This window comes from Saccopteryx leptura, chromosome 2, assembly GCF_036850995.1.
Source record: "Saccopteryx leptura isolate mSacLep1 chromosome 2, mSacLep1_pri_phased_curated, whole genome shotgun sequence".
NCBI lineage: Eukaryota > Metazoa > Chordata > Mammalia > Chiroptera > Emballonuridae > Saccopteryx > Saccopteryx leptura.
The window spans coordinates 266,442,233-266,722,402 of NC_089504.1; the positions used below are offsets into that span (position 1 = coordinate 266,442,233).

Below are 280,170 nucleotides of genomic sequence, written 5' to 3' on the forward strand. Positions count from 1 at the left end.
TTCTGGGTGGGCCCAAGGCATAGGTGTTGAAAGGCCTGTGGGTGATGCAATGTGCAGCCTTCGTTGCATTCCGTAGGGGAGTGCTTTTGCATCTGCAAAGATTTAGTGCTAATAATATTGCCAAGGTGCCTGTTGGGCAGATAAAATATATTATGCTCACTTTGTTAAAGATGGCGCTGCCTATGTGGAAGCCCATAGCCCAGGTGATATTAATGTGTGTTGGGGGAAGGCTGTGGGCAGGCAGGATCCTTGTAGCCTGGGGCTTGGTTTTAGGACTAAGCCTTTTTGATGTGGGGTGGTGCAATCCCATCATGCCTCAGATAAGTGACTTTGTATTAGAGACTTCCCTATTTTGTATATTGGATTAAAGGTTTTGATTTCTGCACTATAAAGTGGGGCAGACCGGGAGCTTGTGCTCTTGGTTCCTGAGATTAGCATTAGAGAAGAGAGCAGAGAGGAGAGCAGAGAGAGGCCACGTGGACGAGGCCAGGAGAAGCAGCCAAGATGGTGGAGTGCTAAATGAGAGGCCAATTTGTGCAGAGTTTGTGCAGAGAGAAGGAAGGAGATGGGGAACAAAGGTGAATAAGGCTAGTGAGCTAGAAACCTTTGATTCTAGGAAGCTCAGATAAGTCAGTAGCTTTGTGAGCACTGAATGAGTAGGTTTTGGAGCCCAGTGTGTGTTTTTACGTGCCCATTGGGTGCAAGCTAGGATTGAAGATGATGGCCCACCAGTTTTTGGCTCCATTGTTTCATTACTGTCTGTCTGAATCCAATACGAACCTTCATGGGCCAGGCGGCTGTAATGGTGGCCGTGGATACTGGCTTTACAATGCCCAATACTTGGGAGTTTCTTCTTGTGTCAATAATTTCTTGAAGAAATCTCACTGTAATCAATTAATCAAACAATAGCTTGTCAGCACTACATATAAAGCACCATGTGAGGTTCACTAAGGATATTTTTAAAAGTATGTTAAAATAGTCTCTTCTACCTTTGAGTAATTTGCATATAAAAATCAAACTTCTTCATTTCAAAGAGGCTCATAATTTCAGTTTTACAAAAAAAGGGACCAACTCAAAAAGTACCACCAATGTATCTTTTTTCACTGAGTTTAAACTTGGTTGCCGGTCACTCTTTCCTGACTCCTCTTGCCTTTACTGCAGTGGGCTGGGTCCATTACTCCCGTATTTCAGAAGGAGTAAGCTGTGGGGTATTCCGTTCTTGTTTCAAAAACACATTTTCCTGTAACTATTCTGTGGAAAAGACTCTGTATGGTTTTCAATTGGTAAGATAATTCTAGAGTGCCACATTTGACAAATGACATCAGCCAGCCTGCCCTAGCCATAAACCATTTTAGAACTCTTATGCATAATTTGGCTTCAGGTCAAGGTGGTGTAATATGAACCCGCAGAATATACAGCACAGTGTGTCTGTCTTTAGCAGCTATCCTAAAGATCAGCAAGTCACCTTCCTGGAAGAGAAGCTCATCTGGGAAGCAGGGTCAAGTCCAGTGGTCATCAGAGGAGGTTCCCTTAATGGACTTGTCATTTCCTGGAGGTGCTTCTGCTTTGTGACCCTGTGTGGTGGTCCCTGTGGTTGCCTACCTGACATCCATTCCCTCCCACCACCAACTGCCCTGTCTTCTGCACTATAGGGATTCTAATTTAGTTCAGGAATCGGATAGCCATGTTCTTTGATGGGGGTGGGAGAGTTGGCCTCTTCTTCAGCCCCAAGGGTTAAATCTTGATGGTTTAGATAAATCATGGTAATTCCATTGCTTTTGCCAGTGATTTCTTTCTTTCTTAGTTTTCTTCCTTACTGAGTACTTCCTCCCTGAGTACTTGATATATACCATTCTTTTTCATGAAGACTTGAGTGTACCATTGACTTTGATATTATACCTAAAACAGTACAGTTGTCCCATCCACTTCAGGTACAGACACAACAAAGGGTGGGCCTTACTATGCAACTGCTGACATTTTAATCTACCATTGGCATTACCAAAGCCATCAGTCTGAGAGCCTCAAAACCTTCTCACTGCTTGACGTTCAATCACTGTCAATTGAATGGCTGCATAAATAAACTCCAATTATTTGCAAATAGCAAATTAAAGAGAATTTAAAGACTTGACTCCATTTTTTGAGATAGAAACCTAAGTACTAAGTAGCAGTTTTCTGCCACATCTGAAACTACTGCAGCTTCCTTTTTAAATATGAAGTGTCCTCCCTCTCCACCTCTTACTCTGATTCTCAAGCTTATTCTCTCTGGAAGTTTCAGAACTTAAGTGATCTGATCTTGCAAATTTTTTAGAACAGATATTTTTATGTCTGCAAGAAGATTTTTTTTTTGAATCTCAGAGAATTCTATCATTGCTCATTGAGAGCTTGACATGTTCAGGTGTGTGTACATGTGTGCATTCTGAGAGGGCTATGAGGTCATGTAGGTTCTATAGTAACTAGTCTTTGTGATGACTTTAAAGGTAAGGGAATGCATATAATATGGCTTTGAGGAAGCGCCCTTGTTGGAAATATTCCATCCAGTAGACTGACTTTGGTAGTTGGGGTAAAGAAATTATTGGCTTTGTTCAACCTCTTGTGGGATTTCCCCAGCAAAGGGCAGATTTATCACCTTTAGGTTGAGCCTGGCAAGAAAGGAAATGTCCTCTTCTTTTCTCGTGAAACCTCCATCAATTTGTCTCAGAGAAGGAACTTAGTTTCACACTAAGATTCAATGTCTCAAGAACCAGCTCTTACTGATGGAGGTTGAATGACTTCAACAGAGAGAAAGGGTGAGACTAGGCTTTTTGGAAGCTGATTGTGCTTCAGAAATTAATTCCTAGTGGATAGGACTTCTCCAATAGTCTCACGAGGAGGAGAGCATGTGTGTTACCTGTCCTTCCTGTAGTCTCTTGCTGTATATGTGAGGATACAAAAATCATTGCCTGGATTCCACTGATTCGTATTAATCCCTCCTCAGCAGAGTTGCTTTAATCTCTACCTAACACTTAATATTTCCTTATGAAATAGTGACTTACTTATATATCTGTCTCTTCCATTGTGTTAAGAGCCTTGAAACTGGTTCATGTTTCAAGTCATCTTGAAACCCAGTACCTGAAATACTTATAGTAATAACAGGCATTCAGTAAATATTTTTAAATGAAACTGTCATTATATATATATATAATAGGGAAAAAGGGGCAGACTCAATATGTTGAGAGATATTTACTAAGCCTAGAAGAAATAAGACAGACTGTAAATATTTTGCTCATATAATAAAAAGAGAGTAGGGTTTGGAATCAAGCAGATCATGTTTCGAATCCCAGCTTTGCAACTCACTGGCTGTTCTACTTTGAGTTTATTACTTAACCTCACTGAGTCTCATTTCATACCCTGTAAAATGGAAATGACAACATATTTCTAAATGAGTTGTAGTTATAGGTTGCATTGTGCCCTCTATTTATATGTTGAAGTCCTAACCCCAGTACCTCAGAATATAGGGTCATTGCAGATATAATTAGTCAAGATTAGCTCATACTGAAATAGGGTGGACCCTTAATCTAATATGACTGGTGTCCTTATAAAAAGAAGAAATTTGAAGACAGACACACACATCAAGGAGGATACCATGTCAAGATAAAGGGAGAGATCAGGGTGAAGCTTACATAACCAAAGATTGCAGCAAAGCACCATACCCTAGAGGAGAGGTATTAGACAGATTCTTCCTGCCAACACCTTTATCTTGGACTTCTAGCCTACAGAACTGTGAGACAATAAATTCGTGTTGTCTAAGCCACTCTGCTGGTGGAATGTTGTTACAGCAGCCCTAGCAAACTAATACAGATGGCATAAGTGGTATGGAGAGGGCCATACCTGGTGTGATAGGTATATAAAGTCTATACTTATTATTCTCTTTCTGTATTAAACTTTCATGAATGTTTAAGAATGACTTTGGCTACAGGTAAACATTTGATTTTGGTAGGGACAACTGAAGACAGTAGTGAGCGATGATATAATGATTAATGTTAAAAAAAGGGAGGGGGGAGTGTGGCCAGGCGGCACGGACTGAGCAGGGCTTTCCTTGCCATTGGATTGTGTAGGATATCTTGCCAGGCTCTAGTCTTCTGTTCACCATGGTTTCTTCTGATATCCAGGTGAAAGAACTGGAGAAGCGTGCCTCAGGCCAGGCTTTTGAGCTGATTCTCAGCCCTCGATCAAAAGAATCTGTTTCAGAATTCCCTCTTTCCCCTCCGAAGAAGAAGGATCTTTCCCTGGAGGAAATTCAGAAGAAGTTAGAAGCTGCAGAAGAAAGACGCAAGTCCCATGAAGCTGAGGTCTTGAAGCAGCTTGCTGAGAAACGAGAGCATGAGAAAGAAGTGCTTCAGAAAGCAATCGAGGAGAACAACTTCAGTAAAATGGCAGAAGAGAAACTGACCCACAAAATGGAAGCCAACAAAGAGAACCGAGAGGCAAAATGGCTGCCAAACTGGAGCGCTTGCGAGAGAAGGACAAGCACATTGAAGAAGTGCGGAAGAACAGAGTCCAAAGATCCTGCTGATGAAACTGAAGCTGACTAATTTCTAATTTGTTCTGAGAACTGACTTTCTCCCCCTCCCCTTCCTAAATATCCAAAGACTGTACTGGCCAGTATCATTTTATTTTTGCCCTCCTGACAATTCTTCTAGAAGCTGATGTAGGACCATAGGTAGATCCAGACTGTACGGTGTTGTTTTAGGGGATAAAAGGGAGAAACAAAGTGTTTTGCTCTTTTTCTAAAGTGTTGAAGTCTTTTTAATGTAGCTATTTTTCTTGTATCTTTTCTACTTCAGTACACCTGGTGTACTGGGTCAATGGCTAGTACTGTATTGGCTCTGTGGAAACATGTTTGTGAAGAGTATGTAGTTGGATTCTTTCAAATTGTTAGATGCTGAATATCTGTTCACTTTTAAATCCCAATTCTGTCCCGATCTTACCAGATGCTACTGTACTTGAATGGTTAATAAAACTGCACAGTGCTGTTGGTGGCAAAAAAAAAAGGAGGGGGGGCAGAGATTGGCTAGTACAAACCAGAATAAAAATGTGAAGAAATGGCATTAAGTAGCAGTATGTTACATGATTTGAGCAAAATAGCCCTCCTTAAAGAATCACATTTTCTGGAAGTTATTTAAAGTTTCTTTCCTTTTTTCCCTAGTATTTTTCTTCTTCTTAAAGCTAGAAAGCACGACAACTTCTGGTCTTCATAGTATTAGTATTAATATATCCTTAGGTCTAACAGAGAACCAACCAACCAAAACTTAAATCAAACAAATCATGGATGTGTTTAAGAATTTACTTCAGGCCCTGGCCGGTTGGCTCAGCGGTGGAGCGTCGGCCTGGCATGCGGGGGACCCGGTTCGATTCCCAGCCAGGGCACATAGAAGAAGCGCCCATTTGCTTCTCCACCCCTCTCCTTCCTCTCTGTCTCTCTCTTCCCCTCCCGCAGCCAAGGCTCCATTGGAGCAAGGATGGCCCGGGTGCTGGGGATGGCTCCTTGGCCTTTGCCCCAGGCGCTAGAGTGGCTCTGGTCGCAACAGAGTGATGCCCCGGAGAGGCAGAGCATCGCCCCCTGGTGGGCAGAGCGTCACCCCCTGGTGGGCGTGCCGAGTGGATCCCGGTCGGGCGCATGCGGGAGTCTGTCTGACTGTCTCTCCCCATTTCCAGCTTCAGAAAAATACAAAAAAAAAAAAAAAAAAAAAAAGAAAGAAAGAAAAAGAATTTACTTCTTGTGTGTTGAGAAAAGACCTTCTATATCTTTCATGAGAAAAGTATACAGATAATTCTTCCTCTATTTCTCTAGAGAACACAAGCCTTCTCTTCCCATGTCCATATTTAAAAGCAGTGGACTTTAGATGTAGCCATTCAGAGATATTAGTTCATCCAGCAGGGGTTTCTGAGTGGGCCTTTTACTCCATTGCGTTGCCTGTGCCGAGGGCTGTGGTCATCTCCCTGGAGAAGCTCTCGAGCTAGCGGGAAAGACAGAGGGGTGAACTGATAATGCCACACAAAGGGAACAAAGCATTAGGAGATTCAGGAACAGGATGCTGGGTGAAGCCACCTGCCTGGAAAAGGAAAGGTGAACTTCAGAAAGGGACTACAATACAATTTCATCTGGAGGGATGAGTAGAAGTTTATCTATTTAAGTGATATGGAAAGCACAGATAAGAGGGGTTCTGAGTTAAGTATGAGGAGTCAAGAGGAGACGGGACTTCCTGGAGGAGGAGGTCTGAGTTGAGATTTGAAGGAAGTGGGGAGGAATGTCGTTCAAGTGCTTTATCATAGGGAGACACCTGGAAGAGGAACCTGGTGGGGACAGGCTTGATTGGCCTGCCTAACTAAGGAGTCTGGACTTGATCCTGTTGACAGTAAATAATTTATTTTTATTGTGGTAAAGTATACATAACAAAATTTACCATTTTAACCTTTTAAAAAAGATTTTATTTATTGATTCTAGAGAGAGGAAAAAGAGAGGAGGAAAGGTGGGGGGAAGGAGTGAGAGGCATCAACCGGCGGCAGGTGCCTCTCATATGTGCCTTGACCAGGCAAGACCGGGGCTTTGAATTGGTGACCTCAGCACTCCAGGCTGACACTTGATCCCACTGGGCCACCACAGGTCAGGCATGTTTGAACCATTTTTAAGCATACAATTCAGTGGCATTGAGTACATTAACGATGTTGTATAACCATCACCACTACCCACTTACAGAACTTTTCATTATCTCAAATATAACCTCTTCTCCTTAAACATTAATTCCCTATTTTCTTGACCTCCAAGCCCATATTCTACTTTCAACTACTGTTCTACTTCCTATCTCTATGAATTTTCCTTTTCTAGGTACCTCACATAACTGGAATCATGCAATATTTGTCCTTTAGTGTCAGTTTATTTAGCATCCCATTTTTAAGTTTCATTCATTAGTAGCATGTATCAACATTTCATTTTAAGGCTGAATTATACACAAACACATGCACGCACACACACATATACCATGTTTTGTAATTGTATTCATCTGCTGATGGACATTTGGGTTGTTTCTACCATTTGGCTATTGTGAATAATGCTACTATGAGCACTCGTGTACAAGTATGTATCTGGGTTCCCGCTTTTAATTTTTGTGGTATATCCCCAGAAGTGGAGTTGCTGGATCATATGATAATTCTATGTTTAACTTTGTGAGAATCCATCAAACTGTTTTCACAGTAGTTGTGCTATTTCACCCCCCTCCAGCAATGCACAAGGGTTCCAGTTTCTCCATATCCTTGGATTTTTCTGTTTTTTGTTTTATTTTGTTTTGTTTTTTTGTATTTTCTGAAGTTGGAAACAGGGAGGCAGACAGACTCCCCGCATGCGCCCGACTGGGATCCACCCAGCATGCCCACCAGGGGGTGATGCTCTGCCCATCCGGGGCGTTGCTCTGTTGCAACCAGAGCCATTCTAGTGCCTGAGGCAGAGGCCATGGAGCCATCCTCAGTGCCCAGGCCAACTTTGCTCCAATGGAGCCTTGGCTATGGGAGGGGAAGAGAGAGACAGAGAGGAAGGAGAGGGGGAGGGGTGGAGAAGCAGATGGGCGCTTCTCCTGGGTGCCCTGCCTGGGAATCGAACCCGGGACTCCTGAACACCAGGCCAACGCTCTACCACTGAGCCAACCGGCCAGGGCCTGTTGTTGTTTTTTTATAGCAGCCATCTTAATCTGTATGAAATGGTACCTGATTGTGGTTTTGATGTCCGTTTCCCTAACCATTAGTGAGGTTGAGCATCTCCTCATGTGTTTATGAGCTAGTTGTACATCTTCTTTAAAGAAGTGTTTATTCAAATCCTTTGCCTTCTTTTTGAGTTGTCTGCTTTTCTGTTGTAGGCTTGTAGGAGCTCTTTATATATTCTGGATTGTAATTGCTTATCATTTATATGATTTGCAAATGTTTTTTTCCATGACGAGTTGCTTTTTTACTTTTTTAATAGTGCCCTTTGATGTACAAAACAGTAAATAACTTTAAACAAAGAATTGATATTTTTCAGTTGGTGTGTGGAGGGTGGATTTGAGTGAGACAAGGCCAAGGGTTCAGGGAGACAGGTAAAACAGCCACAATATCCAGGCAGGTGATGGTGGTCTCTGAGCTGGAACAAGCAGAGAAGAAATGAAAAGGAAGACTTAGTTAGGAAGTAAAAGCAAGAGGATTCCGGTGACAGTATAGAGAAAAAAGGAACAGAGGGGTGACCTCCATATTCAAAAGACATGATTTAAAGACACGAACAGTGGTAAGAGCAGATTAGAGGGACAAATTTGAAGGGATTACTGTATTTTTCGCTCTGTAAGATGCACTTTCCCCCCAAAAGTGGAGAGAAAAATGCCTGTGCATCTTATGGAGCAAAAAATACAGTATTTTATTAAATATTTTAACACACCATTTGATTCAGAATATTTTTTTTCTTATTTTCCTCCTTATGTGTGTGTCTTATGGTCAGGTGCATCTTATGGAGCGAAAAATACGGTAGGTTCTAACTGATTGGACAAGTATGGGAATGGGAGGAGTGATTGATGACCTCAACCATTGACAACCCAGTAAACTATTACCTTAATTTATAGTTAACAGCCTAAATTAAATGAACCAAGCCAGATGTGTCCACTTCCGCAGTAGCACAGTGTAGTTGAGCCTGCCCTGGGTCCTCCCACACTCCCTCACTTTCCACTAGAATCTTTTCTTCTTGTAAAAGTATATTCGATGTTTTATTTAACCCTGATGACAATACCAACCTCAAATCCTTTTTGGGATGGTCTGGGGTAATAAATGTAAAACAAAAACAAAAACAAAAAACAACCCAGGTTGAAATTTAACTTGCCATTTACTAGGTTGGTGACTTTGAATAAGGTCCTAAATGCCTTGAGTTTTTACATGCTTCTGTGTCTGTTCCATGGGTATAGTAATAGCCCCTTCCTCATGGAGATGCTTCCAAGATTAAATAGAAATGAAGTAGGTCAAACCTGACCACTGTGCCTGGACTCAGGAAGCCTCCATACACAATAAGCTGTGTTGTCATTGCTATTCTACCTCCAGTGTCCAATGGCCAAATCCAAGCAGATCTAAAAGAACTCAGAGGCTATGGGAAAACAGAGGGACATAGCAGTGAGCCTGAAGCCAGTGCATGCAGGACAGGGACCGCTGACTTTTCACTCTGAGAATCATGAAAGAGTCACAATCCTGGAACCAGAAAACCCTGGAATTAAATCCTAAATCTTCTGCTGGCTAACTTTATGGTCTTTTCTGCTTAAGACACAAGAGGGGTGACAGCAGGTCAGTCCCAGAGGTACACGGAACACTGGTCCCCACTGTTCTCCCAGAAGTTTGCCTGTCTGTGTTTTATCTGTCTTCAGAGGCATTCCAGTAGAAATGGCAGCTCCACTCCCTTGGAACCCAGATCTACAGAATCAGCAGTGAGTCCCCGACCCACAGGACTGTGGTGGTCAACCTGGATGACACCACAGGATGGCTCTCTGGATGCTTATGGTACTGGGTAATAGAACTAGCACATATTCTGTATCAAAGCCCATGGTCACTGTCACCTGCAATGTGCTCCCTCCTCACGCCCACTGGAGACACAATGCACCATGGAGGGTTGAGGCCTCAGCTTGATGGCCGCTCTGAACCTCAGGCAAACTCTGGGGATGTGGGTTACAATTGTGGCGCTGTCACGGTGCATTTCAAGGTGATTTCCTGCCAACAAAAGGTCACAACTCTTTTGTAGCTCAGAGCGGGGAGGACTTTGACATTATCATGTTGAAATAAACATTTTTTTGCTGCACGAGTTCATTTTGCAATGGTGACATAAAACATTTAAAGGGGTTGTGCCCATCTAGCTACATTTCTACAGGGAAATGTTTAAGAAAGGTCTATCTATTGGCATGCGCACAGAGAGAGATGGACAGCTATGGTCTGAAACCACAGGATTTTAATATTTCTGAAACAGGCTAACCCCAGTTTTGAAGAACATGTGACACCATCTCTTCCTCTCCTCCCCACACACAAAGGCAATGACAGCTTTTATGATTTCTTTTTGTTTAGTTCTCTTGTGAAAGCTAATTAGCTTGCACTGTATTTTGTATACCTTCAAAGGGGGTATATACAGTGGAGAGTGCTGATCACAAATGTGCCTTCCATGAGGTAACACTGACCCAGACATATTTTAAATTTGAATTCATTGCTGACATTAAAAATTGGGAGATTTCACATAAAAACCCACATTTCTGGTCTCTCGATAAAGCACAAGGACTCCCCTCTACAGATGCCGATGTCAGTACACCCCTGGAGTTTAGAGGTACCCCAATGTACCTCAGTCTCCACCCAGTCTGCCCCCCACTCAGGTTACTGCCGGCCCTTTGTAGCCGCCTGAATAAGAGACCCAGTTTATGAAACAATAACCAACTAGCAAATATTTACAAAGCACCTACTAAATGCCCATCCCAGTCCTGGTTGCTCTTCCAATCCAAAAAAAGGAAAAAACTCACTTTATAGTTTAGTTCTGTGCCATCCAATGTAGCCAAAACATAGTGAGTCTGAATCAAGCTGTACCATGAAAATAAACAAACAATGGATTTTAAAAACAGTACAAGAAAAAGTAAAGTACATACTAGTAAATTTTATATTGATACATGTTGAAATGATAATGTTTTGATATTGGGTTAATTATAATCTAAAAGTAATTACAACTGTTTCTTTTTAGTTTCCAATGTAGCCATTGGGAAATTTTAAATTAAATATGTGATTCACACTGTATTTCTATTGGATAGCATTGGCCTCATTGATGAATGTGTGTGTGTGTTCAGCAAAAATTTACCCAAACTCCAAGAAGTTAAGGTGAAATATGCACACTAATAGAAATAGAAATGGATCGGAATAGATCAAATGTGAACACTATCCGTTCAGTGCCTCACGGAGCCTGAAATTGCAATGAGCTGTCTGTCTGCTAATCCAGGTCTGACCCCTCCCCTTGTGCCTCCGTTCCATGCATTGGTGACAATGATGGTGACCATCTGTGAGGAGCAGGGAGAGGGAAGGCAGCAAGGCTTAGGATTCCAAGACTGCTGGGAAGTTGTGTTTGCTTGGGTCCTCTGAGAAAGCAACTGCTAAAAAGGGATTAACTGCAAGGGTTTTATTAGGGAAAATGCTTGTATGAGAAAAAATAGGCAGGGGCACAGAGAAAGTGAGGAGAGCCGTGTGAGCGACAGTGAAGGAGAGAGGGCAGCCCTGCAGTCTGGGGAAGGTTCAGCTAAAGGCAGAGAGTCCTGAGGCTAAGTCAGGAGTCTGAGGGGTCCTGGTCTCTCAGGAATGGGTCTGCCAGAATCCCTGCAGCACTTGGTCATCGGCTGGGCGCAGCCACCGAAAGGCATACGCTCTGCGCAGACACAGCATTGGGTTCCAGAGCTCAGCCGCTGGGGCCCGTGGTCAGCTGTGCTCTCTCCAGTTGGAGTTTCTCTCAAGTGCATTCTCATGGCTGCCAGCGAAGCCTGCTCCCATATCTAACAGGCTGCTAGTCCACCAAGGAAAAGCATGCAGAATACTCCCTGCAGGAGAGCCAAGACTTAAAATAGCCACTCTATCTCTCGCCCTAAGAATACCAGAGTCTTACCTGTCCACGTAGATACTGTGGTCCCATCCTAGAATTATTTGTATGACTGTACTCTGAAAACTCTATGTAAACAGCAAGAGCAACTCCAAAATCTATTAATTATAGCATGAGGTGAAGTGCCGGATGAGCTTGTCGGAGGCAGAAAGATCCTTAAAGGTGTAGATTCTTTTTTCAATAACCTTTTATTTTCTAACTATAAAAGCAAAACATGTTCTTTGAAAATGAAGAAAATACATTTTATAAAGCTATTACTGGCCCCAGCCGGTGGCTCAGTGGATATAGCATTGGCCTAGCGGATAAATGTCTGGGGTTCACTTCCCTGTCAGGGCACACAGGAGAAGTGACCGTCTGCTTCTCTCCTCATTCCTCTCCAGCAGCCAGTGGCTTGATTGGTTCAAGCATGGCCTCGGGCACTGAAGATAGCTCAGTTGGTCCAAGCATTAGCCTCAGGTGCTAAAAAGAGCTTGGTACACAAGCATCGGCCCCAGATGCGATTGCCAGGTGGATCCCAGTTGGGGTGCATATAGAAGTCTCCTTCACTATTTCTCCTCCTCACCTAAAAAAAAAAAAAGCAATTACTTCAAATCCTACCATAGAAATCACTAATTAGCATTTTAATATTTTTCAAAGCATATGGGTATGTATTTTAACATATTTATGATCGTGATATATATACAACTTGATATCCTCTTTTCTAGTCTAATGAGTCATAAACATTTTCCTGTATCATTAAAAACTCCTTAACATGGTATATATTAATGTACATCTGTGAGTAATTTCCTGTAATAAATTTCTAGGAGGCTAGTAATTGCTAGGGCAAAGGGCATATAAACTTCTAATGCTTTTGATATATATGGATAAATCACTTTATCAATAGCATATGAGAGTGCCTGTTTCCCTTAACCTTTGTCAACTCTTGAGAGAGTAGTTTGAAAAAAATCTTTGTCAATTAGATAAGGAGAAAAATGGCATTATATTTTTAATTTAATTATCAGTAAAATTAAACTTTTAAATATATTTTATTAATAATTTATGTTTCCCTTTTAAAAAATATTTCTTATATTATTGACTAGTTTTTTTTTTTACTGAAGTTATGTCTTTTATTTGTTGGTTTATAGAACTCTTTACTTATTAAAGACCTAACCATTTATCTATCAAATACATTGCAAATAGTACCCCAGTGAAGTGCTGGATGAGCTTGTCGGAGTCAGAAAGATCCTTAAAGGTGTAGATTCTTTTTTCAATGACCTTTTTTTATTGTGTCATTTACTTTTCAATTTGGTTTATGATGTTTTTCTGATATACAATTGTTTTATGCATTCAAAAATATCAATATTTTTACTTAAGATTTCTGCTTACATAAGTCTTACCAATTTCAAGATTATATAAAATTGTACCTGTTTTATTTCTCTCCTATAAAAAAACAAAAGTGGCCTTACTTTTCAAACTGAAAAGTGAAATCATATTATTTTTTTTTCACTCTGTTTTTTACTCCGGACTCCCTTTGTTCTCCCTGCTTTCTTATGGTCAGTTCACTAAGTAGTGGGCGATATCAGGAATAAGTAACTCATTCATGCAATAAACACAGTTAGAGCCCCACAATTTACAAAGCTTTGAGCAAAAGATTATAGGAAATGTGAAGGCTAACCAAATGCTGGCCACAGCAACTGCCACCATACACAATTATAAGCAAACTTCAACAGAAGAACACATGAAAAGATGTTCAGCAAGTTCAGTCATTAGGGAAATGAAATTCAAAACTCTAATGAGCTACCACTTCACACCCACTAGAGAAGTCAAGATGGTTTGCCCACGGAGTGGTAGAGAATGAGCAGGGTCAGCTGAGAGGCAAGCTCTTGAAATGAGTAGGGGGTTGAGTGGTCCACATACAGGAAAAAGCCTGTGCACGGCAAGGGGTGGAAAACAGTAGAATATACATGGGAACCAGCAAATCAGGTAGCTGGGCCATCCATCCAGTTAGATGCTGGAACTGGGATCAGTCTGAAAAAGGTAAGCAGGGGCCAACTTCTGTAAGGTTTCATGTGCGTGATGGACAGATTTAGACCTCACTCTGGACTGATCAAAGAGCTAAAGGCTTGCAACCAGGAATAGTGTTTTAGAGAAAAACTCTGGCACAAGCAGTGTGCAACCAGATAACCGGGAGTCATGGTGACCGGTTAAAAGTCTAGCAGAGAGGGACCAGAGCCCGGAATGGGGTTGCAGAACCAAGCAAGGAAGGACGGAGGAAACAAAACTGTGATTTCAAGGTCAAAGCATTATAAATGTTTATGCTAATGGTTTCCTTACATTGGCATTGGTCATTTTGCAGAAGGTAAAGCTGTCCTTCATCAACAGAATTATTGAGCACCCAGAACTGATTTACTTAAACAAATGAAGAAGCATGGAAATGCTCTGTAATCTCTGATCTTGGTTAACAGCCGTCTGGCTAGGAGAACCCACTGGAGGTTTCTGAGTGCCCAGCAGGTCCCGTGGTCTGCCAGTGCTAATCCCTTCCTGGCCCCTTGCAGGTGAGAGAGTTTACAGTGGAGAAGGTGGAAAGTGTACTGAGGCTACCTAGCACTCAGAAGATTCCCGGAGATGAAACTGTTCTCTTCTATACCCAGTAGTCACCATCAGTATGGTGCAGTCTAAGTACCAGGTCTAAGAATGAGTCCCGGGCCTGTCACTTACTAGCTGGGTAATCTTGGCTTTGCCCTAATAGCTCGACCTTGCTGTTCCTCAGATTTTGCATCTGGCAAATGGAGATATTTGTAACAATGCTTTCATAGCATTTTAGGGGGGCTTAAATCAGTTAAAACATGAGGGGAGTTGAGAAAACTTTCTGATTACAGGCTAACATCCCCAAACTATTTGAAACATTTATTTTGGAATTCCTCGATTCATTCCTTTCTCCCTTTAGCAGGTGATCTGGAACCAGCAGGTCATTTATATCCCTATGATAGCTGTATTCTCCATTAGCTCTCAAAAATCTGCATTCTCTTAACCCTCAAGGACCCCTACCAGGACAACTTTGGCAAATGGATGTTACTCATATACCTTCATTTGGTAAACAGTCCTATGTCCACGTTACAGTGGATACATATTCTGGATTTATAGTAACCTCTGTCAGAAGAGAAGAGGCTGCTAAGCAAGTTATAGCTCATTGTCTGTATGCATTGTTCTGTTATTGGATTTCCTAAACTGGTTAAACTGACAAAGCTCCTGCATATGGAGCAAAAGCATTTACTGTCTTTTGTCATTCTTACAATCTTTAAAGTCAAGGTATTATTAAAGTGTACCCAGCAAATATTTTAAGGTCAATTTAAAAAAATTTAAAAGGGGGGAGTCATATCCTGGAACTCCTATGGGTCTATCATATCATGCTTTTTACTTAAAAATTTTTTTTTAATTTCTTTTAAATGCTGATGAACAGGAGACGCCAAATCTTTTTCTCCTGCAAACTACTACCTTCTTTATTTGATCCAGCTAATAACACTGTTTTGTCTTTTTCCAAATAGCTCCAGATTTATGGAATAGATTTATATAGGCGGATGGGGGTCCTCAAACCCCTCAGCAAGATCTTCTGAGCATGGCCTTTAAGATACCAAGAGGCAGAAAAAGCCCAATAGACTGACCTCTGGTGGCGCAGTGGTTAAAGTGTCAACCTGGGAACACTGAGGTTGCCGGTTCAAAACCCTGCCCTTGTCTGGTCAAGGCATATATGGGAGTTGATGCTTCCTGCTCCTCCCTCCCTTTCTCTCTCTCTCTCTCTCTCTCTCTCTCTCTCTCTCTCTCTTTCCCCCTCCTTCCTCTCTAAAATGAATAAATAACAATTAAAAAAAATAAATACTTAAAAAAGAAAAAAAGAAAAAGCCCAATAGAGATCAGGAGATCAGGGAACTACCATCTTTTAGGATACACCCTTAAAGGCTCCAATGCCCCAAGGGGGTCTCATAGGATGCCATCTGGGCCCTGCTTCAATAGTGGAAAGAAAGGTCATTGAGCTAAAGCCTGCCAGGCTTACATGCCTCTGCTGTGAGGAAACAGGGACACTGGAAGGTAGGCTTCTCCCTCGCTCCTCTAAGGGAGGGTTCAGTCTCTTCCAGCCCTGCTCCAGCCACCTATGACCTAACCTTGCCCAGAAAACTGGGGTTTGCCACTGAAGGCTGAAGGTGCCCAGGGCCGTCGGCCCCATCTACGACACTGTGGAAGAGCCTAGGGTATTTCTTCCAAGAAGCAGGTAAACTGATCTCATTTGCACAAGGGTCACTTAACTATGTCTTGCCTGAATAGTCAGGTTTTTTATTCTTCCCTCGAAGATCTCTGTTGTGGGTGTTGATAGTCCTATTTTCTGCTGCTTTGTTTAATATATAGTGTTTCCTTTATTCCTCCTACCTCAATGCCCCACTTATATTTCAGGCTGGGACCTACTCCTAATTTAGAGCTCTCTCTCCCCCTTTTGTCAACTTCTATTATGAATCTACCTTTGCCACCCAGCTTAGTATATCCCAAGGTTCTCTTTACCAAGCCACAGTCACAGAGCTCCAGGGAAAAGCAACCTGGTCTCATCTCTCCAGGCAGAGGAGAACAGAAGCTCCATCTCCACACATGCTGCAGATGGCTTTTCCAGTCTACCTGAATCATTACCAGCTAGAAGCAGTGGTCTTTGGGACTTGGACATGAGCTGCAAAGTATAGAATTGTGACAACAATTCCAGTGCCATGTGGACTTTTCCTGGATGTGGACTTTTCCTGGACTCCTGCTCCTTGTGACAGCTCATAACAGACTGAACTGGGGTTGGGTTGCATTTTTCAGGGATTTGGCATGGTGTTGAGGCCAACTTGGATTTGGTGAACATGTTAAGGACACTATTCTTTTATGGATTCTTGCTGTATTGGCCAAGAGTTTGCTTAAAGGCTTTAAGCACTGTAAAAAAAATAGGGGACTGGATAAAAAAGATGTGGCACATATACACCATAGTATATTATTCAGCCATAAGAAATGATGACATTAGGATCACTTACAACAAAATGTTGGGATCCTGATAACATTATACGGAGTGAAATAAGTAAATCAGAAAAAAACAAGAACTGCAGGATTCCATACATTGGTGGGACATAAAAACGAGCCTAAGAGACATGGACAAGAGTGTGGTGGTTTAGGGGGGACAGGGGGAGGGAAGGGGGGAAGAGGGAAGGTGGGGGAGGGGCACAAAGAAAATTATTTGGGTGATGGGTATGCAACAGAATGGAATGACAAGATTAAAAAAAATCTGCATTCTCAATAACTGTATCTGAAATCAGTCCATAATATCAAAACCAGGATGGCTTTGTAAACTGTAGTGCAATGACAATGACTTATTAGTTGTTTAAAGGTTCTTGCTTCAATATGGTGAAGGGAGCTGCAACTTTACGCCTCATATTGTTTCACTTTCTGAAAGGGAGTCGAAAAAAAGGCTGTGTTCAAAGAGGTGGAAGTTGAGATAGAGGTGAAAATAATGATTTTGTTTGTTCTCTTTCTCTATCTCTCTCTTTCACATGCATGTACACACACACACAAACACACACGAGATTGCTTCTTTTTTCTTCTTTCAGCCACATCCTCTGTCTGTACCACAGTTGCTGAAATTTCTGGATATCAATATTTGCTTTTCATTATTACTAAGAGGAGTCCACATAGCAACTTCATAGCAACTTAATTACTAACTACATCTCTAAGGCTGCAGGAGACCCCGCCGTCTGGCCTGAGCTTGTAGGAACAGCAGAGCCTCTCGTTCTCACAGAGCTTATGACCAATTGGAAAGACAGGACCAGCATGTGAAATAACAATACTGTTAGCACATGTAAGCTGGAAGCAGGACAATACTCTAGCCGTTATCAGTAAGCACCTAGTGACTTCATCTGTAACACCCACAGTGGCAGAGCTATTGTGTGACCTGGGAAAAGGGGCTCCCCACACTAGAGTGGTAATTGGGCAAGGCATGACCTCCAGAAAGAGAGGGAAGAAGAGACAGCCTGGGGGGTGAGCTAACTCCACCTATGTGTCTGGAGTTCCTCTCCCTCTCCATCCATCCTTCTCTCTTACCTCCTGATGAGTCTCACACCTTGGTTATAGTTTCTTAACACTCCATGCTTCAAATAACTATGTTGCATGATTTCATCTTCTATCTATCCAATTTTGGAAAGTGAGATAAAAGAAAAATACACACCCTAAGGAGAAACCCTTAGGAAGAAATAAATAGAAGTAAATACGAGCCACTATTATCAGATCTAGAAAAGCAGGTTACACAGAGTAATTCACACATCATGGAGACACCAATTAGAACCATTAGCAAGTTGTTAACACTGACTTTAATCTTTCTGCTCTGATTTTGCCGCCCCCACCCCCATCATTCAGTAGGAGCTGTGTGGTGTCATTAGAATAACCATTATAAGGAACATACATAAACAACCCTCAATCCAAGATGCTTTATTGGGTGCTTTGCCTGTGTGTGCTTTGTGGTACCCCCAAAGGAAGAAGATTCAGACACGCACACAAACATCTCATTTCAAATCTTGATGGTGGGGCTAACATAAAAGATGTGGCGGGTCTCTAACAGTGTAAAGCTATGTCATTTCAGCAGGGGGGAAGACTACAGATACTCCAAAAATTCAAGAACTCGGTGCTGGGTTGCTGAGATAGCACATTTCAGCACAGTATTTATCTCAGTACCTGTTTTTGAATAATCCTCCCAAAGCTACTTTTAACTTGATTACTCAGAAAAATTGACCTAATTGGAACCCATTAAAATAAATCACATAAAATGAATTCATATAGTTTTGATATGAGACATTATTTGAGGCATATAGCTTTTACTATTTTTATTTGTATAGCTTTACCTCTTTTTTTTTCTCCAAAAACCTGACTATTCTCTTGTTTTTTACTTTTAACTAACTTGACTCTTAACTTTGTACAGTCAGTGGTAGAGGGAGCCTGTCTGTCTCGGTCAGCTTGGGCTGCTATAACAAAACACCACAGATAGATATTTATTTCTTACCATTCCAGAGGCTGGAAGTCTGAGATCAGGGTGCCAGTCTGGTGGGGTTCTAGTGAGCACCCTTTCCTTGCCTTGCAGATGGCTGTATACTGGGGAAGGCGTAGGGAAAGAGTGAAGGTCAGAGCTGGGAGGTTGGGGAGAGCTTCCTGTTCTCTCCTTATAAGGGTACTACTCTCATAACGAGGACTCCACCTTCATAGTTTCATCTCCCAAAGGCCCTACTTCCTAATGCCATCCACATTGGGGGTTAGGGCTTCAACATACAAATTTTGGGGGGATGCCAACTTCAAACCATACTATTCTACTTAAAATGAAGAACAGAAGATTAAAACTTATGAGTTATAAATGGCTCCGTAGGTCCAAGTGTTTATAAGTTAAATTATAAAAATAAAAGAAAATTCATTATAATAGTAATGCTTTTAAAAATTAAAATTAAACTTTACTGCTCAAAAAAAGATGCCACTTTTTAAAAATTATATTTAGAGTGTTTGAAATTATGGAATTCAGAGATTCTGGTAGAGTAGAAGGGCAAAGGGGAGATGGTTTTATTACTTGTGAAGGAGGAACCATGTTTCCTTCTTTCTATATAAATATGTTTATAGTCATTTAATAATTATGAATAACTAGAGAGATTATTCTGTGACAAAATGTCTAGTAGATTTAGCTTATGCTGACCAAACAGATTTGCAGGCAGCTGCTGCTGCATGGTTGTGGTGTCCACCCACAGCCACTGAGTCTCTACAGCACCTCAGTGCCCTATTCCGTCTGTCCCCTCCCCACCCACTGTGCATTGCCTACCTTCTCTTCCGCAGCCCTTGCTGGAAGTCCTCATGATCTCACTGCCTCTGCTATGGCTGTGTGCAAAAGTGTGTGTGTGTGTGTGTGTGTGTGTGTGTGTGTGTGTGTGTGTGTGTGTGTAATGGAAGTCTCTGCTCTTCCAGATTTGGGAAGGCATCCTACGGGTTCAAAGGTGAAATTAGCAAAGAGTTTTCACATTAAATCTTTATCAAATCAGTTAGTTTCTACAGAAATTCCAGCACCAAAGAGGGTATACTGAGAAGCAAAAGGGACCTAAGTTCATGACTCTTCATTCTAAGGGGTCATGAACTTCTTTTGTCTTCTATATCTTAAAGATGGCTCCCCACATTGTAAGTGCTTCAAACCTGACATAACCTGGATTGTTCCTGATCAGCACTGTCCTTTAACTAAAGGATTCCTTTTATGGACTTTTTGTAGACTGTCCCGAAATCCTGACTACCATATACAATATTGCTTCGAAGAAGTTTCTACTGAGAAACAAACAACACTGACATACTACCAGTTGTCAGCCCTGGGAACTTGTCTAGTTCCTAAGTAGGTACTTAATATATGTTTGGCGATAGAATAATAGTGAAATAAATGAAGGAAAAGGACTTGAAGCACTGATTGAGTGCTTCTCTCTGAGTGGTAGAATTATGGTGGTTTTTATTTTCTTCATGCTTGCCTAAGTTTCTGAAATTTCTAAATACAGCCGACCCTTGACCAACACAGGGTTTAGAGATGCTGACCCTGTTCATAAGAAAATCCACATATAACTTTTGACTCCCCAACCCCCGAAACTTAGTTGTCCCTAGGTACCTATGAGGGATTGGTTCTAGCACCCATGTGGACACTAAAATTTGTGGATGCTCAAGTTCCCTATAAAGTAGCATAGATCAATGCACACAGTTGGCCCTTTGCTTCTGTGGACTCCCACTGCGGATCATCAAAAACAGGACCGGTGTTTACTGAAAAAACAAACAAAAAAAACTCCATGTGTAAGTGGACCCACACAGTTCAAACCTGTGTTGTTCAAGGGTCAACTGTATTGTACAATGAACATGTTTTACTTTGAATAATTGAAAACTTGCTTTAAAAGGGCATCGTATGGATGCTCTTTAATTGACACATGTTTAAAGTGCTTGCTCTATGGCCTTCTGTTAGTTTTCAGGATGCCAAGTCAAAAGAAAACCCACAGGGCCCGCAAGAAATCTGCATTCCAGCACCAAATTCTATCCTTGAAAGGATAGAATACAACGCAGGTCAACATTTATAGAGCTGGGTCTGTTTGGGGTGGTCTATGTAGATGATGGAAGGGGACGGGTGGGGAAACATGAAAATTTCCTATCCTTCAAGATCCTTTTATAGGATTGTATCTAGACCTATACTCCTCTCGTTTTACCATGGGAGAAGGTTTTAGGCATGGCCTAAAACCCCAGAAAAGGGCTGACTACATTTGGGATGAACCCTGTAGATCAAGTTCCCCCCTTAACTTAAAGAAAGAATGCAATGGAAGAGAAAAATGTCTACTAAATTTGGGGTGAAACTATATATCTGAAATAACAGCTCATATTGATTGAGTTCTTGCCACGTGTCAGGCATTATGCAAAGTGTTTTACACACACTGCCACCTCATTTTGCTTTCCTTTTACTTTCACAACAAATTTATGAGTTAGGAGCTAGTCTATCATCAATACCATTTATAGACGAGAAAGAAAGGCTAAAAGAGACGAAACAAGTTGCCTAAGGTAAGAGATGGTGCCTGGTAGCCCCTGATTGGAATCTTAATCAGCCTACCCTCCCTTCTTTACTACTACCCCTCGTCCGGAAGCTTTACAAAGAGAAAAATGAGCTAGAATATGGATAGTTTCAAACATGGAATACAAGTCAGTTTCAAAAACAATGGGATACCAGCCTTAAAAACTGAAAAAGGGAGGCCCTTGGAAAATCTTTTTTTTTTTTTCAAGGCCAACTTCCTAACCATTGTGGATGGCTATGAACGCATTTCATTAAACTAAATTAAGTGTCTCATCATTGTCACAGCTCTGATGTGTCCTATTCCATCTTCCAACTTCATCTTGGCCAAAAGTGAGATATGATTGGGTTTGTGTGCAATCCGCGGGACTCCAGGAGGCTCTTGTGCCCTATTGCTGTCTTGGATGTCCTCACCCTGGTGGTCTGACATTCCTCCCGTGTTTAAGGCGATGCAGGAGCAGCTAAGTGAGGGGAAGCCGCACAAAGGCATCCAATCGCTGTCAACGCGGAAAGATCAATTAAGTGCATACGCGAAACACCCAAAAAGACCGGGAAGAGGAGAAAAATATCTTTTCCCAAAGGGTGGGAAATTGGTTGACCTCTTGAGGATCCACAAAAAAAGGGCACAGATAAAGTGATGGCCAGAGATCTGGGCCCTCCAACCATTCCAGACGTGCCCCACAGGCGCAGCCTCCACCCTTTAGTCCTAAGAGGCCGGGAAAGGCCGGGGTTGGCGGGGGTAGGCGAAGAGGGATGTCTCTGCCCCAGGATGCGCCAGTCTCTTCCCATCCAGTGCCCTTAGAGCCGAGCTTCATTCATCTTGCAGGCGCCAAGGCTCCAAGGCAGGGTGGAGGCGGCTTGGTGGCAGGGCAGGGCCCGCAGGGCTGTGCGGCGCTCCGAGGATGCCCGGCTTTCCCTCCGTCTGGGCACACTGGCTGGCCTGGGTCTCCCGCAGAGCTGGGCCTTCCCGGCCACGGAGCCTCCCCGCAGCTTCCCCGCCACCGCCGGGTGACAGGCCCAGGACGCAGCTTTCCCGCCGCGCTGTCCCCTCCCGCTGTCCCCGCGGCGCGCGCGCACACAAACACAAACAAACACTCACACGCCCGTCCTCGCCCTCTTTCCCTCCCTGCAGCCCGTCGCAGCCCCGATCGCCCCCTCGCCAGGTCCCCTCCTCCGGTGCGCGGCGCCCTCGCGGCCTCCGCAGGCCACTCCCCGGGGGAGGGGAGCGAGACACGCGGGAGTCCAGCGCGGGGAGGGCCGGGCTGTGGGGGAGTGTCTGGCTGCCCCCGCCCCTCGAGTGAGTGACTGGGCGCGGAGGTCCCCTCCCTCCCGCTCCGTCCCCTCCCTCGCTCGCTCCCTGCCCACTCCCGGGGGGACGTTCCTTGCCGCGGCCGCCGCGGCCGCCGCTTCTTTCACACTTGAGTTGGGAGCCGCGCGCCGCGCTCAGTTCCTGGCGAGCTGGCCGCGCGCCGCCGCCTCCCGCCGGCACGCACGCGGGCCGGGCTTCGGGGCTTTCGGCGTGTCTTCCCAGCCGCGGGGCGGAGGGGGAGCCCCGGGCGCACGGTGGGAAGGAGGAGGAGGAGGAGGAGGGAGGAAGAAACGAGGCGCGGAGCCCAGGAGCGGGGGGCGGGAGGCTTGCCACCTTCAGCCCCCCCGCGGGCGCCCAAGGTAAGCGGGAGCCATCGCCAGCCCGGGGCGGGGGACTTGGTGGCGCTGCTCGCCGGCTCGGCTCCCCGGCACGCCCGGGTGGGCTGGGAGGGAGGCCTGCGGGGTGTCTGCCGCGCGGAAGGGATGGGAGCCGCGGTTGTGGCGCTGCCGGCGCGCGGCCCGGGCCGGGGCTGCTGCTCGTGCGGGGCCGGTGGGCTGCCAGGGACGGAAGTCGGGCTGGGCGGCGCTGCCGGGGGCGTCTGCCCGCTGGGGCGGAGGGGCCGGGATGCGGTTAGGGCTGCTGACGGCTTTCGTCACATTGAGGCCTGGGTGGCTGGTGTTAGACACCCCTCCCTCCCCACCCGCGCCCCCGCCGCCCTCAGCCTTCCTGCACCTCTCTAGCTGTGCATGTAGCCGCTGTACTTTGCAAGCCAGAGCTTGAAAGAAAAAAAAAAAAATGAGAATCTTTTGCTGAGTCTCCAAGTCCCTTCTCCCGCTGCGACTGATGGATGTGTCTGAGGGTGCGGTGATCCCCGGGGTTTCTGAAGTTTTGACCTTTTGAGGGGGGTGGCTGGTCTCGGTGCATCTGTTTGCCCACCTCAGTGTGTTTATTATTCGTGCCCATGCGAGGCTGGCATAGAGTGCTTGGTTATTGAACAAGGAGATTTCACTCCTCTCTGCAGGCAGCTTGAGAAGTGCAGCCACCGAGGCTGCCTTTGGTCGGCTGCTTAATGCCCTTCCTCTGCCATCCACCCTGCCCGCTCCCTCTGCCGAGGGATTTTATTATTATTATTATTTTTTACTGTTTGTGTAAAGAAGTCTCTGGGCTTAAGGGTTCTCCTGTTCATTCCTCTTCCAAAGCTCCTAATTGGCTCGGTGGTAAAATTTGGCGTGGCTTTCTTTGCTCCGAGAGTTGCATGGTCAAAGGTAAATATATAGACACAGAAACACGCATTAGTCCTGACAGATGACAAGCGCGGTGTGAGACAGAAATGTTTTGTTTCCAGTAGGAAGTTGAAGACCTATGTAGGAGGTATCTTCCATCGCATGTGGGCTAGGAAAATTGTTTTTAAAATAGATAGCGATTATGTTGTGTGTGGTTGGAAGACAGCCATAAGTTCAGCTATTGGAGCAACTCTGAAAGTGATACACCCTGGTCACCTGGAACCTCAGTAAATACATGCAGGCTCTGACTCAGATGTTGAGGGGGGGCTGACACACCACAAATTTAATGTAGTACCTTTATTTATTTATTTTTTTAAAAACAGTATGGACTATTTGGGGAAGTGACTTGTTCATTACACTTCTCTACTCCTGGCTCGCCTTCTACCTAATGAGAATAACCTTCCAGTTTGATAGACTTGGGGTGTACCAGGGTAGAAAACAAATCGTGGGTAACATGGGCCTCGACTACATTAGCCCTCTTGCGGGGAGAAGGTGATGTTTCTGAAGGGTGTTTAAGTCTAAGACGCTCAATCTGGGAGTTTTCTCCCCTTTTCCACACTTCCAGAGCTGGGTGGTAGGATCATGAGAACATGTTCTGTGTTGGCTGTTTGGGAAATGCAACTGATCAGACACGGAAATGAACTTAGACTGGATCACCTGTTTTTGTTTTGCTACATAAGAAGTAGTGGCGACGACAGGCCAGATGAGTGGATTTATCTGCGTTCAACCAATGCTGGGACTAACACTCACCAGTCATAAATGGGACGTTGAAACGAACCTTCCATCACACTTCCTGCTGTGCACACTGGGTTCAGAGAGGGCTCTGGAAGGCTACTAGGAAAAACAACCAAGACAGCAAACTCAGCACTTGGCTGAGCGGACGCCCGAGGAAGAGTCGGGTGCTTCTCTTGTCAACCTAATCTCCACTCAGGCAGATAACAAAGAAAAACGGCCTTGGTTGGTAGGGAGGTCTTATATCCATTGTTAAAAGTTTTTTTCTAGAAGGACCCCGAGGTTCTAGCTTCCCACTTCGGCACTGACTCGGTTCCACTGGTTGAGAGATAATCATGTTTTCTTGGCTAGTAATTTATCCTTCAACCCCTGGTTCTCTGCACCCCTCCATCCCCTGCCACCCCCACTCCATCTCACTTGATTGTGAAGCATGGCTTCCTGGGAGTTAATAGTCTACTGTCTGAGGTAGTTTGAGCTTCTTGAAGAATCCTCAGGCATAAATCAAGAGCTTGTTCATTAATTGGTAGTATTTTCTGTGACTGATAGATAAACCCTACCAAAGGAAGAAGGTGACTTATCTCATTCAGAGTACCATTTCCAGGCTGCCGGTGTCTCAGTGCTATGTTGGATTTTTGACTAGGCAAGTCTTGAATGTTATATCCTGAATGGCCTGCTCCAAGCTCTTAGGGGGTCCCTGTCTACTGAGTATTGTCTGTCAGAGAATGGGATACCTCGGGCTGGCAGTGGGAGCTATGGTACCTCTCATTATGGGCAGAAGGGGGCAGGTGACTCATTCACAGAGGGTCCTGAGTGTGATTAGGATCACCAGCTTCACTTGAACTTATCAGTACAACTGGAGCTATGTGAGGCACGAACAAGGGCATTTGGGGCCATTTTATGGTACTTCTTTGGAATTTTAGAAGTATGGGAAAAGTATATGTTGTGGTTAATTAGGTTCTCGTTAAAACATGAAAAGCAGATTGCAGTAGATCAGTATAAAACAACCGCTTAGAAAACTGAGAAGACGGGATAGGGCCGGCGTGCAGGGAGGATTGCAACACTGGGGCTGTATTTTACAACTGGTGACAGTTGTGACTTTTAGAGATCATAATTCAAGAGCTTATCTGAAGTGGCATGTAAATTATATATACACATAGTTTTAAAGTAGGCAATTATTTAGCTTGACTGTCTCAGTTCTGAAGTTTAATTTTACAAGTTACAGTTGCAACAAGAAGCAACTTGACATGCTATGGTTATGCAATTATGACAAGAGTGATTGGACGTAAACTCAGCTAGGATGAACACGGAAACGAACACACAACAGTGGCTGCTGTCACCAGGTATTAAGAAGTTTCTTGACTTTTTTTTTTTTTTTTTTTTTAATTAAACGTGTTCCTGGTAAATGCACTTGCTAGGTTGTGGGCCAGTCATATAATGTAAAGATTGCTTTCTCTCCACACTCACGAAAGGAGATGCAGCTTCCCCAACCTGAAATGGGCACTGAGAAGACTCATCTGTGCAACCCCCCTCAGCAGCCAGCACACTACCTCGCACTTGCAAGTCATTCAATGAGTGATTGAATTGAATGGAATTAACTGAGTTAAGATCTAGAAGGTATCCAAAAAATCTCCTTGGAAATGCATTTGATGTAGGCTTCTACTTTAGTAAACCAGTGTAGTAGTTTATTAAGAGCTCCATTAGTATATGCCTCAGGTAGGATTTTTAAATGTTGAAAACTAGTGACAGAAGAATAAACATCTCACTCAGGCAAGGTCCTCTCTGATTACTGGAATTTCTGGTTAGGCCATCTTGTCTTGGAAGAGATATAATATCTATCTATCTTTGACAAATATTTCTTCACTCATGATTGTCACTCTGGTCTTTATCTTTTGTGTCTGGGGATTCAGTGAATGACAATGCTTAGTAAGTGTGCTTTATGGTTTTCAAAGTGCTTTCACGTGGCCTGTCCTACTGTGTGCTGAAGCCTAGCAAGGGGGTTTTCCCTGCGGGGGTCTCTCCCAGAATGTGCCTGGAGCAGGGAGTAGAGGATGGTCCTGGGGAAGTTCATGTAGCCCCACCTTTTGGTTTATGAGATTCTCCCAAGGGAGGCAGTATTCAGTATTCACTGCTGCTCCCTCTAAAATAACTTAAAAACAAAGGCATTTGAGACTTGTCTCCTGTAGTGAGCGTACTTGGGCTGCCAACATCCTTGGGTCTGCCCCCCACTCTCTTCTCTCTTCTTTTACCTCTTACCTCCTCCAGCCACATGTCCCTTTCACCTTCCTATTTCCTGATGCTTTTCCATGGTGTTCTTTCTGTCCCACAGATCTTGCTTCTGACCCCCTCACCTAGCTTTTGCCTGCAAGACTTGGACTTGATGTGTTGGAATGATCTTCTCCATGCCCATGTTCTCCCTGACTCCTCCCACCCCCTGTCAAGTGGGGACTTCTGCCCTCTGGGCCCCTCTACCCTGTCCCACTTTGCCCCACGCCCTTTTTATTCCTCCCACCCACTTCTTTCCAACCAGCCTTTAGATCTTCCAGCGTACCTGCCTCTGCCTGTTTCACATGCTCATGCCGTCTCAGCAGGTGTGTTTATGGCATTCATGAGTTGAAGTCCACATGCTTTGTACCTTACAGAGAAAATGAAATTAGAGCACTCCCAAATTTAGGGATCTTTCTGCTTCTGTTTTCACTTTTGCTTCATATATATATATACTTTTTAAGGGTCTTAAGCCATTTAATAATAGCTGAAGGACTTTGCTTCTTCACTTCACATAGCTCTTATAGCCTGTGTCGGATAATAGATAAAGGAATAGCTCAATGATTATTGTTATTTTGAAAGATTTGGACAACAGATCTTGAAAAACATTTTATAGATTTTCATAATAGCATCATTGAAAGGCTTTATTGCCCACGGAAATCTACTTACTAATCATCACAGAAGTAATGGTTTATTTAATTTCATCTTCATTACCTTTTTTTTTTTCCTTTGGTTAAATAAATGCTGGTTAAATAATAAATATGACTGTAACCTGAACCAATGTTTTTCTCATTTGTTGTGGTTTTAGTGCACTCATTGGAAATCTTACTAGCTCACGGGACATATTTATGCCAAATAGTGTTATACTTATCATTGTTGGTTTTACCTATAAATTTGTGGTCTATGTTGGCCCTATCAGTAGGGTCAGTGGGAGAATAAGTATTAAATTGAGGATTACTACTGGCAAAGCATATCCTACTGACTCATTATATACGAACTTGGGTTGGTCTTTTTATAAAACTGCACTTCAAAAATAGATCCAATGCTAGTTATGCAATAGCCTGACTGCTCTAGGGTTTTTGGAAGAGGAGCTGTAAAGCAGAGGAGAAGGGATGGTTTTTAAGGAAGAATTCCCTTTCTTTGATGAGTATATGTTTCATTTGAACGTGACAGATATTGAAGTAATTTCAGTTCATTGTCAAACCTCCCTTGGTGACTTATGGTTTTCCCTGCCTGAGGCAGGAGATGGGAAGTCTCCACACTCAGCCGGAACATGGGTTGTTTTTCATACCCATCATCACCGAAGCTAGTGCTCTAAGTGAGACACACCTAAAAACTCAAGAGAAGCCGTGCGTATCACAACCCTTTCTAAAAGCATCTCCGTGAATCTGGATGTGACAACAAAATCTACCCATGGTTGCTTACAGCTCAATAGTGTCCCTGTATGAACACTACAATTTCTTTCACCAGAAGATTAAAAGACCAAGTGTCAAGTAAGGAGGTGGTGTGATAAGCTGCCAGGCTGGGGGGTTGTGGCTTGCAGAGAATTTTTCAAAGACATAGATAGTTAATACACGCCAAGAGGCAACCTCCATGCAGTTCTACGTGAAAGTTCTGCCCAAGGTTATTTTCCTAAGATAATGTTTTAACAGTTCTTACAATTAAAAAGATTCTAAAGGGATAAGCAAGCCATATTTCATGATATATCTCAGGCAGAAACTATTGCTAGTTTGAGGAAGGAGGTGCGAATCCAGGAACTTTTTTGAGTTGTTTACTATTTGCTGAAAATAATCCACAACAGTCTAGATACTACAGCTCCCAAAACAAATCTTCTTACCCTTGATGGCCTCCCCAACACCCACCTGCACCCTGCCTTCGGCTTTCCTCCCTGCTTCTTTTGTGAGGTTAAGACTGATCAGTGGAGCCTGACCAGGCGGTGGCGCAGTGGATAGAGCGTCGGACTGGGATGTGGAGGACCCAGGTTTGAGACCCTGATGTTGCCAGCTTGAGCACGGACTCATCTGGTTTGAGCAAAGCTCACCAGCTTGGACCCAAGGTTGCTGGCTCGAGCAAGAGGTCACTTGGTCTGCTGAAGGCCCATGGTCAAGGCACATATGAGAGAGCAATCAATGAACAACTAAGTTCTCGCAATGAAAAACTGATGATTGATGCTTCTCATCTCTCTCCGTTCCTGTCTGTCTATCCCTCTGTCTGACTCAATCTCTGTCCCTGTAAAAAAAAAAAAAAAAAAAAAAAAAAAAAAAGACTGATCAGCGGATTTAGGTGTTGTCAGTTCCCAGTCCCTTTATATATATATGATATATATAAAGCGAGAGAGAGAGAGGAAGGGAGAGAGGTGAGAAGCATCAACTCTTAGTTGTGTTGCTTTAGTTGTTCATCTATTGCTTTCATCTAATGCCTTGCGAGGGGTGGGGAGGAGGGAGGAGAACTCCAGCCAAGCCAGTGACCTTGGCCTCAAGCCAGCAATCTTAGACTTCAAGTCAGTTGACCTTCGGGCATAAACCAGCATCTGTGCGATCATGTTGATGATCCCATGCTCAAATCAGTAACCCTGTGCTCAAGCTGGTAAGCCTGCACTCAAGCCAGAGACCTTGGAGGGTCAAACCTGGGACCTCAGTGTCCCACATCAGTGCTCTATCCACTGGTAAGTGCCATCACTGGTAAGATGCTTAGCTATATTTTTTTCCATAAGGATTGTAAAATTATATTCTCTTCTCCCTTCTTCATTTTTCAGCTGGGATTTTATATGAAGAAGAAATCAACTACATTTGATTTTCTTGGGGTATAGTTTATATGGGAATATTAAAGCTCAGTGTTATTCCCTCTGTATTAAATAATGTTCAGAACGATGAGTTGATTTTCCAGTATCTTCCAAAGAAGATCAGCGAGGGACTTTTTTGTTTGTTTTTGTTTTAAGTATCATTTTGGGCTCACGGATTTTAACATAATTTATGTGTTTCAGTCCTTTGCAGTTATTTTGAAGCTCAAATGTTCTTTAGCCCGTGGGAGACTCTTCTTTAAAGTGGCTTCTGAATCTTTTTGGCATGACTCTAGTGGTGTTTAATGTCATCTGTAATTTCTGGTATAAAAGCTATTTCAGCCTTATGTAGGACTTTTCCTGCCCCAGATCTTTTTAATGGTTAATGGTATTTAGAGACCATGGTCTGAGTGTTAGGGGTTCTCATTGTTCCTGGGCTCATTATTGTTTCTAGGTCTGTTCAAATGGACAGAATTAGGATAATATATATGTATGTACTTCTGGCTACTGAGATATGGATATATACAGAAATATATGTTTATCGGTATGATTTTATGTATACATTTGTATGCATGGCATGTGTATATGGATATATACATATATATTGTTTCTATTTAATGTAAGAACACATATTTTTATTTCTTCCCTCTGAGAACAAAATGCAGCATGCTATAGTTCTGTACCTTACTTTTTGCCCTTACCAGTATATTTCAGAGATCACTCTGGAGCCATTTTTTAAAAAGTTTTCATTATGTTTATACAACTGCAGAGACTATTATATAAACGCACCACACTGTATTCATTTGGCTATTTGGCTGTTTCCAGTCTTTCTCTTACAGGATAGGGGAAATGATTTGTTTTTGTTTGTGGGGATTTATTTGCAAATCAGAAATAAAGGTTGAACTGAAACATTATTTTTCCTTAACTAAATGGACAGTCGAATAAGCAGCACCACCATGACCAGCTGTGTGAATATTTATGTTCATATTCTTGCATTTCCAGTGCTTTGCTATTATAAATAGCAAAATATGGTCACCAATACTCATCTGTATTGATAGAATTTCATTTAGTTTATTTCAGTCAATAAAATGTCATCTGTAAATACTTGATCCACATTTTAAAACTGCAAATTTAGTTCCTCAGTCATTATTAACATTTAAGGCCTGACCTGTGGTGGCGCAGTGGATAAAGTGTCGACCTGGAAATGCTGAGGTCACCGGTTCAAAACCCTGGGCTTGCCTGGTCAAGGCACTTATGGGAGTTGATGCTTCCAGCTCCTCCCCCCTTCTCTCTCTCTCTGTCTCTCTCTTGACCTCTCTCTCTCCTCTCTAAAAATGAATAAATAAATTAAAAAATAAAAAAAACAGCAACAACAACAAAAAAAACACATTTAAGTCTGTGACCCATTTGGAATTCATTTCCATGTGTGGTAAGGGCAATGGGTCCAATTTTCTCTATTTTCCACATGGCTATCTGCATATCACAGACCATGTATTAGAAAGTCCATCTTTTCCCCACTGATTTGAGATATGCCCTCTCAAATACTTAATGTCCATAAGTAATTCATTGACTATTTTTCTAAATTTTCTATGCTGTTCTTTTGGTCTGTCCTTTTATGTTTCAGGGCCCTACTATTTTAATCGTAGAGGGAGTATAATACACAACATTAAAACTGTTGTGAGATACCATTTAATACCTACCAAGTTTGTGATAGCTGTTAGCATCAAGCTTTGGGCAAAAGTACAGAGCAGAAAATATGCACACGATGGTGGTTACAGTAAAAAATTGGTCTAATGATTTGGGAAAGAAGTTTGGAATCCCTTGTAAAAACGGTCCCCTGATTCCTTAGACCAGGGGTCGGGAACCTATGGCTCGCAAGCCAGATGTGGCTCTTTTGATGGCTGCATCTGGCTCGCAGACAAATCTTTAATTAAAAAAATAATAACATTAAAAATATAAAATATTCTCATGTATTACAATCCATTCATTTCCTACAGCTCATGTTCATGGTTCTGGGTGGCTGGAGCCAATCACAGCTGTCCTCCAGGACAACACCAAATTTTTATTGGATAATACATAACGTACAGGGGTCGTTGTATGGCTCTAACAGAATTACATTTTAAAATATGTGGCGTTCATGGCTCTCTCAGCCAAAAAGGTTCCCAACCCCTGCCTTAGACTTTAGGATAGCAAAGCAAGGTAGCAGAGCATATTGCAAACCTGAAGTGGGAACCGTTTTGTCTAATAACATCAGTTTGCCCTTCTAATGTCATCATTTGCTATGTAAGTTGTGTTGTGACAAAGGATGGGAAGCATTGCCTTAGAGAAACTCTTAACATGTGCAAGAATGCTCATAGCAATGCTGTTCATAATAGCAAAACACCAGAAACAACCTATATGTCTCTCAACAGTATATTGAGTAAAGAAATCATGGATCATTTATAATAAACAGTAATGAAAGTGCCCCACAACTGGGCATATCAGCAGGGGTGAACCTCACATGCATAACATTGAGTGGAGAGGCAAAAAAAGAATAATACAGCATGATTCCAATTATGGGAAATTTAAAAAATGCTAAACTAAAGCAACACATTGTTTAGGATTGATTCATATATGGGGAAACGATAAAGAAAATCAAGGGAACCTATTAACATAAAATGCAGGAGGTTTGTGATTACTTCCGGGGCTGAAGGATAGGGTGTGATTAGGAAGGGCCACATGTGGGACTTCAAAGGGGCTTGTAATGTGCTGTAGGGTAGGCTGCAAGTAGATGGTTGTTCTGCTTTTATATGTTACATTGCACATGGGTAATGTGATTATTTCGTAACAAAAGAGAAACCAACAACAACAGCAAAAATCCAGACTCAGGAACAGGCTAACAAAACTCAAGTAATAATATTTATGCTTGAGGAAAGTTTCTATTAGATGGGAGATATCTGGCTCTTTTTGTTTCTCATTTAGTGACATTGACTTTTTAATTGGTTATATCAATGAATGAAAACAGAGCTCTGCTTTTGGTGACTCGTCAGGCAACAAGAAATACGTTATTTTGTCGTGTTACACCCATGAGTACACACATCACCATGTACAACTACAGGTAGGGTCATGAGTTCCTTGCCACTTAAGTAATTTTTTTAAAGCAGTATACAAAATGGCATCATGACCAATTTTAAACAATATTCAGAGAGATTTTTGATGGGACAACATCATAAAGAGTAAACATTTATCAAGCATATGCTCTATGCCAAATGCGGCATGTACAGTAATTCATTTAATTTAAATAATAATCCTTTGGAGAATTAGATATGGTTTCTATGGTACTGGTGAAGACACTGATACTCAGAAAGGTTAAGCCACACGGGAACTACTTGATGTCCAAAGGTCAACTCAGGAACTATAGGATGGGATTTCCATTAAGGTTCTTCTGGCCCCAAATGCCCTGTTTGCAACTTCTACTCCCGAGTGTCTTTTAAGAACTTCAGATGCTAATCTATCCCTTTGTTCCATGGAGGACCATCTCAGAAAAGTTAGTATTTCTACACTTAAAATTTTAGAGAAGGAAATCTTTGGATCTACTGTGGCAGTTCTTTGTAACATCTGTGTGAAATTTTAACATCAGTTTTAAAAAACAAACAAACCAATGTTTGTCTCTTTAATAGTGTTAGGCAGTTTAGTCCCCGCCCTCTAAGTGATTTGGCCTATCCTAGACTTGGTGTGGCCTTAAAGAATTTGATTGACTGGACAGTGAGAGAACTGCCAGAGATTCTGTTGGTTTCAGATTTGAAGCCTTTTCTAATTTTTCATCCTCAAGATTAGCCTGAACCCCAAAACCTCTCTTGGCTGGGCCTGTGACAAATCTCCGCAGCCCCTTTTACCTTCCGGCATTAAGATTCTATGTGTCTATTTCTCCAACTGGTCAAAAATTAAAAAAAAAAATATTAGTTTATTCTTAGTTCCTCAAGGATTACCTTCTATATCCCAAATCGTGATGTCAGCAAAGGAAACTTACTTTATCTTGTATCTGCGTCGTTCATTGGTGCATTTATATCAGACCCTAATTAACTATTATATCACTACTAACTATTATTATGCTTTAAAGGGGCTAAACATTATTATGCTTTAAAGTAGCATCACGTTTATGATCAAAGTCCCCCCATCCCTATTACCCTACTGTGCAGGAGAGAGCAGAGATAGAAGAAGGAGACGGGGTGGGAAGGAACATTCGGATGAGCTTTTGGTTGCTAGGGAACCCAGCTTACTCAGGAATTGTGACTTCCCAAAGTTGTATGGAAACGGTGTAGAGCTCTTTGGAATCTCTGTTGAGAGCACATTCCTTTCAATGAGTGTGCCTTTGGCTCTGGAGTTGAGTGGAGCTCCCGGGGAGAGAGAGCCTCTTTCCCTGTGGCTTGCTACACCTGCAGTTTCAGGGGCATGTTTGGGGCAAAACAGTGTTTTTCCTAACCAACATGAGAAGGTCAGTGTAAAGGTGACAATGGTGAAGCCCAGCTCGTCTTGTGATCTGTGGATGGATGGTGTCTGTCCAAAGCCCCAGAAGGGTAGTTTTTATAATGACATACTGAAGCCATCTTTGTATCTTCCTTCTCATTTCATTATATTCGAGTCTCTGGCAGGTTTGCTTTAGGTTCTCATGTCAAGAAAAACACTTTCCTTTTGTACATTCTCAAATGAGATTTTTACAATGCTTGGTGTGAAGAATTTCTTGCGAGCATTCTGATTTTTTTCACTTAAAAATAAAAATCATGATATCTAAGACTAATCACATTAGAAAGGAACCGAATAGAATTAAACTCCTGTGATTGGCAAGGAAGTGAAATGAGTATATCCAGAAATGAATGCAGTTGAGATTCGTGTTGGTTTTCCTAGTATTTGGTTAGATCCTGTCATTGTAAGTTTTTAGGGGCTCCTGGGATCTTAGACGTTGTCAGTTACAAACTTGAGTTTAGAATGAGGGTGGGGAGTAATGCACTTGGAAGAGAAGAAAAAGAAACATTCATTTATGATCAGGAGTTGCTCTTTGGAAAACACACTTTGGATTATAACATGGGGCAGCTTATTTAAGAGAAATAAGAGTGTGGCAATGTGGACAAATTCGGCTCCAGTTAGCACTGCTTGTCTTCCCACACAGCTTGAAGACAACCTTGTAATTTATGGGAGCACATTCAGACTGTAGTTCCTGATTGCTCTTTTAAAGGACCATTCAGGAAGGACTTGAGTCTCTGGCTGTTACATTGTGCTCTAATGGGCCAGCTGCATATGTATGAAAGAATGAGGGAAATTTGTAGAAACCCAGGCCTACATTTGGGTGTGTTCGTGAGATTAAGTGGGCTTGTCCTCCTTTGCACACTGTCTCTGAGCCCCGTTTCTCTACGGAGGAGCTGAGTCTTTTGATGTGGAAGTAACTGCTTACAGCACTTCACATGTCTAAAATGAGTGGGGAAAATATTCAAAAGGTACCTAATTGGTATTTCCCATAATTCAGTGAACATACTCTACATTTGGTACATTTAATATGATCAGCTCAGAAAATCTCTCAGGCAAGATTTTCTTTCTAAGCTAAATAAAACTTTCCCCGTGGGTCACATCCACTTAGTACAGTGTGTGCATCTTTTAAACCAGTGCTTGCACTGTAGTTCAGAAATCCACAAACACCGTTTTCCCTCCAAAGTAAAAAAATAAATAAAAAAATCCATCATCCTGGGTTATTTTGTGTGTGTGTGTGAGTGACAGAGACAGAGAGAGATAGAGAGAGAGAGAGAGAGGGACAGATAAGGACAGATAGGAAGGAAGAGAGATGAGAAGCATCAATTCTTTGTTGCGGCACCTTAGTTGTTCATTGATTGCTTTCTTATATGTGCCTTGACCAGGGGCTACAGCAGACTGAGTGACCCTGCGCTCAAGCCAGCGACCCCGCACTCAAGCTGATGAGCCTTGCTCAGATCAGATGAGCCTGCGCTCAAGCTGGCGACCTCAGGGTTTCACCTGCATCCCAGTCTGATGCTCTATCTCTTATGCCACTGCCTGGTCAGGTCCTGGGTTATTTTGGTAGCTCTAATTAATCTCTTACCTGCTTGCCTTTGAAGCATGATGCCTTCTTAGGGGTGGAGTTGGCAGGAAAAGGAGGGCCTGGACAGGAAAATGTACCCAGGTAGTCAGCAAACCATTTATGTCCATCACGATGCCAAATGAACATTATATTTGATGTGTCTGTGTTTTTTATCAAGTGTAAAGAAGTCTAAAATAAAAAACCATATATCTTTGTTGCACTGATGGTCAAGATAAGGTCATGATGAAGGCATGACAAGGACCCAGGGTCTGGGTTTTGCCACTGCTTGGGTGTATGAATTCCAGTGCAGAGATGCTCATGGGTGTCAGGTGAGGAAAGGAACCAGACCTTCCACTCTTGGGGTTTTGAAACCGTGAGTGGGACCACTGGGAGTCTGAGTGCCCAGTTCCACTTTTTACTAACCTGACTCTAACTTTGTTACCTGAGAACCATCAACACAAGTAGCAGTGGTTAGAGAATTAATAACTCAATGACAGTAATTCAGAGATTGGGTAGATAAGGAGAAAAGTATCCTAAATAGACATTGTAGTGATTTTGTATTTTCTTGCTGAGTAGGTACATGACTCAGTGCACTTGGTAATACATTAAAATTGCTCTATTAAAACTGGAAACTGTGTGTTGATATTGTAACATCGCAGTGCTGAAGGGTTTATTTTTGTTGGTGGTGGTAGTATTTGCAGGTCAAACAGAAAGCCTGAACTGAAAACAATACTTTTCATGAATTGGAGGGACAGCTCATGAACAGAGAAGGTGAGTGAATTCCTGCAGAAGCAGCAGCCCCGGCTGGGAAGGTCTCGGCCAGGGAGGGTCCTCCCTGTGCTTGTTGGCAGACCTCGTCTGCACCGAGACGTCTGTGTCTCGACAGTGGGACCCGTTCTACCAGTGAGAAAACACTGCTCTCCTGGACTTTTTACTGCCTTGACTAATTTTCATTTATCAGCGATTGTTTTGAATCCAGATCCACAGAAGGTTATTATTAGGGTCATTTGCTAGTTGCTGGAGCTTTGCAAAATTGAGCAGTTAGAATGTTTGTCATCAAGAAAGAATTTTTGTCTGCTAGGTATTTGTAAGAAATGAGGAATCCCTGATAAGCCCTTCACAACAGGAATAGTCACGGAGCCGCTGAACAGATAGAATGTGAAGGCATGTCCCCTGAAGGCTTTGCCATCCTTTGGGGATAGTCTGACCTTTGAAAAAGCTGTTGTGAGCCTGGTTGGGTTTCACTGCCTTTTCTCTTGCGTTCCCAATCTGATGAAGTCTCATGCATGCCCAAAATGGCAAATTAGGGTGCTTTTATTTAATTCTGACAATGCTCCATCAGAAAATGCTAGAACAAAGTCTGTGCTTTAAACACTTGGCTATTCTCACAGTGGCCTCATGGGTTTGGATGTCCGCATTCTTTCTCCGCTAGACTACCAACAGTTATTTCAGCTGAGAAGGTGAAATATGGGTAGTTTCCAACATTTCCGTTTTCTATTCAGCACCCTTTTTGTTTTTGTTTGTTTTCATTCTTACTCAATTTTCTTTCTTTCTTTCTTTCTTTCTCTCTTTCTTTCTTTCTTTCTTATTTTTTTCAGATTTTATTATTTATTCATTTTAGAGAGAGAGAGAGAGAGAGAGAGATAGATAAGGGAGAGAAGCAGGAAGCATCAACTCCCATATGTGCCTTGACCAGGCAAGCCCAGGGTTCAAACCGGCAACCTCGGCGTTCCAGGTAGATGCTTTATCCACTGCGCCACTGCAGATCAGGCCTCTTCAAATAAACTGAGGTCTCTTCATAGCCGTGGTCCATAAAGCCCTTCTAAAATACTCTCAAAACCTACACAGTGCATGAGGCGGTGGCGCCAAGAGTTGAGCTCCCGCCGGAATCCTCTCCTCTCCGCCACACCGAGGGCTCCGGCACTGAGCGGCGGCGACGGCGGCAGCGGCCATTCTCTCTCTTCCCTTGTCCATCTCTTCTTTCTTTCTTTTTAAATTAGTTTTAACTTACTGTGTTAACATGGATTCAAGCATCCCACTGAATACAACACCCTCCCTCGCCTCCCCCATGTCCCTATCTATAACCCCTTTGCCCCCTCCCCCAATTCCCGCTCCCCTTACCTCTGGGACCTTCCATCCTGCGCTCTATCTCTGTGTTATGTATATATAATTTCACTAATCCCTTCACCTTCTCTGATCCCATCCCCTCATCCCCCTTCCCTCTGACAGCTATCTCTCTGGTCCCTGTGACCCTGCCTCTGCCTCTATTTCGTTCCTCGGTTCATTTTGTTCCTTAGATTCTACATATAAGTGAGATCATATGATATTTGTCTTTCTCTGCCTGGCTTATTTCACTGAGCATAATAGTCTCCAGGTCCATCCATGCCATCGCAAAAGATAAGATTTCCTTCTTTTTCACAGCCACGTAGTATTCCATTGTGTATATGTTCTTACTCAATTTTCAAGGAAAATTTTTTTTTGGCATATTTTGCAGTGTTGGGACGACTTCAGGCCATCAGTTGGCTCAATAATTTTCTGTAGCTTCTTCTTGGTCCGGGTGAGGGACAACTGAGGGACCAGGGATCTGTTCTATTTGTATTTCTCAGCAGAGAGGCTCTCGTGTTGGACTTGGTTCTGCTCTTCAGCGTTTGTAGAAAGAAATCACCTCCCATTAGTAGTGGGGAAGAAGAAGAACATGAAATGAGGTAGTAATGAGATGGATGTGGGTATGGACTGTGGGTGGAGATGGGGGATGGGGAGACAGCGGGAAGTGACTTGCAGGAGGAATAAAGGGACTCATAATGGGTCTTGGTGAATTAAAATAGAAAGAATTAGACGAAAGTGATTTTTGCCAACTAACTTATCTCCCTCAGTCACGAGTTAGTAGTTCTTTACAGACCACCCGTTACTAACTGCTTGCAGCGTGGGCACTGTGGTCCACATGGCCTGCCCCATCTTTGTAGCTTACTGTCCACCTGGCACCTTGCCTGGTTCACTGCAACCTGGACACATCCGTGCAGAATCAAATTCAATGTAATGGCGACGCACGGGCTCCGGGTAGTCAGTTTCATTTCCCTTCTCTGTGGGTTACTGAGTAATGTCTTACTGTTCTGAGCTATGCTCTCAGTTGGATTTGTTCTTATTTATGCTGTTCCTCAAGCAGCATTGCAGAGTAGCTACCAACAGAAGAGAAGCAAAACATTTATATAAACTTGCATAATGGCAGGGAAAGACAAAGAGCAGAATAGGGATAAAGTAGTAAAAGTTGGCAAACTTGTGAGAAATAAAAGTGATAGACTATGGAGAAGAAAGTGTGGGGACAAAAGAGATATGGTCTTTTTTTTTCAATGAACTAGAAATAAAGTGTGCTTAAATTTTAAGAGAATAGCTAATGAAAATGCTGCAACGTTCTTTTGATTTAAGAATTTTATTGTTCTGGTCAGCAAAAGCAAAAAGAACTGTATGAGATAAAAGATCTATGAATAATTTATTTATCTAGAAAATATGGTTTTGGAAGCAACGTCCTGATAACTATATCTGTGTCTGGATAGGTGAAGATGCTTTAGGAAGATAGAATTTGTCTTGGGAGGACGGGTTATGCTGAGATCAAAGGTGTTTTTCCGGTGGGTAGCACAGATTTCATACGTTCTTCATGTCTTTTGAACATGTTGTATGATTTTGAGTTCATAATAGCACAAGGACTAGATCCAACCTGTGATTTGGTGTGCAAAGCGGAACAAAAACAAAAGCCAGTTCATTTCCTAACAGGCGTATTTCGGTCAACTGAATTGAATTATAATGAATTTTATGTGGATAAAGGTGGCTAATGGGAAATGACAGTGTTGACCGAGAACTTGTCAGTTTTCCGATTTTCTTCTAATATGTACTTTGGGTTGATTTGATCTGATGTAGTGAAAGGTTAATCTGCCAAAAATAATTCCCCCCTAAATCTCTGTGTCAACTAGACTTATTTCTCTCAAGCTACTCTAAAATTCTACAGAGATGATATAAATGAAATATTTTCCATTTGGGGGAAATGCCCTCTTTGTTCTTTGTATTTTATTGCCAATGGTTTGTAGTTATTGTTGTTGTTGAAATATAAATAGAGGCTTAAACATGAAGATATGTTCCTTATGGGCAAGTTTATGATGAAATGCAGGAATCAGTGAAGTCCCATCTGGTTTTCAGGTTTTGGCCTTGATCGGGCTTGGGAAGCCTGCTGGCTTCTCTTTGGCTCTAGAGGGCTCTTCCACAAACGGCCTAGGAGTCAGCACTCCCTTATTCACAATTGCAAACATAATGACGAATATTTACCCATTTTTTTCCTTGCAGTCGATTGCAGCTACAGAGCAGCTTTTAAATGCTACTTTCAGATGATGGTGTAGAGGGTTCAATGCTATCTTTTTCCTAAAGTCATCATAACTAAAAGTTACTGGTTACATGAAGTTCTTTTTAAACGCTTCATCCTGAGTTTGTTATGAGAGAGCTCCAGATTCTGTATGATTCAAAACATATTTGATGCTCTCCTGGTGCTAATCATATAGTTGAGACACCTAGAATTACGCAGAGGTAATTGCATATTTAGAAACTCTTTTTTTTTTTTATGACTGTTCATCATCAAATAAAATTTCAAAGAGACTGAGTAAGAGGCCTTTCTGTATTGTGGAGGGACAGATGGCTGTTTAATGGGATGGATTCTATGGCAAAGGTGACAGCGTTGGATGCTTGTTTTATTCCTCTGTTTTTAGTTCAGTTGTTTTACTTTCCAAATCCCCATTTTTTTTCAGTATTCCTATCAGATAAAACAAGGATTTTCTTGCAAAACTATGAAGCCAGGTTTAGATACCTCTCAAATGAAGAGAGCATGACCACCCCCTGATAAGACCAGAAAATGTCACCCATTGTGACTGTCAGCAGGCCAACCATGGGTTTTCTGGGAGGGAAAGTTATAGACTCGGGGTGATGTAAATGTGTGTCCATGCTCAGAAATATTCTTATTGGTGTTGGACACTTAGGGGAAGTCTTCTACCGGACAAATGATGCTTAGGTAGTTATGGGAAGTCTTCTACCGGACAAATGATGCTTAGGTAGTTATTTGTTTCTTAAAGAAATAGAACAAAAGTAGCATAGGGATCAAACAGATGAAACCAGAAGAGTGTGAAAGTCCAGAGATGCATTCTATTCAAGGCTCTGCCTTCTTCTGTTAAAGGCAGTCTGCAAATCTAGCCCTGAGATTCCCTGTTGCCAGATGAGAGGAATAAGCATTCTCACTGACAAAACTCAGTGTAAGATAGATACATATATCGTTGCTTTGCACAGGTTCCACCGTCTCTCTTACATGGGGAGAAATTCCTCCTTGGGAAGGGACACTGAGTAATGACAGTCTAACCGTGCTTGGGAAAATCCAGATTTCTTCCTGAGCCTTTCTGAAATAACTCTGTTAATGACGGCCGTCGGGGAACCATGTAAGACATTGCATTTTACACTTATAAAAGGATTAACTCTCAGGCTGCAGTTGTTCTAAAACCCTGAGAGCAAACAGAAGAAATATCATCTCTGCTTGTCTCCCTTCTATCTCTTTACTGGACTTGTGTTACTGGGGCGACCGTGCCGTGTCTCCCAGAGTAGTTTCTTAAATTATTTTTTTTTTCCTGAAGTTGGAAACGGGGAGGCAGTCAGACAGACTCCCGCATGCGCCTGACCAGGATCCACCCAGCATGCCCACCAGGGGGCGATGCTCTGCCCATCTGGGGCGTCGCTCTGTTGCAACCAGAGCCATTCTAGCGCCTGAGGCAGAGGCCACAGAGCCCTCCTCAGCGCCCGGGCCAACTTTGCTCCAATGGAGCCTTGGCTGTGGGATGGGAAGAGAGAGACAGAGAGGAAGGAGAGGGGGAGGGGTGGAGAAGCAGATGGGTACTTCTCCTGTGTGCCCTGGTCGGGAATCTAACCCAGGACTCCTGCACTCCAGGCCAACGCTCTACCACTGAGCCATCCGGCCAGGGCCGTTTCTTAAATTCTTTAAGTGAAGTTGTGACCGGAGCTTCATGAGTGTTGTGATGGATGTGCGTGAAACTGTATAACCAAAACGCTAATATTTGTCATCAGGTGCCAGAGGTGAAGTTCATTCTCACCTCCTGGTAAAAATGATACAGTAGATTTGCAGTCAGTTGTTGAGTTTATTTGAATGCCATCTCCCGGTATTAATGAGGACAGAAGTAATGGAGTGAGTAAGCCACTTTGGGTCAGGACAGACGTCCTATGGGGGCATCTTAGTGATGCCAGAGTTGATACACTCTTTCAGTCAGTGAGAGTGTTGGAAACCTGTAGAATGTTTCTTTCTTGTTTTGACCAGCCACAGAGCTCGGAGGTAGAGACCTGAGGTCCCCGAGGAATGTATTCCTGAATACACGCCCAGTAACCCGAGGCCCTGAGTCTGTGGACCTGGCTGGCCGTCTTACTGATCACTGGTTTATAGAGAAAACCACAGAGGATCTTGCAGAGGGATATAGGAAGTGGAGTGGGAGGGTGTGTCATCTTTGCCCATACTCCCAGAGCCTTGTGAAAAGTATCTCTGCCCAAATATGGCCACGTGTGTTGGACTTGGGATGTGCGTACGTGTGTGCATGGGGGGCGGGGGTGGCCTCTTCAAGGCGCTTTTTCACCACCTACCCTTTGCCAGAGAAGTCACAAGGAGAGGGAGGTAGGAGAAGTCTCAAAGTCAGAGAGGAGGGATAAGGGAAGGTCACTCCGCCTCACCCTTGCCTATTTCCCTGGAAAAAAGTCCCCAGGTGTACACCTCGCAGTTGCTTCCTCCTTCCTCCCAGGTAGGTTCATCAGCCATTGTGTACCTGCTTGTATGAATATTAATGATAACCTTGTATATTTGTACACGCTGAGAGATTTTTCTCAATAGAATGTGTGACTTCAGAACTGGAGATTCTAATTGTATCCTTTCCCATTTCCCTGCAGCCTCACATGGGACCCAGAAGTTAATAGTTGCTCAGTAAATGGGTGTTGAGTTAACTTGGTATTAGACCCTGGGAGAACCATTCTCGGGCTGCTTCTGGAAGGGAGGGCAGACATTACTCAGCAGACCCTTGGTTGAGCACTGGTCATACTATGGGAACGACTGTGTCCATGAGCACTACAGCTTGACCATGTACACCTGAACTAACCAGAGGAGCTCTTCAGATGGAAAACTGATCTTAGAAAGGCAAAACCAGAAAGCCTAACCAAACCATGGATCTGGCAGTCAGTGTTCTAATCCCATGGTTTATTTTTACGCTTCTACATACAGCTTTATTTAGCATCCTAGATTGACGTGCCTTTTGTTAGTGTTTGTTCCTTTGTTAAAATCTGAGAAAACCATTAGTAAGTTTTCTGATTTAGGGCCTAAAACCGATGTGTCCCATTACTAGTCTCTTGATTCTTCTGGTCACCGTTAGATCATTTGTATAATGTTTTCTTCTTATCTGTGTGGCAGGAAAGCTCAGGTACTTACCTTTGCCTCCACCATTTTACTTTTCAACATTGGAGATGATTTGTTTTGTTAGGTGCGTTCATTGAAGGTTAGTACTTATCAAACCATGCGCTGGTTGTTGGATTGGCTATGTGTGTGGTTTGGCGCTTCTGACTTTTTGGAACGTTATTTTCAAAATAAGATATACATTCCTATGGTTCTTCCTACCCCCCCTCCCCCATCACCCAGACATGGCGCTGTTCTCAGCATTGGAGATACAGCAGTGAACATGACCATGGAGTTGTGGGATACTGGCTCTGAAATGGGCATGAGTGGTATTCCTTATGGGTTTAGAGAACACTATCCAGGAACACAGAAGGCAAGGACCCCTACTGTTAGCTTTGATACTAATCAGTGGTGTGACCTTGAAAAATCATGTAGAGCCTCTTTCTTATGGTTCACGATCAGATACCAGTCCGCGCAAGTTCTCAAACTCTAGTGCACATTGGAGTCACCGAAGAAACCTACTGTTCCTGGCCTTGACCAACAGATCATCCGTTGCGGTAGGTCTGGGATGGCGCCCAGGAATATGTGTTGTTTGCCTGGTCTGTTCTAATGTAAGTGCTCTGTAGGCCACACTGTCAAAAATACCTAGTCAGTGTTCTCTGAACCATCGGAGGTGACCCATGAAGGAGTCATGGAATCAATTTGGTAGTCTTTGAAAAGCCTTTCAAAACTGAAAGCGAGGAGGAGAGAAGCTGTCAGGAGCACCCTGGAGCAAAGAGGAGTACAAGTAACAAGCCGCCGTCTACACTTTTAGGTGCATGTTACAGCGGCACCCCGCTTCCAGGGACCTAGAATGTGGTGTCCCCAGTCCCTGCCTATTGATTTGAACGTGTGAGTAGGAGCTCTGGAATTCACCTTTTTCCCAGGGCGCTGGTTGTTTCAAGAAGGTGAATTTACTGGGGTAGGCTTTTTAATACTAAGAGATGCTCCCTGAACATTTAGCTCCGGAAGTGTTGGTCCCATCATGGCTGGGAAAATTTTCTCTAGGTATCATAACACAGAGTAAGAAGATTCTTCCATACAGCAAGGAGTCTTGTCTTCCAGAATCTGATGGGAAACCCTGCTCGCTTCTGCTCACTAGAAACAACTTGGATTACACAGAAATAACAGTCCCAGGGCAAAGTGATCGCCAAGGACAAACTACATCTTTACAGCAGCAAAGTCCTCCTCCGACAGAGATGATTTAGTGAAAAGAGATCTAGATGGGGATTCCTGACAAACTAAATCTCCCTCCCTCCCTCTCTCTCTCTCTCTCTCTGCTAGTATTTGTTCAATAAATACCCTTTGGATGAATGCTCCCTAAAGTCACTTCAGTTCTAAGATGCTCAATAAGACTTTTCTTTCATTCATTCATTCATTGTTTTTTTTCCTTTGAGGGAATCATATCATGTAATGTTTTTATCCATCACAGTGAACGATTTTAATTTATGAGCATGTGAGCTTAGGAGGCACTTGGCAGAAATCACTCACTAAATTTATTATATATGTGCATATGTGTGTACCCAAATGGGGGACATGGTCTTCAAAGTGGCTTTGGCGGTTTTGTACTAATTCCAAAGATCTTGGCATGGCTGAAAGACACATGAAAAATAAGAATGTCTATCACCAAACACCTTTTGAACTCTAATTTATTTATTTATTTTTGAATTTGCCTTCTGAGTCCAGTTGTGATCCTCATTAGAAAACCAGTTTAATGATCACGCCTCACTGTGATGAAAACCAGTATTACTCAGCATGATTAACTCCTTTATTTGGCAGACGTGGCGAGCTTGGCTCTGAAGCCTGCTTGGTGCTTCCCAGAATCAAGTACACCTTCATAGAATGACAGTGTACGGTCCTGAGCTACTGCAATGGGACAGGCTCTGACGGCAATTCAGAAAGAGGGGTCTCCAACGCGTTTGAGCAGCCCCTGCACAGGGTGGCTGGGACAAGTGAGCGCTCCAAGATGCTGATACTCTCCCAAGTGTAAGCAATTGTTTTAAAACAAAACTTGGTCACACTTCCTCGATTTTGACAGACAAGTTGCCAGTGAAGTGTCCGGATAAGAGATGGGAATTAGGCCAGTTTAACCAGTGACAGGGACCTGAATGGACCGGGTCTATGATTTCTTCCAGGGAAGAGTGATGAAATGAATGAATGAACATCACCTTTTTCTTTTCTCGGTGAATGCTGGGACTGGGACTCCATCAAACCTTCACGCTTGCAGATCAGCTAAGAATGGTGGTCGAATAGGAGGAGGAAGGGTGACTGTCTAGGCAAGGCAGGGCCTGCTCCAGACTAGATGGATTACTGTCAGAGCCCTTCGCAGGGGTAAGAATAGTTGCATATAAGGAACATGGCCTCTGCAAGCGTAAGGAAAACACAGTCAAAATTTAGAGCTGCTTCCATAGCGACAATGCTATTTTTCAAGTACAGTTAGATCCCAAGTACACCCCTCCCCCCAGAGACATCCGTGTGTCGAGACAGCTCTCGCAGTGGTTTTGGGATTCTTTGAAGACTTTTCCATTAAACATATATTTTCCCCCTTAGGGATGACTGGTTTAATTTACATTGCTAATAAAGTAAAATTTTCTACAAATACTAGACCTCAGAAATTAAGACCTCAAGATGATTTATCTTGATTAAAACTGTTGAAGCAGGGATTTTAAATGTGGGGTTTTTAACAGTTTGCACAAGAGGCATTCTTGGCGTTTATATGTGATCCAACTTTAGACATTTGTGATCACAATGTAAAATTATCAGGTAAAAGAAAAATTTCAGTTACCCATGTGCCACTTGGAAGGTTCAGATATTTCATCTGATTGAGGCAATTTCCAACGTCAGTCAGCAGACTGGATTCTCCGTTTAGCTCCGTCCTTCGCCCCTGAGGTTGCCACCTCCCAGCTTGGAAAAGTGGGAACAAATGGTTTCTTAGTCAGTGTCTGGTTGAGAAACCACCAAGCAAATTTGGGTAGAAGATCTAACAGACGGCTTTGGAATGGGGCCAGGGCTGGCTGGGGAGAGAGCATTGTCATGCCCGGCTCCACTTCCCATTGTCTGTGGCTCGGGAGCTGCTTGAGGTGGTGACAGCAGCCTCTGAGACGCCCCCTCCCCCGGTCCGGACTAACCACGCTGCCTATTCTAAGCCCTTAAAGCGGGTAGTTTTGAGTGATCGCCCTCTGCCTCAGGAGAGGCTGGCCTTTCTGGAAACTTTTGCTCACGGACCCTCCCTCCCTTCTTTGTGGCGTGATGACAATAAAGGCGTGGGTCCACCGCTGAGACGATTTAGAGAAAAGAGCTTCCACTAGACTTGCCTTTCCTGCCATGCTCTGGGCACTGCCGGGCTCAGCTGTCTGAGTTGACTTAGGTTTGTTTTGCTGGGCTTGCGAAATGGCTCTCAAACTACTCCAGCCAACCTCAGAAATTGTGGTCAAGAGAGAATTGTATTTACAGAGTGTCTTTCTTCTGTGAATTTATTAATTTCGCACATAGATTGTTCTCATTTAGCCTTAAAATCTGCAGGCGATACGTAAGGCTGGGTGGCACTGCGCCAATTTGCTGCGGGTCAGTGAGGGGGTCAGGACCCATGCTGGTCACCCGGCAGGTCTTTGGGGAGACCATGCTGATTCAGTGGGCCATCTCCCTTCCTGTTCTGTTATTGTCAGCCTGGTTAGAACAGTATCAGAACTATTTTATTAGAATGACCATATGTTTTATTACAGAAGCACAACATCCTGCAGAACATTTTATTGCATTTATTTTATTCTTTTAGGCCCATTTTCTCTGTATAATTAAGTCTTTCTAGAACATGTTCATGGGGTCTATCTATTGCCAGGTGCTACTGAAGAGGCGAATCAATTTTATTTAAATTTTTTATTTTTCAATCACAGTTGACATATAATATTGCATCTGTTTCAGGTGTACCTACACAGTGATTCCACCTTTGTATAACTTACAAAATGATCACCCTAATGAGTCTAGTTACCCATCTTATAATATTATTGACCATATTCCCTATGTTTTACTTCCCCGTGACTATTTTGTAGCTAACAATTTGTGCTTCTCAGTCCCTTCCCCTCTTTCAGCCAGTGCCCCAAGCCCCCTCCCCTCTGGCAACTACCAGTTCTCTCTGTGTCTGTGAATCTGTTTCAATTTTGTTTATTTTGTTGTTTAGACACCACGTATCAGTGAAATCACGTGGTGCATGTTTGACTTCGTTTTAATGGGATCGCTCTGACTGCTGCTCCCAGAATGATAGGGAGGAAGAACTTATCTTAGAGGTCACCTTTAACCCCTGCAAAGAGCTTTTCTTGGAGGTCACCTTTATTAACCCCTTCATGTCAGAATAGAATGTGGAATCATGGTTTGAATCCTGGGTCCACCGCTGTACTATTGGGGTGGGGGCGTCAGAGATCTAAAAGTTCAGGAAATTTTCAGGAAAGTCTTGAAAATATCCCGTGACTCTCTGACAGCCAAGATATAATAAGCCGTGCCTGAAGGGGAAAAAACCTGATTTCATTTATTTTACCAACAATGTATCTTTGGAGGATACAAGCTGAGGAATTTTTATAGCTTAAAATCACTTTTGGGGTATTTGTCCATATTGTTTTGGGTTTAAAGATTGGATACTTCAAATAAGAAATGAGGTTAGCCCTGGCCGGTTGGCTCAGCGGTAGAGCGTCGGCCTAGCGTGCGGAGGACCTGGGTTCGATTCCGGCCAGGGCACACAGGAGAAGTGCCCATTTGCTTCTCCACCCCTCCGCCGCGCTTTCCTCTCTGTCTCTCTCTTCCCCTCCCGCAGCCAAGGCTCCATTGGAGCAAAGATGGCCCGGGCGCTGGGGATGGCTCTGTGGCCTCTGCCCCAGGCGCTAGAGTGGCTCTGGTTGCAACATGGCGACGCCCAGGATGGGCAGAGCATCGCCCCCTGGTGGGCAGAGCGTCGCCCCATGGTGGGCGTGCCGGGTGGATCCCGGTCGGGCGGAGTCTGTCTGACTGTCTCTCCCTGTTTCCAGCTTCAGAAAAAATGAAAAAAAAAAAAAAAAAAAAAAAAAAGAAATGAGGTTAAATGAAGTTGGTTGTGACATTCTGTTAGACCAGGGGTAGTCAACCTTTTTATACCTACCGCCGACTTTTGTATCTCTGTTAATAGTAAAATTTTCTAACTGCCCACCGGTTCCACAGTAGTGGTGATTTATAAAGTAGGGAAGTAACTTTACTTTATAAAATTTATAAAGCAGAGTTACAGCAAGTTAAAGCATATAATAATAATTACTTATCAAGTACTTTATGTCGGATTTTCGCTAAGTTTGGCAGAATAAATCTTTATAAAACAACTTACTATAGTTAAATCTATCTTTTTATTTATACTTTGGTTGCTCCGCTACCACTCATCATGAAAGCTGGAACGCCCACTAGTGGGCGGTAGGGACCAGGTTGACTACCACTGTGTTAGACAAATTCTTTAGGTCTGGTTAGCTGTGAAGTTAGCTGTCAAAAAATTATGGAACCAAAATACTTCCATGGTGTATAAAAGGGAGCCGTGTGATAATATATCATTTTTACGTAAAGAAAGGTGGCATTTCTAAGGGATCTAATTTTAGACAGGAGGAAAAATAACTTAGTTTGATAGGCTTGCCTTCTTCTCATTAGGACTTCTCATTTTAAACCCTAGTCAGTTGCTCAATGCTTCAGTCTTTCCACTGTGGAGAAGCCCCAGAATGTCTTATTTGGTATCAAATGTACTTTTACCCTTTCTGTTGCTTAGTCATTAAGAATAAGTTAATGCCTTAAAAAAAAAAAAGCCAAAGAAAGTCAAAATAATTCACCTATAGTTCTAATTTTCTAAGAATTTTTAAGCTCATGATTTATAAAAAGAAATAATAATGAGACTTATTATCAAGACTAATCAGTATTCAGATGCCAAGTTAATTACATGGAGTATGTATGGATGATTATCTGATGTTGGGTCATCTTGAGCTTCCTACTTCTTTGCTGTCACTTTGCCTGTGTGTTGTGACCACAGATCGGCCTGCCCTTCTATGTTGGGGCCAAAAGGGGAAAGAGATGGGATTCATTCGTATCTGTCCATTTCAGCTAGTAACTTTGTAGTTTCACCATTTTTTTGGGGGGGGGATTAATTTTCTCTGCTTTTTCCCCCCTGGCCCTTTGGTTTAAATTGCATTCTTGAGGTGTTGGATTAAAAATTGGCTGTGAGAAAAAGAAAATAATTTAAGTCTTTAAAATTAAACAATATTTGACATAAGCTGACATTAGGAAATACTATGTTTCTGATCATTTTTAATCTAAAATTCCTTCTCACTTTCTTCCACTCCAGCTTTCAAGGATGCCAAGAGAGCAAATGTGACAGTTTCAGGTAAAAACGTATTTGGGGAAAGTAGAGGTTTCTATTGTCTCAAGTTCTCTTTGCCTGGCAAACAAGGAGAACTCGAGATGGAGTCACAGTTTTAAATAATAAATCACAGTGTACCTCCCCATTAGTGAGAAATTGAAGATGATGCGTTAGGTTGAGTAGGAAATATTGTTCATAGTGGAGCTGTCTGTCTGCAGTTTGGGGATTCTAAGTTCAGCTTTGGTACAGTATAAGAAATATCTGAACTTGAGCAGATGATCATTGTCTGTGGGGCTTTATAAAGAAACCTGAAACACTGATTTGAAAGAATATATGCACCCCTATGTTCACTGCAGAATTATTTACAATAGCCAAGATTTGGAAGCAGGCCAAGTGTTCATCAGTAGATGGGTGGATAAAAAAGCTGTGGTACATTTACACAGTGGAATACTACTCGGCTGTAAAAAGAAGAAAATCTTATCTTTTGTGACATGATGGATGGACCTAGAGAGTATTAAGCTAAATGAAATAAGCTACTCAGAGAAAGACAAAAACCATATGATTTCACTTTGATGTGGAATCTAATGAACAAAATGAACTGATAAGCAAAATAGAAACAGACTCATAGATACAGAGCTGTCAGAGGGGAACAAAGGTGGGGGGCTTGGTGAAACAGGTGAAGGGCTTAGGTAAAAAAACAAAAAACAAAAAACAAAAAACCCTCATAGACACAACAGTATGATGATCACCAGAGGGAAAGGGGGTGGGGCAAAGAGGGTAATGGGGGGATAAATGGTGACAGAGGAGACTTGACTTGCAGTGGTGAACACACCACAATATATAAATGATGTATTATAGAATTGTACACCTGAAACCTGTATAATTTTATTAATGTCACCCCAATATATTCAATAAAAAATTTAAAAATAATAAATACTTCCTATTATTATTATTGAGTAACTGCTGAAAGTTAGGTTCTCAGCTGCTTGGCTGATGTACAGAGATAAAGATTCCTCCCTCATTCAGAGACTTCACCGTCTCATAGGAGAGAAGGCCTGTCACTAAATGCATTATAACTCTGTGCAATAATGTACAACAGTAGACAATGTTCAGATAAACTGTGGGGGTGGGAGGTAGGAGTGAAGAGTGATCATCTTCTTGATGGAGGATATAGTCAAGTTGGGTATTGCAGAATGAATAAAAGTCCTTAAGGCAGAGCCAGAATGAAGCCCTCATTGTCAGGATTATGGACTTAATTGAATAGGCAAGGGGAATCCATTGAGTTTTTTTGAGTAGGAAGATGACATCAACAGAACTGTTCTTTAGGAAGATTAATTCGACAAAACCATGTAGGATATTAGTGGGGAGAGAAGTAAGGAAATAACACATAGACTTTTAGTGGAAGCTCCTACATGGGATAGAAATTCATTCTGAAACACCCTTTGCAGCTGCTGCCTGAGCACACTCAGCAAGGGGGAGTTCACTATCTCCTGAGGCAGCTCCTGTTTTCTTCCTCTTTCATTCCCTCCTTCCTTCCTCTCCTCCCACCCATCCATTCACTCATCCACCCACCCATCCACCCATCCATCCATTCACTCATCCACCCACCCATCCATCTACCTATACACTCACTTACCTACCCATCCACCCAACCCATCCACTGATTCACCCAGCCATCTACCCACCCATCCATTTATCCATCCATCCACCCACCCATCCACCCATCCACTCACCCATCCACCCACCCATCCACCCACTCATCCACTCTCCCATCCACCTGCCCATCCACCCATTCTCCCACCCATCCTTCTATCCATCATTTCTTGAAAGTTTCCTTTGTGCCACTTACTGGACTAAGTGCTAAGAGCAAGGTTGTCCTGCCCTTGGGGATCTCACAGTCTTGAATGATCACAAGTTCATTACTGAATGATTTTTATTCTTGAAAAGTTATTTTTTCCTTAGCCTGAGTCAAAAGCTTCTTCCTTTTGAGCCCCTCTTCTGTTGGCCCTACTTTTCTAATTACCGTATTTCCCCATGCATAAGAGGCTCCCATGTATAAGATGCATCTTAATTTGGGGGCCCAAAATTTGAAAAAAAAAAAGTAATACATAAAGTTATTGAACTCAAGTTTTATTCATCATAAAATTTATATAACTCCTTATTCGTGCCAAAAAGTGGGAAATGCAAGTAAAAAAACTACAACCATTGTATAAGACACACCCATTGTTTAGACCCCAAATTTTTCAGAAAAAAAATGTGTCTTAAACATGGGGAAATATTTCTTGTAAAGCAAACCAATTTTTTTTTTTAATTCAGTGAGAGGAGAGGAGGCAGAGAGACAGACTCTTGCATGGCCCCAACTGGGATCCACCTGGCAAACCCACTAGGGGGTGATATTCTGCCCATCTGACATGTTGTTCCGTTGCTCAGCAACTGAGCTCTTCTTATTGCTTGAGGTGGAGGCCATGGAACCATCCTCAGCACCTGGGGCCATCTTGCTCCAATTGAGTCATGGCTGTAAGAGGGTAAAAGAGAGAGAGAGAGAGAGAGAGAGAGAGAGAGAAAAGCATGAGGGGGAGGGGTGGAGAAGCAGATGGGCGCTTCTCCTGTGTGCTCTGATCAGGAATCGAACCTAGGACATCTACATGCCAGGTTAACGCTCTACCACTGAGCCAACCGGCCAGGAACAAATGTTCTTTTTTTATGTGATTGCTTTCATCATTTTAAAAACTGTACCATGGAGCCTCTTATCAACTCTTCTTTTGGGAAATCTATTTCCCTTAAAAAGTTCTCATAAGGCAGGATTTATAAAACTTAAGAACTTTTGGAGCCGATTGGGACTTTAGAAGTCATTTAGAATTCATATCTCAGCCCTCATCACTTTACAGCTAACACCTGAGTCACAAATAAGTTGTGACTTGCTTAAGATCACAGAGCTAGTGAGTGACAAAAGTAGGACAAGAACTCAGGCTTTTAGGTGTCCAGACTTGCCAGACTAGAGCTTTCTCTAACCTTCTCTCTTGATAACTCTCCCCAAACACCGGTAAATTTTTACTACCATAAAATGTGGAACCAGAAGTTTAGTGTAGTATCTCAAATGTGTTCTGACCTTGGCAGAGAGTTGTAAAATGAGAGTTAATAAAGGCCAACGTTGACAGAATGTGCCCAGCTTCACGCCAGCCCCATTCATTACTTCCATTTTCTCATCAGTCTCCCAACAGTCCTTGTAGGGTGCGTTTAACACTCCAATTTCTAATGGGGAGGCTTCACTCAGGAGTGAAGTAATTTCCAGTCCGTAGCCATACAGCTAGCAAGTAAAAGTACAGGAAATCAAACTGAGGGCTGTCTGACCTCAAGGTCATGGAGGGCCATTATTTACAATAATTCCCTAATTATGTATGGATTTTATTGAAGTTTGCATTTGCCGAAATATGTTTGTGAGCATGTGTTGAGTTTGTAGTCATCCTGTATTTAGGGACATTTTTTTTTTTTTAAAGCCTAAATAGTAGTCTTTCTTTTTCTTTTCTTTTTAATGTTACACTCTTAGTTTTGACTGGTCTCGTTTGTTAAGAGTGGAACCGGGCTCATGAATGGGGCCTGCCCACTTGCGTGTGACGGCTGGCTCTAAGAGCCCATGCGATTGGGTGGGTGGCGCCTCAGTGTTCTTGTATGTCACTCAAGATTAGTCTTACTGACCTGAGAGTGAGGGTGAGATTAAGTGAAGCAATGTATGTGAAAAGGCATTGTAAATAGGCAAATTAGTGCTAACCCTGGCATTTGAAAAATGTGTATTGGGGCCTGCCTTGCCCCTGGGCTCCAGCTGACCTGCTCCTCTCTGCATTTGCCTTAACTCAGGCTTTCCCTGCTCTCAGAAATGCCCCTTCCTTCCCCTCCTCCACCCCTTGACATGACCAAGATGTTGGAAGGGACAGAGACCAAGGGCAGAGCCACAGAGAAGTTATGGTCATGTGCAGTGAAGATCTCCAAATTGTTACCCAAGCTTGAATGAACTCCTGGGTTATTGTTATGTCAGGGTGACCCATCAGAATGGTGTCTTATCACTTGTCTATTCACCCCAGACTCGCCAAGATTCCTGCGGGAGCCTCCTAACTGGTACCACCCCTCGTGCTTGGCCCTCTCACCTGGGCTGCGCTGTGCCTTCTAGGTCTCTGACTGTGTCCCGGTGTCTTCCTGCCTCAGGCATTTTACTCCAGTTCTTTCTTTTAGAATTGTTCTTGCCTCAGTCTTTTCATTGTCTAATGCCTGATTCTAGGCTTATGAGTGCTGTCCTCAGAGGAGTCTTCCCGCATGTCCCCTCCCCTAGCACCTGGTACTTTCCCTTTGTAACTGATCATTCTTTGTGTGATTATTTGATTTATGCCTGTCCCTCTCACCAGACACCAGGTGCCCTGAGGGCAGGGACCATGTCTGGTGAAGTGAGGCATATAGGTGCTTAGCACAGGGAGGCAGCCAGGCGAATGAGCCACAGGGAGATGTCGGTTTTGCGAGCAGAGCGAGGGTGCAGTCCTCTGGGAGGGGAGCCGATGGGGTTTCCAGGTCTGTAGTGGGGGCTGGCCTTTGTCCCAAAATGGTCATGTTTAAGCCAAATCCAGCTCTTACTTTGCCCTTTTCATCTCCAGGTATCAGACTCCACATCCCCTGCCTGCGTCTTGACTCTAAGTGAACCAGACTTCTCCTGCTCACTGAGAACTCTGTCAAAAACAGGATATAAAGCTAACTTGACATGGTTTCTTACTGAATTCTTGTTAGTGCTTGGTACTTACAAAAATTGGCTGAAGCCCTTTTTCAGCTTTGGACAGAAATCAATCTACAAGTTTCCTGGAGCCTACCCCATTTGGGGAAGAAAAAATAAAAAAGAACAAAAAGAATCCCTCTGACCTGTCTCCTTTCGTTTGCAGAAACTTCTCTCACTCTTTGTAGATTCCAAAAGATTTCTTAAAGAGGCTTTGAGGTCGAGACCTCCTTAGGTGTCCTGGATTGCTTTTTTTCCCCTTAATTTATTTTGCTTTTCCCTTCTCACTTGGAGGCTCCGGGAGGCAGTTGTGGGGTAGCAGCCGGGAGTGGCGCCTGGAGGCCAGGAGTGTTCTTCAGCCAATGACCGTGGAGGCGTGATTTAACCCTTCTTGGCTTTGGGTCCCCATCTGTATTAGGAGGTGGTTAAAATGAATGAACTCTCAGCCTCCTCCCAGCTCCTGCGATTAGGAAGCTCCACCTCCTAATGCAGTGACCCTCCAGCTCCAAAACAGAGGCTCATCATCTCTGCCGTCAGTTTGAGGAGTGTGTATCTGACCTCTTTCATCTTCCCCATCATCCAAGCTTGGAAAAAATCTGTTTGGTTGTCCTTCTTCTCCTCCCGCCTGTGACCCCCTCCCCCAGCCTTAGCTCGTTTGAGACATGGCCAATCCTAACATTTTTGCAGGTTTGAACAACTCTTGGGCGAAGATCGTTTTTGCCCGCCTGACTTCAGGGCTGGAGCAACCGATGCCTTATCTAAAACAAGACCTACTCATCCGAGTTAAAATTTTGGCTCAGCTGCGTGACCTCTGGCTTGATACTGAACCTGTCTGAGTCTCAGTTCCTGTGTCTGTAAAATGAGCATGATGTTGTGAGGGGTCAGAACCTCACTGGGCACCGTCATTGACCACGTTGAGCACTCGTTCAAAGCCATTTTGAATGTTGGTGCCTCTTTCCATTCCTCAATCGTTTGGAACCTTTCCCGGCAGACCTACGCTGGGTTCTTCTTTACCTGTCTCATACGGTACATCACCGTATGTAAAACCTCACAGGTAAACAGAATTGCTGCATGGAGAAGCATTTAAATCAGGGCATTCCTGCAGTGAGCAGCTCTGAGGAGAAGGAGGCTAGGCAGCAAGGAAGGACCAGACAAAATGATTCTTCTTCTAAACATTGTGAGAGGTGGTTTACCAGGTAATTTACACGAGAGCAGCTTCAGATGGGAGGACGGAACGTGGACAAGGCGGGTCATACTTCACGGTTTGTCAGAATTAATAACATGTACCCACATCCCATGTTAAATGTGACTTATATTTAGCAATGCGAGCATAGAGTTGCATTTGATTGTTGACCTAAGGTAATATTTTTTAGACACTTAAGCAAGCATTTACTAATTTTGATAGTTTTGATTTCCTTTTGGATTCTGGAGTGAACTGTGTTGTGCTAAGGTCGCAGGTGTTTCTGTAAGTCGGTGAGAGCCTGGGGCCACTCTCTGTGCCTGTGCCTCTGGCCGATAAAGGGTGGCCCTGGGCTGAGATCAGGTTGCTTTCCTGAGGACTGGGGTTCAGAGAACGGTGACATCTTTGCATCATTCTTGGGGACAGGGCCAACAGAAGGATCAGGTGAGGAAGATGAACAGAGGCGAGGGCTGTGGTCATCCTGCCTTCTCCCGTCACCTGCCCTGGGCTTCCTCTCCTGTGCTCCTTACCCGGCCTCCCTCGCTCAACACACATTTGGTCTCATGGCTCAAGACTACACACATTTATTCAGTTATTCGTTCATTCATCAAACATTCACTGAGTGCCCACCAAGTGCCAAACACGGGTTACACAGATGAATTCAATACTCCTTCGGTCCTCAGTGACCTCACAGTGCATTTCTTCTCTATTTATGTCACCACTTGTCAGAAGGACCCTTAACAAGTTGCTGACATTGGGGAAATATTGATAAATAAATCCTCAGCCTGGAGAAGCACTAGCCTCTTCCTGGCTCTCCTGTGGTTAAACGTGGTACCCACGTCACTCTCCTTACCCCAATGCTAGGAACAGGTTGTAGGAAAGTCCTTTGCGCCTGGGAATGACATAATTTTTATTTTTAAATAAAGGAACTCTTGCAAATCTCCAATTCTAAACTTTTGTGACTGTGCAATTCTAAATTAATTTAGGAAAGGAGGCAGACAGCTTTTGAACGTGTCTCCATGGACACAGTGGATGTTGTGTTGCGTTGTCTGCTAGTCACATTTGGCGCCATCTGGCATAAAAGAATTCCTGGATTTTGGTCTGAGGGCAACTCAAGTACACTGCTCACAAAAATTAGAGGATATTTCAAAATGAATATGAAGCGATGAAAAAAAGCATTTGATTTTTTTCTTTTTATTAAACAAGAACATCAGGAAAGCAAATGACAAGTCAAAGAAAGTTGTTCGATTATGCAATTGAGATGCAAAACCAACTTTTATTTCATTGGTGAAAATGCGCTATACCAAAGTCTGGAAGTACTGGAGTATCTGCATGTTCCCTGATCCCCTAACTTTTGTGAGCAGTGTACTTAGAGGGAGGCCCGAGCAGCTCAGTGAACCAGCAGGTAGCCGATTTGCCAGATAAAATATAGTCTACGAAAAACTATGAATAAATTTTTTTTCCTGTATTTTTCTGAAGCCGGAAACGGGGAGAGACAGTCAGACAGACTCCCGCATGCGCCCGACCGGGATCCACCCGGCATGCCCACCAGGGGGCAATGCTCTGCCCCTCCGGGGCGTCGCTCTGTTGCGACCAGAGCCACTCTAGCGCCTGGGGCAGAAGCCGAGGAGCCATCCCCAGCACCTGGGCCATCTTTGCTCCAGTGGAGCCTCAGCTGCGGGAGGGGAAGAGAGAGACAGAGAGGAAGGAGAGGGGGAGGGGTGGAGAAGCAGATGGGCGCTTCTCCTGTGTGCCCTGGCCGGGAATCGAACCCGGGACTTCTGCACGCCAGGCTGACGCTCTACCACTGAGCCAACCGGCCAGGGCCTGAATAATTTTTAAAAATATATACTATGTGATATACTTTGGGACATACTTATATTAAAAATTACCTGTTATCTGCAATTCCAGTTTAACTGGTGATTTCTTTCTTTTTCTCTCTCTTTTAAAAATTTTTTTTTGCCTAAATCTGTCAACTCTAGGTGGCATTCACCTAATTTGTGATCTTGCGAACATAGTGGTACAGGCAATATTGCCCCAAAGTATCTATCAGATAGTTAGAAATACTTGAGTCAGTCAACCCCGCCTCCCACTGAATGCTCTCCACTCTAAGCTCCGCCCCCCTACAAGGAGTTGCTATTTTAAGTATAACACACTTCACTGTTTGTAGGACTTTGATTGATGTTTCGCCTTCCCCACTCCTAATGAAGTGACAAACAACCATTCTATTAAAATTCTTAAAATATCCACGTATAAAATTTATGTTAGTTAACAGTCGGTTACTTACATTTTGAAAAACAGATTTTTCTGATTAAAAAGTATTTGGTGAAATTAGAATTAAATTTACGAGGCCTTTTTGGCCTTGTATTTCTTCTCGGATACAATGGCTCTGGAATTTATTTGGGGCCAGGACCTGTGAACTCAAGCGCACGCCAGGAGCTGTCCCCCAAATACCAGGTTTTTCTCCAGTTCATCTTTGGTTCTCACTTGCCTTGAAATATTTATAACTATACCCATTCATTATTCTTTCTTTTGAGATCTGGTGCCTGTGTGAGGAAGGAGGAAAAATACAGCCCCACATCCTTGCAAAATTTATAGGCTTTGGGTGTGTTAAGATATTTGCCGAAGAACTAATTGGAGAACATGAGAAGGTTTGCAAAATCCTGAAGGCGACTGAGAAGTCCTCTGCTTTGCTGTTCTGGCTTTCAGCGAAGCGAAGGGGAATATGGAATAATGAATTTGCCATTTTTCATGATTGTATTTGATATCAAAAGACAGGTCTCAATCTTTATTTTCTTCTCCCCCCCTCCCCCCTTATTCAGTCATGGAATTTGGGGCTCTGAAGTTCAGGCTCAGTGGTATCCAATTCAGACCCAAGAGATACATGCTTTTGTTCTCTCAAGTCTGTGGCATGGGAACCCTTTATAGTGCTGTTTCTGAGCTGTCCCCAGACACAGGTGGGTGAATGTTTTCAGGGCTCTGGACTCATCCCCACTGTGGGCATTGCTTAGGCAGGTAGCTGTCTGCTGCAGCTGAGACAGCAGGACGTGGCCATCTCCTTGTGGCCTCTGGTGTCACAGCAGGTCTGACAGCACTTCCCCTGGTGCCACTGATGGAATGGGTGCGCGCACACGTGTGTGTGTGTGCGTGTGTGCGTGTGTGCGTGCGTGTGTGTGTGTGTGTGTGTGTGTGTGTGTGGTGGTCACCCATGCCCAGGAGTCTCCCCTGCTCTGGTCCCAAACCATAGCCATGAAAAATTTTTTCCCTGCTTGCTCAGGCTGCCAGGAGTGGTGTTCAGAGCTCTGTTGGGCAGTCAGAGAGGAGGGTAGGCATGCCAAGGCTTTCTTTCCCAGAGCCCTCTTTGCAGTAGATGAGAAAGGGCTGATTTAAAATATGCATTGCCTATGTGCAGTCACTCGTATGCTTGTCTCTGTCAAGTGCAGATCTGAACACACTACTTGCCCACATTGATGCTTCCAGTGGTTCCCATTACCTACATGAAGAATTTAGAACAACCTAATGATAGCAGCATGGTGGGGAGGAAAGGAAAATCGGATGCTAAAATGAGAATGATCCAATAGAAAGGGAGGTGCCGACGAGGCAGAGAAAGGAGCTAATTGCCGGAGATAAGTCCTCGGTGGATGAGAAGCAGTGGGAGGTTGGCCTGAGCAGAAGGAACACTTTTTACATTGTCGCCAGTTAGGAGGTGGAGTATGTGACATAGATGCAGCCACAGTGGGGCTTTGTTGTTGGGAAGACAGGACTCTTCTCACTTCATGACACCTGTTTTCTTAATGATGTGTGTTACGATATTGACTGAGAGTAAGCAGGGAAGTCTGAGAGTTGAAGAAGCAGAAGTGGTCAGCATGGAGAATTGGAAAGTATGCACATAAAGGGTGTGCAGAAGTACCATGTGGCAAACCCGAGTGCCCATTAGAAGAAGCATTTCACATAAAGAGAAGCCATCATTTGTGTGGGTCTGAAGCAGAGTGGCCTTGGAACCCAGTTCTGCCCAACGCCCAGGAGCCTATGACTTAGCGACATACTTCTCCAAAGGTCAAACAGTCAAATCTGTTCTGTGCTGTACTTTGTGTCCCACTGAACTGACTAGTTGTTAGCACACATAATCCCTTTCTTCCCTTTGCCTTTCTGTGACTTCGCCCATCCCTCACCCCTGTAGCTCTCCTCTATCCATTCATTGAACACTTAGGGATGAGGCATTGATCTCTGGGCCAGGAATACAGCTGTAACTAAGGCAGAGGAGGTCCCCAATCTAATGAGCATCTACCCTAACGGGACAATAGCCATACCAAGTAAAGAAATAATTGTACACAACAATTTCAGATACTGGTAAGTGTTGTAAAGTCAATGAACTGAGGCAGTGAGATTGAGTGACCAGGTCGTTTGGTGGGGGCTGGGAGGGTACTTTAGAAGGTTCCTTTGAGGACATGAACTTTGAGTTGAGTCCTGAAAGGTAAGAAGAACTCAGCCGTGGGGAATCTTTGACCATGGGGAGTCCCTTCTGTCCCTTGAGGAGAGGAGGATTGTAAGGCCAGTAGCCACGGCCACCATCACAGCCACCTGACCCATGCAGGTTCGCATTTGATTCGGACAGATGGTAATGAAACAATGGAGCCAAGAACTGGTGGGCCATTACCTTTAATCCTAGCTTGCACCTGGCGGGCAAGAAATACACACAGTGGGAAAACACTTCCCTTTCCATTTAGGGCTCCCAAAGCCACTGACACATCCGAGATTCCTAGAATCAAAGGTTTCTACCTCAACAACTTTATTCACCTCTGTTCCCCATCTCCTTCTCTCTGCACAAACTGGCTTCTCCTTCAGCACTCCGCCATCTTGGCTGCCTCTCCTTGCAATGCTAATTTCAGGAACCGAGAGCGAGCCCCCAGTCTGCCCCACTTTATAGTGTAGAAATCAAAACCTTTAAGCCAATCTACAAATAAGGAAGTCTCTGATACAAAGTCACTTATCTGAGGCATAAGTGGGATTCCTCATAAGAGTGCACCACCCCACATCATGCAACAGTCAAGGGTGTGGGGAAAAGTTTAGTGTTGAGAAGATCTTAGTATTAAAAGGGTGGGAAAGGCTTAGTCTTAAAACTAAGCATTAGGCCAGGGGTCCCCAAACTTTTTACACAGGGGGCCAGTTCACTGTCCCTCAGACCATTGGAGGGCCGGACTATAAAAAAAAAACTATGAACAAATTCCTATGCACACTGCACATATCTTATTTTAAAGTAAAAAAACAAAACGGGAACAAATACAATATTTAAAATAAAGAACAAGTAAATTTAAATCAACAAACTGACCAATATTTCAATGGGAACTATGCTCCTCTCACTGACCACCAATGAAAGAGGTGCCCTTCCAGAAGTGCGGCGGGGGCCGGATAAATGGCCTCAGGGGGCCACATGTGGCCCGCGGGCCGTAGTTTGGGGACCCCTGCGTTAGGCTATAAGGATCCTGCCTGCTTACAGCCCATCCCCCACACCCAATGCAAACTATAAGCGAGCAAGCATATACATCGTATTTGCAAACTTATTTGACCCACAGGATACTAGAGGATAGAGAATTCCTGTGGGAGTGGGGTCTTAGTATGGGATGATGCAATCAATCCCCTTGGAATTTTTGTTCAGAAAATTACAATGTTTCCATCCTGGCCCTGGCCAGCTGGCTCAGTGGATAAAGCATCCACCCTGAACACCAGAGGTTGTGGGTTCAACCTCTGGTCAGGGAACATTCGAGAAGCAATCCATGAGCTAAATGGACCAACTAAGTGATATGAGATGATGCTTCTCTCTCTCTCTCTCTCTCTCTCTCTCCTTCTCCCCACTCCCCCTCTCCAACCCCCCCCCCCCCTCTTGTTCTCTCAAATCAATGGAAAATTTTTAAGAGTTTCAGTCTCCTTATGGAAGGAATCTCTCTCCACACCTTCTTCCCCCCTCCTCTCCTTCCCTCCGTCCCTCCTTCCCTCTTTCCTGCCCCTTCATTTCAACAACTAATTTATTTCAAGAAAAAAAACTGTCCTTGGAAGCACACAATGGAGTCTGGTCTCCGGATCAGGACCACTCTAGAATAAACTCAGAAAGCGGACCTGAAACTCAAAATCAGGGCTCTTCTCTCTGCCACACAATCGAACAACAATAGAGAAGAAAATTGATCCACCTTCTCTTGGTTCTGGTTCTTCCTCCTGTCTTAACTGTGTATGTTCGGTTCCTGCCTTACCTGAGAGCCTCTGGCCCCTGGCGCCACACCCTGGTGTGCAGACAGCCACCGCTGTGGGCGCAGTGGGCTGCTGGGGTCAGGTTGTCAGTGTGCTTGTTGGGCGGGGCCCAGAGGAACTTGTGCAGTGGAACACCACAATAGGGACTTTTCCCAGAGGAAAAAAAAAAAAGAGGAAGGCGAAAGAGGTCACATACTGAAGCGCTCTCAAAACAATCGAGTCCTCCTCGTTCTTGATGACTGTAATCAAGTTCACTTCCCCACTCCACATTGCCTTGGGAGTCCTGGGCAGGTACTATCCTGAGAAAAAAACAGTTTCATTTGCCAATTATACTTCCCCTTCTGGAAGCTGAGGGCCAGAAGGGACCTTGAGCTTGTCTAGACCACCCAGGGAGGTCTCTGGGTGCTGCTTCCTTGTCACTGCTCTGTCTGGGTGCCTTGGTGCCAGAACAGCAGACATGTCCCATCTTACCATGTAGCCCCTCTCGTACCATGCTGTGGTGCTTCCCAACCTTTTATATCTCACAAGTCGAAAAAGATCATCGTAGCCAGGCACATTGCCATCAGTAGACAAGGTTGCTTAAGGCCAGTGGTGACTGGCAGGGAGACCTTTGGGGGGGGTGCACAGAGCAGAGAGGATCTTATCGTGGCACTTGTAAAAGCCAGTGGTGACCCTCTGGTTAAGAAGTACTGCTGATAGATTATACGGCTTTCCTAGATTGTGTGCCCCCCAAGGGGAGGGGCTGTGTTTGGTGTTTCTTGAATACTTCAAGGCCTTGAAAAGTTCTTTACAATAAGATGACCAATCGTCCTCCTTTAGGGAGGACAGTCCTTCTTTTGTAAGTTCCGTCCTCCCTCTAAAAGTGTCCTCCTACACGTTCTCCTTTTTCATATTGGAAGACTGTATGGCCAGTGGCCGCGGCCACCATCATAGCCGCCTGGCCCATAAAGGTTCGCATTGGATTCGGATAGTCGGTAAAGAAACAATGGAGCCAAAGACTGATGGGCCATCATCTTTAATCCTAGCTTGCACCCAGCGGGCAAGTAAAAACACACACTGGGCTCCAAAACCCACTCATTCAGTGCTCATAAAGCTACTGACTTATCCGAGTTTCCTAGAATCAAAGGTTTCTAGCTCACCAGACTTATTCACCTCTGTTCCCCATCTCCTTCCTTCTCCCTGCACAAACTCTGCACAAACTGGCTTCTCACTCAACACTCTACCATCTTGGCTGCTTCTCCTGGCAACCTCCACGTGGCCTTTCTCTGCTCTCTGCTCTCTAATGCTAATCTCAGGAACCAAGAGAGCAAGCTCCCGTTCTGCCCCCATTTTATAGTGTAGAAATCCAAACCTTTAATCCAATATACAAAATAGGGAAGTCTCTAATACAGGGGTCCCCAAACTTTTTACACAGGGGCCAGTTCACTGTTCCTCAGACCGTTGGAGGGCCGGACTATAAAAAAAACCAACTATGAATAAATCCCTATGCACACTGCACATATCTTATTTTAAAGTAAAAAAACAAAACGGGAACAAATACAATATTTAAAATAAAGAACAAGTAAATTTAAATGAACAAACTGACCAGTATTTTAATGGGAACTATGGGTCTGCTTTTGGCTAATGAGATGGTCAATGTCCGGTTCCATATTTGTCACTGCTAGCTGTAACAAGTGATATGATGCACTTCCGGAGCCGTGACGCATGTTTCCCGTGTCACTGGAAGTAGTACTGTACGTGAGCGGCGCCGCCACATACGGTACTCCAGCATCCGCATCCTGTGCTCCTTTCACTGACCCACCAATGAAAGAGGTGCCCCTTCTGGAAGTACGGCAGGGGCCGGATAAATGGCCTCAGAGGGCCGCATGTGGCCCGCGGGCCGTAGTTTGGGGACCCCTGCTCTAATACAAAGTCACTTATCTGAGGCATGATGGGATTGTACCACCCCACATCAAAAAGGGTGGGAAAGGCTTAGTCCTAAAACCAAGCCCCAGGCTACAAGGATCCTGCCTGCCCACAGCCTGCCCCCAACACACATTAATATCACCTGGGCGACGGCTTCTACGTGGGCAGCGCCATCTTTAACAAAGTGAGCATAATATATTTTATCTGCCCAACAAAGACTAATCTGTAAATGTTCATATTCGATCAATGCAGAGTCAATCCATTGCATGTGATGTGATGTATTTGTACCTAAATGACTACTTTTTTCTTACAATTATTATTAAGAATTAATAGTCAGGTAAGCATAATTACAATATAAAATATTACAGATGTTTTTATTATGCATTTATCATATTATAGTGTATTATTGTTGCAATGAATAAAATGTTTCTTTTATTTACAATATTATTTTCTATTTTTTTTTGTCTTCCTTTTCATTGTAAAAAAGTTGGTCACCTTATTTACAACAGCCCACAAATACGGTTGCCTTAAAGATTTCTTTTTTAAAAAAAAAGAATTTTTTTTTATTCATTTTAGAGAGGAGAGAGAAAGGGAAAGAGAGAGACAGAGAGGGAGAGAGAGAGAAGGTGAGGAGGAGCTGGAAGCATCAACTCCCATATGTGCCTTGACCAGGCAAGCCCAGGGTTTCAAACTGGCGACCTCAGCATTTCCAGGTCAATGCTTTATCCACTGCGCCACCACAGGTCAGGCCACATATGGTTGCCTTAAATGCAGCAAGGATATCTTCAGTGAGAAACAACTATGGGAACCTCTTTCTACGCTTTATTGACAACTAAAGACACATCACTGGGCTGCCAGGGGACCCCCTGGTGAGGTCTGAGTCCTGGTTCGGACACTGTTTTCATCTTGAGCAGTTACTTCATCTGTCAAGACCAGGGTTTCCTCATCTTCCAGTGAGGATAAGAATATTATCTATTCTAGTTATGTGACAGAATCCAGACCCTATCTCAGAACTATTTGACTCCAAAGCCCTTGCTCTAAATTGCTCCATAAAAATTCCTATGCAGAAGTCTTTTATCAATACAAACACTGGAGAAGTCAAAGATTGAATTTTCTTTGGGGGAGGGGGCAAGTTTATGGTTTAGTTAAAGTAGATAATGGCCAACAATGACTAGATTTGTAAAGTACTTGAGATCAATCAGTCAGCATACATTACTGGCCATGATCTTGTATTTTGAAATTACAAGGATAGTCAGAATAAAGAATGCATGAAAAAGTAGCATAAAAAGGAAGCCTGAAGATTTCTTAAGGGTTTTGTGGTTGTTACGTTAGCAGAAATTAAACTGAAGTAAGACTTCAGCTTGGAAACAAATAAATTTCTCTAAAGAAACCAAACCGCCAGAAGTGGTATTAGACGTGTTTCTTGCTTCTACTTCCCTGTTCTGGTTGGAGTGAGTCTCGTGAGAGTGAGAGGCCACTGAGCTGGATTTTAGAATGGTTGTGGGGAGAGGGCCGTAGGTAGTGATATCTGATTTCTCCATGATAGAAGACATTGAGTGTTTGGGTAGAAATCAGTGTGGTTGAGACTTGCCTTAAGACGGCACCAGAATAGCATCAGAAAATACATCAATTCCCTTATTTCCCTTATTTTCTTCTTTCTTTCTTTCTTTTCTTTATTCTTTTTGTTTTTTTTAGTATTAGAGGGACCTGTCTAAATATTTCCTTGAGAAAATTTGATGATTCTAACAGCTTCTTTGAATGAAATTACTAAGAAGTTGAACAAACATATTCCAATACAGTAAGTTTGGAAAAACATCTCTGCCACTTTAAAGGCCATCATATGAAAATAAAATGGGTTGGGTGGGGGGAGGCATGAAGACAGCGGTTGGTGGTGAGCATAGAAAGAGGAAAGAGTGTTTTGTCAAGTTTGTGAAGTGTATGTCACTTAAAAGTATGTGGTATTAAGTTATGCGTTAAGCATTATTTTTAAAAAAATTGTTTTAGAAGACCTGGTTTACTTTTTACTATTAAAGGGACCTGGATTGAGAGACCAACTGGATTCTACGTTTTCCAAAAAAAAGAAAAAAAATAAATATCAGAAAGGTGGCATTTCCTTTTGAGTGTTGTTGCCAGAGATACTGCAAAGGCACAGGGGGTGGGGGAGAGAATTTCACCAAGTTCTCCCTGTAATTTGAACGGAATTGTCTATTTGATGTTTTGTAGTTGGACCCAGTGTCCTAGGTACACTGAAACTCCATTTTCAACCTCTGGAGAGGCAGCAGGGGAGAAGCACCTCCTTAAAATCCCAAGTCTGCTGATGGAAGGAAGCTTCCTCTTCTGGTTAGTGGAAATTTCCATTCCCAGGATGCATCCGCATTTTTACCTCCACGCAGCTAGCTTCTTCTTGGTTCTGTGATTGAGTTATTTTTAGTGAGTTACCATGTTTCTCCTCATTCCCTGTTTAACCATGCTGTATCTTTTACTTCTCCTTCTCCATTAGTTCATTCCCACAGCTCTTGTCTTCAACCTTTCATGCACTGAGAGAGATTTTATTTTATTGTTTTTATGTTCCTCCTTTTAAAAAAAAAGGAAGGGAAACATCTGGTTTGTCTAGAAATCAGATCTCGGACCTGCCCCCCAATCAGTGCTTGATTCCAAGGTTTGTACTTTTGTGTCTTGTTGCACAGTTTGAATGCATTTGATAGTTTCTTAGTTCTTTTGTTGTTACTTGAGCTATGAGACCCAATTTGAAAATAAGAGGCAGTAGCAATGTCATGTGATTATCATGTGTGAGTGGTTTCATTTGAATCTCACACAGCAGTCCTGAGACAGGTGGGATCATCCCCATTTTATAGATGAGTAGGTAGAGATACTAACCTTAACCACTGTATTTATACTGCCTGGTTATGCTGTCTGGTAAACATACAGTTCTGAGCTAAAATTTACTAGTGTATTGAAAGCTCCTATAATCCCAAGAGACTATTAAGTTTTTTTGACTTGGCTTAGAAATCATGTCAAAGAATTTGACAATAATAAAAGAAATAAGTAGGCTCATTTTATAGTGTTCATGTCTAGCAAGTATCCGTGTTTATAAGGGTTGGAATTCATTAGTAACATTATGGATCACTATCAGTGAATGTCACAGCCAGACTCTTGGACTCCATTCAGTTATGTTGTGGTCAGTGGACTGAACAGCCCTATAGTTGAGTGTACCATGGATTTTCAGGTCCAATATAACTTGACCCAAATCCTGACTTTTTCCCTACTTTTGCATGACCTTACAAGTCATTTGACCTCAGTATTTTCATCAGTAAAATGGGAGTAATAACACCTCATATTACTGTGGTGTTGATTACCTTCAGTGGGAAAATGTATGTAAATTGCTGAGAGCCTTGCACATAATAAATATTCAGGGAACTAGTAGCCGTTCATACCAACTGTTATAATCACAGAATCTCTGAGTTGCGAAGGATCTTACAGTCAGATGCACTTAGAACAGGCTCTGGCCCTTCTAACCTCAACCCCAGCCAAGTCGTTTGTCTCCCTGAGTTTCTGTTTCCTCATCTGCACAAGGAAAATAATATTTAACACAGGGCTGTGATCTCTACAAAATGTTTACCATTCATCACCCCTCATAACTGGTGGCGACCCCTCCCTTTGGCTGACAGCCTCTAAGGACAAGGCAGCCCTGGGGAGCTGGAATGGTTAGAGCTCTACTTACAATGGGTCGTTAGTTTCCCTATGTGACATTTAGCAGTCTGGCTCTAATCCCGTGATTGAAGTGATGGGGAAAGTTATTTTTGCTCTCTGGGTCATAATTTTTATTAGATCTAGAAATAAGGTCAGGACCCTAACCTATTTACTTGATTATTAAGGTTAAAGTTTTATTTGTCTACGGTTGATCTTTATCTCCATCCTCCTGGATACATTCTGTGCTGAACAAAGCATATCTGTGTACATGGGGGGGGGGGGGGGGGAGGAGTTCTAAATCAGAAGAATATGCCAACTCGGCCCTGGCCGGTTGGCTCAGTGGTAGAGCGTCGGCCTGGCGTGTAGGAGTCCTGGGTTTGATACCCGGCCAGGGCACACAGGAGAAGCGTCCATTTGCTTCTCCACTCCTCCCCTTCTCCTTCCTCTCTGTCTCTCTCTTCCCCTCCCGCAGCCAAGGCTCCATTGGAGCAAAGTTGGCCTGGGTGCTGAGGATGGCTCCATGGCCTCCTCCTCAGGCACTGGAATGGCTCTGGTTGCAACAGAGCAACGCCCCAGATGGGCAGAGCATCGCCTCCTGGTGGGCATGCCGGGTGGATCCCAGTCAGGCGCATGTGGGAGTCTGTCTGACTGCCTCCCCGTTTCCAACTTCAGAAAAATACAAAAAAAAAAAAAAAGAGAGAATATGCCAACTGGCCTATCAGTTTCCACTAACGTGTGGCTGGGGATGGTTGGCGCTCTGTGTGGCAGTTACCAGTATTTCAGACGACCATTGAAATCATGGACACGTTAAATAATTGAACGCTAAATGTGACATCTTAATTTGTTTTATCTCTGCCCTGTTCTCCCATTCTGTCTAACTGTATGTGAAGCTCTACAGTTTGAGGCTTGTAATAACAATAGTGATAGGCTGGGCTTCGAATTTGGAGTAAACCACGAACAAAGCAGCTAAATAAAGAATCTGACTGTGTATTTTTCTGACCAGAGTTCCCCTGCTTGCAAGATCATCCCTGAGATTTAGGTGCTAAATCCTTAATCAGCGTTCTAGCATTTTTTTCTCCTCACGTGCAAATTTATTTTATTACTGTGGGCTGTTCCTGTGTGCCCCGCGTTAAGTCGCTCCAGGTAAGATTATTTATAAGTAATGTTAGATCTTACCTAACCTGCTTTTCAGTGTTTTTGGAACGAGGAGTGCAGTAGCTATTTTGATGTGAATAGTTATCTGGTTTTGAAATCCAAAATGTTGTGTGCCCCTGGATGCCGGATTTTGTACTCCCCGGCTAGCAAGTCGATAAATACCTTGTTACCTTTCTTCCCTTCTCTTCTGGAAGGCAGTTCCATCTTCAGTAGCAATCATTGTGAACATGTCTCCTGCGGAGGGCTCCTGGAGACCTCAAAGCAAAAATCTTTTATAAACGCAGTAGCTGTAAGAGATGATTTGCCAAATTGGTTTTGTTAAAGGGGCATTGGGCGAGTTCTTCACCCCAAGTTATTATCCTTGCTGTTTACATGGTTGGTGATTTATTTGTCTGGGGTCCAGACCCCTCCTTCCCAAACCCCTGTTTGTCCCCGGAGGGACAGTATTTAAGGTCCTATGACTTGACTGCATCATGTCCCTTTCACTAGCTCCTTTTCTAGAGCTGCAGAAGGGACGGTGGGGCAAGACTGGGCTCTCGTTGGACTGGAGACCCCGAAAGGGGGCATCAGCCCCTGAAGTCAAACAGAGCCTAAAGGACACTGGGTTCCACTGCATCTAGAGCCTTCTGTCTTGCCTGGCACGGGGGGGAGGAGGCCAATCAGTGGTTAGGCTGTGTATGGACAGCATTATCCATCGGGATTCGAAGAAAACCACTGCTTTTAGAGTGAGCTGGTAATTGAAAATTCTTTCAGTTAAAAATTTCTTGCCTTCGGGCAGGTGTGGGGGGAGTGCTCCCTACTGCCTTTGCCTTTCATCCCAGTTTGTTTAACCTGTACTGGGGAGGGGGGAGCTGCCTCCCCAGGAGGACAGTCCTGGAAAAATGCCCCAGTGCTCAGTCGTCAGCCTCTGCACATGAGGCTTTTGAACCTTTTTCCTCTGTCCGTCGGTCCTCTCCCTCATCTCCCCTCAAAGCGGACTGGAGTCCAGGTGCCTACCTACTAGCTGAGGGACTCTGGGGAAATCACGTTACCTTTGAACCAATTTCCTCATGTAAAAATAAGGGAACGATATACAAGCTAAAAGAAGAGTATATAATATTTATCTTTCTTAATCACCTCCCAAGGTTGTTAGGAGGAAGATTAGGGAAGTGCTTCATTCAAGCGTGTGGCAAACACAATAAACACCCAGTAGAGTTCATGCCAAGAACACACCGTCCCTGCCTAGAGAGGTAAAGCGCGAGCTCTTACAAGCAAAGACGATTCCTTCTCTCCTGTGTGTGAATATAGTGCTTGTTTGTGTGTTGCGTGATTTGGATTGTAATGTTATGTGTGACTCAATAAGGGACAGTAGTGAGATGGTGGATTAGTACTTCCATGGGTGCAGAAAGACCTCCTAGCAGAGGTAACGTTTGAGCCAGCCCATGATTGTTGAATAAAATTTTATGGAAATTTTGACAGGTTGCCCTTAATTTCTGCACTTCCCACAGGACTGTCACTGGTCTCTGGACTGGCCTCTGGGAAGCACTCCTGGATTTTTAACTTGTCCATTCATCCTAATTGAGTCAACTCACCAAACGTGTGTATAAATATATTAAAAACAGGTTTTCAGATGAAAGTTTTTTGCATATGAACTTTTATGATGAAAGACCTATTAATTTAACTGAGCCCTCATTTTCTAAAATCTGGTACTACTGCACTTTGAATTAAAGCATGCTTTATTTTTAGACCTGGCGTTTGTTTCTAATGGCAGAGTAATTGTAGTGCACAGGAGCACACGATGAGCCGGAATGACCTTGCTATAGATGTTGAAATACAGTTCGTCTTTTTGAAGCAGGGGCAGGAGAAAAGTCACAGACAGCGAGACAGGTTTACTGGGAGGGCCAGTTGATAGAACGAATATGTGCCTTAGGGGGCATCAGTTAATGGAGCCTGGTGTTTCTTATAGGTGCATTTTATAAGGTGGAAGTTTTGGTCCCTAGGGAAAAAATGTCATATGGGGATAATGGTGAAGATTAATTAAAAGGGTATACAGAACCTTGGCTCTCTTTAGTGCTGCTTTACCATCATAATTACATCAGTGTTCTATTATTGGCTAAATATTTCCGTTGCAGGATATGGGCTCTGTGTTTACAAATAGTAAATAGACAAATAATAAGTAGACAAAACAGTTACCCATATGAGTGATGTAGTAGAGATGCCTTTTTAGTGAATTTTCTTGGAAAATTAACTCTTTAAGCACAGACAGAATTTTTAATTCTGAAAATTTAATGATAGACTTTAAAATTTAGGAAATGCTTCACACTTTTTATCAAAGGAAATGCAAAATAGTGTAGTCTTTTTTAAAATTTTTTATTTATTCATTTTAGAGAGGAGAGGGAGAGACAGAGAGAGAAGGTGGGAGGAGCTGGAAGCATCAACTCCCATATGTGCCTTGAGCAGGCAAGCCCAGGGTTTCGAACCGGCGACCTCAGCATTTCCAGGTCGACGCTTTACCCACTGCGCCACCACAGATCAGGCATGTGCAGTCTTCTTGATGCCTTTAGGATCCTTGTGGCGGGTGTCCGTTATTACCTTGAGCCTATGGAGAGGCGCCAGGGGCTGCTGGAGGTGGTCCTAGAGCCCGGTGCTTTAAGAGTAGGGCACGCCAGCCTGACCAGGTGGTGACACAATGGATAGAGCATCAGGCTGGGACGTGGAGGACCCAGGTTCAAAACCCCGAGGTCGCCGACTTGAGCGCAGGCTCATCTGGCTTGAGCATAGCTCACCAGCTTGAGCCCAGGGTTGCCAACTTGAGCCGTGGTTGCTGGCTTGAGCCCAAGGTCGCTGGCTTGAGCAAGGGGTCACTCACTTTGCTGTAGCCCCCTGGTCAAGGCACATATGAAAAAGCAATTAATGAACAAATTAGGAGATTAGGGAGTCACAACAAAGAATTGATGCTCTCATCTTTCTCCCTTTATGTCTATCTGTCCCTATCTGTCCCTTTCTCTGTCTCTTTCTCTCTGTCTCTGTCACACACACACACATACACACACACCATTGCTGTGTATATTCTTCTGCTTCTTTTCTCCCTAGCCACTGTCTTTTATGCTGTGCTTTCTCCTGTTCTTCAACCTTATTTCTTTCCCATAGCAGATAAGCATGATGTGTCAGCCCCATTTTTTTTTTAAATCCCACTTTTATGTCTCCTGAAAGAACTCAGCCTCCCCTAGGAAGTATTGGTGCCAAAATATTGAACCTCTGAATTCATCAACATAAAAATTGCTTATTAAAGCTAGGATTTGAAGGGAAAAAAAGAACCACATAAAAAACCAATTGCTGTTCCTGTTCTTTTAAACATTTTATAGTTTTACCAAAGTTTGGAACATTGGTTTTAATCTCAATCTGCCCAACAACAATTGCAATATTCTGCTTTGTGGCTCTAAAGAATTCTACACACACACATACACACACACACACACACACACGCACGCACACACACTTCTCTAAAACTCAGTCATGCTCAAAAAAAAATGACTAAAAGCAACAGAATCCCCCCCAAATGAGTATTTTACACACTGGTGGCCTCATCTGTTACAAGTTCACAAAAAGGGCATTAGTGAATTATAAGCATCTGAAAGCTCAAGTTTTCCATGTTTATGAACTTCATAAACAGATATTCCATTGAGTAATTACATCCTCTATAAATAATTTTGTTTTCAGGAATAAATATTAGTGTTAGTTTGTTATTGGAGATGAATGAAAGTGCTAATCAATCCCCAAGTAATCTTTTGCTTTGCCTTGAGCGTTGAAATCTGAAGTCACAAAGTCAGCTACGCAAATGAAATTTCCCGGGTGGTGTGTGCAGCGCTTCTTCAACTCCTGTTAGACATGCGCATGTGCAGTGTGGATATATTCCTGATGAAAGTTTTCTAGAGCGCTTCTTGGGGAGAGCTTATTCCTTGTTGACAAGATAGAAGGCTTGGTTGGTGGGAGTGAGGGTATTTCCACCATGTCTCCTATGAAGAGCTTATTCCTTTGTACAAGATTTGCTTAGAGTCCCCAAAGCATAGAACAAAGCAAAACTCCCCTTCTTTGCAAGTATGGGTGTGAGACCAGGTCTCTTATCTGCCTGAAAGGAAACCACACTCCTCATTTCCTGGTGGGGTTGCCACAGGACGCGGGTCATCAGACAATGTTGTTTGTCTGAAAGAGAAGAATTAAGGGTTGCCCCCAAAGTACGCTCTGTGTTTTTCTGCTTGTAAAATAAGGACACACTTGCCTCACATAACATCAGCTGACCCCAACGTGGCCCAGTGGCAAGAGAGGGGTGTAACCACCACGTGCATTGTGAGCACATCGGAAGGCTGTGATTTGTATACCTTTTCATGGCGCGTCCATGTGGCTGATGAATCAGAGAAAACTGGTTGACCTTTCTGTAGCTAAAGAACACAAAGAAACTCTGTGAATCGCTTTATTGATGGTGTCACACCACATCAACGACATTGTTCAGGTTATAGGGATAGGAGCAGAATCTGTTATCTCGCTTGCTTAATCTCACTCTGCCTGGCCCCTCCTGAGCTCCTGTCTTTCTTATGGCCCAGCATAGTGTTATTATAAATTGCTCTATACGATGGGCAGTTTTTAAAGCCTTTAAAAGTTTGGTAGCTTTGTGTCACTGTAAAGCCAGAAGCCACGGCCAGGGCCACCACTATCAAAGCAGCCTTCTGGCCCATGCAGGTTCACATTGGATTTGGACAGTCGGTAAAGAAACAGCGGAGCCAAAAACTGATGGGCCATAGTCTTTAATTCTAGCTTGCACCCGGTGGGCAAGTAAAAAACACACTGGGCTCCAAAACCCAGTCACATTCAGTGCTCACAAAGCCACTGACTTATCCGAGTTTCCTAGAATCAAAGGTTTCTAGCTCACCAGACTTATTCACCTCTGTTCCCCATCTCCTTCCTTATCCCAAATACAAACTCTACACAAACTGGCATCTCACTCAGCACTCCACCATCTTGGCTGCTTCTCCTGGCCTCCTCCACATGGCTTTACTCTGCTCTCCTCTGCTCTCTCTTCTAATGATAATCTCAGGAACCAAGAGCACAAACTCTGTTCTGCCCCCATTTTATATTGTAGCTTCACAACCTCTAATCCAATATACAAAGTAGGGAAGTCCCTAATACAAAGTCACTTCTCTTAGGCATGATTGGATTGTACCACCCCACATCAAAAAGGGTGGGAAAGGCTTAATCCCAAAACCAAGCCCCAGGCTACAAGGATTCTCAACACACATTAATATCACCTGGGTGACGGCCTCCTCGTGGGCAGCGTAATCTTTAACAAAGTGAGCATAATACATTTTATCTGCCCAACAGTCACTTTCACTGTTTGTGCCATAAAAGCTTTCACTGGCCTCATGAGCGGGAAGGGACACTTCATGTCAAAGGAAGGCATCCTTTACTGGGAGGATTGCTGCATTCAGAGGCCACTGGGCTCCATGCAGCCAGGATCACTTCCTTCCTAAATGGTGAATAAGCTGACCGATAAGGAGGCACAACCTGTTTCTAGAAAAAAAATCTTAGGGCTGGGCAGCACACTAGGAAATGTCTCTACGTGGCGAGGACCACAGCCCACAGCACTGTGGGGATAGGAAGCCAGAGTTGTGTTATAGCCAAGCTTCTCTTGCAGAACTGAGCCCAGTCCCTTCTCCCGAGATGCTAGGAGCAGAAGGAAGAACTCTGTATTGACTGACATCTACGTGAAGCCCCAGGTAAATGCACCATTGCCTCGGGTGCAGTAGAGCAGAAACCAGTGTGTCTGATGTTGTTTTGCTTCGGTTTTGCGATCCCTTCTTTGCTTTCTATAAAATTTTAAAGTGTTGACTAATAAATGGTGTAGTGCCACATTTTTACTAGATCTGCCTTTCTCAGAAAACTCATGTTTCATTTTCCTAAAGGAAATAACCCCGGGTAAACATTGACCGGTGTTTCAGTGTTTTGTCTTCTCCTTCGTTAGCTGAACACACTGATGTTAACGTCCTCTCTCATGCTGAAGCCTTCCTTGACTTTGCCTGACTCTGTCACCTATGTTGGGTTTTAATCTCAGAGGAAAGCTCAACCCAAACTGGTTTTTCATTAGGTTATTTGTTTATAATTGCCGTGTTTGACTTGTTCGTCAAGAAATAGCTGTTAGTTTTCATTGTGAAACTTCAGGGATTAAGGGACAGTGAGTGCCAGATACTTTCTAGCTTTTTAATAGTCTCTGAAAACACATCAAGAAACTGCATAATTCTCTCTGTGTATAGATAGATAGATAGAGATATAAATAGATGATAAAGATATAGATATATAGATATAGATGATATAGATATAGATGATAGATATATATAGATAGATAAAGATGATATAAATATAGATACTTGAACCTGGTTCTTACTTGCTGTGAGTTGTCAGAATGACACCTGATCTCCTTATTGCCTCCTGCTTAAATTTAACTTTCTCTTTGATTAATCAAATTAGGTAATCTCCTTATCATAGCTAAAGGCAATACAGAGTGTTTACTTCTAAGATAGAAACTTGAGGATCTTCAGTGTTTACATTCTTTCGCAATAAAGATATTCCCTTTTTTCTTCTTTAGAAACAAGTATGATAGCCCAAGTCCCACATTTTATATTTTTCATGTTAAAATTCTCCAAGTGTCAACTCAGACCCTCCCTTCTGCACAGTCGTCCTTGAGGCCATCCAGGCACACTCTGCGATGTCATCTCCTCTCTTTGGTCCTGTGCTGGCTCTATGCAGTTTTTTACTTGCTCATCTTTTGCACCCTAACAATCACTCCATTGGAGACAAATATACTGCTCACAAAAATTAGGGGATATTTTATAGCTTCATATTCATTTTGAAATATCCCCTAACTTTTGTGAGCAGTATACTTTTATTTGTATACTTGTATATGTCGAGGTGTGCCTAGTCTGGTGCTGGCCCACGGCAGAATAAATGTTTACTGAACAAAGTGAATGAATGTTTGAGCATTTGGGGAGCGAGAGAAGATAAAACCAGGCAGAAATTATCTGGGGAAGCTTCCCAGAGAAGGTGATGGTGACCATTTCATTTGGTGTGACGCCATCCCTTGCCTTATAATTATGATAACACTGCCCCCCATACTTTAGAGTTGTAAATAAAAGCTCCAGTGGAAGATGGTGTCGCTGCAGAAGTAGTAAACTGTGAAGACATTTAGAGAGTATTCCGAACTTAATTCTTACTCATAGGAAAGAACTTGTTGGGGGACATAGAAGTGACTAGAATTGCATCTGTCATCTTGAAAGGGAAATTGGTATAGTCAACAAATACTTATTGAGCAAAGCGGAATAAAGCAGGTTACCTGCTTTCAAGGTACTGATGCTCTACCCATGCATAGACTCACACCAATTAGACTGTGAGGGGCTCTGGAGAGGAGAAGCAAGCAAGACGCTATGAGAACCCAATGAGAACACATGTGGATTCCAGCTGCAGGGAATAGAGGCTAACTAGGTGGATAGAAACGTTTTTTCAGTGTACAGAGATGTGCAGTAGAATTGGGCACCTGAAACCTGTATACTTACGTTAACCAGTGTCACCTCAATAAAGTCAATTAAAAAATAAAGTTAAGTTATTTGGGAAAACCTATATATATATAATATATATATATTATATATACACACACACACACACACATATATATATGTAAATTTTTTACATAGATTTTTATCTCTGGTCTTCTGGAGTGGAATCAGTCTGCCGCAGGCACTCTGACCTCTTGGCGATCAGTCATGTGAACACGGGTTTAGGGGCTCAGTCAGCTGAAAGCTGCTGTCACTGCACTGCGCTGCGCAGACCCTCCAGACTCCTCCGTCCGCTCACGGCTCCTTTGTGCCTCTTGCTGTGTGTCTTGCCAGCTGTCAGTGTGCCTGCTTCCTGCATTCTCAATCTGATTTGTCATAGGCTATAACACAGATAAAGGGAGTTATGATTGCATCAACTTTGAGTGTCCCGAGGCTTTTGTATGGTAGTGAAGCTTAGTGTAAAGATCATTTAGGCAATAATAGACTTTTTTTTTTTTAAATCTTTTAAAGGCATATGTACTTCCTGATACATATTCATTTATTTATGAGATAGCTAACTTCTACTCCGTGCTGGGATCATGGAAGTTGCTTTGTAGACTTCGCTTCAAAAGCTCAGAACTTTCCTGTAAAGTAAATGGTATCATAGCCTTTTATGGAAGAGGAACTGAGGTTAGAGATGAACTTTGCCTGGGCCTTCGAGGTAGTAGGTAAGTAGCAGAGCCTGAGTCTTCCCGGTCTGTTTGACTGCAAGGCTTAGGTTCTGAACTGCGCAATTAGGCCTCTGTAGGTGGTGCTGAGTGTCCTACGCATGGCCCAGGGGGCTCTGGTCCTGCCCTCACGAGCTTTGCTTGGGGGCCAGGTATTTGAAGGCCCGACAAGTGATCCCGGTAGAGGAAGTATTACTGTTTTGTGGCGTAGAGTACAGATTGTTCTATTGGTGTTTGTCCTTTTGTCCTTCTTCTGCTAATATTTGCTTCTGCTGGGGAGTTTAACTAAAGATTGATACTAGGGGAAGGTTTTTTACAACCTCCTAGGCATTCATTAGTCTGTGCTGGGTCGCATTGGGGAAACAAGTAAAAGGAACCTTCTCTAGAGGAGTTAACATATGTACTGCTCGAGCTAGACTATTTGCAGCAGTAAGAAGCTATATATTATGCTTGGCATGCGTGTACTGAGTAGTAAATGGGTATGGTTTTGACTTCGCTATAACTTGAAGTAATACCCTGAAAGTGTTTCAGCTCAACGTCTTCATTTATTTACACCATCTCTGACTTTTACAACAATCTGGCTTGGTGCAAGTTATCACAAGAGGTTGAAAATTTTCTCATAACAAAGTTATGAGAAATAACATAACATATGAATAACATAACATGAGAAATAACATAACAAATGAAATTCATTCATTTCTAAATGTATGCCATGGAAAGAATTGAACTTAGACTAACTTTGGAGTTTAAGGGGCATTAAAATTTGCTTCAGGCCTGACCTGTGGTGGCGCAGTGGATAAAGCGTTGACCTGGAACACTGAGGTCACCGCTTCAAAACCCTGGGCTTGCCCGGTCAAGGCATATATGGGAGTTGATGCTTCCTGCTTCTCCCCCCTTTCTCTCTCTCTCTCTCTCTCTCTCTCTCTCTCTCTCTCTCTCATTCTCTCTCTCCTCTCTAAAATAAATGAATAAATAAATAAAAATTAAAAAATTAAAAAAAAATTTGCTTCAGGAAACAAATGAACTTCAAAGACAGTAAGAAATAAACTCATGCCTAAACGAGTTTGTGGCAAACTTAAATAAATAGGAATCGGCATAGTATTTGTATTTTTATCAAGTTTCTTCGTTTTAGAGGTAATGCTATCAAATGTTTTTCCATTCCTTGAATAAAGCTAAGTATATATTTTAAAAAAAGGAATATCTTAGTAGAAATTATATTAATTTAAGCATTACTTCGCTGCCTTCAGTGGATGTCACCTTGTGTTGTTTGTTATGAAGTACTTTTGTTTCTGAATCTTGATTTCTTTCTTAGAAATGTTACTATTGGAGAGACTTTCCCAGGGTCCTCACTTTTCATGTCAGCTTCCACTCTCTTCCCTGGAAAAGAGGATTAGCAGGTGGTCTGGGAAGTAATTTATTTAGTAAATAACCTGATATTTAAGAAGTTCATCACTCTAACAGAACGGGCTTTATTTTCCCAACATCCAGGTTGTTCCTGGAGACGGGCAAGGGTAAGTCCGCCTCTTTTAAGGTTTGCCTTAACACTTGTAGATCAGAGCGTACAAACTGTTAAGTCTGGGCCCGTCGGGATCGGTGCCAGGTCTGAAGTGCCTGATTTGGCCTCGTGAGATATTGAAGGAACCTGCACGCAGCTTTCCTGGTTTCTGTCCCAGTGACCGAATGACTTGCCTCTCGTATTAAAGGATTTTATGACTGTTTGTTGTGCTGTCGGTTTAAGATCCCGAAGCTGCCCTGGAAGAGTTAGGGTCGGTATCCATTGAGTAACACCTTCTTCCTTTTCAAGACCCATGGTATTTGGCAAACATGCGCTGCACACCTTTCTACGCATCCGTCACTTTGCTAGGAATTGGGGGCAGATTTTTATTTTTTAAGTGAATAAGAGAGTCCCTGTATTTGTCACTCAGGGCCTGGTTCTGGAGACAGACACTAAGCAAGCCGGCAGTGAGCATGCTAGTGTGGGCAGAGTGCGGGCGGTGGGGCGGATCACAAAAGGCTTTCTGAAATTTTAGGCTTTGAGCAGCTGAGAGGTTGGGGTGACCTGCCAGGGAAAGCACTCATAAAAGCTCCCCCCTTCCCTCCTCTTGGATTTTTATTTCTTGCATTTTTTCTCCGGCTGCTTCCATGTTCCTCCCCCCACCGCCCCCAGCCGCTCAGCCTGTCTTTTCCTTACACCCCATTTCTCTCTGCTCTTTTGTTGTTCTTCTAGGCTTTTCCATGCTGGGTCTCCACATGCAGCCCCCTCCCACAGCCAAGAAAGCCCAGCGAACTAGCGCCCCGGGAGAAAATCACATTTCCTCTCTGGTGGGCTGGAAACCAGCCCTGCATTTCTCTAGACATCTTCGCTACAGATTTAACTCAAAATCGCATTGGAAGGTAGTGCTAGGAACGGCTTAGGGGTGGGGGAGCCAGCACGAGGCAGGAGAATGTCACGCAGTGAGGCCCCACTCCCCAGAGTCCACTCGGCTCCTTCCAGCAACGACACCATTGGCAGGAGACACGGGGTCCCCTGGTGGACGTCTGCATGCCAGGTAGAAGGCAGCTGCAGTAGACAGTCAACAGAAAATGGAGTTTTGGGTGTGCCAGCAAGTGGTACTAAGGTTGGAGGTGTGTAGTGAATACCTTCAGGTATGCTCTGATGCGCTTACTGGTTTTGTTGTTGTTGTTCAGTAAAATCCTATGACTCTCAGGCAAAAGAAATGTGAACGGGGTGACTCTCCCTATTTCTGAAGGTGGCATTTCCCCATTATCATCTCTCCAGGGGCATCCCCCATCTGATTAACTTGACCGACCTCTAGCATTGTGCTGTCACTGGTCATCTGGCTCATGCGTGAAGACCCAGGCAGATGACAGAGCCCGTGTGGTGTGAGTGAAAGGCTTGGCAAACGGGAAAGGGTATGGAAACAGCCCTTGTCTTTGTTCCTCGGATGCGCTGAATTCCCTAGCTCTCTGTCACTGTTGAACATTGAGGACAGGCGTCCTTCCTTGTCTCTATTTTTCCTGTCTACCATGTGTCTGCTTTCTCTACAGAACATGCTGACGCTCCCGTGCCTGCCATCCTCTGAGCATCACTGGAGAGGTGGCAGTTTCATTGCCAGCACCTGTCCCCCTCCCAGGACCCGAGAGCACCCGCACCCATGTCATTCATTGTGTGGCCAGGCTTCTTGCTTAGGACCTCAGAGCACTCAGCCAACCGGAGCTTGAATGGGCTTATTTCTTGTAAGCGGCAGGGTAGCTCTGTTCTCCTACTGGACTCTGCTAGTGCCAGTGGGCAGGGCTCCCTGATGCCTTACACAGTCTGTCTTTGGTCTTCTTGACAGAATGCTATGGGTGTCCAGCTTCTAATAAACGGGTGGTTGGTTGGAGGGGAGAGGAGCACCCCTGGGTACTTCTCATTGGATTCATTGGGTGTACAGTTTGTTCCTTAAGCCACCTGATCCGGAGAGCTTTGGCAGGTTTGGTTCCCCATGTCCTAGAGCACTGCTGCTACCCAAAGACAGGTCTCGTTGGTGAGCCCGTTTCCTGCACAACAAAGCCAGAGCCACCAGCGAGGAGTCAGCTAATGTTTAAAAACGATGCAAGTCTGGCTGCTGCACTTCCTGCCTCGTAGATTGATGATCTTTGGCTGTTTTGCTGATGTCATTGTACATCTGTTTTATTTTGGGGGAGGAGTCTAACAAGGAAAGAGACTGGTTAATCCAGCAAGAGCCCATTACACTATGACTGATGAAGGGGAAGGCTCCTGTTTTATTTGTATTTGATTTGTTTACTTCATTGGGGAAAACAAATGATCATGTCACCCTATAGAGAATTTCACTTTCTCTTTGACATACAAATAAACAGCCTCTCACGTTTCATTTATTTTTGCCACTGCTGGAAGGGTTGATTTAAAAAAAAACACACCCATATCGTTATGTTGTTTTCCTATATCATGACCTTCACTGTAGGGTAGGGAAGGGCAACCAATAAAAAAAATATATACATATATATACATATACATATATATATGTGTGTGTGTGTGTGTGTGTGTGTATGTATGTGTATATATATATATATATATATATATATATATATATATGCTTTTTAAGAAATGAAGGAACTTTCACTACAAATGGCCCAGAAACTTAGGTCCATTAAAGCAAGGTGGGTGAGATGATGGCCAGCCACCCGCACAGCAGGGAGGCAGAAATGAGTCTTATCCTCAAAGGAGTCTTCATTTAGTTCACATCATTTGTCTTGGAGATGAGAATTCAGCTTTCACTAATTCATTAAAATAAAACATTAAAGTGTCTCTTTCTTTCCCTCTTGCCATCTTCGTCTGGCAGAATGCTCCCCAGTAATGGGTGCGTTTGCTTGTTCCACTGAAACCCTGTGTTCAGCTTGGAGTATAGAAAATGTATACGAGGTGTTGCTTGTTAGCAGGTGATAGATGCTAGCTAATTTGGGTTTTCCAGGGCTGAATCTTAACTGGCCACTTTATGGGCTCTGGTCCCTAGTAATGTGTACACTTCCTATTTATATTCCTTGACACTCAGGCTGTTGGAGCCCAGCCAGAAGGCTCCTGTGTTTTGTGATGTTCCCTTGCTGACCAGTATCGATCTGTGATCAGCCAAACCTGATTTGAGCAGCGAGTTTGCAGGCCCATGTCCTGGGGGGGATGTGGGCGTGCGGCAGTGCAGGGGACAGATTCAGTGGTCTTGGCTTTCTGTAGCTAGGTTGCCGAACTCTGAATTTTTAAATCCTGAACACTCATTTGTGTTCCAAACTTGTATTTATCATTGAAAGCAGCTGTATGACATATTTTTGGGAGGAGCATGGTGAGATATAAAATAAATAAAATGAAATAGTTAGACACAGTACATCAAAAAAATATAATTATAAGGAAATGTTTTTGGCAAACCAGGAAAAAGAGATGGACTCCCTCCCCTCCTCCCCTTGCAATACTGGGAGAATTGTTTTGTTTACGGGCAGGGAGTTGTTAGGCAGCCCTTTCTAAGCCATGATGGTACGTCAGCCGTGAACTTGACCTTGTAATAAGTTAACTGATGCAGTTGTGGGTGTTGCAGCTACACACAGCCCCTTAGGTACCGGGGTGGAGCTGTCACTCGGGCATATGTTTTTCTATCTCTTTTTTATTTCTTTTCTTCTTAGTTTTCTCTTCTATTCATAGTTGTTGTTGTTTTTTTTATTGTATGGACAAACGTTTCTTTATAAAAATAATCTTATTCAGAGAGTAATTTTACCAAATTATGCTGTAATTATACTATCAACATTTGACCTCTTAAACAGCCTATAATAATTTGAAATCTTCAAGTGCACTTCTGGAAAAAGTTACTTTTTCATCATGTCCCTAGTTCTTCCAACCAGCACGCTTTTGTTTTTTAGCCAACATGTCGGGTAACAAATATTTATTAATCTCCTACTTTGTGCCAAGAATTGAACAGGATCAAAGACACCGAAAGCATGACTTGCCTTGGGAATAAAAATGAATTAGGACACCAAGACAAAAGTGCACAAGTCAATAATATAAAGCGATGGTATGGGAGATGTCCCAAGACTGTGTATATAATTATTTCCTAGATGAAAAATAAATGCTGACTTCAGTAAGAGGGGGATTCCCACAGGCCAGGTTAGACCGGGAAAAATAATTGAAGAAATATCACAACAACTATATAGATGATGAATGGGTCATGTGCACACATGCGGTCAAGGTTTCTTAGAGGTGATAAGACCTGTTCTGAACCTTGCAGAATGGGTAGATTTGAATAACAGGCAGAGATGAATTGGCAGGGCTTCCTATGTCAGGTGAAACTGAGCTAAGGCTAGGGTTAGAAGATGAACATCGTTCCGGGGTTAGTAGCTGGAGACTGGATGGGCTGGAGCAGTGCCTGTCAATAGCTGGATGAGACTGGAGAGGGGGAGGGAAAGCCCCGACTCCCATCAGAAGGAATTTAAACTTTCTTTGGGAGACTTTTTTTTTTCCTCCCTCCCTCCCTCCCTCCCTCCCTCCCTCCCTCCCTCCCTCCCTCCCTCCCTCCCTCCTTCCTTCCCTTCCTTCTTCCCTTCCTCCCTTCCTTTCTTCCATCTTTCTTTTTTGAGCACATATATTGAACTAAGCACTGTTAGAAGCTGGGGATATAAAGAACAAGAAACATATAATCTGTGTCTCTCAAGGAGTTGATATTCCAGACCTGTGGAAGCAACAGACAGGCAATTGGAATTAAGAATCCTATACTCTATGAGGACTATGCAGGGGAATTATGGGGTACACTGGGACTTTTGGGAAGGGACATCTCACATGAAATAGAAGTTAGCCAGGCGAAGGTGAGAAAGGAGAACAGGGCAGGTAACAGGCACAGAGGTAGGAAGACCAAGCCAGCCCACCGCTCACCATTTTGGAGAGGTTTATTGAGTTCCTGTTCTCTGCCTAGCACCCAACACAGTCGGGGGGACAAATACAGGAGATGGTGTCTTCCCTCAAAGCACTTAGTATCTATTTATAGAGAGCCGTCTAAGAAACACCAAATAACCGACTCTGAAAGTAAGAGTTTAGGAAAGAGCGAAAGGGAACGGAGGGAAAGAATGATGTGAAGGCTTCTTCCTGGAAGAGTAAAGCCATAGAGAGCGGGTGTCTGAGCGGAATCTTGAGGGAACAGGGTGCCTGTGCCACCACCTGATGTGATGAAGAGAATACCAGTTACCTTAGAGCAGTAGAGAGAGGTGACAGTGAAGGGGTCCGTGGGTCTGGGACTTGGCGGACTCTGAGTAAGTCACCTAAACCCCTGGCCTTCCGTATTCTCATCTGTAACGTTAAGTATATTGACCACAGTGGTCCCTGAGGACAAGTCTAGCTTGAAAGCCCACATATCTTGGACTTGACCCCAGAGACAATAGTGAGTCCAGGAGGATTTGGGGCCTTGAGAAGGGCCTGACAGAATCACTGCAAAAAGAATTATAATTTGCCTTTGTTGTAGAAAATCAATGGGATTATTACTAAGTTATGAGAAGTATAGTTTTTTTTACTAACAATTGTCATCATGTTCTGATACTTTTAAAACTACCAGTAGGATCATCCTGATATCTACAGGACCAATGCCCTGTGAGATTTTCTTGTCCCAAAAAAGCAAAATCCCAAAAAGAAATACGGCCAAGGGGAGAACGATGGATGGACAAGTGAGAGGTGTAGAGGCCGGGTCCAGAAAATAATCTACAAATACAGCGTTTGATGTGGAGTCTAAAAATTCTTTTAGATTTTCAAGGAGATCTTGGAATTAGAAGATTGGAGCAGTTAGTTCCCTTCCTAGGGTAGTAACGGCCGTGATGTAATAGGGGAGACGGTGGGCCAATGCTCTCCCAGATGCAGCCATATGGAGCAGCTTGTGGGTGTGCCTTTGTTCTATTCAGGTCCAAAGCTGGGCCACCCACTGGAGATCCCACAGAGATGACAGCTGGGCAGAATAGAATGTGGTCAAATCCTAAATGTGATACTCTGTGCCATACCTTTCTCCAAGCAAAGGGTTTATCGTTAAGACCTGTGTCTAGTTCTCTATTCAGACTTGCAACTTCCGTGTGCCAGACTAGGACCAAATGTGACCAAGGGGGCCTGGCTAATACATCTGGGTGCAGAACTGAGATCTCCTGTTGGCGGGACCCAGTCCTGTCTCTCCTGTGCATGGTCCAGTCCCCTCCAAGCTTGTCACACTGGGCTCATTCTCTAAGTACATTTTGCTGGACGAGAAGGAAAGAACACACGCCATGTTCACTAATTGTGCTACTTTCAAATGGGGAGCATTGGGCTGACTTCAAATAATTATTTCAGAGTAGACTACAAATTTTGGGTAACATTTATATGAGGTCATACTAGCTCATAACCTGTAACCCTGTAATGTTCTTTAATAGCTTTTTAGTGGCTGAAGAAGAGCATCAAGGCTAGGGAAGAGCTTCTTGTTCTCCCTTTGATGTTTTTGTTATCTCAGAACCCACTAGCCATCACCCCAGAGATGAAGGAGGGTGAGGAGGGAAGGCAGAGTTGTAAGTGAGCTCATGGGGCAGGAGAGCATCTCCCGGTCCATTAGAAAGGAGAGGCTGACTTTGCTTCGTCCTCCTGGGTCTCTTCCCTCAGATCCTTACTTTTGTTTTCTTTAAGTAGATGATTTCACAGAATGTGTTTTTGGCCTCGCTCTGCCAAATCAATGAAGTTTCCGAAAGTCGTGTGCATTTCTTGAGAGCAGTGTGAACACAGAGGTGCCTTTTTTGGGCTTTTGTTTTTGTAAACTCGGTAGGCTGCAGGGGCATTGATTTGTGCTATCTGAAAAAATGGTATTTATAATTAAATTGTGTTTGGTCTTCTAAGGACATTATTCTTAAAATTTTTTCTGTCTTAAAAAACTGATCAAAGATTTAAATTTAACCCCCCCAAAAACCCAACATAAAACCCCAAATCAAAAACACCTTGATTATTCAGATGGGTAAGTTTTAGAAGCACTGCTAAACATCTCTAGATTCTAACTGAAAGTCAGGAAATGTACATCAAGGTCTGGCTAACTTTACCCATTTTGGAATTTCTTGTTCCCTAATGGAATGTTGAGAGATAAATAAGCCCCCCTCCCTAAAAAATGATTGTTGAAATAAATAATTAGTGTAATTTTCTGAGGCAGATTAGAGCCAATAGTGTTAAGTGCCAAAAGCTTTCCAAATTGCATTAGACTAGTATAATATTACATATTATTCCCTTTCTAGCTTTTTAGGGAGTATATAATATACATCATTTTAAATTATCTATGATGGTTCAGATGAACATCTTTGTAGTTGTTGGTGAGGTATGAAAGAAGTCATGTGACCTAGGACACAGGGCTAAAGAGAAGTACCCCTCCTTAAAAGCCACTGATAGTTCTTTATGAGAAGAGTTTTCTAAAAGAATTCATTCAGGCCTGACCTGTGGTGGTGCAGTAGATAAAAGCGTTGACCTGGAAACACTGAGATCGCCAGTTCAAAACCCTGGACCTGCCTGGTCAAGGGATATATGGGAGTTGATGCTTCCTGCTCCTCCCCTCTTCTCTCTCTTCTTCTATCTCGCCTCTCTAAAATGAATAAATAAATAAAAATTAAAAAAAAAAAGAATTCATTCACCCAACCTCTATTGCAGACCTACTGTGTGCCTGATATTTGCCAGGAGGAATATAGAGAATCATAATGAGGGTATGGTCATGACCTTGGAAATCGAGCTGGTGGAGAAGACAGACACAGGAACACGTACGAGCAGGAAGATGTGAACTGCACTTTCACTGAGGCTGTGACAAAGCTAGGGAGAGTTGACTGGCCTTCGACTTGTGCATTTTGCCTTCAGAGGCCTGGGATATGCCACACAGAGGCTGACCTCCCTGGTCCCAACACTACAGGGACACAGGCACTGCACAGGGCTCTCTTTGCAGGAGCCACGCATGGACCATGAACTTTTGCTACAGAAAGTTCGGTCTGCCTGATTATTTTGGTCCAGTTCCTAAGAACCACTGAGGCACCATAGTTAACCTCTCGTCTCTCTTACCATTTCTTCTTCCTAGTCTGTTTGCCTATGCCCCTTTCTTCTTAAACTTCATCCCCATCCCATTAAATAATAATGATGATGGTGATGATGATGGCAATTACTATCGTGTATTAATTGTTTTCTAATTGCCAGGTACCGTTGTAAGCACTTTACATACATCATCTCATCTTCTCCTCTCAAAATTCATGTGGTCTTGTCTCATCTTATACATGAGGACCCAGGGTACTGTGAAGTTTATAACTTACCCAAAGCCACGGAACTCCCTTCCCTCACAAAACCACAACATATCATATGTAACCTTTGCCTCTGTTGATCTTGTATGGCATGTGTGTGTCTGTGTGTGTGCACGAGAGTGAGAGAGACACTAAGTCCTTCACCGCCAAAAAGTTGTTACCTGTTTGCTTCCTCTAAGTTTTTAGGGCACTTCCAGATCATGGGCTGTTCTGGTTGGCACTTGCATGTTCTAGAAGACAGAATTTCAGATAGCTGGGGCTTACCTTTAGCGACATTTATTTGAGTCAGCAGCTCTCTGTCCAGCGGTTATGGTGGGGTCACTCAGTCACAGGATCATTGCTGACTTCCCCGCAGACCTGGGGCAGTGTGGCCTGAGGCAGAGCACAGAGAGAGAGAGAGAGAGAGAGAGAGAGAGATCTTAGACCAGTCTGCACCAGTCTCCCATGGGTGATTCCACTCATTTTAGTGGAAAGGGGGAAAAGGAGGAAAGGTTCATTTGGGAGGGAAAACACTGTTTTTCAATTTCTAGGATTCAGAGCTTTTCCAAGTGTTACTATATTACTTGGTTAAAAGTAGATAATTCTGAGACCATTAAATATATCCATACTGAAATATTCATGCTAAAGTCTTCAAATAAAGTATAAGCAGACTTTTCTTGTTCTTTGCAAATGATTTTCATATTTGCTCCTAATTGATTATTTAGCTAATTCATATCTATTGTGTCTATTGGTTATATTCTTTTTTTTTTCTACCCTAATAATCAGCTTAAGGCTGAAACATGAACCAGGCCAGAATTAAGTTTAGAGATAGAACTGAACAAAAAACGTGGTGCCCAGCAGTCTCGTGTGAAGTTGAGTGATGAAAACATCATATGTGCTTTTCCTCTGCACATCAGACAGAGGTCAATGACATCTGACTCTTGTCCTTGGCACCGTGAAAGTGACAGTCTAATTTCCAAGGGGTTAATCCAGCTGCAGTTTGGTTGTACTTTACGATGTTAAAGGCGATCAACAGCCAGCGTTGACATGACATCTGTTTCGCTGTCCTCAGCGGTAAATGCTTACTGAGGGTCTAAGACCAGCGCATTATGCTGGGTGTTCTGCAGCTCTCATTGCATACAATAAAGCTGAGGCAAGCACTAATTTAATTAACTGGAAATAGTCTGACTTTCAAGAACATCTCCACTCCTTTCTTTCCCTGCAGTATGCATTAGTCATTGGGATTTTGTTTTATTTTATTGTTTATGATCTGTTAGCCCTGAGTGCTAGCCCTTCAAGGGCAGGAGGCATATCTGTTCTTCACAATAGATTTCAACACGCAGATCACCCAGGCTGTTCTTCAGTGGCCATTTGGGAAGGATCATAACTTATTTGTTTAGATTAAAATCAGATTGTGCTTTTAAAGGAATTCATACTTTTTCTATTTTTAGTTTCTTGTCATTTCTTGATTTTTGTTTTTCCCTTTCCATCTGTTTCACTTATTTTCACTGGGGCTGCCTGTAGGAGCCCTGTAGGCAAACTGATTCCACCCAATGTTTGCGAAAGGCCATGACTTTGAAAGGCAATGCCCTGCACCTGGTGTAGCAGATTATGCACAGAAGAATATTGCCTTGCATTTGTAAGCACTTTCCAAAGCATTTCATTATCTACCTGAATTTGCAAAACAATTTTTAAAAAGAGGGGAACTTCTGTCATTATTAGGGTACTGACAGAGAAATCACATGGTTTTGTCCCAAGTGACATGGTAAACAAGCAGCACTGCCATCAAGAGATCGCTGTCATGGTTGTCATGATACAGAAGGTTCCCCACTAACACAGGTGGACAACTTCCTGAAAATACCCTTGCTATTCTGAGTCTTGGAAGTAGAAAGAAGACAGAGAACCCAAGGCCCAGGAATCTCTGCCGTTGGCCTTGATCACTGAGGAGCAGATCTAGAAACAGCAGAATTCTGAATAGGTTCAGCTGGTGTGGGTGGGTGACTTGAATCAGAGTGGTTTGCCTTTTTGCCTTCCCAGAAATAGTGTCAGCCATGCATAAACCTGTGCAAGCACATATGCAGGTAATACAAGAGTAGAGATTTTGGTTGCAAGATGAGGCACTGAACTCTTAAATGAGTGCTCTTCACTCTTGTGAAGAACAATTACTTCACAAGCTTTTTGTAACTAGTTTCTTCCAAGAAATGTATATATACACTAAGTGAGAGGAGGGGAGGTAGAGAGACCGACTCCCACATGCACCCCAACCAAGAACCACTCAGGAAACCCTGTCTGGGGCCGATGCTCAAATCAGCCGAGCTATTCTCAGTGCCCAGAGCCAATGTTTGAACTAGTCAATCCACTGGCTGCAGGAGGGAAAGAGGGAGAAAAGTGGGGGGGGGGGGGGGAGAAGCAGATGGTTGCTTCTCCTGTGTGCCCTGACCAGGCATTGAACCTGGGACTTCCACACACCGGGTCAATGCTCTACCACTGAGCCAACCAGCAGGGCTATGAAATATTTTAAAAATTCATTTAATTTTCATTCATTAAAAAGGTGGACAGAAAAGAGGAGGAAGGGAAGATCTAAGCTTTGTTTATTTTATTTTATTTTTCACTTTTAACACTGTTGAACACTCCTGGGCTGAAACATAATTGTGGTAGTCTTTAGATATCACAGGGATTCCTGAAACTTTTGGGGGAAAAAATTGTTTGCAAGTATGTCCTAACTGGGTAAAAGTTGAAACAAAGTTTGTAAGTAAATTGGTTCCAGGTAAGAAATGGCCTCTTTGTAAGTGGTCGTTCCATTCTTAGCATCACTTGGGCCTATGTTCAGGTAGATCATAGAATCAGAGAGAAAGGGTCAGAGAGAGCAAGTCCAGCAGCCTTGGTCCCAAGGCAGGAATGTGAACTGAGATCATTCCCACTCAAGTCCAACTGCCACTTGTCACCTTGCCTTCTCGTCCTCACCTCTCACTGCAGAAAATCCAGACGTTTTCTTGTTTCTGAGAGACACCTCCGTACAATCATTATTTGTGGAAGTGAGAGTTTTCCCAGAAAGACAGCAGAAGCCCAGCTTCCTGTTTCTTAGGAGATAATCGCATATTGTCGCCTGTCATGCCACCAAATGAGTGTGAGGCGAGGGATGAGTATCCTCTCTGATGCCAGCAGTTGCTTGTAACAGGAAGGTTTGACTTTCCCAGATTACTCTCGTGGCAAATGTGACAGCTCTCTATGCATTATTTTTAACGCGCACAATGGAATGTAAAACGGCGTTAACAGTAGCCCGAGGATACCGAAGCTTCACAACCAGGAATCACGTTCCGCCTGCCTTTCTTCTTCCCCGCAGTGGGCTGCGGTATTAACACTCATTACCGGGAAGCAGAGCAGATGGGCAAACAGACTGATTAGTTATTTATACATAATTTTTTTTTCTATTCGGAGCTGAGATGTTGGCTCTTTCTTCAATAAAAGAAAGGCTTTAGATGTTGCCTTATCTTGGTTTCCCTTTTTAATCAGAAGAAGAAAGGGGGCAATTTGCTCCTGATCTATTAATAACGTGGCAATGTAGTTTTCTTAACTGCTGACTTCATAGCTCTCAGTGTGCCCATTGCAATTAGAATTTGATTTCTCTCCAATCCTCTAAGCTGCATGTGGGATATTCATATTCTTTCTGGCCTAAGGTTTCTTTTTGGAGCTTACCACTTTTAATTCATGTTTTAGAAGTATCTTTCTTGACAAGGAAACTGTTTATAGTATTTTTGGCTTTTCTATTCAAAATGAAAAAAAATCCATGACTAATTGGTGGAAAATTATCCATCACATTATGTAAATATAAATATTTTCCCACAGACTTTTTTTTTAAAAGGTCAGCTATCTCTTTGACTTTTTTCTGAAAACAAATATTGCTTATTTTTTTCCTTCCCAGTTTTATAAAAGTAGGGTTTTTTTTGTTTTTTTTTTATGAAACTATGCTTCCAGTTTAAACCACCCAGTTAAAGAAAAAAGCCATCAGCAATTTCACTGCTGGGTATATATCCAAAGGTAGGGTTATCCTTTCTGAAGAGCTGTCTGCACCCCTGTGTTCATTGCGGCATCCTTCACAATAGCCAAGGGTTGGAAGCAACCTAAAAATGTCTGTCAACAGGTGAATGGATCAAGCAAAGGTGATAAATAGATATATTATTTAGCCTTAAAAAAAGAAAAAATATCATTTACAAAACATGGAGGAAACTTCAGGGAATAAAGTTAAGTTATAAAAAAGCCAAAGAAAGACAGACAAATACTGCATGGTTGCACGGTATTACAGTAGTAAAACTCGGGATAAACAGAGAGTAGACTCGTGGCTGCAAGAGGTTGGGAGGTGGGGGGAAATGGGAGAGGCTTGTAATAGGGTACAGACTCTGAGTTACAAGATGAATAAGGCCTGACACTAAATTAAATTAGCTCAGAGCATTGTGGATAGGGATCGCAATCTCTCACTGTATGCAACAGGTCCTGTAGCCATACGACCATTTGGAGAGACTTTTACACAAAGTCGTGGGCAATTAATTAGACCCCATGGTCTTAGAGGGGCTGACGATCCTATCGTATAGATTCTTTAGCTTAAAAAAATCATCCTCAGTGAGGTTGGTTTTAGAAGCTTCCATCAAACATCAAAGAGATGTCTCGGTTTAATTCTCACGCTGTGATCTGTGACTTCAGAAACAGCATACTGTTAATAACAATATGTGAAAACAGGATTCTCAGATCTGCTCACTGTGGCTGTCTCTGTATGCTCATTTGCACCATCAGAATTACCTCTAAGTGGTGTGGTTTCAAGGAGGTAAATGAATAGACCATGTGGGGGTTGGGAGAGAAAGGCCAAGCTAAGCTAATGCAAAAAATGGCAGCTACAAGATGCTGCTAGGGTTTATGTGAAGGGCAGTGCAAACCAAAGGGAAATTACTATAGCAGTAATTAGGGGTACCTTTCTGAAGATCTGGTCTATCTGAGGTCTCGGTTGGATTGAGTTCAAGTAAGAGAATTTTCAGCCTTGACATGCATCAGGCTGTAGAAGACGCAGTTCAGGGGTGTTTTAGTGATTTTTTTTTAGCTCCTTTATTGTCTTACAAGACTGAGTCAGGTGTCTGTGGTGTGAACTCCCCTGCCATCCTATATTGAACCTGCAGTAGGGGCGCCACATTGCTGTGAAACTGGTCTTTCTAATGAGTTCCTTTCCCTGAATGTTCAGTGTTCTATGGTGCTGAGGCAGAAACCCTATCTTGTCTTGTTTACCCCTGTGTACTCAATACCTACCAAACACATGTCTGTCACTTAGTAATTTTCAATAAAAATCTGTTGGTGAAATATATGAATGATTGGACAATTGTTTATGTGCAGAATGAAGGTGACATAGTCAAAAACTTTCTGCAGTGATCCATGGTCAGCTTTATGAATTGTAAATCATGTCTAATCTGCCTGTTAACATGTCCCTCACTTCTATGCCTGAATAATAGGGAAGTCCTTTAAAATTCTTCTATGGTTTATATTTGTTAGTTTACTGCAGTGTATTGGATTAACATGTGATTTCAACTTTTAAATTCAAGTAAGATTTTTTGATACAAACACAACTTGAAAACACCACACCATTGTTTTCAGGGGTCGGTAGCAAAGGATAATTGATGTCTTGGAGTCTTGATTTTACTTCCTGGACAGCATGAGTCTGTAACAGGAAATTGCAGTGAGGAGGAGGAAAGAGAGAATCCCAGAGAGACGACTGTAAATTGTCACTGGGTTACTGTCCTTAGGTTTGGAAATTCTGTTAGGGTTTCCCACCCTCCTTCCTATTTTCACTTTGTTTATTCTGAAGGGGTAGCAGCAGACAGGGAGGCAAATGAAGCTTCCCCCTGTGTACGTATGAGGTGCTTTTCCCACACTCCTTTTGTAAAAGAAAGGCATTCATTCTGGGAGCCCACATGTGTGATCCTGTGATTGTACCTGGTGATGCTAGAGATGCGGAGTTGGGGCAGGGGGTGCTGCCCCGGTAAGTGCTGGCGGGGAAGGCAGACCTGTTCCAGCAGCACTCACAACCACCCTTTGCCTGCTGAGAGGAGGTCCCCTTCTCCCACCCGCAGAACCGAGTCCGCCTCCTTTCATTCGTCTTGTCTCAGATTTCAGTGATGTGTCTTTGAAAACTATGATAGATTGACAGAATGGATTTTGATACCACTAACTTAATATCTCTCAAAGTATGCTCAAATTTGGATCAGAAAGTGTAAGGTGACAGAAGGAGATCTGACTTTGGGGTGATGGGCACGCAGTGCAGTACACAGATGACATGTCATCGAATTGTACACTGGAAGCCTATATTATTTTATTAACCAGTGTCACCCCGATATATTTAAAAATAAAGGAAGAACTGGCCAGATGGCTCAGTTGGCTAGAGTATCATCCTAAAAATAAAGGAAGAAATAGAGAGCCCATGTTTTATTATACAAACATTTGGAATGGGAAAGACTCTGTATATCTTATGACATTTTGTAGTCCGTCTTCAGGTTGGATAAAGTTAGTTATCCTCCAGGCCCTCCACAAAGCACAGCAGTGTGCTCCTCCTCCCTGCTCTGCCCCGTATTGACCCTTATGAGCACACGCGACACTCATGCACATGCACACACGCTGCGCTCTTCTACATTCTAGTTTATATCTTAGCCTGGGCAGTCGCTTACATCTGGATGGTGCCACTGTCCTCTCAGCCTGGCAAATTGCTACTGAACTTTTAAGACCCTAAAATACCACTTCTTCTTTTAATCCTGACTTTGCCAATAAATCGTAATTTAATTTGCTGTTTTGAATTGTCATAGATTCTTGTGAAACCTCTGTCATGGCCCTTACTACACACTGTAGTGTGTGGATTTTTCTTTGTAAATGCGAGCACATCTCCCCCATCATACCCCTAAGCTTTATAGGCCAAGAGGAGTAGACCATCAAATCAAAATACTGTTTTCTTAAAGACATTTCTGTGAAATAATGATAAGAATGAGGATGGGTATTATGGGTATGTTCCACATAGTTTCAAAAACATGAAAATGTGTTAAGACGAGGTTACCTAATAATGTAGAAAAACGATAAGATTAACCAATCTGGAGAGGGGAACATCTTCCGTGTTTGTAAAACCTCACCAGCTACCCTTGTACTTCCTGTTAATGACTTAATGTAATCGGTGATAGAACATAGTCTGAAAACTCTGCAAAGACATGGCTAGTGTAGCCATAGAGTCAATGCTGAAATGTGCCTTTGCTTGGCTTAATTGCACATCATTACCTTTGCATCTGAGTTCATTTATTGGGTTGATTGAGAATTGCCTTGCAGTTTTAGGTGGAGCTAGAGGGCAGCAATCTTGTTGGGAGGGAAGGTCTGCAGCTGTGCTTTGGTAGCTCTGTTCTTGAGACTGGAAACATCAATTCTTTGCAAGTGGGAGAGGAGAGTCCTGGTAGGAGGGTGCTGGTGGAGAAAGAGCAGTGGCTGACGCTTCCTTTCTCTGCCCTGGGTGTGAGGAGGTGAGGGCCCGTATTGCAGTGGGATGGGTGGGGAGAGTGGCTCGATGGTCCAAAGGCAACCTCTGTAAGTCATCCACAGGAATGGAAGAAGGATAAGGGAAATAAAAGAATAAAATAATCAAAATGAGCAGATTGAGCAGAGCAAACCCTGAGAATTTGGGCCGTGACCTCGGCTGGGGCAGGGGAGGTAAATTCACTTAACTAAGGAATTCTCTCCTTTGTGGTTTATCCATAAATACTGTCAGCCTTTATTGGAGGTCAGGTTAAGGCACCAGGCTCTGAAGGAGCTATGTAACTGCCTTTCTTGCCTTCACATTCCTGCATTTGCTCAATCCTTGAAACATTCAGCAGAAAATGGGCAAACATTAAGTGTTAAGTCCTTGTCCTCCAAAACAGTGTCATCTCAGGTAAAATGAAATACAGAACCCCCCAGAAATATGTAAAGTAGCCGATACCTGGTCCAGCCTGAGGAGGAAGGCCGCCTCCTTGCCGCAAAGGCTCAGGAGCTGAGCAGACCAGGCCCGCGGGGCAGGTGGGGGAGATGGGGAACTCTGTCCAGCATCCTGAGTGATTTGAAGGTTTGTGATATTGCGGACCTGTTAGCAAACTTACCTGCTCCTCCCATATGTGTGTGGCAAGTATATAGTAGGGCTCAGATAGCTATGTGAATAAATATATATATTTTTTGTATCTCCTCAAAAAGTTCTGCCACATGTGGCACAGGGGCCATGGCTCCTGCTCCTGCTTGCTGAGTGGGGATCGGGTGGGGTGGCCCGTGTGGCACTGTGTTCTGCGGGGCCCGTCGCAGCCCCGGCACAGTGAGGCCATGCAAGGGTTTGAGAGCAGTGCCAGCCAGTGCCACCACACGGCGGGGCCACGACACCCAGACACGAGTTTTGTTTTACGCGTTCTGACCTAGCGTTCGCTTCTTGCAGGTGCGCCCATCTTGACCGACTCAGCAGGCAGGCCGATTTTCTTTGTGGTTAAAGAAAAGAAAAATGTCCCCGTGTCTGTAGAGATGATTTGCAGTCCAGCCCGGCTGAAGCTGAGCGAATGAGACTATGGGCTGTGCCTCCGCCAAGCATGTGGCCACTGTTCAAAACGAAGAGGAAGCCCAGAAAGGGAAGAACTACCAGAACGGAGATGTGTTTGGCGGTGAGTGTCCTTGAACTTTATTCTTAACTTGCTGGCTAGGCCTTTTGCTTCTTTGGGAGTGGATCCTGATAGTGTTACTGTATTGTCCTTCTTGGTGGTGGGGGGGGGGGGCTGCTGAAAAAGGGCTGATGAGATGTCATGGACACAGTACAGGTCTCATACATTGGACAGTTTCCATTATCTTTCTATGTACGGGACTGCATGGAGGTTTTATGCAGAAGCTAGCAGTTAAATCAAGTTTTCAGTAACCAGTAGGACTTAAAGAGATGCGTGGGACAACATCCAAAGGGTGTCCTGGCAGAGAACTATTAAGACTGAAAACAGAAAGGTCCGGAAGTGGAGAGAGTGAGGATTTCTAAATGAGACAGATGTTGTTTAGGGTTAATAGAAAGTTACTCTTTATGTGAATGATAAAATGTCAGATTCAATAATAGAATGAATTTCATCATTATCTTTTAGCCTTTCTATGATGTTTCCTGGGGACTCTAAAACGAAGGTCACAAACAGCCAACTCATGGCCACATCTGGCCTGCAAATACATTTTCTTTGGACCTCACCAGGGAATTTTAACATGAAAAGCAAGACAGCCTTTAAAAATCAGGATGCTTAGGTCCTGGCTGGTTGGCTCAGTGGTATAGCATCAACTCAGCATGTGGAAGTCTCGGGTTCAATTCTCGTCTAGGGCACACAGGAGAAGTGCCCATCTGCTTCTTCACCCTTCCCCTTCTCCTTCCTCTCTGTCTCTTTTTCCCCTCCTGCAGCCAAGGCTCCATTGGAGCAAAGTTGGCCCGGGTGCCAAAGACGGCTCCATGGCCTCTGCCTCAGGCACTAGAATGGCTCCAGCAGCAACAGAGCAGCATCCCAGGTGGGCAGAGCATTGCCCCCCTGGTGGGCATGCAGGTTGGATCCTGATCGGGTGCATGCAGGAGTCTGTCTGACTGCCTCTCTCCATTTAACTTTGGAAAAATACAAAAAAAAAAAAAAAAAAAATCAGCATGCTTCACATAAAACCCCAAACTTCTTTAGAAGATCTTGCAACACTGGGTCCCCATTCCCAGAAGCAACAGTCAGTATGGTGGGTAGCGGTGTCCCCTTCATCAGGCGATGGCCTCCAGGGAACCACTAAGCCTTCCTATGATGGCACATCAAGCCCCGTCCACTCACTGACCATTGATGTTACCTGCCAGGCCACTCCTCAGCTTTTGAGTTCACCTCATCTTAAGTTTGTTCCTTGGAAGATCAGTTAGTGCTCCAATGGAGTGTGTCTGTGTGTTAGTACAAGATTCTAGCTAGTCCAAGGCCAATGAACCAGTTACTGTTGAATCACTTTAACTATAATTCCTACTCCTTGACATTTGCATGGTACTTGTATCCATAAAAGTGCCTCTTCCTCTCTTGTTCAGTAAAGAACCTTGTTGAAATAATGTTTACATGTAAATAGCTGAAGCTGCACTATTCTGTCACTGTCAAATAATTCTACTACATTTAGTCTCTAATGGTTGCTCCATTGTAATGGTTGGTTCAGTCCCCTGGTGAAGAGTTGGGAATGCTGTAGAAGGGCTAATGCTCTGTCTTAACATGATATAGTATACGTGGGGAGGAGGGTTTTGTTTTGCTTTAAGAAGAAGTATTTGTTGCCTGGAATGAACGTGCTTCTAGTGGAGACTGTAAAATTTAGAGCTGCAGAGACGAGTAATATAGCATCTACATAAAACTAGAACCTAGATCACTGAAACCACAGTTTCTGGAAAAACAGCTCATTGGAACCCAAACATCCATTTGCTAATTTAGTGACAACTTTTATAGCCAAGAACACTTTCTATTGTTCTAAAGTACCACTTGTACTTTGCAAATGCTAGCATTTAATAAAGGAGCCTTGTATTAGACAACTGCGGTCTCAGGATCTCCATGGCATTCAACAACAGGCACGTCTTTCTTGATCATGAGTTGGGAGGTTCTGCCCCATGCTCTTCCTCTTCCTCCCGGGACGAGTGAGCCAAGGGGGCATGCCCTCCTTTTGCAAAGGGGAAAAGTGCAAGCGATATACAAAATGCCACTTCAGATTGGGCATAGAGCTGGCACACTATCACTTGTACCAACATTTAAGTCAAGTCACCTGAACAGGTTCAAAGACAAGAGGCAGAGAAATACATCCGACCTCAGTGCATTCATGGCAAGGGTGGATGGAGAGAAAGGTCGAGAATTGGGACTGATAATTCAGTCCACCCCGAGCATGTGCAGCTGAGGTCTCCGCTGACTTTTCTTCATCCATCCACTATTCAGATTGAAGTGTTACTTGATTCTGCATTCGTCATCTTGCTATTCTCTCTAATAAACATTTGCAGTGATACGAGGAGGGAGAGAGCTTCATACACCAGTCAAGGGAGCTAGTTTTTCTAGTCTCACAAGAGGCTGAGGGGAGAATAGTCAGAGTCCATTATGCATTGCAGAGCCAGTAGCCTAGGTATTGCTGAATGCTGGTGTTTGACTCTGACAAGAGCAGGTCCTGTCTGTGTTTTTCCATTGAAATTCATTTGCAAGCAGAAGAGTACAATCCCCAATGGTATGACCCACTTTTAACCATTTGATATTTTTTGTTACTCATTGTTTCGGTGATCTATCACCACATGTAACAAAGGACCCCAAACTGAGTGGTTTGAAGCAGCACTGATTTATTATTTCTCATGATTCTATGGGGAGGCTGGAGTTCATCTATTGTATTTGCCTGGGCTCAGTCTTGACAGCTGCATTCAGCTGGGAACTCAGCTGGGCTCAACGGAGCTTAACTGGGTTCAACTGACCAACAGGGCTTGAGGTCTCTCTGTCCACTGGGCCCCTCCCTCCAGCTAGGCAGTCCAACCTTTCACGTGGGTGCAGGCTTCCAAGGGATAAAGGAGAAGGTGCCAGGCCTCTTAAGTCCGGAGCTTGAAAGTCTAAGAATGTCACTTTTGCCACAAGTCACAGGACCCGCCCAGGGTCAGGAGAGCACGAAGGATCTCCGTCTCCTGGGTCTGTGCCACAGGGAGGGGAGGAATTGTTGGGGGCTGTCTTTGGAGACAGATCACCACACCCATTGGGAGAAGCAACGAGAACCCCATGAATAGATTATAGTCCAGTCTGGACAGTTACATCCTGCTTTCTAAATCACTCATCTATTTTTCACCGAGTCAAGTGGCCTCACTCACTTTTTAAAAGCTAAATGTTTTTAAGTGTTTGAAAATGTTATTACCACATGTTGTCGAAGTGTTGACAAAGTCTGTGAAGTGAGGCATACTTGGGGCCGGCTCTGAAGTCTAGGTCTCGTGATACATGTATTCACAAGCATTTGATCCTTTTCTTAAAGGTGTTAATTTCATTACAGAGCTTCCCAGGAAACACTGCGGAGCATTGATAAGCAATGTGATTTTACAAATGCTAATTACTTTTTTTTTGAAGCAGTTTGATCTCTGTGATGTTTGGTTTATTTAGGAGGCTGACCACTCCAAATGTGTGTGACAGTTTATGTAGGCTATGCCACCATCGAGGAGTCAGCGAGAAATGGGCATCTTAATTTCTAGATTTCATAGAATTCAGGAGATCATTGACGAGGAAATTTATCACTGACATTTACCTGTAGACTTTCTGTCACTTTAAATATAGAAGCATAAAAGGCTTCAGAACTAGAGTTGTGCCTTACATCCGATGACCCTTTCAGAAGTAACATCCCGGCCAGATAGCTCATCTCCAGATCGGAATTTCCTTCCCTCATTGGTCAGGGCAGATGTGAGGAATGGTCAGCAGATCCTCTGAGGTCATTCGGAGGACAGCTGAGTGGATTGCCAAGACCAGCTTGCATAAAACCAATGACCAGCAGGTTCGCATTTATCATGAACTAGTTAAACAAGTTCTAAGGAAAGCCAAGTACTTATTGGATTTCTTTCAACAGCCATTCACTTAGTGTATTAAAGTAGGCGCATAGCATAGATTCAAGTCTTTTTAGGAAAATGAATATGTCAAACCTGAGATCATTATCTTTTCTGCAGCTCATCCCCAAGGTGGGGAAACTCTTTAGTTCTGTTGACTTTTCTATTTGCATGATGGTCACCACCATTTTTCCAGGGATGTTTGCTTTAGTCTTGAGAAAGCTTCAAACCTGAGGAACCTGGCCCTGGGTTTAGTCTTTGAAGAGTCCACGATGTCTTGAGCTAAGCCTCAGAAAGATCTTAGTGACTAGAAATGCACATGGGGTTCACGAAATTCTAGAGTACAGCCCACCTTGGCCAGGAGTTTCATTGTGCACTTTCCAATTGAAAGTATCTTATTCCAGTGTCTGACTCAGAGAAGCTGCTTGAAATATCTTGGTTTCATTGTCTTCTTTTAGATAGTCTCTGGGCCATTCTGATGGATGCTTACTCCTTTGATGGGAGGGAGGGGACATAAAGGAGTGATTGTAGGTTTTCTCCTACTAGCCAGGGTTGTTTCAGCTTCCACACCTCTTGGGTTGCCTTTGACAAGTAACTTAACCGCATTGATTTCTGAGATTCCTCATCTATAATATGGAGATAATAATGGTAGCCACCACTTGGAGTTGTATGGAGGATCAGATGTGTTAACAGTGGAATGCACGTTGAACAATGCCTGGTGCATAATTAGCACTCAAGCATTAACTGTAAATCTGAGTAGATTGGCCCAAACTCTTTACTCACCCCTTTGCCCATCTGAGAATATATGCCTTGCTAAAAGTCCCTTGGTGCATATGCCGTCTGGCTGCGGTAGAGTCACAGTGAAATTTCTATTTGGAAAACATCTTCTATGACAGGAAATCAAGAAATGCTTTATGCTTTCTATATTAAAAAAAGAAGAAGAAGAAAAAGAAAAATCCAAGTGCTATTTTTTCTTCCCTTGCCAACCAGTATCCTGAACTGTTCTCATAATGTCAGATATAGAGACAAGTGGAAAAGAGGACTGTTGTCACCTATTGCTTCGAGGCAGCCAGCCTGCAAGAAGGGGGCCCTCCGGGTTCTCAGAGACCATTGGCAGGGACCTGTGGCAGGGTCCCAGGTGATGTCCCTTCAGTTTTATGTCTTGAGGGTTTTCTTCTACTGCTCTCGCCCCTCTAGATGCCTGGTCTTCTCTGTAGCCGCCTAAGCCTTCTGCCTAAGCTGTTCCACAGGCAGAAAATAAGGATGAACTTGGCACTGGAGAAGGCAGTGAAGACGCTGCTGGTGCCTCTGGGCCTCCCAGCACCGTCCAGCGGAAGGCACAGAGGACTGGGGTGCAGGCAAGGCGGGCTCTGTGCTAAGAGAGTTCCAGAAAGGTGACTCAGCAGGAGGTGGGAAGGTTTCTTTACCCATAGCAATTCTCAGTTATTTTCTGCTCGGTGACATCACAGAATTTAGAAATTCAAAACAACGGCTTGTTCCTGGAATCCTGGCTGCGGTGGCGGAAAGGTCCTGTTTTGCCATAAGCACGCCCCTGGGGCTGCCTGCCTGGCAGCACCTGTCTGGTGCTTGGACCTCGTTTAGGTCCCGGCTGTCCTCCGCGGAGACTGCACCGTCCTACTTCTGTACCTGCAGCCTGAAATGTGGCTGTTTGTTTGCCCCTGAATTGTTATATCCAAAACACAACTGTTTGATTCATCTTTTATGGTTTATAAGGCCTTTTTCCAGGTGATTATTACTTTCCCGCTTTATACAAGAGGAAACGGAAGCTAAGAGTCATGCTTATTTAGTTCACTGAAGAAGTGGAACTATGGCCAGAATTGAGGACGCTGAATTTTTTTAATTTCTTAATTTTTCAGTTATAGTTGACCTTCAATTATATTCATTTCAGGTGTACAACATAGTGATTAGATGTTTATACAATTACGAAGTGATCATCCCAACAAGTCTAGTGCCCACCTAACACCATGCATAATTATTACGATGTTATTGACTTAATTCCCTGTGGATGATGCTGACTCTTGACTAAGGGAGATTTCCCTCTCTGGAATAAGATATCTCTCTTTGCTGTTAAATCCAACCCAACCTCTGCTCAGGAGTCTTTTGAGAAGTAATTGTTAGCTGGCTGCCCTGGCTCAGCCTCGGCTGTAATGAGGATGTCTGGAGACTCTGTTGTGGTAATTAGGGCTATTTTCAATGGGCCTGAAATTCACTGTCATGGTAAATTCATGGGCCTGAAATCTGGCAGACTGGTTTCAAATCTTCACTCAGCTACCCATTACTGTGCAGTTTTGGCAAATTACTGAGGTGCTATTTGCCTCAGTTTCCCCATCTGTATCATTTGGGCAATATCAGTACTCACCTTCCAAGGACAGTTGTGAGTCTTACATGTATCAATGCATGCCATTCCCTTAGAATAGCACTTGCCACATGACACACAGAGTGACTGTCAGTTGTTGCTGTCATCATCATAGCAGCAGCCTTGATTATACTGGATGAGGTGTAGGGGGAGTATAATCAATTTATTGCAAATATGTAGTTCTCTAAATTTAAACAGTTTACTAGTTATCCACCTAATGCTCATCTCTTTATTTAGAAATTTGTTCTTTCTCTGTTTTGACCCAGACCAGCTACTGTTCTGTGAAAGGTGTGTGTTTAAATCGAAACACTAAAGCGTATGATTTCAGAGTGGTAAATGTAATATTATGCCTTATTTCTATGAATGTGCTGTTTTAAAAAATAATCCCACCATAGAAATTAACAAATATATTTTCAGTTAGCAAACATAAATCTCTCTCTGTCTCTCTCTCTCTCTGTCTTTCTGTGTGTGTGGGGGGGGAGGGGTTGATGCAGCATTGTTCTGCTCTTGGGTTTATCCTGTGCCGTGAGGGATATTTCTAGAAGTAAGGGCAGCTCTTTGTGAAGCACCATGGAGAAGCCAAGAGGCAACAGACACAGACGATGCCCTCAGTGAGTGAATGGAATAAATGCACCCACCACTAACTGATGTTCAAAGATACACAAATTAGGTACTTTTTTTTTTATAGACAATTAAATTTATCAGGGTCACATTGGTCAACTAGAGTATATAGATTTATAGAAAACATCTCCACATCATTTGGACTGTCAATTATGTTGTGTACCCATCACCCAAAGTCAGATCTTTCTCCATCACCCTATTTTTTTTCCTCTTTATGCCCCACCCCCCTCCTACCCCCTCCCTCCCTCCCGTTCCCCTTCCCCTGGTAACCACTGCATTCTTATCTATGTCTATGAGTCTCAATTCACATTTCGTTCTTTAAAAAATATTTTGGTATTCATGAATATATTAAAAAAAAATTTTTAATTTTTTAATTTATTCATTTTAGAGAGGAGAGAGAAAGGAGAGAGAGAGACAGAGAGAGAGAAGGGGGGGAGGAGCTGGAAGCATCAACTCCCATATGTGCCTTGACTAGGCAAGCCCAGGGTTTTGAACCGGTGACCTCAGCATTTTCAGGTCGACGCTTTATCCACTGCGCCACCACAGGTCAGGCAAAGCATTTGTTTTTTTTTTTACAGGGACAGAGAGAGAGTCAGAGAGAGGGATAGATAGGGACAGACAGGAATGGAGAGAGATGAGAAGCATCAATTATCAGTTTTTCGTTGCGACACTTTAGTTGTTGATTGCTTTCTCATATGTGCCTTGACCGCGGGCCTTCAGCAGACCGAGTAAGAATATATTAAAATTTGAATTCCTTAACTCATCTCCTCATACCAGAGTTCTTCAGATGAACCTAAAGACTAACCTGTAAAATGGAAAATCCTAAAAGTACTATAAAAAATACAGAAGTGGTTACAAAATGTCTTCTCTGGAGTGTCACAGAGTCCAATGCCATCAAAGAACGGTTGATAAGTTTGCATAAAAATTTAAAATCTCCACATGGCAACAGCCAAACCAACCACGATACACTAAGTAAAAAGACAAATGTCAAACTGAGAATCACATTTGCAACACGAATAAGGCGAACATGACTAATGTAATATGACTTAAAATCTGTAAGGAAAGAACTAACATTCCAATTAAAAAAGCAACTACATTTGTGACTAGGCAACTGAAAAGGAAAAAATACAAAAGGACAATAAACATAAAGAAAGATATTCAACTTCTTAGTTATTAAATAACCCCCCCCCCCCAAAAAAAAAAAAGCCACCAAAAGCAAAACATTTTTCACCACTCACATTGGCAGGAACGGGCATCTGTCTCATGCTATCACTGGGACTATTAAAACAGAACAATTTTTCTGGGCCCCCAAATGGTAATATACGTAATTTAAATGAGAATGCCCTCTGCTCCGTCAGTGCCACTCCTAGGGATTTATCAGAAGGAGATGATTGACCAGCGTGCGAACCTGTGCACTCAAGGGTCTTTCTCACTGATGAAGCATCCGGGGTGGGCAAAAGTAGGTTTACAGTGGTGAGCATGCTTAACTTTAACTGAGTTTATTCTTATATTGTTTATTAATTATTCTATCATTGATTATTATTATTAACCTACTTTTGCCCACCCCTGTACATTGAATACAGCCATTAAAGATTGAGGTACTCTCTATTCATTGAGATGGAAAGATGTCTACAGCGTATTATTAAATGAACAGTGTTAAAGGCTTTTTACACAGCATATCTTGTTTGTAAATTTGATTTGTTTAGAATACGTGTAAAATTCTGTGCAAGTGCATAAAAGAAATGTTTGGAAGGCTGTTCGCCAAAACATTAATAATAGCAAGCTCTCTACTGTGGAGTTCCAGGTGAAAACTTAATTCTCGGTATTTTTCTGTGCGATTTAAATCTTTCACAGTTAATATGTAACATTCAGTACCACTATTCCTTTTGATAAGTATAATTTTCTGTTTCCATTTTCCAACGGCCTTCAGTTGGGCTTTCAAGGCAATGTGCAATCTATCTCCCGAAGAGAAAGCCCTGTCTATCATTGGAAATAGCCCCTGGCAACAGGGATTTGATTGATAGACTTGTTCGTCCAGGTAAACAGATAAAGGCTGATCACTGGCTCTTGTAGGTTCCCGTTAAAACCTAGCAATTCAGTTCAGTCTACTAAGCACTTACTGACTACCGCACAGGTGCTAGGTACCGGGGCTGTAAAGATGGATTAACCTGTTCCCTGCCTTTTAGGAACTGATGATGATACAAGAGAGGGGAGTCTCAACAGAAACAGAATGTTAGCATTGTATGGTGATAATGCAGAAGGGTCTCTTATCCCAGGACTGGGGGAAGACTTACAGAGAGGATGATTCAGGTCTCCTCTGAGTCTTTTTTGTTTATAAAAGATGAAATGTATATCATCTTTTTTTTTTTTTTTTGTATTTTTCTGAAGTTGGAAACGGGGAGGCAGTCAGACTCCCGCATGTGGCCGACCGGGATCCACCCAGCACGCCCACCAGGGGGCAGCACTCCTCCCATCTGGAGCACCGCTCTGTTGCAACCAGAGCCATTCTAGCGCCTGAGGCAGAGGCCACAGAGCCATCCTCAGTGCCCGGGCAAACTTTGCTCCAATGGAGCCTTGGCTGCGGGAAGGGAAGAGAGAGACAGAGAGGAAGGAGAGGGGGAGGGGTGGAGAAGCAGATGGGCGCCTCTCCTGTGTGCCCTGGCCAGGAATCGAACCCAGGACCACTGCACGCCAGGACGACACTCTACCACTGAGCCAACCGGCCAGGGCCCTCTGAGTCTTAAAAGATGTGTAACAGACAAAGGAATCAAGGTGGAGCATGAGTTTCAGGCCAAGAGACAGTGTAGGAAGACTCAGAGGGACATTGGGCATCAGGTATGTTGAGGGGAGACACGGTAGCTTTACCAGACCAGTAGGGAAATAACTTTAGAAACTCACCCATTAGGGCAAAAGTCTTAAATATTTGGAAATTTTACACTAACTTTTTTTCAAAACTCTATAAAGCTCACACAGGCAGTGCCAGAATCATAATTATGTTAGCAACCTGGAAACTGGCTGAGCATTTAGAAAACACTGAACAAAAAGTCTAGAAGATTTGCTGCTGATTCCTCAAGGTCAGTAGTCAGCCATCACCTCTGGTTAGGTCCTACAGACCCTGCAATGCTAATGCCAGAACACGGCCTCCGATGCATGTTGAGAATGTAGTCTCACTAAAGCATCCTAGGACCAGACGAGCCAGAGTATGATGATGCGGTGTTTTGTCTCCTGTCAGAATGAGATCATGACTCTGTTATTTATTTTTGTACACTGGCAGCTGTCACCAGATTCTGTAGGCATCATACATCACGTGTAAATTCTTCATGTGTGGGGAAATATGGAGTCCAAACCCATGGCGCTAGTTACTGCCGTGAGAGGGATATAGCCACTTGTTGCTGCAGGTAGACCCTGAGTCTTTGCCCAATTTTTAGGGGGATGATGGGGACACAGTGGGAGGTGGCAATGGCTTATCCATCCCCCTGGGACAGAGCAAGAGTCGGCCTGCCACTCATTTACCCACCTGGCCTTCCTGAGTGCCCCTCAGCTGTTAAATATTTCCAACAGTGTCGTTTGTGATTATAAATTGGTGTCATGGTGTAATTGTGTTTCTGATAACAGCATTCTAAACAATGAGGAAAATTGCTTCCTCCAGTTAAGTACTCCTGAGGTAATAACTCTCAGCCAGTGGTTGCTGATTGGCCAGTTACAGGGCAAGAACCATTCCAATTGATCATAAACAATTGCTCCTAAACAGGCCCTGTAGGCTTGTGGGTGGTAGAGACAAAAGAAACAGAGTCAGGTGATCTGCTCGCAACGAGTTTACCCAATTTTAGAAAAAATACCATTCATGCAACGGAAACAACTTGGTGAGAAATAGACACTTGAAAACATGAAACAAAGTGCTGCACTGAGCATGGGCACAGACTGCCCAGGCGTACCTTGCAATGGGAAAATCAACACGGGCCCGCTCCAGGGCCAGAGGAGTGAAACCTGATGGGAGATCGCAGACATTTCCTTCCTAGAGGAAAGTCTAGCTAGTCTTCAGTAAATCCTTGTTATTTTATGATCGTCGACTCCTTGAAGATAATTCTTGTGATTTAATCACACATCACCCGTGCCTAACATATCATAGTGCTCGATATATAAGTTTGGTTAGCAGTGAGCTGATATTAATAATAATGACAGCAGTGATTAACCAGGTTCTGTTGTGCCTGTTAACAAGTGAGGGAGTGGAGGCTAAGAGAAGTAGCTTGCCTAAGTTAACCCAGGTGATGTGTTCACTTCGAGTCCCTGTCTGATTTCAAAGCTTCAATGAGCAGATGTGTGCTTTAGAAAGAGGCGGCACTGTGTTAGGCGTAAGTAGTAAGGGCATTTTCAAATGTACAAGATACATTTCCTCTGGCCCAGCACCTTTCTGTTGTTATTATTGTTATTATTATTTACAGAGACAGAGAGAAAGTCAGAGAGAGGGACAGATAGGGACAGACAGACAGGAAGGGAGAGAGATGAGAAGCATCAATTTTTCATTGCAGCTCCTTAGTTATTATGTGATTGCTTTCTCATATGTGCCATGACCAGGGGGCTACAGCAGAGTGAGTGACTCCTTGCTCAAGCCAGCCTTAGGCTTCTAGCCAGTGGCCTTTGTGCTCAAGCCATTGACCATGGGGTCATGTCTATGATCCCATGCTCAAGCCAGCAACCCCTCACTCAAGCTGGTGAGTCCATGCTCAAGCCGGATGAGCCTGTGCTCAAGCCAACGACCTCAGAGTTTTGAACCTGGGTCCTCCACATCCCAGTCCAGTGCTCTATCCACTACACCACCACCTGGTCAGGCTGGTCCAGCAACTTTTAATCTAATAGAAGAGCAAAGAGTTGGATCACTTACCTCTTCCTTTCTTAACCGGGTCATCCACTCAACAAGCACTGATTTACTGAGCCTTGTTGTGTGCAAGGCCTTTGGCCTGGCCCAAACCCTGCACACTGATGACAGTCCTCTGGCCTACACCTGTCAGTGCCGACTGCACCGCCAGTGCTGACTCCACTGCCGTGAATCATGGGTCCAGGGTCTGAGGGAAGAGCACACTCATGTTATAGGCCATGTTTTACATTGAGCTTCTTTAGAATGTTGTTGGCAAACAGCATGCGTACTGGTAGAAAAGAACCCCCTGTTTTGCACCCTGATCCTGAGCCAGCTCCTGTTGACTCGGGTCTGGGGGACTTATGTCTGTACCAAAGGAAGGTCAGGCCTATGTTTTAGAGGCTGGACACTCATCTACACGTTTGACTCTGTCTCGGCAGTCCCTTGGGCCAAATGAAAACCTAAATGTATCGAATAACTAATCCCAAATTCTCTAGACTTTTGGGATAGGAAGACAACAAGTTTACAATAGGTGAGGCTTCATTTCCTTGTGTGGGTATTTCTGTTTGTTCACTTCATTGTGTTAAAGCGCTCTGATATTAAACGGGAAAAATCTGGTTATGAAACTTGAACATGTGGAATGACTCCATTTAGCAAAGGACAAAATGTATTCATTTTGCACATGGCCTGAGAACAAAGCCCCTCCCTCTCGGCGTTCACCAGGCGAGGTGACCAGCAATGCTGATGCTGGCCGCGCTGATGACCAGTGAGTCTCTGTGCTTGGCCTGCATTTTCCACCTACTGTAACATCTCTTTTTCTAAAAGAATATTTTTAACTATTAAATAAATTGGAGGAGCGGGGGGACACACTAGGATAAACATCACTCTTTTTTTTTTTTTTTTTTTTTTGTATTTTTTCCGAAGCTGGAAACGGGGAGGCAGTCAGACAGACTCCCGCATGCGCCCGACCGGGATCCACCCAGCATGCCCACCAAACATCACTCTTAAAAGAGAGAATAATCTAGAAAACTTTCTGAAAGGAGTTTATTTATTTAGTAATTTTTATATGTCAGGCATCATTTCAGGTGTTTTGCTGTTTGTTAATTCATTCAGTCCTCATAATACCTTATGAGGAACATTCTAATAGAGACCTATCGGTTCAGTCCCTAAATCTGTACGTTGAACCACTGTGCCTTGCTACCTTATCTTCAGGTCCTTTCTGAACTTGAAGTCCCTGCCTGCATCGGTTGTGAAATATGAAAAGCAACGTGGTCAAGATGCTCGTTTATTAAGAGAATGTTCTGTATTTCCATGTACCTGTTGCCACTGGAAATATTAGCAGGTGTAGTACTTTTCCTTGTTTTCAGAAGTAACCACTAGGAATGGTTACTCATAACAAAGTCCTTACATCTCCCACCTCTCAACACTGACTTCACTACCACGAATCACTGCTGACAGTGAACTTCAGGGCTCTGAAGGAAGAAATGACTTCTCCAACTCGTAATACACTGCTTAAATAAACAGGGTTATTTTTTTTGCCTGTTTTTAGCCTTGTACTCAATTAATTGCTTAAGATTTGAGAACAATCTGAAAGGTAGGAAATAACTATGATATAATTCTCTATTTTAAGTTTATTTTTACACAGTAGGCCTTGTCTTCTTGCCCCTCATTTTAAAGCATAACGAGGAGAAATTAACAGGATGATGTGGGGGTTGTCAGTTGTCATGTAACTAATGTTAAACTGAGCCATCCTCATCCTTTGTGACTTGAGTCCCAATCTTGCAGTTCTTATCAAATTTTTTATTTTATTTATTTTTATTTTTTTGTATTTTTTCTGAAGCTGGAAATGGGGAGAGACAGCCAGACAGACTCCCGCATGCGCCCGACCGGGATCCACCCGGCACGCCCACCAGGGGCGAAGCTCTGCCCACCAGGGGGCGATGCTCTGCCCCTCCAGGGCGTAGCTCTGCCTCGACCAGAGCCACTCCAGCGCCTGGGGCAGAGGCCAAGGAGCCATCCCCAGCGCTCCTGGGCCATCCCTGCTCCAATGGAGCCCTGGCTGCGGGAGGGGAAGAGAGAGACAGAGAGGAAGGAGGGGGTGGGGGTGGAGAAGCAAATGGGCGCTTCTTCTGTGTGCCCTGGCCGGGAATCAAACCCAGGCCAACGCTCCACCGCACGCCAGGCCGACGCTCCACCGCTGAGCCAACCGGCCAGGGCCTCTTATCAAATTTTAAGGAAGCCATTAACTTAGTGGCTGGAGATCTTGGGGACTTCCGGATTCAGCCACAGAGTAACTGCTACCAGGGGACCTCTTTGAGCTCCAGCTCCTACATCTTGCCAGTGTGTGGGTTGAACATAGGAGACCACTCTGGGAGTGCTGGGCATCAACGTTCAAAGGTTCTACCGTAGTCTCCAGACTGTGGGCAACTCACACGACTCCGAGGTCTCCACTTTTCTGAAGCCATGGGGCCATTGGAAAGGTTATATATGATATTGTTTTGATTTTTTTTTTAAAAAAAAATTACAGTGGTGGTCGTGTTCAATAATTAACAGCTTTATGGTCCAGAGTCAGCTAAGGTGTTGATTGCTTCGTGATATAAATTTTTTCTTCTAAAAGATTTTTTTAAAAAAGTATTGCCAATATCTCTTGTAGCTTCAAAGCATCACCAGAGCTAGATGGTGAGAAAGCTGAAAGTGTGTGGGCAGGGTCCCTCCTTCTATCTTGTCTGGCTGGATTCTTATTTCTCTTTCATCCAACGATGCTTAAATTGGTGTCATGCAGCTGCTAGTCAGCATGAGATTCAAGCTGCTGGCTTTCTGTTTTAAAGTTTTGTTAGAAGTTGGTAGGGTACATTGGTTCTGTTGTTTGAAAGGGGGAATGAAATGTATATTAGGAGATTATTTTAAGTCATATATAGACAAAAAAAAAAAAGAACATTTAATTTCCTGGGTTACTGACTTTGTCAGAAACATCTGTGCTGTGACCTCTTCACTTTCAGAACATATTTGGTTTATTAATGTGTGTAGCAATACTGTGTTGGTCCAGCCAGACTATGAAAGGGCAAGAGAAAGTAAAAAATTACAGAAAGTTAAATTCTAAAGGATAGCAGAACTAATAGTCTTAGGTTGTAAATGAAATGTATACCTAAGTAAAATCCCGCTAACATGTGTAATTACCAACACATTTAAAGCTGTGAATAAAAATGGTCTTTGATGGCTTTTAAAAGGTTGCCTAAGTAAAGTGTCTTAGCGAGAAGGGCCGTTGCTGGGGAAGAGGAGTGGTGGTCAGGGAGGAAGGCCGTGGGGACACATGTGCAGTCCATTTCCTTAACGGTAATTTAAGTCCATGCTCAAGTTATAAAGGAAAAAGCTATTTACATTTTTATTTCAAATATATTTTCAAAAGCTATGTGCATTGCTATGAAAAATTGGAGGTATAAGATTAAGGGAGACATGAGATAGCATGGTGCTGAAATTAGTGAATATTTTCAAATTGTGAAACAAAACCAAACTGGGACAAATCTCCATTTATTTATTTATTTTTTTTATTTTTTTATTTTTTTCATTTTTCTGAAGCTGGAAACAGGGAGAGACAGTCAGACAGACTCCCGCATGCGCCCGACCGGGATCCACCCGGCACGCCCACCAGGGGCGACGCTCTGCCCACCAGGGGGCGATGCTCTGCCCATCCTGGGCGTCGCATGTTGTGACCAGAGCCACTCTAGTGCCTGGGGCAGAGGCCACAGAGCCATCCCCAGCGCCGGGGCCATCTTTGCTCCAATGGAGCCTTGGCTGCGGGAGGGGACGAGAGAGACAGAGAGGAAAGCGCGACGGAGGGGTGGAGAAGCAAATGGGCGCTTCTCCTGTGTGCCCTGGCCGGGAATCGAACCCGGGTCCTCCGCACACTAGGCCGACTCTCTACCGCTGAGCCAACCGGCCAGGGCACAAATCTCCATTTAGAGCTTGCTTCATTTCCATTTTGAAAGCCACATTCTCGATAAAGCTAAATCGCACTGGAATTCCCTCCTGGCTGCAGGCACCTGTGTGTTCCTGTGTCAATGTTACTGTCGATTCTGATCCATGACCAGAGAAGAAACTGTCAAACTCTATATGAAATAGGATTTCACTTATTGTAATGCTGCACCCAGCATTTTGGCATTTGTTATGTAAGCTGTTCAACACATTTTTTTTCATTAATCTTTTACTTCCTTTTGCATTCTTTCATTCAAGAAATGTTTCTTGGCCCTGGCCGGTTGGCTCAGCGGTAGAGCATCGGCCTGGCGTGCATGGGACCCGGGTTCGATTCCCGGCCAGGGCACATAGGAGAAGCGCCCATTTGCTTCTCCACCCCCCCCCCTCCTTCCTCTCTGTCTCTCTCTTCCCCTCCCGCAGCCAAGGCTCCATTGGAGCAAGGATGGCCCGGGTGCTGGGGATGGCTCCTTGGCCTCTGCCACAGGCGCTAGAGTGGCTCTGGTCTCGGCAGAGCGACGCCCGGGAGGGGCAGAGCATGGCCCCCTGGTGGGCAGAGCGTCGCCCCCTGGTGGGCGTGCCGGGTGGATCCCGGTCGGGCGCATGCGGGAGTCTGTCTGACTGTCTCTCCCCCGTTTCCAGCTTCGGAAAAATACAAAAAAAAAAAAGAAATGTTCTTTATTGAAAAGTGTTTAGGTTTTGATTTTTGACCGTGGCTTCTCTCCTTGGTTTCTTGCCTTATTTCCCCTTTTCTAGTTATTAAATTGCCAAGTATTAGAAGTGAAAAACAATATGCTTTTAGCTCTGATAAACTCTGAAGATTGCAATTATTCAAGAAATATTTATTGAGCAATTGTTAAATTGGCTTTTAGTAGGGGAGGTGACATGTAATAAGACAATTACTGTCTTCATTTGGTTTCATCCTAGGAAGTGAGACATGGAAGTAAACAGACATACAGTCCACTGTCAAGTGGGAATAAGCCATCAGAAAACTAAAAAAGTGGGAGAGGAAGTGATGAGGTGGCTTATTTATTTGTGTGTGTGTGTGTGTGTGTGTGTGTGTGTGACACAGAAGTAGAGAGAGGGACAGACAGACAGGAAGGGAGAGAGATGAGAAGCATCAACTCATAGTTGTGGCACCTTAGTTGTTCATTGATTGCTTTCTCATATGTGTCTTGATGGGGGGGCTCCAGCCGAGGCAGTGACCCCTTGCTCAAGTGACCTTGGGCTCAAGCCAGCGACCTCTGGGCTCAAGCCAGCAACCATGGGGTTATGTCTATGATCCCACACTCAAGCCAGCGACCCTGCGCTCAAGCCCGTGAGCCTGTGCTCAAGACGGATGAGCGGCAACCTCAGGGTTTCAAACCTGGCTCCTCTGCATCCCGGTCTGATGCTCTACCCACTGTGCCATTGCCTGGTCAGGCTGGAGTGGCTATTTTAGACTCATAGGTTCAAGAAGAGCCATCTGAGTAGTTGAGCTTCCTGAGCAGAGACCTAAGGAAGAGAATTAGCCTTGAAAATACCCAGACCAGTGTTTCAGGCAGAGGAACAAGAGAGCCACATTCCTGAGGGAGGCAGCTGGTAGGTGCCAGGAGAAAGCCTGAGATCCTCATGCCAGGAGAGTAGTGGGCAATCAACTCACAGGGGACCCTGGCTTGGGCTCTCCATGGCCGAGTAACTCAGGCGTGGACTCTGGATTCTATACTAGAAGCCAGGAGAGGGTTTGTGGAGTGGAAGAGTGATGTAGTCAGACTTTGGTTTCTAATTTAAAGGCTTACTCTGGTGCTGCTATATGAGGAATAGACTAAATGAAGCAAGAATGGAAGGTGGTGACAGAGGCTGGTCCAGGCAAGAAATGACAGTGGTCTGGACTGTGGAGATATCAGTGGAGATCATGAGACATGGTCCAGTTCGGGATCTATTTGGGGAACCATTAAATACGAGCTTCTTTGTCTCAGTTTGGGAGCAGGAATGGGAGTTGGCATTGGTCCCAACAGAAGCTCCTCCTTATTAGTGGTTCACAGGATACAAGGTTTGTAAGTTCTGATGCAACGACCATGTCCACAGCCTTAGCCACCTGGGGTGAAAAGTCAAAGTTTTGTGAAAGCAGAGACTCTTTTAAGATGGGGTTGTAAAGATTAATAAGGTCAAAATGGTACATCAAGGGCTTTTCTCTTTTCTTTTTTTTTTCTTTTTCACCTTCTTGAGGCAAATTCCCTTGCTGCTACTTGGAACACGAAGAGCGGCAGGTGCATTCTGCAGGTTCTGTTCGTGCAGGTTACTGCGCCGGTGGTACGCAGGTGCAGGGCACGGCCCAGGTGAGGAGAACCACTCCGGACCCCAGAACCTCCTGGGACGAGGAGCTTCTGTTCGGATTCCATCTGATCTCATAGCAACCGGCTCGTTTCACTTCCTCCAACCTGAGTGTGAGGGGATCTTCAGACATGACTTACTTTTCCATTTTTAACAAGTTGGTTGAAAGCCAAGGGTGCCTGAGGAGGAAGATTTCTGGTCTCACCTGCCTTCCCTGCCAGCCCTTTCTCTGCCCTTCACCTGGCTCTCCCCTTCCCTCTGGCACTAGACTGAGAGCTTCACACATTGCCCACATCGTGCATTCTACTTGAAAATCTTTGAACTCTGAGATTTTACCTAACTCAGCCTTCAAGTGCAAGCCGCATCTCAGAAAAGCGGATCCCCACTTGAAGGAAAGCAGTACCTGTACAGAAGATGTGCCAAGGCACTGTGGCTGTTTTATACCTCTCTATGAGCTGTTTTCCCAAATTCTTCTTCGACTGGTTTGCATAGAATTGTGGAGGCCTTTCCTACTTCACTACATGTTGAAAATATCTGATTTAAATCATCCAAAGACTTAGAAATTACAATTCTTTTTTCTGTTATTTTTTCCAGCTTTATATATATGTAATTGACATATAGTATAAATTTAAGGTGTACAATATGATGATTTAATATACTCACACATTGGAAAATGATGACCACAATAAGGTTAGTTAATACATCCACCACCTCACATAGTTACCTTTTCTTTCGGCAAGAACTTTAAGATCTACTTTCTTAGCAACTTGCAAGTGTATAGTAATTATAGCTACCGCTGTGTACATTAGATCTCCAGAACTTAATGCAGCTTACGACTGCGAGTTTGTGCCCTTTGATTTAGCATCTCTCCATTTCCGCCATCCCCTGGCCCGTGGTATCCACCATTCTACTCTGTCTCTGCGAGGTCAGTTTCTTGTAGATTCCACATTACAAGCATGGAATGCAGTATTTGTCTTTCTCTGGCTGGCTATTTTACTTAACATAATGCTTTCAAGATGTATCCATTTTGTTACAAATGGCAGGCTTCCCTTCTTTCTCATGACTGAATGATATTCTGGTGTGTGTGTGTATATATATATATATATGTTTTTTTCTTTATGCATTTCTACATTAGGTTGTTTCCATATCTTAGCTATTGTGAATGATGCTGCAATGAACATGGGGGTGCAGACATCTCTTTGAGATAGTGGTTTTATTTCCTTTGGCTATATACCCATAAAAAAGCCTTGCTGGATCTGATGATAGTTCTATTTTTAAAGGTAACTCCATACTGTTTTTCATAGTGCTGCACCAATCTGCATTCCCACCAACAGGGCGCAAGGGTTCTCTTTTCCACACGTTCTTGCCAACACCTCTTATCTCTTACTTTTTGGCAATAGACATTCTAACAGGTGTGAAGCGATACAGGGGTTCCTTCTTCCTACTCTGCATCACTCTTGAGGGAGCAAAATGGAATGCTACCTTTAAGAATATTGGAGATCATAATCTACATTTACATAGCTTACATACAGGTGATGGGTGAGAGTCTCTAAGGACCACCTCTCCATCAGCTCTCTGTCTTTCGGCTCTCACTACAAAGCCTACCTCCAAATTGCTGCCATGGAAATTTAATTGAACTGTTCAGATATCCTTTTGAATGCCTCTCATCCCCTCTCCGCCGTAGATAAATATTTAGAACCACTACCGTCGTTCATAAATGCACTAAGAAAAATGTGATACCGGCCAGGTTTTGGAAGATAGTGTGTTTTTATTTATTGTGTCACTCACCATGAAGCTCCCCCAGACATTGATTCCTAAAGAACCATCACTTGTCGCCACCAGGACGGACTTGAGTCTCTGCATAGCAACTGGAAACTGTCTTTTGTTTTACGTGAATGAAGCTCTTGTGAGACGAGGTACTGACTTGAGTGAGCTGGCACCTAGCATTCCAGAACCTTCCTTCATGAACACGAGTGTTTCTTTCATGAGATCAGCAGGGAAAATCAAGTCATGAATTATTTTTCATAAGTAGAGAAGCTGTGCTTAGTTGATGACAAGTTGTATGTTAGCTGTGTTTTTCCTTTTCAAAATTCAGTGATGATGCTTATGAACTTGGGGGTTACTTTAACTGAAAATGACTCTATCCAGTTTCTTACTAGCCTTGTGGATGGTTTTAGTGCCACTGATTAATTTCTAATGGTTGTATAAATCCTGGATCAAGTCAGGTACCTGGAAGCCAGCCTCGCTCCAGAAACACGTTAATAAGAAACACTAACTTAAGATCATTGAAAAGCAGTTTACATTTTTTACTGAGTAATATCAAAGAACTCCAAAGAGACATCCCATTCATTCATAAACTGCTCCACAATGTACTGAAATCGACTCCCATGAATCCCCAGCTCTCCGCCAGTCTGGTGACCTTCTGTCTGTCTTTTGAATACCTCAGAAATCTCCCCGTTTCTCTAATCTTCTACAAAACGTTCCCTTCCACTCTAGCCCCCTTGGGATTTTCTGCTTTCAGCCATATCTCTTCTCTCATTAGCTCTGCTCTTTCCAAAAAGCATATAAGCCCATTTGGCCTGGGGGTGAGGTGTCTTGGAGGGGTGGGTGTTGCTGGGATGCTCAAGTGCTAATACTTTTCTCTGTCCTGGTTATTTGAGAATCTTTTCCTTCACAGGCATCCACTTAAGTCAGAACCCAATTAAAGGAATTAAATCAGATGGACATTAAAATGTACTTTGCGTGTGGGCGGGCGCGCGCGCATGTGTGTGTGTGTGTGTGTGTGTGCGCGCGCGCGTGCGCACACACACACACACACACACACACACACACACCATTGGCCAGATTTTGTTCGGTGTCAGTGATGACTCAATGGCAGCCCCGTTAAATGGGGAAGAGTTCTTGGAATGGTCACATGTTTTCCTATTCCTGTCTGCCCATCCTGCAAATTCATGACTATTGATCTTGGATGGAAGTGAAGAACTAACTACAAATGAATCAGCAGTAATTTATTGCCAGTTCCAGAAAAAGAACTCACATTTTAGGCTCTCTTGATGATGGTGGAATTTCATTAATTTCATATACAAAGAAGGGTGTGTGAGACACTGTTAGTCTCTTTTCCTATTTGCTGTTACTGCATTCTAGTTTACCCTGAAAAGAATATCACTGTGGGCCCTGGCCGGTTGGCTCAGCGGTAGAGCATTGGCCCAGTGTGTGTAAGTCCCGGGGTCAATTCCTGACCAGGGCACACAGGAGAAGCTCTCACCTGCTTCTCCACCCTTCTCCCTCTCCTTCCTCTCTGTCTCTCTCTTCCCCTACCCCAGCCAAGGCACCATTGGAGCAAAGTTGGCCCAGGCATTGAGGATGGCTCCATGGCCTTCACCTCAGGTGCTAGAATGGCTCCGGTCACAATGGAGCAACACCCCAGATGGGCAGAGCATCGCCCCCTGGTGGACATGCCAGGTGGATCACGGTTGGGCACATGCAGGAATCTGACTGCCCATCACTTCTAACTTTGGAAAAATACAAAAAAAAAGACTATCACTGTGTGTGTTTCTTTTTAGATTCGATTTTATAATATCTTTTTTAATGCTTGCCCTGAAAAGGTTTACCTTAAGGCTGACATTTATTCAGGGAGAGACTACATGTTTGTTAACAAGTTGTACTAGTTCTGCAATGGAAATCTGTATACAAAGATAATTTTTATCAGAAATTCCCTTTATTACACAGGTGTGGGACACTTGACTAAGAGCCTGAAGTCTGAGTCACACTGCCTGGGCTAAAGCCTGGCCCCAGTCCCAGTCCCTAGATGCTACAGCTACATGAGTGAATGCTCTGTGCCTTGGTTTCCTCTCTCTACGATGGAGACATAAGTGGTTCTATGTCATAGAGTTGTTGTATTAAATGGGTTGCTGTACGTCAAGCTTTTAGAACTGGATCTGTGACATTAAAGGGCTCTATAAGTGATACCTATCCTTCCTCATCCTCCTCCTCTTCCTCCTCATCTTCATCCTGTACTTCCTCCTCCTCCTCTTCCTCCTCCTCTTCTTCCTCCTCCTCTTCCTCCTCCTCCTCAGTTCAGTGAAGGATGAGATGCTTGATTTATTGCTTGGTCTTAATGCTAAGATCATAAATCAAAGTTGTAGTAGTAATAGCAAAGGCCTTAAGATGAAGTTATCTTTCAAAATCACAAGTTTGTATAAAGACTTTGCAGCAACTACCTGACTGCATCCTGGAGAGAAGCCAGTTGTCCCATTAGAGGCAGTGGTGGTCAGCTCGCCATTGGGAGGAGAGGCTCACAGCGCTCACTCGGATGTCACGTTATTTCCTAGTTTAAGGAGCTTGGAGACAGTATCTTCCACTGGTAAGAAGTTCCAGAGACCTGGCCATGGAGAGGGCCTGATACTTTCTCTGATGTTACCCATGAAGGTTGGATGTCTTTGAAACGTTTCTTCATATCTCTGTGATTTACAGATTTGTCCAACTCCTTTTGGAACCCATTCATACTTTAAACCTACATCATCTCACAAAGACATTTCTTCCCTGGACTTGGACCAGCCTGGGTCTGAACCCATCTCCTGACCAGCCAATGAGTCACTAATGTCTGCAACTGTAGAAGGGAGCTTGTAAAACCAGGTGCATTGGGCTAACATGAGGATTAAGTCAAAGCAGGGGAGAGGCTAGCCACCTGGGCGGGCTTTTACCTTGAATGGCTGTTGAGGATAAAGGAGCCCACTAAGAAGCAGAGAGGACTTAGTGCGTCTGCAGCTTTTCAGGAGTCCCAGCAGTTGGTAGAGAGCAAGCACCGGACGAACGGACGGGCAGAGCAGGGCTCCTGAGACACGTGACAAACCGCTGTCAGAATAACCAAGCGGGCCATCACTCTCTGCGTGCGGCTCTGCCTCCTCCTCGGCCCTCGTTCTGTTTCTTGGCTGGGAATTAGCACTGAACGGCGTGGAAGTTAAACCCCCTCCCAAAGAAGGCCCCAGTTTTTCTTATGTGTTCCTACAGGATTCTAAGCTTGATTTGGATCTGGTTGTATGTCTTTTTGTCAGAGCTTGTCAGAGATGAATGTTGGGGGCCCTTAATGACTGGATAATAGTCCCCTGGTCACTGAATAATGAACCCCATATGAATGAAGGAAATGTGTTCTCTGTTCTCTGCAATGATTAGATGATTCAAGGATGGGGCCTGCAGGGATCCAGTCTTAATTATTAAAAGTGCATAGTGAGGGGAACTTTATCACCCTCTCATCCTTGCAGCTGAGAGCACCTCTCTCTTATCCTCTCCAGACACAGGGACAAGACCCCAGAATGCTAAGAGACCATAGCAACCTGTGTACAGCCACCTCAACTCACTGAGTTCACTCCGAGAGCACTGTCCCCTACCTCCAGGGCACACAGCTGACAAGTCACCAAGCCAGGTGGGAACAGAAAGCCCCTTGAAAGCCAGCATTCCACCCGTAGTGCTTCGCTGCTGTCCCACTGAGGGGAAGGCGCTGGGCTCAGGCTCAGTGGCATTTCCTCTGCCCCTAGCCTAGACGCCACCCCATCTCAGCCACCCCCTAGTCTGAGTGCTCCCACACCTCACCAGACCCCCACTAAAGGCGTACCTGTGGGGAAAGGCAGGAAATAGGTTTGGGCAGATATTGCATCTCTAGCTCCTCCCCATCCCCACCAGCTGACTCCAGGGTAATGACTTCACCCTCTGAAGATTCTCTGTGTGCTCTCTCTGGCCCTTTCCTGTCTTATTCATGTGGTTTTCCTCACCTTCCTCAAACATCTGGTCCATCTCCAGAGGTGCATTCCACCTTTGCTGAGCCTCCTTTCAGAGAGGCAGAAAGCCTTGGATTAAGACGGTTGGGGTCTGTCCAGAGATGGTGGCTGGGGACAGCCCAGAGGACCGACGTTTGCCTGTAATGGTAGCTTCCGTGCCTGGGCATTGGTGGGGGAGTCCTTATCCCCTCAGAATGCAGCCGCCCCCAGTGGGACTTGCATGCCAGGTCTTCCTGGGCTGGCCCTTTGGCTTCGTCTTTTCACACCTCTCTCTGCTCCCTGGAATTCCACCTGTCAGCCACATTGAGCGACTTGCAGGAGCCGCTGCTTGACATGCTCTCTCTAACCTTTGAACTGGCTGTTCCCTTGCCTGAATCTGTCCTTCCCACACACACGAGTGTCCCTCCAAAGTCCAGCGGGATACCTCACCTCCTGCAAGGCTCTCCCCAGCCTTGCTTACGGGGTACCTCCTTGCCATTTCACCACAAGCACCCTACGCATGTGCTTCTCGCAGCTGGAAACGCTCTACCCGCTGCTTGCTTCTGTTCCTATCTCTTTCCCCTCTGGGGTTGAGCTCCCTCAGGACAGGGTCGGCTTCCTTTTTCTAGACATAACCCCAGGACTGACTACTACGTTCCCTGGCACATAGTAGGTGCTCAATAAATATTGCTGAAGGAAAAAAGGAGACACAGAAAGGACAGTAGAGTATAGCCAGGCACTTGACTCAAGGACAGAGAGCAAGTAGCTCCCTCTTCTTTCTCTCGTCTGAACTAAAACCAAGACCTGTTTTCCCCAGAGCTTTTCGGGCCAGGAGTGTGTTTACAATTAATACATCTAATTGACATAGCAGTCAATAAGAAAAATGCTACAACTCCAATAAGAAGAAAAGAGCCAAGGATATGAAAAGATACTTCGCGAAGAAGGAAGTACGAAGGAATGATCAACTCATGGAAAGAGTATTCAGTCTCGCTAGTAAATATAGAAACAGCAAACAGATATAAAAATCAAACACCATTTCACACCGCGGTTCATAATACCTTTTATTAGTGAGGGTGTGCTGAGATGGGTGTCACACCAGGGAAGCAAGAAGCGGGGCCAGCACCCAGCACAAGCCCGCCTATTCCTGGGGTTCAGATACAAACCGTGAATAAGGATACAGCAGGCTTCTGAGGACTGCCGGCTGGTGACAGCAACATTTTTGGATTATGAGAAATCATAAAGGGGGATATCGACAAATATGTATAATCTCCATCCCTCCCCCAGTACAAACCCAGTGGCTAGACACCTCTGTGTCTACTTCCTACAAATACCAAGTCTAAAACCATCGTTTTCCTGCTTATTTTTAAACAACTTATGTTTTTACACCATTAGCACTTCATGTATTAAACGATCTTATTTTGAATTTTGTTCTGATTTTGAGACAAACCCTGAAAAGAACTGAGAGTATTTGATATTAAGTACACCAAAGCCTTGTTTTAGAAATGTTCAAACCATTTAAAATGGGCAGCTGATGACCCTAGAAATTGTTTAATAATTATCACATTGGAAAGAACGAAGCCACTTTCTACAGGTGAGGCTACAGTAGTTATCCTGAAGGGACTGTCTGACTCAGAGAATTGCTATTGGTGTAGGACAGGGGTCGGGAACCTATGGCTCACGAGCCAGATGTGGCTCTTTTTGCTGCACCTGGCTCACAGACAAATCTTTAATAAAAAAAATAATAATGTTAAAAATATAAAACATTCTCATGTATTACAATCCATTCATTTCCTTCTGCTCATGTTCATGGTTGCGGGTGCCTAGAGCCAATCACAGCTGTCCTCTGGGACAACACCAAATTTTTATTGGATAATGCATAACATACATGGGTCGTTGTATGGCTCTTACAGAATTACATTTTAAAATATGTGGCGTTCATGGCTCTCTCAGCCAAAAAGGTTCCCAACCCCTGGTGTAGGAGGTCCTTCTACTGGTCTCTGCTTTGTGCAGAAGGTTGTTCCAGATTGAGAGCCCGTCCTGGTGACCTGTGGCAGAGGGGAACGTGGGCAGTCCGTGCACGCCAAGGGCTGAGCTCCAGGCAGCAGAGGGTCCTCAGAGCAGGACCCTGTGCTCAGACAGGAGACCTTCGCCTCCACGGGTACTTTCTCCTGCCTCCTCTACTCTCCCCTCCATGTCCCGTTGCTTGCCACAGAGCCCAGCACATAGTAGGTTCTCCGCCTCTACTGAACACGTGTCCTCCAGATGAGAAGAGTATAGAAGTGAACCAGGGTTAGAGATGATGGAGTTATCAAAACCTTGGCTAGTCTGCGTACTTTAATGTCCCCGCGCGGAACTCTGTTCAGTCCAGCAGATACCAGGCAGTGACCTACCGCTGCAAAAATAAGAAACACAAAACTGTGTGTTGGAGATGAGGAAGAGAGGAGGAGAAGTGATCAAGTTCAAAATCATAGCACAATGATACAGTGGTTGTGGGCTGTGAAGTCCAACAGTCCCACCGTTTACAGGCTGCGAAAGGAAGGGAGGGAGGAACATTAGCTGAAAAGTTTTCAGGTTTGGTCAACATCCGCAGCCCCCAGATGTAGGAAGCTCAGATGTCCCCCAAAAGATAAAAACTGGGTGATAGTGGCCTGCCAGACAGTGACTTTCCTGCCCTATAACGTAACTGTGACTCCCTCGTTCCACTGCCAGTCACACACCCTACCTGAATTTTCTTTTCCTTTATGTTGCATTGCTTAGAAGGGCGCCAAGGAAGAAATTCCGAGTTAACACGAGTCGTCTTTTGATCGGGCGCCCAAGAGAGGGTGAGCAGATGTAAGTTTGGAAAAGGGCTTGAGACATGCCTTAGTGGAATGCTACAGTGCGGGTGGGGTAGGGGGAGGCTGGGAAAGTGGCAGAATGCATTGGGGACTTGGAGAGAGGCTCACACGGAAGTCTAAGGTGGCTTTAGAAGTGGAGATTCTTTGACATCAAACACAAACTTCACCTATTTAGAATATCAGCCTAGTTCAAGCCTTCGGTGAGAGAAAGAGAAGGAAGTGTTTCCTTTCTCCTTCACTGCCTCCCTGGACCACAGGACCACCTGCCCCTAAGACCTACTACCAAGATCCATGCTCTTAATGAATGGTCCAGCTCCATTAAATTAAATGGGCTCCCATGGAGTAACCTGGAAATGAAACCATACCTCCTTATGTAGTTTCTGTGCAGAAATACACTTTGACATGCAAACCTTTCAAATATTGGGTTTTATTGTTTTTTTTGGTTTTTATTGTTTTATTTTGTAACCATCAAGTGCTCTCATTGTTTGAATTTCCCAAGCAGACCTTGGGCTTTTCCAGACTCCCAATTCCAAATGATTGAGAGTCATTAGCGGGACATGAAGGGACTGGCCCTCTGGGCCATCTCAGCATCTCTTCAATAAAGACTCTTGAGTGTGTAGGCGCTGAGGGTTGGGGGAGGGCCAGAGACGGGCAGGTAAGGAGAGGAGGTGCGGTGGAGTCATAGAACCTCTTTCCCCACCGAAGATGAAGACGTTCCTTCTCAAAGTACAAAGCAGCTGGCCTCACAAAGTCAGAGTGATATTCCGTGATTTAGAGGCTAAATCTTGAACCGAGCCCCAGACACTGTTTTACATTTGTGTCGTATATTATCCATGCTAGTCCCAGTCATTACGTAAGTATGATTGTAATTCGTTTTATATTTACTAGGAAACTTGCGTTATGCAGAACGTTCACTAGAGTCCGGCATATGGTTAAAGGAATTCTTAACTAGTTATAAAAACTTTCTAATGCCGCTTAACTGGAGTCTTCAGCTAACATGTGGACATACTTCCTATGGCTCAGCTATCTCTGAACTCAAGAATGGTCCAACGGTGTTCCGTATCAGGGTCCAAAAATATGAGACATTTCTTGGAAGGCTTGGTTCTATATGAAGCTTGGAACAGTTTACAATTAGTCTAAATCACCTCCTATGTGAAGGAAATAACTTGGAGTTTTTGGCAAGTGTAAAAAGTGAGAACTTTAGAAATTTGGAGGCAGAAGAGATCCTTGTAGCCCAGAGAGATTAAAAAGATTTCATAAAGAAAGTGAGTCTTCAGCTAGAATAGTCTTTGAGTCAACTGAGAGATGGGAAGTAAACTCCAGATAGGGGAAGAATATCAATTTTAGTTCTAAGCCTGAGTGTAGTTCAGCCAACAGTTCCACAGTGAAGACATCCACAAACCAGATGTGGGCTGCGAATGGGCAGTTTCACAGCCTCTGTACTTGTATGCGAAAATGCAAAGAATGACATTGCTATTCTTTTTTCTTAGAGATATTTTTTTCTTTTTTTGGAGAACCCAGCAGGGGGAAAAAATGGACCCATGAGACAAAAAGGAACTGAAGCACTTATTAGAGGAAATATTTATTTATCTGTGAACTAAAGTCAGCTTTCTGATTTTTGTATATTTTTAAAGCTTTATTTAACACCTTCTGTGTGCCAGACACTTTGAGTGAAAACACAGGCACACGGAAACCAAGCGTATGGACTGCATCTGATGAACCCCTGAGAAAGACCAGGGCTCGGTACCCAGCAGATGTCGTATGCTTGTTTGTTGAATGAATAAACTAATGCAGGCATGAATAGCTGATGAGGTAGATGGATAACTCTAAAGTAAGACTGCTTTTTCTGAATGCAATGGCCTCATATTCTTTTTTGCTTTGTAGTGCTCGAGTCTTGCCTCTTGTCCTTCTGGGAAAGGGTTTTCCTTCTATGGTTACTTTCTTTAGAGCAGCCTTCACCCCTTAGGCTCTGAAGCAGTCATTCTGTCCATTCTAAATTGTCACTTCACCTGTTTACTCCTGTGTCCTCAAGGCAGGCTGTGAGCCGATGGCAATAATTGTGTGAAGATATATAGGGAGACAGAGGGCATTATTTTGTTGTACGCCTGGTGTTAAATAATGATTACTTTTCTCGAATGTAAACATTATTTATTATTCTTTTTAAATGATTTTCTCTTTTCACTAAAGTAATATAGGCATATAGTGTAAAAAAAAAACCAACTAAAGGCTTATTATGGACAGTAACTCCAAGGATGAGTAACTTCCAAGGCCACAATGCTAGGTATTCTGGCTTCAGAGGCTAGCTCTTAGCCACTCTAAATGCTCGTCTGTTGAAAAATCCTACCAAGTAAGGGAAGAAAAATCCTAAGCAAGAATTGGGAGTTGTACCAGGATTTGGGGACTCAAATTTAGTTAGCTCAGGAGACAGAATGTTCACTGGGAAAAGCCCAAGGGGAATCATTCTATGCTATAAAGCAGAATAGTTTGTTTCTTTTAATTGGTTTGTTTATTTTTGTAAATGCTTCTCGTACCTCCTTTCCCAAGCCCTCTTATTTTCCTGAACATAGAACACTAACCAGTCTACCAGAGACTGTTCGTGCAGTTTCTGGATAAAAGAAGCAAGACAGAACATTCCATTAAGATGCCCAGATATTGGGCTATTCTGATAGAAGGACATTGGCATGGAATTTTTGAAATTGGAAGAGTCTTGGAAAAGATGGAATTTATTGTTATAGACGTATCACTGATCAAAAAAGACTGAGGGAGAAGGTATGAAAGTAGGTGCAGATGTCACCAGTTTAGAAAATAACTAAGTAAGATTCCTTCTTACCCTGCAGAGCAGCATGTATAGGATTCTTGTTTTCTTCCATCTTCCCCGGTCTAATATGTGCACTTAGGAAAACTGTTAACCTTTTTTTTATAGTTCTGGTATTATAAACTCATCCAGCACTCATTTCCATCTGACTGACTATTTGAAGTCAATCCTGTTGGTTATAAAAATAACCTTGTAACAGATCTATCAGCAAAGCTTGGGAGATCTGGGATAGGGCCAGGAAGTGGTCCATATGGAAGAATTGATAGGATACAGAAACCGAGAAACAATTCCATATTCACCTAAAGCCAGTCCAGCCGACGGATCCCCTTCTAGCTCTAAAAGCATTAATATAATATACATATGTGCACACACATAGAATGTACTTTATACCAAAAGTGAGGTACAGGGATTTGGTGGGAAAGAATGTTTTCAGCTGCCACACAGCCTGGCCCCTCTCTGATGTAATCTGAGGAATGAAATGCTAGAAAGATCACCAGGGTTGCTTTTACTCCGGATCTATTGTGGCGTGCACAGCTTGCAACTGTTTACATAGAGAGGACGGAGTGGAGCGGGTTTGGAATGGGGTGTCAGCTGACAGTTTCTGCTGTGCATTTGAATAAGCCACCTGACAAGCCCAACAGGAAGAAAAGGAAAATTGTGAATAGGTATGTGGGAGCCAGAAGAAGATGGGTCCTGCTCCCCCCTCCTCTTAATCAAGTTGGCACAATGTTTTGCTGCCAGGACCCTCGGGCTGGGGATGGTGGCCATGCTAATTGCCTCCAGTGTGGGATCTGATAAAGGGGGCCTGAAGCCCCACATTGATCCCCCTGTGCCTTAAACAAAAGGAAAACTGATTTCTGTGTCGGTGGCTTCACTGTCACCACCCTAAGTGCTTCTTCATTGGTCCGCACAGCAGCCCATTGGCAAGAGCCCATCCTGATGGCTCCGTTGCCGTGGAAACGTGTGACACATTTGTGATGAGTTGTCTATTTCCAGATGGCCTCTTCGTACCTCTGAGAGATTTGACAAGACCATTTTTACGTATTTGCTTTGTGAACATGGTGGCTCATCCGAGGGTCTTGCTGGCTTTTCTGTTTTCTTCCAAGGTGACTTTTGTGCAGTGTGCTGTGTAAGTAAATAATAGGTCTGCCTTGGTCATTGTGGCTGTTTCTTTTCCCTGTCTTCATATCTAGTCATCGTGCGTTCCTCTGACACAGCATTGGCTTGCCAGCCGTGGTTGTTAATGACACGCTCAAACCTATCCTCTCTCTAAATTAGTGATGCTTCTGGTCTTGATGTTAAAAGAAAGTCTGTAGTTGGGCTGGGTGCTCCTTTGAGAGTCACGTAGCCAGCAGATGTCCCATTTCATTGAAGAAAAATATTAGAAAAAAAATATTAATAGTGTGTCTGCTTCTTTCAATTCAGTTGTGTTCCCTGGAGAGATAAAAAAAAAAAAAGACTGGAGACTGAGTATCGCTTGGGACTCAGAGAGCAGTGGGCTGTGGCTTGGCGGATGGGAGGAGACAGAGCAAGGGAGAGTGGCTCCTCTCTGGAAGGGACTTCTTGCTGTGCAGCCGGCAAAAGGGCCATCTTTCGGAAGGTTCTGCTTAGGTCCTAAACGATTGTGCTTTTTCCAGTCAGTTGTGTGAGTGTTTGGCTCCTACAGACAAAACCATATGATCCACTGGAATTGTGTTAAAATATATACTAAGTATGTGTCTGTGTGAGTGTGTGTGTGTGTGTGTGTGTGTATAATTTATATTTCAATAATTAGAGGCTCACCATAATTAAGATCTCACAATTTAGATCAGTTAAATGTTTGTAATTATCCCAGTGAACCCTGTTTTATAAATATTAATGTCCCAAACTGAAGTTAAGGGGGCCCATCTTTAACTATTATTTCTTCCTTTATTTTTATCTCTGTAATTGTATCGGAGGCATAGTTTGTCAGTGTCATTTTTATTATTATTAACACTGCTTTTCCAAATTCTGAGTAAATAATCCTTAATTAAATGTGCAAAGTTTATTAATTCACTTTCATTATTTTTCTCTTCTGAATACCAAAATGGAATGTGAAATTCTTGTGTATTGTAATTGTGGATCAGAACTCATCGATTAACTTGTTAGCACATTTAGGACTTGGTATTCCTAAAGGGCTCATTAATGTAACCTCACACCAGTCTTTCTAATTTCCTTAGAAAGAAGCAGAAACAATAACTCCTGAATTCAGATGGAAGAAACAACTGGCTTAGCCATGAACATAGAATCTTTATTCAAATATATGCAAATGTATTACTTTCATGAGGATGATAATTTTGAGAAACATTTGAACAGCATAATTATTGGAGAAATGTTACTATAACAAATGTCTTTGGGGGCAGTGTGTTAAGGGATAGTAAAAGGAGCCTGAAACTATAAAGAAAATGGTACAAATGATAAGGCAAGAAATATAAGAATATAGCCATTGTCTTAACCATAGGCAACAAGAAAATATATCACAACTTCCTCAACTGATATACAAACTGTCTCAGTGATTGTCATCTTTCAGGTAGCCTATTATTGATGTTATTTCATGCCATATGATAGGCATTCATTGGTTTGTTGGTTGATGAAATTTTTTAATTCCATAATTTCTGCAATTTTCTTTTCTGATAAATCAGACTAAAGATGACTCAGACTCACACCTGTTTTTGACCTAAAGTGCCCAAGTCCTATCCTGTTGACAGGAATCTGATGAAAATGTCATCATCATCATCACCAAACCTCTACCTTGGGAAAGAACATTAGCTGCAAGTTGTCCAGAGTTTGTCTCATGATGCTCATCAATATTGGGATTAATTGTAGTCTCTCTCTGACTGTTGTGAAGTCTAGGTCTCACCATGGCCCACTATGTTCTCCAGCTTTGATTGGTATACCCATCTATTAGACTCATTGGGTACTCTGGCTCTTCACATATGTGACTTTACCTAGAGATTCGTGTGTGTGTGTGTGTGTGTGTGTGTGAGATATATAAAATAATTGCAGATTGCTGTACATATTTAATATGGGGATTACCAATAAGAAAAATATCCTTGGTTATGCCTGACTAGGTGGTGGCACAATGGATAGAGCGTCAGATGCGGAGGACCCAGGTTCGAGACCCCAAGATTGCCAGCTTGAGCGTGGGTTCATCTGGTTTGAGCAAAGCTCACCAGCTAGAACCCAAGGTCGTTGGCTTGAGCAAGGGGTTACTCAGTCTGCTGTAGCCCCACAGTCAAGGCACATATGAGAAAGAAATCAATGAACAACTAAGTGCCACAATGAAAAACTGATAATTGATGCTTCTCATCTCTCTGCGTTCCTGTCTGTCCCAATCTATCCCTCTCTCTGACTCTTGCTCTGCTCTGATAAAAAAAAAAAAAAAAAAAAAAGGAAGGAAGGAAGGGAGGGAGGGAGGGAGGGAGGGAGGGAGGGAGGAAAGGAAGGAAGGAAGGAAGGAAGGAAGGAAGGAAGGAAGGAAGGAAGGAAGGAAGGAAGGAAGGAAGGAAGGAAGGAAGGAAGGAAGGAAGGAAGGAAGGAAGGAAGGACAATATTCTTGGCTAGGTAACTCGGTTGGAGGGAGGAAGGAAAGGAAGGAAGGAAGGGAGGGAGGGAGGGAGGGAGGGAGGGAGGGAGGGAGGGAGGGAGGGAGGAAGGAAGGAAGGAAGGAAGGAAGGAAGGAAGGAAGGAAGGAAGGAAGGAAGGAAGGAAGGAAGGAAGGAAGGACAATATTCTTGGCTAGGTAACTCGGTTAGAGCCATCATCCCGATATATATTATACTAAGGTTGTGGGTTTGATCCTCAGTCAGGACACATACAAGAATCAACCATTGAATACATAAATAAGTAGAACAAGAAATCATTATTTCTCTCTCTCTCTCCCCCTTTCCTCTCTCTCTAAAATCAATAAATATAAAATTTTAAAGGAAAAATTCATTTCCCAATGTTTATATATATTTGTTGATCAGTTAAACTCTTTAGTTATAAACAGCACTTTGTTTTTCCAAAAGAGAGAAATTAAGGTGTGAATGAACTGCTGAAAACTCATCAGCAGTTTGAACTCATCTTCTTAGAAGGGAAATATTAGTTCCTAAGGAGAAAGCCTCTTCCTTAGACCATGGTGAGCTATGTCCTACTGTGTGCGGATTCCAGATACTTGTAGAGATGGGACAGCCTGCGTCCTCTGCCACCACTTGCTGTCTGTGAAGGGGCCAGGCAGTGCCCCTGGCCTTAGCTGTCTTCATGGTGCTGAGCTTTCCCCAGTAGACAGAGGAAAGTGCCTCATAAAAAGAGGCTGGCGAAGCTTAATCCAGACGGTTTCAAATGAACCCCATCAAAAGGGCGCAGGGAGAGGTTCTAACACCATACACTATCAGCCGTATTTCTCACTGACACTTTCCTACCACTGTACAAAAGTTATAAAATGTCTTTTCTTTTTTTGGCACTCAGATGAGTATAGGATCAAACCGGTGGAAGAGGTCAAATACATGAAAAATGGGGCAGAAGAGGAGCAGAAAATAGCAGCCAGGAATCAAGAAAACTTGGTAAGAATTGACTTTCTCATCTAACAACGCGTTTTGGTGACACCATTGTAATACGATCTGTACTGCACGTTTAAATGGCAACTTAAACACTGGGCACAAGGTTTCTTGAGAATGCTGTTGCTATTTATAGCTTGCCTGGAAGTCTCACCATGACTCCTGTATCCTGTTTGTTCCTGAATAAGCCCTTCTTTAATCTTGATAGAGAATGCTCCAGGGGAAACAATAGCCAAATTATTAGTGTTGTAAAATGGTTAAATTGAAAGGAAAAAGCATGAAGTAGGGTTGAGATTTATGGGAAAGGACCATTCTTTTCTTTTCTTTTTCTCCACCTCCTTTAACTCTTACCCGGGTCAGGGTGAATGGCTAAGTTTCATTATTCTGGGCATGTAGTGTGTTGGGGAAGTTGCCTGTCAAAGGAAAATAATGTACTTTTAATGTAGGTCTCTATCAAAATGGTATTTTACATTTGTAATATTAAAGGGACTGTGGGTTTTGGGTTAATGTGAGAATTGTAGTGGGTGATGAACAGACGACATAATCAACAGTTCAAATGCTACAGAAATGTTTACCTGAAACCTATGTACTCATATTGGTCAATGTCACCCCATTAAATTTAATTTTATAAATATAATTTTTAAAATGTTAGGAACCATTTTCTTTTATATGAACCAATATACGTGTTCCAATTTAATATTCCATCTCTATAAAAAACATTTAATTAATTGTCATGTTAGCTGATTTCTTAGAAGAGCTTACAAATTGTTAAGAATATGCATTTACTCAGTTGTGAGCAAAATTGCCTTTATGTTTTATTTTGGGATTAATTATGTGCTTTTTTTCACATTTGAATGAATGTATTTTAAGAAGCAATGTCATAAAATATTTTCACTCAACTTAAACTCCTGTGCTCACTTCAGTGGCACATATACTAGATTTGCAACTTAATCTCTTTGTTCTGCTACGTGCTTTGTTTTTAGGATTTCTGCTCTAGCAGAGGGAGTTGACAGAACATTCCCCAGTGCTTGTGACCATTTAAAGCTGTCATTTTTCACGATACCCTAATGAGCATAATGGGCTACTTCTTTTTTCTCTATTCCTTTCTGAACACCTAGCCTACAATTCAACATACTGACGTACCAACAACCGTGTATTTTAGTTCACTTTAAAGGAGTGAAAATACTTTATAATAAAATTTTGCTTCAAAAATGGGATTTGGGTTTTAAAGTATCACATAAGTCACAGAGATTCATCATGCCTGTGGAGTATTTTAACTTTAACACTTAAATCTGGAAAAAGGTAGCTCTGCCTTTAATAGTGGATGTTAGTAGTATCAGACTTTACACATTATTTTTTTTACCCTAAATAGATAAATAGAAGACATGAGTAATTGATGTGTTGGTAGTCATTTTTCTACTTTATTTTACTGAAAATCAGTTTCTCCTTGTTTGGTATAATTTCGGCTTGATTTGTGAATTTCATCTTTAATAATAATATTTTAAAAAGAATAGTTCCATTAGAGGCTAAAGCCACTGGTGACCCGTCAGAGAGTGGTGTTTCTTGGATCTGATGACCCGTGTCCATCCCTGTCTCCCTTGCTTGTATTTCGGAAACCTCAGGGAAGGAATGACCTTTGTCTTTCAGCTTGTGAGTTTTCTCTCAATGTGCTCTCATCTATTTAGGCCAATTCAACATTTCCCCTTTTCTTTATTTTTTTAATTTTTTTATTTATTCATTTTTAGAGAGAGGGAGAGAGAGAAACAGAGAGAGAGAAGGGGGGAGGAGCTGGAAGCATCAACTCCCATATGTGCCTTGACCAGGCAAGCCCAGGGTTTTGAACCGGCGACCTCAGCATTTCCAGGTCGACGCTTTATCCACTGCGCCACCACAGGTCAGGCAACATTTCCCCTTTTCTTTTAGTTCCATCATCTATCCCCTGCTCGGCACTAGTGTGTTCTTCTGCAGCGCTGTGGTGAGAGTCTTCCTTAGTGCTTTACTCTGCAGCCTGACTGGGGATTCAAAGATTCAAAGAGAGAGACATGTCTGGTCTTAGGTACTTGTGGATCGTCTGTGACAAACACACAGCCCTTTGCTCTGTCCACCAATCAGAGTCCCGGCCCCCAGCAGGAGTTTTCAAGTCTGTAAAGACTTCTATGGAGAATGGAGAGTCAATGGGTCTCTTTGATCCTGAGACTCCAAGCCGGTTTTCCAAAATTAAGTGATTTTCAGCCATCTGGGAGTATGTCATCCTTGTCACTTACTCTGTCCTTTGGGATGCGTAATCAGGTATTGACCATGCATGTTGCTTGAGAAAACTGCTGGCCTCATAAATTGGAAGCTTACATTGGAAGATGGATGAAATAGATTTTACAGTTCTTGATTTTTACTGCATTCAAACAATTTAAGAGTCAAGAAGTTTTTAGGTTTCAAAGAATGACTTCAAGATGTAGGTTGAAATATTTAAAATTTCTTCTTTCTTTTTACTCAAACTGTTGAAATTAAGGGGCTCAGCAAACATAACCAAGGCAGGATGACGTGATGGTGACAACCGTGGGGTCGGGAGGGAGAAACTGCCTGGATTCAAGTCCCTGCTCTGCCACTCACTTGTTGCTGGTGAGATGATTACAGGGGATGTGCGTTGTACGACTCTGCGTGCAATGTCTGGTATGTGATAATCACCTAATAAGGGTTAGGCTTTATTGTATAAAACAGAAGGATAAAGGATGCTAGAGTCAGTGTTTCTTTCCTTTTTCCTTTAGTCGGTGGGAGATTTCTAAATGAATACTTTAGGTTCATGCCAGTGTTATGGCTTTTTGAAAAACCTTGCACTGGAACTGTAAAATTATTTAAACAAGTACGTTTTGAGCAGCTTTTCTGCATAAGGCCCTCATTGGTTGGGAGACATAGGGTACTTGTACTTGAAGCCACTGTCCTCGAGGAGCTTACAGAAACGTTGAGAGAAGAGTTCAGTCGAACAGATATTTTATTGACTGCCTCTGTGTACAAGGCTCTGTACTGGACTGCAGAAGCCTGGGAAAACAGGGACACCGCCGACCTTCACCTTCAGATACTTGTGTGGCCATGGATGAGGTAAGCACCAAGTGACTGTAAATAAAACAGGATAGGATGGATTTCAACCAAGGAGGCTTTACCAAGTGCTACTGATGTCACAGGAGGCAGTGATCTGTCTGTTGGGATGTCAGACCCCACTTCAGAAAAGAGCTGGTATTTCCCGTGGGCCCCGAAGGATAGCGTGAGGATGAGTGTCCCAGGCAGAGGTAACAGAACTGGAAAACGCGAAACAGGTGTAATGAAAAGCCCATAGTCCTGTTTGATTGGGGAGTAAGAGGGAAGAAGAGAACATGGCAGCGGGATGGCAGTGGGAAATTAAATCAAAATGTGGATGGGGTAATATATAGAAAGCCTCAGGGTCCAGCTGAGTGGTCTGCGATTAATTCCATGGATTAAAGGGGAGCCTTTGAAGTTTCTCAGCAGGAGCTTGTCATAATGCGATTATGATTCGGCAGGGATTACGAGGCAGCAGCAGGTGTATATGAACTGGTGTGGGGTGCCCAGGTAGCAGAGCGTTCGTAATAGTTTCTGCAAGAAACGATGAGCCTGAACCGAGGTGGTAGCAGGGAGGATAGTAAAGCTGTGGGCTGGGCTGCAATAGCGGAAGCTTATTATAGATATTAACAAAAAACAGAAGAATTGGGATAGAATGGTGACACCAAGATTGTGACCCCTCTGGAAAGGTGACTGGTGGTAGTTAGAATAAATAGCAACTTCAAGGAAATGATGGAATCACTTGGAAGATTGTGTTTGCTGAAAATACAAAGTGTTCCTTCCTTCCTTCCATCCTTCATTACTCCTTATTCACTCTTGCCCGCCCTTAAAAAGATCACAGTGTGGTAGTCCACAAAAAAGAAAGTTAAGCCATCAAGTGCACACAGTGTTATAGGTGCAGTAACAGGACACCAGTACTACCAGGGTCTTGGGGTCTGTGTTGTGGAGGAGGACACAGAGGGACTTCAGACATAAATTCCACCCTAGGGAGGTCACTTTCTGGTAGCAGTTAGAACAGGGGTCCCCAAACTACGGCCCGCGGGCCGCATGCAGCCCCCTGAGGCCATTTATCCGGCCCCCACCGCACTTCCTTAAGGGGCACCTGTTTCATTGGTGGTCGGTGAGAGGAGCATAGTTCCCATTGAAATACTGGTCAGTTTGTTGATTTAAATTTACTTGTTCTTTATTTTAAATATTGTATTTGTTCTCATTTTGTTTTTTTACTTTAAAATAAGATATGTGCAGTGTGCATAGGGATTTGTTCATAGTTGTTTTTATAGTCTGGCCCTCTAACGGTCTGAGGGACAGTGAACTGGCCCCCTGTGTAAAAAGTTTGGGGACCCCTGAGTTAGAAGGTGCGTGATCTAAACGACCACAATTCAAGGAACATTGTGAATGGAGAGGTTGGTTTTGAGTCAGCAAAGCTTTAGGAACTTGCAGAATTTCTACGTGGAGAAGTCTAGCAAAGGGCAAGAATGAGGGTGTGGAGCTCAGGAGCGTTGCCTGGGATATATTAGGTGTTCACTATATGTTTGTGTGCTTGAATGGATGGATGCAGGAATGAGTAAGAGTAGCTAGACCTAGTAGTTGTCTCGGTAGTATTTTTTTAGCCCTTTGAGTAGTACGAACATTTGTGTACATCCTCACTCAAAGGGATAACAAAACACTCACTACTAAAGGGGTTAGATTTTTTATTAATTTATTTTTATTTATAATTGACATACGGTATTACATTAGTTTCAGTTGTGCAACATAGTGATTCTACATTTACATACCTTTCAAAGTGGTCACCACAATAGATCTAGTACCCACCCATCACTATGCATAGTTGTTACGATGTTATCGATATATTCCTTATCCCCATGACTTATTTTATGAGTGGGATTTTTAGATCTCCTGTCACTTGGGCCCTTTGGCCATAGTTTCTGTGGGTGGAGGAGATTCATGCTGGTTTTCTGAGGCTGACGATGAATCATCTATGTCAGCCATTTACATACTCTCAATACAGAGATGTGCGTTTATTTCAGACTTGAATTCCTTCTTAAAGAACATGGTGTGAGTTGGAGATAAACATGGACAAACAGAAATGTGGGTCCTGGCTTCATCATTTCTAGGCTTCTCATTTTAAATGTTTAAAGCTTCCGAACTTCAAGTTCTTCCTTTGGAACCTGGGAATAACAGAACTTATTGAAGTGTTAGAAGAAAACACAGGATATGTTTAGAATCTTAGCAAAGGGAGGCTTTCTCAAATAAGACATAGAAAGCCAAAACTCTGGAGAAACAAAAGTGGCTTATTTCATTAGATCAAAATTAAGTACCTCTGTAAAACAATAAGTACCAAAAAAAAGTAGTTAATAAATAGGCAACAGCCTGGGAGAAAATATTTATGACATAGAATGCCAAAGGAAAGATAATCCATTAGGAAAATAGGTAAATGAAATGAACAGATGGTTCACGGCAGAGGGTATTGGGCAAGAAGCACAAGAAAAGATGTCCCACATCCCTAGTACAGAGCATGCTCTCCTACCCAACTCGCTGCATTAGAAGACCCAGAAATTTCTCTCCGAAAGATGCTGACTGCAGCCAGAGGCGTGCTCCCTCAGTGGCTGGTGGGCTCCTCTCTGGAACACCTCTGCGCTTTTGCTCCCTCCGTAAATTGTATGTTTTCCAAGCACCAGTGTGATCGTTCCCAAACCTGTTTATACTGGTTGGATGTCATTGTAATTACGCGATTTAGTTAAGTAATATATACACCAATGAAACACAATTGTAGAAAGGGAACTGTTTCTATAAAAATGAAGTTAATGCTTTAGGAAGTCTTGATGAAGGCACAGTACATACAGAAAGCTCACCATTAAGTTCAACTTTGCACTCAGATTATTTCACAAGGTCTCTGTAGTCACCTGAGAACGTAGATGTGCGTTGTTAAGGTTGTGGTTAATGCCGGGGGTGTACGGAGCTCCAGTCAATGTTTCCTCACTTAAGGGCACATTGTTTCTACATCAAAATAGAGGAGAAGAAATGCACGTTTATGTTTTTAAAGTAAAATAATATATACATCTTTATGTTGTCCTACTTTTACTTCTGACTTGACTGTTTAGTGATCAATCTGGATGGTATTGCCTAACACATCTTTCATTGGAGTCAGGGAAATGCAAATTAAAACATGATCCTTTAGACTGGCAAAAATTTCAAGTTTGATAATATCGTATTTTGGCATGGTTGTGGGAAAATATGTATTCACATACTAGTGGTAAACAGCTCAGAGGACAATTTGTCAGAATCTATTAAAATTTAAACACGTACACCCATGACCCAGCACTTCCACATCTTGGTACTCACCCAAGCAGCTGCCTGTGTGTTTGAGGAAGCTTGGCCAAGACGCCTCCCTGCAGTGCTGTTTCTATCAGTAAAAAATTGAAAAGAACCTTAGTGTTCGTCAATGGGAAAATGGTCTAGCTGTAGCATGGTAGACAGCAATTCTATAGAATGACTTCGAGTTCTGTGAGTTGTTATGGGGAAATGCAAGTTGTAGCATGGCTATGTATAGTATGATACCATTTAAGGATTTTTTTAAATAAAACAGAACATATGGAAAGAGAAAGAGAGAGAGAGAGAGAAATTCTGCGATTCTGCTAAATTGTGCTCCAAGTCTATACATAGACTCAAAACAAAAACCTGGATGAACATGTCCAGAGCTGCTAAGGGTGGGTACTTGTGTTGATGGGGGATATAAGCATGCCAAGGCTGATTCCTTGCAAAATGGGGATAGTAATTGAACCCACTTTAGCAGGAAATTGTGAAAATTAAATAAGATGTGCCTGCAAACTCTTAGCACAGTTTCTGGCATCAAGAAGAATGAGACAGAATTGAATGTGTTGGTAAAAGGGAATTTTTAATTATTTTAATGTTATTAACTGTATAAAGAAAATGTTTGTATAATTTAAATTTTTTTAAAGGAAGATAATAATAACAAAACTCCAATTTTGATTATTTTGAAGTCAATAATGTAAATAGGATGATGTCATTTTCTCATTATTTTAAATATCCTCAATTTTTTCTTAAATATCTTCAGTTCAAAACTTAACAGAAAGTAGTTAAGAGGAAGCTGAAGGGTCATTAGCTTCACTTCATGCAGGTTAATGCCTCTACATATGAATAATTTACAGGTAAATTACTCCAGTCTTGGCAATGTCCAGCCCCCTTGGTTTCTCCAAAGTAAGTATCTTGACAAATAAAGACATTCCGGCTTCAGTTTTGAAGTACTCTCCCTTCCTCTGGACTTAAAACATTATCTTGTTTTCTTTGATAAACGTTTGTCATTCTTGGGCTGACCTCCCACAGGAGTTAATAAATCATTTCATGGTGGGTTTTTGTCTGTGTATTCGTTTTGGGTTTTTTGTTGTTGTTGTTGGTATTTCCTAGATTTACATGTATTGCAATGGTTTGGGGTTTTTTGGTTTTTTGTTGTTTGTTTTTTTTTTTTTTCAGAGACAGAGCGAGAGACAGAGAGAGGGATAGATAGGGACAGACAGGAACAGAGAGAGATGAGAAACATCAATCATCAGTTTTTCGTTGCAACACCTTAGTTGTTCATTGATTGCTTTCTCATGTGTGCCCTGACCATGGGCTTTCAGCAGACTGAGTGACCCCTTGCTCAAGCCAGCGACCTTGGATCCAAGCTGGTGAGCTTTTTTTTTTTTTTTTTTTTTTTGCTCACACCAGATGAGCCCTCACTCAAGCTGGTGAGCTCAGGGTCTCGAACCTGGGTCTTCCGTATCCCAGTCCGACGCTTTATCCACTGCGCCACCTCCTGGTCAGGCTGCAATGGTTTTTGATTCACTATTTCCAGACATATTTGTATAAGTGAGAAGATTCTTTTCTATCAGATGACACATATGGGCAGCTGCACTTTTGATTTTATACTTATGCACAGAAGTGAAGACTAATTTGAAACATCCTGGTATCAGTCACCAGCTCCTGAGTACAATCAAATGGCAAAATAAAAAGTGGTCCTAATGTGCTTTAGTGGGAAAGGAGAGTAGTATGAAGCTGTAGTTATGACTACACCCCCCTTTTGCCTGTCGAGTTTGTAAGAGCTTCCATACTTATTTCCAGTGTGTTACATTTCCAATAAAATCCAGCCAGAACATCTAGCTGCAGAAATGGAGACTTGGAGATTAGGAGGTATGTTTGATAAGAGGAAATGCTGCAGAAACTATGAGAGTTCTCCTTGGAGCAGTGGTGTCCAGCTGGTGAAAACCGGGACATGTCTCTGAGCCACAGAATACATGTGGTTGAAGCAGTCCTGGGTAGGGGGCTAGTGTTCTCCAAAGCGCTGGATTGATTGACAGCCTTAAACCAGAGAATAGTCTGCAATTCCGTTCGTCACTGCAGGTCATAGGGAAAACTGAGTGTTCAAGACCACAATCACCATATCACACTCATTATTAGAGTCTGTGAGGAATAAAATGCATGTGAATGAACACTGTAAGTTCATTATACCAAGATGTATACATTCCCATAAAGATGTTCTCATAATTAAGAACCCTCTAAGAGTCAGTTGAAACTCTTCTCTTGAACAAACATGACCGTGTTTACCTATTCACCGACTCTCTAGAGCAGCTAATATACCAGCAAACTGACTTTTCTGTTTAAAGGTTGTTCCTTGTGATCTTAGGAATGACTGTTTATCTTTGAGTGTTTGTCCTCAAATGGAAGGTCGGGTAATTATTTTTAGAAACCAAATAAGGCAAAAGTCTGTGACTTTGAGTTGTCCCAATTTCCCAAGTCATTTAAACATTTCTCGTTCTGTTGAGAGTAAGGTAAAATATACAAGCTGACATTACAAAGAGACCAGCTTTGCCAAGCACCTCTTCCCTCTCCTCCTTCCCTCCAGGTGCATGTTGGACTTGAGCCCAGGCTGGGGCTGCAGTGGGCTGTAGGGGGAGGTCTGGATATGCAGGACATAATTCCCAGTTGGGGAAAATCTAGAGGACGGAGGGTTCCCAAACCAAACTGAAGAGAGAGTGGTCCTGAGAATATCTGATACAGACAAGAGAAGCCTCTTCCCAGAGCATCTTCGTAGACATCACTTAGCACACAACTCATCCCCAAAGGTCTTCTGCATCTAACTCAGTGTTCTCATTCTCACTTCCTACTCTCTCGTGCATATGATGTGGACAGCAGCCTTGGGTTCTTCCAGATAGAGGAATAGCACCAGAATCCCAGACACAATCCACGTGAACCTTTTAGTTTCTCAAGGGAATAACAGCTCATGTGAGTAGGGGTTTTGGTGGGTGGTGTCATTATCTTTTATTCTGTTGGTTGTGGCACAGAAGGAATGGGACGGAAGGATGCTACCACCTCATTGATCTTGGAGACGTCCTCTGTCCAGCTAGCATTTTTGTGTTACATGAGCCAGGCACATTCAAGGTCTTACCGATTCTTCTGGCGCTGTGGTAATTTGTTTGAGAGTCGCACAGGAGTTGAGTTTAATTCTCTAAGGATGGGGTATTGTAGAATCAGCCTTCTAAGTTTCAGATGTTGAATAGAAGCAAAGTTCCTGATTCAGGGACGGAATGTTATGAGAACAAAAGCATACCCACAAAAGTGCTTTGTAAACACAAAGCCCGACACAAATTACGGTGATTACTGTTGTTACTAAAGGACACCTGGGTTTGTTTCTGGGATTAGTTGCTATTTTAGGGTGGAAGCAAGGTTAAGGCACAGCATTCTTCTGGTTTTAAGTCAGAGTTAAAACCTAGTCCCCTTGAACAAAGATATATCATCATAGTACACTTCATTCTTCCAAAAAAGAAAGAGCAGGATTAAAGTGTAGACTCAACAGATACAGAAATCAATGAATTGAAGGTGGTTTTTGGAGCAACTACTATAATAATCCAAAAAGAGAGGCATAGCAGAACAGGATTGAAATCCCATGTCAAGTGGCTTTTTCTTTCCCTTTTCCATACTAGTGCACCGAACTGACTGCGTGACAGGAAGCACACACTCTTAGGGCTCTGGTACAACATACCTCTTGAATAGATCCCTGTTTCAATGTGCTCAGTTCTCAGTGTCAGCTGGCATTGTCTGGGCACTGAAGGAATGTAAGGCTTGACAAAGCACAGCTGTAATTCAGGAAACTGAAGGGGAGGCAGATACATGCGCAGTAAGTCCCTAACAGTGGCCCTAATGAAGTCTTTGGGGAGAACAAGAATGCAATGGCGAACCCTGACTGGGAGAGATCTGGGGAGAGTCGCAGAGAGCTGGCATTGCGGCAGGGCCTTGAACTAAAGCAAGTGTTCATTGACAGATAAAGTCTGGAAATGGATTTCAAGCCGAAGGAGTCGTGCAAGCCAAGCGTGGAGATGTGGCATGAATAATGAGTGGATTGGGAGGCCGATGGAGAATGTCGTGTTTATTTGCTCAGTTGGTGTGCTCTCACTGTTTTTGTTTATCTGTTTGTCAGCACCTTAATTTCTGGTGTATAGATAACACATTCTTTAACCAGTTTGCAGTGTTTGTCACTACAGAATAATTAGAACAGACCTCTGCTCATCTCATTTAAAGATCGAGGGTGTTGATAATGACTTCCCTTTTCCCAGCATTGTTGCAAATAAGGATGGCTTTTAAATATGCTTTCCTTGGATGCAAGGTGCTGCCTAGAAGTTGTTGTACATAGTTACTCCCGACCCTCTCCTGCTCAGTAAAGGCTAGCCTTCCCATCTGTCCTCTGAAACGTTCCCTGTTTAAGAGGAAGTACTGCAAGCACAAACAATTCCTTAGCTTTAGACTCTTCGCCAAGAGCAATGCCCTGCTATTTAATTAGAGAGTAGAAAGATGCCCTTCCTGAAAGCTTGATGCGATTTGATCCAGTTGGTCATTTTAGATATTGGGTTTATTTATCTAAGACATGGGCATTTCATACCCAAAGGGCCCAGTAAAAAACAGCAGAGTGGGGAGAAATGAGTGTCAACTGAGAAGGCCACCTAAGACTCAACCATCATTATTAGGTTATCTGAAACAATAACGCAGCGATTGCCTTTTCTACGGGTTGTTCATATTTCTCTCTTATCTCCTACATGATGCTAAAAATAAAACCAAAGCAGCTAAGCTTTACTCATCAGTTGGCAAACTCCATGAGGTAGCTTCACCCGAAATCAATAATTTATGCCCTGGAGGTGAGGATATCAAAAGAAACCGTAATGTTTCCAAGAGTCTGGGCTGCAAGACATGTCTCTTCTCGTGGATTTTATTGGTGAGCAAATAATCCCCGGTATTAACAGAGATAAGTATTCAGCAGCCCTATTTGTTTTTAAAAGATTCTTGGCAACACTGACAACAGATTCTATACCTGTCATTCCCAAAAGAAAGAAAGAAATAACCAGGCATAAAATATTCATACATTTTCTTTAAAGGCAGGAGGAGTATTGTTTAGCTTGTCAACATCACAATAAAGGTATGAAGCTGCTGTTGTCACTGACCTCCATTCATATTCGGTCTAATTTAATTTATTTCCTGGGTGCTTCATTCATATAATATTAGATGCCAAATTTCCTCCTTCTTAGAAAATTAAAACAATTGATAATGACAATGTTATTTTCCCAAACTTAATGAGCTGTCTCCATTGTCTTGTTCATCTCCGAGTATGGTGGTGTGGTGCAGATTTCTGTCTTCTGGCAGACTTCTCCTAACCAGGTCATTTGAGGGCGTGCTTAATTGGAGGCTGACCTTTTTAAAAAATACTTGATGGATTTGCACAGTCGAGGGCACTTAGACCAGAAACAAGACAGGAATCGGGTGACTGGACCTAGAAGATGAGGTAGAAGTTGGGTCTCAGAAACAAAGCAGAAGGGTCACTACTGGAAGTGGGGTGCAGCTGCAGTGACATGAACCTGGGTCTCCCAGATGCTCGCTAGGGCCCGTTTACTTCTCCTGAGTAGTCTGAGACCTGCAGAGCTGGCAAAGAATGTCGGGGAATGCCAGCGCTAGGGCAAGGACAGAGAATCTCGTTGTAGTGCAATGGTACATGTGATGTCTCAGCACCCACAAGAATCAGAGAATGTGCTGGCCAGGAGCTGGTGGTCTGGAACAAGATAAACAAGCCGTAACTATTGGATTTGGTTTACTCCTGTTATTCTCTATGTAACACTTCTTTTAAGTCAACTTTTCACTGATTATACATGTTGCTATTTGCTTGAATTACTTTTAAAATCCTTGGGAAATAGAGAAGTGAGTAAAAAGATAAAAATCAGTCATAAATCTCATAAAAATTGTTTATGTTTGGTTTTTTTTTTTTAGTTTTTTGGGGTTTTATTTTTTTATTTTTTTACAGGGACAGAGAGAGAGAGTCAGAGAGAGGGGTAGATAGGGACAGACCGACAGGAACGGAGAGATGAGAAGCATCAATCATCAGTTCTTTGCTGCGACACCTTAGTTGTTCATTGATTGCTTTCTCATATGTGCTTTGACCGCGGGCCTTCAGTAGACCAAGCAACCCCTTGCTCGAATCAGCGACCTTGAATCCAAGCTGGCGAGCTTTTTTTTTGCTCAAACCAGATGAGCCCACGCTCAAGCCTGCGACCTCAGGGTCTCGAACCTGGGTCCTTCCGCATCCCAGTCCGATGTTCTATCCACTGCGCCACTGCCTGGTCAGGCTATGTTTTTATTCTTAATATACATAGGAGTAGAATTTTTTTTCTGAAAAATAAATTGGACTTGAGTTTCCTACAGAGCTAAGCAGAGTCCTATCTTACATCCAGAAATCATGCTCCTGGGATGTTTTCTCAAATGATTTGAGAAACTGAGGTCACACATAAACCTTCGTGTAAATATTCATAGTAGATTTATTCATAGTCACCAGAAAATAGGAGGGAACCAAGATTGGGTAAATAAACAAACTGTGGTCCATCCATACAATGGGATATTGTTCAGTCATACAAAGAAGGAGCTTCCATGAAAAACATGGATGAATCTTAAGTGTATATTGCTAAGTGAACGAATCCAGTGGAAGGATGTAATAATACAGTATGATTCAACTTATATGACATTCTGAAAATATCAAAACTGTAGAAATGGTAAATAGATCAGTGATTTCCAGGGATTTGTGAGAAAAAGAGGGCTGAATAGCTGAAATATAGGATTTTTTTTTAGTGTAGTGAAACTATTTTATATGATACTGTAATGGTAGATAACATGACATTATGCATTTGTCAAAACTCATAGAATATTTACAAATTGAAATAACACCTAGGAGATCAGAGGATCCCAGGATAGAATGTAGACTGCCAGAGAATTTGACAGCATTACAAATATATGAAATAACCTCACTGAAGAGGGGGAGGAGGATGTGCTGACCAAAGTAACTATGGAAATGAATTGAGACTGTAAGACTCAAAGTAAAAAAAAAAAAACTACATAAGAACTATAGTCTTTCTTTTTCCTTTACTATAGAGCTTAGAGTTAATATTGAAAAGACTAGAATTAATTAGTGGATGCTGGATGGTGAAGCCAGGTTCCCACTGTTGGAGTGCGAGGTTACAGACACACAATGGGAGATGCCTAGAAATACCCTATGGTAATGGACTAGAGTTGGAGGCATCAGTGTGAATTGATGTTCATCCCAATATAGAAACAGATGGATACATGTAGAAATACTGATAGATACATATACATACAAGTGTGAACATATACATTCACATATTGATATATGGGTATGCATCTATTTGTAGACCTGTATGCAGCTACATGTACACACACACAAACACATATTTTCTTGCTCTGTTAGCTGAGAGGACCTACAAGCAATGTCATCCCAATAGCAGCAAACATGCCCAGCAGATCTTGTCTCTAAAAAGAAGGAACCAGGACTCTTTGGATAAATAACTGATTATAATGGTAAGGAATATATAAGATGATCCTGGGCATTTTTCAGTGCCAGATAATTAGAAAGTGCTAAAACAATTTTAACAACAAAGTGGACAATTTGGCATTAGGTCGTACTGAACATCTACTTTAGTATACAGTGCATTTACTGAATACAAAGTATAAAATAAATATCCATAAATGAAGCAGAGATGATAAATATCTCCTGAAGGATTTCAAATCATTTATGTATTACTTTTTACCTTCAAGAAGGTGGGGCATAACTTCCTACATTGCAAATTTGGACTGTGTATAGTGACTTCCTCAGAGAAAGTATGATACATTATGGAAAAGAGGACAAAGGATCCCTTTCCAGTGGAGAAATCTGGCAAGCACTACCCCAGCCAGGTGATCAAAATGAATGTCAATAGTGATGAGCTATGTTGATAGCATGTCCCCTCAATATGATACGATGAGAGTGGCATTTTATGTCTGTGGTCTTCCTACTCAAAACCCATAAGCTCCGCCTACTCCTAAGAAAAACTTCAGACAAATCCCAGTCGAGGGACATTCTGCAGAGTACTATACCAGTACTCCTGACAATTGTCAGGGTCATCAAAAACAAGGGGAATCTGAGAAACTGTCACAGCCAAGAGGAGCCTAAGGAGACATGGCAGCTAAATGTATTGTGGGATCCTGGAACAGAAAAAGGACACCAGTAGGTAAAAGATAAGGAAGTGTGAATGTCATATCAATGTTGGCTCATTAATTGGGACAAATGTATCATCCGAATGAAAGATACTAATAATAGAGAAAGTGGGTATAGGGTGCTATATGGAACTTGTCTATTTATAGACAGTGTAAAATTATTTGTGTTTAAAATTTATTTAAGTATAAAAAATGGACCTGGACCATATATACTATGAATATATCATTTGAACATATATAATTTAACTAACACTTTAGTGAACAATTTTTCATAATACTTTTTTGTCTCCAGTCATTCCCTTAAAATAAATCCCTATACATAGGATATTGAGACAAATATATACGCTTAATAGCCTTTCTTCAAGAAAGAAATCTTAAGCCAACTTACCTTTCTACCACCAAAGGATGAGAATGCCCATTTCTCTTCTTTACCACATGGAGAATTTTGCAACTTTTAGCTGTAGCTACCTGTATCTTTTTTGTTTTATTTGCATTTCTTTGATTACTAATGAGTTTCACCTCTTAAAATGTGTTTATAACTTATAATGTAAGGTCCACCTGGGTGAGATTCTTGTCTGTTTTATTTGGGATCTGACTCTGACATAAGGCAGGTACTAATAAATATTTAATGAATAAATTGTATTTCTTATGTTTCACTTTTGCTGGAATCTGATATTTTTCTATTGGAATCTAGAAAAAAAAGCAAGATGAAAGAATTGGTTAACTCTTTCCTTACACATGAATATAAAACTGGATAGCTTCATGAGGAATTCCTAAGCAGTGGCCTCCTTGAACTTTATTCATACAAATTGGCCCATACTTTAGGATGCTGCCTTTGAATTTGACCCAAGATATTGCCCCATAAGAACATTGCACAAGATGGGAGGAACTGTTATATTTAGTGAATCATGACATTAGCTGAAGTTATCCCGGATTACGTAGTCTTTGAACATCAGTCACCCACTTATTCAAGAATATATCCATTCAATTAGAATACAAAACTGAGATAGCAGTATTTTTTTAAACATTTGAAATATTCATCAGTTATTCCAACAGTGTTGAATTAAGCATATCAGTTCAATTGGACACAATCACTTCACTGGCTGCTGGAAGATTTGGGTCATTCAACAGATTCCAGATTCCTGAAGAAGAACACCCTGACTCAATATTGTGGACCGAGAGCACGGAAGCTTGTAAGGCTCCTGCTTCAACCTCGGAGTCATGTAAATGATGAGATCCTTGAACTAAGCTGAAACTCTTTGAACTGGATATTACAGAGCTTGTTCTTTGTAGAATATACTCTCAAAAATTACTGCTTTAAGTATCCATCAGTTTGGGGAGTACACTGAGATTACCCACTCACAATGACAATATTTTCTGAATTGAAGTAATGGTGATTTTTTTTTCTTTTACTCCTTAAACAAGACTGTTCTCCGTTTTTGCAAATAGTGATATTTTGCTTTTTAAGGCAAAGATAAACATACTTGGAGGGGTACATGGAAAAAAATTAGCTTCTCTTTTAAACTTAATATTAGCTCTTAAAAGCTCTTTTGTTTTTACATAAATTTTAATTACTATAATTATTTTCCTATCATTGTTTTATAATTACAACCAAATTTACTTCCATCGGTAGCATCTTCATTTGTCATAAAATTATAAAGTTGACACAGTGTCCTCTTCCTATATATTTCAGTGTGATTGGATCACAAGCTTCTAGTTTTTACCTGCCTTAATTTTAGCTTTTTCTTTCATGACCTCTTTCTTTTCTATCATTTGGTTTTTAAGTATTTTTATTTTAAACCAAGAAATCATATTAGCATTAAGAAATATTGGCTTAGGGCTCGAATATTGTGAAAGCAGATGCCATATCAGTGTTGTGATATACACAGGGATTTTGTGATTGGATTATGAAATGCATCTAGAGACTAAACTCTAAACAAAGTTTGTTTGTGTTAACTGACCAAAAGAGCATCGGGGAGTTATCTCTGGGGAACAGAGTTATGGAACATTTCTCTTATTTATTTATTTTATTTTTTGTGTGTGATAGAGACAAAGAGAGAAACAGAGAGATGGACAGATAGGGACAAACAGGAAGGGAGAGAGATGAGAAGCATCAATTCTTAGTTGTGGCTCCTTAGTTGTTCGTTGATTGCTTTCTCATATGTGCCTTGACTGGGGGGTTACAGCAGACCAAGTGACCCCTTGCTCAAGCCAGTGACCTTGAACTCAAGCTGGTGAGCCTTGCTCAAACCAGATGAGCCCGTGCTCAAGCCGGCGACCTCGGGGTCTTGAACTTGGGTCCTCTGCATCCCAGTCCAACGCTCTATCCACTGTGCCACCACCTGGTCAGGTCATTCCTCTTATTATTTTTTTTAATTCTTTTCTGCATTTAAAATGTTTCCCTCCCTGGTGAATGTTTACTATTTTTAAACCTCAGGAAAATGAAATTACACAAAAAGCATTTCAAACAGAAGAATCCACAGCAGAGCAGACCAGCAGCATTCACACTACTTCAAATGTTAGTTGCCCCCACCCCCCATAATGGACATCTTCATGAGAAGAGAGGAAAGGGCCTTTCACCCAACTGCCATCTCAGCAGAGAACCAGGAAACTCCACTCTGCCTTGGGTGACGTGGGAAATGAACGGATGTTGCCGTATAACTTTTCAGGATTTTAGAAACTCGGAAGGTAAATACACTCACATATGGACTCATTGTTTTGGCTTTCTAGTTGTTCTTTACAAAGAGCCATTGTAAGTACTGTTGTGAAAACTGTTCCCCTTATTTAGCAAAATGGCACTCATTTTTCAATTTTATTATTCGAGTTAATGACAGAAAAGTTGAGTTAACCAAACTGCCCAGAGGAGTGTGCTCATGAAGCACTCCAGTTCCTCCTTTCTTGCCTGGTTATTTTTTTCAAATACATTTGCCTCCTCTTTGTTAACAAGTACAGGATTTTGAGGATTAGTACATTTTTCTTTCACGATGCAGTGTCTTGTCTGGCCTTAGGGTCATTGTTAAAAACACCAAAAACTGAACAGTAAACCCAGAAGTTGAGGAGATTTGGTTACATCTGTGCTAGCCTTCAGATATCCCCTAGAAATGACTTCATTGTCTGCCTACACGTGCCTTTCTTTTATCTGTAACCTCTGCGTGTTGTTGCCGCATTCTTCCATCCTCATGCCCGGCATTGTGTTCTTTCGCTTGGGATCATTAGTGCTGAATCCTCCCATCAGCTCAGGTGGCATGTGGCAGGTAATACAAACAGAAATGAGGTTATCGGCATTCTGAAACTCTTCCAGGACTAAATTGTGTTTGGTTATTGCTGTAAGAGGTGAATTGTTTGACAGCCTTGTAGTAAACTAACTGCAAATATATCTAGTCATTTTGTTGAAAACCCAGTCTGTTTGCAGGGTAAAAATAAAAAAGCATCAGCTTTGAAACAGAACACCTCTGTAGAGCCTATCCATTGAGAAATAGCCCAAAATGTAAGAATGCTGACATAGGTACCTTTTTATCATCTCTCAATTCTTTAAAAAAAAAAAAGACCTTTTATTAGAGAATTTGCTCAGCCACCACTTTAGGTATGATATTTTAATATATTTCCCCCAAAATCTACTCCTACTTGCTTGAGAAATAGTTGATTCATTCTAGAAGAAAACCAGCAACACCGCCATGCTAATTATCTGTGATTGCCTAACAAACCGCTACAAAGTGTAGCACCTTAAAATAACAAATTATTGTCTCATGTTTTTGTGGATGGTCTGAGTTCAGCGAGGCAGCTACTGCTTAGGGCTGCTCACGCGCCTGCACTTGGATATGGGCTAGAGTTCTAGTCGTGCTAAAGGTTCCAGTGGACTGGATGTTCTGGATGGCTTCTTCACAGGGTTGGGAATTGATGTCCGTGTCCTCAACTGGGGCTATGGACAAGCACCTACAGAGGACTTTCCCATGTGGCTTGGGCTTCTCACAGCAGGATGGTCTGAAGGCAGTCATGCTTCTCACCTGACAACCAGCTTCCTAGAGGCAGCAACACTTCCTCCAGTTCTGTTTGTCACAGCAGACTCAGAGACCACCCAGATTCAAGGGACTGGGAAAATAGGCTCTACTTCTTAGTGTGGGGGAGATGGGGTGAGGGGCAGGTCTGCGTTGCAGAGGGGCACAGATGGGAGATACTGTAGCAGCCATCTTTGAGGACTACAGTCAGCTAGAGCCATCTGCCTGTTCACATGTCAAGGTGAGTAGAGACTGCTTCATTTGAAAAGCATTGTGGGAAATCCGGTTCACTTCAGAAACCTGGATTATGTCCTTGGTTCCAATTTCCATTTTAAAAGAAAAGGTGACAGAAAAACAAATCTACCTCATACTTGAGGAAAACACCTTTAAAGGGACCAGATACCCAAGTGGCTAAATGTATTAATCCAGGGAAACAGAACCAGTTATGTCCAGAAAGGCTTCTCAGATGTAGGCTGACGTTGGTCATAAGCGTAGGAGCAGTAGTCTTCGGCATCAGACTTTGCCCAGCTACTTTCTAACAGATGACCTCACTCAGACTCCGTGAGGCTTGGCCTCACATCGATAAAATAGGAATCATGGTTTCTACCTCTCTATTTTGTTTTGAAGATTAAATATGGTCATTCTTGTAAAACACCTAGTATACTGCAGCACCTAGTAAATACTTAAGAAAAGATAGCTGGTTTCTTCTTTTGTCTATTTTCTGATTTCTATCTGTACCATATGCCTTGAAAACCTACCAGTTACTAAAGGGTTTCAGGCACGTTGGTCCTTGTTAACTTAGGTTTTTTACTCTTTTGTTGGGCATCGTCCACAGAATTTTTAAATGGAATTTTTTGATTAATTTCAATGTCAGGTCTTTAAACTTATAAGTATAGTATCATAATCAATAGTAATGATTTTTTTTAACTTTGCTAAAAAAGTTTACCAATATGGTGGTTGAGGTTGGATCATCGCGTTTAAAGCAGAAGATCTCCATTTTAGTCTTAATGTCTAATTTTCCAGTGTAAGTTAGTTCATGTTATTGGAATTTAAGAAAGAAAACTGAATTTTCAATACGAGCGAAGATGCATGTTAACTAGAATTTGTCATCGCTCATTAATGAGGAAAAATTGTATCTGTCTCTAGACAGTCCTCTTGTCTCGAGAGCCTACTAATTAGCTCACTGTTTGGCATATCTCAGTAACCCTAGTAGCCTATATAATTAAAATTAGCTTTGAACACAGCATCGTGCATTTTATCTTCCTTCTGAAAAGTGTCCTCTTCCACTGAGCTGTCTGATAATGGTTCCTCTGCGCTGAACTGATCTCAGTAGAAAGAGAGAGAACATGTCCACCAAATGAATCTTTTTATTTTTGTGTGTTTTAAAAGGTGTTAGTGGGAAACGTTTTTACTTTCTCAAAAGGTTCTATTCTGTTTTTAGAGGAGAAATGAGTCCTGGATGGGGGAGCTCCCAGTGGTTTCCCCGTCATTGGAAAGCGTACTGAAAGGTCCAACATAGATGGACCAGTAGTTTTAATCTTTTGAAGCTGTTCATTTAATTGTTTTACACACAGTTACAGTAGCATCAGGAATTTGAAAGGTTTTTTAAGGTTGACACTGGTATGGTAGAGCATACTACAAGTTGAAGCAAGTTATCGATGACCAAGGGAAAGAAAATGTCTCAACCCCACTCATTTATTTCTTCATTTAATTAGTCATTTAATAAATGTTCCTTAATTACTGGTTACATTCCAGTTACTGTCCTTGGTTTGGGGGATTATGAGGAATACCTACAGTCTTCTTTCTAGAAGGGGAAGGCAAGCCAGTGAGCAGGCAATTTTTATGCATTATGCAAACAGGCCTAATAAGTAAACACTTAAGATGCTAATGCACTTAATCCAAATTTAGTACATCAAGGAAGTCTTCTTGGTGGAGGGGATGTTTAGCTAAACTACCTTCAATATCAAAGATCTGTGAAAAATAGTATAGAGAAGTACAGACTCCTGAGGCACCATCTTTTGTATGTAGCAAACGATGCTCTGATGTTGACCAGTGATTCTTGCAAACACCCTCTGGGCTGGAAGTGTTTGTTCATTAGGCAAGTAGTTGTTGGGTCCTGATCATATGCTGGGAACTGTGCATAGAGCCAACAAAGGTACACAAAACTGAGTAAAACACGGTCTTTGCCTTTGTGAAACTCATAGTTTGGAAGACACAGGCTGGTAAGAAACATAGAAACAATATGGTACATGGTGACTTAGAAGCACAAATTACTATTTAAAAGCACTGTAGATCGGCCCTGGGCAGGGAATTCAGTTAGTTAGAGCATTGTCCCCATGTGCCAAAGTTGCAGGTTCGATTTCCCAGTCGGGCACATACAAGAATCGACCGATGAATGCATAAATAAGTGGAACAACAAATCAATGTCTCTCTCTCTCTCTCTTCCTCTTTCTCCCTTCCTTTCTCCAATATCAAGAAAAAATTTTAAAAAGAGTATTAGATGAAGGGACAATTAGTTTTGTTTCTCAAGGTTTCAGAAGGTGGAGCCTTGAAGTGCGAGTAGGGGTTTTGAGGAAGAGCAGGTATGGACCAGCAGGAGCAGCGGCCTGGGGCTTAAAAGGTTGCGCTGTCAACTCAGAACTCTCCCAGATCTGGGGAGAGGAGCATGAGGGCAAGCAAGGCTCAGGTTCAGAAGGACTGTGTATACCATCCTAACAAAATTGAATGCACCATCCCATAGTGACGCAGCACCTGGCTCTGAAATCAGACCTATATTCAAATCTTGGCTCTCTCACTCACTAGCATGTTAACATAACCTCTCTGAGCCTGAATATCCTAAGGACACAATTGTTGTACCTACCTAACGGATTATTGGCAAGGCTACATACGTTAATGCAAGGGAAGCCCTTAGCACATGCTTGCACATTAGCAGGCATTCCTTAAATGTTAGCAGTAGCTGTTTATCGCTAGATTTGATCCTATGGACAATGGAAAGCTATTGAAAGTTATTATCTTGCTGTTATCACTAGAGATTACTGACCCTCTTTGTGCAACATCTTAAAATGTTGTTTTGACTATTAAGGCAATATTTATAAAGTGCTTAGAACAGTGGTGCCATCTAAGTGTTTATGATATAAGTTGATTTAACTTAATTTGCTAAGGGATAGGAATATAGTATTCTCATTTTATAGATGGATAAACTAGGTTCAGAGACGTTAAGCTTCTTGCCTAAGGCAGTACAGCTCACCTGTAGTCAACCTGTGTTTCATTCCATATCATGACAGCTGCATGTTAAAATGCGATTTAGAAGTATATGCAAAGTCCAATCCTCACAACACATTTTCCGTTTTTGCTCATTCTTGTCATTTGCTTTCTGCCCTTGCTCAGATGCAAGTAATAGTTTTTATAGAGTGGCAGTCCTCGCCAGCCTGTAATTTTGCGTTCCACTTTTTTCTTAGCATTATATCATTTTCCATTATCCTTTTATAGTCGTCACATTAAATTTTAATGGATATGTAAAAGTACTTAAAATTGATTTGCCTTAGCTTTTATCCTGCTATTGGGTATTGTTCTATTTCCTATTTTTGATTATTATATAGTACAGAATGCTTCTGTAGGCATATCCTCAAATACAGCCATTTTCTTCCGTTGATTTATTTCTAGGAGCGAGTTCACCAGGTTGATGGTTATGAATAATTTTATTGGTTTTGACCAGCATTGCCTAGTGCCTTCCCCCAGCGGTGTATGGAGCCCACCGATTTCAACCCCAAGCTAAAGAGGCAGGGTTCTCCAGCAATGAGTGTTTTAATTTTTTAAACTCCTGCTAATTTAAGAATAAAAATGGTAGCCAAGTCCGTTTTATTTTTTGCAGTTTTGATGATTATTTATATAATCCATCCTTTAAAAAAGAGTGTCACCTAGTGCAGTACCCTCCTTTATGCTTTTCTTTCCACTCTTGTTTTTATTTTTCAATTAATAAACATTTCTGAGTGTCTGTTCCAGACCTTTACTCCTTGTTTTGGAAACAGAAGTGAAAGATAAGGGATTTTATAGTTGGTGGGTGAGCTACATGAGCAATTAAACAATTTCAGCTTTATGTGATAAGGACTATAAAAGGTATCCACACACAGTAAGAGCATAGACACATGGAGGACAGTGAAGAACAGACAGAACTCCCAACTAAAATGGTTGCTGAGCTATTTTGAAAGAGCGACAGATAGTACACATACATATATATGTGTGTGAGTGTACTTAGCAGGTAGATACAGATACACACGACTGTGCGTGCAGGTACCTGGACAAAAATCTGGAGATGTAGAATGTTTGCTCACCGTTATTATAGGAGGGCAGGAGGAATACTTGATCAAAGCTAGTAGCACTGATGAGAAAAGAGATGGGTGGAGACAGAGTGGCCAAGTAAAGGGGAACGAAAAGGAAAGGGCAGCAGGGGAGCAGGGAATTCAATGAGGGGAGGACCACAGCCAGATGATTGACCGGGGAGGGGGGGGCCTCTGTTGAACTGAGCTATTCAGAGATCATTGGTGCCCTTGACAAAGTAGTCACTGTGCCTTTTTAAAAATAAGGTCGGCCTGATACCCTTTTTCCTTTTAATGCCATTCCGAATGTTAACATCCTGCCGCGATAGGGGATGTAGCATGCTGGATAAGAAACCTGGGCTTCAGGATCCCTGGTTCAAATCATGGAATTGCAACTTACTAGCAAGGTGACTTTGGGAGAGAATCTTAATACCATCATGATCTTTACAACACCTTTACCTTTACGGGAAAAGTAAACAGTTTGCTTTGACAGTATCTTACAGGGCTTTTAGTATTTCCTGAGCTGATGTCGGTACAACGCTTAATGCAGTGCCTGGCACTTACAGGTCCTCTGCGTACAGGAGCTGCTGTAATTATTGTGATTACTTTAAGTGTAATAGAGATTTAGAGTCAGGTTTATTTTTTCTATTATTTTATACTACCTCTCCAATTTTTGGAGTGTTTACTATATAGAAACTGACTTCATTTCATTTCCATCTGGTTGGGGGGGGGGGGACAAGTCTCTCAGTGACAGTCCCTTTATTCTCCATTGCTCCACCCATTAGTCGTAAGCAGTGTGGTTCCTTCAGTAGAGCTTCCAGGGCAGACCATGTTGAGGTGACACTTCATCTTGTCCCAGCCATGTGGTCCATGGCCCATACCTATTCCTGAAACGTTGGTGGTACAGTTTTAAAACTTTGTGCCACTTGTTTGATAGATTAAAACTAAAAAAAAATTCTCCTGGATTTTCTCAATTCTTGTTACTCCTTGTGGCTGTATATATTTGACTTATTTATGTATTTAGTTATTTAGTAAACTTATAGAAAATTTTATGTGGTTTCTTTTTTTGTTTTTTGGTTTTTTTTTAGTTTAGGAAGACAAAGCTTTCCCTTTCCATTCTGATTTTTCCCAGAAGACCAGAATTTGGTGACACGATCTAGAGCCAGAAGGAAGTGGCTGTGAACCCTGATCACATTCACATACTTGTGTGACCTTGGGCAATTTAAAAATATTTCTGAGCCTCCATATTTTCAACTTTGAAACAGTAAAAATAATACCTACTCTACAAGATTGTTGGGCAGATTCAGTGTGGAAAGCACCTAAGAAGTTGCCGGGCATGTGGCAGGTTCCTGAGAAATGATTGCTGTTATTTTTAGTATCAAGTTCAAAGTCAGTTCCATGAGTGTGTAGTTCATTGTCCATAAGTCAAAGAGTGGGGAAGCTATGACTCTAAAATCACAGTTCTACGGAATGCTATTGTAGGAAAAATAATAATAAAAACACTGGACCAAGAGTCCAAAAAAGGAGGTTCTGCCAGTATCTCTCTTTGTGTCCTTGATCAAGTGGCTTCATTTCTGAGGCTCAGTGTCTTCAGCTATAAAATGAAGGGGTCCCCACCCTCAACCCTGTCCAGTTCTCTATGTGTCTTACCACTGCCCTAGGTATTAAAGTCCCGTTTTGTTTTTGCTTTTTCCTGCGTGTCTGATCTTGTTACTCCTGTTTAAAGCCCTTCCTGTCGTGACTACCTGTTGCTGTGGGGTTTTAACCTGCGCTGGATGACCCCGCATGGCCCCTCTGGGCTCCCCTTGCCCCTCCCCCTCCTGGATCATGCTCTGGCAAGCTCCTCCCCACCTACAGCCCGCACCCCCCCTCCTCCAGTTCCCACCCAGGGCTGCCTTCTCTATCCTCCTCCCCTGGGGCCAGTCCACCGACCCTTGTCTCAGCCCTAATGCCTCAAGAGGGTTTCCTCTCGCCTCTTCACCATCCCTCCTTGCGCCCCACAAATTTTATTTTGGCCAGAACCCTGCATTTCTTCCTTATCACCCTTATCACCATTGTAATTAAAGTTACTTGTGTAACTATTTGCTTTAGGCCGCCTCTGCTTGTTAATGGCTATCTTCCCAGTACCTCAAGTACTGCCTAGCATATCATAGTGCTAAATAAATATTTGTAGGGTAAATGAATGAATAAACGGATTAATGTAATCTTCAACATAGTGCTAACGGAGGCATAGTCTTTGATTTTTAATACGTCCTGTAGATCCAAGACTTAGCCAGGTTGGATACTAAAGAGTAATGAACGTTTCGTGAACAACTTCAAAAATAAATGTTCTAACATGATATTTGCAGCTATTGGTCCTTTCGTGTAAGAGAAGAGTGAAATTAAGTTATATTGCGGTCCCCGTAGCAGTCACGTGACCAGCTCTGCTGTACCCCGTGTGATCAGGGCGGGGCCGGGCTTCGTGGTGGTGCATGGCAAGGCCCGTCTGCATTTCAGGAATGTCTTGGCCTTGCAGGTGCACCTATTCTGTTGCTGTATCCAGACTTGCCCTCAGGTCATGAAACTCAGACCCTTGAGGACTGAAGATGGGTGGAGCGTGAGTCTGCCTGAAAGTACATGGGCTCTGTCTAGGGGAGCACTTACAAGGGCAATCCTGAGTTTCTGGGTTTTCTCTGACTCCCCAACACCTGCTGCCTTGCCTGGCCCACCATCATCACGCTGCAGAGGATTGTTGAGTGAATGAATGGTACTTGTTTCCTTTCCTTTCCCTTCTGTGATAACGATGTCTTTCATCAAATGTCATTCAGTAGTTTGTAGAGTGTTTTCATGGCCGCGAGCTCATTGGAACCTCACACTCTGTGAGGAAGGAACGGCAGGTATTGTCATGACCATTTTAAACTCATCTTAAAAAGGAAAAGAAAATCTCAAGGGGGTAGTCCTTGCCAACTGTCACCTGAGATTTACCTTGTAATGTGGTGGGATTTAGATTTTAATTTTTTAAATGTAAATTGCCCAGAGTTAAGGAGGCAGGAAGCTCAGACCGGAGACTCAGATTGCTAGTCGAGGACATCAGTTGCCTGTCAACCAGCTTCTCTGCACCATCACTTTTATTTCTTTTTTCTTTTTTTTTTTTTTTTGCCTCTTTCCATCTCAGTACAAAAGATGGAACAAAAAGACACTGTTATAAATTATAAATTATTATTTTTTTACACATCTAGCTGGGTTTTTATTTTATTTTAATGATTTAGACTGTATAATTTAGGATCCTTTTTCTGTTATTCCCTTAGTGACTCAGCAAGCATATATTGAACGTCCTCTGTGTGCCAAGAGCTGTCCCAGATGTTTGGAATAAAATTAGAATATGGTTTCTCTCTTTGAGGTACTCACAATGTAGCAGGGGGGAATGGATACACAAATAGCTACCGCACAGTTAAACCGATGATACTACAGAGGTAGGAAGGTCTAGGGGGGATGGTCATTTCTATAGGGCAGTAGGTGACAGAGAGCAAACCACGAGAACACGCAATAGAGAAGAAACAGAGAAGGGGCAGAGGGTCACTCCAGGCAGAGAGTACAGAAGGATGGCGTAAGAAAGTCTCTGGAATGGAGACTAGCCCAAGGTAGTTAGTTGTCTCATAGAGGAACCAGTGGAGGAAGGTAGGTCTTGATAGGCAGATTGGGTAGACTTGAAGGCAGGGGTCCCCAAACTTTTTACACAGGGGGCCAGTTCACTGTCCCTCAGACCATTAGAGGGCCGGACTATAAAAAAAACTATGAACAAATCCTTATGCACACTGCACATATCTTATTTTAAAGTAAAAAAATAAAATGGGAACAAATACAATATTTAAAATAAAGAACAAGTAAATTTAAATCAACAAACTGACCAGTATTTCAATGGGAACTATGCTCCTCTCACTGACCACGAATGAAAGAGGTGCCCCTTCCAGAAGTGCGGCGGGGGCCGGATAAATGGCCTCAGGGGGCTGCATACGGGCCGTAGTTTGGGGACCCCTGCTTGAAGGTCTGCAGTTAACATCTGAGCTTGAACATAGCTCAGGCATTCTCTAGGCAGCAGGGAGTCCTTGATATTTATTCAAGAAGGTTTGTGACATCAGATTTTAAAAATAATTGCCACAAATGTGTTCCTTTCTAACAATTTTGAGTTTCAAATGGAAGATTATGCAAGCTAGAAGTGAAGTGAAGAGGACACGATTTGTGTGTGTGTGTGTGGGAAAGTGAGCCCCATTCATACTAGCTGTCATTTCTGCGAGTATAGTGACAGAAACTCAGGACAGTTGTGTGGGAACTTGGAGAGCGGGGTGGATGAAACTGAACCAAATGGCTTTGCATTCTGATAGCTGGTCAGCTGATAATGTCATTGTCCCTGGTTCTGTGATGTTGGAACTCATTTCAGCACTCTAAACACGAGGACACCAAATTAAACCTAAAACAAATGCTTCCAAGGTCTATGCCAAAGGAGAGAAAGAATTCTTGTTTTCCATAAACCGTATCCAAAGCTTAAGCCATCAAGGTCAGATGTCTTTTCTCTCTGAAACTCTTCCCAGTCATTTCGCAACTCCTCATAGCATCAGATGCAAGAACCATGTCAAACGGCATAATTCCTGTTTAATGTCATTTTATAATAGCAAAGGAGGATACCAAGGAAATGGTGGATTGTGAACCTTTTTTCTTTCTTTTTTTTTCTATTATAGTTAATTAAAAGTGAATGGGCTCTATGGGTGGACTTCATTTTCGTGCATTAAGCCTGTGGTATCTTGTACGTGTACTTCAAGCTGGGTGCTTACATCATCAGAGCCAAATTCCAATCACGTCTGCAGTCTTACTGATCCTTCTCAGAAAAACATCCAAACTCATTACAGCCCTGATCATCTTCCTGTGGGCTTTGGGAAATATATTTCGAAAATATCTCCCAACAGTTTGGCTATTTCCTCAATCAAAAACCCTCAGAATTTTCCATTAGCTTTGAACCCTGCCTGGCAATCTGCATTGAATTAAGTAATTTCTATGAATAGGCTGTGTTGATTATCCTAAGAAACTTGAAATCTTGTAGTTCTTAGCATTAAATTCTATTGTTTCCCCTTCTGATTATGACAGTAAATCAATAAAAAAGAAATGGTAAGAAACTTCATTCTTGCAGCTATTAACATGAGAGATCAGTAACTTTCCATCTTTTTAATGTACAGTCTACAGAGGGCAGAGTTCTGTGACCATGGACACATCCTTTAGTCTCTCTGGCCTCAGTTTCTTCATCTGAAAACAAGAGCGTTTAACCAGCTGACATGAGACTAGTTAACGCGTTATTAAAACATATATTGCTCTTACATACAGTCCTACCATCCACACTCTGAGTCTGTTTTAGAGGCTTCAGAGTTTCATACTCCTTCTGTCTTATTGCTCTGCCATACTCAACACACCACTTTCCTCTTATGGTTAAAAATGCTGCTCCAGCACCTGCCATCATGTCCACATCCAGCCAATGAGAAGAGAGAAAGGGCCAAGGAGAAGGCACACCCATTCCTTCAAAGGTGAGATTTAAAAGGGACATACAACTTCCACTCATACCCTCTTGGCCAGAACATAGTCACATGGTCACACCAGCTACGAGAGAGGTAGGAGATGGCTGTCCTGTCACATACGTGTCATGTCATGTACACTGCACCGTATAGAAGGAGGAAGGGACTGGTGTTCTGAGGACAACTAGTAGTCTCCTGTCAGCATCTGAGATCCTTTCTGGTTTTAAAATCAATGAAATACAGATTACACTTCTTTCCTCATTTTCTGATTACTACTAGTGTATAATTTCCCCACCCCAGGAAATGTAGTTTTATTTGTTTATTTCTTTAAAGCAAAGATTCCAAAAAAGATTAACTTGGAACATCACCCCAAGTGGATTTGCTTCCTCTTGTAATTAGAAGAAACAGCCTTGACCTATTGAGAGCTGTGTGTCTGGCGGGCTCCTCTCCACCCAGCAGACACAATCATGACTTCACTTCTGTATGTCCTGGGCTAGGACTTTTCATAGGTGGCCTGTCTGGATATCTTCAGGTGACAGAATAAGGATATAAATCCTGTCTTCAGACCCCAGCAGAAATGACAGGAAGAAAATAGCAGATCCTTACATAGTCACTGAGAGGTCACATCATGGTCACCTGATAATGGTGAGGGCCCAGATAGCCTAAATTGTTTATTATGTTCTCCAGTTAAAACTAAAAGCAGTGGCCTGGCTTTCTTCTTCCACATGATAAGCAGAGTGGATGGCAGTCCAGACAGGAGGCCTACCGTCCTAATTGGCTTTCTGAGAAAGGGGTGGCCAGGAATGCGTCTCCAACGGATAGTCCGGAAGCCAGGGGCTGACACAGGACAGTGTGCAAAGTTGCTCACTCAGAGCCATCTGAACTTGAGTGGGAAGGTGACAGCATTCCAGGTGGCTTCTAGCAGGTGTGGCACATCAGCAGCATGGCCAGCTCTCCTTTTACAATTTCTCAAGTGCAGAAATTCCTGAATTTGCTGAAGTCGAATGTTCTGGGGAAGGAGGGACGAGGGTGATTAATTGCCTGAACTGTGCTTTTGTTTTTGCTTTCGGGCAAATTCCTCCTCCATGCAGGGCGCAGTCATCTTGAGCTTGTCAGCATGTTATTGTCACAACACGTTGGGAGGCTCAGCAGCTTAGCCACTTACAGCTGGGTAATTAATTGAGCAAAAACCCCAGCCCATTCATAGCTCTCACCTGGAGATCTTTCTCACCTGGATGGAGATCTATCTCACCAGGTATGGGGACACTGACACATAGGACAGGATGGCTCATGTAATACTACTAATAGCAAACTCTGTGTGCCCGGCAGCATTCTGAGTATTTTACAGGCTTTCACTCATTTAATACTGATTAAGAACAACCTATGGAGATGTTTTTACTATGGTTACTGTACAAATACGGAAGGTGTGAGCACTCAGTAAAAATGGAGCTGGACTCAAAGCCAGGCAGTCTGGCTCCAGTGACTGGAGTGACCCAATCACAGTTCACACTGGTGTCCACTCAAGGATGGGAAATTATAGATAGGACCAATAATATGATGCAGAGGATGGAAATGTGTATTTTTTAAAAATCATATTATTATTTTTTATTGTGGGAAGGTTATAGATGAGTTCCTGACAAACAGGTCAGAGTTTGGAGCTGCTATTGGGTGGGGCACTCCATGTGGGAAAATCCATTATCCCCTCCATGTGGAGAATTAGCAGAGTTTGTGATAAAGTAACCGACAGTGTTTCTGCCTAGAGAGGTCATTAGAGAATCTCTGTGGAGGCAAGTCGTGTGGAGCATGTAGCAATGACAAGAAAGAGTGACTGTGTTCGTGTTTGCCTGACGACCCCGCAGACCCGTGGGGAGAAAGCATGTGAGGTTCACCGGAATGGCCCACAGCTCTTGCCGGAGCTCACATGCCTGCCTCCCGTGGCCGCTCGTCCCGAGGGAGGAAGGAAAATGTTCAGTTCCATGGCCTGGTCTGAAACTCTCTTTGTGAACAGGGAGGAATCCTTTTGGGGATGACACTGTCGTGTGACCAAATGCCTTTCCACTCAAACCTTGGAGAATGAAAGCATGGCATCCACTGTGGGAGCCTAAAAAAAAAAGGCTGAGGGCCCTTGAAAGAGCAAGGTCACATTGGTCAGTGGCCCAGATGCACCACAGCTGGGGTGAGAGCCCTCCCTCACCCCAGAAGAACATCCCTGTGTGCTAAGGAGACAGGTGGTGTAAGGGGAAGTGTGGCTAGAGCCCACCCCTCACAAAGGCCCACAACAATGGCGGGAACAGCTAAGCCAACCTGGGTGAGGGCCAGGTGGGGGGAGGCTGCCCATCAGAGGTCTCTGGAGCATAGTAGAACGGCAAGAAAGCTTTAGTACCCTAATATGCACCCTGGGTTCCCAGCCAGGAAGCGGGAAGGGGAGCAGGGGAAAGGCATGGGGGTCCCAATGAGCCCCCTGAGCAGCGGCCATGTTTTCTCCTACACCCTTGAATTCTTCCTCAGACCAGTGTAGCCTGAGGAAGCCACAATGAAATCATGTTATTATATGCTAAGTGAGAAGTCAGCTAGTTAGCTTAATAACCATGCAGGGCCTCCTGAGTCATTCTATTATGTGACTAACCTGATAGTTTCATATCACCTGCGAACAGCTGGTCTTGGTGTTTGGCTCTAGACACCTGGATGTTTAGGGTAAGGCTTTCTACAATTTCTCTGGTGTGTTGTAGATTTGTTTCTCTCAAAATCTTTTTTTTATGACTTCTGGTAGTAGAAACATGTATTTAATAATTTAGTGAAATGTCATCAAGAATAATGTTTATTTTTAAAAGTAACTGAATATCCATTTGTCTTCATTATCATGGAACTTAAGGGTGCTGGCGATAGGAGACCTATAATGATTTCAGATGCTTTTCCCTAGTGAGGAGTATTATTTTTGTTTCTCTCAAATATCACTGAATCCCAATCTTCTTTATAGCTTTTTTAAAAAGATATTTTCCAGCACCATGTATACTCACAAGGATTTGAAACCAGATAAACACCCAGTTGAGCTCCTATTCAATTTGAAACCTTAGCAATGTTTCATTTAAGTAGTTCGAGAAAATGCAGACATTTAGTTCCCACTTGATCCCAATCACTTACTCTGTTTCTGTTTTTAAACTTCTGGTTTGGCAACATTAAAGGGAATTAAATTTGGATTTATATCACTTCTGATTTAGGGTTCATAGCTTGAGGTTCAAGGTCATGTCTCTTACTAAAATCACTTAAAAGTTCTATGCATTTTTGAGAAAGTAATCAAAATGAGATGATTACTTCTACATCCAAACTCAACTTCAGTGGTTATTACTTTTTTAAAATTCACCATGTTGTAGAATTTTTAAAAGGTAAAATAGTAGCTTTAAAGGTTGAGACAAGGTGGCCCCATCTCTCATTTTATAATAAATTATTTGAGACCTTGCAGTGTATCTTTTCCTCTGCATTTCAGATGATGCATGGGATGTGGCCAAAAGACCCTTTGAAATGAAAGAAACACAAATCAAAGCACCCTGGCTGGTTGGCTCAGAGGTAGAGCATTTGCTCAGCATGTGGAAGTCTCGGGTTTGCTTCCTGGTCAGGGCACACACCCCTCCCTTTCTCTCTCTCTCTTTTTCTTCCCCTCCTACAACCATGGCTCCATTCAAGCAAGTTGGCCCCAGGCACTGAGGATGGCTTCATGGCCTCACCTCAGGTGCTGAAATAGCTTGGTTGCTGAGCAACAGAGCAGTGGCCCCAGATGGGCAGAGCATCGCCCTGTAGGGGACCTGCCGGGTGGATCCTGGTTGGGGCACATGTGGAAGTCTGTCTCTCTGCCTCCCCGCCTCTAAGTGAAAAAGAAAAAAAATCAAAGCAACCAGATGCCACTTTTTACCCATTAGTTTAGCAAAATTGCTTAAGTTTGATGATGTCTGATGTTGGTGGGGTTTGGAGAAACCAACACTCATGCTTTATTGGTGTGATTATAAATTGCTGCTACTCTTTGGTAAACAATTTGGCAATATCTACCCAAATATTTAATGTATATTTCTTTGATCTGGGTAGTTCACTGCTAGGACTTTACCATAAAGTGCTATATTAGTCATCTGTTACTGCATAACAAATTAATGCCAAACTCAGCAGCTTAAACCAATAAATATTTTACTATCTCACAGCTCTGAATTCAGAAATTGGGAGCAGTTTACGTGGTTGGTTCTGGCTCAGGGTTTCTCATGAGTTTCCTGTCAAACTGTCAACAAGGGCTCCAGCCATCTCAAGGCTCACCTGGGGCTGGAGAGTTCATTTCAAAGTTCACTCTTGTGGGTTTTGGGAGGCCTCCATTCCTCACCACATGGGCCTTCCCATTGGCTGCCGAAGATCTTCATAACAAGGTTGTTGGCTTCCCCCAGAATGTATGAATCAAGAGAGACAGTGTGAATACGAGAGAACACCCAAGAGGGATGCCACAATCATTTATAAACTAATCTTGAAAGTGACACACTATCATTTCTGCCCTACTCTGGTCTCATAGACCAACCCTGGTATGGTGTGAAGGGGACTACACGGGTGTGAAAACCAGAAGGCAGAGATTCTTGGGGGCCTTCTTGGAAGCTGCCAATCTTATGTGGCTACTTCAAAACAAACAAAAACCAACCTGCATGGCCTTCTCTATGCTATATAAATTCTGATACATCATACTGTGGGCTGTGTTGCAGCTGTCCAAAAAAGAGTCAGACTTATACTGCAGACATAAAAATATCTTTAAAGCATACTATTAAAGAAAGAATTGTGGTAGAGAGGACTTATAGTACATTTTATATTTTTTTTAAAAATATATATACCTATAGATGTAATCTGGCATTGCATACATACATTTATTTTTCTAGAGTGAAAAACTGTTAGCAGTGCTTACCTTTCATCTTTTTTCCTTCCTTCATTTCCTTAATGAGTCATTTTAAATTTTTTTCAATTACAGTTTATAGTCAATATTATTCTGTGTCAGTTTCAGAGGTACAGCATAGCGGTCAGACAGTGGTGTACCTTACAGAGCGGTCCCCCTGATGTTTCCAGCACCCACCTGGCCCCGTACATAGTTATTACGATGTTACTGACTTTATTCCCTGAGCTGTAATTTTTTAAATTTTAGAATCAGGGCACTGAAGCCTTCAATAACACTCCTATTGCCCTGCCGCCCCCTCCTTCCCCCCAGCTGCACAGCACAGGTCATTCTTTCCCGAGTGCCCGGGGCTGCAGGCGTTGCTGGGCTGTGACTGGGCTGTGACTGTTCCTACACGGGTCTCAGCATTTCACTTGCAGCCGCCTTCCTGTTGTGCAGTGCGCTGGCTGAGTGACACGTGGAGGCTTCCTGCCTCGGTATCTTCAGCCAACTGGGCAAGAATTTTTGTTTCAACAAGTTTTGCAAGTTCTGAGATGCCCAGCTTACCTGGAATCTTATGAGTCAGGAGGTTTTTGTCTCCCTGAGATTTCCTCCCAGCTCACTAGCCTGTCTAAAACTTCTCCTGTGCTCATGCAGGTGCTTGAGGCTCTGCGGCCCAACTCTGCTTTCTTCCAGAAGCAGCGTGTCTCCTTCTAGCCCTAGGGGGGAATACTCCAGTGGAAATTCTGCTTTGGTTTATGAAGTTATGAGGTGTATCTTTGGGTCTGCCAGCTTCCTCTTCTTACTATTTATCGAATCCTCATTTTTTTTTTTTACTACCGTAAGGGAAAGTAAATGGGCTTGATGCCTGCGTTGTGTCCCAAGTCTGCTTACTTCTTCCATTACAGCATCTCCATGGCTCTCGTTTTCATTAATTCATTCTACACATATGCATTTAGTTCCTACTGTATGCCAAACACTGTGGTAGGGACTGGAAATAGCATTGTGAGCAAAAACCTGTTGCTCATAATATGTAGATTTTACTAGCTAGTGTAAGAGACTGATACTACACAATCAAGCAAATGGATTAATGACTGCAAACCCCAATAAATGCTATGAATGAAAACCCCAGTGGCGTATGTAAGACAGGGAAATTTGCAAGGCCAGTGATACAGTGCCTTTTTGCAAATTAGAAAAAAAGCCACCCCCATCTAGATTAAAAGGCAGCCCCTCCAGGTATGTACAAACACGTGGGTACACCGTTTGGCAAGCTGATGGAGCCTGTTTCTGGTTCGCACAAAGGAATCTTGTTCCAGGCAGATACAGCCTAGTACCAGGGCTCGTGACTTGGCCAGTAGAACAGCCTTTCCCTCCCTGACCTGGACCAGGAGCCCTTACTGAGAGCACCGTCTGCCCAATCAGGCGCAGGGCCCGGGGAGCCTGGCTGATAGGAAGGATCAGTGAAGGCTGGGACGAGACCTGAAGGATGAGGTCTTGTTAATTAGACGATGGAGGAGAGGTGATGGGGAAGACTGTCAAGAGTCTTCCAGACAGAGAAAAACTGCTTCTCGGAGTCCCCAAAGTAAGAGGGGGCCTAGGATACTCCAGGAACTGACACTAGAGAAGGAGATGCCAAGCTAAGAAATTTCAACTAGAATGTCAATCTTTTATTTATACAAGGTCTGAATTATTCTGCCTCCTTTTTTTATTATTATTATTTTTATTTTTCTGAAGTTGGAAACGAGGAGGCAGTCAGACAGACTCCCACATGCGCCCGACCGGGATCCACCTGGCATGCCCACCAGGGGGCGATGCTCTGCCCATCTGGGGCGTTGCTTTGTTTCAACCAGAGCCATTCTAGCGCCTGAGGCAGAGGCCATGGAGCCATCCTCAGCACCCGGGCCAACTTTGCTCCAATGGAGCCTTGGCTGTGGGAGGGGAAGAGAGAGACAGAGAGGAAGGAGAGGGGGAGGGGTGGAGAAGCAGATGGGTGCTTCTCCTGTGTGCCCTGGCCGGGAATCGAACCTGAGACTCCTGCACGTCAGGCCAACGCTCTACCACTGAGCCAACCGGCCAGGGCTGCCTCCTTTTTTTGTCTACAAATTCACAAAAAAAGGAGGCAGTAATTAGTCTTTAAGTTTGTGTTTATGATCCTGTTTCCTTTCCAATTTAAGATACCTACAAACTTATTTTTCTTCTTTCTTAAAAAAAATGCAAATGAAATAAAGAGGGACAAATATACGGTGATGGAAAATGATTTGACTTTGGGTGATGGGCACACAACACAATCAGCAGTTCAAATGCTATAGAGATGTTCACCTAAAACCTATGTACTCTTGTTGATCAATGTCACCCTATTAAATTTAATTTCTAAATTAAAAAAAAAACTGCAAGTGGAATGCATACTCTGGGGAAGCCCTTGGGCTTGCTGTTGGGAACATGGTTTTTGAGAACCACAAGGGGAAATCTAGAAATTCCTAAGGGAACTCTATTCCCTTCCCCACGACCAGCGCACGCACGCATATACACATGCATGCACATACTCACACACACACACAGGAATGTCCTCCCACATGCAAAGTCAAAAAAATAAAACCAAATGTGTTTTTCTATTTTACTTTGGCAGAATTTCAGGTATTTAAAATTTCAGCTAACCTCTTATTAAGTTAAAAACTTGCATAGGTTAACAGAACATATACTATTATTCATGACAACAATCCAAATGAATATACTGCTCTGTAGGAAAACAGTGGGGGTGAATGTCAGACAGACGTCTCGGGAAGGATTGTTTGACATTCATCACAATCCGAAATGTTAGCCTAGGCAGGGCATCAGGATGTATATTTAACTGTGTGTATTAAATACATAAAGTAAGGGAAATATCATATACGCTAACATTTTGACCTTTTTAGTTGAATTTTAAATATTTTATTCTCTAATTTTAAGTTTCTGTCTATAACATTGCATTCCCCACCTAGTCTCTGACTGTGAGATCTCTCTGTGGGCTTTTCCCCTTTTGTCTGATTACTTTTGTAACATGTGTGAAAGTTCAGGTGTGGAGCAGCAGAGGAGGTACTGCCCACCAGGCGGCTTGGGGATGTTCCTGCCAGGTGTTTCTCTCCTAACCTGTCACCTTTCTTTTCGATGAAAAAAAATGTATCAGTAAAGTCCTCAAATAACTGAATTTCCTATTTATTTTTATGAACTCATATAATGTAATTTTAAATGCACATATATATCACTAAAATACCTAATCATATATAGAAAGCGTCTTCCTAACTATGGTTAAAAGACAAAATGTAGTAGTTGATTGGAGAGGTTAGTGGATGTCTTTCCTTAAGGCGCCAATAACTATTATATGTTGTTATAGAAAAACAAATAGTATAAAAAAAATCTAAACTTTAATTAAATGGCAAGGAAAGCATATTGTTCCAGATCTGATTGTAATGCCTGTTAATGTCCATTTTAAAGACCTTTTGGAAGGAAAGTAGATTAATTTGTTTTAATTTTGTGGACTACTCAATTTTTTCATATAGTTTTTTTAAAGGCAAATTATAATGCTGCCTTTATTTTTTTTAATTTACTAAATTTCTCTTAGCTATCTTCTTAATTTAATCTGAAAAGGCTGCCGATCAGGAGTTGTGGCAGAAGATCTGGCATTCAGAAGTAGTTAGGTCTCTTCTAGTTTTGTAACTGTGGACTTTCTGGACTTAACTAAAACGTAACTGGCTGTCAAGAGCTTGAAAGAGTCGAGTTAGTGACATGATAAAAATTGATGTTTATAGAGTTTTTCCAACTTTATTAAGGTATAATTGACAAAATTGTATGTATTTAACATCAAGTTAGTTAACATCCATTCCCTCAAATGGTTACCTTTTTTATTTAAAGTGAGAAAACTTAAGAGCTCTTCTCTTAGTGAATTTCAAGTACACAATACAGTACTATAAATATAGTCACCATGTTGTACATTAGGTCCCCAGAACTGACTCACCTTATAACAGAAAGTTTGTACTTGACCAACATCCATTTTTTCCACCCATCCCCCAAAACCTATCTTCTGATCACAAAATAGTTTGGGACAGGGTAGCTATGAAAAATTTTAAAAGAGCGGTGAAAAGGAACTTGCTATCTTCAATTTTAAAATATATAATAAAACTATGATCATTAAAAGTAAAGTCTAGGCATAGGAATCAATGGAACAGAATAAATACCCTGAAGTACACACACACACACACACACACACACACACACACACATTTACAATCACTGGAACACAACAAAACAATGGGGGAAGAAAAGAATTTTCAGCACACCACATACCAAAATAAATCCCAAAGAACTAGAGAATTATATGGTTTTTTTTTTTAATCTAGAAGCAAAAATAGGTGAATATTTAACCAATACTGGGATCTGGGAGGATTTTGAAATATAAAAACAGTGGAAGAAACCACAAGGGAAAGAATTACTTTATTTCATCATGTTTCAACAGAGATGGTTATAAGTGTAAGAACAAACCACGTCAAAATACCACATGTAAACAGAGGGCTTACTGGGGAGGGATCCGGACTAATCCAAGGGCAGGGACTGTGAACGCACTGGGCCTTCCCTGGGCTGGCGTAAACAAGTGGCCCTAGATTCTGGAAGAACCAGGAACCCGAGCTCTAGATCTGAGCTCACTTACACAACTGGTGTCTGCTTCCTTCTGGTTAGCTGTCCCACCCTGGACCAGTCCATCTGGGCAGGACAGAAGACCCACTGCGGACTCTGGGCAGGAGCAAATTCTCTAAAAAGCTGTGCATTGGACAGAAAGGGGCTCTGGGCAGGGCAGAAGTGACTCACGCCTAATGTGTGCAAATCTGAAACTCCTTAGGTCAAAAAACTACAGTAAACATTTAAAAGTAAATACCATCCAGTAAAAAAATATTTGCAACAACTATTACAGAAAAAAAAAGATTTAACATCTTTAACATAGAAAATGTTTTTGTCAGGTGATAAGGATATTCCTAACAAGCTAGTTTTTTAAACAGGCCAACAGTATGAAATAGACAATTTACAAAAAATAAACTGTGCGGGGGTGGGGGGGGGGGGGAGATGAACCTTGTTAGTAGCAAAAACGAAAAGATATAAGAAAACACTAAGATAAGATTTTTTTGTCTAGGAAATTGACAACATTTTTGTGCCGTTTTTTTGTTTGCTTTTAAAGTCATGCTGTCATTCTGGCAAAGGTGGAGTCGTTCAGATACGTTTCTGCTAGAGGTGTAAATTGTTACATACAGCCTTTCTGGATGAAAATATTTCAAGCTATGAAGGAGCTCCTGTTCAGACTGATCAAATAATTCTTATTCTAAGATGAATGAAGTCAAAGATGTGTATAAAAATAGTTACTGCAGCATTATTTGTTATGTTGGGAATCGGGAAATAACCTAAATCCCCAATAGTACCCTGAAATAGTGTAAGTCATTAAAATCATTTGTTCAAAGAATGTTTAATTCCGATTGTGTAGATAAACAGCAGAGAAAGAAAACAAAGAAACAAAGAGATGTAAAATTCATAAAGGAAATATTTCAAATGAAAAATAGCACTCAGTAGGATAACAAGTAATTTATTTTATTTTATTTTTAAATTTATTTATTTAGTTTATAGAGATAAAGAGGGAGGGAGGGAGGGAGAGGGGGAGGGAAGGAGAGAGAGAGAGAGAGAGAGAGAGAGAGAGAGAACACTATCAATTTGTTGTTTCACTTATTTATGCATTCATTGGTTGATTCCTGTACGTGCCCTAATCAGGGATCAAGCCTGCAATTCTGGCGTATCAGAAGAATGCTCTAACCAACTGAGCTATCTGGCCAGGGCACCATGTTTTATTGTATACTATTAAGTTATTAAGTTATCAGAAAAACAACAGCAATGTATATTTGGTATTTATATCAAAGGAAAATCAGTTTTATCATTTGACTTACAGAAATTATATCTGCCCAGGAGATGAGTTGTTTCCATATATTCCTGGCATATTAGTTTAAAAATAAATAAATTAGAGAATGCATCTCTACAGGTCTTGGTCTGTGCCCGGTACTCATAATAGGTGCTCAGTAAATGTCCATTGTACATTCAAATCTCCATTCTCTGTACATGTCTGGGGAACCCCAAGGCCTGCTGAGTATATCTCCTTAATTCTTAATGCAACTTAGTACAGCATTTCACAGACACCAGTATGTATTCTATTGTTTTGTTAGGAAAAATATAGTTTTAAACTCTATTAATAAGTCCAAGGGAAACAAACTAATTCCATTTTTTTCTTGAGAATGACTGCTGGTTTTCTATTAATAATTCTAGGCTCAGAAGTTACTTCACAGGCTGTCTTTAATTTTTATTTTTAAAAACTGGTTTAGAATTCACAGGAATCACATCCTACTATTTATTCTTAAATAAAAAAATGTCAGTGTCTGCTTACTGTTTGCCCAGTTCTGTGCTCCACACTTTAATTGCACTATATCTTCACAATCATATAGTTATGGTTTTTACTCCCATTCTGCACAAATAGAAGCTCAAAGTCAAGTTTAAAAAGTGATGGCTTTGAACCCATCTCTTAACTGAGTTACAGTGCCTCATTCATTCATTCATCCATCCATCCATTCAATGAATAAAACAAACATCAATGTGAGGAAGTCTATATACAGCAAAGATTTGTAAACTTTAGTTTATAGCCCACTTCCTTTGATTCATCATTTATAAAATAAAATTTAAATACAATAAAAATTATGAACAGTTCATTTAAAATTCCTTGTAAGGGCCTGACCTGTGGTGGCGCAGTGGATAAAGTGTCGACCTGGAAATTCTGAGGTCCCCGGTTCAAAAAAACCCTGGGCTTGCCCAGTCAAGGCACATATGGGAGTTGATGCTTCCTGCTCCTCCCCCTTCTCTCTCTCTCTCTCTCTCTCTCTCTCTCTCTCCGGTCTCTAAAATGAATAAATAAAAATAATAAATAAAATAAAATTCCTTGTAACTTAAATTAGTCTGTAATAGGAGTCTATGAATTCAATGATTGGTAGATTCTTGCAAATGGAAAAAAGTTGAAACTTTTTATTGTTCACTATATAAAGTTCAAAAGTGTAGTGTGTGCCCGTGTGTGTCTAACAACACTGTAAACATTTCTCTAATTCCAGAGACCTTGACCTTCTTAACTAAACAGTAGTCCTGTCCACCAATCCCCGCTATATAATCCTGCTGTATTTTCTTACTACTTCCCACTACTTGACTTGATATTACCATGTTTGCTCATTTTTATTGCCTTTGGCCTTCACGAGAATGAGAGCTCTGTTAGGGTAGGAGCTTTTGTCTTCTTCCTCCCTTCTCAACCCCTAGAACAATGCCTGGCAGGGAGCTAGTCCTCAGGTCCCTTTATGTGGAATGAACAAATGGATGAATGAGTGAATCTCTCTTGCTCTATCTGCATATTGGAGCAGACCCCTCCCCTCCTTTTTGAGATTCCTGAGCTATTCCTGGGATTTCCAGGAGATATCTGATGGGTGACTTTGAACAGAGTCCCAACACTACCAGATGGCACCGTCATCCTCCCTAACCCTCACCCACTCTGCCTAGCTTCCTGCAGGATCTTCTGCGGGACCCCCAGACCCAAAAAGCCATCAGTGCCCGGAAGAGTCTCTGAGCTGCTGCTGATCCCTGCGCCGATGCAGCCCACGAACACGTGCTGCTTCTTTCCTCATGGAAGCATCCTCCCCTTGTCTATCATTCTGTGGAACTGCATTACCAGTCTTCTCTGCCGACGTGGGAGAGTGTGCACACGCATACACGCACACACTCATATGCCTATACACAGTTACAGGCACACACATGCAAACACTCACATGCATGCGCGCACACATGCAAAGACACTTGTTACCTTCTTATCCCAGAGTTCTGGACCAGAACTACCTTGTGTTTCCAAATCCTTCAGTCCCAGGTCAGGGGTGTGGTCAGAGGGTGCATGCTGTGGACCGGGTGGGGGGCTGGACTGAATCAGAAGTTCCTAATGAGAGAGAACTCCTCCCAGCTCCCTCCTTGGGGGTGGGGGAGGCTCTCTTCTGACTTAGCTAACAAGCCTCTGGCAAGAAAAACAATTTCCCTAGAGGCAACGTGGTGCCTGGTACAAATTGTCACTGGGGCAGCCCACTGGCCCCCCGGGCCATCTGGACACAATGGACCCCTGAGGCGAACTCGCTCCAGCCCCAGGCTGGGACGGCTGCTGGAGGGAGATAAAGCTTCGCTACTTCCTCTCTGCTTTGTTTTGTACTGCGTTCTAGAAAGATATGGAAGAAATATTATCCTAATTAGTAATTGCTCACGCCTGTCCCTCACTCCCAGACACACACACATACACACACACACACACTGAGAGGCGGTCGCACTGTCCATCCACAGTCTGTACTCTCACAGACTTTTATCTGGCTTCTTGGACAAATAAACCAGGCTGGTGAGAGTTGGCAGCAGCCAGGGCAGTATCGGAGCCTCCCAACCTGAGACAAGGAACCTGCAGGGCCTGTTGACAACAGGGCTTTTCATGTCTACAAAACCTGTCCGAACACCTGTCCTGTGTCCAGAGCATTGAGACCTAGAGCCCCTGCGGTGAAAGGAGGCTTTGTTCAGAGAAGGCCAGTGCCTCTCATGGGCCAGGGCCGACAAGGGGGACCCGGCCACCGCCAGGGGCAAGGCCAACTCACAGAAGGAAGTGTAGTGGCACCGATTTCTTTAAAATCAAAACAGGAAGGAAGGGACCTTCCACCATCACTACCATTTGTGACCACGGCTCACTATTGTTTCAGGTTTGCGTACTCACACACTTTTAACCAGAAAAAAAGCTGTTACGTCTTATTTTGGAACAAGAGTGAAGGAAAGGAAGGTAGAGCCACCCTTACAAAGGTGATACCTGCACCGTGACAGGGCCGAGGAGGACCAGTCCGAGGGTAGGCACTATACTCCACTCTTTGTAAAAAAATATGATCTTACTGTTCAGAACGATGACTATAATTTTAGAAAAGGATAGATGAATGGAAGATTGTCTTGGCTCAGACAATCACTTCTATTTTTTGTCCAACTGAGTCACCCTGTGATAAAAGTGGCCCCGGGCATCACAAGACTAACTAACCTTTCTGTCATTTTTCCTCCCACTCTGTTCCCGAAATGCTCGTTGTGGTTTCTTTTTTTCTATCAGTTTTTATCTTGCTTTGAACAGTAAAGAACTTCTCCTCATTGGCAAACATCACATCCACTCATGAACGTTCGCTGACTTATTTGCAGGCCTGGGAGCCGCCCTAGACTCCTCGCGTTTGCCAGTCCAATTGGCATTCTCCACAGCATGCCCTACTCTCTTGAATCTCACAAATCTCCATGTCAGGGTAGTGAATTGATCTATTATTGTTCTTCCAGTGTGGAGTTAGCCTGAGAGGCCCAATTTCAAACCTTCTTCCCTTTGAGTTTTATTTTCCACTTAGGAAGTATTTAGGTTGATTTGAGTGCTCTTTAATCATATAGTAGTTTGGTTTTCTTTTTTAAGTAATTTTGTTTTTACTTTTAAAAATAACCCACCACCCCATAGCTTTGTAATGCTACCACAGAATGTAGCTGATGGGGCCTTGAATTCTAGATGGCACCCCTGGGATCTGAGCACAGCTATTCAACTATAAAGTGGAACATTTCAGAGGGACCTCACCAGCATGCAGTTGTCCTTAAAAGACATTGGAATAAACCCCTTTTCATGTGAATTCAGGTGCAGGTCTTGATATAAAATCTAGCACAGGGGTCGGGAACCTATGGCTCGCGAGCCAGATGTGGCTCTTTTGATGGCTGCATCTGGCTCGCAGACAAATCTTTAGTAAAAAAAAATAATAACGTTAAAAATATAAAACATTCTCATGTATTACAATCCATTCATTTCCTACCGCTCATGTTCATGGTTGCAGGTGGCTGGAGCCAATCACAGCTGTCCTCTGGGACAACTCCAAATTTTTATTGGATAATGAGTAACGTACACAGGTCATTGTATGGCTCTCATGGAATTACATTTTAAAATATGTGGCGTTCATGGCTCTCTCAGCCAAAAAGGTTCCCGACCCCTGATGTAGCATATGTCCTGCTTTACCTGCTTGGTGTTTGAAATGATAAGAGCAAAGGGCCGTGGAGTGCAGTGGTCATGGCCAGCTCTTGAAAGACTGAGTCAATGTCCTGTCTCCCCTTCCTTCCTTCTTCTCACTAATTGATTAGCGACCCTTAAAGTGGAAGCTTAGCTTACTGTTGTTACTTTAGCCTTCTGTTTCCTCATCAGCATGTGTGTCCCAGAACATACAATCTTGAATGTCCATCGATGACTTGCCCTTATGATTTCTGTAGCCCAGATATGTGTGAGTGTTGACTGCTGGTGCCACTTGGGCCCTCAGATCATTTGATGATGGCAAAGTGACAAAGTGTGCATTCTTTTATTTCCTAGGGTAGTTGCTAGGAGTTTTCTCTCTCTCTCTCTCTGAAAATGCCCATTTTATGTGCCAGAAATTTTGAAATCAAAATATACATAAATCATTTGGTTGCGAACACAAGCATCTAGCTGGAAGAAGGTCGGAGGTCATGTACAACCATCTATCTACCTGGTGCAAGGACTTTCTGTCAGCATCCCTGACACAGAGTCCTTTGGAGGCCAGCGCCACCCCTGGTGAGAGTAAGGAACTCCCCAGGCACCAGGCTGCCCCCTCTGGTTGATGAAATAGATGCTTTTATGTGAACTGGGGTTGAGTCTATAAGCTCTGTTTCTTCATCTGAAATGGTGACTGAGATAATAATAGTACTTCCTCGTGGAGTGTTGGGAGATTAAATCAGTTAATATGTATAAAACCTTGGACAATGTTTGGCAAGAGCTAGGAGCCCAAACCCCACTAGTTGGTAATGCTGCCTTGCAGGCAGAACCATGTGAGTCAGGCTGACTGGTTCAAGTTCAGATTCTGCCAGCACCTACCCAGGTGAACATAAAAATTAAGTTGCCTGATATTATCTGAGGTTGAATTTCCTTATCTGTGATGTGTGGATAAGGAGTCCCCCATTGTGCTCACTGTGGCAGGCAGGCGGGAAAATGCGTGATTTAAAGGGTCAGCAAGAATGCATGTAAGATGCCCGATAGAGCAGACATGCATTCAGCAATCAGGATTAGCCACATTTTCTGCTCAGTTGAAGAGGCCAAAACAAGAAGGTTATATTTACTTTGCCTTAAGAGACGATACAGCACTGTGCCTGTAACATTAGTGCTAGCCAATAGTGGGTTATTCTACTCAGAGGAGAGTAAGGGAAGAAATTGAAGAGTAATTCATGTTTGGGACGTCTAAGAACCAAAGAAAGGACATGAAAGACTTTTGCAAAAACCTTTTACAGTAACCTACCAGAGTGTGTAAGATTCTCGGATGCGTACAAAGTCAGAATTCCTAGTAATGCTTCTCTGAATTGACAGCAACACTCTACTGGTTCATATGAGCCAAAAGAAAAGGCAAATCAGAATGTTTCCATGGAAATTCAGACTTGTTCCTTTCAAGTATAGTAGTACCCCCTTTCCTGGAAACACTGTAATTTACCTGAAAGAGTAGGTATCATTTCTGTAAATAAAGGATCTCCTAGGTGGGGTAACTTCTCCTTTCCATCAACTCCAGACCAGAAAGCCATCACTCCCCAGAAGCAAGCTCTCCAGAACCTTCCAACTTAACAGGCATGATCCCTCTCTCACCATCTCTCAAAGAAACTGGTCCCTGGCAAAGGTGTTCCTATGCAATTAATTCTTTCCTTCACCTTGAATGATTCTTAGATGAATGAATTGGTGACTGACAGCTCTTATATTTGGGCCTGTTTTCATGAACACATAGGAATTCTTTTTTAATTAGTCTGTCAGTTGTCTATATGTAGATGATGCTCTCTGATGTGCTTAAGGGCCTTTTGAAAACTGTTTATCTGTTAAGCATTGCCTAAGCGCCATCATGTGTGATGCTATTTGTGTTCTCAGTTTGAGATGTTTTGCTGAGGAAGTATCATTTCCAGCCCTGGTGGGATAATCCAGTTTTAGTGGAGATCATCTTGACAAGGTTATTTATACTATTTAGAATAAATTGGCATGACAGAGGTTTTGCCTAGCCTAAGGTGAGCCTCTCAGTATTCTTGTATATTTCAGGGCTGACTCCATCACTCAACCGTCTGCCCCCTGAAAGACACAGAAACATGCCCCCCCCCCCCATCCAGGGCTGCAGGGATGGAGAGAGGAGAGGATACTTGCTAACCTTTCCAAACCACCGTGAGCAGGGCTACAGGCTCCCCACCTGCTATAATTAAATAATGTCACCTAGGTGACAGCATACATTGAGTGACAAGCTGAAGCCCAAACTTGGCATTTTAGGATCAACAAATGTGAATTAAAGGGCATAATCAGTTCATCTGCCTTAACTCCATTACCACACTCTCTCCTAAATGTGTCTTCTCTCCTAAATCCTTGAAATTGGACCCTGAAAAGTAACTTTTAGTTTAAAAGTCTGACATTGCCTACTGAATGAATGGATATATTTTTAGGATTCCTTTAAATACAACACTTTGAGTTTTTCCCCTAGTTTGTTTGGTTTTGTTTTTTTTTAAATCATCCCATTTACACCCACCAAAAGCCTTTAGGGTTTTTCTTTTTTTAGTCTGTCTCCTAGAATAGTTTCCAAGTGACCAGCTGGGAAAGGACTTGTGTGCTGAGTGTCCGCTGAAAGCTACTTCCAAGCACAAGCGAAGTGGTTTTTAAAAACGAGTGCGTGGAGTAACACACGTGGTGGCGTGCATAGCAGGAAAAAGCACTTCGCCTCAGCCCTCCAAAACCTGTCGGGTCTTCTCATCATAAGCAATCATGATCTTGGACTTGAGCACTAGGAGGGAAAAGTGATGTTTGACTTAGTCATTTGCAAGAAGATAAATGGTTCTTTTAGCAAAATGGTGTTCAGCTATTTACCTCCACCTTTAAGCCGCAGTCAGGAGAGTCCTAGCTCTCCCTGAACCACCCCTGGACTCGGACAAGCATCATGGTCTAATTTATTAGCTCGCTTTTCTGTCTGTCCAGTTTATCAACCAACAGGTGTTCACTGAGTTTCTCTTGCCCAGCCTGCTGGAGCAGCTGCAGAAAGTATCAGAGCAGTGCCTGTAACACATTGTCTTCCACTTCCAGTCACTCACCCTCAGGGACAAGCGATGTCTGAGCCGTGAGGGAATTGTCAGGGTAACACAGTGATACCTGGGTCGGTTGTCATTCTCCACACAGTGCCTTCCAACATACATAGACAAGTCTTCTTCCTTTCCTTTTAAGAAGCAAGTATTAAAGTCCTAAAAGCATGTGCAGTGCTGCACTCAGTAGATAATCTTCATTCAAAAAAATTGTGAACAGCTACTATGAAAATTATTTTGTGTAGCAGGCACAACACAAAATATTTTTGTGAGAACAAACAATTTTTTTAATTCTTTTTATTTTTCAATTACAGTTGACAGTCAATATTCTGTTAGTTTCACGTGCACAGCATAGTGGAGAGACAACTGTATACCTTACAAAGTGATCGCCAGATAAGTCTAGAACCCACCTGGCCCCGTACATAATTATTACAGTATTATTGACTGTATACCCTGTGCTGTACTGCACACCACCGAGACTGTCTTATAATTGCTAACTTGTACTTCTTAATCTCTTCACTTCTTTCATCCAGTCACCCAACCCCCTTCCAACTGGCCCAACCCCCTCCCATCAGTTTGTAAAACAAATAAGTTTTTAGACTACTCTTGAAAGTTCAGAGAGGGATTTATATTTATGTAGATTTATAGAAAGCTATATATTAATTCCTAGTCATATGGCCTTTGGAGATGGGTCTACATGTCATTTGGCCTTTTATGTGTTAATGACATCGTGTTTTCTATTTGGAATTGAGCTTGGGTGGCCAAATTCAGCATTAGCAATGCTGTACTTCCTAACCTTCCAATACTATGTATTTACTACGTCGTGCTTTATTAACATGTACTTAGCTAATTTAGCTTAATTGTGGAGCAATGGAGTTAGAACTAAGATTTCCTGATTGCTAATGGTTTGGTTCCACTAATTTGGTTTTGTGCTTCCTTTAGCTTCACAGCTTCCGTGAACTGCTCTGAAACACAAGCCTTTACACCATTAATAATGCTTTAAAGACAGTGACACCTTCTTGGGGTTTAACACCTCCATTTCATTATCTGTTCATCGAGTTCTTGGACATGCAAGTGGAAAGGAAAATAATGGGTGATTAATGCCTCTACAGGAAGAAGAACTAACTGTATAGATAATGAATTTAATTTCTTCCGCAGTAAAATATTGTGTTGACTAACAGTTACCAGGCTGAGGTTAAATGAGTTTTAATTAAAAATTACCAGCTCACCCTATCCCATAGCACAACTGTGCTTAAATCTATAGAGCACCAAATCAACAAAACCCCTAAAATTGTTCAATAGCACCCCCTAGCCTGCATAGTTTTAGGCTATCAGACTTGGAAGCAAATTCTAGTTGTCATGTCCTCTCTAAAGAAGTATGGGATTTTTTAAACATGTCGAGTTATATTGGCACATTCTTCACATTATTCTTGAATTGAAATGTCTGAAGGTAACTATAAATGGAGGACAGCATGATATGGTATAATAATTTCTTGTGCAAATATTACTTCTCTGGCTGCCTTCTATTCTTCTGTTCTGTCTCTGCTTTGGTTGGCTGGTGTAGGGAGATTTTTGTTTTCTTTAGGAGCCAGTCATCTAGGAAAGAGAATAGAGCAGAGCTGGGGGAGGTCCCTCAAGTAGATTGTGGAAATCTACAAGGTAGATGTATACTGACCTGTCCTTGGTGAGTGTTAAGAATTCACAGCCTCTAGAACCAAGCTTTCTGGGCTCTGTGATCTTGGGAAAGCTCCTAAACCACTCTGTGACTTGATTTTCTCTTCTGCAAAATGGGTTAATAGTAATAGTAACTGTCTCACAAAGCTATTGCATTGAATACACACAGACCACACAGTGAATGTTCTATGACTATCAACAGTCATTGTTACCATTATTTCACCATGGATGCCTGCATGTGGTCATGACCCACAGCTTGGCTCTGATATCAGAAATACATGAGTTCAAAGCCTCTGGGAAACTGTGGGCAAGTTGCTGAAACTCAGTTTCCTCAGTGCCAAATGAGGGTAATAATACAACTACTGCATGCAGTTGTAGAATTAGGCAATGTGCACAGAGTGCCTAGGTTAGATTAGATTAGTTACAACAGATATAACATAATAAATGTAACTATCTATTTCCTTCTGAGATGCGAGGAAAACAATAGTTGAAGGTCTTTACAAATAATAATAATCATCTAAGACTAAGAGAACAGAATACAACCTAACATTCTGCAAGATGGAAATAAGAGAGAGAGGGAATTTACTTAAACCCAGGAAAGCCAATTACACTGTAGAATGAACGCAAGGTTCAGAAATTGCTGGCACCAGATATCTCTGGAAGTGGAGGTGAAAGTGGGCTACACACAAGGGTTTTGTAAATCAGTATACAGGGCAGACTCCCAGGGCCTCGTGTCCACCCCTTCGGGCACGTGCTACTAAGGGCAGGGATGCCACACCAAAATCAGGGCCTTTAAGGGAAAGTCTGCATTCTGAAGGCCAAGATCCTGGTTGTCTTCCCTCATCAGCCTCCCAGGATGCTGGCAAGGAGGATTAGGCTCTCCAAGACGAGATGAGATGCACCTTCCCTGGGATCCCTACCAGTGCAAGAGAATAAACCCAAGCACACTGCCCTTGGAGGCTACATAACTAAAACGCCCTGTCACATCCCTATGGCCCACCATCAACACACCCGGCCTGTGTGCCTAGAGCTTCCAGTCGGAGTGTCCCATGCTTCACTAGGACAGATAGCCAGGGAGCCCCAGACCCAACTATCTGATCTCCCAAGAAAGGATCCTAGGGGTTTGTACAGGGAGGCATTTTATTTGATCATGCTGTAAGGCCTCCTAGCGATGTTTGTTTATGTTTTAGGATTCGCTCATTGCTTCCCCCCAGCACGTTCCACAAACACACCTGGATTTCTCCAGGTGTACCGAGCACAGAACTAGTACTTGGTAACTGTTAGCTGATGTGGTTATTCATTCAGCCGTCACAGGACAGGGCAGGTCACCCCCTTCTGGTGCACAGTTCAGAATTAGAAGGCGAGGCCTGAACATTCAGTTGCTTTGAGAGTTCTACCACTTACAGAAGTCCCACAGGACAGAGAAAGGAGGCCTGGATTAAAGAACAGGTTCTTAATTCTGCTGCTCGCTGGGGTCTTCATCAACTCTGGTAATCTCTCCAGACATCATAGAGCTAAGTAATAATAATATCTAAGAATTACTGGATGTCTTCCTTCTTCCAGACGCTGCATTATTTTATTTACTCTCATTTAACGGGATACTAATGTTTGATGAGAGACATCCTGTTGTCCCTGTTTGGCAGAGAAGGTAACCGAAACTCTGAGATTTAAAGTTACTGCAAGATTTACAGACGTAAAAGGGCAGGGTCTGAAGGTCTGGCCACCTCCAGAGACCCAGTCCGCTAGCCCTCACCACGTACCTCCTCTCGGAACTCTGATGCCTCCCCAGTCAGGTCATTACGCTCATTCTACTTCCCCTGGTTACTCTGGATTTTTTATTGGGCTTTTTTGCCTCTCACTGGAAAATTATATTTTCCTCTTATCAAGCGGGTTGGCATGGGAGTTGTAAACAAACCAAGACCCATGCGTTCCTTTCACAAAGTGAGTTTGCCTTGAGTTCTCAAAGTCCAACAGCATTTAAAAGGTTCTGCATGGCTGAGATGACATATTGTTACAATTCTTGCGTATCTCAACCTTGATGGGATGTGTATTTTCTCCCAGCAGGTCAGACTGCAGGTTATGGTTATCCAATGGATTGTGTGACATGCCAATTGTCCCTTAAGACTGCAGACTATATAACCTTACAAGTAAATATTTTAACAGATCCTTATACATAAACCTGTCTTCTGTTGATTTGGGAGTATATAGAAATAAGGAGAGAACATAAAATAGATTAGATGAAGCAAACAAGAAAGTCTTTTAAATGAAGCTTGGGGGGAGGCTGGAAGTGAGAACTCTCTCCAGCCCTTGCTATGCATGCTTTTTAAATTTCTTTCCATTGATTTGAAGGGGGGGGGGGGAGGATAACGGGGGTGCTAAAGGGAGAAAGAGAGAGAGAAAAAGAGAGAGAGAGGAAAGCATCAACTCATTGTTTCACTTAGTTGTTCCATTTAGTTGTGTACTCACTGATTGCTTCTGGTACGTGCCCTCTGGTACCAGCAACCTCTGGCATACTAGGTTGACACTTTATCCACTGAGACACCCAGCCAGGGATGCATTCTTTTTCTTTTAATTTTTTTTTTCCATTTTTCCGAAGCTGGAAATGGGGAGGCAGTCAGACAGACTCCCGCATGTGCCCAACCGGGATTCATCCGGCATGCCCACCAGGGGGCGATGCTCTGCCCCTCTGGGGCGTCGCCCTGTTGCATCCAGAGCCATTCTAGCACCTGAGGCAGAGGCCACAGAGCCATCCTCAGTGCCCGGGCCATCTTTGCTCCAATGGAGCCTCGGCTGCAGGATGGGAAGAGAGAGACAGAGAGGAAGGAGAGGGGGAGGGGTGGAGAAGCAGATGGGCGCTTCTCCTGTGTGCCCCGGCCGGGAATCGAACCCGGGACTCCCACACGCCAGGCCGACGCTCTACCGCTGAGCCAACCGGCCAGGGCCTGCATTCTTTTTCAATTGGGTAAAATACACATAACATAAAATTTACCATTTTAACCATTTTTTAGAGCGGACAGTTTTGTGTTATCGAGTACATTCTCATTGTGGTGCACCCATCATCACCGCCCATTTCCAGAACTTTATTCATCTTGCAAAATTGAAACTGTACCCATTGAACATTCTTCCCTTCCCCCTCTCCTGGCAACAACTATTTGACTCTCCGTCTCTGTGAATTCAACTGCTGTAGGTTGCTGTGTGTTATGTGGAAGGTCCGATATGTCATAATCAGTACTATCATTTAAGAGAGGAACAGTTGACAAGTGTTAGTGAAGGCTACCATAAACGCACCATTTCTTCTTCCCTTGCCCCCCCTGCTCCTTGCGCCCCAGCTCTGAAGTTCATTTCTAAAGTCCTCCTGCCCATTTAGTGCCCAGCCTCATATTCCAGGTGAGATTAATGTCAACTAGTATAGCACCCAAGCAAAGGATGACAGATATCCGTTCATTCATTCCTTAAATCTTTATTGAGTACCTGCCATTGTCACCAACTGCATGCAAAGATGGATTGGACACTTTCGGTGTCTTTAAGGGGCTACATTCTATTAGATTGAAACACTTCAGACAACCTGTAGTGAGAAAAGACAGAAAGACGTGTGAACAGATAAACCTAGGCACCATGACAAGACCGCCAGGAACGGGAGGGGGAAGTGGTTCTCCCGGGAGGGGGGAGGGTGTCACATGGCCTTTTCTCTTGCCTTTCTTCACTAGGCTGGTGAAGTGGACCCTGCTTCGTAGACTTGCTTCTGCAGCTTGGTTCGTACTCCGGTGGATAGCGTGTTGTTCAGATGATCCCGAAGCAGTGAAGCGGGTGGGGGTTCATGGATTTGGACAAGGAAGCAGTAGTTACCATTGCCACTTCTCTCTCATTTCCATCCTCAGCCGTCGTTAAAAGGAAGTATGGGGGGTATATACCCCCAAAACTCAGAACATTGATAAGTAAAGACACATGCAGCCCCATGTTCATTGCAGCATTGTTTACAGTGGCCAGGACATGGAAACAACCAAAAAGCCCATCAATAGATGACTGGATAAAGAAGATGTGGCACATATACACTGTGGAATACTACTCAGCCATAAGAAATGATAACATCGGATCATTTACAGCAAAATGGTGGGATCTTGATAACATTATACAAAGTGAAATAAGTAAATCAGAAAAAACCAGGAACTGCATTATTCCATACGTAGGTGGGACATAAAAGTAAGACTAAGAGACATTGATAAGAGTGTGGTGGTTACGGGGGGGAGGTGGGAGAGGGAGAGGGAAGGGGGAGGGGGAGGGGCACAAAGAAAACTAGATAGAAGGTGACAGAGGACAATCTGACTTTGGGTGATGGGTATGCAACATAATTGAGCAACAAGATAACCTGGACATGTTAGCTTTGAATATATGTATCCTGATTTATTGATGTCACCCCATTAAAAAAATAAAATTATTAAAAAAAATAAAAAAGGAAGTATGGGAATATTCTAGAGCAGGGTTGAAAGTCCTCTTGTACATCAGCTAAATTCTGTTGTTTGCCTCACATGGGGTGGAAGGCTGAACTTTTCTCTTCTTTGGAAGGTTAAACAGTGAAACACTAATTCATTTCCAGGTTATAATGATTCTTTCAGAGAAAATGCCTAGCAAGACAACTGCCTGATTTGGGGAAGGAGGGTGGGATAGAGCTTTGTACAAGATGTAGTGATGACAGGAGGAGGTCAAAAGGCACAAACTTCCACTTCTAAAACCTCCAGCCGGGGGCTGTAATGCACAGTATGATGACAGTAGTCAATAATGCTATGTTGCACATTTGAAAGTTGCTAAGAGAGCAAATCTTATAAGTTCACATCATAAGAAAAATAATTTTATAACTATGTATGGTGACAGATATCAACTAGACTTATTGTGGTGACTATTTCACAATGTATATAAACACTGAATCATTATATTGTATACTTGAAACTAATGTAATGCTATATGCCAAAAAATGTTTAGTTTGAATGCCTTTGGAGAGGCCTTCACGGATGACTGTTCTTGCCAACTATACCTAGTCCCTCTGTTCCCTATTGTTTACTCAAGAATCTTTATCCCTTCATGTTACTTGTTCGGCCTTGACTTGCTTTGGTCTGGGAGGGACAGACACTGCTTTTTAGCAATTGGCCGTGAGGAGGGGAGTTTCCAGGGTTACGTCCGTGTCTTTAAAACTGTGTGTTCTTCCCAGGCCTTTATCTCGTTTTAGGTATTGACACATAAAGGAGTAGTTTAAAATTGCCTGGACTGCTCTTACGTCCACCTTCTTTTAATCCATATAGACTTGGCCCTTTAAAGAATGCAAAGCAGTTACTGAAGCTGGTGCGAATGCGAGTTTTTATTTATTTATTTATTTATTTTCATTCATTTTAGAGAGGAGAGGGAGAGACAGAGAGAGAGAAGGGGGGGAGGAGCTGGAAGCATCAACTCCCATATGTGCCTTGATCAGGCAAGCCCAGGGTTTTGAACCAGCAACCTCAGCATTTCCAGGTCGATGCTTTATCCACTGCACCACCACAGGTCAGGAGAGTTTCTATTTCCTTTTGGCCAGTAGCTCTCTGTCCTTAGGCAACTTGCAAAAGATCTCAGAGCCTCTGTGTCCTTGAAGTTTTCCTTAGCATTCTCCTCTGTGAACGCTTGCCTCATATAGCTGTCCTGGAAGGATATGATACAAAGTTATCAACAACAGCAATAATAATTGGCAACAGGTACTGGGCTCTTCCCACGTGGCAGGGGCTGTGCTTAGTGTTTGGTCTGAGCTAGCACAAGACCAGCAGCCCAGGTGTGGGGTCTGCCACCTGGGAGGGTACCGTCAATGACAGCTATTATTTTTATCATTGGAATTGTTTTTGTTATCACAAGAGACCATAAGTGACAAGTAATCAAAAGCTCTGTTTCTATAGTGTCAGATTATCACAAGAGTGAAATACATAGGTGTTCTCACATAAGAAACAAAATAAATATGATTATATCTGTACTCTACGGGTTTATCTTCTGTAACTATAGCTGTGAGGAAGAGGTGGGGAGGGGAGAGAGAGAACATGTACGTACAGGCATGTAGGCAAATGTACCAGCATAAATACATGTTTTTGTTTTGAAATGTTTTGTTTTCGGTTTTGGTTTTGGTTTTTTGCCCTGAGCATGTTTTCTACCAAATGACATTTGCACGGCAGATGTAGCATTCACATTTGTGAAAGTTTACTTCAGTATCCCATTTAAAAAATAGGATAAAGTCCTTACTGGTTCTATTAAGTTTTATCAAGAAAACTTGGATTTTGGTAAAAGATACCCTTTCTGTAATCTTCACATGGCAAATATTCCTATGACATTATATAGATGCTGGAATATGAACAGGGATTTTTTGTTTAATCATCCTTCAGAAAAGGGGATGCAACCTTGTACTTGAGTCACAGGGTATAGGATGCACTTGTTAACTTGAAGACAAAGTTTGGGGGGAATATATTATCCTAAAATACTGACTATACTCGGTGACCAGTTTAGATACTTATAGAGGCCTTCTGACAAAACCAGTTTTGTTTCTGAATGAAAAAAACCCCTCTAATTTTGTTATTATTTCTGTGAGTCATTATACAAGCCTTTGAAAAGTTACTCTGAAATAATAATACAGTAAATGGCGAAGGGTGTGGAGATCACCAAAACTAAATAGGTATTTCTGACTTGGAATCAAATTTCCAAGACAGCAAACATACAACAAATCAAACCGCATTTTATTTCAGAAGTATTAGTGACGATAACATGCCTTGGAAATACCAGAAGACTCGAAGAGTGAATGACTCAGACTGTGGAAACACGGATGTCAGATGCACCTGAAAGTTGAAATTGTTTCATGAAATACGAGTGTGGAAAGAGTAATATTTCCAAATTAATATGATTTTTCACACACTGTGTGGCTTTAAATACGTGTTGCTGAATTAATGAACCGTATAACTAGTCACCTAACGGTTTCAACCACATCCCTAAAGGATTATATATTTAAGCTTGCCAGGACACGTTTCTCAGGATCTTGTCTTTGGAAGAACATGGATCAGACCTGAATAGTTCATTCAAGCCCTTAAACATGTACTTTAGTATATCTTTATCTCATTGCCCGTTCTACATTGTTTTCTTTTCTCTCTCTTTTTTTTTTTTTTTTTTTTTTTTTTTTTTGCCTTTTACTCAGGAAAAAATTTTTCACTTAAGTTGAGAGGCAAAGAATGAGGGAAAAAGCAAACTCCTTCTAAAGACTTATTGCATAGTAAGATCCAGAGAGAGAAGGGTGGAGAACTGTCCCAGTAGAGCCCAAGCTCTACGTCGATCAGAAGTCCCTGATTCGTCCCCGTGCAGTGGGACACTCTTGCTTATCAGCAGGGCTGGCAGCCTCTTCAAGACTACTCTTGAGGCAGCTATGAGGATTCTACTTATTAGTGCCGACACCAACTGCCACCGGAGGAAAAACACAACTGACACTCAAGTTAGTTGCAAGAATCATACAGGCAATTTATTACTCACAAATCCTTTTGGCATGCCTGGGTACAGCTTAAGGGGACCCCGTTGGCATTATCCTCTAGGCTAGTGGTCCCCAACCCCCAGGCCGCGGACCAGTACCAGTCCGTGGGCCATTTGGTACTAGTCTGCAGAGAAAGAATAAATAATTTACATTATTTCCATTTTATTTATATTTAAGTCTCAACGATGTTTTATTTTTTAAAAATGACCAGGTTCCCTCTGTTACATCCATCTAAGACTCACTCTTGTCACTTGTCTCGGTCACATGATACATTTATCCGTCCCACTCTAAAGGCTGGTCAGGGAAAATATTTTCTGACATTAAACCGGTCCGTGGCCCAAAAAAGGTTGGGGACCATTGCTCTAGGTTGTCTTTGGTCAGAGCTCAGAGCATGGATACAGTCCACATTCATGCTGGAGTCTGGGCAACTACCGCAGCAGCGGGGTCCCTCAGCTTTAGTACCTTTTCTGGACAACGCCTTCTAACAGGTGTCAATCTACAGGATTATCACCTCAACCTACCTTCTAACACAGGGGTCCCCAAACTTTTTACACAGGGGGCCAGTTCACTGTCCCTCAGACTGTTAGAGGGCCGTACTATAAAAAAAACTATGAGCCCTGGCCAGTTGGCTCAGCGGTAGAGCGTCGGCCTAGCGTGCGGAGGACCTGGGTTCTATTCCCGGCCAGGGCACACAGGAGAAGCGCCCATTTGCTTCTCCACCCCTCCGCCACGCTTTCCTCTCTGTCTTTCTCTTCCCCTCCCGCAGCCAAGGCTCCATTGGAGCAAAGATGGCCCGGGCGCTGGGGATGGCTCTGTGACCTCTGCCTCAGGCGCTAGAGTGGCTCTGGTCGCAACATGGCGACGCCCAGGATGGGCAGAGCATCACCCCCTGGTGGGCAGAGCAGCGCCCCTGGTAGGCGTGCCGGGTGGATCCCGGTCAGGCGCATGCGGGAGTCTGTCTGACTGTCTCTCCCCGTTTCCAGCTTCAGGAAAACAAAAACAAAAAAAACTATGAACAAATCCCTATGCACACTACACATATCTTATTTTAAAGTAAAAAAAAAAAAAAAAGAGGGAACAAATACAATATTTAAAATAAAGAACAAGTAGCCCTGGCCGGTTGGCTCAGCGGTAGAGCGTCGGCCTAGCGTGCGGAGGACCCGGGTTCGATTCCCGGCCAGGGCACACAGGAGAAGCGCCCATTTGCTTCTCCACCCCTCCGCCGCACTTTCCCCTCTGTCTCTCTCTTCCCCTCCCGCAGCCAAGGCTCCATTGGAGCAAAGATGGCCCGGGCGCTGGGGATGGCTCTGTGGCCTCTGCCCCAGGCGCTAGAGTGGCTCTGGTCGCAATATGGCGACGCCCAGGATGGGCAGAGCATCGCCCCCTGGTGGGCAGAGCGTCGCCCCATGGTGGGCGTGCCGGGTGGATCCCGGTCGGGCGCATGCGGGAGTCTGTCTGACTGTCTCTCCCCGTTTCCAGCTTCAGAAAAATGAAAAAAAAATAAAATAAAAATAAAGAACAAGTAAATTTAAATCAACAAACTGACCAGTATTTCAATGGGAACTATGCTCCTCTCACTGGACCACCAATGAAAGAGGTGCCCCTTCCAGAAGTGTAGTAGGGGGCCGGATAAATGGCCTCAGGGGGCCGCATGCGGCCCACGGGCTGTAGTTTGGGGACCCCTTTTCTAACAGGTGTCAGTCTACAGGATTATCACCTCAAACCACCTTTTTGGGAGTTCCTCGCAGGGAGCCTTTTTATGTTAATCTACTGAAATGTTACATCAAGCCTCTTTTAAGATGTTCCTAGGGAAGCTTCTTGTTTATGTTAATTTACAGAGTTATGACATCAAGCCACTTCTTAGCTCTGCATAACTTCCCACACACACTAACAGGGCCCTGCTCAAAAGTCAGTCTGTTTATCACATCTGTATACACTATATTAATTCCTATCCAGACATTATAACTTTATTTAATTTCATTAATTAATTTTAATATTATATCTTAATTACTTTTATATATCTTCCATATTTTTTACATTTCTCTATATTTAATTACTATAACATCATATTACTACAACAAGAACATGAGATCAGACATCCATAAACCACATTACAGAACAGTAGACTCAGTAAACGAAGGCTTGCAGGCGTCCCCAAACTATGGCCCCGCGGTCCACATGTGGCCCCCTGAGGCCATTTATCCGCCCCCCCCCCCCCACTCCTGGAAGAGGCACCTCTTTCATTGGTGGTCAGTGAGAGGAGTGCTGTATGTGGCAGCCCTCCAATGGTCTGAGGGACAGTGAACTGGCCCCCTGTATAAAAAGTTTGGGGACCTCTGGTAATGTGTCGTTCCTAAACCCCTCGTTTGAAAGCCTTCTACTAAACAAGCTCAGAGATTAGAAATGACAGACGATTGGGTCTCTCCTTTTCTCCCCAGCCTGGTGTCGGGCTGCCCAAGGGACCCCTGTCCCGTCATGGTCCCACATCAACAGTAAGTGCTCGGCTCAGATGTCTCATGGGAATGTGCCCAACTTTGAGGGGACCCGTGGAGAAAGAAACATGGCAAAGTGTGGGAGCTTTTCTAGAAAGCTTCTATAAAACTGAGAAGACAAACAAATAGAGACATCCGAGGTTAAACACACCCCTTCAGCATTTCGGGATCAATTCTGTTTGCAAAGTTTAAAATGAAGCTATTTCTAACAGCACGGTTTCTCTGGAAAGGAGAATTGGAAAAAAAAACCCACAAGAATGATCTTTTACTCTTAATCGCCTAAGAACCCTATTTCCATTTTAAAGAGCTTTTTCAACCCAAATGCTAGCTACAACCAACCAGTCTTTTCCTACCCTTGGGCTAAAAGTCCGTCAATAATGGAACAAAGCCAGATTGGATTACTGCCTGTCAAGACTGGGTCTAGAAATCGAGTGATCAACTCCATCCATCCACATTCTAAAATAATCATCCCAGAGACAGAATTGAGCTGGTGTTGGCTAGAAAGCCTGGGGGTGCTATTGAAACATCCAGTCCCCTGTTTACTCTGACTTCTGACGGGAGAGGTTGCAGAGGGTGCAGAAGAGAGGGCTTAGGCAGGGAGCTAAATTTAGAGTTAGCCAGGACGAAGCACAGAAGGGATGGAAGAAATAGAATGAAATAAAGAATCAGTTCTTTTCCACCAGTCAGAAACTCAAGACTCCTATATGTGAAAACATAAAATGATTAAAAAATAAAAACACTTTTTGAAAATCATAATCCATGTGACAGTTTGTATATTTTTTATATACATAAAAGAAAAAACAACAACCTCATACCGAGAGTTCACAGGCAGAAGAATAAAGATGTTGTGGTCACTATGGCTTTTTTTCTCCCAGCAACCCCCTCACTCCTGCTGAGGGACCCCCACCTCTACCCACCACAGTGGCCGCCTCAAACAAAAGGCGGGCGGTTTGTATAACTGGGGCTAACAAGGAAGGCCCTCTTGCCTGTTGGGTCACAGAGTTGGCAGGATTGAATCTAGAGTTGCCACAGGGTCATGAAAAATGCAGCCAAGGTGACAGGCTGCGATGAGAAGCTGGGAGAGAGAGGAACCATTGCCGGCGCCCTGGGATCCAGTCTGGCCTGAGCTCAGAGCCACAGCTGTGAGGTCAGCCAGCCAACTCCCCGCCTTCCACAGATGTTCTCTCCATCTGCATTGCTTCTCCGCCCTGAAGCTGACGTTTCACCCTCTTCCAGAAAAATGCACTTCCACCCAGCCCTGTTTTTGCCTTAATAGCCATGGCTCCTTTGCTTTGCTTGCCCAGAAGGATACCTGTACTTGGAACATCAACCCACCCATTATGCATTATAGCAAGGAAGAAAAAGATGGGCAGGTCAGCCAGAAATCCGGCTGTCCTGCTCTCCTATGCCTTTAGTCTCTCCCCCATACGTTCAGTTGACCTCAAATCTTATCCATTCTCATATTATCATTTAGCATTTGAGTTTTTTCTTTGATATTTGCAATTTTTTTTCATATTGTCTCTTTTTTTTCCTTGTTTCTCTCAAAACTGTGTCTTTTGTTGTCTTTTCCCTTGTGGTCCTCCCACAGTCTCGCAAGGTGCCTGGCACGGAGTGGGCCCTCAGTCATTCTCTCAACGCTCAGTTCTCGTCTGTGGTCCCTGAACAGCTATCTTATCACTACGAGCTCTCGTTTTTTACATGCTCCCTGCACAGCAGGTCACCCCGAGAAAGAGGCACTGCTTTTCTTCCCATTCCCAGGTGGGGAGCTGCCCCACGAAGGCTGTGTCACCCGCTCAGGGTCTCCCACGAGGAGGCAGGGAGGCAGCCTGAGCCCAGAGCCCAGACCCTCGCGTTCTGCTGGGTCTTAGTCGGCCTTCCATCGACTCTTCTGATTTACTGACACAGCTCCCTGACCGCCTGTCTGCTTCCACCTCGGAAAGACAGTGCTGGCATCTTACCAGAAGCCTCATAAACGCCTTCAGTGGTTCCCCTTGTTTCAAGGGAAAATCCAAATGCCCACGCATGAGCCCTCGCTGCCCCAGGCCCTGCCCACCTCACCCCTGCATCTCACAGCCGCCCTCCTGGCACCTGAGGCTCTCTCTGGCTATACCAGGTACTTCCTGGTTCTCAGTAAGTGCTGTGTCCTCTCCTTTCCTGCCAGGGTACCATTCCTCCCTGAGGCCCCGCCCTGGCCCTTTCCTCCTCCAGGAAGCCTCTCTGGTCTCCTCCTCTGAGTGATGTGTCATCCCAAACACTTCTACCACACGAACTTCCATCATTTGGAAAACATTTGTTCACTTTCCTATTTGTTTTTTAGTGGATGGGGATTAGAGCTTATCTTTTTTAGCACAGTCCAGCACCCAAGTACCACTAAAGAGTGATTCAGTGGTGAGTGGGCTGGTGGGTTTCTCTCTTGTGGTTTTCCACTGTGATTAGGATGAGCAGAGCCCTCCTGCCAACCTGGACACAGGGCATGTGCAAGAAGAGATACACTCGTAGATTACTGAATGGCTGATACTGGGAGTTGCTTTTTTTATTGCAACATAACCGACTCTGTTCTAACTGATACAAATATTTTGGGCAAAAATTTAGTATGGTTCTCCCAAATTAGTTAATTCTCTGGGTGTGTATATATTATTTCTTTGAAAAACTTAGCGATACATCATCTTGTTGAAAATATCCTTAACTCATTGTAATTTATAACAGTGTAATTTATAACATCATTATAACTTCCTCCTTTTAATTAATGCCGTGGTCCTTAATGACTTTGTTCTAGATTAGTTGGCAGACAGTTAAATCAGTTCTGAGTAATTTCTTACAACGCCCTGTACTTTTTTTAGGTTATTTTAAATGTTTCTAATCTACCTTGAGAAGCAACTATGTGAAAAATATTTGCTGCTTTAAAACTGATTTGCCCCATTTGACATTTGCTTGACATAAAATGAGGTACATGGATGTATCTTAGAAAAAGATTTTCCATAAAGCAAAGACTTTTCATGCCAACTTCATAACAAAATACTACCAATTCTAACAATCTCTTTGGGCAGGTAGTTATAATGGGAGTGTTGACTTCATGTAATTAGAATGATTCTGGTGGGCCCAAGTCAACAGTTGCATCTGGAAGCTTGGGTCTTGCCATTTGTTAGAATTCAAAAATTCTCACATAGTGAACAAGGCTCAGCTACTCAGCATCATTCAAAAGACAGAAGATAAAATTCCTTTATATTTGAAGGTAGTGTCCTATCTCATGTTAACACCATTTGAGAAGTCACACATAAAACATCAGATGAGATTGTTTCCTTACAGAGTGCATTCTATAGGCTACTCCCCAAAAGCTGCAATGATTACTCACTTCTTTTATAACTGAATGTTCTGTTTTTTAAGTATGTGCATGCCCCCCCCCCCAAATCTCCTGATTCTAGTTAATAAATAACCATTTCTCATTTCCTTGTGCTTTCTGAAATGCAGTCGTTCGAATGTACACAAATACAGTCTGTGTGTAGGGCGGATGCTTGGAGAGTTCATAGTTAGTGCTTTGGTGGCTCTTTGTGTAGCTCCCTCATTAGCAGTCTTGGGGGCTGTTACTTCCCCCACTTCTTTCCTCCAGGCCTCCAGCTTTCTGCATCCATCTGGCCCCTGGGATTTCTTTATACTGCTGGGCCCAGGGAAAGAAAATGAGATTTCTCCCCCACAGCCAACCCAGAACCAACTCAGGGAAACCGCTCAGGACAGCTGCCACCTAAGTCCTTTCAGACTCAGTGGTACAGCACAGACCAAGTGACAGGGAAACGGAGGTTTCATCTCTCGCCAACAGGGCGGTGGGTTTCGAGGGAAAATTTTAAAGCAGCTGCCAGTTCCTCTTGGTATCCTGACTTTCCCCTGGGGACACACACCCCAGGGCTTGGGGAGCAGCAGCATGAAGAGGGGTGACTGTCCCCAGCACCAGGGAGATGGAGGAGGGAAAGGCAGGTTTGCTCTAGACACTGACACGTGTGTTCTGTTCCTAAAGGAGGAAAATGATGCCAAGCAAAGGGGAAAGCTGTTTGATTTGCTGTTTAACCCTTTGAGTAGTGAGGTGTTTTTTCATGCTCGCTGACCACTGGGAGTGAGTTTTTTTCCAAAAGATGAAATTAGTTCCAGTTATAGTTTTATTAACTTAAAATCATGTTTCTTTGATAACCAATTTATGGAAACAGGAAGAACACACATTTGCCTTTCTTTAATGTTGCCTTACACATTTTAAATAAAAATTTTTGTTATGATCATACTTTGGGTGGTCAGGAGGCATGAGGACGTACATGAACATTTATACTACTCAAAAAGGTTAGATACACCTGTCACTACCTGACACTCGTTTGCAGAAACTTTGGACAAGTGCAGGCTCTTTTTCAACAGTTGAAACCCCTAAATATGAAACAGTTCAAGGAATTTCTGCACCGCTGGGCCTCTCCATCGACCCCCAAGGCAGCTCTACAGAACCCCTGGGCTTATTTGAAACTGTCATGTAGAACACCCACTGGGAGGATCCGAAACGTGAGAGTATCTTTTCTCTGAGTAGAAGTCCTCAAACATTTTTGTGTTGAGGTCACTTGGGCCTCGTGTTTGAGATGCAGGTTCCTGGGCCTCGACTCCAGAGACTCGCACTCAGGAAGTTTGAATGGAGCCTGAGGGTCTGCATTTTAACACACGTCCTGGTGGTTCCGACACCAGTACGCGTGGATCGTGGAAACACTGCTCCCTGTAACCGCTGTGCCGTGCACCTGACACTGACCCAAAATAATGCTGAATGCCCACTGAAACTGAAAAATAAAAGTTTAAATGTATGTAATAATATATATTATTAAAACGTATATAAATATATAAATAATAAATGAGATGTTGACATTTCAAGAAAAGAACAAAAAGCACTGCTCTACAAACTGCCTGCGAGAGCCCTTTCAGTGGCTTCAACTCAGTCTTACTTGGTTCTAGTTTATTTTAGGTATTTAGCTTGCAAGTGTCAAATACCATTAAGAGAGTGTTTTGCTGCCAAGGGAAACACTATCTTCCTTACCCCTTCCATCACCTCACAGTTTGAATCTCTGTTCCCGTACCTGGTGCGTCCCAGATGTGACCTGGCGCGGACCTCTCTGTCGGGTCAGCTCCACCTGAGGCTCCCATCACCTTTCTAGGTGTTGTTTGTTTGCTTATTTCTTTGTTGTTATTTTTTAAGACATCTCTTTAAACCTCCCCTTCCCCCAGTAAACACTCAGAGTAGAAGTTAAATGATGTCTGTAAGCAAATACAAAACCGACTTATTGATACAAATACAGCTAATGAGTAAGCAGATGAATGCTCTATGTAGCAAGATGCTAGGTGCTCTGAGGGATACAAGGAAATATAAGAACCTTTTTAAATAAAGACAGCCCGCAATGAGACACCCACTTGAACGGCAATAGTTGAAAACAATACCAAGTGTTGGCAGGGATGTGGAGAAACTGGGACCATCACGCACTACTGGTGGGAATGTAAAATGGTGCAACCACTTTGGAGAATAGGTTGGTGACATCTTAAGTAGTCTACTATAAACTTATCATACAGTCTAGCTATTCCACTCCTAGGAACCTACCCAAGAACAATGCAAATAGACGTCCTCACAAAGACTTGTATGCGAATGGTCATAGCAGCATTATTCATAATGGCTACAAACTGAGAACCATTCCAGAGGAATGGATACACAAAATGTGGTACATCCATACATTAGAGTATGCAACTAAAATAAGTGGAATACTGAAATATACTACTATATAGAAAAACCTCAAAAACATTATACTAAGTGAAAAATGCCAGGCTGTCTATTATAAGATGCCATTTACAGGAGTCTAGAAAAGGCGACTTTGTAGAGACAGACAGCACATTGTGGTTTCTCCAGAACTACAGCTGAGAGCAAGAAATAACAGCAGATGGATTGGAGGAAACTTTGGGGGAATGATAGAACTTTTCTAAAACAGGCTTGGGGTCATAATCGCCCAGCTCTATAAATTTACTAAACTGTGTAATTTAGTAAATTATGACTCGACAGAACCCAGCCCCTAAGCCAGGCACTGTGATCTCAACGTAAAGAGAGACCCTGCCCTCCTGGGGTTAGTGCATTAGAACTTTCCACTTGTTCTCCCAGATGCTCTGTAAGAAATTAGGAAGCTCATCTGTTGTTCCCTGACTACATCCACAGGGGAAACTATATATATTTTATACTTGTTAAATGTTCACGAAAACATTCTTAAGTTTAGTGTGAGGTAAGAAAGGTAAGCTAGACTGCAAAGGAATTGTAATGGTTTTTCCTTGGACTAGGAAAATCACAGAGTTCCCCTATGCTTTGGAATACCAGTGTTATACAGATGATAAGCTCATGTTTCATGGTCAATAACAAACCATCACCAAAACACACGTCATTGAAATTTCACTGATGTAAGCAGCTTTTGTGATCCTAGGAGAAATATGAATAAAAAGAGTTCATTTTGGGGACCGTCTATTTTATGTGCCTTTCCACACTGCTTTGCAGGTGCTTCGCAGAAGGGAGGGCTGGCCCACCTGTGTTTACTCCTCCCTTCAGCCTGGGTCTTTAATTATTACTCCTCCCCTTAGCCTGGGTCTTTAATTATTGCCACACCTCTGGTTCCCTGAATGTAGATAGTCACCTCTTAAATTGATCTAGAACAGTCATTCTTTTTATTGTAGAGGTATGTTTTGCAAGCAAAGAATAAAGTACCCTGGATATTTAAAAAATAGTAATGCCTGTAAAGATATAAAATAATAGTATTATTGAGATAGTATGCTTAGTGATATATCAGTTTATTCTTTTAAGATTTGAGAGCATTTCTTTTCCATCTGGCTGGTGTACTGGGAATAAGAAATCAAATTAAGCTAACAACCAAAAAATGCCTCTTGAACACAGGCTGGTATTGAATTTTATTAATTCAATTATCAATCACAGTGTTTGTTATGGGTGGAAAATAGCCATTATTTTTAGTCATGTTCTTGTCTGTCACTTCTAGAGCCTTATACAAACTTTATGTCTCAGTAACTATTGTTGTCTCTACAAATACAAATAAAATGCACCAAAGTTAGTCAACAATAGCTGTGATTGTACTCTGCTCTTTTTGACACTAGAATCTTTTGTTCTTTGAATCTTACTATTGTCAGTAACTCAACCAAAAAATCAAATATTAGTTGTACATCACTTTCTAAACAGAGTCTTAGTTGTTATAAAGCTAATTTCTCTCTTCATGACAATATTCCTTGTTAACATGGTTGGTAGTCCTACCTGGGCTGTGTAACATCTTTGCAGGGACTCTTGTCCTTGTGAAGGGACCAACTATGGAGGGTCCCACACATAGCTAGCATTTCTGTGATGCAAATTCATGCTATTTGCTGATTCTCACCTTATCTTTTATTGTGTATGTTTATGTGTTTCAGGAAAAAAGTGCCAGTTCTAATGCAAGACTTAAAACAAATAAAGAGATTCCGGGATTAGTTCATCAGCCCAGAGCAAAGTAAGTTGCAGTTCTTATTTTTTATATTGTTTTCAAAGCTGAAAATATTTTCAGAGTGAGTTCCACTTTGCCTACCAGATAAACAAGACTTACTATGAAGCTTTAGTAATTATGGCCAGTGTAGTGTGGGTTAATGGAACAGAAGAGAGTGTCCAAACACAGTCCAACATTGTGACAGAGCAGACATTTCAATGAGCAGTTAGAAAATAAAGGGGACTATCTTTCTGACTGTGGGGTAGGAAAAAAATGTTAAGCAAGTCACAGAGGATGCAGATCCTAAAGAAAATGTTTAATTATTATGGTCACATTAAAATTAAGAACTTCTGTTTATCAAAATCTACTGAAAGAAAGTAAAAGGCCACAAAATGATGGAATAGTTTAAAATACATTAGTGGGATTTACAGAGTATATAAAGCATTTCTACAAATCAATAAGTAAAAGAGAATGCCTAGAAAAACAGGCTAAAGAGAGGAACAACCATTTCACCTAAGAGGAAACATAAATGGCTAACAATATGAAAATTAGCAAAAAAATTTTTAAGTCTGACAATATAAAATACGTCAACCAGGATGTGGAACACGGGCACTCTTAGTGCCTGCTGGTGGGAATCTAAACTGATACAACTGCTTTAGAGAGCAATTTGCACTATCGAACAAAATGGTACCAGCACGCACCTTCCCCGGCAACCTCACTCTCAGGCATATAAGCTCGTGTACATGTGTGCCAGCAGAAGTAGCCGGGGCCGCATTGCCTTTGTGAGCTCCCAAAGCCCTTGAAGACAAAACCCAAATGTCCATCTAAAGTGCAATGGCAGAAAAAATGTGGCATAGTCTTATGATGGGAATACTACACACCAATGGAAATGAACAACCTGTAGCTACACGTATCAAGATGAAGGAATCTTATGAATGTGAGGTTACAGCAGGAAAGTAAGTAGTAGTACCTACTGCCCACATGCAGTTTCATTCGTACAGAGTTCAGCAACAGGTGAAACTAAGCAGTATAATATATATGTATATATGGTGAAACAATAAAGACAAGTGAGGAAATGAAAAGGCATTAAATTAAGAATAGTGGTTCTCTCTGACTGGGGAAGACAGTGGGACTGGGGGTTTTATTTCTTCATCTGAGTGGTGATTACCTGGGTGCCCTTTGATTATTCTTTAAAAATGGGTCAATAACATTATGGGTCTTTTTACTCTGTATTATGCATTTTATGATTAAAAAGTTAGAGAGAAAAATGATTAGTTCTCTAGGTTGTTCTACAACTGAGTCTACCTTGGGGATAAAATGGACTTGGTGTGACATTCACGCTCCCTCCCCTTTCTTCAGAGATGCTCTGGCTTCGCAGAGGGTACGGATCTCTTTTGTGGTTTCCCTTAAATATTAACACATGCCCTGGGGCGCTGAGTCACACATTAGTACATTTGACACAGTCATCTCACTCCAGAATAAATTTGACCATTACATAATAGTAGCCCCACAAATCAAAATCATAAATAGAAGAAGTTGTGTTCTCCCTGATTCCTCCCAGGAAATTGAGACAAAAATAACCTACTTTGTGACCATGTTCACCCGGCTCGGTGTCTGTAGGATTACTTCAGCTGTGGCCACTGTGATACAGCATTTAGGACCCTTCAGAGGGTGGTGAATAAGGTCAGGGATTCCATTTTATACTTTCCAAGAAAACTAGACATGTTAAAATCCACTTATCATTTACAATGTCATTATAATGGTAGAACCGAATTTTGCCACCTTTAGGTGACTGTGATGCTATAATCACAACCGCCCTAGTTCGCTTCCCTGGTAATCACTTTTATCCACAATAACTCTATCTGCCTTTGGGAACATCAGATATCCAATGACAGAACCTAATTATCTTTTCATCCAAACCATTTGATACATGCTATTTTTAAATGCTCCCCTTATCTCTGAGTTCTAAGTGGAGACTGGATTAAGGAGAATTTCTTTTTCCTTTAGAGCGAGTGCTAATTGAACTTGGACGCACTGAGACAGCACGCTCTGCAGACTGGCATGGGGGAAGCTCTCAGAGAATGAGATGAAATTGGCTCATGTGTTTATATCAAAATTATGAGGAAAATTTGCTGTTTTGCGCACAATGCGGTTCCCGCGTGTGCGCACGTGTTGTAAACTGTGAGTCAGAACATTGGGTTCCTGGAATTCAACTAAGAAATCCTTCTGGGGCCAAGAGAAAAGTTTTACTTTTCCTACTTGCTGATTCACAAAATCAAAGAAACTCTTATTTATTACGCAATTGTATAAATTAAGGTGATGAGTGTTTTTTCTCATGAGTGGGAGGACCATCTCATACCAGACAGTGGCAGATTTATTAATAACAAAGACAGATAATTCTCACATCTTCATTGGATGCAACATGTGGGACACATTCTTTTTTTTTTTTTTTTTTTTTTTTTTTGTATTTTTCTGAAGCTGGAAACGGGGAGGCAGTCAGACAGACTCCCGCATGCGCCTGACCAGGATCACCTGGCATGCCCACCAGGGGCGATGCTCTGCCCATCTGGGTCGTCACTCTGCTGCAACCAGAGCCATTCTAGCGCCTGAGGCAGAGGCCATGGAGCTGTCCTCAGCACCCAGGCCAACTTTGCTCCAATGGAGCCTTGGCTGCGGGAGGGGAAGAGAGAGACAGAGAGGAAGGAGAGTGGGAGGGGTGGAGAAGCAGATGGGCGCCTCTCCTGTGTGCCCTGGCTGGGAATCGAACCCAGGACTCCTGCACACTAGGCCGACGCTCTATTACTGAGCCAACCGGCCAGAGCCATATTCTTACGGGCTTTATGATCCCAGGGAAGTGACCTCATGTCTCTGAGCCTCAAGTGTTCTCGGAGAAAAATGGAGGTGAGCAGTCCGGTCTTATAGGGTTAGATTACTATTAGGGAGTAAAAGACATAATGTATGCCCCAGGCTATCATAATGACTTGGAAAGACTGCTTTAATAATCAGAAACCATCCTAATACCCTTTAACAAGGAATTGAGAAAAATAAGTGACACTGAAGTCACACAGTGGAATATTCATGTTAATATTAAAGTAGTTCACTTTAAGTTAATATTTAAATTCGTTAAAGTGGATGTACTGCAGCAATGCACAAGTCTGGATGGACCTAGCAGATGTAACAATAGGAGAAATGAGTAATGAACAGAATGATTGCATAGATTGCATAGAGCGTGAGGCACGCTATGCAAAGTTAAAACAACTAAAATAAATCAGGGTGGGAGGTAAATTAGCTCTAGGTTGTTGTCAGGGTCCTAGCTTTTGTTTTTTGTTTGGGTTTCATGGGTGCCTTGTATACTACTTTTAAAAAACAAAATCATTAATTAAAAGTGAGCCTATGGCCTGACCAGGTGGTGGCGCAGTGGATAGAGCGTCGGACTGGGATGCAGAGGACCCAGGTTCAAGACCCCGAGGTCATCAGCTTGAGCACGGACTCATCTGGTTTGAGCAAAGCTCACCAGCTTGAGCCCAAGGTCGCTGGCTCGAGCAAGGGGTCACTCGGTCTGCTGAAGGCCTGTGGTCAAGGCACATATGAGAAAGCAGTCAATTAACAACTAAGACTAAGGTGTCGCAACAAAAAACTGATGATTGATGCTTCTCATCTCTCCGTTCCTGTCTGTCTGTTTCTGTCTATCCCTCTCTCTGACTCTCTGTCTGTAAAAAAAAAAAAGTGAGCCTACGCCATGCATGAACTACAAGCAAAGGTGTGTCATGACGTGAGGATTGGGTCCAGTTGAAAAGTAATAATGATAATCATGAAGAAATAATAATGTTCCAGCCAAGATTTGCCAGGAAGCCACTGAGTAAATTGAATTTCATTTTTGCAGGTGACATATTAGGGAATTAGAACGTTGCCTTCTCATACTTTTCTGGCTTAAGTTTTGTTTTCCTTTTTTATTTGAAAAAAATATTTTGTAAGTCCTTGAACATGAAAGACACATATCTCTCAGCTCGAAAGCTCGTTTTGCCCACCGTCTGTTCCTTTGCTGACTTGCCAGGAAGGTTCCACCATGTCATCCTAGTCTCAAGAAGCTGAGAAGTCACAGCAGGAAGAGCCCTAGATGGCTCAGGGTTGACTGCCATAGCTTTGCCACTGTCACCTGGGGCCACAAGAAGTCCTTCGTGGGAGCGCCAGGTTCCCCTGGGCTGAGCTGTAGCTATTAGGAACAGGAACTCCTGGAATTGTTAAGCTTTATTGGTGAAATCAGGCACCAACATATACAGGCTTCTGTGAAAGATGTTTAGATCTAATCAAGTATTTATTCTAGCATTTATAGAATTAGTATTTATACAAGTATTTATGAACTAAGTCGTAAAGAATCTAATTATTTCTTTCTAATATCTTGAGGACAGATAGAAAGCCAGGGTACATTTTCTGCTACTCATCACATTGAGCATCAGAAAGCATGCAGGAGTCATTACCTGGGGATTGTTTCTCATCGTGCAGTGTATACTTTGGAATGTAAAAACTAGTATTAACGCTACTATGTCGAAGGAGTTTCCACGTGAAAAGAAGCCATCCGCACTTATCTAAGCAGGAGTCGTTGATACCAGGCTGCTGGTTGTGTAGATGAGGAATCAGAAGTCTGCGCCTCACACCCTGCCAACAAAGTGTGCAACCTTGGTGAGGTCCTGAATCACGTACATTTACATAGAGATCACACAGTCAATGAATGTCTTATTTATTGCCTTCCTGTTATATGCAGAGTTATAGGCTAAAAAGTTTAACACAAAAGCTTTAGCAATGAGCATCAAATCCTAAAAATGCAGTCTTTATGTGGTATGTAGGAATTTCCAAGGGAAACTAATATTAATATAGATAATAGAGTTATCTATATTAAGAAATATATGTATCTTCATGCCTTTCTTATCTGGGACCCAGAGCCGTCCAGCAGCCTTATCTGCAGAGAGCTTGGCTGAGAACAGGAGAGATGCCCAAAAAGTGTCTGAGCAGCCACAATGGGAGCCAGAATATTCAAGGACCAGCTCACAAGTAACCCCGCAGGGCCCCCCTTGGGGCCTGTTTTCCCAACTGGAGACACAACTCTGACAGCCTGGCTGTGCTGTTTCCACGAGCGGAGTGGAAGCAGCAACCAGGCAGACAGCCGAGAGAGGACTGATACCCCCTCTGACAAGAAGGAACAGGAGAAGAAGCTCAGAAGCAGGTGAAGCACAGAAGCCTGCAGTTTAGGGCTGTCTTGCTCAAAGAAGGCTCTGAGGGTTTCCCGGAAGGGTGCTGTGATTGAAGGTTGAGGGAGTGGTGGCTGGTCGTTGAGCAGAAAGTTAAGTCACGTTTGCGATGGAGCCGCAATGAAAGAGTGTACTGTGTACCGTTTAGGGGACTTCCATCCCAAGTGGCTCCAATAAAACCGTTTGGGACTGAAGGAAGTAAAACCAGGAGGAGTCTGGGAAAACTCGGGGATGCATGATGGCTTTTCTGTGCAGCCAGAGAGAGAGAGGACTGTCTGAGGTCTCACCATCCCAGGTTCTGCCCTGTCTCTCTGACCTGCAGGAAGATGGCCTATTTCTGAAACGGGGCACTCACCTTATTGCAGTGATCCTACAAAGGTGGCCAACACTACACTGCGCAGGGCACAAGTGAACATGCTTTATGTCCATGCAAGGTGGTTATGGCTCAGATATTGTCACCATTTTCCTTTGATATCAGAGCTGATGTCATTGTGCTCCTGGCTTTTCAATCTTGGTTTTACACACAGGGAAAGCCACCTTGGAGCCCCATTATCTGTCATGGGAGAGCTGAAAGGTTTGGGGTCACTGGTGTCACTCTCTGTGGCCCCTAAAGGAGAAGGCATGTTGCTAAGGGCTGTGTCAGGTGGGCTGCTCACCTCACCTAGACTTCAAGAGAAGAAGCTATTCCAGGGCCCCTCCCTCTCCCGCCCCCTCCCCTCTTCCCAGGCACAACAACCAATAGACTCTGGCTGTAAGTGAAAGAAACAGTGTGTCATGTGTCTCCCAACCCAGCATCCTGAACCTCCTTGGGACCCACAACTAACTGTTAGGTAGTAACAACAGCCATTAAAAGGCCCCTGCCTCCCGCAGCCCTTCCCTTCTGTGCTCTTCTCTGCTCTCCTTACCTGTGTTACCACGTGCGCCTCACTAAGCATGCTGTTAAACCATGTAGAACTAGCAACCACACAGACAGGTGCGCCCAGACCTGCCTCCCGACCTGCCCGTTTATTCCAGTGGAACTCCGGTGTCCCAGAGAGGTCCATGCGCTTTCGCCAGTGCAGAAGGCGTGCGGGGCCAATGTCAAGTTCCCAGTGGCGTTGCTGCCGGCCCGCACCTGCACGGTCAGCTGAATCTCATGTTGATGCCGCAACCTTTGTCAAATACACATTTCCGTACAGTAATTAGGACATACTTTCTCTTTCCTGTTACACATAGCATGGAACTGTACCATGCGCTGCTTGCCTGTCCTTTTTATTTTTATTTTCTTTTTACAGAGACAGAGAATGAGTCAGAGAGAGGGATAGACAGGGACAGACAGACAGGAACAGAGAGAGATGAGAAGCATCAATCATTAGTTTTTCATTGCTCGTTGTAACACCTTAGTTGTTCATTGATTGCTTTCTCATATGTGCCTTGACCGCGGGCCTTCAGCAGACTGATAACCCCTTGCTCGAGCCAGCGACCTTGGGTTCAAGCTGGTGGGCTTTTGCTCAAACCGGATGAGCCCGCACTCAAACTGGCGACCTCGGGGTCTCGAACCTGGGTCCTCTGCATCCCAGTCCAACGCTCTATCTACTGCGCCACCACCTGGTCAGCCTGCCTGTCCTTTTTAAACCACAAATTTGTATCTGAAGGAAATATTTGGGCTGCACCTCCCAGTAACATCACTATAAATAACAGGTACATTGAAAAGAAATTGTATTTCTTAAATCATAGGCACTGATAGACTGTTATGGAATTACCAGTATGGAATTGTGTAGGATTACTGTAATAACATTTATTCTCACTATAAGTTCAGAGTATCTCAGTGGAAATGTCTCCCTCAAAGTTTGGGGACTTAACATTTTTCTTGAGGGAGGCGGGTTTAAGAAAACATGGAAATATGCACTTAAATACTCTTTATTTTTTAGCATGCACATCTCTGAGAGCCAACAAGAATTCTTCAGAATGCTGGATGAAAAAATCGAAAAGGTAAGAAGTGAAATAAATTAAGTCCATGTTTCAAGGCCAATTGTCTTGTGAGTTAGGGTGACAATATTCTGATTTCCGTGTCACAGTTATTATTGTAAGGGGCTAGATAGAGAGTTAAACCCAAAGTACCCACCCTACACCAAAAACTGTGGCTATGAGGATGTTTCATGCATAACGGAGCTTCCCAGGATCCTGGGCTTCCGTTGGTTATTCATTTACATGCATAACACTAGATAGAGACTTGTAAGCACCTTTGTCTAAGGACAGCGTTCCTATCACTGTGTTATTGTCTTCACTTGAAGCCCTCTCTGACCTCAGACTGCCAGCAAGAAGGTACCTGCCAAAACTTACTTAGCGCCCGACACCATGCTAAGTGCTTTACAAACATCGAGCATGTGCTGCAATCAATACCTACCTCAGGGTAATGGCCGTGAGACACGTATTATCTGCATCGTACAGGCAAGGAAACTGAGGCTCAGAATGCCTAGGGAACTTACCCTGGTTTGCAAAGCTAACAATAATAATAACTATTATTATTATCCCACTTCCCTGTGGCTCCGCGGGAGAACCTCCAAGTTGCTCCTCTAAGAATGTGTGGATTTTACATTGACAAGAAGATGCGAAGTTGATCTGTGTAGAAATTGAACCCACACTTACGATCTCAGGGTGCCATATGCCAATCAACTGAATGAAATATGGACTATGGCAATAACTACAGGCTGACATGCTTATAGACTTTAAATTCATCACTGCAGATGGGTGAATTTAACTATTAAATTGGAATGCTATCATTTGAAAGCTTTATTCTGAAGAAGAGTAAAATTCTAAATTCAGAACATATCAGTACTAGAGCTAAGGCACCACTGGCCAATTTTACTTTTGAAAAGTTTTGTTTTAATTTTTATTTCTTTTTTACTTTGTGTGGTCCTTTTATCTGAGCATTTCTTCACGAGTCCCTAAGTTGTGAGATGTATCACTCAGTGGAAGATAATGAAGGTCATAAATTCATCAGTAGTTCAGCAGCAGACTCCGCTCTAAGAATAATTGTACATCTTCTAATGCACTACTAAAAGGCCAGCAAATATCACCAATGTGAAAATAGGGGTGGAGAGTGAATTTAAATGGTAGTTTAGTGTATATTGCTCCCTGACTATGCATAAATACTCATTCAGGATTATAATATTTTCTTTCTAATTTTAGTTTAATGTTGGCTTATGCATGAGTTTTTAGATGAAAATTTTCATCCAGACTAATTAGCAAGTTTCACAGACTAGTTCAAAAGCTGTTCGACTTGCTGATAACATTTTGTTTCAGTAAAGAGAAGCAGAAAAGGAAGTGTCTGTTCCCACTGTTTTGATGAATATCTTTTCTTTCTCAGTTTGTTTGGATTTTTTTTTTCTTCTGCTAGCTTTCTGGCAGTAGAGATTTGTGTAGTACTCAGAGGTAGTCTGCAAAAACTGACACCCAAATTGTAATTTGTTTTAAACATCTACAAATCTGATAAGACATTTAAGATGACCTGATTCCTTTCCGATGTGTTTTCGTTATTGAAATTTTGCCTCTTTTTACTCAAAACAGAAATTCATTGCTCCCATCTGAATTTCGACTTTCTTCTTTTCCTTTTGCATGGGGATGTAGAGCACGATGTGTTTAGCACAACAAAAGCGAAGTTTATAACTTGATCGTTTTCTTAGACGGCAACTTCCCTGGACAAAGAAGCATTTGTGGATTCAACATAAACAAATGCTCCCACTATTGAATACATTTCTATTCAACAAAGAGCTGTTGTTTAATCTGTGAGATGTAACCCATTACAGATTTCTAGAGGGATAGTCTGTCTCTCTGATCCAAGCTTTTGTTTCTCCTCTCTAATCTGCAAGGTCATCCTTCTGGATATTGTGAATATGTGTCCCATGTATGAGTTAAACATTAAGCCTCCAAAAATTAAAAGTTTTCTTCTTAATATATATATGTGTTTGGCTTAATGTCATTTTCACTACTGTTTATATAAAAATCAAAGTTGGAAAATGGATTCTTAAAAATTATTTTTCTAACTTTTTAAGCATTGCTAAATATTTCCTTGGTCCAGGCTAGCAAGAGGATAACCTTAAATGTAACTCAAATCATTCTTCAGGTTTTACAGGGTTGATTTTAAGAAATAATTAAACTTAGAGTGGCATGCCGAAAATTACAGTCATTATGAAAGGTCTCAAGTTTTGAGATTTAATCTGCCCCCAAAATGCCGAGCAATTCATTTTTTCTTCCTTAAATTGATGAGAAGCAAGATTGATGGAACCCCTGGATATTTACACCTGCCCTTTCTTGATTTATTCTTTGTATTTATTGAATGTCTATAGGGCATGGTTTGAGTTTACCTCTCAGCTCTTGAGACCAAAAGAAATCTCTGCTTGGTCTCTCTCAAGATAAATATGATAAAATAATTTTTAAAAAGATAGATGTGGTCCTGGCCAGCTGACTTAGTGGGTAGAGCATCAATCAGCATATGGACGTCTTGGGTTTGATTTCCAGTCAGAGCACACAGGAGAAGCGACCATCTGCTTCTCCCCACGCACTCTCCCCCTTTTCTCCCTCCTTTCTTTCCACAGTCAATGGCTCAATTGGTTTGAGTGTGGCCCTGGTCACTGAGGATAGCTCAGTTGGTCTGAGCATGTCAACTTCAGGCACTAAAAATAGCTTGGTACTCGAGCATTGGCCCCAGATGGGATTGCTGGCTGGATCCCCATTAGGGCGCATGCAGAAGTCTGCCTCACTATCTCCCCTCCTCTCACTTAAAAAAAAGTAGATGTAAAAGTACCAGTAGTATAAAGAAACCAGCATAATTAGATGGTTTCATATTTATAGGGAACCTTAATTTAGAATATAGTATTCTGATTCAGAGACTATCACAGTGCTTTGCTACAGTTGACCTTTGTATCACAGGTGGATCAGTGGGTTTGAAAGACGTTAATGTAGGCAAAAAATAAAGCAAGTTGCTAAAATGCATTAAAAAATTATTTAGCACTTATTGAGTACGAGACAGTGTGCTACTGACTCAATAGAAAAATAAATAGAAAATATGGGATACAAAGTAAGTAGAAAATAGCCCTTTGTCTGAGAAGCTCAATTTTAAAAGTGGATTTCTTTAAATTCTTTTATTCTTTTATTGTCTTTATCCATCTCCCCCAGCCCACCGTTGACACTGACTCACGTCATTTTGAATTGAACACGTGTGTTTGTTGGGGCAGGTATGAAACTTGAGGTTCATTAACCGGGCAGTTGAGACAGCTCCTTGGACACACGGTACCATTTTCATGGTGCTGGCATGTGGAAGGCCAGGTCGCTGAGCTGCACTTGGAAATGACCAAGGAGGAGATTTTGTCAGGAGATCAATGAAAGTTCAAAAGAGCTTTCTAACCTCTGTTTGATTTACTTTCGCTTTTTCTTTTGGAGAGTAAAAATCCTATGAAACACTGAAAGTGTCTCCTTTACTTTTCCCTCGTTTTTTATTCGACTATCCCGCCTTTATTTCATTGGGATCTAGAGTTGTGCCGGCCAGTTCACAGGCTCCTGAACTTTATCTGAAGTGGTGACATTTGACTAATTTTGCAGCTTAAACAAAATGAGTTTACTGCAGAGTGAGATAATGATTTAAATTCTGTATTTAGAGGAGAAAGAAGATATTGGGATTATTAAAACTTGGCTCCATAGAGGGGTTTTTTAATTAAGTACCTGCATTATTAGTATTTTCCCCTGGCAAAACCAGGGATTTATATCTTGCTTCACGGGGATGTGAGAACTACTGATGACCAAGGAGCCTCAGAAAAAACCCTGAATACTAAATGAAGAATATCTCAGCACAGTGCCATTTGCATCTGGTTAGTATTCCTTGTGCAAGACTTCCTAAGCTTTGTTGGACCATGGGCATAGTTTTGGAATGTTGTACAAGTTATAAAGACTCTTCCTAGAAAAGTGCACATGATACCATATACACACAATTCTTAAGTGAAATACCAGGGTTTTATAATCCCCTGGAGCCTGTCTGCGGGCCCCGGGCACAGAATTTACGGATTTCTTTAGGATGCATTTCATTCATGAGCTTCCCTCAGATCTAGGGCCCGACTGAGCTGTGAGCCCCAGCAACCTTATCCATATATATTTCTGACTTTAAAGAGGTGAGGAAACGAAGGGCAGAGATTCCTTGCAAACCCTTTCTCCTTCCTTTCTTACTTCCCTTTCCTCTCAAAATAATTCACGGTCCTTCACCCCAGCAGGTGGCCCACCAGCCTACCTACTGTATGTCTCATCTCCCCTATTCCTGTAGGATCTGAGACTCCGCCACTGTCGACAGGACATTTTGAGGTAACAACTGAGAAAGAGCAGTGCGTGGATTTAAAATCAGCTGGGTTTTTGAAAGATGTTTATCTGTAGACCTCTACATCTATTGAAAAACCATCTACACTTAGAAAATGTTTGAGTTTCTATCGCAACCTGATTGCCTTGGCTTCAGAATTTACCTGGTTGGTGAGAAAGATCACGGTACGTCTGCATTTGTGAACTTATTTCAGAGGCTCCTTCTCTTAGTATTACATCAGATGGGTCCACACCACGTTTTGAATCTGGGTGTCAGAGAGCAGCAGGTGTTTGCGTTTCATCTGAAGAGAGTGACTTGCATGAAATCATGGACTATGATGTTTGGTTCTGTATAGAAACAATTCCTATGTAGGCTGTTTAACCTCAGAGCTGCCATAGAATCACTGAGTAACAAACTTTTTGTTGCATCCACACTTGTTCTTACCTAATTCGAGTGTGCTGATCTCAAATCTGACATTAGTTTTTCTCTGTAAGCTACAGTTTTTTGCAATTCAAGATTTTAGGTTTTCATCTTATTGTAAAATTTTCAACATTTAGTTTAACATAATGAAGTAGAATGTCTTCTTGGGTATCATCTTTGTGAAAGTATAATAATGTATACAATGCAGTAAATACACTAATACACTAAAAGATATGATTGCATCAGAATTTGTCTACAATTTTGAAACAGAACATATTAAAACACTTATTTTAATCATAAAATTTGTGCAAAACTTATTTAAATTCTATTCAGGCAAAAATGTGCACTTATAGCTCTTGTGTGTGTGTACTTGTTGAGGACAATCTCGTTTGATGCTCCAGCAGTAATCTGCTCATCACTAACAGCTCCAAGATTCTTGGGAAATTTATCAAGGTGACTATTCAGGAAGTGAATCTTTTTTTTTTTTTTTTTTTTTTTTTTTTTGTATTTTTCTGAAGCTGGAAACGGGGAGGCAGTCAGACAGACTCCCGCATGTGCCCGACCGGGATCCACCCGGCACACCCACCAGAGGGTGATGCTCTGCCCATCCGGGGTGTCGCTCTGTTGTGACCAGAGCTACTCCAGCGCCTGGGGCAGAGTCCAAGGAGCCATCCCCAGCGCCTGGGCCATCTTTGCTCCAATGGAACCTCAGCTGCGGGAGGGGAAGAGAGAGACAGAGAGGAAGGAGAGGGGGAGGGGTGGAGAAGCAGACGGGCACCTCTCCTGTGTGCCCTGGCCGGGAATCAAACCCGGGACTTCCACACACCAGGCCAACGCTCTACCACTGAGCCAACCGGCCAGGGCTAGGAAGTGAATCTTAACGCTCATGTTACATCCAATGTTGCAGAAAGCCAACAGCATCCTTTGAACCAGAAGTTCATAGTTTTCTGCTCTTTTGTGGCCAAGGAAGTTCTTTGTAACTGCCACAAAAGACTGCCATGCTGCTTTCTCCTCCTTATTCATCTTCCTGGCAAATGCTTCGTCACGTATGAGGGTTTGAATTTGACGTCCATCAAATACACCTGCTTTTATCTTCTCAAAAGATAAGGCAAGAAAAGCAGAAATAATATGTTGAAAGCATTCACTTTCTCTATTCAAAGCCTGAACAAACTGCTTCATTAAGCCAAGTTTGATGTGAAGTGGGGGGAAAATGATCCTGTCTTGATTAACTACAGGTTCATTCACAATATTTTGCATCCCTACTTCCAGAGCTTCACGTTTTGGGCACTCCTTCTGTGTCCAATGTTTCTCCTGAGCTTGGCTGTCCCACAAACACAGAAAGCAAGGATACTTCATGAAACCTCTCTATTGCCCTAGCAGGAAATTTACCATTTTAAGATCAACACAAATGATCCAGTTATGCTCCTCATACTTCAGAAAGTCGAGGACAATTTTTATGTCATTATAATCTTCTTGCAGATGAGTTGAATAACCAATTGGAACTGCTGCATAAACGTTACCTTTGTGTAGGAGAACACATTTCAGACTTCGTTTAGAGCTGTCAAGAAATAGCCGCCATTCTGTTGGACTGTAAGTGATAACACTTAGCTGACTGAGAAGACTACTGATATCATGACAGTAAACAAAGTGTTTATCTTCGGGAAAAAAGCCCACAAAAATTTGTTCACGCTTCCTGAAATGGGATACTTTAGCTGACTGGTGAAGTACATTCTTTTCTTGAAGCCTGGAGGCTAATAACTCAGCTGCTTTCTTTGATAGGCCCAAATCTCTTACTAAGTCATTCAATTCGGGTTGGCTAAACTGCTGAGGGGTTCATGACTGCTTGGCATCAGAAGAAGACCCTTCAGATTCTACAACCATTTCCTCATGCATCTTATCAAAATACACTTGATCACCATGTTCACTATCTTCGTCCTTAGAAGAAATAAAACCATTGAAAACCGGAACCGGGAGTGTCTCAGAGTGTGGGATAGGTCGTATTGCTGAAGGAATATTAGATTATGCGATCATATGCTGTTTTCTCTTGCCAATGCCCTTTGTATGGATCAGACAGAAATAACAGTCACTGCTGTGGTCCTTAGGTTCATGCCAAACCATGGGAATACCAAAAGGCATTCCTTTGCGTTTTCCTTTTGTCCAGTCACGAAGCATTTCCTCACAATTATGACACACAATATGAGGAGCCCAATTCTTGTCTTGATTGCTAAGAGGAACTTGAAAATAGGCAATATATGCATGTGTCACAAATGATGAAATATTGCGCCTGTGACATTGAAGTGTGTAATGGCCACATATATAACAGAAGGTGTCAGGACTATTCTTATATTTACGCCTACTCGAAGAAGCCATGATTCAATCTTAAAACAAAATAAGAGAGTGTTTTTATCAGATAATAATTTTTTACATTTAAAAACAACTATAATTATGTAAAAGTGATGTTTGTAAAATGTTAATTACCTTGTGGTTATGTTCAATCCAAGAGTCATTGCCCTTTAACTCTAATGTAAAAACCAATGCATGCCATTAACTATAACAAAAAGAAATTAAAATTGCATAAAAACCAGAGCATGCACCAAAAAATGGATTTCAGATTTGGAATCAGCGATGCAGAAATATATAGAAACAGTTCTAAAACCTCATGCAACAGAAAATGAAAAAAAAATCTGTTCCCCAGTGTAATAAATAATGTTTAGAAGACGTAGCTGATGATGTTTTACTTTCTGGTGGTGGGTTTAAAGGCCTCCTCAATGCATGCTAGCGACAAGAAAACCTGTCACTGTTGTATCAGGTCCTAAAGAATGTCACATGGCCTGCCCCATATATCCCTCCACCCAGCTTATCACTTTCAGTAACAGACCTAGGCCCTCAACACAGCGGAGAGCTGCTCTTCCTGACGTGCATGTGGGAGTGGGCTTGCCTGCCAGCATCATCCCATGAAATGCTTGCCTGCTCTATGGTTATAGCGTTTGCTAACAACCAGACCTGCTCTGCGCCTTCTTTCCCGTCACCCTCTGCCTTGCCTTTTTCCTCTCGTGTGTGTACCTTTTCTCACCCATCAGACAAATTAAAGCTGTCTGGACAAGGGGAGGGAGGTGTTTTGTTTTCCTCCCTGCTGCATAGCATAGCTTCACGTGGTGACTTCTTAATAGCCGTGATGGTCACCCTGGTGCAGGAACTGCTGGAGAGGTGTGTGTACACTCTGGGCTTTAAGGATCTTGGCATTCCCATGTAATTAATGGTAATAGGCAATGAAGCCAGGGAAAATAAAGCAGACCACGAGCCTAAAAGAAATACAACATGCTCAGTCTCTTTTCTCTTTTCTGGAGGCCTTGACTTTCAGGGAATTCTTGAGCGTCTGTCAGTCTGGCTTTTTAGGGAACAGTAGACCAGAAGAGCTCAGGTTCCGGAACAATGTAGTACTTGCATGCAAATAAGAACCATGCCATTTTTTATGAATGAGGTGTGGCCAGCAGTGCTCTGAATGCCATAGCAATGTGGGCATCATCAGTCACCGGTATCCTTTTGCCACGCAAGCCTAGGCACCCCCCAGAGCAGAGACACGACGCTGCTGACATGTGTCCTTCCTCTGGCTGGTTCCCGTCCGGCTTCTTCATCCCCACCCCGTCTTGGGCTTTCCTTCTCCTGTCCTCCCGTAGCCGTTGCATTTGGCAGCCATGGGCCCATTGTGTCAGCCCTTACAGAGGGGACTTGGGGACAAGGAAGGGGCCACCATCTCTAATGGCTGCTTTATTATTTAAGAACCTCTAAAAGGACTGGAACCATTAATTAGGCAAGTCTATAAGGATCAGAACCAGATCTCATTTGTCTTTGTTGTCCCAGAACCTAGCACAGGGTCTGGGACAGAACAGCTGCTTAATACACCTGTTGAATGAGTGTGTGATTCAAATAAGACCACCAGGCTTAGCAGCAGCAAAAGCTCACAGAGGAAGGGCACGTGGCCAGCAGACTCCTATACTAAAGGGCCCTCGGTATGACACGAGCCACTCCCGGCGAAGAGCAGCACAGCAGACGTAGAGCAAGTGCAGAGCCAAGAGACTGAATCGAGAGAGTCAGGGAGAGAGGCAGCCCCACGCAGGAGAGAGAGCCCATGCCTCAAACTGGCGCTGCATCCAAGAACCAGCTCCAGTCAAATCTGGGCCCAAATCCAAGGACCAGATTCAGCTGTATGACCCAGCCTAGGTGCTTTACCTTTCTGGTCCTCAGTTTGCTCACCTAAATAAATAAGTAAGTAAGTAAGTAAGTAAATAAATAAATAAAATGTGTATAGTAATACTAACTTGTCTGAAAAATTAGAGAAAAATCATTCTAGCAGAGCGTTTTGAGTGTTGCAGTGTTCTGTAATTGGTGGTTTTATTTTGGTGAATGTGGCCTGTATCCATATTCAAGGGCATTCATAAAAATTTGGGGAATTTGTTTAGAGGAGGTGCTAAGATTGAAACCAAAAGTGCAGAACTTAACAGCGTGAGTCTCACTTGAGCAAATGCTTTCCTGTGGTGCAGATGTCTCCTTGTAGGTGGATGATTAGATTAGGATCCTTTCCAGCGCATTGACCCACCTCCTCCTCTGTGGTGTAAAGATGTTAAGGAATTAGATTCGTGTGAACGTTTACAGAGCCATCAAATAACCTGGGCTCACTTTGGAGCTGTGGTTACAGAACCAAGTCGGTGACTCAGTTCTGGCACCCTGCGTACAACTGGGTCCCTATATATTTTTTTCTCTGTTTAAAAGGTTCATTCTTTTTTTCATTCTTGGAGGTTTTTTAAAACCTGCTTTTAGAAATATTCATTAACATTAATTTCAGAATGTTTGTCACAACCACAAAAAGTTAGGAATCATCCCCCTCCCAAAAATCAATGAAATGATAGGACTGATTTCTTTGATTCATTTAACAAGCATAACTGAAATGTGTTCTTTGGACCCAGAAATGAGGAATGAGGATTTAATAAGGAAGTAGGAAGTTGGGTTATTGCCTTTAGGGAGATTTTGAGTTGGGAAGAACCTTGAAGAGTATCTTATTCAAGTTACCCCCAACTTTTTAGACTCCCACTAAACTGACCCTCGGTAGCAATGAATGAGACATGCCCATTTCTATCAACTGGGGAGGAATTCTGAAGCATACTATGTTTGGTACATTTCTAGAAGTAAATCTGTTCTGTAATATCTTGTCATTTGTGGGACGCTTTTTCCTCACTTTGAAATTCTGTTGAGTGGGGACATATTCTGCTCCATCCCTACAGAAGGCTTTCATGAAGCAAACACTTTAAGGCTGCCCTTATTTTAATCCCATTTTGCTATATAGATTCAAAAGAGGAGAACCAAAATGCTCAAAATTGGTTGGTGGTGGTTTAGAGGTTTGATCACACCCTGCCTCCCTTCTGGGTTCTGAACATATTGAAAATAGACACATGGAGCCAGGTGAGGATCGTGGGTCAGTATTCACCTTAGTATTGAGCCTCATGATTCCCAAATGCAGAGTTCCCAGTAAAATAGTTCGGGATATGTTTGCAACACTTAGAAAGGATCAAAAGGATCTATAGGCAGAATATATGAAGAATATATTAATACAAACCAATAAAAACCATCAATTAAATGTATTGGCCTGTATTACTGAAATTCTCTTCAATAATACAGTCAAGTTTACGGAAGCATTCTGTATTCAATAGCAAAACAAAAACAGAACAACTTGACTGTGTTAGCCTCTGACCCCACTGCTGGTGGTCCTAGTCTCTGCAACGGCCTGTGGACCAAAATCAGTGTCCACAAATAAAGTTTTATTGGAACACAGTGCTCGCTCTTTATTTTTTTTTTTTTTTTTTTTTTTTTTTTTTTGTATTTTTCTAAAGTTGGTGACGGGGAGGCAGTCAGACAGACTCCCGCATGTGCCCTACCAGGATCCACCCTGCACGCCCACCAGGGGGCGATGCTATGTCCATCTGGGGCGCTGCTCTGTTGCAACCAGAGCCATTCCAGCCCCTGAGGCAGAGGCCATAGAGACACCCCCAGCGCCCGGGCCAACCTTGCTCCAATGGAGCCTTGGCTGCAGGAGGGGATGAGAGAGACAGAGAGGAAGGAGAGGGGGAGGGGTGGAGAAGCAGATGGGCGTTTCTCCTGTGTGCCCTGGCCGGGAATCGAACCTGGGACTCCTGCACGCCAGGCTGATGCTCTACCACTGAGCCAACCAGCCAGGGCCAATATTGTTTGCTTTTATCTGTGGCTGCCTTCACCCTTACATCGCCAGAGCTGAGTTGCAACATAGTCCTTATGGAGAGCAAAGCTTAAAGTGTTTATTAGAACTTCAGTTGACACAGAAAGTTGTCAACCCCTGCTCTAGGACATCATTCAGTGTAGCCTGGAAACATGGACATTCCACATTCTCTGTCCCATCTTCACCCCTGTTCACCTCCTTGTGGGGAAAAAGCATCTTGGAAGTCATCTGAGTGCCAAAGTCAGATCAAGCGTGAGAAATGTGTGCCTTAAAGCTTCTAAAACATCCCCCTTTTTGTCCGTCGAATGAGGATTTGGGTTTACTAAACACTTCGTGGGGTGTTTAAAGCTGTTTAGTTAATACTCATTCTCCCTTGGAAATGAACAGCCCAGTGTCCTGGAATTGTTGTCACTGCTGTTGTTACCCTGGTGGTCCTTCCTATATTTGGTCAAAGGAACAGTTGGAGGCTGTCACACTCCCACTGCTCATTACAAACCAGACCTTTTCCCAACTGAAATAATAGCGTGTGAGTCTAATTAGAATAAAGCCTATTAGAAACAGAGACAGCCATTAATGGCTCGATTGATTTTTCTAATGGAGTCGGGGGAAGAGACTTGAACAGCACGGCTGATTACCTTTGCTTTTCTTCGGCATTTGTTGGAATTGTTGTTGGACTGTACGTGTACCTGCTGCTGACACACTCCCTGGCTGGAGGGGAAGGGGACAGCGCTCGCTTCCGGCCACAGCCACACAGGAGGGGGATTGAGCAGCAGCCCCCCCAGGGGAGGCGGGGGCTTTATCCCTCTTTGCCACCCTTCCCGCCTCCTGCTCATCACGTTTGTTCTGGATTCTAGCTCTTCGTTCCTGGATGCTCCAGTGGTGGGATGCGGCTCTCCTGCCCTATGTTCCAGGTGCAGGGACAGAGCTTAACTGTCCAGACCCTCGTAGACCCTTGGACCTGAGGTTTTCTCCAGATGGTGCTGCGTGGCGGAAGCGGCTGGCGGGGAGGTGTTAGAGGGGTAGAGATGGAAGGCAGCCCATTCAATTTCTGCACCAAAATACAGATGCAGCAATCATGTTTCATTACTCAAGATACAGGTTGGTGCCTGGAAGGCTGGTCAATGCAGGAGGCACAACTGAGTCAAGACACACAGGCTCGGGAAGCCCACAGTTAAGAAGAGAGAGGAGGAAGATGAATCATGGGAAGGAGGCAGACCCTAGGTAGGAGAATCAAAATAATGCACAGGCCAGAAATGAACAGAGGTCCCCTGCATCACCCTGGGAGGTAAAGGAGGGGAGGATGAATTCTTCAGTCGGTCAGCCAACAAACAAGAGCCAACTTTGTGACAAGAATAACAACTCACACTTCCAGATAGAAATAAGCCTCACTTAAACTTCTAAAATGAGCCTTCATTACAAAAACTTCTGTTTGCTTTCACCAACCATGAAAATCTTGCCTGGAGTATTTAGTTATCTGACCCCACTGCAGTACATCTGAGGTTCCTTAAGGCAGAACTTCGTGACAACAGCAAAAGCCTGAGTTTAAGATGCCTGACTTAATGTTGTGGAAAGGAAACTAGACGTGGTTCCATATGTTGTCTACATAGGTGTTATTTATATAAATAGAAAAGGTGAGTAATGAAGCCCTGGCCCAATAGCATAGTTGTTTGGAGTGTTATCCTGAAGCACAGAGGTTGCTAGTTCGATCCCCGGTCAGGGCACATATAGGACAGCTCAAAGTTCCTGTCTCCCTGCCTCTCTCTCTAAAAAAAAAAAAAAAAAAAAAAAAAGAATAATGGACACTGAGGTTTTATTATCAACTTTAGTGCTCCCTTCTTGGAGTCTGCCTCTTCAAAGTTCCAGGCCATCCTTGTAACTGGTCTGTGTCCCAGTCTCTGCTGATACTTTTACTCAAAACTTATTCTTTATATCAGTTGCATTAAGAGGGCTGCTTTTCCCAGCGTGATCTGCTACATGTTGACAGTCTACTTCACTTATGAAAGTTCCAGGACACCTCCTGTATCACATCTTCCCACAGCCTCCATCCCTACACACACACACACACACACACACACACAGCACCACCTCCCTCCAGACACCCGAGTGTTCATAACCATTGTGATAGGGGCTGCACCATGATTCCATTAGGTATCAAAAAGACATTGTGGCTAAAATTACTATCAAATGTGGTGGTGGGGTGCAAAAACCCCTGGGAGAGGAAGAGACCAGTTCACCCTCAAACAAACGGGGGAAGTGTCGCTTAAAGATAGGCTGTTGGGATGAGATCATACAGATAAAGTGGGCACACAGAGAAGGCTGGAGGGAGTAAGAGATGAGAGAACAGTACATGTGAAGGCACTGTGGTGCACAAGAAGGACTTGCCTGGTTGGGAAATGTGGGTGATTGTCCTGTTGGTGTTGTTTGTTGGTAGCAGAGAGTACAAGACTCCATACCTTAATAATCTTTTATATTGGTGGATGGGGGTGGGGATGGGGTGGTGGATTATTTGATTGATTTTTTTTATGCCTAATAAAAATATTGCACTGACGACCATCACTTACAAGAAAATCATTTTATGCTTGTCTAAGATTTTCTTCTTTTTTTTTTTGCATTCAGTAGGTCCCTACTCCCTTTTTTTGCCCCTTGAACTCTTCACCCCAAATCAGGCCCTCTGTTATAGGCAGTTTTTGTTCCATTTAGCATAATATAATTCACAGGTCATCACGATATTTCCCTGAGGAGGAGAGAGGAGGGGAAGAGAAGAAAGAAAAAAAGGGGGAAATAATAAATTATTACTGGTTTTTTTTGTGGGGTGTTTTACCTTTTTCTCTCTTTTTTTTTTTTACTTTTTACTCTTTATTAATTCTAATTAGTGCTATCAACAAGACCACCCTCAGATGCCAATAAGAAAGAGGAAATTGAATATTATGGATACAAAAGATAGAGAGGTAACACAAATAGATGTGGAAAAATCTATGGAGAAAAGATTTAACATATTGGAAGCCTTGGAGCTAAATGACAGAGAATTTAAAATAGAAATCTTAAAAATACTCAGAGACATACAAGAAAACACAGAAAGGCAATTTAGGGAGATCAGAAAACAACTCAACGAACACAAAGAATATATTACCAAGGAAATTGAAACTATAAAAACAAATCAAACAGAAAAGAAAAACTCAATTCACGAGCTGAAAAACGAGGTAACAAGCTTAGCTAACAGAACAGCCCAGATAGAAGATAGGATTAGTGAAATAGAAGACAAGCAACTTGAGGCACAACAGAGACAAAAAGAAAGAGACTCAAAAATAATAAAAAACGAGAAAGCCCTACAGGAATTGTCTGACTCCATCAGAAAGAATAACATAAGAATAATAGGTATATCAGAGGGAGAAGAGAAAGAAAATGGAATGGAGAATATACTCAAACAAATAATAGACGAGAACTTCCCAAGTCTATGGAAAGAACTAAAGCCTCAAATTCAAGAAGCAAACAGAACACCGAGTTTTCTTAACCCCAACAAACCCACTCCAAGGCACATCATAATGAAGATGACACAAACCAATGACAAAGAAAAAATTCTCAAGGCAACCAGAGAAAAGAAGAGTACAACATATAAAGGAAGGCCTATTAGATTATCATCAGATTTCTCAGCAGAAACTCTACAAGCTAGAAGAAAGTGGACCCCAATATTTAAATTCCTGAAAGAGAGGAACTTTCAGCCAAGAATACTATACCCATCAAAGCTATCCTTCAAGTACGAAGGAGATATAAAAACATTCACAAATACAGAAAAGATGAAAGAATTTATCATCAGAAAGCCCCCACTCCAGGAAATACTAAAGGGGGTTTTCCAACCAGATTCAAAGAACAAAAGAAAACAACACCACAAGTAACAGCTCCACCAAGAACACAATAAAACCAAACTTAAACTGTGACAACAAAAGAAAAAAAAGGGGGGAGAGGATGGAGATTAACAGTAGCAAAGGACAATGAAGTGCAGAAATACTCATAAGATAGGGTACTACAATGAATATGGTAGGTACCCTTTTCATTACTTAATGGTAATCGCCCTTGAAAAAACCACCACAAAAACACTTGACTTAAAAAAGGTAGCAACAGAGGAAAGAAGTATGGAATACAAACAAACAAAAACAAATGATAGAAAAACAAAAGAGAAGAATCAAACAAGATACAAAACTAACAGAAAGCAATTTATAAAATGGCAATAGGGAACCCACAAGTGTCAATAATTACACTAAATATAAATGGATTAAACTTACCAATAAAAAGACACAGAGTAGCAGAATGGATTAAAAAAGAAAATCCAACTATATGCTGCCTATAAGAAACACATCTAAGCAACAAGGCTAAAAACAAATTCAAAGTGAAAGGCTGGAAAACAATACTCCAAGCAAACAACACCCAAAAAAAAGCAGGTGTAGCAATACTCATATCTAACAATGCTGACTACAAGACAGAAAAAGTACTCGGAGACAAAAATGGTCATTTCATAATGATTAAGGGGGCACTGAAGCAATAAGACATAACAATCCTTAATATACATGCACCAAACCAAGGAGCACCAAAATATATAAGACAGCTACTTATTGACCTTAAAACAAAAACTGACAAAAATACAATCATACTTGGAGACCTCAGTACACTGCTGATGGCTCTAGATCGGTCATCCAAACAGAGAATCAATAAAGATATAGTGGCCTTAAACGAAATACTAGAACACCTGGATATGATAGGCATCTACAGGACACTTCATCCCAAAGTGACAGAGTGTACATTTTTCTCTAGTGTACATGGAACATTCTCAAGAATTGACCATATGTTGGGCCACAAAGACAATATCAGCAAATTTAGAAAAATTGAAATTGTACCAAGCATATTCTCTGATCATAAAGCCTTGAAACTAGAATTCAACTGCAAAAAAGAGGGGGAAAAACCCACGAAAATGTGGAAACTAAACAACATACTTCTAAAAAATGAATGGGTCAAAGAAGAAATAAGCGCAGAGATAAAAAGATATATATAGACAAATGAAAATGAAAATACGACATATCAGAATCTCTGGGATGCAGCAAAAGCAGTAATAAGAGGAAAGTTCATATCACTTCAGGCCTATATGAACAAACAAGAGAGAGCCGAAGTAAACCACTTAACTTCACACCTTAAGGAACTAGAAAAAGAAGAACAAAGACAACCCAAAACCAGCCGAAGAAAGGAGATAATAAAAATCAGAGCAGAAATAAATGAAATAGAGAACAGAAAAACTACAGAAAAAATCAATAAAACAAGGAGCTGGTTCTTTGTAAAGATCAACAAAATTGACAAACCCTTGGCAAGACTCACCAAGGAAAAAAGGCACAGGACTCAAATAAATAAAATCCAAAATGAAAGAGGAGAGATCACCACAGACATCATAGATATACAAAGAATTATTGTAGAATACTATGAAAAACTATATGCCACCAAATACAACAATCTAGAAGAAATGGATAAATTCCTAGAACAATACAACCTTCCTAGACTGAGTCATGAAGAAGCAGAAAGCCTAAACAGACCAATCAGCAGGGAGGAAATAGAAAAAACTATTAAAAACCTCCCCAAAAATAAAAGTCCAGGCCCAGACGGTTATACTAGTGAATTCTATCAAACATTCAAAGAAGACTTGGTTCCTATTCTACTCAAAGTCTTCCAAAAAATTGAAGAAGAAGCAATACTTCCAAACACATTTTATGAGGCCAACATAACCCTCATACCAAAACCTGGCAAGGATGGCACAAAGAAAGAAAACTACAGACCAATATCTCTAATGAATACAGATGCTAAAATACTAAACAAAATACTGGCAAACCGAATACAACAACATATTAAAAAAACAATACATCATGATCAAGTGGGATTCATCCCAGAATCTCAAGGATGGTTCAACATACATAAAACGGTTAACGTAATACACCATATCAACAAAACAAAGAACAAAAACCACATGATCTTATCAATAGATGCAGAAAAGGCTTTTGATAAAATACAACACAATTTTATGTTTAAGACTCTCAACAAAATGGGTATAGAAGGAAAATATCTCAACATGATAAAGGCCATATATGATAAATCATCAGCCAACATCATATTAAATGACATAAAACTGAGGACTTTCCACCTTAAATCAGGAACAAGACAGGGTTGCCCACTCTCTCCACTTATTTAACGTGGTGCTAGAAGTTCTGGCCAGAGCAATCAGACAAGACAAAGAAATAAAAGGCATCCATATCGGAAAAGAAGAAGTAAAGGTATCACTTTTTGCTGATGATATGATCCTATACATCGAAAACCCGAAGGACTCCACAAAAAGATTACTAGAAACAATAAACCAATACAGTAAGGTTGCAGGATACAAAATTAACATACAAAAGTCCATAGCCTTTCTATATGCCAACAATGAAATATTAGAAAACGAACTCAAAAAAATAATCCCCTTCACGATTGCAACAAAAAAAATAAAATACCTAGGAATAAACATAACAAAGAATGTAAAGGATCTATATAACGAAAACTACAAGGCATTATTAAGAGAAATAGAAAAAGACACAATGAGATGGAAAAATATTCCTTGTTCTTGTATAGGAAGAATAAATATAATTAAAATGGCCATATTACCCAAAGCAATATATAAATTTAATGCAATTCCCATCAAAATTCCTATGACATTTTTTAAAGAAATAGAACAAAAAATCATCAGATTTATATGGAACTATAAAAAACCCCAAATAGCCAAAGCAATCCTAAGGAAAAAGAATGAAGCTGGGGGCATTACAATACCTGACTTTAAACTATATTATAGGGCCACGATAATCAAAATAGCATGGTATTGGCAGAATAATAGACACTCAGACCAATGGAACAGAATAGAAAGCCCAGAAATAAAACCACATATATATGGTCAAATAATCTTTGATAAAGGGGCCAACAACACACAATGGAGAAAAGAAAGCCTCTTCAACAAATGGTGTTGGGAAAACTGGAAAGCCACATGCAAAAGAATGAAACTCGACTACAGCCTGTCCCCATGTACTAAAATTAATTCAAAATGGATCAAAGACCTAAATATAAGACCTGAAACAATAAAGTACATAGAAGAAGACATAGGTACTAAACTCATGGACCTGGGTTTTAAAGAACATTTTATGAACTTGACTCCAATGGCAAGAGAAGTGAAGGCAAAGATAAATGAATGGGACTACATCAGAATAAAAAGTTTTTGCTCAGCAAGAGAAACTGATATCAAAATAAACAGACAGCCAACTAAATGGGAAATGATATTTTCAAACAACAGCTCAGATAAGGGCCTAATATCCAAAATTTACAAAGAACTCATAAAACTCAACAACAAACAAACAAACAATCCAATAAAAAAATGGGAAGATGACATGAACAGACACTTCTCCCAGGAAGAGATACAAATGGCCAACAGATATATGAAAAGATGCTCAGCTTCATTAGTTATTAGAGAAATGCAAATCAAAACTACAATGAGATACCACCTCACCCCTGTTAGATTAGCTATTATCAACAAGACGGGTAATAGCAAATGTTGGAGAGGCTGCGGAGAAAAGGGAACTCTCATCCACTGTTGGTGGGACTGTAAAGTAGTACAACCATTATGGAGGAAAGTATGGTGGTTCCTCAAAAAACTTCAAATAGAACTACCTTATGACCCAGCAATCCCTCTACTGGGTATATACCCCAAAACCTCAGAAACATTGATACGTAAAGACACATGTAGCCCCATGTTCATTGCAGCACTGTTCACAGTGGCCAAGACATGGAAACAACCAAAAAGCCCTTCAATAGAAGACTGGATAAAGAAGATGTGGCACATATACACTATGAAATACTACTCAGCCATAAGAAATGATGACATCAGATCATTTACAGCAAAATGGTGGGATCTTGATAACATTATACGGAGTGAAATAAGTAAATCAGAAAAAAACAAGAACTACATGATTCCATACATTGGTGTAACATAAAAACGAGACTAAGAGACATGGACAAGAGTGTGGTGGTTACCAGGGGTGGGGGGAGGGAGGACACAGGAGGGAGGGAGGGAGAGAGTTAGGAGGAGGGGGAGGGGCACAGAGAACTAGATAGAGGGTGACGGAGGACAATCTGACTATGGGCGAGGGGTATGCAACATAATTTAATGACAAGATAACCTAGACATGTTTTCTTTGAATATATGTACCCTGATTTATTAATGTCATCCCATTAACATTAATAAAAATTTATTTTTAAAAAAAATATTGCACTGAGCCTGATCAGGCAGTTGCACAGTGAATAGCGCATCAGACTGGGACATGGACGACCCAGGTTTGAATCCCCGAGGTCTCCGGCTTGAGCACAGGCTCATCTGGTTTAAGCAAGGCTCACCAGCTTGAACCCAAGGTCCCTGGCTTGAGCATGGGGTCATTCACTCTGCTGTAGCACCCCAGTCAAGGCACATATGAGAAAGTAATCAATGAACAACTCAGGTGCCACAACGAAGAATTGATGCTTCTCATCTCTCTCCCGTCCTGTCGGTCTGTCCCTATCTGTCCCTCTCTCTGTCTGTCTCTGTCACACACACACAAAAATACTGCAATGAAGGTATTTGTACATATACTTTAAACAACTTTATGGAGGTATACTTTACATACCATCAGATTTACTCATTTGACATGCACAAGTCAATGAATTTCAGTGAATTTACCAAACTGCACAACCATCACCATTTCTCCGGCCTCAGAGCATCCCATCCCCTCAGTACGATCCCAGCTGCCTGCTGGTCATCAGTCCCCGTTCCCACCTCCAACCTCAGGGAACCAAAGCAGATAGTTTTAAAAAGATGCATTTGGGAGTTTATCTTTGATATTGATTTCTATAATAAAGGGTGTGAACAGTTTTATGCTCACAATACAGATTTACCCAATTACTCTTGCAAGCAGCTATACCATTTAACACCGAGGCCAGCAATGGAGGCGCGTCACATTTCACTGCACTCTCTAAAATTGGGGGCATGGCTCTTTTTAAGTAACATCTCATTATTTTCATTTGTACCTTTGATGGCAGGAGCAGCCGTTTTTCGTTTGTGTGTTTACTGCTTTTATTTTGTTTTGAGTGAGTTTTCTTGTTTCCCTCCCTGTGGCTGAGATCTTCTCCCTGTTCCTTTTTCTGTTGGTCTGAGCTTCTCATGAACTTTTATCATTTACCCAGTGTACGCTATAGGTATTTTTCCCATGATGAGGTTAGCCTTTTAATTTTGTTGTATTATTTTTTGGCATGCAAAGTTTCACTTTTACGTGATCAAACATGCTCATTTCTTTTTTTTCCTCGTGATCTTTTTCCATTTCTTTGAGGCTAAGCATCACCTCCCTCCCCAGAGCACTGACAGAAGTTCGTTTATATTCTGCTCTGTGACTGCTAAGATTTAGCACATCGATTCTTTTGGAACCTATTGACACTGGTGACCCCCTTCATCAGATACTTAATTTTTACATATTACATGCTGTATTTCTGGGATATTTTATTCTGTATTGGTAATTGAGGGGGGTCCATTTAAAAAAAAAAACATGGAAAAACTGACCCACATACAAAGAAGACGGACCTCAATGGAAACGACGTTATTCTCAAGTAAGGGGCTATGGGATGCTCTCGGTCTGAGAAGACCTGCCCTCCGGTCTGGAGGTCCAGGCTGTGCTGTTCTTCAGGCAAAAGGCAGGGTTTGGGCTCCGCTGCTGGACAGTTTCACAGGCAGCTTGGAAAAGTGACGGGCCTGGAATGTGGTCCATGGAGGCCCGTCCTCCGTTAGATGCAAAGTCAGAGAGGAGAACCTCTAGGTCCCCTTCCACCTCCAAGATTTTAGAACTCCAGATATTTTTTTTTAGATTTTTTTATTTATTTACTCATTTTTAGAGAGGAGGGGGGGGAGGGGAGCAGGAAGCATCAATTTTCATATGTACCTTGACCAGGCAAGTCCAGGGTTTTGAACCGGCAACCTCAGCTTTCCAGGTTGACGCTTGATCCACTGCACCAGCACAGGTCAGTCTGGAACTCTAGATATTTTTCATCCTTTCATTTATTCAGCAAATACTCATGGAGCATCTAACATGTTGCTGACACTAGTCTAAGTCCTGAGGATGCAACGGGGTGTAAAATGGTTTCTGCCCACTCCCTACTTCTGTGCAAGCGGGAAGACAGCCAGTTAAGAAATAAATGAATAGCCTGACCTCTGGTGGCACAGTGGATAAAGCGTCAACCTGGGAACACTGAGGTTGCCGGTTCAAAACCCTGCACATGTCTGGTCAAGGCATATATGGGAGTTGATGCTTCCTGCTCCTACCCCCTTTCTCTCTCTCTCTCTCTCTCTCTCCCTCCCTCCCTCCTCTCTAAAATGAATAAATTAAAAAAATAAAAGAAATAAATGAATATATTAATAATGTCAGGTAATGCTAAATAATATCAATAAAAATGGAGCAGAATAAGAAGTGTCATTGGCTAAAGGGTGTTCAGGGAAGATAATAGGGTGGCATTTGAGCGAAGATTTAGAAAATGAGAAGTAATGGATAGGTGAGGGCTGGGGACATGGGCAGCCAGCCAAGAAGGAGGGAGGGACAAGCACCCAAGCCCTGAGGTACACGGCTTGACCAAGGACCTGAATGTAACTACTTGATCCAGCTAGGGGTCTAATTTCTCACCTAAACAGTCTATTAACTGTTGGATCTATGGATCTCATTTTTTAGAGCCATGATTTAAGTACCTACCTACCATGTGCTAAGCTTTGCTAAACACCTGATGTATTTTAATATCTAATTCCCACAACAACACTGCGAGTTAGGTCTTACCATCCCCATTGTAAAGATGGGGAAACTGAAGCTCAATATTTTCTCTCAGTAATTTTCATCTTGCTTTAATCTACTCCACTGGGGAAATATGCAGTTCACAGTTGACTGTTGTTAGCCTGAGGTGTATATATTAGGCCCAATGCAGACTCATCTACAAAAATGCACTGAAGGCCCTGGCCGGTTGGCTCAGCGGTAGAGCGTTGGCCTGGCGTGCAGGGGACCCGGGTTCAATTCCCGGCCAGGGCACATAGGAGAAGCGCCCATTTGCTTCTCCACCCCCCCCCCCTCCTTCCTCTCTGTCTCTCTCTTCCCCTCCCGCAGCCAAGGCTCCATTGGAGCAAAGATGGCCCGGGTGCTGGGGATGGCTCCTTGGCCTCTGCCCCAGGCGCTAGAGTGGCTCTGGTCGCGGCAGAGCGACGCCCCAGAGGGGCAGAGCATCGCCCCCTGGTGGGCAGAGCATCGCCCCTGGTGGGCGTGCCGGGTGGATCCCGGTCGGGCGCATGCGGGAGTCTGTCTGACTGTCTCTCCCCGTTTCCAGCTTCGGAAAAAGAAAAAAAAATGCACTGAAGACTCATAAGATAAAATCACACCGGAAACGGGAGAGCCAGCCCTAGCCTACTTGCAAGAATAATTTCTTGACCTGGAAATGCTGAGGTCGCCGGTTCGAAACCCTGGGCTTGCTTGGTCAAGGCACATATGGGAGTTGATGCTTCCTGCTCCTCCCCCCTTTTCTCTCTCTGTCTCTCCTCTGTCTCTGTCTCTGTCTCTCTCTCTAAAATGAATTAAAAAAAATTTTTTTTGAAAAGAATAATTTCTTTATTTGAAGTCACTCTTTGAGCGTTTCTCTTTAAACTTGCAGGATTTAAAATTAGGATAGTGACCTTTCTTTCGCTACCCCTTGGTATCCCTAATTCTCAGCCTAGACATTTCAATAAAACAAAACTTTTACCCTAGAACCTCGAAAAAGTATGTTCAGAGTTGACATAAACTTCTTTAAGTTTCCAAGAAAGTCACGCAGACAAGTGAGGGGGATGTGGGCTGTTCCCATACAGCATGAGGGCACAGTCAGGGAGTTCCAGTAAGCAAAAGCTGCGATTTATTGTGTCTGCACGAAAATGCCCCCGTGGTTCTTCCAACAACCCTCCCTTGTCAGCAAAGACCGTGTGTTTCCGGTCCTCCAGCCCGTGGGGCCCTAGTAAGGATCTTGCTTTCTGTAGCTTTCAGTGTGGCCTTTGCACAAGGCTCGAATTGTGTCCAATAGTCCCTAATTCCAACCGCGCCAAAGCGTCTTTACAAAGACTTCCATTTTGCAGTCCCTTTTAGGGGAAAGGGCATGCTTCAGCTCAGAGGACTGCTGTCCATCTCCCAAACTCAGCTACTCCCTCTTCCTGGCTCCTGACAGCTGAAGGTTTTAAGCTCCTCTTTAAAGCACACCTCTTTAAAAATGTAAATGAGACGTGAAGTCACGTTATAGAAGCGAGCTCTCTGTCCTGCCCCGGCGGTAGGGCCGGGGTGCAGGCGGACTGCAGGTGATGTTGACGTGAAGCCAACTCAAGTCACAGCTCTCTCAGATTCCCCTGTCTTAGAACGACACCAGCCATCTGGGAGCTCGTGCTCTCGAGGCCTTTGATTTCCACGTTTTCTGTTTATACAATATTGCTTCTCAGAGCTGCTGATAGGTGATAACAACAAAATAAAACTGATCTGAATTTAAATGTAGTTACCAGCTTACTCCAGTCTAACAAAAAAGGCAGGGGATGATCCTGGGCTCTGGGGCTTGTCTGAGGTTTGCCCACAAGTCACAGGACACCACTCCCTCTTCGCAGGGTTGGGTGGGAATTCCAATGAAATAACGTCTGCAGAGCAGCACACTCAGTTTTCCTTCCCTGGCTCCTAGTAATTATAGCAATTTCAGAGGGGCAGATGCTTGAGAAATGAAAGTTGCTGTCTTGAGCTTACACAGAGGTTTATATAGATTTATTCCTCAAAAGGGGGCACTTTCTTATGTAAACTTGGAGGGTCTGAAATGTTCATTCTGCTGCATGACCCTGTAACTCATTTAAGAGTTGGAGACACTGTTTTATCGATGAGTCACCAGTTCATGTGTGTGTGTGTGTGTGTGTGTGTGTGTGTGTCTGTCTGTCGCCATTGTGTCAAAGTCTTCCTTCTGGATGAGGTGGCCTCCTTCTGAACCTCATACTGGCCAGCTGGACCCTGACTTTGATTTGAGGCCTCATTGCATATAGGAAGGGAAGGGACCTACGTGTCTGCCATACAAACTTTATTCTAGAACATGAAGTTCCAACATGTCTTGGGGGCAAGGCTCAGGTGGGAGGAAGGACTCTCTGACACCTGTCAGATCACAGTGTATGACCACAGTCCTCAGCTGTCAGCCCTATTCCTCTGCCAGTGGACTGAACAAGCATGAGGCTTGTCACAGTAATAATGGCAGCAGTTAATATTTATTAACTACCTGCCAGACACTGTATTTTTTCCACTTACTCCTGATCACAATCCTACGAAGCAGAGACCATGCTTATCCCCAGGGAACCAAAGCCCAGGAATTTGCCTGATGCCACACAACAGTGTGTGTGTCCATATACACTGAAACTCCCTCTGTCCTTTCTTAATGAAAACTCCATGAGGCCAGCCTTTGCCCTGCAGCTGGGCACCCACGTCCATTGGCAGGGCTGGCCCTGGGACTTGCGATGAGGACATGGAGAACGTCAACTGGCTGGTTTCTGGCACTGTACTGATGTGTTCAGATGTCCCCTGTTTCCCGCACTGGAGAATAAACTCCTAACAGTCAGGGTCCTGGAGGTTCTCCTTTCTAACCCTTCAGCATGTGGCCCATTGAGTGTCTTCTGAGTGGTCTGGGCCAAGGCTAGGGATGGGTCACCGTTAGTTTGAGAGTTGTCACCAGGGAGGCTGTCATTGGGGGGGGTGACTGCTCAGGGTACACTTCTCTGCTCCGGAAGATTGGTTGCCCAGTTTCTCTGCCCAGGAGGCGTTTTTAGGCAGCAAGTAAGACAGGCCTGGAAACAACCCTGGGGTCAGACACTGTGCAAGGAGCAGGGGGCAGAGTTGGCAATCTAATAGCGCAGGAATGACAACACGCTGGTGAGTGAATCGCATTCCCAGAGAACAAGTGATCAGTCCATTTAACTTGGGAACAGGCGGTCCCTGACAACTTCATTGTGTGGTGGTATTTTTGAATTTATCAAATATGTGTGCATACGTATGCACATGTATGTACAACATGGATAAATTGTGTGCCAGGCGCTATTTAATCACTTTTCTACTATTAACTCATTCAGTCTTCAACAAATATTTGAAGTGGGTACTGTTATTGTCATTTTACAGGTGGGGCGACAAAGAGGTAACTTAATTGAGATCCCAGAGCCAGGATTACTCCTCAGCCAGATGGTACAAGAAGTCATGATGATGACACTTACATATTAGGAGAATGTGCAATGTTTCCAATATGTAATACATCTGATAAATAGTTTTATGCAAAATGATTGTTCTTTACATTTTGGCTAGTTTTATGAATAAATTCCAGTTATTTAGAAAATTCTGTTTTCAAAGAAATATTCCCCCCCCCCCCAAGAAATTGAAACATATGGTGTGTATTTTAAAAGAAAAGGGTCAAAGTTAGCAAACAGCATGAACCCATGATTTTTACAAAGCCCTTATCTGTGCCAGTGTGACGTAGGCGGGTGTTTTGTTCCTGTGCTGTCTGTGATGGGTTACAGACCAGAAAAGCCATGTGCTTTGACTGAGGCAACCCAGCCGGTCAGATATGAAATTCTAATTCCAGTCCTGACTGGTGACTACATAAAGTATATATCCTACTGGAGAGAAGATAGAAGGTGTTCAAAAGTAATGATTATAAAGAGTCCTTAAGCTTTCTATAACCTGTTTTGTTAGCAGATGAATCAGAAGCATCTATGCCTGTCCTGTGCATCCCACACATACCAAACATAGTCATAAAACATGGTATTTTCAGTGAGTCCTTGTCTGCTTGATTTGTTTTTTAATCGTGTTTTAATTTAGAGTAGATTAAAACTAAGACACCCCTGGATTATTCCATTCCCCTCTGTCAAACTGTAAATTCCGGGCATGGAACTGTAGCTATAAAACGTGAGCAGCCCTGGCCCCAGCCGATATGATGTATTCATTGTTCATTTCCGTTTCTCTTGTTCATGAGAGGTTGGTCTCCTGTGTGGATTGCCCATTTGGTAATCTATTGGTTGAAGGCTTGGTCTTGTATGTGCCTAGTATAAGTTCTTACCAACATAAAGTAAGGGCTCATTTGAGGCTTGGTAAAACTTCCATGCTTTGAGGTATGTACAGTTTATAAATCGGCATATACAGTTTATAAAACATGTATTGATGACATATCTCTCTTGTGCCCAGTAGCCACTGATAAAGCCTGGGTTTTGGTGCAAGGAGACATATGCTGAGAGAAAATGGATAGGAGTAACTGTCTCAGGCTCACTCACACATTTTTCTTTTCTTTTTCCCTCCAGGGTCGAGATTACTGTTCGGAAGAGGAGGATGTCACATAGCACCAATCTAACACTCAAACCTGGAGCTACTACTGTGTAAATAGGTTACACCCCCGTTGAAATCTTTGCAAAGATCGGTCCTCTTCAAGGAACAGCGCTCTAGCAAGAGAAGATTGCTCCATATCGTATGCCCCATTAAATTACAGTGTTTCCTAATGAACTTGCAAAGGAATATTGCTAAAAACAAACAAAAAAAAACAAAAAACAAAACCCGTTCTCGAACTCTCTTTGTTGCTGCTAGTTAACACTTGTTGCAACTTTCACTTCTCTTGTGTCCAGGTATGCAGCAAAATTTGCGATTTCATCTTAAAGATACTGTTGGTTTTACAGGGGCTCTCCAACCTATTTTCTATAAGATGAGGTAGTGGTGAACTCAGATATCAAAGTTCTGTTCTAGACTGGTCCGCTTCTAAGTGTCTCCTTCTCTCTCTCTCCTTCCTCCCTGTCTCGCCCAGAGCGGTCCAGAGCCTGGCTTCTCACTGGCAATGTTGCGCTTTGGAGATGGGGTGGTTGCTATGGCAAGCCTTGTTTCTCTGCTAAAAAGAAGTAGAGAAGCTCTTATCGATTAAAAGCATGTTGTGACCTGACTCCTGGAAGTGGCCCAGGAGCGAGGAGCAGGTTGTTTCATTTACTAGGTATCTTAATCAAGGATTAAGCTTGCAACATTGGCTTTGCTCAGATGCAGACGGAAGTGTGATCGCAATCATTTCCAATCCCTCTTCCTCACTCTTTTTTTTTTTCTAAGAAAATAAACATTTTACTGTTTTTATGTATCCTTGTCTTCTCCCATTCATCCAGTTCAGTGTTTTACAATGATCCTGGGTGTGGAAGACGAGCCCTCCTTTGCAATGTCACCGATAATTGACCTTAATGGCTGCCAACCTTCCCATTAATAATCTACCAAGCGTTAGCTGGGCAGCAAATGATCAGAAGAGATGAGCGGTTATCCCACGCCTTGGTGGGAGCACCCGTAACCACCCTGTTCCCTTCATTTTGTTAGCGAATCCACCGTCCTATGTCCCAGTTCTCTCCCCGCAGTTGAGACAGGAGCCTCGTCCCTTTCCGCCCTCTCCCTCGCAGCCCCGCATAACACAGTGAGAAGCGCCCGCCTACCTGGGAGCGCAGCACGTTGACAGTGGTGGTGACATTGGGAGATGCGAGAGCCGGAGGCCCAGGGCACTGGTGGGGGGAGTCTTAACTGTGGATTTGGTAGAGTTTATTTTTCCATATTATATGAAGAGAATGCTCTTCTTCCCAAAGACAGAAGTAATATTTTTAACAAATGTTGTCACAAGTAAATAGCCATCAAAAGGAGAAAATACCTTTTGTATTTTTTTAACGCATTTGATAGCTTCGCCGAGGGTTGTCTTTGTTACTTTCGGGGAAGGGCGCCCTGGACAAGGCCCTGCCGGCAGCTGGGTTGGAGTCGGGCACAGGCGCGGGGTGCGGGGGTGGGGAGGGCTGTCTGTGTCTATCTCAGGCAGTTGTGAATGTGGACGGCCTCGCTGTGGGCCTCACAGCCCACCTGACAGTGGGTGGTTAGCATGCCCTGGGTAGCCCAGAGATCACCTGCCACAGAATAGAATAAGAAGCTAAATTTGTTCTTGCTGAGATGATGGGCCTTGACTTTAAACGCCATCCATGTCACCGAGGGCACCCTTGATGGCTAGCAGTGAGATTCCTCAACTCCTGGTAGACCCAGGGCACAAAGGTGAAGGGAAGGAAACCCCGCCAGGCACTGTAGAAAATGGGCTCAAACACTCGCAACAAAAGCCCTTCCTTCTCGCAGCCGGCAGCACTATTTTGGAGAACAGCTGTGGTGGTTACATAAATAATAGAGCAGCCGCCAAAATTTAAGGCTTTTTATCCTGCTTCAAGCAGAAAAACGCTGGGAGAGTCAAGTCGCCTAGGGTTTTAAGTTCCCTCCCTTTGTAGGGTTTTGGCCAAGTGACTAAAATAGTTTTCCTCAGCTGTAAACGGAGTGCACGGCCCCACCTCAGACTGTGCCCCAAGGACTGTGTTCACTGCTGTGCGGGTTTCTTGGTCTCAAAAGCAAACACTACCTGTCCTCCGTGGACTCCACTTGGGGTCCCGGGGAGTGACTTCCCAGAAAACCGCCACTTTCTGCCCGAAGATGACACATTGCTCATATCATTTTTCTGACTGTCATGTTTAACATCTGGACGTGACACGCGTGTGCCCGGCACCAAGTGTTTCTCAGGAACCTGACTTTTGAGTGTTTTGTAAAACAGGTCACCGGTTCTCGTGAAACAGTGACTTTTCACCTGGAGTCCTGTCATCTGGGAGACCTCTTTGAAGTATAAAAGTGATTTTATCTACAGACACAATTGGCACATCTAGAAATAGATCTGAGGAATCGGGTGGTTGAGTGGGTTGGCATGAAATGCCGGACGGATTATGTTAGCAACCCTCAAAAATTGTGTTCCATTTGTTGGTTTTTAATCATAAAATTGTCAAGTGATTTGTGCTTGTGCGTTATTCTTATTGTTGTTGTTTTTTTTATGCCTTCTGAGAGGGTCTAAAGCAAACATATTTTTGCCTTTTTCTTCCCCTGCATATCTAAACATGAAGCAGACTGTCTCGGGTGCAGTGGAAAGAATAATCCAGAAGCCTGTGCTGGCTGTGGCCTCCAAGGCTCAGGGAGGTGGAAAGAGAGGGAGACGGGGAGGGAGACGGCCCGGTGGATGGAGGTCGGGAAAGGAGGAGAAGTGGGCCGAGGAGCGCTCGGCGGAGGTGGATGGAGGGGCTGTGTGCCAGGTGCCTGGCGGCCAGTGGGCGGGCGGACTGTCAGCGGGAGTTACAGCCGATCACACAGGCCCTGTGTGCTCTGAGTCGTGGAGTTGTAAAAGTCCAGCCATGTGTGCGTGGCCCTCTTTTGGTTGGCGGGGGTTCAGGATCACGGAGTGCTGCTGTCACAACTGAATCCGTGTTTATGGCTGGCAGAGGGCCTTGAAAGAGGCTTTTACCTCAGGGATGCCTCCTTGGCCCGGGCTGGGGCGCAGAGCAGCATTATGGTCTATTTAGGGACAAAGAAGGTATGGAGTCCGGAGATGAGACAACTGGGACAGCCCTGAGAAACAGCAGCGGCCACCCACGGGCCTGCGGGGAGGCTGGCCTCTCCCCGTCTGTGGGGCCCGTGGGCTTTGATGGTCGAGTACGAGATGACCTGAGCTGAGGGGCAGCTATGCTTAGTTATTTGGGTCCTCGCACTGGAAGGCCAGGAGGCCCCACTGTCAGGGGCTTCCCCAGGGTCAGGAGTAGCCGGGCCTGCCAGCTGACCGCCCCCAGGAGCAGGCCCGGGAACGCCGGCCCCCACCTCTCAGTCCCATGTGATGCCATCCGCTTTGTGTTACAGCCTTGTCCTTCCAACTTCGGTGAGACGATTTTCGTTGCTAGGACCAGACTCCCCTGTAAGCCTGCTAAAAGCAGCAAAAGCAGACCTCGTACGAGCTCAGGAGCCTGAGATGCAGGTCAGCACGGTGATTCCAAGTCCTGCTTAGACTGTGGGCAAAGGCTGAAAAGAGTGGTTTCATCTCTACTCGTCTTAGAAAAGAAACTAAGTTTAAAATGTCAGTTCTATAAGAAGAAAAACTATTAAATTCTTAATCCAGGAAAAAGGCTGACTCTGAGTCTTGAAATCCAGGACATGTTCATTATGAAAGACAAAAACAATTGGTTTCTAAGGCTCTCTCTTTCTTCCTCCCAACTCCCTCGTTTAAAAAAAAAAAAAAAAAAGGTAGATTGCACTGTATAATTTTACATGCCTTCCATGCTTTTGCCCCTGGAAGGCATTCCCGGAGCTTTATTTCTTTATACCTCTCAGAAATTAAACCTTTTGTTAAGTTACTTAAACCCCAGGATAAAATAAGGCATGGGGAGGGGGGCAGATATGTATTTAAAGGCATAATAAAAATGTGACCTGAAGCAGGAATGTGGCTTCTCAGTGTCACAGGTGGATTGGCACTCCCCCCCATAAAGTTGAGTGAGGCAGTCGGCTTTCTTGCTGCTCCTGCAACAAACCTTTGCCGCTTCATGAATGAGGTCTATGAACGGCCTCGTGCCAATGAATGGACGTGTTTTTCCAAGGAAAAAAAATGTCCTTGACTTCAGTCACCTTTTTGTATGTCTCTGGGAAAGGGCTAGAAGGCTATGGCAGGAAATGAGGGTTGTAGGTGAGGATGTTTCCTTTTGTGACAAACCTTAGGACTCGCTAGCCAGGCCGTGTGTTTCAGGAGACTCTTGTACCTTATCTGGGATCTCATCTAATCTTGGGGAAAGAAGAAAAGGAACTAAGATTCAGTCTTTATGTTCACTTTGTGCCAGATACTGTGCTAGGCATTTTTATAACTGTCTTGTGTAACCTTCACAATTCACCCTGTGCAGTGAATCTATCCCCACTGTGTTCTAAGGAGTGTATCTTACGTGTTGAATACATCTATCCAACATAAATGCCCATGTTGAAAGAAGGAAAGATGTCATTCTAGTATTTTCCCAATTTCTTTCATATCACTATGCCCTTCGCAACACTGTGAAAACAACCTTTTGGGGCATCTACCTTCTAGAATCTCCCATAAGCTCATCATCAACTTGGTTTCCTCACGTGGAGTGTTTTACCCGGCCTTCCCATGTCTGATGAGCTACGCGCAAACCAGGAGAGACCACTAGCTAGTAGGACATTAGTACTCAGAAGGAAAAGGCTTTGGGAATTGTTGGGCAAACAAGTGTGTTGGGCTTGTTAGCATTGTATTTTGCCTGATAGGTACATGCCCTCAAGGCGGCAGATTGTAAATTGCAGATTGCCTGCCACCATTGGGAAGGGCCATTGTTTGCTGGAGAAGGGGTCCCCCCCCCCATACACACACCTGTTTAGCTTGTGATGTCCCGAACGAGAGAGAGAAGCAGTTTTCCCTGCCTGCTTGCCTATCTGGTAGGAGACTCCAATAAACAGAATGGCCCGCCATCCTCCCGTTCCACACTTCCTTTACCATCTGCCCAGATTCAATGCGAATCTGCACGGCCACAGCCACCGGCCTTAAAGTAATTTAGGCACATGTCTCTCCCCTGGAACTTCTTCTGCATCTGGGAAAGGAACCTGGTACTTCTGTGGTTAGGTACCAGATGCAGCCAAGACAGACATTTGAGTCTGTGACTTCTTTCCCTGGGCCCAAGGCTTGTTTTCTCACCAGCTGCATCTTTTTAAGGTGAAAAGCCTTAACCTTGTAGATAAGTTTGGGAGAATCTGATTCCAAAGATGGAGGAGAGGCCTGGACCATTGACTTGAAATTCTTGTGGGCTAGGGTTTGATGTCTCTCTTTGGTCTTGGATGTGTGTGTGTGTGTGTGTGTGTGTGTGTGTGTGTGTGTGTGTGTGTCAGGGAGGTGGACAGGGTGATGTCTGTATATTCCAGGCTAGTTTAAGCACTAAAACTAGACTAGAATCTCTTTCAAGACCTTAAATGTTTGGGATAGTCCTCTAGGGACTTGGATGTCATTTAAATAACTTGCTCCAAGGTCAGAAGAGCCCAAGAATTCCCCAGAGTTTCACTCCTTGCTTCTGAAGGCACATCCTCTCCAGAAGATGACTCACATCTCCATAGCAACTGGTAACGGTGCTGCCTGGAGGGGACCCGCCCCCGTCCTCACTTATTTTGCTTAAAGGAATCAAAAGAATTTCCTTGTTAGATGGGGTCCTATGACCAGTTTTCGTATAAAAACTGTCCCCAGGATTCTGCTTCTAACCTGGTAGCTGTCAGATTTATTCAACATAATGTAGGAAATGGTCTTGTCTCTTGGAAGCCAGAGAAATGGCTTTAATTCAGCAAGACTCACCCCTAAACCAAAGTCCTCATTCTAATACTGTCTTTCCTCTCTAAACCTGAATTCTCCCTTCTTCCCTTTCCAGGGTTTATTTTTAGCTCAAGGCTTTGAACTTGATTGAGTAAGACTTAGAGGCAGTAAAAAGAACACCATAAATTCTGCCAGAACTGCTTTAGGGTCCCTAGGGTTAAAAATAGCTGCAGAGCCTTGGGGGCCACTTGGCCCAGCCCCAGAAGTGACAGAACAGCCCCTGGTTCCCTGCCATTTCAATCCAGGCCTTCGGGGACTGTTCTCTCTTGACAGGCCAATGAGCAAGGGAAATTTTGCAATAGATTTCATGCCAGCTTTTCTGTTCAAAGCAAGATGCAAATTCATTTTTTAAAATTGCTATCTAATTTTCTGGAGCAGAACCAGGCAGCTGTCTTATTAAGACTCTAAATTTGGATCTATTTCCTTAACACACACACACACACACGCACAGATACATGGAGAAAGAAAATGTAACTACTTTATCGTTGAAATAGTTCAAGGAAGAGCTGTATTTTTGCCTTTTTCTAATCTCTTAAAGTTATGTCTTAGAAAATATTGGTTAACTGTAATAATACCAAGATGGGAAATGCTAGTGGTCACTCCTGCAAAAGTTTGAGTCAGACTAGCATAGGAGGGTGGAGGTCTGCTGGTCGTCTTGACTCATGCCCCATCTGTACCAGGCTGCCTCGCCATGGGTGTGTTTGCCTCACCTGGGCCTCTCGCCCGAATGCATCCTTGCCCCACCCCAGGCACATAAAGGATGCATCCTTCAGGGTACATGCCAGGTCCGGCTCTATAGGACCACAGCGCGTCTCATGCTCTCTCGCTCATCCCGTGTGGCCTCTGCTGTGGCATTTTACCAGTTCCACCAGGACGCTCTGACACCGTGTGCAGTTAGGGCCCCATCGTCCAGGTGGTCCCAGATGTAGCAGGGTTAGCGTTGCCTTCCCCAGTGTTGGGGACTCACTCATTGAGTGCTGTGCTCATAGGGGACCTGGTATACCCCAGGAACTGCGCTGACCAACAGCAGTACAGTTTTGACCCCAACACAGCTCCTGTCCTGGAGCAGCTTGTCATAGTCCCCGACACGGTGTGGGAAGTGTCCCTGCAGGTGCTGTGTAGGAGCAGCTCACATGGCAGCCGCCCAGCTCTGGGACTCAGGCGGCTTCCCAAGGGAGGTGACACCGAAGCCCAAGTTTGTCTGAGGACTTTCAGAGAGTATTGCAAATGGCCTTCCAGGCTGAGGGACAGGATGGGACATACCCAAAGGAGGGACAGTGTGGGCCTCAGGGCCTGTGGGCAGTCAAAGCAGGTAGAGCTGGGAGTTGAGGAGGGAGAGAGGGGGATGAGGCCAGGGCAGTCAGCCACACGCCCCAGGGGGTGCCTGGGCACTTTGCTAAGGATTCTGGAGATGCTCTGCCCTCTGAAGCAGAGGTCACCCCAGGCGGTAAGCGTGGTCAGCATCAGGGCCCGGTCTTCTTCCCTCCTCGCTGCAGAAACACACATTTCTTGCTGAAGTTGAGCTACTCCCATGTAGTCCCCACCCCAACTACTTGTCTTCTCTCCAAAAGCTGTTCGAATTCAAGGGCTTTAATCTGGACTGGGTCTGAGTTAGAGGCACAAGGGACAACTCTGGGTCTCCTGACCAGTCTCTAGAGCCACCAAAGCTAAGAAAAGCTAGCCTGGACGCCAGGATGAGGGTGCACCCTAGGGTGAATGCACGGGAAGCAGTGGAGGGCTTCCCGACCTGGTGTGTGACGCCTTCATTCATTTCACCCAGAGGCAGCTGCCCTTGGACACGTGGACAGCCTTTCCCTGGGGTAGGTCACACCTGGTGACCCAGCCTCTGCTATGTCTGGACTGTGCACCTGAGTCCCACCCACCAAAGAGAGAGGACATTAAAAAAAAATTAAAGCACAGATGGATTGTATGCACATGGAAACACCCACAAGCCTAGACAACTGCTGTGGACCTTGTGAGGACAGGGAGGTCACTGCAGCTTGGAGCTCTGCGTTCTTAGGATACAAGGCAGGGAAGACTCAGAGACAGGCGGAATCTCTCTGTGGGACACCTACCTCGCAGTGCCTTTTAGGTTTTCCTAGACCTATTCACTCACACCCCTCCCCAAGCAAATAATTAGAAACTTTCTAAGGAGAAGGACGGCATTAAGTTAAAACACTAGCTGTGAGATGTCATGTTTTCTAGAAACTCAAGATGAGGCGCAAACAAGTGACAGTGTCCCTGAGAGGTTGGAGGAATGGGGGCTAAGGCAGTTTTCCTACCTGCTTGGGCTCCCCCAGGGCCCTGGGTACCCGTGGGGGCTGCCCTCTGTGCAAGAGCCCCGCCCTAGCCCTCCTGGGTGCGCCTGGCGTCCTCAAGGACAACGGCCAGCCTCCAGGCCCTGGGGACGATTTTGGCTCCAACACCCACTCTTCTCACAGGCACGCTTTTGGCTCCTTGCTGAGGAATTTCTAGTTCTGTGTCTTGTGGCTCCCACTCGAATATCCCTGAAGCCTAGGCGTTGTGATTAGAATTTGACCCGTGATGATCAGGGTGCTGGACTGAGAACATTTGGCCTCACACACACCTACTTTAAAATTAAGGCCCTGGAAGTCCCTAGGGGGGTGGCAGGGGTGGGTGTCATAGAATACGACCAGTCAGTCGGGTTTGTACCCTCTCCCATTGTCTGCCCTGGTCCAATTCCCACTCCATAACCAGGAAAAAACCAAAACTGCCGGCTGGCCTCTTGGCGATGGCTGCATGTTTGCCCTTCCCAAGGGCATTTGTGTTTTATTAGGAATAAGGCCTTGGTTCAAGATTCAGGAGCAGGACCAGGAGGCGTCCACTCCCAGAAGGGCTGAGTAGCATCTTAGAGGCACCTGCGTAGGCTTCCTCCGCGGGCACGGGAGCCCTGCAGGGTGGCCTCCCTGGCCAGCCATGGGCACTTGTAGCCTGTAAAGCACTGGGTGCCATCTGTCTCTACCACACACACCTATCAGCAAAAGCTGGTGAGATGTACCCCTTCTTCGTGTTCATTAATTTATTTAAAGCCTATATTCACATACTTCTGTACTAATATATTAGGCACATTTTTTTAAAAGTACACAACATAAAAGTTTTGAAAGAATAAGATACAAAATATTATCATCAGAGGTTCTGGTACTTCCTCTCTGAACCCCTGAGAGGGACCTTGCGGGCCCCCTGGGATGGGCACACCCCCTGTGGACACCACTGTGTTAAGAGCTGATCAGCCCTTTTGATAGCATCTGCCCCAAACTCGGAGCTGGTGCTCAGCCCGCAGAAGAGGGAGGTCTTCAGACAGAATCCCCCAGGGCTTCTAATCTGGGAGACAAAGCAAGCAAACTCCCGAACAACATAAATTTAAATAAAGCTAGCCCCCCACCCCAACAGGAGAGCTGTCCCTGGACAGTAGTGGCTGCAGGTGCTAAGGAAAGATCAGGGACAGCGTGCAGAGCTGTGGGGTGGCTCCTCTTTCCCCCTCGGGGTCTCCGGAAAAAGGCATTTGGCAATATCGCCCGCCCTCTTGGGAGCGGAATTGTTTGAACCCTCAAAGTGCGTCCATCGGCAGCACTGTGCCCACAGCCTCTATGGGTCTACATCGCTTGAATATTATTTTTGATTTGACCACCAAGATGTAATGGTGATTCTGTTCCATTTTGAAAAGGGTCTGAGAAAGTGTACAGGTCTAATTATATATACATATTTATACACGTGTATTTTTGTTTATTGTTACATTTTGACATTGGACTTTCTATTAAATAATTTTTAACAGTTGACCTGGCTTGGTTCTTTTTCGTGCCTTTCTTCCTTCCTGGACCTCAGGGAGGGGCCGTGATCAACGTCTGGGAAGGATCTGGTGTCTTTACCCCTGGTCTTCTCTCTTCCTCTCCAGTCTGTGTACGTAAGGGCTTCTCCTCTCCATTCCCCTGAGCTCTGTTTTTACCAGATGTGTACCGCATGCAGCACCACTTGGAAAGCCCCCAACATTGTTTTCATCACCAACTTTCAGAGACAACGCACTTCATCCATCAGCTTGTGCAAAGCCATGAATTCATGGATTTGATGAAATCGCAAGAGTGAGCAATGACAAAAAATGATATGGGAGCCTTTTCTATCTCTTGTGCACCCCCAATGCCCCCCCACACACACATGCACACAGTCCTAGCTGTGAGCCCTTGGACAAGTTACTCAACCTTCGTGATCCTAGTCTCAGTAAAAACAACACTGCCGCCAGGCTGGCTGCTCAGCCCACCTGCGACCTCACACAGTCCTTGACTTGCCCAAGCCTGCTTCCCACTAGGGCTCAGAAACTGGTCTGCAGTCTAGAAGATGTGGAGGAAGATGTTTGTCAGGGGTGGAGGGGACCTGGAGGACAAGGCAAGACCCCTTTTCCTGTGTGCCTGGGACAGGGACTTCCTAAGGTTTAGTTATTCAGTCAGTTCCAAACATCAGAGGAGACATGCCTGCCAGGGGCTCCCCTGCCAGAACCTGGTCCCCCCAAGAGTTTTGTGGCTTAGACAAATACTATCAGCAGTGGGCGAAGGGTCTGGAACATGTAGGGTTTAAGAAGCCCCAACACAAACACAAAATAAAAGAGGTGTCACTTGGGCAAAGCTGCCTCACTGGTGCAGGTGAGACAAGGGATATTGAGGGTCTGCCTGCTCTGGGGGAGGGTGGAGTCTCCACCATGGCTGCACGTTAGAGTCACCTGGGGCCGGTTCAGACTACCAGTGCAGGCCAGTTAAGTCAGGATCTCAGGAGTGGAGGCTGGGCATTTTTAAAGTCTCTCCCCAGGCCACGGGGGTTGGGGGTCCCAGACCCACTTGTTACCCTGCATGCCACTGAGGTGGGCACCAGCCCACAAAGCTGAACAGAGCCGCTGAACAGCGGGGTGCAGGTCAGTGCCCACAACAAGGGAGCCCAGAACAGGAAACCTTAGCTCTGCCCTCGCGCCCCATGGCGAGAAAGAACAGGAACTGAAATGAGGAAGGAGCAGTGACACTTAAAGTGGCGTCACTCTGGACGTGGGAAAAGGGAATGAATCAACCTCTAGAAAGCTGAGAACTCCGTTTCTTGAGGGAATGGCCTCAAGGGGTCCATTTGGTTTCCAGGCACAGTTCTCCTTGGGACTCTCCAAAGAAAAGAGAACTTTGTGGGACACCCTGGCGGGAAGGAAACCAGCTACCTTCGTTGGCCGCTCTGCCCCTCCTGGATGGGAGTTACCCTCAGAGACACCCCTGAGCCTGGTGCTGCCTGAGCCCCGCGACCTCCCCCTCAGGACAGCCCGAGGTGTCGGGGTGCATTCAGTCTGGAACCCATGCTGCAGGGAGTGAGCTCCTTGCCCCGCTCCGGGAAGGTGGATCCCGTGCCCCACGAAAGCCGTGGTGTGAAGGAGGTGTCCTTGGATTCCAGGGACTGAGGGCAGTGGTCGCTTCTCTTCTCTGTGGAATCCCTCTGTTAATTAAACAAAAGGCAGGCTTGTACCCCCCACACCCCTTCAGTGGCGGTGCGGTGTTACCATTTATAACCGAGGCTACAGAGCTGGCATTCGTGGGCAGTTTGGGAATTGCCAGGTGGGATGTCACCCCAGGCACATGTTTCCCCACCAGGAGCAGCCAGGCTCCCGGCTGGAATTGCAAGCACTTGCTCTGATTGTCCCGAGAGGCCTGGTCATTGGTATGCTGGGCACTTGGTCATTGACCTGACTGGGTTCTCATGGTTTTCTGTCCTATCGGGAACTGAGAGCCTTGATTACAAGCAGCACAGAGATGACCCAGTAAACTGCAGTTGTGAGAAAGGGCTGCCAGCACCCTGAGCCCCCAGGTCCAGCTGTGGGGTGAAGATGCTAGGAGGGAGGGGGGCACTGGCCAGCTGGCTGGCTTCCCCACAGTCCTTTTTTGTATCAGCTGAAGGCCCCCCCTGAACATTTCATGTCAGCTACAAGCCGAGGCTGGGGTCCACAGAGATACGAGTCTCCCATGATTAGACTGGAATACAAATGGGTATGTATTTGAATGTAAAGATCGAGTTCAATGGCACAGGATGGGAGGGGCACACGAAGGAGAGACCCCTTTTTACCAAAGCGCCTTCATTCTGCAAGTGAAAATGCAAGTTCCTAACAAGGCTCTGTCTGTTTCCCGTTCCCACCAGCTACTCCCAGGACTTTGCCTAAAAAAAAAAGGGAAGAAGGGAAGCTTTAAATCAAGTCACCCTAAATCCTCTTTTATCTGTGAGATAATCCGGTGTTTGTGTCTCTGGGATTCTGGTGCCCCAGGTCCTCTGAGCTCCTGCACAGGCCCCAGAGGTGACTTCAAACACCCATCTGCTCCCACTTCACACACCCCCCCCAACAAAGACACACAGACCCCTGGAAGGAAGAGGCTTGAGGATCCTCCAAAAATCTAAGTAACCTGGGTCATCAGGATAAGTAGGAAGACCCGGGGGCAAACTGACGCTTCCTCACACATTGGAACCCGAGGTCCTGCTGAGTCCCCGGTGAGACGAGCTTTCTCAGCAGAAGCTGTGTCTGTCAGCCAAACACTGGCAGAGTCCCCATCTCTCAGGGGGGGGTGACATCAGAGCCATCATTTGGTTCCCAGCTGAACCATCCTTACCACAGTTGCTGCCACTTACCGAGCAGGGCGGGACTAAATGTCCTTCACGAAATCCTCCCCATAAGCCCTCTACAAGTGAGGCTCAATCCACATTTTATAGTTGGGGAAACTGAACCTCAGAGCAATTGAGTAACTTGCCCCAAGCCACTCAGCGGTAAGTGGCAGAGCCAGGACCGGGTGACATGTCCCAGAGGCCTGGCTCGGAACCATCCGGTTACATTGATACTTGTCCGTGTGCCGTGGCCATCTCAGTTTGGTGCCATGCTGTGTCTGGCCTAGCAGGGAGCCACCTGCTCCAGCTGTCTGCCAGCATGTCCCAGCCTTCCCTTCCTCCAGCTGAAGCAGCTGCCCTAAGTCTGTCCCTCCTGGATGGTGAGCCACTTCGTATCCCTCACTAGCGGACACACGCCTCTGGCGGGCATATGAGTGCATCCAGGCAGCCGTCCCTCCCGGCACTGCTCTGTGGGGGCTCCTGGCTTCCCTTCCTTTTTCTTTCCTTTCTCCCTCGCTGCCTCCCCAAGCTTCCAGTTTGCTTTTCCACTTTCCCTACTCACCAGCTCGATGGCCTGGAGCCTGCACTCATCATTTATAGAAGGTCTCATAAGCTCTGCCCTCCCCTCCCCTCCCCCCACCGAGAGATCTCTCCCACGACAGGGACACTGGAGCATCCCCGGGCTCTTACCAGCCCCGGCCTCCCACACCTCTCCACACACCACCTTTTGTCAAAGGAACTTTGTTCACGGTGGACTTGTTAATGTGTCTACACTGAATTTGGTTAAATGTCCTACATGTCATATTGAACTAATGGACAGTGAAGGTGGCATCCCATGTTCCCAGAGAGCCATCTCTGTCCTCTGACTCAGGAGCATTCATTGCATGCTGCTGATTGGCTGAGACCGGCAGCCACTGAGAGCCCATGACAACCAGTAGCCAATCATTACTCCCGACACCTTTTTTTCTTTAGATTCATGTATTTTTAATGTAAGCCAGGCCAAGGAAAGGACAGTCCTGCATTCAGTATCAGCATTCTGTACAATTCATCGGGTTGAGTCCAGAGGAAAGGGGTAAAGGTCATAGGGTCATACAGCCCACACCCAAAATTACATAGCAGTCCCAGCCTGCAAGGCAGACAGAGCTCTGTCCCCAGCTTCCGGGGCCGGGGACACATTTCGAAACACACAGCACTGTGGGAGCTAACCATATGGGTGAGAAGGGACCCGGGGCCGGAGGGGACGCTCCGAGGCGGTTGTGGCTGAGCATGCGCTCAGCAGCTTGTCCGCCATGGTGAGGGTGCGGGGAGCCACCTGGTCAGCTCCAGGACGCGCGGGCCGTGCCTGCAGAGTCCCGCTTCTTCTCGATTCACAGCTACCGTCAGTGGGCATGGGGTGACTCTGGTCCCAGAAGGAGGTGATCTGCATGCGGCCATTACTGAGGAGTAGGACGATGGCCCTGCAGGTGTGAAACCAGGTACACAGTCAGGTAGTCAAGCCGGGTCACTGCCGTCCAGGGCAGTGATACCGGCATCGCCTTCTGCAAGTGTTCTCCTGTCATCTGGAGTGGGGATGGGAACTCTGGGTGAGTAGGACTCCGCCGTCACACTCGGTGCCCGGCAGGCTGCTACTGTCCCCGTGCAGGATGAGACGGGTTGAGTCACTGAAGCACACCCCCCCACACTGCTGTCACATGGCTGACACCTGAGGCCATGCCTGCCTGCGTAGTGCCCCCACTTGCTGACCAGAAGATCGGGAGGCCAGTGGGCTTCTCAGCCTCTTCTTTCCTCACGAGCCCCCTCTCTGAGTGCTTGGAGGCACTGATGCTGTGAAGCTGCTGCAGCCTGTCACCGAGGTGGCATTTGACTGTCTCACTCATCTCTGGGACCAGGGGCTACTCTTTTCCCCAGAGATGCTTGGGCATGGGGGTCACCTTGCCTTTATTGAGGACAGTGAGAAGCTTCCAGCTGCTGGGGTTCAGGCTGCTGGGAGTGACTGACAACGTGGGTGTGATGATGAGACAGGTGTGTGACAGGGAGACAGGTAGGGTACAGCGACAATCAGGGCACTCACCTGGGGCAGCCCGTGAATGGGCGGAGGGCAGTGGGATCCACCTGAAGCACCTTCTCCCGGATGAAGGCGGCGCCCCAGGTTGATGTGCTTAAGAACATTGTATTCATTCTTCTTGATCGGGAGGAGGCAAGAAGTTTCAAAAGGTAGTTTGCCCACTAACAAGGTACACGTGATGCATCCAATGGCTCAGTTACATGCCCACCTGGAAACTATGCCCCTTCTTGCTCAGCACCTAGGGTCTTCTTCTGCTCATAGTCTGCTTTGGTCGCCAGTCCAAACCCCATGTTTTCAGTTCCAGACTTTCCCTCAGGAAGAGTTTACCCAGCTTGAGGTCCTGGTAAATGACCCAGTTTTGAGGCCGGCACAGGCAGCCAAGGACTATCTGACGCAGGTCGTAGGGAGCCTCCGGTGCTTTCCTAGGCTGGTGCAGCTCCAGGAGAGATCTCCGCCGGCTGAACTCCAACACCACAAACACAAAGTCCTTGTCCTCGAAAAAGCCATGGAAGCCTACGACATGCTGGTGGGAGAGGCCGCAGTGAATGGCTGTCTCCATGGAATCTGCTCCTTCAGGGGCTGCGGCTTGAGCAGCTGCTATGTAGGCGCACTCTTGTTTGCAAATGCCCCCTTGCTGTCTGTTTGCCTTCGAGATCTTGAAGCACTCAGTTAAGCCGCCCTTTCCCAGAAAGCGGCTCCACAGCACTGCTGGCTGCACGGGTCCACTGGGACCTCCCAGATCTCTTTCATCTGTGAAGTTGGCTGCCCAGGCCCCGAGAGCTGCACTCATGTTCCTGGAGTTGCTCAGCGGAACTGGTAGAATCTAGGTAGGTACCTCGGAAACATTACAAAAGCCTCTTTTTTTTTTTTTTTTTTTTTTTTTTTGTACAATTGGGGAGTGGGTGAAGGGTACAGGGGAGTAGCTCTGGTCCTACAGATGCCTGCACCCTGCACTTCTGAGCCCCAGCCCTGGGACTGGGTTTATTTTCTAAGGCAGAGGGAAGTTGGCATAATCTATGGAAGGGAAGGTGGATTCATTAAATGAACTCGGCTAAAAATGCTGGTTCCCAGCCTCTGTGAGCCAGGCAGTCCCCTCCTGTGGACTCGGTGGTTTCTAGCCAGTGGGTGGTTGTTTATCCTCCAAACTCTTGGCCAGCCTGGCATCTCACCCGAGGGCTGTGGTTTGGGGAATATTTTGACTTGAAACCCTCAGGCCCCTGGTGGTATTTGGAGCTGAGGGACCCTTCTCAAAGGTCCCTCAAAGGAAGGTGCTCAAAGGGAAAATGAATGGTGTATTTAGAACCTGCTAACAATTCACAGTATGGGGAACAAGCAATAATTCTGCTGCTGAAATGCCAGCTCTCCGAGGGCAGCCCCTGGGGAGCTGGCCATGCGGTAGCCATGGGCACTGCTCCGGGCGTCCACCGGGAAGACCCCCCCACCCCCGCTGACCGCAGTGCTTCCAGAAGACGGTGCGTCTGCCCTGGCTTTTCTGGGCCTCTCCGCAACCCCTTCCCAGAATGCTCTTTGCTCCTGGAGCCTGGGGTGGTCTTGGGCTGTGATGAGACCACTGTCCCTAAACCAGATGAGCTTTGCTTTGGACAAGGGAGGGAAGGGTGGCTGCTTGGGAATGTCTGAAATAGCTTCATCTGTGTCTGAGTGGTGAGGTTTGACCTCACCATGGCCAACGCAGAGCTCACCTGACGGAGGAAGCTGGCTTTCCTCTCAGGACAAAACGGCAGCCTCTGGGGCCTTGGACACACTCCGGGCTCTCTCTGTCACCAGAGTGATGCTCTGTGTCACTGCATCCTAGGACCAGGAGAGAAAGAGAAAATTAGGCTTCTAAACACTCAACCTAACTGAAAACCAATCAGTTCACCGAAAAAACCAAAGCTGGCTTCAAAGGTTAACCACAATTGGGAACGGTGTTCATCTAATTTGTCAAAAGGAACAAAATCCTGATATGTTTATGTTCTGGGTTCTAAAAATTTACATAGAAATACAAGGGACCTAGAATGGCAAAAAAAAATTTTGTTTAAAAAAAGAAGAACAAAATTGGAAGACTAAAACTACCTGATTTAAAGACGTACTACAAAGCTACGAACGGAAAGGTAATGTGGTCTTGGACACACACATGGTAGGCACACAGATGTAAACAGATAGATTAATGGACAGACAGCCATATACTAATCTTGAAAACTGTCTCCATAAAGCTGAAGGGAAGCGGGGAGGGCGCGATTGGGAGGGGAGATGTTGAGGGGAATACGGGGAGGGGGATGCATTTGAGACAACACTAGAATCTATGTAAACACAATAAATTAAAATCAATTAAAAAAAAACCTGTCTCCCTAGGCCACAAGATTGGTCAAGGTTCTCATGTCCTACTGAGGGGGCTTAGCTTGCTGCAAAGGCAGAACTTGGAGCTAGATGCTGGCTTGGCCATTGCCTTGCTGTTTGATCTTTGTCAGGCTGCGTAATCTCTCTGGGTCTCAGTTTTCTCATCCAAATAAGAAATAGAACACAAGAAATTGCTCACAGGGAGGATGGAGATAAATGACAGGATTACACATCCCATTCCTAAATGAGTTCTATCTTTTTCTCCCAATAGACTATAAACAGGGACCTTGCCTTGCTCACTCACCTCTAACTTCCCTGCACCTAATGCTGTGGCGGGCACATTATATACATTCAAGGAGTATCTGTTGGTTGAATGAATGAATGTCATGTTCCTTGCCATACCCCCAACTCCTAGTATAGCGCTGGTTCAGTCAATTCTTGCTAAAAGAAGAAAAAATGAATGAGGGAGGGGCAGGGCAGGGCTTTCAAGGGTGAGCAAAGAGGGACATGAAAGAAAAGGAGCAAGTGACCCTTGAGCAGAAAGGATGACATTTGCAAAAGCAAATGTAAATGTGGAGCTTTCAGAGAAGAGCAACTTTTTGGAAGTAGCCTGACATTTTACCCGAAAATGAGTTTAACTAAAATTTTGCAGGAAAGGAACTGAAGACAACTGAGTTTTTCTCATTTCTTTCCCCTCTTATGACCAATTTACCAGCTTTTGATCATGAAAAAAAGTTATACAGCTCTTGTGTTTCCATTTTTTCGTTGTTGTTTGCAAGTGACAGATACTTTTCAAACTAGCTCAAGTAAAAGAAGTAGCAAGTATGGGAGCTGGTTCTTTCTGTTTCTGTGTGTATGCATGTATGTATCCACCTATCAACTATCTACCTAATCTTGGGTTTTCTTCCTTCTAGAGTAGCCTCATTCTAGCTTCTTCTTTGTAGTCAGGGAAGAAGCGTGCTTACATGACCCCAGCAGCTTCGGAATCATCCATATAACAATCTCAAGGAAAGATTGTAATGAGTTCTGCTTGGATCATATACCAATCCCTTTGACTGTTGGCCAGCCTGTATCAAGTACCCTCCCATGACAGACAACACCATAACGGAGAACCCAAAAGAAGAAAAAGACGCTAGATGATATCAAACCACATATCACCCCCCATCAGCCTCACAGGCGTCCCAGGCAGCTAAGTGCTGTGTGTGGACACATTGTAGTCAGATTCTCACTCAGCACAAGAGAAGGTAAAACTTCAAATACATGCATTTTTCATGTGTTACTGTAATCTCTTCTTTGGGCCTCAATTTCTTTATCTATAAAGTGAGTATCTTGGGCTGAATTCATCTTTAAAATTGTCTTCCATATATGACATTCTGATGTTTCATTTCTGAGATGTTTACATGTAAATTCTTGCTAATGTCTGAATAACAGAAATGTCTATTTCCTTGGTTGATTAATTCATTAGGTGTAAGTAGGCTTGGATATTTTATCTTTGTTGTTCTCAGCTATTTCAAAAACATTTCATCTATTGTTCAGCAAAGGATTCTAATCTTCTACCCAAAGCACATTTTTCAGTCTCGCTCAGAATCTAGATTATTGGGAACAGCATCTTTGGAAGAATGAGATATTTGGGAGTGAAGTATTTTATTTTAGATCAATCCCAATTTTTCATTTTTGGGCCCAAACCTTTTATTATTTCTAGTTGATCCTTAGGTTATTTGGGGCCCACTTGACCTTGACAGAATGCTCCAGGTCTGAGCCTGGCACTGTTGCTGTTTTATATTTGCTGAGTGAGCATCTATGATGTGGTCATGAAGTACAGAGAAATCACAGTTGCTGATGCATTAGCCCTTCCCAGCAGCGGGGACTCCACGCCTCTTCAAAGCACATCCACCTGCCCTTCTCCCTCCCCACCAATCCTGGGCCAGCACAGAACAGGTACAGAGAAGAGGGCACAAAGGAGGAACATGACATAGTCAACTGCTAGTTGGTAAAACTTGAATTTAAAAGCCATCTAGCTCTCCTTCAGTTTGATCCTCTGTCTCCTCTTCACCTCCAGCCACATTCAGAACCTCCTTCTCTAAGACCTAAAAGCAAGCCCAACCTTCCTTCCTCCCCAGCTCCCAAGATCTGCTTGGTAGCCCTATGACCCTGACCACCAGCCACGCTGAGCCTGTTAATCTTGCCTCCCACAAGCATCGTGTGTGTTGGCACTGAGACTTCCGGGCACCTGTTCTATTTGCAGAGGAGGCCTTTCCTTGACCCAAGCCTAATAATCTGCATATTGACTCCCTGAGAGATCCTTGACCACAGCCAAGCCTTTGTGTGACTGTGGGATCTGCCTCCCCTCAGCTCTGAGCCCCCATCCCCCTGTAAGAACTGCCACTCTCCTGCCCACAAGGGGAGACCTGTGTCTCCCTTTCACAACTGTAAGGATGTTGCAGCAGATGCTGGGGCCGCCCTCCAGCCCCTGGGCCGCGGAAGTCTTCGCAGACTGGCTGGTGTAACCAGCAAGGTCGGCAGTTGCGTTGATCTTGGGCCACAGGGACTGCCACCAACTTGTTTCCTAGATCCCTGGCTCAGGTGAGGGGTGGCCTGATGATTCACATCCAATAAGAATCTTCTTCCTCAGAGCTCATAGCTTTCTTCAATGGGCTTGAGTACAAGGCCTGATAGAACCAAAAGAAGAACTGATAGTTCTCCCAATCGCTGTTCCAAAAAGTCTAGTCCAAACCATAACCGCCCATGCATTCCATGCTTAATTTATTCTTTCACTCTTAAAAATATTGGACTCTTACTATATTCCTAGCAAATTAATGAGGCTGACATGCTTTCCTAGAATATTCATTTTCTGTGTCTCAAAGCCCATTGTAAGTGCTCATTCATGCAAACAGCCTCTTTTAGAATTTCTATTTCAATTCAGAGTAGTAGCACACACAGCCCTTAAGGGTTCGTTGCTCCCTGCAGTCTCCCCCTTGCCAGCCTTCCCTCGGCCTCAGCGTCTGGTACTGCAGCTGTTAGCACTGGACTAGTCTTGGACCGAACACTCGGAATCACAGTTTCTTAGTCTCCGCTTTCCAGGCAGACCTCCCAATCCATCAGCCAGTCTAAGCCCACCCCTTCCCACGGGACATCGCCCTCTCTAGCAGGGCACTGCACAAGCAGCCCGGTCTGCCGTCCCCTGCTCACTCTGGCCTTCCGAGCATGATAACCAGATGAATCTTCCCAACAAAGCACTGCGATCACCCTTGCACTGACTCAGAAACACGCGTTCATTTTCTACTGTTCATAGATTTTTTTTTTTCAGCCATTCATCATGTCCTTGTGGAGCACCTACTGTATACCAATTACTCCACAAGACGCTGGGGAGGCAGCAGGGAGCAGAACATAATTGCAGTCTAGATGGGGAGACGAAACCACACGGGGAAAACAAGGTGGGGATGCTCACTGCACCAGGAGTGGGGAACAGGAGCCCCCAAGCCGGCCCGGGAGGAATTTGTCAGGAGAGGTTTCCTGGAGGTGGGACAGGTAACCTGAATCAAAACTCCCTCGACCGCATTCAAGGTCTATGTCCCTCTGTCCTCTAAGATATCCCCCCCTAAGAGTGCATGCTCTGAGTATTCCCCACCATCCACCAGCTCAGATGCTTGTCCCCTTCCTCCTTCCTCCTCTATTCTGAATTGTCCTGTCTCCCCCCCCCCCCCGTGTTTTTTCTGAATATGGCTCTACGTTTTGCTTCATAGCTTGCTGAAAATGAAGCATCCCCTCAGCTTGATTTTCTGTGACTACCCAGACATGTAAGGCTTTTCGATCAGGAAAGGGATTGGCCATGGTCAAGATTTATCTGTTGGTGTTTGTTTTGGAAAAGGGGGTATAAATAAAGTGAGTGTCTGAAATTGAATGAAATTCCCTTCTCCCATCCCTCTCCTCTCCTGCCTATTAATAGCCTCTTCGAATGAGTCACCTGGGGACATTTATGCACTGCCTCAGAGAGTGCATTAACCTGAAATAGTCCTCGAGCCATTTTTCTTTGCTGCTGGGATGCTGGGAAGCCAAGACCAACACCGTTTCTCACAGAAACATGCCCGTAAATCAGGTGTCACCTGGGCTGGGGTGGAGCACGGAGTCACACTACCAATCGGCCCCTCACAGGCTTAGAAAAACCGGGGGGCATGAGCATGTCACTTCCCGGACCCGCCCCTAAGACCAGCCTCCTGGCTTCTCCCCATTGAAGAACGCCCCCCTTTTCTTCACAGGCCTTGGTGTTGTCTAAACTCTTATGTGGCTCCCTAAATGGCCTTTGGAGAAGTGCTGCTGTGCTTACAGATGTAGGTGACGTGGGGACCGAGGCAGAAAAGTGACACTAGGGCCCAGGTCTGCTCCCTCGGCCCTCAGCCCCGATTCTCTCCGAGCACACACGCCCTGTGCCTCATTTCATGCCCTCTGACTGTCTCATTTCCCCTTCGTCTCAAGCCATTTTTAACTGTCTGACCAGGAAGGATCAGACCTGACAGGACAATTAAATATTAACACCATGATTGAAGAGTTTGTGCGCAAATCAGTTAAACATAGGGCACAGGGAGCTGAGACATGTTTGATCTATTTTTCCTTTCTGTCAGGAAAGCTCTTGCTATGTGGCTCGACCCCAGTGCACTGAGGCTGGGGTTGACGCTGGAAGATGGCCACACCTTCCGCCACCGGGGGTGGGGGCTGACCAGCACGGGGTCCCCGCCCCCCGCCCTCCATCAAAGTCTTCCCAGGAATTGCTGCCGCCCTCTTTGGGCTTCCAGTTGGTGCCAGCTGTCCTCAGACACTCTGTCACTCTTTGCTTTCCTGGTTTGTACCATGTCCTAGAATGTGAGAGGGCACAGTGAGGACAGGCACCATCTTCTTCCCCTTGCCACAGAGATCCCCACCCCGTGCCTGGAACCAGGAGCCCACCTGATAATCAAGTGTGTGGAATAAATCAACAAGGCAATGAACTGCTGCTCTGTGACTGCCTTCTATATCTGCAATGGTAAAGCTGTCAAATGACAACTAAAAACCTAATTCTTCTACCCTCTTCCCAGCCAACTTGAGGCGGCTCATGGGGGACAACGTGACATACTCTGAGAAAGTCCAGCCCCGACAAGAATGTATCTCTATAAAAAAGCAGAGTGGGCCAGCTACCCCCCAAGCCCCTGGGGTGGGAACTGATTACCCACCATCAGAAGGTAAGAAACCTGGCCCTGAGCTTTCTGGAAGCTGAGGCTAAAAGGTGAGACGTTGCATAGGTTCAAGTGTTTTTTGTTTCCTCACTGAAACAAACATAGATTGGTTGGCAGAGAAAACCGTATCCTGAAACGCTGCAACCCAAGGAGTATTTGTTCTGTGATTCTGACATAGAAATCCTAAAGTGTTATTTTACTCTTCTTCAAATAAGCCACACTCGCTGCTGCCACAGGACTTGTTCCTGTGCCTAGAACGCTCCACAGAGCTCTGAACACGCACCTCCCTGCTCAAGCATTCCACTCTGAGAGCCATCCCTGCCTCTTCTCCCGGGCCTGTCCCCTGCCCGCACCACTGACCCCTCCTTAATCATCTACCATGCTTGTTTGTTGCTTGTCTTTTTTTCTTTCATATATACAGTGTGTCTGTAAAGTCATGGTGCACTTTTGACCGGTCACAGGAAAGCATCAAAAGATGATAGAAATGTGAAATCTGCACCAAATAAAAGGAAAACCCTCCCAGTTTCTGTAGGATGATGTGGCAGCATGTGCGCATGTGCAGATGATGACATAACACCGTGTATACAGCAGAGCAGCCCACAGCCATGCCAGTCGAGATGTGGACGGTGCAGAGGAAAGTTCAGTGTGTTCTGTGGCTCGCTAAATTCGAACCCGTGACCAAAGTGCAACATGAATATCGACGCATTTATAACGAAGCACCACCACTTAGGAATAATATTACTTGGTGGGATAAGCAGTTGAAGGAAACCGGCGTGGTGGAGAAACCCCGTTCTGGTAGGCCATCAGTCAGTGACGAGTCTGTAGAGCAGGGGTCCCCAAACTATGGCCTGCAGGCCGCATGTGGCCCCCTGAGGCCATTTATCCAGCCCCCACCGCACTTCTGGAAGGGGCACCTCTTTCATTGGTGGTCAGTGAGAGGAGCATAGTTCCCATTGAAATACTCATCAGTTTGTTGATTTAAATTTACTTGTTCTTTATTTTAAATATTGTATTTGTTCCTGTTTTGTTTTTTTACTTTAAAATAAGGTATGTGCAGTGTTCATAGGGATTTGGTCATAGTTTTTTTTTTTATAGTCCGGCCCTTCAACGGTCTGAGGGGACAGTGAACTGGCCCCCTGTATAAAAAGTTTGGGGACCCCTGCTGTAGAGGCTATATGGGATAGCTACCTAAGAAGCCCCAAAACATCTGTGCGTGAGCCCACATCGAACTGCACTAAATAGGTATGGAACTGGGAGAGTTTTCCTTTTATTTGGTGCAGATTTCACATTTCTATTGTCTTTTGTTGCTTTCCTGTGACCGGTCAAAAGTGCACCATCACTTTACGAACACACTGTACTTAGAGGTGGGGTCTCACTCTCTTCCTGTGTTTCCTAAGCTGGACGGCAGTGGCTCTTCCCAGGCAGCGTCCCTGCCCTCCTTAGCATGGGAGCTTTAACTAGGCTGATTCACCCCTCCTCAGACAACCTGGTGACCCCCACCTCTGGGAATTCACCATACTGATACCAAATCGGTGCAGAAACCCCATAGGCTTCCGGTGGCTCACTCACATGACTGTTGACACCGGCTATTGGCAGGAGACCTCATCCCTTCCACCACGTGTCTCCAGAGGGCTGCTTGAGGGTCTTTATGACATGGTAGCTGGCTGCCCCCAGAGCAAATGATTCAAGAGGGAGAACAAAGAAGAAGCTCTCGTACCTTCTATGTCTGATCTCAGCCACAGACGGTTGCTTCCACCTGATTCTGTTTGTTGGAGGTGAGTCCATAAGTTCAGGCCATACTCAAGTGAGGAGGAACTAAGTTCCACCTCTTAAAGGAAGGAGAATTCAGGAATTTGTGGACGTATTTTAAAAACACTACACCCCTGGTCGGCAAACTGCGGCTCACGAGCCACATGCGGCTCTTTGGCCCCTTGAGTGTGACTCTTCCACAAAACACCACATGCGGGCGCTACCTCCATAAGGAATGTACCTACCTCTATAGTTTAAGTTTAAAAAAATTGTCTTAAAAGAAATTTTAATCGTTGTACTGTTGATATTTGGCTCTGTTGACTAATGAGTTTGCCGACCACTGGCACTACACCATCCAGTGAGGAGAAAACAGCCTCTGCAGGAAGAATGTGTGCAGCAGCCGTTACCAGCCAGAGAAGTTCTTAATTGTGTGAAATGCGGCACAATGTACTGAAAAGGACTGAACAAGTAGATTCCAAGCCCTGGCCGGTTGGCTCAGTGGTAGAGCGTCGGCCTGGCGTGCCAGAGTCCCGGGTTTGATTCCCGGCCAGGGCACATAGGAGAGGCACCCATCTGCTTCTCCACCTCTCCCGCTTCTCCTTCCTCTCTGTCTCTCTCTTCCCCTCCTGCAGCCGAGGCTCCATTGGAGCAAAGTTTGCCCGGGCGCTGAGGATGGCTCTGTGGCCTCTGCCTCAGGCGCTAGAATGGCTCTGGTTGCAGCAGAGCGATGCCCCAGATGGGCAGAGCATCGCCCCCTAGTAGGCATGCTGGGTGGATCCTGGTCGGGCGCATGCGGGAGTCTGTCTGACTGCCTCCCTGTTTCCAACTTCAGAAAAATACCCCCCCCCCCCCCCAAAAAAAAAAAAAATTAGATTCCAGGACTCAAACCCATCACACAACAGCTGGAGTCTCTGAGAAAGGCAGTCATTTTCTCTGGGCTTCAGTTTTCCTTTGTTTAAACTGGAGACAGCATTACCCAACTTGCTGACATGGTGTGAAAAATAGAGAAAATGCCCCTCTGGGTACTAGTAAGTGTGCAAGAAATGAGTGAGTACGCAAGAAACGGCAGGTGTAACTAAACTATTCTAAGACACTTCTATGAATACTTAATTTTTGAAGATGTATAAATTGGCATACTGTAGAGTAGAAAAATGGTTAGACTGCTTACAAAGGATTATTTAAGATGCTCCACGTAAATGGTAATAAATGTTTATCCAATATAGTGTTTTGGTTTGATATTCAGCTTGTCCTTGTGGTGCATGCGTGTGTGTGTGTGTGTGTGTGTGTGTGTGTGTGTGTGTGTGTGTGTGTTCCCTGCCTAATTCTACAAAGACTTACAAAAATATCAATAACAAAATAAAGACATTAAAATTTTTTTTAACCATAAAAAGAAGCAAACAGAAATCTAGGAATACACAAAGCACAAATCAGAAGAGGAAAAGGGCTTAAAGTGAGGTGTGCGGAACGTAAATAAGTGGAGGCAAGATTTGGCTCTAAGCTAAAAGGACCAGAGTCATGATCAGGATCACAGGGAGATAAAACACTTTTCCCAGGACTCAATTCTGAATGGAACGTGTCATGAGGAAGTCACGATCGAGCACGTGGGGCTGTGAGGCCGTCCCTGTGGGAGGCTCAGAACTACTTTATGAAGCCTTCAGCATCCCACGGAGGCAGAACGGCCTGGCCCCGTAGCACCACCGGTAATGGCAGCTCTGCAGGGCCGACACTGCTTGAAGGAAATAGAGGAAGACGGCCTGCATCTGCCTCCTGGCGATATTTCCCAGTGCCCAAATTAAGTTGATGATACCCATAGTATGAGTTTTTTGACTACTTACTAGGGACCAGGCAGTAAGCTGAATGTTATATGATATGAATATGACCTAAGTTCATCTTTACAAGCCCCTGTGTAAAATAGATCCTACTCTTAACCCCATTTTGGAGATGAGAAAACCAACACACAGGGACAATGGATGACACAGATAGTGACCAGGAGAGCCAGGATCTAAGCCTAGGCAACCCAGAGCTGGCCCCCCAAGGCGCCCGGAGTCCTGGGGACTGAGATGAGAGCAGATATGGGTCAGGAAGCCTGGAAGGCAGGGGTGCAGCCCTCCAGTGGGGACCGCCTCGTGGTGGCCTCTGGACTCCAGCTCATGTACTGTTGATGAGAGGGCCTAGAGTGACAAGGGCCTAGACCAGGCATGGCCAACAGTTTTTGCCCCTGGGCCAGATTAGAAAGAAAACTTTTTATACTGGCCGGATGAAATATTAAAATTAAAAAATGTTAAATACAAAAACAATTTGTTTAAGTAAACAAAATTTTATTATGTAATTTGTTTATGAATAAATGTGAGTGAAAAAAATTTTAATATACAATATTATTTTAATAAAAATATTACATACTGTATAAATATCCAAACTGTATCGCAATCAATTGAAACAATATTTAATTAATAGAATGAGCTTGAAGAGGTTATATCACAAATAAAACAATTATTTCATTTTACAAACAGCCTGGACACATTTTCAGTTACCAACTGCAGCTCTTGTCTATGCTACAATGCCACTTGATTCAGCACACTTGACCAGAAAAATAACAAATTGTTTTGACCTTGGGTGCACACTGGCAAACTCCACCTAAAAGAATGTGGGTTTCACATCGCCACTAAACATCAAACAGTTCATATCGAGTACAGACGAGTACAAAAGTTGTAAATCTTTATAATGGAATTTTAAAAAAAAATAAGTATCACAAATCTATTCGACCAATTATTGGAAGTTAACCCTAGATTAGTTACATGCAGAATTCTTTTCCGCATATCACTATCTTCTTAAATATCTCGATTTCCAATAATCAAAGACGCTTCCACTTCTGAGTAGCTGAGATTTTAAAGTAGTGGAGAATATTAAAAATTTAATTGCGGGCCTCATAAACTCATTACGTGAGGCCGAATCCAGCCCACGGACTGTATGTTGGCCATGCCTGGCCTAGGGTGACAAGCAACATTAACAAGGAGGTAGCTCAAGAGCCAGCGGAAGCCACTGCCCCGCACAGTTTCATCTGACACCGTGGTGTTGCCCTGGTCTTTCTTTCTCTGGGACTCACACAAAACATTACAAAGGAGCCCCAGTAGCCTGGGGCCATGGATGTGCTCTTAGTTAGGCATACCCCTAAAATAAATCCACCGCCAAATAGGATGAGAAAAAGCATCAAGATCCCTGGGTTCTGGGACATTCTGTGGTCAAGAAATCCACTTGATGTCCTTTAATCTGGCACTTCTCCAATTTTATCTTGTTGAAGCGTGTTCACGTCATGCAGAATGAGGCACGTGCTGGCCCAGCAGCTCACGAAGGGCCCTCTGGGCTCACGGATTTCCTTCTGTCCAATCGTCTTTTAAAAGGCAACAGTGGGAAGAAGGAATTCGAAGTCAGAATACCTAAGTGTCATTCCAAATTCTGCTTCTTGTTATTGGGAAAACTAGGTAACATCAATCCGTCAAGCCTCAATATTCTCATTTGTAAAATGAGGACAATGCTGGTATCTTATCATGCTGCTGCTCTGAGGATCGAATGAATAAATGTGCATTAAAACAAGTTGTAAAGTCGGCATGGCATCCTTGAATTAGCTATTACAGTTAAAAAGTAAAAATGAAACAAAAATAAAATCGAAGTCAAACCTGAACAATTTTATCATTGGATTCCCATGGCCCTGCCTGCTCATAATACTTCAGGGTAATGACACATTTTTTTTAAATGGAGCAAATCCCTTGAATTTTTCTTCTTTTTAGATTGATACTTGCAGTGTCGTTTCGATTTGGTATATGGGTCAGGAAGGGGAATACTTTAAAAACAAACAAATAATTTGTTCTCTGCAAACACCCTCTGGTTGAATGGGTTTGGGGCTTTTCATTCAATGCGAAAGGCTGGTGGGTGAATTAAAAGCAAGGCACAGAAGAAGACTCTTAGAAGAAGTCCACTGGACAGAGACGAATTCCACAATGGCAGATCACAGGCAGGCGATGCTAAGACAGGATCCTTCAGGGGGAGAAAGAAATTGCCCTGGCTCGCTTAGGGTAGCATTCTTGCTGGGTACAAGGAATTGCTTTTTCACACCTTGCTCTGGGACCTGGTGAGACAGGCATCTCAGCCCAGAAACACTTTCTGGTCTTCCGCACATAATAAATAAAATAAGCTTACGCCATGAAAAAGAAAATCACATCTCAAATTCTTCCACGCTGTCTGTATATATGTTCCTCCTTGGTCTTTGACCAAACTGTGACTCCCAGCCGGTTCAGAATAATACTTTATATTTGTTGCGTGTGTTTAGTTTTTCAAGAATTGTATCTTTCATGATACAATGAAGCTGAAGGTCCAATACGGAGTAGAGTCGGTATGATGGGACTTCCTCCTAATTGTTTCTATAAGACTGTTTCAAATTGTGATGGAAGCACTGATTTAACATTGAAGAATGCTCTTGGCCAGGCTCATTCTCTGCAGTGACTAGGATGCCCCAGAAAAAACATTTTATATATATATATCTTTTTTTTTTTTTTTTTTTTTCCTGAAGCTGGGAACAGGGAGGCAGTCAGATAGACTCCCGCATGTTCCTGACCAGGATCCACCCAGCATGCCCACCAGGGGGCGATGCTCTGCCCATCTAGGGCATTGCTCTGTTGCAACCAGAGCCATTCTAACGCCTGAGGCAGAGGCCACAGAGCCATCCTCAGCACCCGGGCCAACTTTGCTCCAATGGAGCCTTGGCTGCAGGAGGGGAAGAGAGAGACAGAGAGGAAGGAGGGGGGGGGTGGAGAACAGATGGGCGCTTCTCCTGTGTGCCCTGGCCGGGAATCGAACCCGGGACTCCTGCATGCCAGGCCGACGCTCTACCACTGAGCCAACCGGCCAGGGCCTATAATTGTTAAATGAAGTGGCCCTGCAGGTCCTAAATGAGTCAGAAAAGATGGTTTCCTGCATTTTATTCAATTTATGGCATAAAATCAAAAGCTTGGGTTCTGCACTTCTTACATGTCCTGGTGGATGAAATTCCACTCACAACTTTCTTTTCCTTTCAATTTTACGGAAAATGTGACGCCTTAGCAGAGGGCAGAAAATGTGACCTCGCTGCATTTTGCTAATATCCAAGGTTTTCTTCAGTAGCACCTGTTCGAATAGACTTGAAAAAGTTTTTCCAAGATAGAAAATTTCCATCAGTAAACTGTTCAGAAATGAGCTCTCTGAAGGAAAAAAAAAAAAACCCACAAAGACATTCTGTTGGCTCATCACGCGCTGCTTTTGCCTCGTTCAATTTCACATCCTGTTTTTAAAGTGTTCCACCTGAAGGTGACGAAGCAGCCCTTCGGAAATGACGTTGAGTCCATTATTTTTACTTGTTTATTCAAAAATGCTTTTATAGTACAGAGTGCTTCTGCTTTTCCTGTCTTAATAAAAATATTCCCTTCAACATGCAGATAATCATAGACATGCCTAAACTTCTTTTTATGCTTTTGGGGCTTTAAACAATCAGAACTTGATTTCTGAATATGGTGTAAGGCAGGGATCCAGCCTGACTTTCTTCCCAATGGATATGTGGGACCAGCTATAGAATTTTAAGATCTATATCTGGGTTCTTTATGTTGTTCCAGGGATTTTAATGATTTTTTTTTTTAATTCTCATGCCACAGTTTTTTATTTGTTACAGTAGCATTTGTGAATCATTTATTTTTTTGGTAGGAAAATCTTCCTTCACTATCCTTTCCTCATTATTTAATGGCTATTTTGGGATATTCAATCTTCTATGTGAATTTTAAGATTATATATCCAATTAAGTAAAATCTCTACTGAGATTCTAATTAGAATTCTATTAATTATGCATGTTACTATGGAGGAAAATGACATTGGTATGCTGTCACCTTTTCCCTTCCACACTTCATGGAAAGGTATGATGTGACTACATTAGGAGCCAGCATGAAGTAGTCTGGACCCGTGTGCTCCGAGGGTGGTCATGTCTCACATGGGTTATGACATAATCTCCACTGGGTCCTACTTCCCTTTAGTGTCCCTGGGCCTTTAGAAAGCCTCTCCTAAGAGCAGTAAGGCGAATGGGGAATTAGGGAGGCTGCTTTCTCATGGGGTCGTATGCTGCAGAAAACAGGAGAGCTGTGGTTTCCTCACTGTGGGAGTGCATTAGCCTCTGTGTCCAGGACGCAGTCCCTGCAGGGTCCCCTCGGCTGCAAAGGTCCTTCTAACCAAGCCTTTCCCTTCCTGGGTAACTCTCCTCTGGGGCCTGGGTGACACCAAGACACCAAAACTCCCTGCAGAGATTTCCACCAGGTTGGCAGAGCCCTAACTGGGAGTGTGTGGAAGTTCTTCCCGTGCCCTACCCTATTCCTGTGCCCTCCTTCCTTGCACAGGTGTTGCTTTCTGATAAACATCTTGAAGCCCAAACTCTGTCCTGGCTTCCACCGGACAACCCGGACTGCATGGACAGTGGTGATCTGGGAGGGCAAACACATGGGAGAGGAAGAATACAACCTGGACCTCTCCCCTGGGTACAGGGGCTCTTAGAAATAATCACAGGGGCAAGTTCCTGCAGCGAGGCAGGATGGAGCTGAAGGTATTCTCAGTTTGAGTGTTAATATAAATAAGATACTACTTGGGAAAGCTGGGCCCAGTGTCCATATCCAGTCACAAACTGGTTTCTCATTAATATCTAAAAAAAAAAATCAAATTCTCCTTTTTCCTTCTCTGGTTTCTTCCTTCCTTTCATGGTATACCTGTCACTAGTTCCTCCCCGTACTCCATTTCCACAGTCCCACAGAGAGTGCTTATGTGTCTCTTGCCCTAAATTTGTATGTTGTAACCCTAACCCCCAGGGTGATGCTATTTGTAGGTGGGGCTTTGGGGAAGTGATTGGGTCATGAGGGTAGAGCCCTCATGAATAAGATTTGTGCCCTTTTTAATTTTTTTTTTTTTGTATTTTTCTGAAGTGAGAAGTGGGGAGGTAGAGAGACAAACTCCCGCAAGCGCCCAACTAGGATCTACCCGGCATGCCCACCAGGGGCGATGCTCTGCTCATCTGGGGCGTTGCTCCATTGCAACCGGAGCCATTCTAGTGCCTGAGGAGGAGGTCATGGACCCATCCTCAGTGCCCGGGGCCAACTTTGCTCCAATGGAGCCTTGGCTGTGTGAAGGGAAGAGAGAGATAGAGAGATAGAAAGGAGAGGGAGAAGGATGGAGAAGCAGATGGGAGCTTCTCCTGTGTGCCCTGTCCGGGAATCAAACCAGGGACATTCACAAGCCAGGCCGACGCTCTACCACTGAGACAACCAACCAGGACTGATTTGTGCCCTTTTAAAGAAGGCTGTAGAGAAATCACCCATCCCTTCCACTATGTAAAGACATAGCAAAAATCATGGCCATCTATGAACCTGGCTGTGGCCCCTTTCCCAAAGACCGAATAAGCTGGCGCATTAATCTTGGACTTACCAGCATCCAGAACTGTTGGAAATGAATTTCTGTTGTTTATGAGCCACTCAGTCAATGTGGTTCTGTTAAAGAAGCCAAACAAAGACAAATAGAGTCTTGATATTTTTGTTTTTCCGCTTGAAGTCCCTTAAACTTCACTCATAATTATGTGACCACAGGTATATTATTCACAAAAATTCAGGCAGTGGGCCACTCAGGAGAGAACCTTGAGCAGGGAGTTCAGTGCCCTCGGTTCTGGATTTGAGGAGGTTCCTTACCGGCTTTGGCCGTCCCTTACCTGTCAGATGAAGGTCTAAAGGGGATCTTTGAGCCCTTCCAGCACACAGACTCTCTGTCTTTGATCTGCGGCACCTGGCTCCTCGTGCTCTTGGAAGAGAGCCTTCTGTAGGCATCCGTTCAGCCCCTTCCCACAGCTTCCTCTTGGACAAGAAACTTCTCATTCACTTACACTGATACGTCCTGGACAGCCCAGGTGACAAGTCTCCCCTCTTCTTGCAATCTCATCCTTTAATCCAGTTATTACTGTTCTAGGAACATAAGCTCCTCTGGTTGGCCCTTTTAGGCTCCCCAGTGCTGATGCTTCCCTGTTCTCCTCCAGTGAAAGTGGGAGCAATCAGACCGGCATTTCAGCTCATGCTTATCACTTACCATCTTTACAAAATCTGCAAATGCTACACAAACCTTCAGAAGCATTTCCACAGGGTTCTGCCACTGTGAGAAGCAACAAAGCCTGTCTTTGGATTGTCTCTACCAAGTAGGGCATTGGTAAAAAAATACAAACAAATATATCAAAATAAATAAATAGCCCTGATTGTAGCATTTGCTGATTTTCTGTTTCTGTAGTATAAATATACCCACTATGATCAATTTCAAACTACCAATTTCATGTATAACAACCAGCTTGTGCCCTGGCCATTTGGCTCAGCGGTAGAGCATCAGCCCAGTGTATGGAAGTCCTAGGTTCAATTCCCGGTCAGGGCACACAGGAGAAGTGCCCATCTGTTTCTCCAACCCTCCCTCTTCTGTCTCTTTTTCTCTCCCTCTCCCCCTCCTCCTCCCACAACCATGGCTCAAATGGTTTGAGCAAAGTTGGCCCTGTGCGCTGAGGATGATTCCATGGCCTTGCCTCAGGCCCTAAAATGGCTCTGTTGCTGAGCAACAGAGCAGCGGTCCCAGATGGGCAGAGCATCACCCAGTAGGAGGCTTACTGGGTGAGTCCTGGTTGGGGTGCATGCGGGACTCCTGTCTCTCTGCCTCCCTGCCTCTCAATTTAAAAAAAAAAAAAGCAGTTTGCAAAGTTTCTTAGTATTTTCACAATTGGCTTTTGAGCACCCATAGGAGCTGGCTCTAGCACCACACAGACAGGACTGTCCTCCAATTCTCCAGGGACCCCCAACCAACACCCATCTTGTTCTCCTTGCATTGTCATTGACTGACCTAATTTTGTCATTACTGAGTCCTCACTATGGCCCACACTCTCTTTGGAACATAGCATACCTGATCTCATTTAACCCTCACAAAATCAACTGTCTCTGTGTGGGATTATCACGCTGCACTTGGCCTGAGGGAGACCTAAAACACCGGACCTGTTAGACAAAGCGGTGCACCCCTCTCACAAATGTGTCTTTAATGCAATGGAGTTCTTTTAAGCATAATCTTTGTCCATTATAAGAGTAATAAGCCACTTTGCAAAAAAAAAAAAAAATTTTTTTTTTTGGAAAGCAACCGTTCATTCTTACATGATTTAAGAACTATTTGAAGTCATGGTAAAATGTTAATGGTACATTTCATTTTATAAATGGGCTTACACTATAGTAGCATGCACGATGTCACCAATTCTATAAAAAAAGAAAGCAAATATACTAATGAAACACTGGAAATAAGAATAAATGTTTAACAGTAGCCTTCTGGGAACAAGGATAAGTAAAGATTTTTCTTAATTTCTGTTTTACAGTTTCTGTGTTTTCCATAAATAGCGGTTCCATGTGTATTACAACTATAATGAGAAAAACTACAATGCATATGATTTTAACTTGGAAAATATAAAAATGAATGCAAAACCAATGGCCTCACCCTTCAGAATTTACAGTTGTTTCGTTCTGGTGTAAGGCAGTATTTTTGAAGGAGATTTAATTTGAAAGAGCAGCGATAAGTGTAGACCCTGCGGGCTTCTACTGATGAAGGATGAGGGACCCCTGCACCCCAACCCTCAAGAACCTCTTCCCTGGGCCTTTCATGTTATCTCATTTTCACAGAAACCCTGCAAGATGCACATTATCAGAGAAGACGAAACTAAGAAAATATATATCTATGAGGATAGGTACTGTCCGTCCCCACACAAAGTGTCCTTTTATGGGAGGCCTAATGGCCAAGGGCATGGACTTCTGCTGGACAGAATCAGGTTCTAGGCCTGGCGCTGGCGCTCTCTGGGCATGTCTCCGTGGGCAAGGAGTTGAACTAAGCTTCCATTAATTATAAAATAAAGAGCGAAGGATAATTTCCCTTAAAGAGTTGTGAGCATTCAGTGACACAGTATTCCGAGGACCTTAGCACAAGGCACAGTGACGGTTAGCTGCTGCCAGCCACAGAGCCCCGGTTTGAACACGTACGTGTGACCGTGAGCAACAGAGTCCACACTGTGCACCTGCAAGCATCCTTCTCCCACTGGGGCTCCTCTCTCCGTCCAGGTGGAGGGGTTCTGTCTTCAGTGGCAGCACAGTGCCCCCAGCAGTCCCGGAGCCCCGTTTACGTTTCTGTCTCCTTGAGGAGGTGCTCTTGATTGGGAGCTGGTTGCTGGGGGCAACCTCCTCCTGAGGTGTGTCTCCCGGGAACCCATAGCTCGGGCTCCAAGGCAGGGCAGGTACAGAGAGGACAGGACAATCCCTGTCCCAGGTGAGTCTCCCCTGGCTGCCCCACACCTGGAGCAGCTGGATTTCAGCTGCACCCCTTCCTCTGGGGGTTCTCTCTGCTGAGCCACGAGGGTCCGGCTCTCCCCCCTCCCCTTTCCCAGTTTCACCTCCACTGGGCCCCCAGGGAGCATCAGAGCAGCTGGGAACGCGGCCCTCCTGCCGGTGAACCGGTGAACCGGCAGCACGGTGTTCTTTTGTGTTGGTAGCAGCCCTGCCAATTAGCTTGTACTCTGCCCACGTGCCCCGGGTTTGAGGGAAGCAGGCCAGGCCTACAAAATTAGACAATGGGCTCCCAGAACACAGAGGGGGCAGGAGCACCTGCTGTTCTCTCCCATCTGGGCTGAAATGGGGGATGGAGTCGGAGAGGGAGGGCTTGCAGGGAGGGGCGGGGCTGTGTACTTGCCGCAGGAAGTTCCTCATCATTCCAGATGGGGCTCAGGGCAGCCCTAGGAAGGGCAGATCCAGGACCAGAATCTCCAAGGCCCAGAGAGAGCTGGCGCTTACCCCTGAGGTCAAGAAGACAGGAAGAAAGCCCACAGGGCAGGGCAGTGCCTCTCCAGGTCTGTGTCCTGCATTATTCTGCTTACAGAGCCAGCCACTCAAAGCACGGTTGTGGAGGGGGTCGGGAGTGGGCAGTATGGTGCCGTGGTTGGGAGTGGCGATTTTTTTTTTTTTTTTTTTGTATTTTTTTCTGAAGCTGGAAACGGGGAGAGACAGTCAGACTGACTCCCGCATGCGCCCGACCGGGATCCACCCGGCACGCCCACCAGGGGGCGACTCTCTGCCCCTCCGGGACGTCGCTCTGTTGCGACCAGAGCCACTTCAGTGCCTGGGGCAGAGGCCAAGGAGCCATCCCCAGCGCCCAGGCCATCCTTGCTTCAATGGAGCCTCGGCTGCGGGAGGGGAAGAGAGAGACAGAGAGGAAGAAGAAGGGGAGGGGTGGAGAAGAGGATGGGCGCTTCTCCTGTGTGCCCTGGCCTGGAATCGAACCCGGGACCTCCGCACGCCAGGCCGACGCTCTACCACTGAGCCAACCGGCCAGGGCAATGGCGATTTTTTTGAGAAAAGTCACCGTGGGTCCTTGTCTCACTTCCCTTAGATACCACTCCATTAACTTCAGCCACTTGACTCCTCAGGGATTCTTTCTCTGAAACACAGAACAAACGTTTCTACCTCAGGGTTCCTGCAAGGATAAAGGAAATGAAATGCGAAAACACTTGGCACACAGAAAGTACTCAATACATTTTAGGTATTATTCTTTACAGAACACACTTATTAGACTGTTGTAGAATTACTGGACACGCTTCTGGGATAGGGAAAACCATAAGTCTGATGAAGGTAGCATCTCATCTCAGAGGTTACCTAGAGCAGTGGTCCCCAATATTTTTTGGGTCACGGACCGGTTTAATGTCAAAAAATATTTTCGTGGACCAGCCTTTAGAGTGGGACGGATAAATGTATCACGTGACCGAGACAAGCGTCAAGAGTAAGTCTTAGACGGATGTAACAGAGGGAATCTGATCATTTTTTAAAAATAAAACATCATTCAGACTTAAATATAAATAAAACGGAAATAATGTAAGTTATTTATTCTTTCTCTGCGGACCAGTACCAAATGGCCCACGGACCTGTACCGGTCTATGGCCTGGGGGTTGGGGACCACTGACCTAGAGCACCAGGAGGTCAGAAGGCAAAGACAAAGGGTGTGGGGGGTGTGATGAACATCTCCCAAAAACACCCCCAGGCACCACGGGCTGGGCCAGGTGCCTTAATGGTTGATCTCATTTTACATGCTGTAACATTTCTGGACATTCAGGCTCTTTAAAGTGAGACAGCTTGCTAGCACATTAAGGAAACTAAAGAAATGTTCCAGCCCAGGATGCCCGCTGCACCAAGACACCTAATTAGAAAACACCATCCTTGTGAATTAGTAGAGCAAGTCTCCAGCCTGGCCGGGGCAGCTACAATAAATGTGCCCACGGAGGAGTCACAGAGTCAATTATAGATCAGCCTGGTGATTCCGTGGATTCCACACACACGACGCACAGGTCTGACAGGATGGAGCATGTGTTGCATCTTCATGTCATTCTAAATGGTACTGCTCCCAGCCACATTTGTCATATTACCGGGAGAACACTATGCCAATCCGAGATCTTCCCATCAGTTGAATTTGTCTCGTTAGAATCAGGAAACATCAAGGTAACTCAAACTACCAAAATAAAATACTTTGACAATGAGCAACAATAGGATAGTAGATTTATATAAAGCTTTTCTTTCAACTTGACATTTCACAGTATCAGGACTGAGATATCCATTGTCACAGAGTATCACTCACTCATTCATCTGCTCTACATCTCTTATTTTTCCATTCATTCCACCACATGAGCTGAGTGCTACACCATAGTAGATAAAGCTGGGGTGACATGAGATGCCAAATAAGAAACGGTGCATTCCTTTAAGGGATATGTATCACAGATAAATGTATCACGTGACCGAGGCAAGCGTCAAGAGTGAGTCTTAGATGGATGTAACAGAGGGAATCTGATCATTTTTAAAATGATCAGTGTCTGTTTGGAAATAATCCATTGGCAAAGACTGGCAGGGATACAAATAACTGTGACACAGACTTTGTCTAAGATGGGGTGTTTGTACTAAGGTTGGCATTTATTGTGCAGGTGACAATGGCACTATGGAAGAATTTTGAGCCTGGGAGTGTGTATTCCAAAAGCAAGCAATGTGCAGGATGGAGTAGAGGCAAGAGAGCCAGTTGGGAGGTAAGTACAATCATTCTTCATGGAGCCTCCCCTCCCTGCCCTCGCCACCCCATCATTAATGTCCTCCTCCACCCGTGGCATCCGGCTTTTCCTCCAACTCTTAGCTGAAGCTATTCTTTCCTATGTCATGAGGATGGCCATAGCCCAAAACACACTCTCTAAGCTTTAGCTTATCAGACCGCTCTATTGCATGTGCACGGTTAGCCGCTAACTCTAGCTGGCAACATCTCTCTGAAACACAACCTCTTACTGTGTTTTCATCTACTTCTCTGGAGGCTGACGCTCTGATTCAGGCCTTTCGTGACCTGCCCATCAATAAGTCCTGTGTTCTTAAGGCGTATCTTCAGCCAAGTTCTAATCTGAAACTCTCCCTGGGAAATGTCTTGCTTACTTGCAACTTGTACAGAAAAAAAATAAAAGTTCCTTCTCCAAAGAAAAATTTATTCATAAAGAGAATCTGAAAACGGGAACTCTCTGGGGGGACATTTGATCACTACAGTTGGCATCTGCATCATATTATAATAAGTGCAGCTCTACTTATCTATTTTAGGATGAAGATTTCGGGTCGGATAAATAATGTCCGCCTCCGCTTTGCCCTTGTTATAGCTCCGCAGGGCCTAATTGTGCCCCAGTTGGACCAGGGGATAGAGTGGTTAGAAAGAATAAGATGCAGAAAGAGAATGTCTAATCTTCCGGGTGACGTTTTGCTGCATGAAGGTCTTGGAAAACATCATCTCTGTCTCCGTAAGTGAGGTTCTGGCTCAGCCTCATCTGCGTCAGTGAACGGTTAACTAAAACCAGGAAGGGGCCACACAGGAGATGGACTTGACTTTGTTCATTGCCATTTTCTCGGGACCCAGAAGAGTGCCTGGCACAGAGGAGGGACCCCTAACTGGGTGGAGTGAATGAGGGGTTTCATGGGTGGCGGCGGGTTGCACCATCACGTTCCTGGTTGGTTGACGCAGGAGAAGTCACAGTAACAAAACCTTTGGCTAAACTGCTGAGACCATGGATTAACAGAATTTGGAAGAGGTCACTTTAGGATTTATTGGCTCCAAATCTTATATAAACTTAACTACTACATCCAAAAGACTGAAGTCTTCGTGGGAGGCCAGAGTTTGGCAGTTATGAGCAGGAATGAGGTACGATTTGGGGACATAAGCAGCCAGGCATGAGCTGGCTGTGTGTGAATACTGAAGCCCAAATCCAGACTGACACCTTTCTCCTTTTAGCTCTTCAACCTCAGCACAAATGTCTTAAACATCAGAGATCACAGCTCCTCTCTGATTGGATTTGCATCATGTCTTCTCATAGAGTTCAGTATATGTTAAAACCTCAAACAAAAATTAATTATCTAATCAAACCATTTTCCCTGAAGGACTCTTTGTGGGTGTGCTTTGACGGGTAGGTAAGGTTCAATGCAACTAACTAATTTGAACCCAGTGACATGTGCCCTGACCAGGATCCACCCAACAAGCCTGGGGCCAACTCGCTCCAATCAAGCCATGGCTGCAGAAGGGGAAGAGACAGAGAGATAGAGAAGGAGAAGCAAGAGGGGGAGGGGTGGGAGGCAGATGGGCGCTTCTCCTGTGTGCCCTGACCAGGAATTGAACCCAGGACTTTCACACACCAGGCTGATGCTCTACCACTGAGCCAACTGGCCAGGGCCCTTTATGAAATATTTTTAACAGCCATTATGTCCCAGAGACTGCACTGGGCACAGGAATACGAGAATGAACAAAACAAGCACTGTTTCCTTCTCCTTGTGAATATGTCTCGTATTGGAGTTAAGAGTCTTGGGTTTGACTCCTTAATTTCTTTTTTTTTTTTTAAAGTGAAAGGAGGGGAGATAGAAAGACAGACTCCTGCATGCACCCAGACTGGAATCTATCCAGCAACCCCTGCCTGGGGCCCGATGCTCGAATCTACTGAGCTATCCTCAGCGCCCAGGCAATGCTCAAAGCAACCGAGCCACTGGCTGCAGGAGGAGAAGAAGGAGAAAAGGGAGAGAAGGATGAGCAGAGAAGCAAATGGTTGCTTCTCCTGTGTGCCCTGACCGGGAATTGAACCCAGGACATCCATACACTAGGTTGATGTTCTATCCATTGAACCAGCCATCCAGGGCTGGCTCCTTAATTTTTACCAAAAGATTCAAGCCTTATTTCCTACTTGGTTAGCTTTGAAAAGATGCAGACCTGCTTTCAGCAACACAGAATCCACATCTAGCTTCATTCCACACAACTCTACTGCCCCAAAGGATATTTCAGAACTACACTTCTGTTACCCTGAGACTTTGTGATCCAACACTATCAGTGGTTTCTACTTTCTTTAAAATAAAATTTTTTAAAACTTCTTTTTTAATAAGAAAATTGATTTTGAAACCAAATACGTTAGACTAATCTGAAGCCACTCTATTTGTATCTAAATTAAAGTGGGATGTTGACTGCCTCTCTGATTCTCCTACTTTCTCTGGACCTTGGTTGGAAAACCACTGTCCCACGGCAGGTCCACTGACTTTGTGAAACTGCCCGGGAGCTCTGCCTCTGCTACCCCCCCCCCAGCCCGAATCCTAATCCCAGGCTGAGAAGCATTTGGCCCTCGAGTTTATCTCAGTTGTTTTTCTGTTCAGCATTTTTTTAACAGGCTGCCCACCTTTCTCAGAATCAGTGGGCAAAATCACACATCCCCATGTCCATCTGGTGCTCTGTATTATATCCCAGGCTCCTGCAAAGTGACAGAAACTAGGATTCGATGTTGAAAGGAGAGGCAAGCAGAGTGCCGCTGTTGAAATAGGCTTTTCAATTCTTATGGTTGTGATTTTTTAAGCATTGAGGTGTTTGTGCAGGGAAGCCCTTACTCCACTTAGTGTAACTGGTAGGTCCTAATTCTGCAATCAGGAATAAAGAGAACACTGGATAAGCAGGTCAGTCCTCTGACATTTGCAAAGATAGTGTCTTAGAAACAAATTGCAGAGAATAAAAAGGATGTGTCTGGTCCAGTGTTTGTATTTCAGGAGAGAGAAGGGCGGGCGGATATGAAAGAGGGTTTTCTAATTTAGACCTGCAGCATGTCTATTATGTCCATTTGGTATAGTGTGTTGTTTAAGGCCAATATTTCTTTATTAATTTTCTGTTTGGATAATCTATCTAAAGCCGTCGATGGTATGTTGAGATCTTTAACTATGATTGCATTTTAATCTATTTTTAGGTCTGTTAGTAGATACCTTATATATTTTGGTGCTCCCTGATTCGGTGCATATATATTAAGAACTGTTATATCCTCTTGATACAGTGCCCCTTTATCATTATGAAATGTCCGTCTTTGTCTCTTGTTAACCTTGTTGTCTTGAAGTCGGTATTGTCAGATATAAGTATAGCTACACCTGTTTTTCTTTGGGAATTATTTGCTTGGAAAATCATTTTCCAAACTTTCACTTTGAGCAGGGGTCCCCAAACTACGGCCCGCGGGCCACATGCGGCCCCCTGAGGCCATTTATCCGGCCCCCACTGCACTTCCGGAAGGGGCACCTCTTTCATTGGTGGTCAGTGAGAGATGCACATATCACTTTTTACGGCTAGCAGTGACAAATATGGAACCAGATATTGACCATCTCATTAGCCAAAAGCAGGCCCATAGTTCCCATTGAAATACTGGTCAGCTTGTTGATTTAAATTTACTTGTTCTTTATTTTAAATATTGTATTTGTTCCTGTTTTTTTTTTTTTAACTTTCAAATAAGATATGTGCAGTGTGCATAGGGATTTGTTCATAGTTTTTTTTTATAGTCCGGCCCTCCAATGGTCTGAGGGACAGTGAACTGGCCCCCTGTGTAAAAAGTTTGGGGACCCCTGACTTTGAGTCTACTTTTGTCACTGTGGCTTAGATGTGTCTCCAGAAGGCAGCTTCTGGTTGGGTTTTGCTTTTTGACCCAATCTGCTACTCTGTGCCTCTTTATTGGTGAGGTCAGTCCACTTCCATATAGGGCAATTATTGATGCATGAGAATTTCCTATAGCCACTTTATGTTTTGTTTTCTGGTAAATCAGTGTTTCCTTTGGTTCTTTTCCCTTGTGGTTTTGTCACTTGTTTTTGTTTGATGGTATTCTGTGCTTCTTTCTTCTATTCTTTTTTTAAGCTGTGTATTTCAGTTTTGTTTTTTTCATGGGTGGTTACCATTAGGTTGTTGAAATAAAAAGTTTCATATATACAAGGGGCCTTTGTCTTATGAGTGCTTCTGTACTCCATCCTCCTTTGCTATTTCAGACCTGGAACCTCTCCCCATGTCTGCTTTTGTTGTCACAGATGGTCATTGGTATTGTAACCTTATTAGAGCTTTTACTTGGTAGTTTTTTGTTTGTTTGTTTGTTTGTTTGTTTGTTTTTTGTATTTTTCTGAAGCTGGAAACAGGGAGAGACAGTCAGACAGACTCCCGCATGCACCCGACTGGGATCCACCTGGCACGCCCACCAGGGGGTGACGCTCTGCCCACCAGGGGACGATGCTCTGCCCATCCGGGGCATTGCTCTGTTGCGACCAGAGCCACTCTAGCGCCTGGGGCAGAGGCCAAGGAGCCATCCCCAGCGCCCGGGCCATCTTTGCTCCAATGGAGCCTCGCTGCGGAAGGGGAAGAGAGAGACAGAGAGGAAGGAGAGGGGGAGGGGTGGAGAAGCAGATGGGTGCTTCTCCTGTGTGCCCTGGCCGGGAATCGAACCCGGGACTTCTGCACGCCAGGCCGACGCTCTACCACTGAGCCAACCGGCCAGGGCACTTGGTAGCTTTGTGTTGTTTTGTTCTCTGTATCTGGTAGAATAACCCCTTTGAGTACTTCCTACAGTGGCCATTTTCTGGTGATAAATCCCCTCAGCTTCTGTATGTCTGGGAAAGTTCATATTCTCCTTCATATTTGACGGACAACTTTGATGGATATAGTATTCTCTTTCAATACTTTAAATGTTTGTGGCCACTCTCATCTGGCTTGTAGAGTTTATGCTGAGAAAACTGATGATGACCTATGGGCTCTCCTTTATGTGTTATATCCTTCTTTGCCCTACCTGTCTTGAGGAGTCTTTCTTTGTCATTGATTTTTGACATTTTTATTGTAATGTGCCTTGCAGAAGGTCTGTTTGGGTTGAGGTAACTGGATGTTTTGTTTGCTTCTTGGATTCGAGGATCTTTTTCTTTCCCTAGGCTTGGGAAGTTCTCATCAATTATTTGTTTGAATAGGCTCTCCATTTCCTTCTCTCTCTCTTCTTCTTTTGGTATACCCATTAGTCTTATATTGCTCTTTCTGATGGAATCAGACAATTTTGTAGAGCTCTCTTATTTTTTAAAGTTCTTGAGTCTCTTTCTTCTTCCCTCTAGCATCTCTAGTTGCCTGTCCTCAGTGTCACTGATTCTCTCCTCTATCTGGACTGTTCTATTAGTTAAACTTGCCAGCTCATTTTTCAGTTCACGTATTGAATCCTTCATATCTGCTTTTAAAGTTTCAATCTCCTAAATATTCATTTTGTTTTCTGAGCTCATTAAATTGTCTATCAGTGTTTCTCACATCTCACTGAGAACTTTCAGAACTTTAATTTTGAATTCTTTATCATTTAACTTCAAGGTTTCCATGTGATTAAGATTGCTTTCTGGAGATTTTTCATTTTATTTCTGAACTGTATCTTATTCTTGGGTAGTCATGATATTCCTTTTTTTCTGCCTTGAGGCCATTTGAGAGTGGTATATTGTTTAAAAAAAAAGAAAAAGAAGTTTAAAATTAAGTAAAATTGAAAATTAAAGAAAAAATTATAAAAAACAAAAATACTCAAAAACAAACAACAACAAGAAGTACTAAAGAGAAATAAGAAATTAGAAAAAAAATTTTCAAGAGGTTTTTCTATATTTTTCCACTAGGTGGTGCTGTATTACAAGTTTTAGCTAGGTAGAATCCCAGGCTGAACTCTGCTGGAGAAGTGGCTGTGCAAGGGTGGAGGCAGGGCTGCAGCCGTGATGATGGGTAGGGCTTGTGAGGGCTTTACAGCTTTAGCAATGGCGATCTCGGGTCTCAGACTTCCAGCACTCCTCCCTGCGTCTGAATGGAGCAGGGGACCAGATGCAGAGCACCTCTGTTCTTCAGCTGTGGGTGAGTCTCTGCCACTCATACCAGGCCTGGAGAGAAGCAGGATCTGGGAGGCTGGGGGACCATGCTTTATATTTTTGTGTCTCTGTCCCGAGTGTGGGCTGCAGGCCTGCCCATGGGAACACAGGTGGAGACCCACACTCTGCTGCTTAGGTTCAGTATCACACCAAATTCCCCCAATGTCTCCCCTCCTCCCAGCAGAAGGAGACCATGTTATTCTGGGTTCATGCCCTCTGCTGAGCCAGGGCAGGTGACAGCTCCACAGTCGGGGCCTTCCCCTTTCCAGAGGAGCCCGACTATAGTGCTTCTTCTCCTCTGCCCCTGCATTTTATCCTTCTCACCTATAGATCTTTCCTGCTGCCCAGCTGGGGCTCCTTTGCTGAGATAGCTGTTCAATTTTCTGAAATTCCAAGGAGAGAAATTAAGGGTCTCTCTACGCTGCCATTTCTCTGATGTCATCCGAGTTTCCAGTAATCTTAGTCTTTACACTTAATATTATATGTTGTATTGATATATTATTTCCGTGTGATAAAATAATCTTTGAAAAAATGTTTTTTAACAGCTGAATAGTGTTGCATTATATGTATGCATCACAGTTTATTTTAACAAATCCTTTATGCACATTTGTTTCGATTGTTCCAAACTTTTTGTTATTCTGAATAAGGCTGCAGTACGCATTTTGCACATATAGCTGGGTGCCGTCTCTGATGATTTCCTTGGGATAAAGTTTTAAGAGTGGGATCAAAGTGTAAAAAAATTGTTTATGTGAAAATAAACTGAATAAGATAGAGCACATAAACATGCCTAATATACACACTCTAGGCATTTAATCAAGGTCAGTTGAATATAAAGCTGCATAAAATCACAAGGTGTGAGTATTTTGGCAGAGAATAATGGACTGTGTTCCTCAGTAGCCAGACTAGGAAAATTACCTGACTTTGTATTGTATCTTAGTGGGAATACAAATGCACACATTGGAGTGATTCCTTTTTGTTGCATTATTGAGAATAAATATAATTTGTATATCATGTTTTTCTTTAAAAAAATGTTTTCATGTACATTATCTCATTTGCACTCCATGAAAACAATCTTCTAAGGTGTGTGTTATCACATTACCCTCAACTTGCAGATGAGGAAATTGGCACATGGGTTGGAATACTTACCATGACTATAAAGCTTAAAACTGAATGCCAGTTCCAATATTGGTAGAATAGCTTATATTAAATATTCTGCAGATAACACTTATAAACTATGGACAAAATATTTTACCCAACTGTTTGAAAGACACAAGAGACCAGTAAGAAGTTGAAGGAGGGACCACTCAGCCAAAGCTGCCACTAGAGGTGATCAGAACTTATTGACACAATTTCCAGATGGAGCTCAAGAACAGCCGTCTGTTAGGGAGAGGGCGCAGGACGAGGAGGCTTGACGTACATTTGGTAGCATTTTAGCTAATGAGTGCTCTTGCGTTGAGTTCCCATACTGAGTGCGGCGGCACTGAGCACACTGCTTAGACTATAGCCGTTTTTTTGAGACGAGTCCTAATACAGTGTGTCCATAAAGTCATGGTGCACTTTTGACCGGTCACAGGAAAGCAACAAAAGATGATAAAAATGTGAAATCAGCATCAAATAAAAGGAAAACCCTCCCAGTTTCTGTAGGATGATGTGGCAGCATGTGCACATGCACAGATGATGATGTAACACCGTGTATACAGCAGAGCAGCCTACGGCCATGCCAGTTGAGATGTGGACAGTACAGAGGAAAGTTCAGTGTGTTCTGTGGCTCATTAAATTCGAACCCGTGACCAAAGTGCAATGTGAATATCGGTGCATTTATAATGAGGCGCCACCACATAGGAATAACATTACTCAGTAGGATGAGCAGTTGAAGGAAACCGGCAGTTTGGTGGAGAAACCCCGTTCTGGTAGGCCATCAGTCAGTGACGAGTCTGTAGAGGCTATACGGGATAGCTACCTAAGGAGCCCTAAAAAATCTGTGTGTGAGCCCACATTGAACTGCACTGAATAGGTATGAAACTGGGAGAGTTTTCTTTTTATTTGGTGCAGATTTCACATTTCTATTGTCTTTTGTTGCTTTCCTGTGACCGGTCAAAAGTGCACCATGACTTTACGGACACACTGTATTATTCTCACTTTACAGATAAGGAACCTAAGGGACCCAGTTCAAGGTCATGTAGAGTAAGGAGTGGAGCCAGGATTCTAATCTTATCAGCCTGGTTCCAGAGTCTGTACTGATGAAGAAAAAGACTGGAGAAAATATGCCCTCGCCCAGACCCTGTTGGTACCACCACTAGAACCTTCCAAGAGAACTCTGTCTCTTTAGTATCATCCTCTTCCCCACTTTACTTAGAGAGTTTGAGTTAAGAACCCCAACTGCTAAACCTCAGTGTTCTCATGGGTAAAACTGGAATGATAATGGTACCTATCTTAAATGGTTTTGTAAGTTCCAAGCATAAGATAAACACCCAATACGTAAACATTATCATAACAGGCTATGAGAGAATTTAACAGTGGTTTAGAATGTCTTAAAATAATGTGTCTCTGGCCTCATTAGTCCCGAATTCTCCATTATTCCCTTACCAATACAGAGATAAACAGGTTGCTTATCATTGAAGCACTCTACCTTATCAATAGAATGTTAGATATAGAAAGTTCAGGTTCAGTGATTCAGATTTAAAGAGAACCATTTCTGCCTGACTTGCAGAGGCAAAGGGAATAGAGCAGGGGTCGGGAAACTTTTTGGCTGAGAGAGCCATGAACGCCACATATTTTAAAATGTAATTCCATGAGAGCCATTCAATGACCTGTGTATGTTACGCATTATCCAATAAAAATTTGGTGTTGTCCCGGAGGACAGCTGTGATTGGCTCCAGCTACCCGCAACCATGAACATGAGGGGTAGGAAATGAATGGATTGTAATACATGAGAATGTTTTATATTTTTAACGTTATTATTTTTATTAAAGATTTGTCTGCGAACCAGATGCAGCCATCAAAAGAGCCACATCTGGCTCACAAGCCATAGGTTCCTGACCCCTGGAATAGAGCATTGACCTGGAACACTGAAGTCGCCAGTTCGAAACCCTGGGCTTGCCTGGTCAAGGCACATACAAGCAACTACTATGAGTTGATGCTTCCCACTACGCTCTCTCTCTCTCTCTCTCTCTCTCTTCTCTCTCCTCTCTCTGAAATCAATAAATAAAATCTTTAAAAAAGAAAAAACAGTAATTAAGAGGGTTTGGGAACCCTTGGTTTGAGACCCACAAGAGGGACCACCCAGCAAAGGATCTGTATCTTGGTCTTACCACTTGAGCTGTGCCCACACACATGTTAATTCAGATGAATAACAGCACAAAGAAAGTACACAGTGTATTCTTCTATTAATGGGGTTATTCATCAGGAAAGGAAGGGAAGAATAAATGCTGCCAGTGGGAATAACCAGTTTTCAGAGAATTAAAGACATTTTTGCTTGAGTGTACTAAAAGTTTAAATAAGGAACAATAAATTATCTAAATCAGTAGTTTTTAAACCGTGTTCAGTGGAGCCCTGGGGTTTTGCAAAGACACCTCGGGGGCAGCTGTGAGGTTAGTAATCCCACGGGCTGAATGTTAACTTGCAAAGGAATGGTTGTACTGAGGATATAAAGTGTGGGGGGGATGACTGAAAGCAGAGGCACCAGAACCGTCATGCTTCCTAAAGGCATAACCAGTCCCGGATGTGTGACCTTGGTCAAGTCACTTCCCACCTGGGTTTCCGTTTTCTTTTCTATCCATTGAGAAGAATCAGCAATGTGATGATCATGAAAATCTTTTGGCTCCAAAACTCTGAAACCACTACTACGACACAAGTTGTGTTCTCTTTGGTGTCTACTTTCAACAACAACAAAAGCTCTTTTTAGGATTATCTTCATACAATTGTTTTTAAAGCTGGTCCATCATTTCTTTGACATTTCTCAGTGATTACAAAACCTGGGTCTTTCAAGATAAATGTGATTTTTTCCCCAATATCTGTCTTCTGGATTTGACTGTAAAACCTATGAAATAAAATCTAGGACTGTGTGGAACATGGTGCAGCCCAGAGCTTGCTTGAGTACATGGCGACAGGAAAGGCAGTCAGTCTTGCTTGCTCAATTCCTCTGGATTAAACAGCGTGCTCTTAGATATTATTTTTTAAAAAAACTTTTACAAACACCCTTTTAGTGCATGCACAGGTTTTTTTTACTGTGCCATGCTCTTCCTAACCATGACTCCACAGATTCTGTCCAAATTTTTCCTTTTATTCACAATATTAGGATGGAAATCTGTGTCTGTCCCCCTATTTCCTTAAATTTCTAGTCGTAGACCAAGTTAAAAGGAAAGAAATCATTTTAAGGTTTTGATGTGTACTGCTGAATTGATTTCTAGAAATATCATACCAATTTATACCTCTAACAGTAGAAATAAAACAAGAAACAAAGACAAAAATTGTAAGGAAAAAAACTTGTTATTCAGAATGTGGTCGATATTTTATTGCCCAATTTCTCTGAAAGGAAAAACATAAGAGTCAGTGTGTCTTACACTGTGGAGACCCAGTTTACTGGACTGTGGATGAGGTATTCTGTGTATGTATGGTACCCAGTATTTATTGCCACAACTCCCAGGGATAATTTGATGCTCTCTCTCGGGTTAACACGTGCACATTAGAGAAAGTAGTTCATTGAGGTAGGGGCGGATTTGAGTCTAGCAGTTGAATTCTTCCATTTTTCCAGTCGATCTGATAGAAATTGAGGGTTCAGCTCTCCAATATCGAGATAGAAAAAGTGGAGGATTGTCTTAGGATATACAGAGAAATCGCTACTATGAGAAATGCAGACAAGTCATGTGGATTCAGCAGGCTGATAGGTTGGTAGTTGAAATTCTCATCTGCGTTGATTTTTTTTCAATGAAATATAGGGTGAGGTCATCAGACTAGTGACGGGAGGATATTGGAAAAGAAAGGCGGTGGGGAAGTTGTCTCAGAGTGGGAAAATAAATTAAGAGAAATGTGGTTGGAACTTGGGGAAGTTTTAAATCTCACTTGAGCTCTGTGGTCATGATTTAAAGTGAGGCCAGTCAGCAGTAAGGGTATGATTTCATTCAGTTCCAACAGATACTTCAGTTTAAATAAGATTTGAAATTTTGCCAAGTTAGTTCAACAGAGGAAGAGAGGTTAATGGTGGGTAAGTTGGGAAATGGGGCTTTGGAGAAACTAGGATCAGTGGATTGGATGGTGGTCCGAGAATTATCCAAATGGACGAGTTGAAAGAATAGGAAGTAGTGATTAGACTGAGATCACAGGACCTTAAAAATATTATCTTAGCGATGCAGACCAGGCAGGAGGGCGGCTGAATGAACAGACCAGCCCCTCTAAAGGTGGCAGCTGTGTCTGGGACTGACTTTTCTCTACAGATGGAAGGAGGGAGAATGCGGAAAGCGTTTGTCAGACTGCCTCTTGGGCCTGAGGCCAATGGCTTTTCTGAAAAGGTACAGAAATGATCAAGGTGGGGATTCCTATGTAATATGTATCTCGTGTTGCGAAACTCCAGCCTCAGGATGGTTGGGATGTTGACGGGTGGTAGCAGCCAGTTCCTTAGTATTATCACGTTCCTGTCTTTGACTAGACTTTTTAGGGACTCTGGTTCTCAACAATGTGAGAGTGGTTTTCAATCTTTTTAAGAACCCTCTCATGTATTTTTTTCATTACCTGCTGCTATTTCTTAGTATTACCAACACTGAACCCAGCGAGGGTAGAAATGTATTCTTTAAAACACCACAAGACTTTCAACTTAAGCATTTCTCCCCATCACCTGGGATGGCCAGGGCATTCTTCTGTGGCTTAAGACAATGCCCAAGGGTCTGTCAGTGGCCTCCCATTTGCGTCACTGAAGAGTGCAGAACTACAGACCTCCAGGCTTACTAGAAGGCTTTGAGAAGTATAAGCCTTACTAGCAGGCACATGCTGACACAGGCTCTTCTCAATCAATCCTTCAATTACTTACCTGGTCTTAGTAGACAGACCTAAGTTTCCCTTAACTTAGAAAAGCAACCTCCCTTTGAAAACTTCCAAGAGATTCTACTGGGTCCTCCAACTCTTCCTGCAATAGTGGTGCTCCGTCTAGACTAGAGGCACGGAGGCACACTGCCCAGAATTCATGCCCAGAGAACCTAACAGTGGATGCTACATTTTCTAAAAGTCAGTCCCCGCTGGGATGGTGGTGGCTGAGCAAAAACGGTGAGCAGAGGCTGAAATGAAGGTGGGAGGGGCGAGGACTGAGGAAGGGCGGCTCAGTGGGAGGAACAAGGGCTCCCATCCGGTTGCTCGGTCACCAAAGGGGGGACTGGGCGGAAGATAACTTGTTGGAGTCTGTTTGCTCATCTTTAAAGAAAGCAATTATCAAGGAATAGTAATGACTATTATTATGTCTTTCAAGATACCTGGGCTCAGAAACCCGGGAACAGCACGAATGAAAAGCGTGGTGACCCAGAATCAGAATGTGGCTGCTAAGACAAGCCTCACTGGAACCAACAGAAAAGGTGTTATGTTTTATGGCAATATTGAAAGGACAACTCATCTAATTAAATGTAGGTAAACTCAAAACATAAACACGCTACCAGTATTGGCACAGAGAACCACCCACTCTACTCTGAGAGTCCTTGGCACCAGCCGAGCTATACACCCATTGACTGTATGTTTGTGTTTCTGTGCCCTAAGGTGGGCCCCAAGTTTACTCCCCTGTGGTAAAATGAACACTAAAGGGAAGACGTAGTGAAAAAATTTTAAAAGATATCAAAGTTTAAACATACGCAAAGTGATGCTAACAATTCAAATTAAAACTAGACCAGAATATTTACATGTTTTATTAAATCTTTACAATCAGTAATTATAATCAAATACACAATTATATACAAGGATTATATACATTTTGCCCAGACTTTTACATCACAGTACATAGTTTCCCTTAGAAATATTGTATACATTTATCACCAAACAGTAAAATCCAACAACAGTAGTGTTACAGCACCTATTAGTACAGACATCTTTTTCATAAATTACATCATAAGAAAATATACGGCTGTAAATTGGGCTTTTAAAAATGTCTTTATAAAATCTGAACATACAATATTTCATTCACAGAATGGTTTTTTTTCTATGTTCTGACTGAAGCCTTGTGCATAAGACGACCGGTTGGAATATTTACTAACGCCCCCAACCACCACCACTATATTATAAGCACTATTTGAATTACTTATGCTGAGCTTTCTTTATGATGAATTTGGCATGGGGTTTGGTGAGAGAACAAATGCTGGTTTTACTATGAAAGGGCTGTGGGACGGTAATTTAAATTAAAACAAATTGTTGAGAGAGTAATTTTATTGGAGAAATTAGAATCATAGCGTGCTCAATTTTTCATTTTACTCTTTAATACTGAAGAAAAGTGGAAAGTATAATGTCAAAAAAATTATTTGTTCTGAAACAACTGTTTTCTTGTTGGAAGCCTGTTAAAAGTTAAAAAGAAAAGAAAACCTACCCAACAACATACCCCACCCTAAACATACCTAGTAAATGACAATTCTTTCACACCTAAAACTTTATGGGAAAAGTATTGCAAATAAGACTGTACCACTTCAATAGACTTTGATAAGCAGAAAAACTACAGCTATTTTTAGTTGGTAAACAAGTTAATTTTTAAAACATGTAAATACCTGAATTAAATACTTGCTCTAAAATCTAAACTTTTAACTTTCAGTTAAACCCTTATTTGATTCCAGGTTTGTAAACATTGTATAAATCCTTCTCAGTCAAACAACTGTGTGGCTGTGGTGATCACTTCAGCGCTAATTCTATGCAGTCAATATTTAACTGAGGTAGACCAGATGTTTCTAAAATTCAGGGTCTCATAGAATCCCCTGAATCTTTAGGAAGTAAATAACTCTATATAGAAGGTATTAAAAAAAAATTAAAAAAGAAAACAATGTTTTTGGAATTTTTTAATGAACTCAGAACTTCATGGCAGTATCTCAAATAAAAAATGCAGAATCAATTGCAATGTCTGAGTATTGAAGCCAAACGTCATACCTTCTCTTCTTAAACAGGGAAAAGCCAAGTATAATTCCTTCTGGGTGCTGAGTATAATGTGTTTTTTTCTTTCCTGTCTTTTTTTTTATTTTTTAAGGATTCACTTTTCTAAATAAGTGAGCAATTTGCTCCTAGAGCTCAATAAATGGCAACAACTCCCCCTAATGGCCAAAAGGAGGTAGAGCGGCAGTAAACTGGCTTTTCCTTTAATGTCACAAAATCTTTGCTGGAAAGAAATTGTT

The 280,170-nt window shown here is 43.5% G+C and overlaps 1 protein-coding gene and 2 pseudogenes across 1 annotated transcript; 2 read left to right on the plus strand and 1 right to left on the minus strand.

The window, feature by feature from the left end:
* Window positions 1-4,065: 4,065 nt before the first annotated feature.
* Window positions 4,066-4,571, plus strand: LOC136393422 (stathmin-like; annotated as a pseudogene).
* An 18,027-nt stretch (window positions 4,572-22,598) lies between these two features.
* Window positions 22,599-229,448, plus strand: C2H1orf21 (chromosome 2 C1orf21 homolog). The gene is made up of 6 exons (XM_066361712.1): window positions 22,599-22,910; window positions 94,979-95,198; window positions 129,108-129,202; window positions 194,925-195,001; window positions 202,131-202,191; window positions 228,637-229,448. Exons 2-6 carry the CDS (start codon window positions 95,105-95,107, stop codon window positions 228,673-228,675), a joined length of 366 nt encoding a protein of 121 aa, XP_066217809.1. The 5' UTR covers window positions 22,599-22,910; window positions 94,979-95,104; the 3' UTR covers window positions 228,676-229,448.
* A 13,276-nt stretch (window positions 229,449-242,724) lies between these two features.
* LOC136391957 (serine/threonine-protein kinase PLK1 pseudogene) lies at window positions 242,725-243,984 on the minus strand (annotated as a pseudogene).
* Between the last annotated feature and the right edge of the window lie 36,186 nt (window positions 243,985-280,170).

Coding starts and splice junctions, on each gene's coding strand:
- C2H1orf21 (XM_066361712.1), top strand. CDS start 95,105: ATGGGCTGTGCCTCCGCCAAGCATGTGGCCACTGTTCAAAACGAAGAG. Junction 195,002..202,130: donor GTTCATCAGCCCAGAGCAAA/GTAAGTTGCAGT, acceptor TTTATTTTTTAG/CATGCACATCTCTGAGAGCC. Junction 202,192..228,636: donor TGGATGAAAAAATCGAAAAG/GTAAGAAGTGAA, acceptor TTTTCCCTCCAG/GGTCGAGATTACTGTTCGGA.